The 288,358-nt window shown below is 35.2% G+C and overlaps 1 protein-coding gene and 1 non-coding gene across 2 annotated transcripts; both read left to right on the top strand.

Annotated features, from left to right (window-relative positions):
- The first annotated feature begins 49,266 nt into the window (after positions 1-49,266).
- On the top strand, positions 49,267-214,935 carry HTR2C (5-hydroxytryptamine receptor 2C). Its single transcript, XM_046674110.1, has 4 exons — positions 49,267-49,301; positions 54,418-54,731; positions 145,994-146,194; positions 214,109-214,935. Exons 1-4 carry the CDS (start codon positions 49,267-49,269, stop codon positions 214,933-214,935), a joined length of 1,377 nt encoding a protein of 458 aa, XP_046530066.1.
- On the top strand, positions 172,394-172,500 carry LOC124246209 (U6 spliceosomal RNA). Its single transcript, XR_006890418.1, has one exon. It is a non-coding gene; the product is annotated as a U6 spliceosomal RNA (small nuclear RNA).
- Positions 214,936-288,358: the final 73,423 nt, after the last annotated feature.

Genomic DNA, 288,358 nt, shown 5'->3' with positions numbered 1-288,358 from the left:
ACTTATCTTTATACTATAGTTCATCTGTGTTAGTATATCATTTAGTCATACAAAGCAAATACTTTCATACACAAAATGTCCCTGAATGTTGTATTTGCACTTCTAAATCTTTTATTCCTAGTAAATGTAAGCTGAAGTTTCACTACAGTATTGGGTGAGGATGAGTGGGGGAGACTCATCATCCATCAGACTTGTACATTGGCAAAGAAGAATAAGCCTTAAGAACCCCAGACAACGGTGAAGAATCACCTGATATTCAAAATGCTTGACTTCTGAGAATTATGTTTTTTTACACTTAAGAAATTTGTTATGAGAATTATCTTTTGAAAAAACAATATCCTCTTTACAAGTTCATCCAATTGCTAAGGTACATTCTTTTCCCTGAAAATAATGACCCTTGGCAGCAGTGAATATATTTAATTAATGTAAATTATAGTTTTATGACATAAGCAAGCAGCTCTGTATTGAGAACTCTTTGAGATAGTCTATATCAGCAGACTAACCTGTGGTATTAACTACTTACCAATTTAGTATTTTTATATTTTTGCATCAGTTTTATCTTAGAATTTCACTGAAGTATTCTAAGATACTTTGTATTATGACTGCTTCTCACATTTTGTAAAATGGTTTGCCTACCAAGACTGAAGAATGCAATAAGATGACGTTATACACTGATCTTAAGTAAAAATATTGCTTTAAAAACTTTTAGCCTAGTGTTAAATGTAGTTGGACAAGAGTCCAAAGATTATCCTTATTTAAAAAGGGGCATCGAGTTTACTAAAATTCAATATTCTTTACAAAGAAAAATCATGCTTTGGAATGTGCTTTCATTTTCTTCTTCAAAGCCAGATGTGTAATAACAGAAAATACCTCTCATTTCACAGTTTTGAAATTTGTAAAAGTTATTTTCATTTAGTAGTTACCCCGGTTCTCTTGGTTATTTGTTGGAAGGGGGAGATATTTTTCTAAAGAAAAACGGACAGATAATTTTCACTTTCATAAGACTATTTAAAAACACACTAAGAATAAGTGCAAAAGGTTTTTTGGCATATAAATTATTGCAGTTTTTCCACAAAATATCAAATTTATGAAAATGGGAATGGTAGTGGGAGGATTATATTTTTGCTCACTATGGTATTAAAAATATGTCTTTATAGGAAAAAGACTAAAACAAGATACCTTCTTAAAAACCACAATATCAATAAATTTACAATTTAAAAAGTTTAATTTAAAACACCTCTTTTTCTATCAAAAACCTTTAAGTCTAGACAGGTGAGAAGTTTATATAAATACTTGAAGTGATACATTGGTTGAAAGACTAAAATCTTTCAACTAATACTGAGATGAAGTTTGATGCATTGGAAAGAAAACTAGAAGAGCAATGATAGATTTTGTGTACTGTAGTCAAAACATTTCAGTAGCCTGAAATTTGATGAATGTTTTTTCTAAAGGCTACATTCATGTTTTAGAGATTATTGTTTTACTAATTTGTATTACTGGTACTATAAATAGCATTAATTTGTGTCGTTAGTAAACACCATGATAATGTATTACTGAACCAGTTAACAATTGTTGTAAGATTGATTAACATTTAAACTTTTATTAATAGTTTCTAGATGCCCTGGGCTAATTAAATCTTCTCATCCCACAAGAACAGTGTTTAATTATCTTGACTATATAGCTTATAAACAAGATTAATAGAGTATTCTTGTTTCACATCTTCAGCGGTACTTTGGTACTAACTTTCAAAAGCCACGAGATGAATTCAGCCTAGTTCTTTACCTGTTAATTATGAATAACCTGGAGACTCTTTCAGTAAAACTATTCTCTTGACTTGGTGATGCTTCATTGCACTGATCATATGAATTCTGAATTAGTCAATGAAGTATTAACCTACTACTGTAACTGACATAATTTTTATTATTACTATGTGTGCTTACGTCTGCTAATACAGCTTGAGGATTTGAAGTCTTTGCCTAAACCAAATAAAACTGAAATTAGAGGAACCTGTTACCAGAGGGATTGTCAGTCCCTGGATTGCCTGTCAGATGCTTTCCTAGTGCCACGCATTTATCTGAGACAGGTTATGACAGTAGATTGTTATAGATTTTTAGGACTTTAGAAAGAGAAGGAATCTAGTCCAATAGTTTTATTTTACAGTAGCAAAAAAGTGAGGATCCAATTAAGTGTTTCTACCTAGCCCCTACTTTTTCCCCATGAAAAATGTTACTATTCAAGTCAATGAAGTTTAACAGTATCAAACCTTCAACAAAGGGCAGTTGACATACAGCAAATCCTTTTAAAATCAACAATATAAATTAAGGTCATTTTGGTAACTCTCATGACAGCCCTTCTTGTTAGCATTCATCACTTACTTTAAATATTTTATTGTCCTCAGACATGATTAAAATGCATCTTTCATAAAAGTAACTGTTATCTAAAACTCTTGACCAAATTAGGGTCTGAGAATACTCTACCAGAAGGAAGAATATTCAGTGACTCCACTTCACAGCATGTTCCAGAAATAATTCTCCAGGGATTCCACCTCCCCCAGAGCTCTTCCTCCACAGGCAAATAGAAAGAGAAACAAGGAATGTAGGCACTCTCATGCCACTCATGCCACATGTTTGGAACTAGTTTTTCTCCAATCAGAAAGTACTAACTTTTCACTCTTACTTTGAACAAGTATTTCCAGTGGTAACACTCGACGGTTTACTGCTAAGAATATTCATCTTCAGTCGAGGCTGAAGTTTCAGCATGAGAATGCTTTAGAACTTATTTCTGAGCAGGCCATAGGTCTATTGGGGGAGGGGGAAGCTTTTATTTCTAATTGAAGTAACGTTTTGTGAATTATTTAAAAATATAAGTTTTTAAAAGTGTCCACAATTTAAAATATTTCATTTAATTTGGAAAGTAGGCAAAGATAGAAAGGAAGGAAAAATTTATCCATATTACTTCCATCTAGTATTATTAAATCAATTTTCTAAAATATAGTTTAAAAACAGATTATAAAAACAGATTTATGACACATGTCAAGGAACACAACTGTAAAATAAATTGATTGGATAACCATTGTGGAATTATATTATATATACCCTTACCTTAAATAAAAATAACAATACTTTAATAATATAATATGTCAGATAAGAACAAAATAAGTTAAATAATAAAACTTCATAAATTTTATTTTGTTTTCTTTTTGAAAGAAGTGAGAAAAATTTTAAATTACGTTATTTTAATATTTGATGTATCCTATGTAGGTGAAGCTTTTCTTAGTTTAAACATTTGTACGTAAACTTAGTGATACGGAATTCTTGGCATTGACTTTATTAGGCTGAGGTTCAGAAGAGATTTTGTGAATTAAAAGGATTATTCCTGTCATTTACACCAGTTATCTTTTCTTCCAATAAGATTTTAAAATTTTGAAAATATTATGCAGTCCAGTTACTTGGTAAGTATTAGAAGAGATAAAATGGAAAATACAGATGAAAAACAATATTTTGAAAACTTACATTGTTCAGAAAACAACTAGGTCTAATGCTAGTTCATAGACACAATTATATTTGTACTTTCACAATACATTTTGTGCATTCTTCATCATTTAATGATATATCTATGTTTTATACATTTTATGTACTTTTATTGATTTGAGAATTTGAATGTCTTTTGACATCACCTCAAGGTATCCTATACCTTAGCAATTAGTAGTACATTGCTTACAAAATTAAATTAACTTTTTTTAACATTTTATTTTTTTTCCTTTTTCTCCCCAAAACCCCCCAGTACATAGTTGTATATTCTTCGTTGTGGGTCCTTCTAGTTGTGGCATGTGGGACGCCGCCTCAGCATGGTTTGATGAGCAGTGCCATGTTGGCGCCCAGGATTCGAACCAACGAAACACTGGGCCGCCTGCAGCAGAGCACGCGAACTTAGCCACTCGGCCACGGGGCCAGCCCCAAATTAACTTTTGTTGTATCTTTTCTTTAAGAACATTTGTAACTCCTTTAGAAGAGGATAGACAAATGCCTAAAATCTGCTTTTACTTTATTATGAATTTTATATGCTAAATTAAAATTAGGTTTGTCGAACCTCAAGACCAACTTGATATGATCTATAAAGTTTAGCAATATAATTTCAGAGTAATTTGTTTTGAAAAGTATAATTTTTTGTAATCAACTAAATAATAGAATAGACAATTCATATATAAATGTAAAGTGCGTTTGAGATTCTTAGCCTTATGGTCTCTTAATATGAAATTTATTTTATTAGCTTTTATTTATAAATATCAATTCTATTCCTTGTCAAGTTTTACTATATGTGCTGCCAAAGTGAGCAATATTCTTTGTCAAATTTTAATGTCTCAAGCTCTTCCTTTTGTACTATGCTTCTGATTTTCATTAAAATTATCTGTTGGATTGTTATAAATGTTAAACTGGTCATAAATGTTAAACTCTGCTCCAATTGTCTCATAAAGCACAACAGTATTTTTAAAACATGTGGAAATGAGGGGCTGGCCCAGTGGCACAGCAGTTAAGTTTGCATGTTCCGCTTTGTCCCGCTTTGGCAGCCCGGGGTTCGCTCGTTCGGATCCTGGGAGCGGACATGGCACCACTTGTCAAGCCACGTTGTGGCAGGCATCCCACATATAAAGTAGAGGAAGACGGGCACAGATGTTAGCTCAGGGCCAGTCTTCCTCAGCAAAAACAGGAGGATTGTTGGCAGATGTTAGCTCAGGGCTAATCTTCCTCCAAAAAAAAAAAGCTGTGGGAAATGAAATTCACATTAGCATCTGGGGAAGTGCTATATCAATGCTGTAGTAATTGGCCTACAGTGCACATACCTGACCAGAAAATGAATTATGATTACCGATTAATGATAAATATATATGTAAGGTACTGAGACATAATAAAAAAGCCATCTTATAATTTAAAAGTCAGTTTAATAAGTAGTACACTTAATTCAGCTGTTGCCACCTGGGATTAGAAAACTATTTCATCATTCATTCTTTGATGAAAGCTTCACTGAAATAGGAAAATTGAATAATAAAGAGGAGAATTCTAATTTTGGCAGATTTTTATTCCTGGTCATAGAAGTGTGGATGAAAATTTTGTCTTCAGATCTACTTATTATATGGAAAGATACAATACAGAAAGAGTAGAAGAAAAAAAGAGAAGGACCAAATTTGCAGATAACATTCCTCACTCCCATCTCAAGTTCTCTTTTCTATCAAACTCTTCTTTATCTTCCAAAGTTCCCTTACTATAAGGAAGCTTTTTAAAATTCCCATGTCTCAAAGAGATGTGTTTCATATTGGCTCTCGTAACACCTTGTATGTACCTCCATCATAGTATGTGAGTCTCTGGCTTGCAATTGCCCACTTCTTTTCCTGTTTCTCCTACTAGACATTTCTCTAAAACATGATTATTTAATCTTGCATCCCCAGAAGTTACTACACAGTAAACATATATAAAAAATGGTAAACAGTTATTGCTTTCCAAAACCAACCTCCATTGTACAAAGCTATAAAATAGCCATATATAGGGTTTAAATAATAGCCTTTCCTAATGTGCTGTGGAGCATCATACTGTCCTCGCAAACCATGACTGCTGTACTTACCTAGTTTCTGCTAGGTTATGGGATGGTGCTTCTTGGTAAAATAATATAGAGTCTCAGGAAACTGCAACTGAGTTAAAGATGACATCTGTCATTAGATCTTTAATCAGCTCTTCTTCTGAAGCAATGAATTTTTTAATCAAGTAATCGAAAATAGAAAAAATGATACGTCTGTTTTCTGTCATGATAAAAATTCTCAACCAGATAAGTAAGCTAGATACTGAAGAGGGAAAGGATCACAGGCTTGTAGAATCAGAACAAACCTAGTAGCATTTTATTTGAACCAGGTCTAATTCGCATTAGAATAGTTCAGCCTCTCTAGATCAGAGTCAAATGATGTTTCTGACGATTTTTTAATAATGCATTTAGAAGGAAATATCTGCACAAACACTTACTTCCTAAAAAGCTCTGAAAATTCAGACAACTGCATTTTTAAAATCGTCTGCCCGACTGAGAGAGAGAGAGAAAGAGGAAGAGACTTGGTTTTAAAAGAGCAAGATTTTTGGTGGCAAATATTATCCAATGGTACCTCGCCATATAGATTTATCCCCTAGGGTGTGAGTGTGATTCAAGAAGGGTCTTCTGCTTAATCTAAAGAGAAAGTTTACTTTGAGGCTAACACAATGTATTTCTGGTTCTCTTTTAGTTTTGTTACATCAATTTGGCTTCCAGAATGACATGAACTCAGTTTCTTGAAATAAGGAGACATAAGTACATTTTCTCACTTTAAATTAGTAAATAAATAGGCTTTTTGTTTGACACATTAGACTCATTGGAGTTTGTTACCACAATTTGGCTGGCCACGGCCTTATCCATAAAGGGAAAACTGGGAACACATGCATGATTTTGGCATTCCCAACTACCATTTCTGAGACTGCAAAGACAGCATCATTTTCCTAATGGAAGTGAGCATAGGATTTGTAATGCATCCAGTGATTCCTTATAACCAAAACAATGCAAAGGCATTCGACCGTAAACTATTTACTTGTTATAATTTTAATACAGCACTAGTCTTCACATTAGTCAGTAATTTAATAGTTCAAGTGGAGCTCACAAAATGGCAGATCAACTTTGGTTTGTAACTCAGTAATTTTTTTAAGAGGAATTAAGTTTGCAGTTATTGCTGGAAATATTTCTTGTCATTTGTAAAATAACTCCTCTCTCATTTTTTTTTAAAAAAATCAGTATTTATAAAAGGTATCAGTTTGACAGCTCTGGAGACACACTTCATATTTTTTTATTCAAATAATAGAAACAGCAACACTGCAACTTTCTGTATAATTTCCAACTAAAGCATCTGTCGTGTCTAACACTATTTTGAAAAGTCTGTTTCCTGGGTGAGGAATTATTTTGGTCAACACAGCAGCACCCCAGAAAAGCAGCCCTTTTTCCTCAGAGCACTAATGATGATCAAGGCACTTCTTGACTCTTGGGAGATGCGGATGTCTATCTGGTTAAGAATTTTCAATTTGCAACCCAGCCATCTCCTCCTCTACAAATTGAGGGCAAGAATTAAATATCTTAATGTGTGGAAGTTCCTAGCATAGTACCTGGTATTCAATACATAATAGATTTCCTTTCTTTTTTTCTTTGCACTTCCAGAAGATACTGAAAAGAAACTAAAACCAGCACTACATGATTTTGAAAGCCTGTTTTCCGTCTGCTTTGATACCCTTCAAGATGTTTTTCTTTTTTCTGCATCATTTTCTTCTGATCTCACATAAAAAATTTCTATATAAAAAATAGAATACAATGAAACAACTTTAACTAAAAGACTATATTATAGGAAATAACTCACAAACAAAAACAGATGAACCATAAAAAATTCCTTTACTCCATACTGAGTAAATTAGTGTAACTAGTCAATCATTGCTCCTGGGATAATAAAGCAAGTGCTCTTTTATGGTTAGCTTGAGGTGAGCATTATAAAAATAGAACTCAGTTAATACAGATCAAAAACAATAAGCATGCAATGTTTTACTTATTAATTCTGTGTAATAAAAACATTAATACTTAACACAATAATAGAAAAAATGTTGAGAATCGCTCAATAAGGGTATTGTGTGATGAAAAAATGTGGCCTACATCCTAGACTTAGACCCTTTTTGACAATACACTGCATCTTATTTACGGACAGGAGTTGGCTCATTAAATCCCTTCAATGGATATCACTATTTTTATTTTATTATCACAATCATATTCATAACAACAATAATCTTAATTTCTATCATTCTCAATTCTCATAACAATCCTAGGAGATTGACGCTATTATTAACTCTGTCTTATGGAAAAGGAAATTGAGATTAAAAGTGATTAAGTCCCTTTGTACAACAAGTCACACAGAATGAAAGGAATTTTATTTAAAAGAAATATTAGAACACTTCCCTCTTTGGTTCCCTTGGACATTTTTACTCACTAGTGAGATATTAATTATATGGAAATCAACGGCAAACAAGTGCATGTGAACTAGAAATGGGCATATGCTCTTCAGTCTTATATACAAGACTGTTGTAAAATAGAAATCACACTACCAAATGCCTGATGCTAACTGTTAGAAGTGACAAAACAATAGTGGTGAGGTAGCCTACTTAGCATTGAAATTAGGCTTATGGATTTTGCTTTGTCACATGCTAGTGAGAAGTGATATTTAGAAAGGATTTCTGTATAAAACCAAAGCTTACAGTTTATCATATAACCCTTTGCTTTTTTCTTAGCTCTGTATCTTTGACAAGGCAAGATTTATACAATTATTTGAAATTTCTTTCTTTGTTTATTATTTTCTCTGTCTTACGTGCCTCCTTAATTCTGTATAAATTCTTGACAAAAATCTCAACCATTCAACAGTTTCCTCATTGACCAGATATTTACTGAACTCCTACTATATGCCAGGTCCCGTCTTAGAGAATTACTGTCAAATACCTTCAGTGATAGTCAGAGACATGGTTGGGACTCAGTTGATCAATTATATTTGGTATTTTCGCATGTTCAAAGTAAATGACTTTCAAATATATTGGTACAAATAACAGGTTGTTTCATAAAATGTGTTTGTCCCAGATGGCTACTGCTTGTTAGAAAAAAGAATAACATCTATATATCTTGTTGATGTAATCACTGCTACTAGCTTAGAGTTCCTGAAACATTAGGAGAGAAAATGCAACAACAGAGCAATGTTGAGGCTTTCCTGCTAAGGGAAGACTCTGCCTCTTCCATAAATAAGAAATATTACATTTCTCCTATTATCTTTATTTTCACAGAGAAAGAACTGCTTCAGGAGAAGTGACTGTCAATTTTTCAGTATTTGTTCCTCTCATGTGAGAAGAAATGAACCAGAAATTAAGAAATATTTTTAAAAATTTTTTATTGTGGTCTAAATAGCTTATAACATTGTGAAATTTCAGTTGTACCACATAAATGTGCCCCTGCACCCCTTGTGCCTACTCTCTCCCCCTCTCCCCTAATAACCACTAAATTGTTCTCTTTGTCCATAAGTTTGTTTATATTCCACGTATGAGTGAAATCATATGGTGTTTGTCTTTCTCTGTCTGGCTTATTTCACTTAACATGATGCCCTCAAGGACCATCCATGTGGCTGTGAATGGGGCGATTATGTCTTTTTTTTATGGCTGAGCAGTATTCCGTTGTGTATATATATCACATCTTCTTTATCCAATCACCAGTCAATGGGCCGTTGGGTTGCTTCCACGTCTTGGCTATTGTGAATAATGCTGCAACGAACATAGGGGTGCATAAGTTTCTTTGTATTGTTGATTTCAAGTTCTTTAGATACAGACCCAGTAGTGGGATAGCTGGGTCATATATATGGTAATTCTAAGTTTTTTTGAGAAATCTCCACACCATTTTCCAAAGTGGCTGCACCAGTTTGCAGTCCCACCAGCAGTGGATGAGGGTTCGCTTTTCTCCACAACCTCTCCAACATTTGTTATTTTTTGTCTTGGTGATTATAGCCATTCTAACTGGCGTAAGATGATATCTAAGTGTAGTTTTGATTTGCATCTCCCTGATGATTAGTGATGTTGAGCATGTTTTCATGTGCCTATTGGCCATCTGTATATCTTCTTTGGAAAAATGTCTGTTCATGTCTTCTGCCCACTTTTTCATTGGGTTGTTTATTTTTTTGTAGTTCAATTGTGTGAGTTCTTTATATATTATGAAAATTAACCCCTTATCGGATATATAATTTGCAAATATTTTCTCCCAGTTGGTAGGTTATTTTTTCATTTTGATCTTGGTTTCCTTTGCCTTCTGGAAGCTCTTTAATCCAATGACGTCCCACTTGTTTATTTTTTCTTTTGTTTCTCTTGTCTGAGTGGACATCGTATTTGTAAAGATCTTTTTAAGGTTGATGTCAAAGAGTGTACTGCCTATATTTTCTTCCAGAATTTTTATGGTTTCAGGTCTTACCTTCAAATCTTTGATCCATTTTGAGTTTGTTTTTGTGTATAGAGAAAGATAATGGTCTACTTTCATTCTTTTGCATGTGGCTGTCCAGTTTTCCCAGCACTATTTATTGAAAAGGCTTTCCTTTCTCCATTGTATGCTCTTGGCCTCTTTGTCGAAGATTAGCTGTCTGTAGATGTGTAGTTTTATCAGAAATTGAGAAATTTGGGTTCCCATTGCTGGTTTTACAGTCAGTGATATGGTCTAGTTAGACAGGTAGGAAGCTGGAAGAGAAAGAGTTAGACCAAAGTGGCAAACCAGAACTTTGTTTCCCATATAGTACCAGAGGTCAAGAGCTTATTAAGTGTTTGAGAACCAAGAAATCAAAGTTGTGCCTAGGGAGTTAAGGTGTCTGTAGAGCCAGTCAGTATGTCTTCAAACTGAGAAATGCAGGTGGAGTTAAAAAATCTGAGGCATTCATTGTCAGGAGCAAATCAGGTCTTTGGCCATTGGATAATAGAAGTAGAATTGCGTGGGAGCAACCTGACTCCAGTATTCAGCAGAAGCAAAGGTCCAGAATCCCAGGATGTCAGCTTGGAAAAGAAAACAGGACTCTGCTCCTGGTCGTTTGCTTTCTCATCCCTTTTCCCGCAGAGAGTAGGGATCCCTGGTGCTGCAGGTGCATAGACAAAGTAGTTAGGAATGAGCTGGAGAGAAGGAACTGGAGGACTGCAGGTGTGCGCTAACTGCCACCATAGGGGTGGTAGGAGTTTGAGGATTGGGTCCAACAATGATGCTTTAATGTATAAATGATCTTTGTGTTGTCATTTTTTAAATCTCTTCATTGAATTCCCAAACCTGTCTACTATCTCATGGGAATGATTGCAAAAGTGAGTTAAAACTGTTTAGATCTCTTCTGGTGAAAAGGTTGTTCATGAGTTCCAGATGTTTAGGTTAAGCAGAAAGTGTTAAAGACGTGAACAATTCTAATTCTACAATAGAAGAAAGTTAAGGCAACTGGATGGTACTTTTTTTCTTTAACTTATCGTTTGGACGGGTGTTTTGTCTCACTTTAGCATCTCCTTTATTACTGTGAAAAGCAAAAGAAAATCGACATACGTTTCCAGATTGCTATACTGAAACATTTCCTCTTGGAGGAAGAATTGATTGGCAGTAATTGTTCCCAATAATATAGCATTTTGCTTTTAGAGATATGAATGGAATTGAAAGGAGACTTCATTAAGGTTTCTGAAAAGCCATGGGCTGGGTTCTTTATAGGGTTACCATCTGTCCCCATTTGCCCTGGGCTGAGGGGTTTCCCAGGCCATGGGAATTTCAGTGCTCAAACCAGAAACAACTTGGGTGAACTGTGTCAGTTGGTCACTGTGAGTGAAGAATTTGAAATGATCACTTTCATAAAAGTTTTCCATTAACTGAATGTTGATCCACATTTATACTGATACCCCTGCAAGTAAAGGAAGCTCTGTTGAGGTTTTATAAAGGTCTGGGCCTGGATTGTTTCTTTTACAACTACACAATAGCATGTATTGCTCCCTCTGCTGTGAAAGTTTAGAGGCAGAGCATTTGCCTAACTCAGGACATTCAGTCTAGACAGTCAGCAGCCCCCGGTATTAACACACACTCATGAAAGACTTACCAAAATTCAAAGCTGGAGCTGTTATTGATGACTTTATTCAAGCAGAAAAACTGGAGGTGAGTAGTGGCAGGGAATCTAAAAGAATTTTTTCCAGATCAAACTAGAACAAAGGAAAAGTGACAGGAATTTGATCACAAATGTAAAGACCATTGTCGAGGTGGGATGGTATTGAAGATTTTAACTTAACTAGTTATACTTGGAGTTATAGTTTATAACCCCCAGCAGATTCTACAAATTTAATACTTACGAGTGATTTTATAGTGAGATTTTTCTGCTGCAATTTACTATATGTTCATATTGCAATCTTTGACTATTATGCAGCTACCTTCTAGCTGATTTAAATGGATAGCCTTATGGAATTTGGGATAGGTCTGTGTTTTGAATAAATATTCATTAAGGGTGTAGATTGTGATATGCATTATATGTAATTTCCCTCATATGAAAGCCTTCATCTCTTGAGATGGAATAATGTGAAGTCTATTAATGCATAACAGGAGATATGTTTTAAAAAATATCTTAAATGATAATGCTTTTTATACTTCAGAAATATTTACTTTGAATATCAAAAATTAAGTAGCTTCACCTTATCATCTATAGTAAAAGATTTAAGAATTTAGTGCAAGGTCCATTCTACATATGCATTTATTAACTAGAGGTGTGTGGCTTGGGCATCAGGAAATGAGTTAGTATCTCGATACATTCTTTAAACTTCCTGCCTCTACTTTATTCACCAATTACTGTATGAGGTGTTTTGTTTATGCTTTAAACCTTCTGTGAAACTTTTCTTTTAATGTTAAAATAGCTTTCTAAGTGCTAAATAATACAGGTATTATGAGAATAAGTGTTATGACAAAAGAAGATCATCAGCAGAAATGCTGCCTAGAAGATAAATTTGTAAAACTTAATTAGCACACCAAACCTTATTAGGCCTTTCCCATCTCAAAATACGTAACTTGCTTTTTTTTTTGAAAGCCAATGGCTCACAGAAAATGTCGTCAACAAATGTTTCTTGAATGACTGCTATGTACAAAACACTGTGCTGGGACTTTGGAGCAAAACCATAACATAATACAAGGGAGAATATGAAAAGAACCATGTGAATAGAGGCACGTGAAAGGGCTCAAAGAAGTTCAGAGGTAGGAGAGATTATTTCTTGCTGTCAAGGATCACATAAGTAGAAAACAACCTGTTTTTCTGGATAAATATTACAGCAATCCCTCAACTTTTAAATTAAAAGCAAGAATATAAATTTTTCAGTATGTGTGTCAATTAAGGAAAAGAATGTTTCAGTGTTTTATGTTTGTTAGACTGGATCGAAGGACAAAGGGAGGAGTAGAGAAAGGTAAGTGAAAAGGACCGACAGAGGAAAGAGATACGCAAATGGGTTAAAGGAAGTTTACAGAGACAATGAGAACCGGACACACATTGTGACCTAAATTTGATTTCTTGCTCTGTCAATTATTAGCTATGTGGCCTTGGGGAATACTTGTAACCTCTCTGAGCCTCAATTTCTTCATCCATAAAATAAACCAATCTCAAAGAGTTTTTTGTGAGGATAAAATGTAAAGCATATCACACAAAGCAGAAGACAAATAAACAAAAGTTATTATTAATAGGGTAGACTTCTGTGGAGTAATATCATTAACGTGGATCTTTTAAGCTTATTACTACTAAAAATATTTCATACATCTAGGTAAAATGGGGCTATCACTGGTACTAACACCCAAGATAGGGAGGTAGCGTGTCTATCCTGTGCTGCTCCACCCCTCCCAACTACCAGTTTGTCCATTGCTCTGCGATAGCATTTGCTACCCTGTATTGCACTTTATCTAATTATGTACCCCCTGCAACCCACTGTGAGGTCTCCAAGGAATAAGGATGCTGTTTTAATTGTTTTTATATCTCCTAGCACTTGGCATATATAGCAAGCACTTAATAAATGTTTGAGGAATTAATAAAATCCACATTCGTTGAAGAACCTTATACTTATAAGCTAGTTATTACAGCTATATTTGGAATAGACTAACATAAGTTAGTCTACTCTGCACGTTCAGTTGCATACCAAAACACTGTTTTTCTGCTTTGAATTCAGACAACCCTAAGTTAGAATCCTGGTCACTTCCTTAATTCCTCCATGCCCAGTTTCTCTGTCTACAAATTGGTGTAATGGTACTTTTCCTCATAGAATTGTGAGAGAGGCTTTAGTAAGATAATAAATATAAAGCACTTGGCACATAGGATGAACTTGCTAATTTCCTTTCCTTTAATTTTTAATCTCTCTACTACAAAGAACTCTCTTAAATTTCAAAATTCTTGATTTCTGTAATTCTACACAGAATATTGATATTAAAGACTTACAGTGCTAATGGCTGTGAAAAATCTATTCTGATTTAACCCATTTAATGCTTACTTAAGATCCATAAGTTAACCTGACTACAAGAAAAAAAATTACATGAAGAAAATAAAGTCATTTAAAAAATATGGTTGAATATTGAATCCCAGCAATTTCTAAAGATAAACTGGGGTTTAAGATCCCTGGAGACCATTATACTTAAGGGGACTTTGTTCTCTCCACTAAAGGCTACATGGTAAAGACAGTTAGGTTTCCTGAAAGTACTATTGCAACAGCAAGGTATCGACTCCATTCAGTTTTTGTATCTGTAGTAAAGATGGAATTTGTCCTTATAGCGGGTAAGGTACTGCTATCCCAGACAAGATTAACAAGGGGATGATGGGGTTCCACCTCCCTCACATCACTGTCATAATTGAGTGATTTAGCATATTAGAATTCAGATGAAAATATACCCAATGGTGTTTAATTTGGAGAGTGGTACTTAATTGAAACTTTGGTTACTGTCAATTGCAATTTGCCTTCAGATTGTTTAATGCAGTACTGACATTACAATTAGAAAATAACTTTAAAGAAACAAAGTGCTCTAAAGGCTAAAGTTTTGTTCTATGTTCTAAATAAAAGGAGGAATAAAAATTGAATTCAAAATGTGATAATGGATTTTAAAAAATAAACAATTTTGCTTGAATGAGGAAGCTTCAGTATATGAATTCTGCTAGATTGCTCTATGTTGTTGAAGGTAATCAAGAGTTTAGTGCATTGGCCACCATATTTTGAAATAGTAGTAGGCTAACAGAGTGTTTCACTTAATCTCGTGTTAATGAAGAATGTTGGAAATAAAATGGCATCATTTGAAGAATAATTAAAGACATATATAATATGAGTAATGAAAGAGAAGCATATTCATATTGAGAATTATAAAATAGCTTCAGATAACCAATATAAGACCTCTATGTAGAACGTCCCAAGACTTCTTGCCTCATAAAAGATGATAATGGAAAATAGATTACAAAGACCTGATATATATGAAATATATATCATTAAATACAAAAATCTAAAATCTCTCCGTAAAGAATTACTACAAATAAAAAGGGAAGGAGTCCTTGGCAGGGTATAGCTAGACCAGAGTTTCTCAGCCTCAGCACTATTGACATTTTGGGCCAAATAATTCTTTGTTGTCAGGGGCTGTGCTATGCATTGCAGGTTGTTTGTCAGCATTCCTTTATCCACTAGATGCCAGTACCAACACTCTTTCAATTATGACAATCAAAAATTACTCTAGACATTGCCAAATGTCTCTTGAGAGGCAAAATCACCCCCAGTTGAGAACTACCAACCTAGACACTAAATATTTCAGCTGGAGTGAAGGAGAAATTTGGAAGATGAAGGACAATTACTGTACCCAAAAATACCCACAAAATAAATGCTATAGGAAGAGGACGCATTTTTACCTGATCTAAAGCTGTGAAACTCTCCTGTATTCAAGACAACGTGCATGGATTATTCAAAAACAACTCTGTTGGACTGCTTGATCCTCCTTTTTGAAGAAAAGAGCTGCTTTTGATGCCTAAGAATGATAAAGAAAAACAGAAGCCAGCAAGACCAGCAACTTTCCCTTCATTCTAGCCCCAAGTGAAGTCTCTCGTTAGTTCCAGCCTGACTTTAATCAGGGTGGAAGCGCCAGAAGAAACGATAACTTCACAAACTAAAGTATTTTAATGCTTTAGTTACTCACTGTTATCAGTTAGTCACTCATCCCCACCATGCGACACTAAGATGAATGTTTGAGGTTGGCAGTAAGGGTATAAGGTGTTACCATTAAAAATAAAAACAAGGAGAAAAAAGAACCATAATGAAAACACTTTATTTTTTTCACAGTTTGCAGTGCCTCATGTCTGAAGCTTAGTCATTTTTTTCTACCTATGGAAAAATAGGCAAATAACAGTATGACCAAGCAAAATGCTAGAAAAGAAGAAAATGTTATTTTGTGTCAAACATGATTGTAATTAGCAATCAGATTTTATTACATTTTTTTTTCTGAAAGTTTTTAACAAGGCGTATCTTTGGTTCTTCCTGTCGCAGATTTTGGAATTGTTCCACCTACCTTTTCCTTGGCAAGCTCATGTTGCTCATCTTTAAAAAAAGATAATTAATGAAATTGTTTCTTTTGCTTCACTCTTGAAAGCCTGAAGAATTCACTTTATTGTATAATCTTTTTCTTGGCTTCCGTTTATTAGCAATTTCCACATAGTAAAATCCAGGTATTTTACATAAAATTTCTTTATTGTAAATACCCCAAATAAATTTCATCTGCTTGGGCTTTATAAAACTATGAATTATATGTGTTCCAAACCCTGCTCATTCTATTCCACAACTAAATATTCATTGGACAGTTTGAGGGTAGAAATGTCAAAAAAAAAACTATACAGACAGATCAGAGGGATATATTTTTTCCCACTGAACACAATTTTGCATGCTTAACTACCTCATCTACTCTGTTTTATCATAAACCTAGTCTAGTCCAGTCATTTTTAATTTATTTTCATCCCTTTTTCATTCCTTTTAGGCCATCTCTCAAACTAGTCACTTTAGCAATCACAGCCAACTCAAGATGATTTATGAGAAATACACAGATTGCGAATAATGTAGTCAGCAAGCTGGTTAATTTTTAGATGTAATATTTTGCTACTTCCTGAAAGGATTAATTTTCTCAATAAATGTAGTTTTCTTTCTCTGTCACTTTTGATGCAATTCAACGTATCTCTCTTGCTATGTTTACCAATGGTCTACATTTTTCCATTATGAAATAAAATCACAATTATTTGGACTGTACATGTTACTTTGGAGATTTTTATTCTTATTATGAATTATCTTCTGTATAGCTGGAATAGTTATTTGGCACATGATTAAACAAAACTTCTTTCAATTGGCCAAGTATGTCTTTAGATATATGTATATAATGTATATTTTCAGATTTTTGTATATCTCAATATTTATGAAATCTTAAAAAATTTCCAAAACTTTCCCTTGTACAAGTGATAATGTCTTTCCAGTGGACTTCTGATTGATTCTGGAAAGAATGCTATGGAGGTTTTATGATGAAATAAGAAGCATATTTGATAATAATAAAATGTTCAATGTTTCAACTCAGGATCTAGATTAGAGATTTACTTTAGATTTTTCTCCAGGATTTAGTTAAGGAACTCTCCTCCTAATAAAATAGTATTAACCTCTAACATTTTTCCTAAACAAGGATATTAGAATCTCATTTGAGCTAGAAAAATGTATCTGCTTTGCAGAATAATTCAAACACATGTATCATCTTAGCGCCAATGTCAGCATTAACTAATGGGAGATTTTTCTTGTAAGCATACAAATAAATGAACATTACCAGAGCAGAACATTTCTTTTTTCATGTAAAAAATTATTTGTAAAAATTTTTATGTGTTTTATGAGACTAATATTGAGTAATAATCACATTGATTACTTTTTTTCTTTGAGCAGCTTCCTGGGAAGAATGCATTTGCAATAATGGCATCTGTGATTTATGTACATCATTGCATATTTTCTGATAAATTGATATGTTCAGTTGACTAGCATTTTAATTTTAAGCTGTTAAGAGAATTTTCTTTATGAAGAACTAACTTTTTATGGGAACAAATGAAAAGTAATAATAAAATTATAATTTTTAACTGTATAGTTTTTAAGAAATAATTTTATCTCTCTGAATGTTGAGTCCTTAGATTATTTGCAAAGCCTCAATGAATGACAGATTTTGAGTTGAGAAACAATCCTAGGTTGTCCTTGACCTTCTGTTTTGTTTCAACCAACAGAGTAGTCTTCTCAGTTGTCCCTTTACACTGAGTATTTTGAAAACCATATCTGTGGTAGGGACTTTGCCAGGTGCTTTGTTTATTGTTTCATTTATTTACTTTCCCAGCTTCATTCTAATTCACCTAGCCATGATGAATAACATATTTTGAACTGAGTGCATCTTCTAGGCAGCTATTCAGTGACTTCCTCCCCTCAGGTTAGTTGCCCCGAATATAGTTAATATCCACTCTTCTGAGCTCTGTGTTTTCTGAAGACATCCAAAAAGCCCTTAGTTTGTGGAGAAAATAATTCAGGTCAATGAGTGGATAGCGATCTTCATTACACATTTTTCATACAAGATTCTGAACCCTTTCTTGCTAAGGGCTGTGTTTTATTTATATGTTGGTCCCCAGAAGCCTGCCATTATGTGCCTGGCACACAGTGAACAATGAATGAGTGAGTTTGTTGTTATAGACATTTTTATGAATAATTTGTCTCCTCTACAAGATTATATTAATTCTTTTCTGCAGTATTAAGAATTGGTATTTGTAATGTTGGAAATGTGTGCATGAAATTATTTTTCCAGCGTTTTATCTGTGGACAAAACAGGTATTATCCATATTTTACATATTGGGCAAATCAAGGTGCTTGTCAGAGTATATATTGTTTGTAGTACGGTATGATCACTTTTAGTCAGTCAATGCTTATTGCTTTGGATACTAACATGGTATTCTTCTCTACATATCCTTTTAGACTTCCTCTAACAAGATTATGATCTCTGAATACTAGTCTTTGAAAAGTGCTCCTGGCAAACATGAGCAAAAAGTATTAAACATTGTTATCTGTGAACTTTTGAGAGTACTATTTTCGGTATCTAATAATGTCAGAACAAGCTTAGTTTCTTTAGTCTGCCTAAAGTTGGCATTATAGTGCTATGTCAGTATTCTTTACCAAACATATTTCTGTCAAATTATGTATTTGAAGAAGAATTCAGTTAAAATACTTGCATACATGCTTCAGATTTCTTAATATATCACAAGGTAATTTAATCATATCAGAGTGATTTGTATTAATAAGATCATCAGTAATTCCAGATAAGAACAATGCAGCTTCCAAAACTCATTTGCTATTCATATTTGGACTTCACATTCTTAAATCAATATGATAGATTAAAATAAGTAATCAACACAGTATCTTCCTAGAAGATTGCCCATACATTTGGTAAGAACTCACAAGATCAGACAGGTTCTCTCTCCCAGGTCATAATCATGATTCTTAATAAAATATTCATGTTTGATATAGGGGAAAAAGAGATGGGATAGTTATAAATTTGTCTGATAACATATTGTATTCCTAGTATTCAAGAACATTTTAGTAGTGGAAATAGTTGTCATATTATTCTGTATTTACTTCCACAGTGTGTTTAAAACCAATGTCGCCTATCTTCTTGGATTATGCTCTCCCATCTTTGTAATAAAAGTTGGCTGAAATGGAAGATTAAAAACCAAGACAAGACAAACAAAAAACTCATCAAAAATGTAGACAGAATCTCCCAAAGAAATCTAAGGGAGTTACATGAGAGCTGATTTTTGAAATATTGTCCCATGTCATGAGCAAATTTCACGTACCACAACCTTTTTGACTCTCCTTGTGTTTTTCAATCTGATAACCATAAAACTCAACATGGAAAGTGACCTTGCATGTGCAACCGCAAAGATTCAGTGAGAAAAATCATTGTTAAATTGCTCATAGGAATCTCCAAATTCCTGGTACCAACAGTAGACCTCAGTGTCCTCCACTCTGCAATTATGTACAGATAGAGCCAGAGTAAGACTTTAAAGATTCTAAGCGCTGAAAAGATTATGGTGCCTTCCCATATGACACTTAGACCACCAGCAAGCCAAAATAAAAATTTAAAACTAATAAAGTAACATAATTTAAGAGTATTTTCAATGATCTATTAAATGTTGCATAAGCTCAGTGCAGAGACAAATATTCCTATACTTGAGACCTTAGGGCATCTTGTTGAGGGCTTCCTTTTAACTATCCCTAGCACACCAAAACAATGGATACTTATTCTAGCTACAGTTACCAATTAATTTGCTTTTTCTCAAACATATTCTTCAGTATCTGTTATGTTTACGCTTTCTTGGACTACTAAGATTATATTGCATTCACAAAGTTTATACTCTCCTTTGCCTTATACAATCTCTTTCAAACCTCACTAGTAGCGCAATGTACTCTGTATTTCTAACCAATAATCGAGAAATTACTGCTGGATTCTGGGATTGGAGGGTTGCAAAAGGGATAGAAAAACTTTAAGAATTTTTTATTTTAGCATTTCCAGTTAATTTCACAGTTTCCCACTGAGGCTTTAAAGTTAAGGGGTAAAGATTATTGACACCTTGCTTTTCTTTAGGCTTGTTGTCTAGAAGATTATATCTTCTGGTATTTTTAAGATAAGAGTTTGCTGACTGCAATATCATCCCTTAAGGGAAATTTGTCATACAAAGCAATTATTTAATTTATTAAAGCTTATAGAAACTTTGTATGTTTTTAACAGTGAAAAAGATTATTTGATGGGGACGTTTTAAATAGAAGTGATCCTTTAGTTGTATTAGAAACTCCTAAAATGAACTGTGAAAAAGAAAATATACCAATTGTTTGATGTTGAAACATAGACTTAGTTCTGGGTTCTGTTTTCTTTTTGATGTTATGGATTCAGACTCCTTAGGTGAGATTAGAACTGGGAGTTTTAAAATATGTTTGTGCAGGGGAAGAAGACATTTCCTCTACCCACTCTAGGTCCTTCTGGCCGGACAATGAATTAAATTCACATGAGACAGAATAACAGGAGAAAATTAAACTAAGCTTTATAACATGTATACATGGGAGAGACTCAGGCAAACTGAGCAACTCGCCAAAACGGCAGAGGTTCTCATCTTAAATACCATCCTCACCTAAAGGCAAAGGAGGATGTTGGGGGGGGGGGGTTAGTTACGGGAGACTACCAGAAAAACACAGTAAATAAGAGTAAGGTTATTATGCAGATTTAAGTCCTTGCCTTCTACATTGATAAGAGGTTCTAGAGATAAGGTCATCCCCCCTTCTTCCTGGTACAGAGAGGGGGACACCTTTACAGATGCAGATTTCCTTTACAAATGTAAATGTCTCTTACAAAGGGTGATTTCTCCTTTTCAGAGTTTCTCTCGTGTCTGCAGTTTTTAAAAAGTAACCAGGTCAAAACAATCCTAATGCCAAAGAGACAGATCTTGGGGTGACCAATTCCAATCCCCCACATTTGCTTGTATGTGAGTAGGGACAAGAGACAACAAAGAGAAAGAAAGGTCTTTGACTTTCCTAATGGTGAATATCTGCGTTTTCTAAATAATCCCACTGCTCTATCTCGAAACCAGTTATCTTCAACCTCATCATGTTTGTCTCTCTTTACCCTCACAAGTTCATTGTAATAAACACACAGAAGTCATTTAAAAATATTGCATTATATAATTCCTAGCACTATGATCTCTATTCACTAAAATATTTTGAGGAGCTATGAAATTTTTAACAGCAGAATTATAAACATTAATTTAAATCTCTTCCCATTCAGTAGTAAACCTAGCTGGGAACCACCAGTGCTGTAGAAATAGTAGCTACAGTGAATAATTCCCATGAAGTTTTGTAAGCTTTTCACTTGGTTAATTGAACAATAGAGTTATGTGCTCACCCTGACTCCCCAAACTCAGTAGGAGAGTTAATATGAGGTCATTTATCTTGCGCATTGCAAATATGAAGCACCATATAAATGTACCACAATAATAATGACAAGTTGCAGTGAAGCTTAATGTCATACTTCCCATTTAATTATATCTTAAGATTTGATTTAGCAAACTTCCCCCTTTTTATTAACAGCAGGAATCATATATTCACACTAGGAAACAAATGAATGCCACTAATGAAACAGTTTTGTTCAAGTAGCATGCTTTCAATATGAGCCAGTTCTTCAGTCATATAAAGAAGCATGCTTGATAGAGTATTGAACAGGATTATATAGGCATTACTCCTTCTCCCAGAGTTTAAGTAAGACCATGTCCTAAGCACACCAGAAAAAATGAAAATATATATCCATTCTCTAAAGACTGAGGTAAAATTTGATTCACTGGTGCCTCTTATTAACTACAACCGTCAGGTTACCCATCATCCCTTACAGTATAGTGACTTCTAAGCTATACTTGTATCTGCTTTATCCTTCTTCTTTTCACCCCTACTTGGAAATAAAATCTGTATCTAATCAACAGCACCTATTAAGGTGATGCTTGAAATTTACTAAGAAACCAATAAGTATCTGCAGAAGAAAGAAGAGAAGTCTTATATATGCTACTGAAAATCATGAAATTAAGTGTAGCATTTACCCATACCATTTGACAGTGGAAAATAAGGTTAAGAACTCTGGAAACAGTATTTTTCTTCATGAAATTATTTTTCCAGCGTTTTATCTTTGGACAAAATAGGTATTATCCATATTTTACATACTGGGCAAATCAAAGTGCTCCTCAGAATATACATTGTTTATAGTACGGTAAGATCACTTTTAGTCAGTCAATGCTTATTGCTTTGGATACTAACGTGGTATTCTTCTCTACATATCCTCAAAGATGGACTGTAATAGAAGTCCACAACGATGGACCGTGACAGAAGTTACAGGAGCAAAATTGAATAAAAGTACATTTATAAAAGGTTTTTATTTTTTCATTTAAGTTCAAAGTGGTTTATTTCCATTCTTTTGGACTCTGTTAAAGATGTACAAGAGGAAAAAGATTTGATGATTATTGACAAAACTATACAGTGTTGATGATACTTCTTGTTCATCTTTCTTCTATTTCCTTAGAGTATTAATTCTCTGGGGGACTAGCATTTGCTCTCATCTTATATAAACTCTAAAGAGAAGAAAATAATGTCTTGCTCGTAGTAGTTGCTTATTAATCGTTTTCTATGAGGTTTCACTGCAGGGAAAGGATTTAAAAACTTAATAATCCTGCTAGCTCTTTGAGCAGTTTAGAGCACAGGAGATATTTAAAGTTTTATGACATTCTCCTGGGAAGCCATCATATCTTTGCCTTTCCTCACACTTAAGATTTTAATTGCCTCAGTGTTTCAATAACAATTGCAGCCTATTCAGAAATTTTCTTTTCAGGATCTGACAGCTCTGAGTTTTAATTTCTGAGAACTTTTCCTTAAGTAGGTTATATTTGTTATTCAAAGTCTCAGAGGAATTTCAGTCTGTGCAATGTGGAATCAATTTCCCATTTATCAGCTTTGGATTCATCATTGTTTTACCTGGTTCTGTATATTAAACAACCAGAGCTTTCCAATGTTTCCATTTTCTTTTGTGCCACCAATCTAAAAATGTACTGACTCCATCACTTGATTTATTAGTCTGCATCAATCCAAAACAGTGTCTTCCGGTTTTTTGGCATAAATTTAATTCAGTTCCTATTCATGCTTGTTCAAATCCACTAAAGCTTTTCTATTAAGATGGATTGTGCTATGTGCAGCCTGTAATTTTTTCCCAGACTTCTTTGTCCTTCAGAACATATCTTTAGAAAAATTTGAGCCGATTCTCACATTTCTATCTAAGAGAATACTAGAAAAAATAAATCAAATTAATTAAAATGTAAACATTTTAAATGGGAGTGAGCCAATTTTCTTTGATAGGGAAAAAATAGTTTTACCTCATGAAAAGTACAAGCCTTCACCTGCCGAATCTTGCACGTCTTCTGCTCCTTGCCTCTGTCCTCTTCTAGTCATTTTTCTGACTCTACTTTTTGCTCACGCCATCATCTCCACTCCTTTGTTCTATCTCACAATCATTCCTACTCCTCACACTTTGATCCTTATTTGCTCACATCTCTGCCACTATAATAATTCAATATCTTTCCTATACCTTTTATATTAACCATATTGACTAAGTGTATTCGTTTTCTATTACCATGTAACAAATTACCAAACACCTAGTGGTTTAAAACAACACCCATTTATTACTTCACAGTTCTGTAAGTCAAAAGTCCAGGGTCGTCACCTGGGTTCTCTGCTTAAGGTCTCAAAAGGCTGAAGTCAGTTTGTCTTCTGGGCCGAGCTCTTATCTGTGGGCTCTGGAGAAGAGTCTGCTTCCACATTCATTCAGGTTGTTGGTGGAATCCAGCTCCATGGGGCTGTAGGACTGAGGTCTTTATTTTCTTGCTGACTGTCAGCTGGGGGCTGCTCTGTTCCTAGAGGCAGCCCACTTTCCTTTGCACATGGTCCCCTCGATCTTCAGAGCCAGCAACTGCGTATAAAATCCTTTCCGTGCTTCAATTCTCTCTGACGTTCTCTTCACTTACAAACCAGGGAAAATTATCTGCTTTTAAAGCACTAATAGGATGAGATTAGGCCCACCTGGTTAATCTCTTCTGCCACATAAAGCAACAAACTCGTAGGAATGATATCTCCTACTTACATGTTTCAGTCACACTTAAAGGGGAGGGGATTATGCACGGGTGAGGGTCACTGGGGTCATTCTAGAATTTTGCCTACCATGCTAACCCATTATCATGGAAAACCTTCCAGTGCCTTTCAAAATTTTTCGACTGATATGCACAGCATTGAAATACATTGTAGTGTGCAACTCAGAACACACACACAAAATAAATGTTTCATAAAAAAGTATTTAATCTTACTGTGTGCAATAAATATTTTCTATTCTCTTCTACTTCATAAAAAGAAAAGATTACTTTAACCTACTAAATTTAGAGCAAAATATTTTTTTGTTTTACCAGATTGGGAAAGACAGTCACTTTTTTTTCCCTTCTTTGGGAAGCCATTTGTAATTTTGATGATCTGCAAAATTGATCTATCAAAATTGGGATGAGGCAACATTTGAAGTGAGTTATCTGTTATTTTTAGTAGTAACGTATCCTATTCTCCTTTTTACAGTAGTGTCTTTGCCATATGCACATAGAATTACTCTTCATGTAAAGAAAGAAGCTCAGGAATTCAATACGTACTCACATAGACTGTTGCATCTAGGTAGTAGTATTTTATTCTGTGTAAAAACCACCACAGTGCCCACCAACATAAATGACCACTTTTAGTAGTTATTCTGGTAGTCACTAGATGGCAGCTCTAAAATGTGTGCTGCCCTAAATGAAAGTTGCCTACAGAAGAGAGTCTTATTTATTAAATATTAGAATTCTACCTCAGACAGCCTATGGACTCTTGATATTGTTCAACAATAAACCAAGCAGTAATGTGGTATAGTTTAATGTCCCCCAGTTTTCTTTTAGAAACATTTATAATAGATTTTTCTTTTGCCTTAAACTGACTTCCTAATATACTCATATACAACTCCTGCACCATAAGTGGCTTAGAATCTGTTGGACTTGAGACTGAAATGCAATTTTTTTCCAATAACCTTGTAGCCTGATGAAAAAATGGCATATCATGAATCTCCCAGATCCCAGTTAATTATTACTTCTTAAAGAAGCCACATTTGACCAACCAATCGAAATTACACTTTCATAGGACCCTATTCTCTCACTTCTAAGCACCAATCACAACCTCCAAGGATATGGAATTCGTGTGATTATTCATGTAAGGTCTGTTATATGCAGTAGACTTTCTTCTTCGTACAAAAAGGGTCATGTCTATTTAGCCTATCACCATGTCACCAGCACTTCACACAGTGCTTAACACATAAAAGGCCTCAATTAAGACTATTCAATAAATTAATAATGAATATAAGTATGGATTCGTTTCTTTTTTCGTCAAGTGTTTTCTTTTCTAATTTTTTTATTGTGGTGACATTGGTTTATAACATTATATACATTTCAGGTGTACATCGTTATATATTTCGATTACTTGTAGATTACATCATGTTCACCACCCAAAGACTAATTACAATCCATCACCACACACATGTGCCTAATGACCCCTTTTGTCCTCCTCCTACCCTCCTTCCCCTCTGGTAAACACCAATCCAATCTCTGTTTTTGTGTGTTTGTTTTTATCTTCTACTTATGAGTGAGATAATGCAGTATTTGACTTTCTCCCTCTGACTTATTTCACTGAGCATCATACCCTCAAGGTCCACCCATGTTGTCACAAATGGCCAGATTTCATTGTTTCTTATGGCTGAGTAGTATTCCATTGTGTATATATACCACATCTTCTTTATCGATTTGTCCCTTGATTGGCACTTAAGTTGCTTCCAAGTCTTGGCTATTGTGAATAATGCTGCGATGAACATAGGGGTGCATGTATCTTTGTGCATTCATGTTTTCAAGTTCTTTGGATAAATACCCAGCAGTGGGATAGCTGGATCATATGGTAGATCTATTCTTCATTTTTTGAGGAATCTCCATACTGTTTTCCATAGTGGCTGCACCAGTTTGCACTCCCACCAGCAGTGTATGAGGGTTCCCTTCTCTCCACATCCTCTCCAACACTTATTGTTTCCTGTCTTGTTAATTATAGCCATTCTGACCGGAGTGAGCTGATATCTCATTGTAGTTTTGATTTGCATTTCCCTGATAGTCAATGATGTTGAACATCCTTTCATGTGCCTGTTGACCATCTGTATATCTTCTTTGGAGAAATGTCTGTTCAGATCTTTTGCTCATTTTTGAATCCGGTTGTTAGATTTTGTTGTTGTTGTTGAGATGTATGAGCTCTTTGTATATTTTGGATATTAACCCCATCAGATATATGGTTTGCAAATATCTTCTCCCAATTGTTAGGTTGTCTTTTCATCTTTTTGATGGTTTTCTTTGCTGTGCAGAAGCTTTTTAGTTTGATGTAGTTCTATCTGTTTATTTTTTTCTATTGTTTCCCTTACCCGGTCAGACATGGTCCTTGAAAATATGCTGCTAAGACCGATGTCGAAGAGTGTACAGCCTATGTTTTCTTCTAGAAATTTAATGCTTCCAGGTCTTACATTCAAGTCTTTAATCCATTTTGAGTTGATTTTTGTGTATGGTGTAAGATAATGGTCTACTTTCATTCTTTTGCATGTGGCTGTCCAGTTTTCCCAACACCACTTATTGAAGAGACTTTCCTTTCTCCATCGTATGTACTTGGCTCCCTTGTCAAAAATTAGCTGTCCATAGATGTGTGGGTACATCAAGTGATTTTTGTTAGAGACCTTGGTAACACTTAGTTACATGGGAGCTTTTTCTCAGGGACTACCAAGGCTAAAGTGAATCACCTTTATTGTCACTTCAAAAAGAAGGCAACCACTTTAGGTATAGTTTCAAAGTGTGCCTTTACAACTTTTTAATGAAAATGTTGATTTTGAAAAATCTTTCCATACCTATAATTTTCATGGAGAAAGAAAAGAAATATCAGGCTGCTAGCCAATGTGTTCCTTCTTGCAATTGTATTTTCTTGTCCTTCTTGCAACTGTATTTTCCATGATCTATCTGATTTTATATGACTGCCAGTTCCCTCATTAACATCAAAGGTTTCTGCCACAGATACTGGTCTATTGCATTTCTTATGATTCAATTATGATTTTCTTGGCTGGGAAAGCATGAGTCTACAGATTTGAAAGGATATGTAATATAAGTACAATAAATGTATCTCTTCATTTCATTCTAATGGGTTATACTGGCAGGTGAATTTGTACTCATTCACATTCTTTTTCTTTTATAATAACATAACTAATGTAATGAAGCATTGAATTATTCCTGGAGTGGAATCTGAATTATGCCTAAGTGTAAATAAGACTGACATGCTACTCTAAATCATTATGAATATATGTGAAGGTATGTGATTCTACCTGCCTTTGTCAATAAAAAGCATTCTATCACGTTCTAAAGTTTGATGGACATAATACATCTTCCCTAATTCACTGGCTCTTCATTTTATTATTGTCTTATTTTAATAACAAATGCTGTGCTGAAATAGAAGCTTCAAGGATGTTTTGCTGATGGGCTTTGAATCGATATAAAGGCTAAATGAATTAGACATGCTCATTTTCTCCACACCTACTTATTCTGATTGTTCTGAACTTAAAAGTAAAAGTATACCAGGTAATTGGCTCTTTTGGGCTCATTTCAAGATTTAAGAGTAAGAAAATTGTGATCTATAAAATTTGGTTGCATAAATATACTTTCCAGTTGGCTTCATCCCCTTTATAGTAGACTGGGTTATAGTACCATCTTAAGCTGAAATCTATAGATTTTGCCAATCCAGTCAAGAGAAAGGTCAGTCACATATAACTGACATATAATTTTATAAAATAAAAATATTAGATATTAATAAATTGAAATACAATTTACTAATCTTTCAAAAAATTAAGAGTTGTCCATGCTGGTTTTTTCTAGAGTCTATTAAAAACAACCAAACCAAGCAAAAAAGACTTCGGTTACTGTTGTATATAGAGAGTAAATACAAACTGTCAATGACTACCAGCCAGCCACCCTAACTTAACTCATAAAAAAATCTCTCAAAACTCTTTATCCTTAAAACTTCAACTCAAAAAACTCGGGAACTATTTTTGAGTCCCTACTATGCATCTGCTTAAAAAGTAATGAAGTGATAGAATTCTTCTTAAATGAATTCTTACTCAAAATATCATTACACACATTTAGATTAAAAACATATATTTATCAAGATGTATTAATAATGCATTGTTTCAATGGGACTATAACACCTACAGATATAAATATCACTTTGAAAACCTACAGAAAAGGCTCACAGATTTGAAAGCATTTGTTTGTATAGTAAACCATCATGATTGTTCAGTTACCACTTTTCTCTTGACTGGATCACCGAAAGCTGTCCATTTCAGCTCAGGAGGGTACTATAATTCAGCCTTTAGTAAAGAGCCTATTATACTGCTAAAGAGCTTTTTCTTCACTATAAGAAACAATTTCTTCTTTTGACTGGACATTTATTTCCATGCTACCGTTCATGACTTAAGTGAGTGACTTTGTTTCTTTCCCTATGTGTGTAAATTCTCAGTGTTTGGGTAACCTCCTCATTTGAGTGTCATGGAAACCCTACTAAATTCAATTCTAGTCTGGTACAAATATAGACAATTCAGTCTTTGTGATTTCAACTTTGCCTTTTTTTTCAAGTCAGACTGTTTAGATAAATGTACTGTATTACAACCATTTCTAACTGATTTGCTTCCCAATCTTTGAAGACAAACTTAAAGAAAAAAATCTAGAGAAAATAAATTTTTATTGAGTTGTTTCATTAAGAATATATCTTATTAGAGCTGCATATTAGGAAAGTAATCAACATTAACTTAAATAATTTTGTAACTAACCATGTGACTCAACATGATTTAAAAATAATCAGATAATTCTATTCACTACTTTTAGAAAATGCACTTACTCATTAAATCAACATGCCTCTTTATTTTAGTATCTGCCAATCATTTAGCTTTTTACAGAGCAATTTCATGCTTATCAGCTTTTTGGCCACATAGTAGATTAAACAAAGTCACAGAAGGATTAAATGAGTTTCCCAAAGTTATAAAGTTAAGAAGTAAAAGTTGGTCTCAACTTTCCATCTTTAGATCCCAAAATTCTATGCTCATTCAAATACAACATATTTATGTCTCTTCTGAATAACAATTAAAGCTAGCTTATCCCAGTACTGTGTGCATCTTATCCTAAAGGTTTAGAGACATAATGTCCTCAAAAAGTTGGTTAGCTGACTCAAAAATTTTAGCATTATTCAGCTTCATTTGTAATGGCCAAGACTTTCTCTGTGATTTAACTATGTGACCTAGAAGGAGAAGGCATTATTTGGCAACTCTTAGACTATAATTGAATACTTTATTGCTTCAAAGGAATATCTGCTTTCAAAACAACTTGCACAATTGCACAGTTTTAGCAAGATCAAAGGCAATGTCATCTTGTGAATCACTTGAGTAAATCCTAGTGAGCCAAAGCTAAAAGCTATCTTCCATTGCTATTTAAAACCTCCTTAATGGACTGTTTTGCCTACACTTGTGTTAATTATGTCAAATTCACAAACTGTGCTAAAATAATAATTTAGGACTATTGATTGGTGAGATTATCTCTATACTACTTGCTTGAATACGTAAACTAGTGTGTTTTCCAGCAGAACAAAATTGCCTTCTTTACATTTTTGTTCTAGTCATGGAAGTGTTAATTGTATCTAAAAATCACTTTGTTTCCCTGCTGTTGTTGTGAGTAAATTAAATGATCAAAGCAACTGTAAGATTCAACAAAGTTTGCATAAACAACTTATGTTTGAGACTGGTCCTGCCAGCATATTCCTGCCAGTTAGTCCCTGAAACAGTATGTGTAACAAGTGGGGCTTCCAGACATCTAGGAATTAGTACGGATTTGAGAACAACAATTTTCTTTCCCTTTCTTCCTTCTGTTCCCTCTCCTCCTCCCTCCCTCGTTCCCTCCCTCCCTTCCTTCATTTCTTCCTTCTCTTCTTCCTCTCCCTCTTTTGTTCTTTTTTTCTTCCTGCATTTCTGCCTGTCTTCCTTTTTTTGAATATTTGAAGAGCCAAGTGTTCAGGATTGCATTCCAAAGTAGCTTTCTACTGCATTTAATTTTGTAGTCTATGACATTTCCTTCATACCTTTCACTTAAAGGGAGGGTATGAGACATCAGTACTAAAAATTGTGCATAAACTAGTGAGACTTCAATATCTGTGACCGTTAGAGGCCCTTTGCTCTTGGTAAAGCTCAGCATCAAAGGCCTGGAAAGAGAATAGGATATTTGTTTCTAATCTTGGCACTGACAAAAATTACATAAGGGCATTGGACAAGTCATTTATCTCTTCTGGGTCAGTTTCCACAGCTATCAAAACAGGAAGTTGGATGGCCGTTAAGCACTCCCCAGGCAATACCTTCCCTGAAAGTATACTTATTAGACACAGAGATTGACAGATACAATGTTCAATTTGGAGAATTTTATGGTTTCTTACAGGAATCACGAACCACTGTAAGGGTTAGTGGTACAGAGTGAAAGACTATAAACATTGGTGTGAACAATTCTGAAATTGAATCCTACTCTACCACTTACTACCTGTATGTGGTATTTTAACATCTCAATTTAATTTATAATGTGGTATTGCATTGTTGTCATGGTAAAGATTAAATGAGAAAAAGTATATAAAATATTTCTCACAGTGTTTGACATATAGTAATAAATTAGTAGATGAAAACAATGATTATGCATCCCGTTTTCACACTCTGTTCTTGTTGAGAAATTTCTACAGGGATTACTCAGTCAAGAAGGTTTATTCTTCTCTCTATCTTAGGGTGATAGATGGTGAGTTAGTAAGACTTTCCAGGGCATACCACAATGACAGTTTCAATGGCATCAACTTTATAAAGTCTTATACTAACAGTTTCTCTACTGTCAAATGCAAAGCAATCAAGCCAAAAGGTATGTGGGAAGCTGATGAATAAGTTTCCACAAATATTGGCAAGAGCTGGGTACTTGTTTTATGAATGTAACTTTTCGGTTTTTGGCAAGTTAATTGCAATGACCATTTAGAATAATTTCTGGCTTTCTCTGAGTAGCAGGTGTTTTGTGAAATCTGTAGAATTTTTCAAACCTATGTATGTATATATGTGATGCAATACGATCGGCTCTGGAGACACTACATTGCCAACTCTTCTATCTTTGGCTTTCATTTGTTTTAGTTGCTTCTCTTTACAGATGGTTTTAATTTGGACCAAAATATTTTAGGATTTTAAAGTAAGATTTTAAAACTTAAGGAATCTTTCTTACAATAACAAGTAATACAGTAACAACTGATTCTATTTCAGAACTCCAATATGAGCAGATGGTGGGAAAAAATGAAGTTTGAAGAGAGAGAAATAGTGAATATATGTTCACAAATATGTTAGTTAGTAATCTTAAGGATAGAGGTAATTTGCCAAAAGCAGCCTGCATAACTTTTATTCCTTTACCTATAGAAGAGGTGAGTGAAATCTTGAAAACATTTGGAAATTATACCAAATTATTTTACCATACATTCTCAATAAAGAAATAATTGATACAAGAACATAACCTCTTCATCGCAGGGGTCTTTGCTTTATTTACTGGTGTATCCCAAGTGCCTAGAATATTACCGAGCTGTAGAAGGCATTAAATAACTGTGTTGAATAAATGAACAATGCCCTGATGAAATCATAAACTCTTTGCTTATATTGTTTTCCTAAATGTGCTGGTTTTTAAAATTTTGAAAATGTACTTTTAGAATCTTGATCTAGCAATTTACTAGTAAAAACTGCTTGACCTATTTGAACTTAGCAATTTCTTTTTCTGTAAAATGAGTTGTGAAACTTAAATTAGGTGAAACTCATTATAGAGCCTGGCACAGAGTAGGCGGTCATTAAATGTTTGTGGCTTTTGTTTTGTTAGCACTGTATTGGCATTTGGAAAAAATAGGGCCCTATAACTTTAACCTAGACATTGTTATTTATAAAATAAGAAAATAGGACTCCTTATGACAGCTTTTAAAATGTAACAATAAAAATAACAACACCGCCTATGATTTACTACCTAAAGAAGAACAAATGTTCATGTTGATGCATATAATATATTTTTGTTAAACCAATGCACAATTTAGTCAGCATCCTATGCAGTTTAGAAAAGTAAAGCATTATTTAAATGCAATTTTGGTGATATCATGAAATATTGAATCTCTGAAATGAGAGAAAAGAGTAACATACTCTCGTTAATTTATTTCCAAGCATATTTTAGAAGGTCTACAAAATCACATGTGAGACAAAAGTGTCACACCATGCCTTAGTGGTGATTTGTGCCAAACACATTTTCCTTTATAAGTTTATAAGGATGTATTAATACTGCATTGTTTCAATGGGACTATAACACCTACAGATATAAATATCACTTTGAAAACCTACAGAAAAGGCTCATCAATTTGAAAGCACTTGTTTGTATAGTAAACCATCATGATTGTTCAGTTACCACTTTTCTCTTGACTGGATCACCAAAAGCTGTCCATTTCGCCTCAGGAGGGTGCTATAAATCAGCCTATTGTAAAGTGCCTGTTGTACTACTAAAGAGCTTTTTCCTCACTATAAGAAATAATTTCTTCTTTTGACTGGCCATTTATTTCCATGCTACCGTTCATGACTTAAGTGAGTGATTTTGTTTCTTTCCTTACGTGTGGAAATTCTCGGTATTTGGGTATCCTTCTTACCTGATGGAAATAAGTTTGAATTTACAGCTACTAGATAAATTCATAGCAAATTTAAATACTGTAATATGCATATTGCACAGGTAGCTGTCAGCAAACCTTATTTACAGTCACATTCCTCTATATGGTCACGTTGTGGTCCTGCAAAATTTTTAAGACCTTTACCAAATTAGAGCTATGCCCTGTATTTAATGAGTCACCATTACTGCACCTCCCTCAAGAGTTTAGATGAGAGTTCAAGTTTATGTAAGCTGTTGCTAACTGGAGAGGGTGGTACTAATGCAAAGACTTTAACTAATTGGTATTGAAAATGTGGTTTACCCGAGGACTACTTTTCTCAAAATGCATTATCGTAACATCCACTAAGAATAAAGTCATAAAAGAAAGATGCCTATATAATTTTATAGTTTCTAGAAAGATCAGTTTTTTCTAGGGAAAATACATCATGCTCATCATTTTAGATGGTTAATAACAATGTTTTGTGTTTTGTTTGTCTTTGTTTTTAACAACTGGGCTAGTGGCACATTATGGTGCTAAAAATAAAAATTGGATTGTGCATAAAATAATGAAGTCTGCCTTATTTGAGAAAACTAAATATTTTTCATGCTATATTACCTGAGAGCATATCTCATTTGTAGTTATAATTTCTTTTGAGAAACTTTCAAACACACAAAGTAGTAGAGACAATAGTACAATGATCCTCCATATACTTATCGCCCAGATTTAGTAATTATTAAGATTCTGCAATGCTTGATTCATATATCCCTTTGCCTTTGTCTCCCGCTCTCTTTGTTGGATTATTTTAAATCTTTTTGCTTTACTTCAATAAGCATTTCTAAAATTGTGGGTATATTCTTGCATAACCATGATGCAGTTACTACACTTAACAAGATTTTTGTCATAAATTTTTAATTTTTTTTTACTGAAGTAACATAGGTTTATAACATTATATAAGTTCCAGGTGAATAACATTATAATTTGTCATCTCTATGTACTACAGCATGCGACCACCAAAAGTCTAGTTTCCGTCTGTCACCATACAATTGACCCTCTTCAACCATTTTGCCTCCTCTCACTTCCCTTCCCCTCTGGTAACCACCAATCTGTTATGTGCTTATATGAGTTTGTTTTTATTTTGTTTTGTTTGCTCACTTGTTTTGTTTTTTATATTCCACATAAGAGTAAAATCATACAGTATTTGTCTTTCTCCATCTGATTATTTTGCTTAGTATAATACCCACAGTCTCCATCCATGTTGTCACAAATGGCAAGACTTCATCTTTTTGTGGCTGATTAGCATTCCATTGTATATATACGCCACATCTGCTTTATCCATTCATCTGTCAATGGGTACTTAGGTTGTTTCCAAGTCTTGCTATTGTAAGTAATGCTGCAGTAAACATAGAGGTGCAGATAACTTTTCAAATTAGTATTTTCCTATTCTTTGGATAAATATCCAGAAATAGCTGGATAAATAGCTGGAATATCTGGATCGTGTGGAAGTTCTACTTTTAATTTTTTGAGGAATCTCCATTCTGTTTTCCATAGTAGCTGCACCAGTTTGCACTCCCACCAGAAGTTCATGAGGGTTCCCTTTTCTCCACACCCTCTCCAGCACTTGTTTCTTGTCTTGTTAATAATTATAGCTTTCTGATGGGTTTGAGGTGATATCTCATTGTGGTTTTGATTTGCATTTCCCTAATAATTAGTGATGTTGAACATCTTTTCATCTGTCTGTTGGCCATCCATATGTCTTTGTTGGAAAAATATCTATCAGATCTTCTGCCCATTTTTTAGTCTGTTACTTTATGTTTTTGTTGTTGAGTTGTATGAGTTATTTGTATATTTTGGATATTAATCCCCTATCAGATATATGATTTGCAAATATCTTCTCCCACTTGTTAGGTTGTCTTTTCGTTTTGTTCATGGTTTCCTTTGCTGTGCAGAAGCTTTTTAGTTTGATGTAGTCCCATTGTTCACTTTTGCTTTTGTTTCCCTTGCCTGAGGAGACATATTCAAAGGATATTGCTAAGACTGATGCCTGAGTGGATGCTCTTATGTTTTTTCCAAGGAATTTTATGATTTCAGGTCTTACATTTAAGTCTTCAGACCATTTTGAATTAATTTTTGTTTGTGGTGTAAGATAATGGTCTACTTTCACTCTTTTGCATGTGGTTGTCCAGTTTTCTCAAAACTATTTATTGAAGAGACGTTTCTTTCTTCATTGTATGTTCTTGTCTCCTTTGTTGTAAGTTAGTTGTCCATATACGCATGGGTTTATTTCTGGGCCCTCAGTTCTGTTCCCCTGATTTGTGTGTGTGTTTTTCTGCCAGTACCCTGCTGTTGTGGTTAGTGTAGCTTTGTAGTATAGTTTGAAATCAGGGCGTGTGATACCTCCAGCTTTGTTCTTTATTGTAACAATTGCTTTGGCTATTCGGGGTGTTTTTTGGATCCATACAAGTTTTGGGGGTTTTTTGTTCTATTTCTGTGAAAAATGGGATTGCATTGCATCTGTAGTTTGCTTTAGGTAATATGGACATTTTAACAATGTTAATTCTTCCAATTCATGAGCAGGGAATATCTTTCCATTTCTTTGTGTCTTCAGTTTCATTCAGTAATGTCTTACAGTTTTCAATGTACAAGTCTTTCACCTCCTTTGTTAAATTTATGTTTAGACATTTAATTCTTTTTGTTGCTATTGTAAATGGAATTGTTTTCTTAATTTCTTTTTCTGATAGTTCGTTGTTAGTGTGTAGAAATGTAACAGATTTTTGTACATTGATTTCTGTACCCTACTACTTTACTGGATTCATTTATTATTTCTAACAGTTTTTTGATGGATTCTTTAGACCTTTCTATGTATAGACTCAAGTCATCTGCAAATAGTGACAGTTTTACTTCTTCCTTTCCAATTGGGATGAGTTTTTTTTTTTCTTGCCTATTTGCTCTGGCTAGAACTTCCAATAGTATGTTGAAAGAAAGTAGTGAGGGTGGGTATTCTTGTCTTGTTTCTGATCTTAGAGAGACAGCCTCAGCTTTTCACCACTGAATACGATGTTAGCTGTGAGTTTGTCATATATGGCCTTTCTTATGTTGAAGTACATTCTGTTTATATCCATTTTATTGGGAGTTTTTATCACAAGTGGATGTTGAATCTTGTCTAATGCTTTCTCTGCATCTATTGAGATGATAACATAATTTTTATCCTTCATTTTGTTACTCTGGTGTATCATATTGATTGATTTGTGGATGTTGAACCATACTCGCATCCCTGGAATAATTCCCACTTGATCATGGCGTATGATGCTTTTAATATATTGTTGTACTCAGTTTGCTAATATTTTGTTAAGCATTTTCGCATCTATGTTCATCAGAGATTTTGGCCCGTAATTTTCTTTTTTGTGCGTTGTTCTTGTCTTCTTTTGGTACTAGGGTAATGTTGGCCTTGTAAAATGAGTTAATGTTTCCTCCTCTTCAATTTTTTGGAAGAGTTTCAGAAGGATACGTGTTAAATCTGTTTTAAATGTTTGCTGGAATTCACCAGTGAAGCCATTTGGTCCTGAACTTTTGTTTTTTAGGATGCTTTTGATTACTGTTTTGAACTTTTAAACTTGTGACGGGTCTATTCAGATCCTCTATTCTATCATGGTTCAGCCTTGGAAAGTTGTATGATTCTAAGAATTTATCCATTTCTTCTAGATTTTCTAATTTGTTGGCATATAGCTGTTTGTAGTAGTCTCTTATGATCCTTTTTATTTCTATGGCAGCCATTTTAACTTTTCCTCTTTTGTTTCTGATTTTATTTATTTGAGACTTCTCTCTTTTTTCTTAGTGAGTCTAGCTAAAGGTTTATCAGTTTTATTTACCTTTTCCAAAGAACTAGCTCTTAGTTTCATTGATCTTTTCTATTGTCATTTTTTTGTCTCTATTTCACTTATTTCTGCTCTTTTATTTCCTTTCTTCTATTGACTTTGGACTTTATTTCTTCTTTTTCTAGTTACTGTAGGTGTAAGGGTTGATTATCTATTTGAGATTTTGCATCTTTCCTGAGACAGGTCTGTATTGGTATAAATGTTCCTCTTAGTACTGTTTTTGTCACATCCTATGGATTTTAGTATGTCGGATTTTTATTTTCATTGGTCTCCATGTATTTTTTGACATCTCCTTTGATTTCTTCATTGACCCAATAGTTGTTCCATAGCACACTGTTTAGTCTCCACATATTTTTAACTTTTCCAGCTTTCTTCTTGTGGTTGATTTCTAGTTTCATACCATTGTGGTCAGGAAAGATGCTTGATATGACTTCAATCTTCTCAAATTCATTGAGACTTATTTTATGTCCCAACATATGGTCTGTCCTGGAGAATGTTCCATGTGCACTTGAGAAGAAGTGGTATTCTGCCACTTTTAGATGGAATGTTCTGTCCACATCTCTTAAGACTATCTTGTCTAATGTTTCATTTAAGGCTTATGTTTCCTGGTTAACTGTCTGTCTGATGATTTATCCATTGATGTAAGTGGATTATTAAAATCCCCCACTATTGGTGTGTTGCTGTCAGTTACTCCCTTTAGGTCTGTTAATATTTGCTTCATGTATTTTGGTATTCCTATGTTGGGTGCATATATACAATATATGTTATGTCTTCTTAATGGATTGTTCCCTTTATCATTATATAATGTCCATCTCTGTCTCTTATTATGTTTTTTGGCTTGAAGTCTATTTTGTTTGAAATAAGTATGGCTACACCCACTTACTTTTGACTACCATTTGCTTGGAGTATCATCTTCCACCCCTTCATTTTGAGCCTATGTTTTTCTTAAGAGCTGAGTTGAGTCTCCTATAGCCAGCATACACTTGGGTCTTGTTTTTAAAACCATCCAGGCACTCTGTGCCTTTTGATTGGTGAGTTAAATCCATTTACATTTAGAGTGATTATTGATATAGGAGGACTTAATACTGACATATTGTCTTTTGTTTTCTGGTTGTTCTGTATCTTCATTTTTTTTTTTTTTTTTGCTTATGTTTCTATCTGCCATTATAGTTTGGTGGCTTTCTATACTGTTTTTCTCAATTCCCTCTTTTTCTAATGTTTCATCTTTTTGCTCTAGATTTTTGTTTTGTGGTTACCATGATACTTGTATAAAATGTCTCATAGATAAAATACTAGTTTTTCTGCTGATAGTGTCTTATCTTCATTTGCCAATACAACTTCCGTTCTCTTCCTCCTCCCTTTTTATGTTTTTGTTGTCACAAATTGTTTCCTTTTATATTGTGATTTATTATCATATGAAAGTAGCTTTAGTTATTTTTAATGCTTTTTCCCCCTTTAGCCTTTATGATATAATTAAGTGTTTAACACCCTATTCTATAATAGTTTTGCAATTTTCTTGTTCTGTCTGTTTATCACCTATTCAAAGTTTTGTGTACTTTTGCCTTTTGTTTCTGGTAGAAGAGCTCATTTCAACATTTTTTGTAAGACAAGTCTACTGGTAGTTGACTCCTTCAGTTTCTTTTGGTCTGGAAAGCCTTTATTTCTCCTTCATATCTGAAGGATGACCTTTTGGATAGAGTATTCTTGGCTGGGAGTTTTTATCTTTCTGCGTTTTGAATATGTCATTCCACTTTCTCCTGGCCTGTAGAGATTCTGCTGAGAAATCTGCTGATAGCCTAATGTGAGTTCCTTTTTAGGTTTCTTTTTTTTTTCCCCAGGCTTCCTTTAAAATTCTTTCTTTATCATTGACTTTTAACAGTTTTATATAATGTGTATTGGAGAAAGTCTTTTTGTGTTGAGATAATTAGGTATTCTATAAGCTTCGTGGACTTGTATATTCAGTTCCTACTTCAGGTTTGGGAAGTTCTCAACTATTATTTCTTTACATAAGCTCTCTGATCCCTTCTTCCTCTCTTCTCCTTCTGGATAGTCATTATTCTTATGTTGTCTTTTTTAATGGAGTCAGATAATTCTTGTCGAGTTTCTTCGTCTTTTAAAAATCTTAATTCTCTTCCCTCTACTACCTGAATCATTTCTAGGTTTCTAACTTTGAGCTTGCTAATTTTCTCTCCAATAAGGTCTGCTCTATTTCCCATACTTTTTAATACCTTCTTCATCTCCTTTATTGAGTTCCTCAGCTCCAGAATTTCTGTCCAGTTATTTTGTAGAGTTTCAACTTCTTTGATAAAGTACTCCTTGTGTTCATTAATTTTCTTCCTGAGTTAATTGAACTGTCTGTCTGAGTTTTCTTTATAGCTTATTGAGTTTCTTCATAATATCTGTTTTGAATTCTCTATCAGTTTGATTGCAGTCTTCCATGACTACACTTATGGTAGTCAACATCTTTCTTATTTGTGAGGCTTTGTTTATTTTGATTCTGAGCTGCCTCTGGTTATATTTGAGAGCCAGCAATTTCTACCCTCCACGTCCTCTGCCAACAGTGTCATTGATGCTCTCATGCACACCTAACAATTTTAAGAGTAAGTCTTTGATACCATCAAATATTCTAGTCCATATTCAAGTTCTCTCAATTGTCTCAGAAATATCTTTTTGTTCTTTTCTTTTCAAATTTACTTCAACTTTGGAAGAAACTGTAGAATAGCATGTTGATATTTTAGCAAAATTGCTACAGTTTGTTTATATTATAGTATAAATATATGTGATAGAAAACTATGTCTCCACTGCACATGAGTGGGTAAAACAATCATGACTGCCTATATATAGAATAATCTTTCAGTGAGATGTAACAACACGTGTTGCTGTTATTTCAGAAATGGCTTATTTTTTCCAAATTTGCAGTGATCAATATTTCATAGGTTTTTAATATTAGATAAGTTAATTTGCCTGCTTCAAAAATATGAATGAAAATATTCAACCACTCATGAAATTTCACTTATGAAATCATGGTGCCTTAAAGGGTCATAACAATAAAATTTGTATATTCATTGCACTTTTCTTTTCATTAACCACCTCTAACGTAAATACACACACACACACACACACACACTTTGAAATCATGAGCAAAAGGATTTGAGGATTTATATTGGTTTGAATTTCTTGACAGATTTTATTTTGTAAATTGAGTTGTACAATACGTACTCTAGGAGGATAATTAACAGAATTCTTCAGGCATCTAGTTACAAAAAGCCATGAAAACTTTATTACATCATTTGTGGTCTGAATTATAGCTTTAATCTCACTGAGAGGAGTTATAAAATAGGCAGATCTGTTTCTCTAAATATTGACACTATCTGATATAAAGTTCACAGACCTGGTGCAAGAAATGGAGTATTTTCAAAGTTGTCAAACTGAGGTACTGTTTTTTTCCTTAAGGAAATAAAAAGGGAGAAAACTACACAAAGCAATAAACAGGTTTTAGTTGAGCATTAAACTACTAAAACAGAAGTCAGGCTTTAGATAGCAACAAAACTAGCCATTACTTCTTACTTAACTTTTTTGTAAAGTATTTTGGCAGAAAAACTTTTTAAATCAGAAAATCACATTAAATGACTTTGTTTTAAATTTTTTGTGAGTCTGTGTAGTCTCCCAATTCTTTGAGAATGAGATATGTATTTAAGATTCCTTTAAGAAAGTAGAAAGAAGAGATGAGACAGAATACATGCACATTAATTTGTGGGATATGCAGGCTGCATTATGAGGATACTCAAGCTAAAAATCACTTTCACACTCTTTTCAAATCAAGAGGCTTTCTCAGGTGATTGTCATATCTTACACTGACTTGGCAATAAGGAAGTAGAATCTAATTGTAATCAAACTTAGCTATTTAGAAGCCTCTTATTTGTAAAATACCATAGAATAATGTCAAATATTTATGAATAAAACCTTAATCACAGCATTTCAGAGCCAGATGGTATAGAGATCCTCTATCATATTCCCCTCATATAATGGATGAGAAAACCAAGACCGAAATTGGTTCAGTGACTGATCCTAAGTCACACATCAACCACGTGATAGAGTTAAGACTAGAACCCATGTCTCCTACTTCCCTACCTAGTGTCCTTTATGCTATACTACATATATTTAACATATTGGGTACTGAATGATACTAGAACAAATTATATATTATTTAAATTGTTAATTATACAATTAATTTTGATTTTGACTTATTTTTTTTGTTTTTGTGGTATATCTTTTTTTATGCTTTTTTTGGTAAGGAAGATTGGCCCTGAGCTAATATCTGTTGCCAATCTTCCTCTTTTTTTTTCTCCCTAAAGCCCCACTGTATAGCTGTATGTCCTGGTTGTAGGTCAATCTAGTTCTTCTATGTGGGATGCCACCATAGCATGGCCTGATGAGCAGTGCATATGTCTGCACCCAGGATCCAAACCAGTGAACCCTGGGCTGCTGAAGTGGAGTGCGTGAACTTAACCACTCAGCCACAGGGCCAACCCCCTGTGATATATCTTAATTTAACATTGTTAATATGTTATTTATAGGTATTGTTGCATTTTAGTGATTTATATGCATTTTATAGTAATAAGTTATAAAACAACTGGTAAGATTTACTTTTTTGTAGATGGGACAGCAGAACCAGGAAAAAACTTGATCCTTCTACTCCAAAGTAGATATTTGTTTGTTTCTTTCTTTCTTTTCCTTTTATATAGGTGATTGTGAAGCTGTGAAATGAAGAGCTATTGGAAAGATGAGGAGTTAAGAGTTCATTCGGCTGTCCAGATGTATCCAAGTACCCAGTTATTTGGCAATAAATACATCTGGGCAACTGATTGAACTTTTCGCTTTTCATGACTCAACTGGAACCTTCCACAGCCAGAAGGACCTGCTATATAGTCAAAAGTTTGTGATCTCTTAACCTAATGAGATAGGAAGTGGGAGTTGCTTATGGGGGAGGAGGCACCAATGTAAATGTCAGTGGGAACACATTTTACTTTGCAGTTAAATCGAACGTTAAGTATTTTAGCAAAAGATGAACAGATTTTTCCCCCTGGTTTGCAAAATTAAAATCAAACTAACAGAAAATTTTAAAGTGTTCCCATCAATGACACTTGTTATATGCTTAACTCCCCAGTGTAAACAAACTGTATTTTTTATTGTGATTGAGAATAACCAGCAAATGCTGGCTAATAGTATTAGTATATTATAATATTTTTAAAGTATTTAACCTCAAGCTATGGCTACATTCCTAGGTCCATCTAAAGTATGTCCCCCAATCACTCTTTATCCATTATGCCATTTTAGTTTATTTCTAGCAATTCTTACTATCTGAAATTATCCTACTTATTTGTTTAAATGTTTATTGTCTGTATCTCCTGCTAGAATGTGAGCTCCATGAGAGCAGAGGCCTCTTCTATCTTGTTTGCTACTACATGCCCAGCATTTGGCAGAGTGCCCAGCACATAATAGACAAGCAATAAATATTCAAATACATTAAAGTATTGTTATACAGAGTTTTCAGTCCTGTAAATTAGTCACAGTTGGTCTCCAAAACAGAGATTTAGCATATGGTTTGCTCCAGTGAGCTCCGCTGTTTAAAAGCCTTCGGTTTACTCTGCTATGTGGATACTTATGCTGAGATAATTCGGGGATAGTGCTACTACCACCTATGGAGAAAGCAGCTTCAAATTGCCGGGGACTCTGCCCACTGAGCCAGCTTCTCTCAATGTCTGGTACTACTATTGTGGAGTGATTTGGTAGCTATTTTAACTCTATCAATTTGGAAGCGGTGTTGTTTTTGAAGTATTGTTTTAGGTAAATGGAATAAATCTAGCTGTGAAAAACTTAGGATCTTATATACTGTAGATTTTACAAGGTAACTATCTTGTTAACGCTCACTAAATTTAACAATAATCACTCTCATAAAATATGTAAAACACCAGCAGAATCTTTTATTAAATACAAATAAGGAGAAAATATTTCATGTTTCATTTAAATTCCAAGAACAAGAGAAACGTTTAAATTTGTTTAAACATTATCTTGAGGGGCTGGAGGAAAGAAATGACAGTAATGACACTAGACCTGCATTCAAATAAAATAATCACCTTATTACCAGATCTCATGAAATGCCCAGGAGACACCCAGAGTCTCATCCAGTTAATGCCCCCCTGCCCTTCCCTTTCAAAAGTGTCTCAGTTTGGAGAAAAAATTATAAAATCACCCAAGATACATAATTGTACATTCAGATTATATACGTTAGATTTCACTATGACGCACTATGAGGAAGTGTCCAGTTCTGTGTCTGAAGCACTGCACTCTCAGGCAAGCCAAAGAAAGATACAGTAAGCAAGTCGCTAGTATTGCATTATCCTATGGTATAGATACTTGACTATTACAGAGCTAATCATTCCCATTGAAGTCTCTTACCTTGAGGCTTTTTGCCTAATATAAAATAACACTTTCCGGCAGAGCAGATTGCCAAACATTGGAGCTTTATAAAATTGCCTCTCCTAGAGGTTGTTCTAAAGAACATCAATTATCAACTTTCTTCAAGTGGTTTAAATATAGACCTGTCTGAAGGCAAAGGACTAGATTATTTGATCACTCATCATTTTCCAGCCGTAGGAGTTGTGTGAATTCATAATTTTAGAATAAATTAAGACCTTATACTTGAAGATAGACAGTTGGAATTTATTTAACTTCATACAATAAAGTTTGAAATGAGCTTAACATGCTTAAAGATCCTTTGTTGACTGGTAGAAGAACAGGCTCTCGTTGCATTGATTATAACTGGACTACTTAGTAACTTTTTATTAAAATCATAAATAGTTATTATTTGATTATAGTTGGCAAAAGTGAATTTTTACTATGATCGTTGTATGTTTTATTAGAAAATCCCTACAGTACATTTGAAGTTGAAAGGAAAATTCCTACAACATTCATTAGTCCTAAGGATAGTTTTTGAATTAAAAGATTTCCCCCTAAAATGTAAATCTGTGCCACAGTAACATAATTTCCCAGGACTGTTCTGAACATTTATGACTAATTCACTTTTGATCTAGCCATCTGCCGAAAGCTCTGTGGCTAGAGTACCCAGAGGGATGATTTTTGAATTATGAGTCCATAATTTCTGAACCGTGAAAACTGACAAAAATTACACATCTACGTTTGTTATTAATTATTCAATTCTTAAAGGCTGTATTATAAAAACTCAGACAAGAATGATCTCAGTTGACTGTATATTCAATAATTTTTAAAAACATTCAGCGTCAGATTTAGTCTCTTCAGTATGAGAGAAAGTAATCTGCTGCATCACCATGATGAGCTCATGGTATTTCCAGAAATTTAATATAAACTATGTTTTTTTATGGGTTAATCTATACCCCCCAAATTTGTTAAAACACCAAGTAGAAATGCTGGCATTTTCTTTTTAGTCTCATCAATAATATGTTTGATCTGGTATTGGAAAGAAATAATAAAAAACAGAGGACATAAAATGTGATTGAAACATGACCAATCTCTCTTCAGTGTCAAAGAGTGGAAAAGGTAATGGTACAAATGAATTATAAATGGTTAGCTTTAGAAGATCCAAGAAAATGTCCAGGGTTTTCAACGAAGTTGTAGACTTCTATCCACTCCAAACTCAATTTGGACAAAGCCACAGCTCTTCCTTTATTCTTAGGATCTTTTGACTTCACACCTTAAATCTCTGCAAGTCTCTCCCTTTCCCTTCCCTTCAATTAGCCCATTGCTTTGCACCAAGCACTTGGCTAAGGACCATGGGAGTTACATGGGAAGTATATTTACATGATTCCTCCTCTCAAAAGGGTCTTTAGTACACATTTAGTACACATCTGCTTCTGCTGCATCAGACAAAACTTTTTAAACATTTTCCATTTCCTCAACAATCACCTTCTCTCATCTGGCCATTCCTCTTCTCTTCCCCTTCATCCAACTGCATTCTAGATCCTTTCTACACTACTTTATTGCAATGGTGCTAAATTTACTAGCAGTCTTCTTTAAGCAAATCACATAGTATGAACTCTGTTCCTTCTCAAAACACTCTCCCTTGACATTCTCCCTTTTGCCTATTCTCTCCATTTTATTTGCTGCCTTCTCTCCTTGTTTTTCCTTTCTCTAATTTAATGTCTACTCTTTACTGGCTTAACAGTTGATTCTTAAACTTAATCCCCAACTATGACTTTACTGGATTCCAAAATTTTGGGGGTTTTCCTTGTTGTTATTATTCATGTTTTTACTTTTACCTCCCAATAGAGAGCAAAGTAGTTGCTCTTTCATAAGCTAAATTTAGTATGTGTAAAACTGAAATGATATGCAAAACTGATTTTCCCGTCTCACCTTTGTAGTTTTCACAAATGAATTTAATATACAGTATTCCACAAGCAAAAAATAAAGGCCACATATATCCCACCATCTGGATGGCAAATTAGCATGGAAAACTAGATATCCCTTAGAGAGAGCACAACACTGGTCTACCAAGTGAATGAGCCATCACATTCTTTTACAATGAATGCAGGAGGTGTAGCATGACTTAAACTCATACCCATGCAAAACCCTTAAAAAGCTGCTAAGAATAAGTCAAAATAGGAGCTGTGATCTGAAGAAATCTTAGGTCCCATCACAGTCAATCTTAAGTTTAGACCTAAATAGGAATTAGCTATGAAATTGACAAATTCCCAAGTCTAGCCTGAGGTCATGTTGGAAGAGACAAAAGTAGCCTTTGCTCTTTTTAATTTGTGCCAGCCTTTCTTCCCCACAGAGTTTTTACTTTTTGTCATTATTTTCACTTCCATGATGATTATTGATAATGGCTTTTAAGTATTTCTGTGAGTGATACTGATTCTGATATTATGAAATTTATTTCTGAATATACAGTGGAGATCTTATTTTGGTTCAATTGTTCTCAAGTGCTCACACTATGTTTTTGTGATATATGCTATATGACACCTGACATTTGTTGATATATGAGCATAGATTTCATAGGCATCAATTAAACATAATGCTGAGGGTATGGCTTTTGCTTAATTAAAATTCCATATTAATTGAGGTTATTCTGCAGTTTTTGTATAAAATTATACTATAGAGAACTATATGAAAACTAATATTTGTCCCCCTTTTTGCCTTAGCAAATGTAGTTACTGTTATTGATGCCTGAAGATCTTACAGAGCTTTAGAAAGAGCATGAAAAGGTTTGTGATTTATGCTACAGAAAGAAATGAGATTGGTCTGAATGTGTATTTACTCATCTGGAACTTACTTCTGTGATTTAATCTGTGATTTTCTCTTCATGCTTGAGACAGCTAATTGATTTCAAGTTAATCAATCTTTTTCTGTACACACACACACGTATATACACACACATATAAACATGTATATATTTTTATAACATTATTACCTTGTTACATGATCAAACATAGTTTCTATGAGAATTAATAAATTCTTATAAAAAATTAATCATTCTGTCAGCTATCCCACAAGTGACTTTTTTCTTTATTTTATAAAACACAAATCTTCCCAAATTTGAATACTTAAATTTAAAGGTATTCTTTTTGTGTTCACACAAGCATGAGAATTCCATTATGAAAAATTGGTGGAGTTTGAGAAGTATGCAGATCAGAGCATTTAATTAGATTTGTTTTATTTTTTTGTTTCTCTAACTAATTTATCTTATCCAAGGATTTAAGAGGGTTTGCATCCCCTCCTCTTTTTGTAGAATTACTCACAGAACGTTCCTCATTGCGAAATACCATCATAGTGACCTGGCCCTTTGGGGAAATATGTAATGTGGCATTACTTACTTACATAACTTACATAATATATTCTTGTCTATCATATAATATCTCTAAATTTACCACCAATCCAGGGGTATTTTCTGTCAGGTATAGTCAACTTTCAAAGGATGTAAATATTAACAGCACAGAAAGATATTATTTTGCCTTCAAGGTATTTTAGTTAATAAATTGGAGATATATACACATAATATACTTTTGTGATTACTACATGCTCTTCTCAATCAATGAAATTGGAACTTAAAAAAGTAAATATTTGTTATTCAATTTTTCTGTTTATATTTCCCAGGAAAATTACAGGTAAAAAGGATGATGCAGTTGATTAATTTTTAAAGGAATATAATAATATTCTGAGTAACAATAATGAGATTTTACCATGACTCAGAATATGGATAATATAATGTTTAATGAGATGATTATCATATCAAGCTATGGCAAACACAATTTCAATTGATTTGTTATAATCTATAGAAATGAAGAATATTTTACTATGAAACTTTTGAATTATTTTAATCTTTGGATACTTGAAAAATAAAAATTGAAAACAATTTTTATATTTCATTATTGGGAAAAAAGAAGAATTTTGATATTTATTGAGGGCTAAGAAGAAAAATAAAACTTTTTTGTCTCCCTTTACCATTTTTTCTCTCACTTATTTGCAGACCTCCCAGAAAAAGGGACTTATGTGTTGTCTGGCAGTATTTTATGGAATAGAAACGGTCTGGCTAATGTCACTCTCTCTCTCTCACAGACTATTTTGAGTTTCTAGATACTGGAGGCCATATTTTACGTATCACTGTAGTTAAGGGGATGATTTTCAGATAGATTTTTGTGCAGATGGCACTGATAGAAATCACAAGTGAGAGTTGAGGGATAAAAAAAGAGAATAAATTAAATTTGTAGCTTGAGTCTAGAATAATAGTTCTATTAAATGAGATGTGAAACCTGGGAAGGGGCAATTTGTTCTAGTAAAATTTTATTTCCAGATTTCTAAAAGAACCTAGAAAACACTAAAAAGGGTTGTCGACAGATTTTTATTATATTCCTTAAAAATATTTACAAATTGGACAAAATGGATGCTCTTTCAATGTTATTCCTCTCTCACACACACACAAACACACACACTCAACTCAACTAAATTTTTCTCATTGACCACTCATTGCATGCACACTTAACAACGTGACAATCTTGGCCCTTGTAATAGCTTGTGACCCCAGAAAGTAATACAATTAGATGTTAGATGTTTGATGTGGGAAAAGAGTATAATCCAAATCCTAGAATAAAAGATAAAGAAAAGGCAAGATGGAGAACAGAGGTTTACCCATTCTATTACCAGTTAGAACCTCTAGGCAGAAAAACCAGAGGGTCTGTATATTAATCACTAGAATTCACACTGAATATTTCTTCAATGTCAATGTAAAGATTCATAGTGACCTGTTCTGCTCTGTAAAGATGTTTCCACAAGGAGCACAGCAGAGATTCTCAGCAAATTTGCATTCTTTCTACTCTTGGCCAGTATTTTAGCATTCTGAACATAGTGAGTGCTAAGTGATGAATAATCGGCTGTGTAAATATTTGGTGATGTTTTGCAATGCAACAAATAACTCCTTGAAAAATAGCCCACAAAAATTGAAGATATTCATTCTGAAATTCTTTGAAAAGTTTCTTAGAGAGTTTTCATGCTTCCTTCCTAGTACCTCTGAAGATGCATTGTCACCTCTCAATCAATAAAATAAACTAAGGACTTTTGTTTCAATTATCTAGTGCAACTGGCCTTTTGTTTGCAATTTTCAGCATTATTCCACTTGCTGTAACTGTAACATACTATCTATTGGATACTAACTAGTTGGTTCCTAGAGTGGTTGCTATATTTAATATAGTAAACTTGACCAACTCATTTATTTTGGTATAAATCTGTTGCTGCCCTCTGGAGAATATTGTTGGTTAATGCAAAAGTCTATGTAAATGCAAATTGCTTCACTTTGAAGAAAAAAACTGGAAATGTTATACAAAATATGTTCACTTTGTAAAAATGCTGAAAACTTGTTTTAGTTTTCCATATTGCTATAAGATGAAACATTTTTTACTTTACACACGCTACTTAATTATTAGATCACAAACTTTCCCCCAATGGTTAGCAAATTAAGAAATGTATATTCTTACTTGCTTCCTCAAAACACTGAACTGAAGCTACATGTACTCTAATAGAGGGAGATTTAGTAGAAGCCCTATATAAATAAAATGCATACAAGAAATTTTAGCAAAACTATGATGGTTGTATAAATTTCATTTATATGATATAACATGCTTACCTGTTTGCTAAATTTAGTATTGATTCTTATCACTTAATAAGTATATTTGTTTATTTAATTTGTTGTTATGCAAGTTATTTGGACTTTTGACTAATTTTCTTTCTCTTTTTTTTCTTTCCCCAGAAAGGATGGCATTATGAATCCAATCTGTTAGTTTCCTCTTCTCAATTTTAAACTTTGGTTGCTTAAGACTGAAGCAATCATGGTGAACCTGAGGAAAGCGGTGCATTCGTTCCTGTAAGGATCTTATTACTTACTATTTTTGAAAAGATAATTTTTTTATGGTAGCTTGCTCAAAAATGTTAAAAGGCTATTATATGATCATTCAGCTATATTTGCTTCAATCTGTGCAAATGACTTGCATCCCAATAGACTAATATTGTGGGTGTTTCCTAATCAAAAAAAAATAAATGGAAAAAAATCTGAATAATTTGTCAATTAAACACAAAAGTTCATGTATTCAAACAAGTAATATGGTAACAATACCCTCAATTCAAAAATAATTCCATTGCTTGTGGTTGCTTTCTTCACAGTTAAAATGTGAAAATGAGAAAGGTCCTTTCCTTTTCTTTCCTGCATGAACTAAACAGCCAAGGGAATAAAATATCTTTATAAGCCTCTGGTTTTATGAAATTTATTTGATGTTGCAAAAGAATGCGTCAGAAGTCAGGGCCTGGGGGTTAAGGGATGTAGTTGGACAGAGGAAAACTATGTCATGTTCGTGAGTCTTGATACAATGACTCAGTAGTTAAAGTCCACAGAATGTAATATAAAGGGGATAAGTAAAGAACTGGATTCAAGTACTGAGCAACTCTAAATGTGATCTAACCCAGGTACATCTTCTTTTTAACTTAATAAAATTTGGGGTTTGTTTCTTCCAAACCCACTTTTCGAGGAATGGGGGGGCATGGAAACAAAGATCCAGGGCTCTGTAAACTCTGATCAGTACAGTTGAGAAGCCTTGAATTGCCTCACTCCTCTATGATTCCTGTAACAGGACTCACCCAGGAAGAAGTTTACAGAGTAACGTAGATATAAAGTGCATCAACATTGGATCCTCTGCAATAGGCGCCACTGTAGCCCATCTTGGATGTCACTGTACACTGTAGTAATGAAAGTTTCAAAGATGCATTATTCCAAAAGAACTAGAGCAGACAGGAAAAGGAAAGGGTGAAGGACAATGATAAAAAAGGGAAAAAAAGAGTAAGGAACAGGAAAACGAAAGGACAAATGTTCTTACTCCATGCGCCTGTGCCAATTCAGCCTATAGCCATGGGTCTATGTACCAAATTGTAGGGCTACCTTAACAGGCACCAAATTATTCTGCTATGAAACTAAGGAAGTCATACAGAAGTTTTTACACTCTGTTAATAGAAACAAGGGACCATTCATCTTTTCTAATAATGTCCATTGTCATATGCCATGCAAAATCCCAGTAGATTTAAAATGTACTCAGACTTTTAAATGAAATTATCGTTTTTTATCTACCAAGAGTGTAAAATTATATTTTCATTAAAAATTTAGTAACAGTGAATAAATTATTTGCATTGTTCAGAGAGAAATTGTGATTTTGTGTACATATTTTATGAGATTTCTGTGGGCTTAATAACAATTAACAGAAGCTTTAGGAACAAGACCTAAATTGTTTTACTTTTGTAAAAGGACTGTACATAATTCACTGAGCAAACAAATATTAGAAATTAGGTTAAATTATAATATAGCCAATTCTTGATTACAAAACTATAGAAAACAGGATTAAACTGCAATAAAAATCATAATACTTTGCCCATAAGTAGTACTCAATAAGAATTTATTAATTTTAGTTGAATTGAAACCAGGAAACTGAAGTAAATACTCTTTCACGATCTTCCCCAGCATCATTAGTTTATTTATAATTCACAATAGATATATTTAGATTCTACAAACTTCCTCAGTAATTAGGTATTTGTCTCACAGACTCTTTAATAAAAAATAAAAATGTATCTGACCAGTTGAGGTAGGCAAGATGACCACTTGAAGTAGTTTTCTACCTCAAAGTTCTAAGATACTCAAATTATAAAATTTATAATTGGACACAGTTTTTCATCTATTCTTTCCTTATATACAATTTTACCCTGCAGTTCTCTATCATTCTTTGAGAAATATGAAAGGGTTTAGATGTTTTCATAATTTACTTAGAAAATTTGAAGTTGGACTGCATATTTTGCTAGGACTTTATTTTCTAGGCTTAAGGCTAAATATATTTGCGGTTCTCTTACTGACAGTTGAAGATGCAGTATTTTATTGTGAACGTAAAGTCCTGTGAGACTACTTGAGATGATCGTCAGCTAATTTAAACCATAATTTTTTTTTAATGCCAGAAAGACAAGGTGTTCATCAGCTAGATCAGAAAAGACCTCAAATTTAAAATTACTATCGGAGCACAGTTCTGCATAAATAGGTATCTTCCGAAAATAAAATCAGGACTTAAATTCTTGAAAAATTTTGAAATACATGAGTTGAGGGGTAGACATCCTAAAATACTTTTGTTTAACTTTGAAGGCAGAAAGAGGGTAAGCTCCAACATTTATTGAGGGCCTATTATGACAAAGTACTATTCTCAGGATTTTACATATATCATTTAGTTTTCACAACAATCATGTGACAGAGATCATCCTTGTTGAACAGATGAGGAAATTGATGTTTTAAGAGGTTAAGTGACTGGTCAAAAAAAAATCATTAAGATCACGTAGCTAGGACATTGGCCACATGCCAAATGCAACAAATACAGTGACAGAATAACCAAAGCTGAGAGTAAATAACTTGCTTCTATTTATTTGGCTCTTTCTTTCAACAATTTCTTCTCACGTTAATCACAGACTAATTATGATATAGAGTTTTTGAATCATATAGTGTTTTCACTTTTTTTTTTTTAGTGAGGAAGATTGGCCCTGAGCTAACATCAGTGCCCATCTTCGTCTATTTTGTACATGGGATGCCAGCAAAGCATGGCTCAATGAGCAGTGTGCAGGTCCACACCTGGGATCCAAACCCATGAACCCTGGGCCACTGAAGCAGAGCACACAAACTTAATCACTATGCCACCAGGCCAGCCCCTAGCTTATTTATTTATGTTCCAAGAAAATAACACGGCCAGCATTTGAAGGAATTTACCAATTGCTTCTCATTATTTGATAAAAATTACTATGTATGCCTCTCCCCTCCATGTTGCTTAGGACATCAAGTAACTTTGACTAATGAGAAGTAATTTTAAGCTAAATGTCTGAACTATTAGTTTTCTATTCCTTGTAGAATGAGAAAGTCAAAATATTTTTATGATTTCTTCATTATCTTAAAATACATAGAGGGGCCGGCCCAGTGGCGCAGCGGTTAAGTTCGTGTGCTCCACTTCAGCAGTCCAGGATTCGCAAGTTCCAATCCTGGGCATGGACCTATGTACTGCTTATGAAGCCATGCTGTGGCAGGCATCCCACATATAAAATAGAGGAAGATGGACGTGGATGTTAGCTCAGGGCCAGTCTTCCTCAGCAAAAAGAGGAGGACTGGCAGCAGATGTGAGCTCAGGGCTAATCTTCCTAAAAAAAAAAAAATACATAGAAGTATATTAACAAGATATTAAGAGAAATAATTATTAAATATGCTAAAAATTATTACAATATTTTTACTTAAGTTTAAATAATGCCAATAATTTTTCAGGCTGTTTCACTCAGTTCAGAAAGGATGGTGTGTGTGCATGTGTGTGCGTATAAAATATTATAGATATGATATGATTATGATAATCATAATCATCTAGCTTTACTACTGCAAGTTTCTCTGATGATTGATAGTAAGTGATGAGTCAATCCAATCACGCATATATTTTCCCTGTATGGAGATAATATTTTTAGTTCAAAGAACAAGTGAGTGAGATAATGAAACAAAGGCATTTGCATGGAAAACTCATAAACTCTGGTTGTTGTATTGTCATGTGTTCCATCTCCCCAATTCCTGAAAGAATCTGACTTCAACTGGCTAGCATTGAAAATGGTTTAGCACATATTGTACCAGTAGAGGAAATTTTTTCCTCTATAAATAATGTCAGATTTTACAACCACTACATATAGTATAGTTGATGCTTAATACTCGTTAAATATTACTGAACATAGAGTACACATAAGACAGTCTTTTACAGATAATAATTCTTGCTTTTAAGTAGGAAATATTGAATATACTTGTCTGTCTTGTCTATTTTATTAAGGAAAATGTTAGTTTTATTAGACACTTTAGGAGCTTACACTTGGAGAGGACACAATGTACGTAACCTGATTAAATCTCATATCACCATCAGGGGAAATTAATTTGAAACTTGCAAAACATAACCATGTCCAGTTCTCTTGCATTAGCCTGCCACTTGGCCTGAAATTCCTACTAGTAAAATCTACCAAAATACCATCATGAGAAATGTATGCTTTAAATGACTTAGATTTCGTTTCCAGCATACGAAAGCAGCAAACCCATATGAATTAATCAATCACCACAAATCACTTTCTAGCCTAGAACAAGGCCCAGAAAACATAGGACAGAAATGGGGAGAGTGTCAGGTAGAAGGGAAATTTATAGCACAGATAAAAACTATGTACCAGCATAAAGTCATTCTGCAGCTCTGAGAAGGTAAGACGAGTTCTAAAAAGAATGAATATGTACTGTTGCCAAAACCCACTGTGCCTCATCCAAAATCTTGCTTGAAGTTTGTCCGATGGCAATTTATTCCTTCTTAGCTTTGGATTAAAAGAAGGCAACTTCAATTTTCTTGTCAAGGTACTGCACATTTAAAAGAAAATCTCTTCTCATTCTGTTGTAGGTTGTCTCAGAGGATATCTAGAAGAAATTAATGTTTTAAAAATATAAAGAATAGACCATTACAGCAATTCAAACAATACTGTGGTTTCAGATTATTGTATAGAGTAAAAGTTTGAAACACAGGCTTTGAAATCAGTGGCACCTGAGTGTGGACCCTACCCCAGCCACTAACTGTCTGTATTGCCTTGAGAAAGTTACTTAACCTCTCTGAACCTCAGTCTCTTCATTTACGTAATAGATATAAACCAGTACTAACCTCATGAGGTTGTTATATGAGATCAAATGAGATTATACATATATATATTTCAGTAAGCTAAGTGCCTGACTCATCATAAGCACTCAGTCAAAGTTAGTATTCCTCGGATAGAAAGAAGTACAGAGGTTTAATTAAGAGGATAGAAGTGATGGCGATGATGACAATGATTGTTAAGAGAAAAGCAACTGTTTTGTATGAGTAATTTGTTAGGTATAATCAATATGATATGTACCTGATTATTTTTTTCTTAATTTTCAGTGTGCACCTAATTGGCCTATTGGTTTGGCAATGCGATATTTCTGTGAGCCCAGTTGCAGCTATAGTAACTGACATTTTCAATACCTCCGATGGTGGACGCTTCAAATTCCCAGACGGGGTACAAAACTGGCCAGCACTTTCAATCGTCATAATAATCATCCTGACAATAGGTGGCAACATTCTCGTTATCATGGCAGTAAGCTTGGAAAAGAAACTGCACAATGCCACCAATTACTTCTTAATGTCCCTAGCCATTGCTGATATGCTGGTGGGACTACTTGTCATGCCACTGTCTCTGCTTGCAATCCTTTATGGTAAGTACAATTTTATTAATTTTTCAATCTCAGATTATGTCATAAATTTGTGTCAGGTATCAGAGTAAACACTCACAAAGTTAATTATTTTACTTGTATCGTTTTGGAAATGAAAAAAGCAAATTGTGTGACAGAAGAAATTGTATGCATGTATCATATTTACTAAATACATCGGTAGCAGAGGCTTAAAAAGCAAAACAGACACTTTATAATATATTAAGATCTTACATAGATACATTATGGCTCAGTGTCATTTGTAAACAATGACAGTTGTCTTACAATGTACAGAATGGGACAGTGACAGAAATATGCTCCCGCTCCTATATTCTGGGCAGTACACATACCTAGTACCATCTCTTATACAAAGAAGGAAAAAGTGGCTTATCATCTTTAGTAAATATACTTTCAGTTATTTTTTTAAATATTGGCAAACTAAGTGCCTGGTGCATAATAAGCACTCAAGAACAGCTGTTCCTCTTCGTGGAGTCTACAATTCATGGTTCTAGGAGGAGACGGGCGATAACAAATTAATGACTAACTATACAAGTGAAAGGTCACGTTATCACAATAAAAATTCAAGCATTGAAAGTTTTCATATGTTGATTTTCGAGAGGTTTTTTGTTTTTCTTTTTATTTTTCTGCCATGTCTTTGTCCTATTCATTTTAACCTAAGTTTTGTTTCTAGCTAATATTTATAATTAACAATCAAAATCACTTATACAAAGTATCTTTACTAGGGAGTTGGAGAACCCAGTTTGAATTAAATTGCTGATATGCTCATCTCACAAAGGAGTGGAATAGACACTCCATTACCTGGGGTGTAAAATGGAATTAGGCCAGAAGGAATAATACTGAAAATGTATCTAGTTCTCAAATCCTAACAGAAGATCACCGCATCTAGAAAATAATCTCTCATGGAATTTGAAAATCATTTATCTTGGTCTAAACACACAGTGGTAATAGATTATCTTAATAGGCATTTTATAAAATTCAGAAAAATGCTTTTCTTATGTTTACTGAGATTCAATGATGCATTAACCTCAAAGCATAAGTATTTTACCTGCTCAGTGAGCACTTTCCCGCTGTCCAGCTCCATCATTATGCAAGAAAAGCTTACTGGAATGAATGTACTTTAGAAGGTGTACTTTGTCTTCTGGTATGTTTCATTTTGCCAGTTTCTCTCTTAAAAAATATATGGATGGTCAAATAATTGCATCAGCCTAAAACCAAATTTCCTAACACGTCCATCCTCCCTCAACAATACAGAACAACAAGAACAAATAAAACTGCGCTATACCACCACCAAATTTGGAGAATATCTAAACTCCAAATTATCTGTAAATAGAAAAATAAACAGGATATCGGAGTGGGCTACCTATCAGGCCCCCATCACATGCTCTTGTGTAGAAGAAGGACAGTCCAGGAAAAACTGCGTGAACGGGAGAAGAGGAAAGCTGGCAGAAAGCCTAAGATTGATCTAAAATCATCACAGAAAAGAGAGTCTACCCCAAGTCTAAAAATTCTGAAAACTTTCCCTGGAAGCTCAGGCTTTGGGGAAGTGACTTAGAAGGGTGCATAGGACACAAGAAAGCAGTCTTGGAAAAGGAACTCTTTGGAGGTAGAAAAGGGTAGGAAAAGGAAGGTAGAGGTGACTTTTGGAAAAAATGCACAACAAAGGGAAAAAGAAGCAAAAGGGGAAAATTTACCATTTTATAAAAAAAAATGTTAACATGTAAAGACCCATCAACCCTCCCCCCTACTGCCCCTCACCATAGCCCAAAAGCCCTCCAGTAAAGAAACTATATTTTTTTCCATGAAGAGAAGAAGATAGTCTTGAGATTGAAATCTGGGAAACCATCCACAAACTTCCAGCCATGTTCGTATAAATTCAAAAATGCAACCAATCTTATCTATACCAAGTTACTGTAAGAAGAAAGAAGAACATGAGAATCAAAAAAGGCATTTGATGGGGCCGGCCCCATGGCCAAGTGGTCAAAGTTCCACACACTCTGCTTTGGCAGCCCAGGTCCATGGGTTCGGATCCTGGGCATGGACCTACTCCTCTTGTCAGCCATACTGTGGAAGCATCCCATGTACAAAGTAGAGGAAGATTGGCATGAATGTTAGCTCAGTGCTAATCTTCTTCAAGTGAAAAAAAAAAAGAGGAAGACTGGCAACAGATGTTAGTTTGGTGAGGTAAGTCTTCCTCACCAAAAAAAAAAAAAAAAGGCATTTAATGAAAATTCCCACTAATAAAGAATGATCAAGAAAAAGAAAACTATAACACAACACTTCAAACAAAATTAAATTTCCCCAAACAAGTATTTGAAGGTATGAAAAAAATACCATGAAGTAGAAATATAAAAACTAAGAAAAGAAATGGACAAAAAAATTGGTCAAAATAAAGCAAAAGTTGACTGAACCCAGGACAATAAAATAGAAGAAAAAGGCAAAACCATGTCAGAAATGAACATTAAATTAAAAGTGTCTAAAGAACAGATTTAAATGAAAACTTAATGAGGAGCATTGAAGAAAAACAGGGAAACAAAGAGAAAGAAGGCAAGATAAAGAAAGAAGTAAAAGGGGTCAGAAAGAAAATGTTTGAGATGGAACACCAGCAAAAATGATCTAATGTGGGTACAGTCATGCAACGCATAACATTTCGGTCAAGGACAGACTGCACATACAACAGTGGTCTCATAAGATTATAATCAAGGTCAAAAATTTCTGTCACCTGGTGATGTCATAGCCATCATAAAGTTGAAGCACAATGCATTACTTACATGTTTGTGGTGATCCTGGTGTAAACAAACCCATTGTGCTGCCTGTTGTATACAAGTATAGCACATACAATTATGTACAGTACATAATACTTGATAATGGAAATAAATGACTATGTTACTGGTTTATGTATTTACTATGCTACAATTTTTATCATTATTTTAGAGTGTACTCTTCCTACTTATAAAAAAAGTTTACTGTAAAACAATATGCAGCAGCCTCATACGTCTAGTGTCTACTGCATCTCTTGATTACATCATTTTCCCTTGTGCTTGATTCAATCTCGTTGTTTTGTTTATCATGGCCCCTAAGCATACAAAACTGCTAGTAAAAGGCCATGTCGAGTGATTAATCAGGAAATGAAATTAAAAGTGATTAAGGACCATGAAGGTGGAAAATCAATGATAGTTATTGCTCGCCAGTCAGACATGTCTCATTCCACCATAGCTGTGATCTTGAAGAACAGGAACAAAGTAGCAGAAGCCATTAAAGGATCTGCTTCATTGAAGACAATGAGACTAACAAAAATTTGAGAAGGGTCTATATCAGACATGGAGAAACTTTTAATGACCTGGATTGAAGACCAGGCACAGAAGCATGTCCCTCTCAGCAACATGATGATCACAGTTAAAGCAAAATGTTTGTTTATGATGTTGAAAGAAAAGGTTGAAGATGACTACGATGCTGAAATTTACTGCTAGCGCGAGTGGTTTAAATGATTCAGGAATCATTATTCATTACATATTGTGAAAATGAGTGGTGAGTCTGTGAGTGCTGATGTGAAGGCAGCTGAAGAATTTTTGGAAACTCTAGATAAACTGATTGGAGGAAAATTGCGTGCCAGAGCAAAACTTCAATATGAATGAAACTTCTCTATTCTGTAAATGGCTGCCTGAAAGGACTTTCATCCATAAGGAAGCCAAATCAACGCCAAATTTCAAGGTTTTTAAGAACAGGGTAACAGTCTTGCTTGGGGGCAATGTTGCAGGCTACAAATTGAAGCCCTTTGTGATCTGGCACAGCGAGAACCTCAGGACCTTCAAGCGTATCGATAAGCACACACTGTTAGTATACTACAGGAGCAATAAGAAGTCCTGTATGACCCCAATCCTCTTGCCGGATGCCCTCCTGAATTGCTATGCCAGCAAAATGGAGAAGTACTATGTGGAGAGTAACATACCTTTCAAGATTTTGCTTATTGTTGGTAAAGCTCCCAGATATCCTCCTTTTATTGGTGATCTTCAACCCAATATCAAAGTGGTATTACTCCCTCCAAACACCCCCTCTGTGATGCAATGTATCAAGGAGTTATATAATCATTCAAGGCCTACTACCTGAGGAGGACCTTTGCCCAGGCTGTTGCTGCAACTGAGGATGACACTGAGAAGACATCAATGGAATTCTGGACAGATTACATCTATGACAACAACAAAAACCATGCTTGGGCTTGGGGTGATGTCACCAGGGAGCATATGAGAGGCATCTGGAAGAAGACACCCAAGAGGTTTGTCCATGACTTCAGAGGATTTTCCAAGGATGAGAAAGTTGCAAAAATCAACAAGGCTGTGGTTGAGATCGCAGACAACTTTCCCCTGGGTGTGGGTGAGGAAGACATTGAGGAACTCCTAGAGGTGGTTCCTGAGGAAATGACCATTGCGTTGTTGGAACCAGAATAGGAACACATAGCTGAAGAAGAGGCTAGAAAAAGGGAAACCTCAGGAGAAGAAAAAGAATCTGCAGGAAAATTCACAGTGAAGGGTTTAGCAGAAGCTTTTTCAGACCTCAAAAAGCTCCTTAAAAGGCTTGCAAACATGGTCCCCAACACTGAAAGGTTTTCATTAATAGAGAGAAGTGTTCGTTGTGCCTTATCTGCTTACAAGCAAATCTATGATGAGAAAGACAAACAAACCAAGCAAATCACCATAGACTTACTTCTGAAAAGAGTGACACCTCCTCAAGAAGAGCCTCAGGCAGGTCCTTCAGGAGGTATTCCAGAAGAAGGCATTGTTATCACAGGAGATGTCAGCTCCATGCATGTTATTGCCCCCGCAGACCTTCCAGTGGGACAAGATGTGGAGGTGGAAGACAGTGATACTGGTGATGCTGACCCTGTGTAGGCCTAGGCTAATGTGTGTGTTTTTGTCTTCGTTTTTAAAAAAAGTTTAAAAAGTAAAAAAAAATTTAAAATTTGAGAAATAGGAAAGAACTTATAGAATAAGGATATAAAGAGAATATTTTTGTACAGCTGTACAATATGTTTATGTTTTAAGCTAAATGTTATTGCAAAAGAGTCAAAAAGTTAAAAATTTTTCAAAGTAATAAAGTAAAAAAGTTATAGTAAGCGAAAGTTAATTTATTATTGAAGAAATAAAAATATTGTTTAATAAATTATTATTTATTAATTATTAAATAAATTAGCACAGCCTAAGTGGACAGTGTTTATAAAACCTACAGCAGTGTACAGTAATGTCCTGGGCCTTCGCATTCACTCACCACTCACTCAGCCAGAGCAACTTCCAGTCCTGCAAGCTCCATTCACGGTAAATGCCCTATACAGGTGTGCCATTTTTGTCTTTTATACCATATTTTTACTGTACCTTTTCTATGTTTAGATACAGAAATACTTACCATTGTGTTACAGTTGCCTACAGTATTCAGTATAGTAACACGCAGTATAGGCTTGCAGCCTAGGAGCAATAGGCTGTGTCATACAGCTTAGGTGCATAGTAGGCTATACCATCTAGGTTCTGTAAGTCCCATCTGATGTTTATACAATGACAAAATCGCCTAACTATGCATTTCTCAGAACATATCCCCATCGTTAAGCAACACATGACTGTATAATGAGAATCTTTGAAAGGAAAGAAATTATTGAACAGAATTAATATTTAATACTATAATCCAGGAAAATTCTCCAGAAATAAAAGTTTCTGAATCTACATATTGATAGGGCCAACTTAATACCAGAAATTTGACCTGGAACAATTAACTTTAAGATATACCTGAGACATTAGATTTTAAGTATAAAGAAAAAATCCTCAGGGATTCTAGGCAAAAGTAAGAAATAATTTATAAGAGCAAGAGAATTAGACTGGCTTATTTAACAAATTAAAAATTAACAAAATTTAACAGTTAACAAAAATAACAAAGCTAAGCCACTGTGAAGCAATATTTTTTTAAAAGTCAGCCATTTGTAGGGCATTCTTCAAAGGCAAATCTATAAAGACAGAAGACATATTAGTTTCCAAGGGCTGAATGTAGGAGGATGACTTCAAAGAAGCATTTACTTTGGTATTGTGGAACTATTCTATATCTTGATTGTAGTGGTGGTTATATAAAATATATATTTTTCAAAATTTGAAAAGCTATAAATTCTAGTCTGCAGTTTTAGAAGGCTGAATTTTACTATATGTAAATTATACTTTAAATTAAAAACAGAAAAATATACTCAAATAAAATTTGAAACAAGGATTTTACATCCAGACAAGTTGGCCATCAAGGCTATTAAAAGTTTAATTTTTTTTAAACTCAGAGAGTTCTAAACCCACAAGCCATTCTTAAGAAATTGAATAGTGGATGGGATTCATCCAACCAAGGGATGATTAGGAAAATTTCACCAAAAAAACTGATGGTGAGCATTTAATATATTTAATTTTAGAGCTCAGATAAAAATAAAGGTGATATAAGGGCAAAAGAATACTGTTATATCTTATATGATATATATTATTTGTTATATACTTTAACATATTAGAAATAATGCAACTAAAACTGAGAAAAGAAGAGAAAGAGAAAGAAGAAGAAAGTAGAATAATTTCATTGATTTTTACACAAACAAAGGGTGAGAATTAAATGATACCAAAAAATATTCTGGTAAACCAGAAAGTAATAGATTTAATAAGAAAAAAGGGGTCTAAGGCCATTAAACAGACGTAAATAAAAGATGATAGAAATATGATATAAAGTTAACCACTAGGACAAAAACAAGCCTTCCTAAAACCAAAATAAATTTAATTAATAGAAGAGGAAGAGAAGAATCAACTGGAGGAAGAATTACAAAAAAAAAAAACATAATGCTTTCAACAATATACCATGATATGTGACAAAGTTGAAAACAAACATATCAGTAATAGCAATAAACTTGAATGGACCTAATTCACTATTAAAAATAAAATATTTTCAATTTACCAGCTATGTTCTATATATAAGAAGAACACTTCAAACCCAGTGATTCATAATTGCCAAAAATAAAGGGATGGGCAAAGGTGTATCAAGCAAATGGAAACAATAAGAAAACAGAAATAGTAATCTTTATATCTGATGGAGTAAATTTCAAGTGAAAAAAGAAGAGTGAAAAAGAGAGATTTTTTTTTCCCATAACAAGAAAAGGATGCTTATTTATAACAACAGCCACAATTAACAACAAAGGTATAACAGTAAAGAATATTCATGCCCCCAATGCCATAGCAATGCTGTTTACAAAGCAAAAACTAAAGAACATGGAAGGATACATTCATGGATACATTCTACCAATGAGAGATTTTTAACACATCACACTCAGTACAAGAAAGATTAGGCAAAAAACAAAGAAGGATATAGATCTTAATGGATATATGTTGAAATTTATACCCTTATCATAGTGAGTGTACCTTTTTCACAAGTGTACATGGGACACTCACAAAAATTAATCATATATTAGGCGACAAAGAAAATATTAGAAAAGTAGAAATATTACAAAAAGTACTTTCTGGTGAGATGCAATAATACTAGAAATTATTAACAACAAAAGTTCAAAAACCATCTCATCTTGAAGTTATAACAAATTTTAAACAACTCTTGGTTAAAAAGAGAAATGCAAATTGAAATTACAGATTTTTTTAGAACTATAGTAGCATAAACACTGCATATCAAAATCTATAGCATATACTTAAAGCAATGATCAGAGGAAAATTCTTAGCTCTAATCACATTTATCTGTAAAAATAAAAGTATCAAAATTAATTCAATTCCCAGCAAGCAATGTTAGAAAGAACTACAAGGTAAATCAAAAGAAATCACAAAGAAGAAAAAAACTAGGGATAAAAGCAGAAGTTGATTAGATAGAGAATAGAAAAACAATACACGTAATTAATAAATCAAAATCCTGGTTTTTAAAAAAAACAATTTTTTTTGAAGATTGGCACCTGAGCTAACATCCGTTGCCAAGTTTCCCTTTTTTTTTTCCTTCTTCTCCTCAAGGCCCCCCAGTACATAGTTGTATATTCCAGTTGTAGGTCCTTCTGGTTGTGCTATGTGGGATGCCTCCTCAGCATGGCTTGATGAGCGGTGCCATGTCTGCACCCAGGATCCGAACCACTGAAACCCTAGGCTGCCAAAGCGGAGCATGAGAACTTAAGCACTCAGCCATGGGGCTGGCCCCCAAAACCAACTTTTAAACGAAATGAAAAATCACTAGCTAACTTAAGGAAAAAAGAAGAAAGCATAAAAATGCAAAATAGGATGTGACAAGAAAAACAACCGCTGAAGCAAAATAAATGTTTTAAATCATGAGATTACTTTTTGGATTTACATGTAAATCAATTGAGAACATAGAAAATAGGGAATTTTCTAGAGAAAACCAGGTTAACAAAATTGACCCCACAAGATGTAGAGAGAAACATACCAATTTCGGTAGAAGAAATAAAGTTATCAAGGAGCTATTATACAAAAAAACACCAGCTATTGCACACATAAAAAGATCCAGATAGTTTCACTGGGGGAATTCTATAAAATCTTCAAAGACCAGATAGTCATAATGCTCCATAAATAGTTCAGAGCATTGAAAATAAAGGAAAACTTCCTAATTCTTATATGAAGCAAGCATAGCTTTAACACATAAACCAGATAAAGAGAGTACAAAGAAAGAAAATTATAGACGAACATGACTTATGACTATCAATACAACAATACAGTCAAGCATAACATAACGTTTCAGTCAATGATGGACCTCATATATGACGGCGGTCCCATAAGATTCGTACCACATAGCCTCGGTGTGTAGGAAGGTATATCATCTAAGTTTGAGTAAGTACACTCTATGATGTTCACACAATGATGAAATCACCTAATGATGCATTTCTGAGAACGTATCTCCATCATTAAGCGACATGTGACTGTACTATGTGAAATATCAACAAATAGAATCCAATGCCACATTAAAACATATTACACCATGACCAACTGGGATTAATTTCAGTAACACTATATTGGCTCAATATTAAAGAATCTCTTAATAAAATATATTAATATACATGAACATTATTACTAATTAAAGCTAAAAATAGTTAATATCAATTTGATACAATAGTACTATTAACACAGTATTATGTTTATAATATCAACATATTATTTTAAAAGTATGTGATTTATATCTAAAGATATTGAGTGAAAAAGCTTTTGTCAAGCTCACAGCTCTTTCCATAAAAATTGTTCAAGAAAATAGAAATGGATAGTACTTCCTTAATATAAGAAAATATGAATAACATAGTTGTACAACCTGCATTGTACTTAATGGAAAAACACTTAAGGCACTTGTTCTGAGATTAGGAAAAAGATGAGTAAGCCTCGCACTTCCACTTATATTCAACATTTTAATGAAGATGGACAATGCAGTTAGATAGGAGAACTTACAGTTGTAAAGACTGAAAAAGAAAAAGTAAAATTATCTCTTTTTCCAGCATATCTCAAAAACTCTAGACAAATAAGGATAAAACTACTAAAAAAATAAGATATTTAGTAAGATAGCAAAATAAACATTCACATGCAAAAATCAGTAGCATTAATATAAACAAATAACCAATTGCAAAAACCCCCATCTAAAATAGCAAGAAAAAGATAATTTACTGAAGAATAAATGTGCACAGCCCTTACGAGGAAAACTTTAAAACATCCCTAAATGACATCAAAATGGACTGGAACAAATGAAAAGATACCTCATTTTCTTTGATAAGACAGCTCAACAACATGAAGGTATCTGTTCTTCCTAAGCTAATTTATTAATTAACTCAATCTCAATAAAAATGAGAATGAACTCTTTAAAAATTTTTTAAATTTCATTTTTTTGACATAAGGACTAATAACTCGTTTTCTGGTCTTCAGCATTCCACTCTTTGATTCTACGAATTTGGTTATTTTAGATACTTCGTATAAGTGGGATCATGCAGTATTTGTCTTTCTGTGACTGGTCTATTGCACTTAGCGTATATGCCCAAGGTTTATCCATGTTGTCACATATTGCAGAATTTCATTCTTTTCTAAGGCTAAATAGTACTCCATTTTATATACTTATATACGTATATTTTCATATATGTATATTTATATATATCTATATAAATAATGTGACACTTATATGTATATTTATTTATATCCCACCTTTTCTTTTCCCATTCATCTGTCAAATGGACATATAGGTTGTTTCCACATCTTCACTATTGCAAATAGTTCTGCAATAAACACAGGAGTGATAATATCTTTTCAAGATCCTGATTTCAATTTTTTTGTATAAATACCCAGAAGTGAGATTGTGTGATCATATGATAGTTCTATTTTTAATTTTTGAGGAACTTCCATACTATTTTCCATAGCAGCTGCACCATATTGTGTTTGTACCAACAGGGTGCAAAGGTCCTCTTTTCTCCACATCCTCACCAACACTTGTTATTTCTTGCCTTTGTAATAAAAGCCATCCATGACAGGTGTGAGGTGATGCCTCATTGTGGTTTTGATCTGCATTTCTCTGATGATTGGTCATCAGAGATCACTTATGTTGAGCATCTTTTCATATGCTTATTGGCCATTTGTATATCATCTTTGGAGAAATGCCTACTCAAATGCTTTGCCCTCTTTTTTAATGTTTTTCAAATAACAGCTTTATTAAAATATGACTCACATACCATAAAATTTACCAGTTTTATAGTGTACAATTTCATGGTTTTTAGTATATTCACAAGTTTGTGAAACCATCACCACTATCTTATTTCAGAACATTTTTATCACTATGAAAAGAAATCCCGTACCCATTAGCAGTCACTTATTCCCCCTTGCCTAGCCTCTGGCAACCTCTAATCTACTTTCTGTCTCTGTGGATTTGTCTATTCTGGACATTTCTTATAAGTGGAACCATGCAATACATGGCCTTTTGTGTCTGGCTCCGTTCACTTAGCATAATGTTTTCAAGGTTCACCCATGTTGTAGTATATATTATACTTCATTCCTTTTTATTGCTGAATAATATTCCATTGCATGGATCTGCTACATTTTATTTGCCCATTCATCTATAATGGACATTTGGGTTGTTTCCACAGTTTGGCTATTATGAATAATGCTGCTATGAATATTCTTGTACAAGTTTTTGTGTGGACATATGATTTTTATTTCTCTCGAGTATCTATATAAGAGTGGGATTGCCGGATCATAGGATAACTATATGTTCAACATTTTGAGGAATCACCAAACAGTTCTGCAAAGTGGCTGCACCATTTTACAATCCTACTAACAACATAAGAGTTCCAGTTTACCCACATTCTCGCACATACTTGTTATTACCTGTCTTTTTAATTTTAGCCATCCTAGTGGGTGTGAAGCGGTATCTCATGGTGGTTTTGAATTTGCCTAATGACTAATGATGTTGAGCATCTTTTCATATGCTTGTTGGCCATTTGTATATCTTCTTTGGAGAAATGTCTACTCAAATCTTTTGTTCATTTATAAATTGGATTATTTGTCTTTTTATTGATGAGTTGTAAGAGATATTTTACATATTCTGATACAAGTCCCTTATCAGATATGTGATTTGCAAATATTTTCCCAGTGTAGAATGTGACTAATTTCCCACATTGCTCAGAATTAATATATATAGTGTTTAGCATGGTGCCGGGTGCACAGTAGGCACCTAATGAAAGCAAGCCACTTTACCAAGACTTCAAAGTCCTATTGATATCTGTCTCCACAACCCTCCCTAAAGCTCTCCGGGCCATAGGGAGATCTGTCTACCCTTCACCCATTTTTTAATTGAGTTACTGTTTTGTTTCTTTTTTTAACTTGAGTTGTAGGAGAAGTTCCATGTATATTTTGGAGATTAACCCTTATCAGATATATGGTTTGAAAATATCTTCTCCCATTCTGTAGATTGTCTTTTCACTCTGTTGATGGTTTCCTTTGCTGTGTAGAAGCTTTTTAGTTTGATGTAGTCCCACCTGTTTATTTTGGCTTGCCTGTGCTTTTGGTGTCATAGCCATGAACTCATTGCCAAGACCAATATCATGAAAATTTTCCCCTGTGCTTTCTTCTAGGAGTTTTACAGTTTTAGGTGTTATGTTTAACCCTTTCTGGATGTTATCTCACAACAAGCTTTTTTATGGTGATAAATAAGGTAATGTTAAAGTTCTTTTGGAAAATTAAACATGCAAGAATAGCTTGAAAAAAACTGAGAAAGATAAGCTACGAAAGGGAACTAGCCCTATGAGATATTGAAACATACTATAAAGCCTTTATAATTAAAAGAGTGTATCATTGGACCATACGTAGAAAAACAAGCAGAATAGACTAGAAAATAGGAAACAGATTCAAGTACACATGAATATGCAATATATGGTAAAAGTGTCATTCCAAATCACTGGGAAATGGTGTTGTCCAACTGTATAGCCTTTTGGAAAAAGATAAAACTAGATTTTACCACATATCAAAAACAAAAATAAACTCTAAGTGGATCATAAATCTAATTTTTAAAAAATGAAACCATACAAGTACTGGAGGTAAAGAAAGGAGAATTTATCTATAACCTATTTGTATGCAAAGGATTTTTAACTATGACTCAAAATTCAGATGTACTAAAATAAAAGATTGATATCTTTGGCACAATAATAATAATAATCATAATTACAATAATAAACGACAAAAGTACAAATAGCAAAGTTCAAAAACAAATTCATAGAAAATATTTGCAACGTTACGTATATCACTGATAAAGGGCTAATATATAAAGCATTCTTTAAAACTGAGGTAATAAGATCCAACACTCAATAGAAAAAAAGAATGAGCTAAATATGTATGTAGGTAATTTGTGAATTTTTTATATACCATATATATTTCAAAACATTTGTGAATATTTGAATTATATATATACAGTCCTTAAATAGATGGCAATGTTTAATTTCAATCATTATAAAAGAAATATAAAATAAATGACACTGTGATACCATCTTCTACCTATCAGACTGGCAAAATTTTAAAAACTTGACTTGGCATTGTCACAAGGCTTTGGAGACATAGGCATTCTCGTACATTAGTGGTGGGGATGCCAATTGGTACAACCATATAGAGGGGAATTTGGCAATACTAAACAAAACTACATATGCATTTACATTTTAATCCAGCAAACCAGCCTCTAAAAATTTGTCCTGGATAATAAACCTCTGATAATACAAAGATATGTATGTATAAGGTTATTCACATGAGCATTGCTTGTACTTGGAAAATATCTGAAACAACCTAAGTGCCCATACATAAGAGATTAATTGAATGTATTATAGAATATCCACATAATGGGGTACCAAGAAACTATTAAAAAGAATGAGGAAGTTCTGTATTAACTGACATGGAGTAATTTCCAATATATATTATTAAATGAAAAAAGCAAAATGCAACAGATGACATGGAGTATGCTATCATTATGTAAGAAAAAGGAGAAATACAAAAATATACACATATCTATTTTTCTAAAAAAGAAACAGAAAAAAATCAATGAGAACCTAATGAGATCGATTACCTTCAGGGGGAAGATGGGAACTGGAAAGAACGGTGTCGGGCAGGAGAATTACACTTCTCTGGATACACATTTTATTGAATTTCGACTTCAGAAACTGTGTTGTTTTAGAGATATAAAAAAATAGAATAAACAAATATTGGAAGAAAATTCTGAAATGGATTATGGACAGAGTCAAATGAGCTTAACTCTACTTGAAATTAATAACATAACCACACTGAGTAGAGAGTACAAAAAATCCTAACCCATATAACTTTAAAGCACAATCTTTGTACTGTATACATGATCTAAAGATAAATAAAAATGTAAATAAATGAATTTTAGGTATTAGGTTTGATTTTATCATAGATACACAATGATAATTCTGAAACTACTTCCTGTGTGTTCTGGGATGCTATAAGTATATAAGTATACGAAAGATAATAGAAACCAAGTTTCTCACTGTTGCATAAGGGAGATGAAAACTTGGAAAGGGAGAAGCAAATAATGAATCCTGTGATGCTTGATTAATATTCATGATATCAGTATGAATGCATGGAAATGATAATATAGATAATAATAGATCAATATAGAAACCAATATTCATATGTATATGTATATGTATGCATATACTTAGAATTATTTTCTATCTCTGTCTATTATGAGGGCTTAAAATCAGTGTCACATGAGTAGCAGTAAGCACAAATAGCGACAAGGACTCCACAGAGAAATGGTTGACTCTATGCCTGGGACTTGGAACATCTTTTGATCTAGAAAGTAAGAAAGTACTCAAAGAGTGATGGGAATATATAAAAAAGACACAGAAGCTAGCTTAAAGGGGCCCCCTTACCAAAGCTGAAAACATTTGAGCATTAAAATTAGTAACGATAGTTCTTTTTTTTTTAAAGATTGGCACCTGAACTAACAACTGTTGCCAATCTCCTCTCTTTTTTTTTTCTGCTTTTTTTCCCCAAGTGCCCCCAGTACATAGTTGTATATTTTAGTTGTGAGTCCTTCTAGTTGTGGCATGTGGGACGCCGCCTCAACATGGCCTGACAAGTGGTGCCATGTCTGTGCCCAGGATCCGAACCAGCGAAACCCTGGGCTGCTGAAGCGGAGCGCATGAACTTAACCACTCGGTCACAGGGCCGGCCCCAGGGCTGGCCCCAAATGATAGTTCTGATGCCAACAAAAATGGAGTGAGCCCACTAAAGACTCTCTCTTTTACTGTATTCATGTAATAATTCTGGAAAAATTCAAAAGCAACTACCTGAGGACTCAGAAAATTAAACAAAAGTAGGCAGATTGGGAGGTAAATCAAAGCTTAGAAAAGTAACCATTATTTTCTTCCTCTTTTCTCCAGCGGCTTTGCCCCAAGGGCAAGTACCCAGTCACAGAGCTGTATGGTGGTAGTACAGGAGGGGCTAAAACTCTTATAGAAACCCAGTCTTCCCAGCCAGAGTAACTGGCAAAAGGAGTCTCTGTGGTCTACCGAATGTAGTTGAAATATCTTTTTTTCCTACCTTTTTTGTCTTCTGGTTTTGTCCAGAGGGATTGCTCTAGTCAGACAACTGTGCTTTGGTTGACCAATGGACCTGAAAAATGGGCCTCTGTAGACCAGAGAGTACGGAAGGGAATCCCACGGATGAGAAAGCAGGTTAAAGATTTTCCTGATTCTATGTATGAACCTGCACAAGTGCCAGTCTCAACTCTGACCTCTACCTAAACAGGAAAGGCCCCAAGAAGCATAGAAAAGCTTTAGAGATAGAACTGATTTAAACAATCATCCCAGTCTCAGACCATGCCCTGAGGGGCACGTGCGTGGAACAGACCCAAAGCATCATAAACAAAGCTTATGAAAACAAAAAAGATATTAAACCTATGGCCCATAGAGGCAAGACTGAATGTTAAGTCTGAAACTAATCGGATTGATGGCCTACTAAAACAAACAAGTAAAGAAAATCAGCATTCTTGAGAGGATTTTAACAGGACCTAGAATCTACAAAACATAATATTCAAAGTGTCCAGGATACAATCTAAAATTACTTGACGTAAAAAAAAAAATCCAGGAAATATGAAAAATTCTTCAAGGAAATGACCATCAACAGATGCAAACCCCCAAATTACCAAGATGTTGGAACTATCAGACAAAGACTTTGAAGCAGCTGCTGTGACAATACTCCATGTAGTAATGAATGGAAATATGGAAGTTCTCAATGGAGAAAAAGAAACTACAAAAAAGAAGAAAATGTAAAATATTGACTATTTTATGACAGGAAAATACAATATCTGAAATTTTTTTAAATCAAAGGATGGTCTCAATAACAGAATAGGGATGACAGAGGAAAGAGTCAGTGAAGTTGAGGATGGATCAATAGAAATCATCCAAACTAAAGAATAGAAAAATTGAAGAAAAATGAACAAAGCTTCAAAAATTTGTGGGACTGTATTATATTGTAGAATATTTGTGTCACTGGAGTCTCAAAAGGAGAGGCGTAAAAGATGGGTGCAGAAAAAAAAAACAAATTAAAACAAAAAAAATGGCCAATTATTTCCTAAATTTGATGATATAAATTTAGAACTTCAAGAAGTTCATCAAACCTTAAACAGGATAAACTCAAAAAAAACTGAACACATCATAATCAAATTGCTAAACACTGTCAATAAAACGGAATGAACTATTGATAACACACAAATGGTGGACAAACCCTAAAATAATTAAACTAAGTGAAAAGAGCTAGGCGGAATGAGTATGTATTGCATGAGTCCATTTATATGAAATTCCAGAAAGTGGAAACCAATCTACAGTGGCAGAAAGAAGATCAGTTGCTGGAGACCATTGGGAGTGGGGTGGGCAGATGAAAATGGATATTAAATGGCATGAGGAAAATAAGGTGCATAACATGTATCTTCATTATCTTGATAGTAGTTATTATTTCACAAGTGTGTATATGTCAAAACATATCAAATTGTACATTTAAATATATACAGTTTATTATTTGTCAATTATACCTCAACAAAGCTGTTAATAAAGCTATTAAAATTGTAAGACACAACTAAAGTAGTGCTTAGAGGAATATTTGTGGCATTAATTACTTATTTTAGAAAACAAGAATGGTCTCAAACCAATAATCTAAACCTGCAGTTTAAGAAACTAGGAAATGAAGAGCAAATTAAACCTAATGCAAGCAGAAAGAAAGAAGGAAATAATAAAGTTCAGGGTAAAAATCAGTGAGATCAAAAATCGGAAAGTAATAGAGAAAAACCAGTGAAACCCAAAGCTTGTTCTTTTACAAGAATAATGAAAATGATAAATCTCTAGCCAGACTGATCAAGAAAAAAAGAAAACTCAAATTACCACTACAGAATTTACAGACATTAAAACACGGAATATTATGAAAATCTTTATGTTTATGAATTCAACAATTTATATGAAATAGATTAATTCTCTTAGAGACATACACTAGCAAAGTTCACTTATAAAAAAAATGATTAGCCTGAATAGCCCTACTTAAAAAACTGCCAAAAATATCTCCAAACTCAGATGGCTTTACTGGTAAATTCTATCAAACATTTCAGGAAGAAAAAAATAAGAATTCTACACGATCTATCCCAGAGAATAAAAATAAAAAGAATACATCCCATATCATGTTATGAATCCAGGATTACTCTGATAATAAAACTAGTCATTAAAAGAAAAAGAGATTAGTATGCTTCATTAACATGCATGCAAAAATCCTCAAGAAAATATTAAGAAATTGAATCCAGCAATATTTAAAAAGGATAAAACATTCTAACACAGCTGGTCTAACATTCAAAAATAAATTAAAGTGATTCCCCATATCAACAGATTAAAGAGAATAAAAACCATATGATCATCTCAATTATGGATTAGTGGATACAGAAAAGACATTTTGGAAAAATCAGCATCCATTCAAAATAAAACTCTCAAAAAACTAAGAATAGGAGGGAAATTCCTCAACCTGATAAGGGAATTTACAAATGTTCTTAAGCTAACATCCTACTTAATGCTGAAAGACTGAATGATTTCACATAAAGAACAGGAATAAGATCAGGATGTTCACTCTCATCACTCCTCTTTAACATTATTCTACAAGCTCTGACCAGTGCAACAAGGTAAGAAAAATTAGCATATCTCTTACATATGGGAAAGAAAGAAACAAAACTATTTCTATTCAAAGTTGCCATGATTGTCTACATAGAAAATGCTAAGGGATCTATAAAAGAGCTCCTAGAAATAATATGGTGGGCTCCTTCTAAAATGGCGCCCAATGATCCTGCCTCTTGGTGTTTACTCTCTTGTATAATCCTCTTCCCTTTTGTGTGGGCTGGACCTAGTGATTTTCTTCTAAAGAAGAGAGTGCAGAAGAAGTGATTGGATGCAACTTCTGAGATTAGATTATAAACAACTGTAATTTCTGACTTGCTTACACTTTCTCTCTTGCTGACACTCTCTCTTGCCTGTTTGCTGACTTGCTTTGATGAAGCAAGCTGCCACGTTGTAAGTTTTCCTATAGAGAGGCCCACATGGCTAGGAACTGAAGGAAGCCTCCACCAACATCCAATGAGGAACTGTGTCTTTCAATCCAAAACCTATGAATTATATTAAGTGCATGAGTGATCATAGAAGTGTATCTTTCCCCAGGCAAGCCTTGGTTGGCTGCAACCAGGCTGACACCTTGATTGCAGCCTGTGAGACAAGCTAAAGGAAAGGATGTGATGTGACCACATTCCTGATCCACAGAAACTGTGAGATAATATATGGTCTTTTAAGCCACTAATTTTGGGGGTAATTTGTTATGCATCAACAGATAACTAAGACAACTAATGAGTTTAGCAAGCTCTTAGAAAGCAAGGTCCCTGTACACAAATAAATTGTACTTATATATGCTAGTAATGGAAATTGGGAGTCAAATTAAAAAGAGTACCATGCCTAATAGCATCAACAAACATGAAAATCTTAGGTGTAAATCTAACAAAATATATGTAAGAATTGTAGGCTGAAAACTTCAAAACACTGATGAAATAAATTAAAGAATATCCCAATAAATGGAAAGATATACACTGTTTACAGATTAGAAGAATCAGTATTTTTAAGATGTCAATTCTCTCTCAAATAATCTGTAGATTCAACACAGTTCCAAATGAAATCCCAGCAGATTATTTTTTGTAGAAATCAACACACTGATTCTAAAACTTATGTGGAAAGGAAAAGGAGCTAGAATAGCCAAAACAATTTTGAAAAAGAACAAAATTAGAGGACCCAGAGTACTTGATTTTAGGACTTACTGTCAAGTTACAGTAATCAAGACAGAATGGTATTGTTGGGAGGATGAATGCATATATCAATGGATCAAATAGAGGATCCAAAAATAGGCAAATACTATCAATTAATTTTTGACAAAGTTTCGAAAGCATTTCAAAGGAGAAAATAGTCTTTTCAATAAATGTTGTTAGAAATATTGGACACCCGCATGCAAAAAGAGAGCCTCAATCCATGTTTCACACCTTATACAGGAATTAACTCAAAATGGGATATAGAACTAAATGTGAAATGTAAAACTATAAAACTTCTAGAAGAAAACATAGGAGTAAATCTTTATGAGATTAGGTTAGGCCAAGAGTTCTTAGCTATGACAACAAAAGCTGTGACTCATAAAAGAATGGATAAATTAAATTTCATCAAAATTTAAAACTTTTACTCTTTGAACAGCAGTTTAGAGTGAATTAAAAGGGAAGCCACAGGTAGGTAGAGAATATTAAACAATAGCATGTCTTGTAAAGGATTTGTATCCAGAATAAAGAACTCGTAAAACTCAAAAATAAGAAAAATAAACAGCTAATAATAAATTAGCAAGTGATCTGAACAGACACTTCACCAAAGAGGATATGTAGATGTCAAATAAAGATAAAAAATAAGATGTCAAAAAAAGCATCTGTAGTAATTAAACAACACAGTAACAGATCATGTATCTTTTAGGAAAAAAAATTAAAATGATTACCAGCTTTAAATATATTTTCTTAATAAATTGAGTGCAACCTCAAATTCACCATTATTAGTACATGATGTTTCATTTTACATATATGTTTTCACTCATAGAGCTATTGTTTACAGAGTAAAGCTGGATTACAAATTTGGTCCATTCAATCCCAAAATAGCTAACAGACTTTAAGTTTGAAGTTAAGTGAACATGAAGTCTTGAAATTTTAAAAATTCGTATTAGTTTAGGAGGCCAGATCATACCCTCTTTCCTTATGGCACCTTGGCATTTTATTTTTCTGAGTTTATGTAGCTATGTGTAAGTACAACTACTTCAAGAAATGGCAGAATTAAATGGCAACTTCAGAAGCAGTGAAATATGAGTTATCATTGTACGGCATCCCTGCTCTTCAGTCCCCAATGAACTCTCGAACAAAATGAACGAATTTGCCTCTCCTAAATCCCACTTGAAAACAGTGAATCTGTAACATTTACCCTGTCTTATTCAAATAACATCTTTTCTGACGTTCTTTTTTCATCCTGTTATCCTGTCATTGCATGCATATTTAAGATGTCATATTTAATCTGTTCTATTTTGTCTTATTTTAAAGAAATTAGAATATACATCCAAGATCTGTGTAGATAATTTAATTATATAAAGATGTGTTGTTCAGCTTGACAATACTGTCTAGAAGCAAGTCTTTATGAAAGTTGCAGAGCATGTAATTAATTGTATGTAGCTTTGCAGGAAGCTACAATAACCATAGCTAACATGTGTTGAGTATTTTCTATGTGTTAGGCACTGCTTTAAATGCTTTACATGTACTAAATCATTTAATTCTTACAAACCGTACGAGTTAGATTATGTTTTCCCCCCAATTTACATATGATAGAACGGAGGAATGAGGCTATTATGTAACTAAGAGAAGGCACATAGTGAGGATATTGTAGAGTAGGATTTAAACTGAGTCTGTCTTGCTTTAGAGTCTATTCTCAAACACTATGACAGGTAACAGAGAGGATATAGCCCCCTTTGTCAAAGAGGCAAGAGTAAAAGGGACAAATCCAGGTAAATACCTTCATAGGAAAACAGCAGACTCATAATAAAAGCACCAATATGTCCAGTTTCAGTCATACAGCAAGACGTATACATATTGCATTGAGAGGTAAAGAGACTGAAGATGTGTGAAACGATTGGACAATCTAGAGCTGGGTGAAGATAGTTCAGGAAAACTTCACAGAGATGGTGAGACCAGCCAAATTTTGAGGAACAAATAGGGTTTCATTGGAGTTTTAGTATATTCATATGCCAGGGCCTTAACAGTTGTGGTAATTTTAAATTCTCACAAAAATCTAATTTTATAGATGTGGAAACTGAGAATCATTGATTCAACAGACATTTATTGAGAACCTACTGTGTGCCAAGCACTCTTCTCAGTTCTATGGCTAGTGGACAAAACCATAACGAATTTCTCTCTAGGAGAAGGTTCAGGAGCCTGACTACGGTTTGGTCTCACAAAGACTCTCTGTCACTTCATGCAACTTACATATTCCTCACTTAGGCTTTGACTTCCCCGAGGTCACATGACTAGACTAGTAAATAGCAGAGTCAAGATTTGAACCTAGATGTAGTGCTGTAGCTGATTCTAATACCCATTTCATTTTTCACTATGTCACATGGTTGCTCACAGACTACTTTAAAAAGTCAGGACCGTTTTGTTTTGGGGGGTTATGTAAGCTAAATTAGAGGAAAATTAGAAGTCAAATTGTTCCCAAGAATGTCAAGAAGATTGGCCTGCTGGTTTTTAAAAATGCTTCATGGTATTGGCAGGAATTAAGACAGTTCTGTGAATTAGTTCAGTGCCTGAAACGTTCATTTCACATCTGAGGCCTTTGGTTCTCACGGAGGGATTTAGTTCAAACTATGCATCAAAGTGATTATTCTTGCTCCCAAAAATATGTAAAGCTTTTTGCACTTGTGAACTTCTACGATGTCTTCAAGTCTCTAGTTTAAAAACATTGTTATTGCTATAAATGTCTTCCTCCTTTGAAATTCCTGCTCACTCCAAACTTCTGGGAAGATCTGCTATGGTAACAGGTAGGATTTTGTCCTTAAAATGTGGATATAAAAAGATATGTAATTAATAGAGTGTAAATAATTAAAGTGCGTGTACATACTCAGAGGTTCAGCCATCCACATTCCCAACTTTCTATTTCTCTCCAACTATTTTTTTCATCCCATTCTCACTTGGGCTCTACTTTCATTAAAAAACAAAACGACTTGCAGAGAGACTCAGAGCATTAAACTTCAGAGGTGTCAAATGGAGACCTGGGAATGGGTATGTAACAGAATTTTCAAATTTCTATTGCAAGTGAGCATGCACTATTAAATTTGATAAAGTTCAGTCACTTTTTAATATAATGATACAGAAGCTCTCAGACTTTAGATATTTAAGCCAGGAATAATTTAGAATGAAATAAAGCATTTAAATCAGAACTTTTCAGATTTAGTATTTTAAACAGTACGTGGTTATTTTAGTAGAGCTATAAGAAATAATGAGAAAAAATATTCAAATGTATTTGAAAGTTCATTATGTAGCTTGTGAAAGTCGCAATATCTCTTGTGCATTAAGCTGCAGTTTTACTTAGAGGATTATTTTTTTTCTTTCCATTATTAAGCTACATCCAGGTCCCCTCCCAAGCCACCTAGCAATATTCTCTAGGTACCCTTTAACTCTCTCAAAAGAGAATCATGCTCTCTGGTCCACTGCACCAGAATTTTAAGGTTTATGGTACAGAACTGACTGACTAATACAATATGCCTAAGAACAACATAAACATGCAGCAGTAGACAAATATGAGTTAAGCTCTATTTCTCCATACAGATTGGCAAAATGCCTGAGGGGAATTATTTGTGTTTAAATAGATAAGACTCACGTCACAAGCACTCACACCCTATCTCTCACCCAACAGACTACAACCACAGGAGTCCCCATCCTGTTACCTGCCTAGTGCCTCCTCATTTTGACACTGGCAGTTGATTTGCTAGACTTCTTCACCCACAGCCAACTCTAGCATCCCAAGAAATCATTTCAAATAATTCTAAGTTTCATAGTAGCAATAAGATATTCTAGGCTCATCTTTAAAAAAAACAGTTGTATTATTATGTAATATTTAATAGCATAATAATTTGTAAAATACATGGTTCAGGGATAAGATGGAGTAGTTCACTTTTCCCTGCTACTTTCCTCTCAATACAACTAAATACCCTGTAAAGAATTTGACAGACAATCATCAAAGGACTCTGAAAGCACAACGAAGAAGGCGCACTGGCTAGGAAACTCAGTACTTGAAGAATGACACTGCAGTGACTTCTCTAGGGTTTCTTTTTATCTCCCATATGTCCTAGTCTGGATACTGGAGAGGTCTGCAACTCAGGATCTTCAACAGACATGGACAAAAAACCAAACAAACAAACCAAAGAAGGGACTTAGCAAGGAGACCCACACCCAGTGACAGGGCAAGCTCATCTGCCCATGGCAGTGGAAACTGTGTGCGAGGCTGAAGCTTTCCTCCTAAGATTAGGAAGGAGGAAAGAATGTCTGCTCTCAGCACCGTTACACAACGTAGTACTGAAAGGTTTAGCCACTACTATAAGAAAAAGAAAGGCATATAGATTGGAAAGGAAGCAGTAAAACTGTTCCTATTTGCAGATGTCATGACTGTCTATGCAGAAAATCCCAAAGAATTTACAAATAAAACTCCTAGAACTAATAAATGAGTTCAGCAAGGTTGAAGGATACAAGATCAACACACAGAAATCAATCACATTTTTAGACCAGCAACGGTCATGTGGAAACTGAAATTAAAATTCAATATCACTTACAATTGTCCAAAAGAAAATAAAACACTCAGGTCTAAATGTAATAAAATATGTACTGAATTTGTACACCTAACCTTACAAAGTGCTGGTGAAAGAAATCGAAGACCTATATAAAGCAGGAGACATACCCTGTTCATAGATAGGAAGACTCAGCATAGTAAATATGTCAATTGTTCCTGTATTAGTTTGCTAGGGCTGCCATAACGAGGTACCACAGACCAGGGGGCTAAAACAACAGACATTTATTTTCTCATAGTTATGGAGGATAGAAGTCAGAGATCAAGGTGTCAGCAGGGTAGATTTCTTCTGAGGCCTTTGTCCTTGGCTTACAGATGGTCACCTTCTAACTGTGTCCTCACCCAGTCTTTCCTTGTACTGTCTGTGTTGAAATTTCTCTTCTTAAGGACACTAGTCATTGAATTAGGGTCCACTCTAATGACCTCATTGTAACTTAATTACCTTTTTAAAGACCACATCTCCAAATGGTCACATTCTGAGGTACTGGGGACTTCAACATATAAATTTAGGGGCTCACAATTCAGCCTAACACACTTCTCTAATTGATCTACAGATTTAGTGCAATTCCTATCAAAATCTCAGTAAGAAATTTTTTAGATATAGACAAGCTTATTCTAAAATTTATATTAAAAGGCACAGGCAGGTCCTAAAGTAGTTAAAACTATCTTTTAAAAGAGAAATAAAGTGGAAAGAATCACCTTACTTCATATCAAGTTTTGCTACAGAGCAGCAGTAATCAAGACAATATTGTATTGGCAGAGGAATGGATACATAGACCAAGAGAACAGAGTAGGGAACCCAGAAATAGACCACGTAAATATGCCAAATTAATTTTTGACAAAGGTGCAAAAGAAATTTAATGGAAGAACAAATGGTGCCAAATAAATTGGTCATCCATGGGCACAAAAATGAACCTTGATCTAAACTTCACACCTTATTAAAAAATTAACTCAAAATGAATCACATACTTAAATGTAAAACTGTAAAACTTTTAGAAAAAAGATAATCTTCTGGATCTAAAGCTAGGCAGAGCTCTTCAGTCTGACAGCAAAAGCAGAATCCATAAAAGAAAAATGTATAAATTGGATTTGATCAAACTTAAAAACTTTGGTTCTGCAAAAGACCCCTTTAAGAGAATGAAAAGAGAAACTACAGAGTAGGGGAAATATTTGTAAACTATATATCCAACAAAGGAATAATTGTGTGATAGTTTATTATGGCTACTGTAAGAAATTACCACAAACTTGGTGGCTTAAGATAATAGAAATTTATTCTCTCACAGTTCTAGAGACCAGAAGTCAGAAATCTGTATCACTAGGCTGAAATCTAGGTGTCTGCAAGGTCGTAATACCTCCGGACTATAGGGGAATATCCATCCATTCTTTGCCTTTTCCAGCTTCTGGTGGCTGCTGGCATTCCTTGGCTTGTGGCTACATCACTCCAATCTCTGCTCCGTGGTCACATTGCCTTCTACATGAAACATCCCTCTGCTTCCCTTTTATAAGGATACAAGTGATTGCGTTTAGAGCCCACCCAGATAATTCAGAACCATCCCTCCATCTCAAGATCCTCAATTTAATTACATCTGCAATGACCCCTTTTTACTGCCATATAAGATAGCATTCGCAGGCTCCAGGGCTTGGACATGGATATCTTTTGGGAAGTCATTTTTCACACTAGTACAACTAGTATCTAGAATATATAAAGAACTCTCAAATCTCAACAACAACAAAAAATAATAATCCCCTTAAATAATGGGAAAAGACATGAAGAGTCTTTTCACCATAATGACTATACCGATGGCAAATAAGCACATGAAAAGATGTTCGACATCATTAGACATCAGGGAAATGAAAGTTAAAACCACAGTGAGATATTACTACATACCTATAAGAATGACTAAAATTTTAAAAAATGACAAAAGTAAATGCTACTAAGGATTCAGAGAAACTGAATTGCTCATACATTGCTGGTGGGAATATAAAATGGTACAGACACTTTGGAAAACAGTTTGGCGGTTTCTTGAAAATCTAAACAGACAACTACGTATCCTATCCAGCAGTTGCACTCCTGGGCATTTATCTGAGAGAAATGTGTATTTATGTTTACACAAAAACCTGCACACTGATGTTTATGACAACTTTATTCATAATAGCCCCAAGCTGGAAACTATGTTCAGTGAGTGAATGGCCAAAAAACTATGGTACATCCTTACCATGGAATACCACTCAGCAATAAAAACAAATGACTGAATCACACAACAAGCTAGATGCTTCTCTAGAAAATTATTCGGAGTGAAAAAATGCCAATCCCAAAGATCGCATGCTGTATGCTTGCATTTATGTAGTATGCTTTACACGGCAAAATTGTAGAACTAGAGAACAGATTAATGGTTTCCAGGGTTTAATGATGGGGGTGCAGGGGAAGCAAGTAGTTGAGGTTGTAAAAAGGGAAATAGGAGGAGTCATGCAATGATGGAAATGCTCTGTATCAACTATGCCAATGTCAACATCCTGGTTGTGATATTTACTATAGTTTTGCAAAACGTTACCATTGGGGAAAATGGGGTAAAGGGCGCTCGTGATCTCTCTGCATTATTTGTTACCACTAACTGCATGTGAATCTACAATAATCTCAAAATAAAAAGTTTAACTTAAAAATATATATGTAAGTCATATATAAGTTTTAAAGTATTGTAGAATCATTCCACTCTCAGACCTGGAACTCCTCATCTCTCAGGGGAACTTGATCTCTCTAGTGAGGAGTAACATATATAAAAATAAAAGCATATAATAATACATGTATAATATTTAAGATATAAAATACAAATGTAGACAGTAGAAAGTAGATATATATAAAATTGCTACTATTTTAGAAATTACATACTTCAGTGAGGACGGCAACTACTCCTAAGGTCATAAAAACTCAAAAGCAATTGGACTAAGTTATCCTTGGCATCATTCTATTATAGATTAACACAGGTTTCAATTAAGTCATGAATTGAAAACCCTATTTTCTCTAAATAATATTGCACAGGTTGTTAAAGTCCTACAACACCACTAGCCCCAAATCTATATTTTAATCACATCTCAGATATTTTTCAGTACAATTTTGATTTATTCTGGCCACCCTTTTAGCCATAGCTTCATAATCGTCAAAAACATAACAAAACAAAACAAAAACCAGGAGAATCTCAAAATGTATAGGATCAAGTCTTTACCTTTCCTTTATAAATACTCCCATAGCTGCACGAGTACCCAAATTGTTCAGGTGGATAAGACACTGTGTGCCTACAAACTCAACTTGACATTCCATGGTGATGACACTCAAAAAAGCCACCTAATAAAAAGTAAACTCTCTCAATATTCATATTCACCAGCCAAAATTTCTCTTTCTTCACCTACTTAGAATCACCATTATGTTAATATCAAATAGTCAAAATGTGTCTAGTTAGAAATTTGCTAACAGGATTATATTATATTCTACAATTTCAATTTACAAACATAATTTTATTATTTATCAGAAAACAATACCCAGACTAAATATTTCTATCAACATGTAGTAAAAAACAAATTTCCCTTGCTCTCCCTATTTCCTGCCAGCCTGACAAAATTCCTACAAGTGGGTCGATATGTGTTCCTATAGTTGCAATTTTAGGAGGAATAAAACCTAGAAAACACATACGCACACATACAAGAATAATAAACATTTGCCTAACCAGGTATTATATGATGCTATGCCTTTTTCCTGCAAATGGATTTGCTACACAAAGTCTTAATAATGATCAAACTCATATATAGTGAAATTATAACAATTTATTGAAATCAGTATACAAAATTGAATATTATCTAATTTATTCAGTTCAATTGTAAAGATATTAGGATATCTCAGTTTATTTCATTTTTTAAAAATCGCTTTTCAATAACTTCAGAAGGAAACGAAAGGTAACAATGATAATGAATGTCTAACTTAAAGGTGTTTAGTCATCAAATTGCCTTTAAGTCCCTATTAGGTCATTCCAAAATGGATGGTTTTTCTGAGATTTCAAGGTCATAAAGCTTTCTCCATCATATACAGCCACCCTGAAACAAACATAAAAAACACTGAATTACCACGAGAACAAATTAATGCTCAGTCAACAAGTAAAGACACATAGGTAACTATTACATTCAGACACGAATATTTGGACTTATTCACTCATATTAAACATTCCACAAAAGTGTGCGAAATATTTATTGAATCGTCTATTTGAACTATCTATCTCTCCTCTTCTCTTTTGCCTGACATGGACGCTTTGACCTCAGATGTGTAGAACTATAATAAAGAACCAAGAAGAATAATTTTTCCATTCACATAATAGTGACAATTTCCCCCCATGTTCTTACACAACAAAAAGAATTTCTTCTCACATAATTATAGTCTCCATTTTTCAATAGGAGGAATTAAAAATATTCACGCTCAGATTTACAGATATTTACCATTTCCAACTTTGAAGAAATCAGTTCCCAACTTCCTAGTGCCTATAATTCAAGTTAAATTTCCCCTTGTTCTGTACTTCTAGGGCTTAACCAGTTGTATGCCAAGCCTTTCAGATCAGCTGTCTTGATTCCTATCCTTTTCTGCCTTTGAAAAATAATTTTCTATTTCAGCCATCCCTCTTTTCAGCAGCTTCCATCTGATAGGTCTGCTAGGCTACTATTGTGCATATATTTGCATATTGGTGTGCTCAGAGTAGAGGTCAGGCTGCCTGGTTTGCTAGGTCTTCATTTATTCCTTTTAATTTGGTGATCTTCCTGCTCTTAAGACATTTTAATGTTTACACTCAATATACTCCAAATTTATTTTAAATTAAAACATATATATGTATGTGCATATTAAGATTATATGTTTAAAATTTAACTGATTAACATATAAAGTGAAACCTTAAAAATATCAAGTGAAGAAAATTTGGTTTCCAAACTCGATCTAACTATAGATCTTGCATGTTTAAAGTAATTTTTGTTTTGGTTTTCTTTACTAAATTTCCAAATACCTAAGTCATGTTTGACTTTTCACTGGGCTCACCAGACTAATGATCCCTAATTTATCAATCTCAACTCCTTGGGTTGTTGCTGGACTTTTAGTTCTTTATACAAACTCATTGCTATAGTGAAATAGAGCCATGCTGTCTGGCACTTTCTTGCTCTAGGGTCTGATGTCTCTCTCTCACACGTCATGGAGTAACAAGTTCCTAGTACGTTTTACTGAACCTTGGAAATCACCACCTTTTTTCCCACCTATGGCTCTTCTCAACCCATCCCATTACCATTTACTCAGATTCAGTGGGAATCAATTCAACATCATTCATTCATCAGTTTTGACCACTTACTACACATTAGGTGAGATGCTAGACACTGGGACACAGCAGGAAAAGAAAAGAGACATAACTTCATGGAATTTATAATCTAGTTGCTAGATAGAAGCAGAGCAGTGGCAAAGCCCATCTGCATTTCAGAAACGGACATTCATAACGCACAGATACTTTGGAGTAAGGAGGAAGGGGGAATGAATGACTGGGAAAAATACCCTTCCTGGTAATAAGCAAAAGCAGTAGGCAAAAAGAGAAAAAAATAGCTATTTAAACTACATATTTGCCAATTTATGTGGCTTTGCAGGATTAAATGGCAATTCATTATTGTTATCATTATTATCATTATAAATTTTTATATGGTTTTATAATGGACGTCCCCCGAAAGAAAAGTATTCCAGTCAAGTTTTTATAGCTGTTTTCTTTGGTAATTTCCTCCTACCAGTATTTGGGGATACCAGATGAAAGCGATTTCTCCTTCAAAGCCATTGGATTAATTTATGCAAGTATAGGGAGTCCATTCTTGAACTTCTGATGCTCTATCCAGACATATCACATAATATCTGCCATTGAGCACTCATGATGCTTTCACATACATTATTCAGTTTACCACAATGGAATATACCAGCCCAAGCCCTGTTTCTGATAGCTATGATTTCTTTTCAGACAACATTGTATTTATAATTCATTTGCAAGTCCTCAACCAAACTAGGCATCCAGGGGATTTGGGGGAGAGAGATTTCATCACTGGCATGTAGTCCATGCAGTCAAACATCTGTGTACAAAAGTAGATTCTAGATTATTTGTTAAGGAAATGCATTATCTATTTTAATAGCCTTTATTTTTATTTAGAGGAAATACTGTCAGAAATTGAAAATGACACAATTTATATACAACCATTTTAATGGGCTAAAGCGAGTAAATATCTATGTAATTATTTTTAAGATTTTTTAAATTTCTTATAATATTATGCTTATGTTTCTAAAGTAGGACTAGTTGTAATAATTACCTAAATATTCAATTTGGATCCTTTGAGAAGGTAAGTGTATTGGGTTTGGTCCTCCATTCACTTGCGTCAAGAAGTCTGTCCATCAGAAGTAGGTCTGGGAGCTAAAATTCCTGTGGAAGTCATAAAAGGGTTAGTTGTTACAGGCGCTGGACTACAATCACAGCATTTCATCTTCACATTCATAAGAAATGTCATTAGTTGAGAACATACTATTTCCCATGTATTCTGCAAAGAATTTTGCGTATATTAACGCATTTAATCCTCACAAAGTAATCTCTATGATTTTTTTTCATATTTTAAAGACAAAGAAACTAATGTTTAGGGAAATTAAGTAATGTGTCTAAGGCTTCAGGACTTGTCAGTGACATAACTGATCATTACACACAGGCCTAACAAACACCAAAGCCGCCTTTTTTTTTTCCTTCTTCTCCCCAAAGCCACCCAGTACATAGTTGTGTATTCCAGTTGTGGGTCCTTCTAGTTGTGGCATGTGGGACGCCGTTTCAGCATGGCCTGATGAGCGGTGCCATGTCTGCGCCCGGGATCCGAACTGGTGAAACCCCTGGGCCGCCAAAGCAGAGCGCGCAAACTTAACCACTCGGCCACTGGGCCGGCCCCAAAGCCCTCATTCTTAATCATTGTTTCATGTTACATTTCACTTAGAACATTCCTCTCAAGAATAACTATACTAAAAACAGTGAGCTGCTAAATTAGCCACCTATCCTCCTACCAAACAAAAATATATATACACAAAAAGAGAGAGAGAGAGATGATAGTGAATGCTCTTCGGAATTTAGTTATTCCATTAAAATGGAATATACGCTTATAAGCTAAATCTTCCTCCATTTTATAATTTTATCTTCACGTCTTTTGAAGAATTCCTTAAACTCTAACTCCCTTTTGCTAGAGATTTATACCTTTTAGTAAAGGATAGATATTGTCCAACCCAAGCTTCAGAAATGCATCTGGGAAAGAGGGCTTGGGAATATATTTAGAAAATATAAATCCACCCTCATATTTTCCACTGTCATCCCTGGGGATTTTCAGGGATTCCATCAAAAGTCGTTCAATGTAGTCCAAGTTGTCCTAAATATTCTGGAAAAGCTATAGTTTACAGAAATAAAAATGTGACCAATACAATCTCTCTGATTTCTTTTAATTGGTTAACAAATAGCAGAAGACAATCTTCTCATATACATGAAATATCTCCAAAGTTTGTATACCTGGAGTTCATTCTTAAAATGAAACAATTTTCTTATTTGTCTAAAGGTAACACCACATTCTTAGGTAAATGCTATATTAAGCTCTAAGACATTGATACTCAGTGTTCACCTAAACCAAAGGTCACGAACTGACAGCCTTTTATCTGATTTCTGCCTGCAGGTGTGTTTTGTTTTCACCTGGCCAATGGTTTTAAACTTTGTAAACTGAATACCTTTTAAAAGTGTGTAGGTTCCGTCTTTGCTATGTTTTCTACCACTCCCCATTTTCTTACCCTTAGCTGTCTTGCTCACTGATATTACCTACCTTATCCCTAAAAGCATTTAAGTTTGTGACAGGTCTCACAGCTTGTGGGCACAAAAGATACAACCTTGATATTCATACCCTGAAGTCACTGGCTTCTTATTCCCATGTGTTTACAAAGTTACTCCAATCCTAGAAAAATACGCACCTACCCTCCAAGTACTTCTAGAAGTCCTCAGAAGTTGTCTCACATGTGATTGTGAGTAAATCAATTTGCATCATGCACTGCTACCACTATTCTGGGCTTTCATTGAGCATGTATGCATCCACCATTACCTGCCACCTTTCACTCTATCTGCTGGTCATCCATCATCTCCCATTGGGCATCCATCATCTGCCACTGGGCATCCATCATCATTCGCTGGGCATTTGCTGAGTACCGCCATGTCTGTTGGGCATCCACAGTCTCCCACCAGCCATTGTGGTCTCTGCTGATGCTCTGCCATTTCACCACCAGTGCCTTCCATGAGAATGCTGCTTACCTGTCTTGGGTGCTGTCATCTGATGCTGCCAAACCTACAAACCCTCAAGACACCACATGGTGCTGCATTTGCTTTAGCCTTTTTTGTGCTTATGTTCCTTGTAAAAACTGAGAGTATGTCCCTCCATAAGTGTGACACACTTTCTTATCTAAACATTGAAAAGCAATGCTTGGCCCTTCCTCCTTCACAAAATTCCTCTGTAAAACAGCTTTCTATTTCCTTTTTCTTTTTCACTTATTATTGTCTCCCCAGGGCTTACACATTCCATAGGGCTTTGAGAGTCTATTTACTGATGCCTTAATTCCTATTCTCAAGCATCTACACAAAAGCTTCCCTCTGAAAGGCTAAGTAGTGACCTTCTCTACTTAGAAGTCTTACGTAATTGTATATACCTAGCATTTATCCCTGTATCTGACGTTTTTTAATGAATAAATGAAGGCCTCCTTCCCTCTTACAAATCAATTCATGAGGTTAGATACTTGGAATTTCCTGGCCCCACACATCTAAACCTGTGAATTTTTACTTTTTGGTTCAAATGTTTTCTCTTAATATCTCCTATTCCTCTCTCAATACACATAATCATTTCACTGCAGGCTCCTTACCCTAAGGGAAAAATTTTTTTCCAAGTAAGTTTCAATTCTAAATGTAAAAAGGAAGGATGGCACAAAGTATATTTACCGAAAATTACAGTGACATATGTTAAAGAATACAGTCCAGAGGTGCTGGTTCTTGTTCTTATCCTTAGAGTCTGCTATTTCTAGTCATTCTTTGCACTTTGTCTCTGCTTAAAGTGCTTATCTCTGCTTAATTACTGCTTTAATTATCCAGTAAGTTCACAAAATAAATTCATAATGTAATTTTAGTTAACATTCTAGTTCTACTTGCAAAGGTCATTTCACTACAGGCAGATAGGCAGCACTATCTAAGCTAAGTAATAGCAACTAACATCTAACTGAATGCTTGCTGGGTGCCAGGCCCTGATGGTAGGGAAGATGATTACAACAATAATTATAATAGCTAACTTTAATTGAGCCCTGTATGAGAGGGAAAACGTTTTCCTCTGTCCTCTTAGTTTCAGTGCTGAGATGCTGAAAATTAAATTGACAAAAGACAGATTAGCAAGAGAGTTTATTACTTATTCATATGGAGGCCTTGATAGAAAAGAAGCAAAGACCCAAAGAAGTGGTTAGACCCCAGGGCTTTATATACCATTTTAACAGAGAGTAATAAATTGTGGAGAATTGACAAGACAAAGGAAAAGGGATTTTGGTTTCTAGGGGTAGAAAATTGTGGGAAGGTAAATACATGGAAGAAAATAATGGAAGATAAGGGTTACTCATTTTATTTTTTATTGAGGTAACATTGGTTTATAATGTTCTATAAATTTCAGGTGTATACCATTATATTTCAGTTTCTGTGTAGACTATATCATGTTCACCACTCAAAGACTAATTACCATCCATCACCATACACATGTGCTGAGTCAGCCTTTCCCCACCTCTCTACCCCCTTCCCCTCTGGTAACCGCCAATTTGATCTCTATGTCTATGTGTTTGTTGTTGTTGTTATCTTCTATTTATGAGTGAGATCATACAGTATTTGACTTTCTCCATCTGACTTATTTCACTTAGCATAATACCCTCAAAGTCCACCCATGTTGTTGCAAATGGCAAGATTTCATCTTTTTTTATAGCTGAGTTGTATTCCATTGTGTATATATACCACATCTTCTTTATCCATTTGTTGATAAAGGTTATTTTTATAAGATTTGCTATACAGGCTCAGTCTTGTGTAGCCTTGGGGCTGTTAAGTGTGTCACTAATGTTTAAGAATCATTCTCCTCTTCCTGATATGGGGGGAGACACATTCAGAAAGGGAAATTTATACCCTGCCTTTAGGCAGAAAGGGGGAGGGTAGAGAGTTTTTCCTGTATCTGCTGTTTTTCAATTGCCTTCAGCTCAAAATTATCCTTATGCCAAAGTGGCATATTGTGAGGTGGCATATTCTTATCCACTTCAGCACTTACTCTGTGTCTATTACTTCATTTAATCTTCACAACCAACATGTAGATAAAACTTTATATTTTCCCCACTTTAGAGATGAGGAAAACTGAAGCACACAATTTTACCTGATTTAGGGCCATAAAAGGCTAATATCCATTCTCACTTAGATCACTGATATTAAGGGCCCCATTTCCCCAGCTAGCAGACTGGTATTTCTGCCACAGGTTCATAGAAATGTGGAACATGCTGTGTTCTTGAACACTTAAACCGAGCACTGTTTCTTGTTTCCTGTCTTGATATTACTCTAGAGACACAAAGGAGCATAACAACAAAATAATCTCTTGTGTATCCAAGAGTAATTTCCAAGCCCTACAATGACAACAATAGTTAACAGTTATTGTACACTTACTAGTGATACTGTCTCAGCTGATAGACACTCTTTTAGAATCATAGCTTTGCTCAAAGTAATTTCATTTCAGTGCATTTCAGACTATATTCACACCCTGTTAAGACAGAGTTTGTAGACCCAGGTTTCAATGCCTTTGTTGCCATGTGATTAGAGTATGGAATTAAGGAGAAGTGGTGGAGGGGCAGGATGTATCTTCAAATAGTTGAAGGATTTTCATGCTTGTATGGCTCCACAGGTGAAAGTAGGATAAATGCTAAAAAATACAGAAAGAAGCAGATTAGGGTTCCTTAAAATGATCTTTATTGATGAAAAACTCTGTCTTTGATGGAGGGGAACCATCCCATTACTGGAGGTTATACAAGGAATTTCTATTTTGAGTAGAACTTGAGCTAGATGTTTTCTAGGTTTTCTTCTATGTTTTAAGATTCTATAATTAAGTTTTGTACTGATGTCACTTTGAACAAGTTACTTGGAGTCTGAAATTATCATTATGGAGGTAGACGTATAGTGCCTTTGTGAATGACAGGGAGATGAAAAGAAGAATTACTATTTCATACAACAGGGTTACATTTCACATGTGCTTTTATGTGCCTATGATCTTTATAATCAATTTGCTTAGTCCCAGTAAGAGACCCTGGATGAAAAATAGACTCATTAATTGTATATTATTTTAACAACACAGAAGATGTTTCATCTCTTGTTGCCATCTAAGTGAACATAAAAGAAAATTTGCCTAGAACGAATGGATCCTATATCCGCTGCCCTCACTCTTAAACATTATGAGATGAATAAGAATAGCCTACTTAGCCTTTACCTCAAAGGGCAGTAATTCATGCTTGAAAGCTGTCTTTCATATGCTAAATAGAATCTCTTACAACTATGAAACTTAATTGTTCTCATTTATCACTGTATAGCCCAAACATAGTGCTTGAACTGTGCAGTATCTGAGTGCCTGAACTGATTGTTAAAAGTTGATTTCTTCCTTTTCCTCCTTAGTCAAATGTCTATAGTCTGCAAGTGCTGAAATTTGTTTTGTGTTCCAAATGAAAGATATCAAAAATCTAAAATCTTTTCACGCTAATTTTTCTGCATTTAAAATATAGCAAAGACAAGCTGCTCACCAATTGTTCACATAACATTAAGTCCCAAAAATACACTTCATGAATTTTTTTCCGTGACTTAATGCCGTTGTTTCTTTTTAAGTAAGAATATCAACAAGACAATCAGAGTTGAATGAGATTTTTTTCTCAGTGTAGAATTTCTCATTGAGAAATATTTAATAAAATAGGTAGAGGAGACAAAATTTTAATTTCCAGCCTATTTATCTCTACTTTTGTTCTTTAATTACTTTTTAAGAGGTATTTGAGGGTTTTTATGGAGGTGTGTATGACTACAAATTAGCCCAAGCCATTGTAGATTCTTTATTACCATTTTCCATGTAACTGTAGGATCACAGCATCTGTGGATTTTAACCCTATTCGGAACGAAGCAGGAAAGGAAGTATTCTGAATTAGCTCTTAGAGTCTTAGAGTATACATAAGATAACAGGGTCAGGCCAGCTTCTGGAGAGCAAAAGCTTTCCTTAGTCTAGATCAAGATTATTTTCAGAACTCAAAAGAATTTAAAAAACATATTTTCTCCTCAAAATTATGTAGAAAAAACCTTGAAAAAGATCTAAAACAAAAGGCCTTTGATATTTATTAAGCACTGATTCACTTTTCTGTTTTACTGTAACCTCATCTCATAAACTCTCAGCTTAATATGTCCTTCATATTTATAGAGAGAAAGAACTTTCCTGGGTTTCCTGCTTTAGGAATAAGTACAGAGGAAGCTAAATAAGTGCTATAGAACTAGTAGCTGAAGCTAACTTTCATGTACTTAATTTCAAATGGGAACTATATTCAAAAGAGAGCATAGATAAATAATGATAAGTAAATTCCTTATGTGCTTTGAAGTATTTCTTGTGATGGGAGAGAATGAAGTCTCTAATTTTCGATTCCTCAAAAATCTAGAATTACAATCTCTGTACATACATGAATTTCACCAGTGGGTGGCACATATAAACCATTGTAATCAACCCCTGTGTTCTCTAAAAGGGCTATTGGAGTAAAAAAATAAAGATAACAAACTATTTCCACTAAACATTGAATTATACTTTGCTTAGTTACCAATAAAAAGAAATTGTTTAATGGAAAAATTATATAAAAGCTGAACATTAATAAGTTAATCATTTATGTATTTGAATTTTGATAGTTTCATTTCCTTACCTTTAATTTTGGCTAAGATATATTATGTTTTAACTAGATCTTTTTGATCAAATGACTCTTAAATAATGCCACATTAACATTGTGACTTTGGGTAAATCAATGGATATCTCTAAGAATTAGATTCTCCTTTATGAATGATCAGTTTTTATTGTGTACCTATCATCCTGTGTACTTTAATCTACATTATCTCACTTAGCATCAACTTTACAGGTATTTGTGACTAGTAAAGTCTTAAGGTGAAAATATTTGATAAACTGGAAATTTCTATACAATTTTAAGAAATTATTATTTTTAGTATTATAGTCAGGTGCCACATAACGACATTTTGCTCAACAACAGACCACACATATGATGGTGGTCCCAAAGATTAGTACCATATAGCCTAGGTGTGTGGTAGGCTATACTATCTATGTTTGTGTAATGCACTCTATGATGTTCACACAATGACACAATCGCCTAATGATGCATTTCGCAGAACATATCCCTATTGTTAAGCAACTCATGACTATACATTGAACCAAGCTTCTATCTACAATTAAAAATATTATGCAGGGGCCAGCCCGCTGGTGCAGCTGTTAAGTGCACACGTTCCACTTCCGTGGCCCAGGGCTCACCGGTTTGGATCCCAGGTGCGGACATGGCACTGCTTGGCAAGCCATGCTGTGGTAGGCGTCCCACATATAAAGTAGAGGAAGATGGGTACGGATGTTAGCTCAGGGCTAGCCTTCCTCAGCAAAAAGAGGAGGATTGGCAGCAGATGTTAGCTCAGGGCTAATCTTCCTCAAAAAAAAAAATTATGCAGGTGCTGGCCTGGTGGCATGATGGTCAAGTTCATGCATTCAGCTTTGGTCCCCGGGGTTCGCCAGTTCAGATCCCGAGCATGGACCTACATACCACTGGTCAAACCATGCTGTGGCGATGTCCCACATACAAAGTAGAGGAAGATTGGCACAGATGTTAGCTCAGTGACAATCTCCCTCAAACAAAAACAAAAGAGGGTTGGCAACAGATGTTAGCTCAGGGCCTACCTTCCTCACCATATGTTATGCATATGAAAATATAGACTATGTATTTCCACATCTACCAAAACAAATGTTCTGAAAGTATTTTCTTGATTTAAATATATAATATATAAATTTTCTCAGTTTAATTACAATGAAGTAAGGTAAGTTTCTTGTGGTTTAAGTAGAATATGCTTTAAGTAGAAAATTAAGTGACTACTTCCCCAAAACTTATTTCATTTAAAAATATAAGGGTGGGGCTGGCCCAGTGGCATAGTGATTGGGTTCACATGCTCCGCTGCGGTGGCCCAAGATTCTCTGGTTGGGATCCTGTGCACAGACCTACACGGTGCTCATCAGGCCATGCTGGGGCAGTGTCTCACACGGAAGAACTAGAAGGACCTACAAGGAGGATATACACCCATGTACAGGGGCTTTGGGGAGGGAAAAAAAAAAGAGGAAGATTGGCAACAGATGTTAGCTCAGGACCAATCTTCCTCATCAAAAAAGTATATATATAAAGGCAATTTTTGAAGATCAACATTTCACAAATAATTTTTTAGCATGCAATACTATGACAAATTACTCAATTAACTTTTAATGTGGCTTATTCATCTAAAAGTTTCATTCTAGGTTAGTCACAATATTATTTTACACATAATTGGGAAACTTTAATTAACTCAGTTATATAAAGACTGAACAAAAGAGGGGAGATGTGGTAAGGGAATCTAAGGCCCTATTTAATTCTGAAGTAAAATATTGTGACAATGTAATAAAGAATTGTCCAATTTTTACTGTGAAATAAACAAAAAAAAGCTTGAAAGATATTGCATATGCCATTATATGAAACTTGTAGCCCAACCTGATGTTCTCTTATAGTATTTTTTCCAGACATGTTTTAGGATTACTTGAAAAAAGAAGATAATTCAACAGTACACAAAGGTGATAGTTAATAGGAAAAATAAGAGAGTACAGAAAGGAAAAGTAGTAGAACAGCAAAATTAAATCTAGGCTCAAACTTCTTTCTTATTGTTTTTTGTTTATTCATGCCTACTACAACAGAGCTATGGCCTTAGGGAAATTATTGTATGCTGTAAAACCAATAACAATAACAAAAATAAAACTAATAATAGTGATAGCTCTGATATAAATTGGGGCCCAGCTATATGCTAAGAACTTTACTCAAATCTTATAATTTAACGTAATGAGATTACATAAAGTAGATGTCATTATTCACCTTTTACAGATGAGGAAACTTAGGCTCAGGTTGTACAATGGAGGGAGTACAAATTCAACCTCAAAGCATATGCTCTTCCAGTATGCTTTGCTGTTTCACACAAATAAGAGCGGTTTCTTAGATTTGACGTTTTTACTTATATTGTTCATCAAAACCTCAGAGCAATCCTTTATTACAGGTATTATTATCTATACTTAACAAGTCTAGTAGGGAATAATAATGTATTTGTGGTGACTTGAAAATAATATGCTAATAAGTAATAATTATACAGGAAAGCCAGCCTCCTCACATATACCTCATAAAGAATGACACATTTGGAGAAAAATCAAGGTCATTATTTTTCTGCACAATTTCCTACCATCATGACACTATTCTTCTGGATTTTGAAAGACCAACTACTACTACTCATAGAAGATTCTTCATTATTTTTTACCTTTGTCAACAAAATGAAGATGACAGAGATATTTTGTATTGTACCGTCTAAACTTCTTTGGTGAATATTTTTACTATGTCTTTTTGAATTTTCCTAGTGGTGGTTCTAGGGCTTACAACATGCTTCTTTTTATTTTCATTCCTTTATTAAAATTGATATATAATTTATATAATGTAAAGTTCACCTTTTCAAAATATATAATCCAGTGGTTTTTAGTATACTCACAAAGTTGGGCAATTATTGTTATCTAATTCCAGACTGTTTCATCACCTTAAAAAGATACCCCATAAGAATTAGCAGTCACTCCCTACAATAAGCATGTTAACTTAATCTTGTTAATATTGATATTAAATTTCAATAGTATATAGGAACTTTGTTCTAATATACTTCCATTCCTTCCCTCTCCTTTGTGCTTTTATTGTCATGCAAATTACACCTTTATACATTATAGCACATCAAAATACTTTCATAATCATTGTTTATATAGTTGTCTTTTAAACCATTTAGGGGAAAAGTGTTTTAATTCATATGGATTCAAGTTACCATGTAGCTTTTCATCTTAGCTGAAGGATTCCCTTTAGTAGATATTGTAGGTCAAGTTTGTTGGTGAGAAATTCTCTCAGTTTTTTTAATCTGGAAATGTCTTTATTTTTCTTTTGTCTTTGAAGCGTAGTTTTGCTGGATACAGAATTCTTGGTTGACAGTCTTTTCCTGTCAGCCCTTTGACTATGTCATCCCGATGCATTCTGGCCTTCATAGTTTCCAATGAGAGGTCAACTACTAACCTATTTTGGGACTTCTGTCACTTGTTGAGTCATTTATCTCTTGTTGCATTCAGAATTTGCTCCATGTCTTTGTCTTTTGACTACCTATAAAGTGTCTAGGTGTCTTTCTTCAAGTTTAATCTAATTGGTATTTCTTGATAAGTGTAAATTGTTTTCCATCAAACTTGGGAAATTTTCAGCCATTATTTCTTCAAAGGTTTTTCTGTCTCTTTCTCTCTCTCAGCTCCTTCTGGAACTCCCACTATGCATACAATTGATGGTGTCCAACAGGCTCTTTTCATTTTTCTTCATTCTCTTTTCTTTTTGTTCTTCAGACTGGATAATCTCTTTTGACCTATCTTCAAGTTCATTGAGTCTTTCTTCTTCCTGCTGAAATCCACTGTTAAACCCATCTAATGAACTCACCATTTCAGTTATCATACTTTTTGACTCCAGAATTTCTATTCGTTTTTGTTTTTTTAAATATTAGATTAATTTGTATCTCTTAATTGATTTTTCTCTATTTTGTGAGACATTAACAGCATAGTTTCTTTTAATTCTTTATAGTCTCCTTTACTTCTTTAAACATATTTCTATAGATTGTAGAATAAGTCCAACATCTGAGCTCCCTCTAGGACACTAGAAAGTGACCACTTTTATTCCTGCCTATGAGCCATATTTTCCTGTTTCTTTGTTACCTTCTGTTTTCTTGTTGAAAACTGGGCATTTAAAACAATATACTGTAGCAACTTTAGAATCAGATCTTTTGACTCCCAGTGTTTTGTTGTTGTTGCTGGATTTTTTTCTCATTCTGCTTTCTTTATAGACTTTTCTAGATTAATTCTGTATTCCTTGCAACTTGTAGTTGCTATTTTCTCTGGTAGCTTTCTTTTTTAATTCTTGTTTTTATTTTTAAGCCTGGCTTCTTAGGAGTTGCCCCTGAGCTGGCATAGTTTGTTATTGGGTGATGGTTGGTCAGAATGTTTTTCATTAGATGCTTTAAGTCAGTTATTCCTCCTCCCTCTTTCAAGGAAATTTTGTGTGAAGTCATCCCTTCAAATTTCTGGGAGTTTGCAAGTCAGTCTGGGCTTTTACTTTCTACTTGAACAGGGTAGCAAAGACAGCAAGAGATGAATTACTGGGGTCTTCTCTGGGCTTTCTTGGGAAAGTGCATAGCCATGCGTGTGTGCAGCCTTTTAGATCTCCTGGAATATGTTGGAGCTTTTTAAAGTCTCTTATTTTGGTCTGATTCCCATTAGCAAGGTGTTCCATCTAAATTTTTAGCCAGGTTCTTATTTGTTCTGACTGAATTCACAGACTTAGGCAACTGCAGTATTAATCCAACTTATTGCTATTGTTTTCAATATTTCTATTGAAGTTTGAGTAGGAAGAAAGGGTAATAGCTCTATTTTACTAATATAGTCTATATCAGTCTTTTCTGAGAAACTGAACTCAGAATCATATCAAATAGCTACAATGCTTTGAGGACAGGATTTTGCAAGGAATTTACTGTAAATGTTATAAAAATATTTACAGTGCTATGGAGATAGAGCTTTGCATGGAGCTCCAAAACAAGCCAGGCTCTATTCTACTGGCTGCTGGCTTTTCATGTCTACTGTGCTCCATTGCCGGGATGGGAGAGGTATAGGAGTGGCCCCAAGTTAAAACGACACAGACTCCACTGTTCTTATCAAAGCTTAGTAGGTTTTTTTTAAACAATGTCTTTTAAGTTAATTCTGTGCCTTTGGTTAATTTCCAGAATTCTGAAATAGTTGGTTTTCATAGTTTTGCAAGTATTTCTATTGCTTCTGTGAGAGAAAGGATTCACCAAGGTCCTCATTCTGCCATTCTGAAGTCCTTCCTTTGTAGATACTTTAATTATAATGACATTTTAAACATAACACCTTAACATTATCTTAGCTAATAAAATTTAAATGGTTACTTTATATCATCTACTACCTAATCTATATTCACTTTTCCAAACTGACTCAAATTAGGATCTAAACAGTTGTTTTATTTAAATTGGGACCCAAGCAAGGTCCACACATTACATTTGGATTTTATGAAACCATTTTTGGAGAGGCTTGGTTCTGACCCTCAGAAGACAGAGCATTTATTAGAGGGAAACGCAAAACCTAGGAAGTATTTTAACTGCAGATGAGAGACTTGTACATGTTTATAGGCTCAAGGGAAATCACAGTAGTTTCTGGCTTACAAAACAATCCTCCCCATGTTCAAAGGTCTTGTCCACTAACAGCTATTAATTTCAGTTCAGCCTGGGGCCCAAATGAAGAAGCAAAAGCTGAGACCTGAAAAAATGAATTTAGAAAGGTACAAGATCAGAGAGGAAAGCTGGAGGAGGAATGATGTCAAAATTTGGGGACAAACCATCAATAATGCAAGGGTTTACTTTGGGCTGCCAGATTCTTGGTGAATTACTCTTATTTGTGAATTATTTTTCTAATCTGCATTTTTACTTTCTCTTTCTATTCGTTAATACTAAAGGATAGTAGAAAGGTCATTGTAGGCCTAGTTTCTATTTTCAGCTTTGACAGTAGCTGTGTGATCTAGGTTAAGCCATTTGGCTTCTTTGAGCCTTTTCCTGATTTGTAAAATGAGAAGATTGGCTTCGATTCTCTAAAATTGCTTTTATCTCTAAAATGTAATTATTTTAAGGCCTTTCTTAGGTAAATATATGCAATAAGCATAGATTGTCTTCAATGATTGAGCTTACTTACCCTTTTTGCTTTCCTTATCCTCAACATCAGGTACCCAAGAACTTCTTTCTTTCTTCTCATCATAACTTGTTTTATAAAAAGAATTCAAATCAGGGGCTGGCCCCGTGGCGGAGTGGTTAAGTTCGTGCACTCCGCTGCAGGCGGCCCAGTGTTTCGTTGGTTCGAATCCTGGGCGCGGACATGGCACTGCTCATCAGACCACGCTGAGGCAGCGTCCCACATGCCACAACTAGAAGAACCCACAACGAAGAATACACAACTATGTACCGGGGGGCTTTGGGGAGAAAAAGGAAAGAATAAAATATTTAAAAAAAAAAAGAATTCAAATCAGAATTAAAGACTGATATAGACTATATTAGTAAATAGAGATATTACCCTTTCTTCCTACTCAAACTTCAAAATAAAACAATATAATTACGACAGGTTATACTTAGTTTTTGTAATAAAAGTCAGTTTCATAAGTGAAACTACCTCAAAAAATATCTTTGAGGGAGTTGAAGCAAAATAATGTATTGTGATTGAGAATAGCCACATACAATTTTCAAAAGTTAAATCCTTGAGTAATCTTTGTCAAATTGGAGCATAGGCTCTTAAATCACCTCAAAATTGAGACAATTTTGTAGACATCATGGAGTCATACCCTTTCTCAACAATAAAAGTTATATTTGGCAATGTGCTTTTGGGATTCTGATCAGAAATTTCAGAGGTCACCTTTGCTGAACAATATGATAGGTCGATTGCAAAAATTGCAGTTGCATATTCACTTATATTATACTTTCAGTAAGCCAAATCAGATGACTGAAACCACAGAATCCATCCAGGGATTGGAATTAAACATTTTTTTATTAAACTGGTTAAATAATCCAGATAATTGCCAAAAATGCCTTTCACTTTGTGCATCTAATCCTCAAGCTATCAGATTTGATTTCTGTATCACTTCTAAAATATACACCTAAATGAAATTAAAACTTTTATTTTACTCAGAAGCCTCCCCATCCCACCCAACCTGTGCCCAAATTCCACTATCTTTAACACTTTAAGGAGTTCTTATGGGCCCAGAAACAACCAGTAAGCCACCAAGATGGAGAGGATCAAAGACAATGATCAGAGAAAACAAACGTCAAAATTAACCTATTATAGCTCATGGGCCAACCCACAATCAACATAAAAACACTTACTGAATATCTGCTTTTTGTTAGCACTGAACAAAACACAGTGGAATATAGAAATGCGTTAGTCCCAATCCTTGCCTACAAGGGAGTTTATAATGTAATTATGTGAATGTACATATGTATTTGTATATGTTGGTGGAAGGCAGAAATTTATATAAAGAGATAATGAACAATGGAGCGTTATGTGCAAATGATGCAAGATATTGAACATGTAATAGATAGTCTAGAAGTTCAGAGGAGGGGCATGACTGTGTGGTCAACTGGTGAGAATAGGGTTCACAATGGTAGCATTTAAATGACTATAATGAAGTAGATGGCATATTTTCCCAGGTCCCAAATTACCACATAAATGGTCTTTTTCATGCTTACTAAATATATTCATAAAGCCAACCCAACTTGGAGAGGAAATAGAGAAACCCAATTTCATTGTACCTATACTTTTAGGATTAGATCTTTCTACACACAGTTTATTAAAAATGCAAGTGGTTATATTTCTGTAACTTTTAGAGATACATTCTTAACACATTATTATCTAATTCTTGTGAAGGAAAAATAGATGTAGTTTAAAATGTCATGACAAGCATTATGGAACAGAAATGTAATGGCAAAAGTAAGATAAAAACTTACAAATAGAGTGATAAGATAAAAATATAAGATAAACTACTATAAGATAAAAACTTACCTCAATTGCTATCTGCTGCATTAAAAAATGGCATCAAAGCATAACTAAAATTACCACGAATAAAATGACCAGTAAATGTACAACTGTCCTTACAAGGTCTTTCTAGTCCTTTTATTAATTTTATTTTATTAATTATCTATTTATTTATTTATTTATTTTATTAATTATCATTTAAAAGTGTTGAGATCAGGTACTATAAAGTTAACCTGTCTCTATACTTTTTCTGAAAATTTTCTTGGTTGCCCTTCTCTGCGTTCATACTTCTTCATCTACTTCCAGTTCAATTAATTTTATGTTGATGTTTTAAGACATGCCTCATTCTGAACAGTTCATAGGATCTAAGGGAAAATGGCTTTTGAAGACACTTTCTGGGATCATGTGTCAACATTTCAGGTCACCAAATATTAATTGAATGCTCACCCTGTGCTTAGCATTAGGAATACAGAGGTAAATAAACAGGGCTCTAGCACCCAAGGAACTTATTCACATTTAGAAAAATATTCAAATTATTTAAATAAGTTATGTAGTCTGCTATTTTCCATTTTAGTGTCACTAGGTAAACCATCTAATTTTCAACATCGGCCTTGAATAATTTCTGGAGAATTTTCAAAATCAGCAATGACTAAATTCAGTGCTTCTGACTAAGGGCAGCTAATGGAGAGCTGAAATGTCCAATTCCAATTAAAATCCTTGAGGCAAATAGTGTTTTGGTAACATTATGTAGGAGATAAGATGAATTCCTGCAGAAATGTATAATGCCTGTGTCTATGTGACAAGAAATGTTTGGTAGGAAATAAAGTGCTGTACCATTTGTGGGTGGTACTGCCAATGTGGAATTCGTGTCAGTTCTTTTCTGAAGAGATTTTTTTAAAATGCAAGTAGAATGTATTGAAGGTGCCATGTCAGTCCATCTGTCAATGCATCTGTCAATAGCATGAAACACCATTAATTCTCAGGGGTATTTTTTGAGGTGTAGTGCAGTAGAAAGTGGGCTTTGATATCAGGTGGACATGGATATAAATCCTTACATTACCGTCTTCTCACCTTGGGCAAGTCACCTTTTATTTCTGAGTAACATCTCCATCTATATAACAGGGAAATATCTAACTGGCATGGCATTGAGAGTTAGAGGTCAAGTGTATAGAATCTCTGGTACTTAGTATGTGTGCCATATTTTAATTATTATTAACAACATTACTCTTAGGAATTGATTTTAGTAAAATCTTATTTTGGAAACCCTGAATAAAAGTGATAAGGCAAATTATATTTGAGTTCACAAGCCAGAAGCTTCTGAGACTCTGTCCCAGATGAACAATAGGATAGTAGAATGAGATCAAAGAACAGGAAAAAATAATACAACGTCTCATAAGTCAGCTTACAAATAGGAGTGCCCTCCAGCCTTGCGAATAGTATTTGATTAGTGTTTTTGTGTGCAACATATATATCTTGGCGGAGAGGGAAATGATCAGACATATTTCATTTTCCCATTCATGTATCCCTTTGTTGCCATTTCCATGTTAAAAAAAAAAAGTTTGTGTCTGTCGTTATGAAAACAGAGCTACCTAGATGAAGCTCCCTATATAAGAGACAGTGACTGACCTCTGGGACCTAGATGGAGGGTTGTGCTGTATGGTAAGGATTCTTTGCCATCCCAGGTCACAGATGGAAAACTTTAAGCTCCAGGCTAGTAGACCAGTCCCCATCCTGGTTCTCTTTCTTTATATCTTTTTCAGACTCTACATAAATGAAAGAAATTGAGAATAAAACATATGCATGGCAAAATAATGAAAGAGGATATTAAAAGTTTTGTGTATAAATCCTATATCCTTAATCATGGACTGACCAAACTCCCCAGGATTCCATTTCAGAAGACATTTGGCAAAAGATCAAATTGGCTCTTGCAGCATCATTTTCCAGTTGTCTACATAGGCCTTTGAGGGAAGAAGGGGTGCCTAGGCGTGAATCTGGTTTGGTTCAGTGGATAATTTAGGAGGATAGTGGAAGCACAAGCAGCAGAAGTGTGTTATCTTGGGTGGAAGACTGTAGTTGATATCTTAAATATTTAACTCATTCATACACAGTATTTCAATTTATCCTTGAACAACCTTGCAAAGTAGATAAAACAGGTAATTTTCTTGAGCTTTCAGAAGGGAAAACTAAATTCCGAAGTGGATATACACATACAGATGATATGTGGCAGAGCAGGTACTAAAACAAGTCTTCCTTCTTCCCTACGCTCATTAGAACCATAGAATATGCTTTCTCTTGTGCCCTGCAGGTTGGAAGCAGACTTAAGCACCTGTTAACAGTATTGATGCTTTGCACATAAAATCTGTAATACAGCTTCTTATTCTAAGGAAAAATTCTTTAAACTCAAGCAGGACAGTGGGGCCCTGAGCTCATTCAGACTCATATTGTCACTACTCTGGAAGGCCACTGAGGGTATGGTTATAGTCAAAGACTAGTACATATTTCAGATAACAGCTCTACACTTTGATGAAAATCTCTCCAGTTCAGAGCCTGGTTTCCCTTTGTTTGCACGTGAACTGATTTGTAAGGGACTTAAAGGCATTAGGTACAGGATGAGATTTTATATGTTTATTTAGCAATGAGTTCTGTTTTCTAAAATATGGCAGACTAGGTTTTTTAGAACAACACTACCAAACAAGTATATTGAATATGTGTGTGTGTGTGTGTGTGCATATGTGAAAGAGCTGACAAGATAGTAATTGTCAGGGCAAACTTTTAGTCAAGAATGGAACCCAGATGTAGGCTCAGGACTGAAGAACCTTTTGTCCTGCAGAAATTTGCTAAATGAAGGAGTTTGAAAGTATGCAGACAAGAACTCAAACAGAAGATCATCCCCATTTTAGGCTGGCATCTTAACAAACTATACCCTACTATAAGGGTGGACCAGGGGTAAACCTGAACCATACCCTCACCACTAGGGTCTCCAAGGAAAAGTGCCTTAAAGTTGAGGGGCGGAGGAAACCCGTCCCTGAAAATTTGTAACCTCAAGTCAGAAGTTGTAGTGATTTGCAGTGGTCCAAAAAGTTCAAGCTGCAAATTTAGTTGATAATATTCTTGGAATATAGTACTCCTATGCATGAATAAGGAAACAGCAAACAATGCAATTGACAAAAAGACAAAATTGAAGAGGTACTTTACAAAAGCAATCCAATGGCCAATAAACATAGGCAAAAGTGCCCAAACATTAATAATCAGAGAAATTAAAGCCACAATTAAATACCAGTAAGTAGTCACCAGATCAGCAAAAATTAAAGTGTGACTATACTTGTATTGGCAAGCATGTGGAAGGGCAAGCATTCTCACCCAGTTGTGGTGGGAATGTAGATTGCTACAACTCTATTGAAAAACAACACAGCATTATATAGCAATTTTAGAAAAGTGTATACCCTATGACCCAGAAGTTCCATTGCTGAGAATATAATCTAGAGAAAGGCTTACTCCTGAGCACCGAGATACTTGTAAAAGAATTTGTAGTACTATTTCTTGTAATTACCCAAACTGGAAGCAACTAAATTGTACAAGCAACAGTAAACGGGATACTTAAACTGCTGAATTAGTGATACAACCAAATGTTGTACAGATGAGGAAGCTGAGGCACAGAGAGGTGCATTTGCCCCAAATCACACAGATGTTAAATGACAGAGGTGGGGTTTGCCTCCAAGCAACCCAATCCTAAAGTCTTGTTCTGCAGGAAATGAATAATATTAAGTTGAACTATACAAAATTAACATTTTTGTAAGTCAAAAGAGTTGAATATTAGCAAATTCACATGGTTCAATCTAATAGTTCTTTAAGTTCTCAGCCCAGGTGGCCTGAAATCACCTTGCTCAGTGTATCAGCCCCCTTCTCCCTAGCTTTCTCACTCAAAATGACTTTCTATGCTGTCTTTTACTTGTGAAAAAAGTTTCCTTCGCTCATTTCCTCTAAAAGCCATCATTGCCAAAGGGCTTGGCTGCTTCTCTATTCTGGTTTTCATTTTATTAAGTGACTGTGGTACAAAATAAAACAGTCTGACTAACCATGGGGAAGGGAAATGATGAAAGTAATTACAACTGTCGACATCTGCCAAGAAATGTAGTCTTTGTCATGCATTTGTCCTAGTCACTCACTTCTGGGCAATAAAGTCTTCCCAAATGCAAAAACCCATAAGGATCTTTTTCTGGGCCACCCTTCACCATGAATGACAGTGAACTTCTGTCCTTGGGCCTTGTCCTCCAGAGGATTCTGTATAACACAAACTCACCCATTTTGAAAGATCCTGCCAAAATTCCATGGAAGCAAGTAAGTAAATACAATTCATCAGTTTAAACACGCAGAGAAATTTTTCTCAGAATTATAAGCAAGTGATGAAAACTTTGGTTACAAGAAATCTCTATGATTTCACAGGTCAAAATATCTTTCTGTTGGGTATGGTGAAAATGAATTAAAGCTTTACAAATGCTTGAGAGAACTTGTCTTATGTATAAGAGATTTAATTAAACTAAATAATTTGTGAAAAAAGAAAGTTATAAAATGGCCGTGCGATTTTATTCTAAAAGGTGCAACTTTTTCTAATGATTCAAAGCCAGGTTTTCTTTCCATGCAGAAATAAATATACCAAAGCTAAATTTTAAATTCCAAAAATAATCTCTAGAATGATGAAGAAATTTATTTTTCTTCATATTTTGTGTTTAGATAAGAATTTGGAGAATGAGAAAATTCTGTTAAAGTTCAGGGATCGCTCCTCCATTTTTCACCCAATAGTATTAATAAAACTGGGAGAAAACTAAGTAATTCCCTGTGCCTGCCCCTCCATTCCCTTACCCCCCTCCAGAACAGCTGTAAATAAAGATTTATTTTATAAATTTATTTTATAAATTTCAGAATCTAATGACGTTTTATTCTTCATTAATATAACCTTCCCAATTCAGATGAAATGAGATATAGATTTGGATAAAGTCAGGGACATTTTTGGAAATTTGTTATTGTATCTCAAATTCAAGCTTTCATCTTTCTACTTTAACTTACGTCTGGGGAGGAAATGACTTTATTAAAGTCAGTCTTCTCAAAGTACACTTGCCATGGTCTATTCTCAGAAGAAACATTAGAAAAATTACAATTCTCAAGAAAGCTGAGACCTCCCCCTTAGTGACACCTTCTCAAGAAGAAAATCATTTGCTTCAGACTTTTGACCCAGGGAGAGTTTTATAGGAGAGATTTTGAAACAGTTTAATTATCCTTTTGTGATTCTTAAAATAGAGGACTACTTGAGATTCTGTCACAGAATGCCATATATTTTAGTGTAGTTGTTATTTTGTTACTTACAAGAGATTTGTGCTTCATCCTACTTTATACTCACAAGGAACTGAACATCCCAGTGCTTCTCATTAACTGCAAGCATACAGGCTATACAGTGTTAGTCAGATGCTCCTAGTGCTGCAGCTTCTCATTGGAAATTAAAGCCTTTAAAAGTGTCATCAATTCTTTCTCAGTTGATTCCCGAAAGGAGGCTAACCTGTTACAGGCCTTTCTCAGAAAGAAAATAATTACCAGTAATTATAATTACTAATGATCTGAATTATAAGTTATCTTAAAGGATAAGGTAAAAAAAAGTTGCCACGTTCCTCTGAGAACTTGAAAAGTGAGCTTTGAGCTTAGAAATTACAGAGCATGGAGGCCACAAACAGGAAATACTGCAAGCACACCCACAGCCAAGGACAATATTAATAAGAAGGGAGAAAGTAATATCCTCTTCTCTTGTGTTTAGATAAGAGTTTGGAGGATGAGAAAATGGTTCAGATACTCTCCAGATTCCTCATCTGTAAAATGGGGGTGATAGCAGTACATACCTCACATGGTGTGAGGACTAACCAACGTAACAAATAAGCAACATATAAGTATCACCTACTACTGTTGTAAAATAATATGTTTAGTATTCTAAGGATTTTGTTTCTTACCAAGTTTTTATATTTACCTGCAGGCCCTTAAAGTATCTTTTGAACAATGCTGAGTTTTGTTTGTGCAACTAAGTACTTATATTTTGGCTATATTTTTCATAAAATAAATTGCTTTGTTTATTCTTAAAGACAATAAGTGATTGAGTGGACTGTGAGGGACATTACTGCATTTTTTTGTTCTTTAGTCATGTTAGAACATAAAAATATCCCTATGATACGTGTAGTTAGATGTCTGCCTCTTTCTTCAAGATATCTAGGAACAAAGATCCCACTGTTCTTTTTCAAGATAATCGAAGACTTTGTGGTATTCAAAAAATTCCACAGTAGCTCTAAATGTGAATAGTTACTTCTATGTCCTTCCAAAGCCTTATTTCTTCTACTCATTCTGTTGTCTTAATACTGAGCTTGAAATGCAATTGCTTTCTATCTATGACTATGTTTAATGGCATGGCTCTCCATAAGTACTGAATTAAATGTGGGAAGTAAATAAAGTCCAAAAGTACCATTCTGTTGAAATGTTTTACAAAAACAAAAAGAGTTCTGAATGCCAACCAATGAACCACTTAGGTTAGGCAATATTTGAGTCGATCCAATTCATTACAGAAAAAAACTTTCTATTTTATGGGCATTCATTATAATAGGATATATGACAGGTAGGTAGGTAGATAGGTGATAGATATTTCACTCTACTTATAAAATTTCATTTTTGAAGTTAAGTTGAAAAATAAGCACTCAAACCAATATACATGTATATTAGAGATACATACAGAGTAGAAAATGATAACACTTTTTCTTTCTCCCATTTAGAATATAGACTGTTTATCTTCCCACAAACATATTGAATAGACTATGACCCTTGTTTTGTCTGCATTTAAATGAACTACATGAAGCTTTAATCACAAAAAAGGGTATTTTGCACATTTATTCTCAATCACACATTTTATTATGGAAACATAATGCAAATATCCTTGATCAAGATCATTCAATTCATCACTGGAACATTTGGAAATTTTAAAATAAGCAAACTAAATGTTTAATATAATTTTCTAGCAATAGCAGTAAAGGACCATTTTAAATTCTGAACAGATGTGGCTTTTCTGACCATGACAATGAACAGCACCATGAGCACATCAACCAAATCCATAAATGGGATTGCATATTATGTAATAATAATTCAGCCACATTACAGATGTGATCATATGACTGGCAGAAAAATTAAGTGGCCAAACACATTTATCATGTCTTAGTACATTAATCTGAACACGCTTATGAATATTTGTATATGAGTATATGCATCAGTGTGAGAATGCATACTGACACAAAAGATATACACAGGAACATGTCAAGAATTGACATAGTCCACAAAATTTTCTCAGCCCCTCCTTTAATCCAGAGAAAATCAAAGTAGAATTACCTTAAGAAGAGCTAATCCATTGAATTGATATGAGGGAGGGAGAGTGTAGGGTAGAGGAAACAAATTAATTCTTCCTCTCTTCTCAGAAAACATTGGAAAGCTTCCATCCATCCCTAAGTTTATGACAATTTCATGTCCAAATAATAAGTAGGAAAATGGGATAGCTTGAGCAAAATTCTCTCCAGTATTTGCCACTTAGGTAGTGAATTCACTCATTCATTCAAATATTTACTAAGTATCTATATTAGGTGCTGGGTTTACAGTGGTAAAGAAAACCAGCATTGTCCTTACCTTCCAGGAGTTTGTAATCTTGTAGAGGAGCCCAGACAATAGGCACAAAAGCAATAATATGTAGACCTTGGGTTTGAACCCATAATTATGAAGTGGCTAAGGGATTTTGGAGACGAGCTTATCAGTTCATACTTCTGCAAACTAAACTTGGCCTGTCATTTTTAGATGGTCATTCTCATTCATTGTAGCCACAATTCTTGGAATGTGATCTTCTGCTTCAGAAATACCTAGTGTTTTAATCAGCATTTTAACAAGTTCCTCAGGTGATTAGATGTACCCTAAAATTCAAGACTCACATTCTATATCATGTGTCTTTCTTTTAGAAAGACAGTTTCTACTACTAAGCCCAAAGATCCACCCATTATTATCCAGACATAGACAGCAGCAGCACAACAATTTTCTAAAGGTCATTTTGCCTTATTATTTTCTTGAGCAAAGACTCATACATTAGTATATTCATCTAAGCTAGTGCAGAAGGAGAGTGAGAATTTGCATCATCTTTTTTAAAAAAAATACGTTATTTAACAGTGAAGCTCTCAGGAAGATATTGATGTTTAACTGATGTAATCTCTATACTTCAAATTACTGAAGCTATGCATCACTGGCCTCTCACTGTCCCTTGGACTTAGAACAATGAACTTTTGACAGGAAAAGTTACTATATAAATCAATATTTTTCAAATAATCTTCAAAGAATGCTCTTTTCATTACATGTATTACCTGTATTATCCCATTCCCACCTTCCTATAGGGGGAAATTATTATGGATTTTTAAAGTTATCTTTCTCTTCCGTTGATCAGTTACATGCATGGTGTAATAAAGAGAGTACAGGACTGAGAGGCAGGAGCTCTGGGTTCTAGGTCTGGCTGTACTACTGAATGATGCACAAACACAGGCAGATCAGTAAACAGCTCCCTAGACTTTATTTTTTTCATTTATTCATTTATCTATCCAAATTCATTCAAGCAATATATAATAAGCACCTACTTTGTATCAGGCACGCTTCTAGTCACTGTGACTGGAGCAGTGAAAATAACAGGCATAAAGCGTATATTCATGGTAGGAGAGAGACCAAAAGTAAAACCAATGAGAAAATATAGAATGTTGGATGGTAATAGGTGCCATGAAGTGAAATAATTTGGTGTTCTACCTCGTGCCCAGCTGGGTGAGTAGTGCAAGATAGGTTGCCAAGAGACTGAAGAAAAGACCCAGAGACAGTGAATGAGACATGTAGGTTTACTGGGAGTTACTTACAGGTAATGTCCAGTGGTGGCTGGTTGGACAGAAATGTGCATCTACCACCACCCCTTGAGAGAAGCTTGCTTGAGTAGGCAGAGGAGCAAAGGCTGCCTGCATGCCAAGGGGGATTGTCCCTGTATAGCCTGCATTCCAAGGGCCAGAGCTCCCCCGGAGGGCCTCCATGGTCCCTGAGACCAAGACAGTCTTTGTGCTATCTCATGAGAAACAGCTTGTTTGACCAAGCCCAGCACTGTTAGCATCATGAGTGCTGGCACATAGCCCAGACAAGGGGCTTCAAGGATGCATGGCTTAAAAGGCACTATATAGGGGCTAGTGCCCCTACAAATGATGAGAGGGAATAGGGAGTACTAGTGTGTATGTGTACACATGTACAGTGTTTTGTTAATGATGCCTGTACAAAACTACTTGATGGTGATCAATGATTTTAGTATTTGGTTTGTGTTTGTGACAATTTCAATCCATGCTTTACTCCTTCCTCCCTAAATCAGAAAACAATATGAAAATAGTAAAACCTTATGGAAGACTCACTAATGTGTCAAACACCAAAATTACATAAAACCAAAATGCCTGCACCTTATTTCTAAATGTATACTTTGTTGCTTGTGTAAGAGGCAAACGATAATAGAAGCAAACAATAATAAATACCTGTCATGTTTGTTTTTACTAATTTATCTATTAAGCAGCCGAATACAATCAAGTAATATTACAAGGACGTGCCCTTCTTTAATTTACTGTCTAGTTTAGCCACACCTCTTTGAAATGTAGAAGGCTATTCTGGCCTCACATCAAACAGACCAACTCACCAGGAATCAACCATCCAGGCTCCAGACTGGAGGGATCTTTCTCCTGCTTGCTGTGCTTACGGAGAGCTCTCAATTCCTCAGCTAAAAGCACTGGGTGACAGAATTGTAGGATTGCAATGCCTCAGAGATAATGTTGTTGCTTTCCCCTGAGATTTCTTCACAGATGGCAGATACTTTCTAGCTTATAGGGATCAATTTGGATACGTCCATGCCAAGATCTTAAGGTGTTTGTTTACAATGAGAGAACCTTGGTTGATAGTAAGTAGCTGCAAGCACTTGGGAGATACAATAAATGCTAGAGGCCTGATTTGCTAATTCTTGCCACCTTTAAAAATTCTAATTCACGTAAAGCTTAAGTGTTAGATTTAAGAAAACTTCCTGGATTTGTAGAAGAAATATGTCTGTAAAGTTTAATTCAAACAACTTAGAAAAAATAAAACCAAAAATAAATACCTAGAAGCTCAAGACCGAATATGCTATATTTATATCCTCTATACACATATCTGGCAGTACAAATCCATTGTTGTATAGCTAAGACTGTTACATGCAGCAGAGGTAGCAGAAAAAGCTTATATATGACTGACTCTTTGGGAGACAGATATGCCTGGATTCAAATGCTAATTCCTGCTGCTTAATAGTTACATTACTTTCAGCAGGTTTTAAATGATCTAAACCTCACTTTTTAAAAAATCTGTAAACTGCAGAGAAGACGAATTGCTTTTAGTTATTAATATCAAGAACTACATGCTCACACAGTGCCATCTCCCAAACTTCTCAGATACAAATGACATAATTTTCTTTCTTTTGGCTTCTTATCATGCCAAAGGACTCCCATCCAGACAATTAATCTTACATTCTTCTCTTTACCCTCCTAAGACCTGATTTTCTTGATTGTTACCTTCTGTGCCCATCTTTCACCATCCAATGATGATACACAAGGGCAAAAGCTACCGTAATCTGAGAATGGCATGCCCCTGCCCCACTGCCACCTCACTGAAGATAATGTCTTAGTTAGTTGTACCTGGTCACTCAGGTGAGTATTCCAAGAAAACGTTCCTCTCATCTGGTAATAGGACACAATAAATTGTTTAGGAGAATGTCCATTGTAGTTGGAAACACTCCTCAGACAAACGTGAGTTGTCCCTAAAACAATTCATACTAGTAAAGGAACTTTCATTGAATCTGGCTCCAATATCTCTGTTTTTGCAAATCTGCAGCCAGAAAAAGATTGTAATGAAATAGTACATCTTGCAGGAATACTATCTTATTGATGCAAAAGCCAAAGTTAGTTGGCTTCCTTTAGCTTACTTTCAATATTACCTTATTCCTGAGTAGAGCTTGTTGTAATTTATGAGACTCCAGTTAAGGAAGTTATTTTAAAAAACTATCCTGTTTTGGTAAGACCAATATATTATCACTTTAAATCCATATGGTAATATTTTTGTCTACCTTGAATTTTGATGCCTCTAAGGGCTACTTATATAGATTTATCAAAAATAGAATAGTATTGTTTCACCTATGGCCAAGAATTCTGAAGGCCTTCATTGTCTCTCTCTTCCCCAAATCCAAATACACATACTCTTCCCTTACCTCTCTGTGTCTCTTCATTCTTTGTTAAATGTTTCAGAAGAAGGGGCTATGAGTCAAATATCAAAAAAGATAGTAAAAATAGAAAAGTAGAAAAAGCAAGTCTTGGCAATTCTAAAGACAGTAATAATATCATAAATAAGAAATTAGAAATTCTATAATATAACCATACTACTCAACACTCTTACATGTTAAATATCTTTAAATTTTAAAAGTACTTTCACATGTGGCATCTCATTTAATTATTATTATTTGTACTAATTACTGAATGCTGCAACCCTGCAAGTTGGGTGTAATTAGCTCCATTTTTAAAGCAAAGAAATTGAGGGTCAGGGAGATTTAAAAACTATCCTAGCTCAGGAGCATAGAGTTTAGATTAGAGCGCAGCTCTGTCTGACCCCAAAGCTCTTTACACCATTTAATATGCCCAGTGACACAAAAAGGTAGATAGTGGAAGTAGTATCATTATTCTCATGTATCAGGGTCTAGTGGGGTATTAAGTGCAACATCTGCAACCAAGTGTTCCTTTTTTTCCTTCCAGTCCATTGACAACCACAGAGGGTGATATGCTTATAATAATAAAACTAGTCATAGTTAACATTGGAATCAAAACTCATGTGTCACCCTTGACCCTGTTCTCTTTCCACTATACCTTTATTTCTGCCAAGTTGTGGCCCTCAACTCCAACCCATCTGAATTTGGCTTGAGGTAAATTCTGGGGAAGACCATTTAATGTAGGATTTTCTAATTATTAAGAGCTCAGTTTCACTGATTGGACGACACTCTGTCTTAAGTTTCTAACTTAAGCTACAGTGTATATCAATTAAATGTCCAGGGGCACAAAAGTTATTTTACTTCTTATCCTTAAACTAAAGAATAAATTAATTGTTGTGTTATCAGGATTAAATAGAGTTAGTGGCTTTAAAAGAGCACATTGTTCCATAAATGTTCTCTCTTGGGAAGATGACAACAAATAATAATCAAGGCAGACAGTGTGTGACTGAAATACCCCTAGTCAGACTGGAATGATGTCTGTACTTAAAAATAGAGCACTGGACTGTAACAGAACAGTATATATGATAAAGGATCATTCTTAGGAAATGAGGAATGGACCATCATCAGTTAGGGAAAGGGGACAAACACTGTCCCATTGGGACACAATAGAAAAGTTAACTTTGTACTTGTCACCTAGCCTGATGTTATGGTATGCTTGTGCTAAAAAAAAGTGTCTTAGGAAATCGGATATTTGAAATGGTTAGCCAAATTCTGGTAAGGATATTTGCTTCTTTCATGTGATTTCAAACAGTTCTGAGTTATTAATCTTGCTGTAGATTAATAATATTAGTATTAACACAGTCCTGTTAATACAATTTCCATGAACTTGAAAGAATGGTTTGGACAGCTCTATATTCCTCAGATAATTAGAAAGACAACTACTAGTTTTATACTCAGGGTCTGAGAACTAGAAGAGACCCTAAAATTCAAAGAGCTCAGTTCCCTTGTTTCACAAACTTGGGAACTAAGGTTCAATGAGGTTAATTGATTGTGCTAATGACACAAAGGTAAGTAGTATGAGAGCCAGAGTGGAGTCTATATCCATGGTCTGTCCATTGAACCAGACTGCAGTCCTTGAAAACCAAGAGAGCCCCAGGCACTTGAAGTTTCCCAAGCTTCCCCAGCCTTGATTCTGCCAGGAACTGATTAATCTGACCAATTCACAGTGTTTGGAGGTTTAATGTCAGAAAATGACCTAAGTCTTTTCCTGGTATGTGTGTATTTCAACATGGGCTTTCAATGACTAAAGTCTTCAGTCACACGTAATAATTTTTAAATGGGAATGTGCTTCGATGTTGATCAGTGATATCGGCCTGTAATTTTATTTTTCTGTGTTGTCCTTGTCTGGTTTTGGTATCAGGATAATGTTGGCTTCATAGCATGCGTTAGGAAGCCTCCCCTCCTCTTCAGTTTTTTTGGAAGAGTTTGAGAAGGATAGGTATTAAGTCTTCTTTGAATGTTTGGTATAATTCACCAGAGAAGCCATCTGGTCCTGGACTTTTATTTTTTGCGAGGGTTTAGATTGCTGTTTTGATCTCCTTACTGGTGATGGGTCTATTCAAATTTTCTACTTCTTCTTGTTCCAGTTTTGGAAGGTTGTATGTTTCTAAGAATTTATCCATTTCTTCTAGATTATCCAATTTGTTGGCATATAGCTTTTCATAGTATTCTCTTATTATCTTTTGTATTTCTGAGGTGTCTGTTGTAATCTCTCCTCTTTCATTTCTGATTTTATTTATTTGAGCATTCTCTCTTTTTTTCTTGGTGAGTCTAGCTAAGGGTTTGTCAATTTTGTTTATCTTTTCAAAGAACCAGCTCTTGGTTTCATTATTTTTTTTAACTTTTTATTATGATAGTTTACAACCTTGTGAAATTTCAGTTCTACATTATTGTTAGTCATGTTGTAGGTGCACCACTTCACCCTTTGTGTCCTCCCCCCACCCGCCCTTTCCCCAGGTAACCACCAATCAGTTCTCTTTGTCTATATGTTTAACTTCCACCTATGAGTGGAGTCATACAGAGTTCATCTTTCTTTGACTGGCTTATTTCACTTAACATAATATCTTCAAGGTCCATCCATGTTGTTGTGAATGGCACGATTTTGTCTTTTTTTATGGCTGAGTAGTATTCCATTGTATATATATACCATACCTTCTTTATCCAATCATCAGTTGATGGGCATTTAGGTTGCTTCCATGGGCTCCATTAATTTTTTCTATTGTTTTTTTCATCTCTATATCGTTTATTTCTGCACTGATTTTTATTATTTCCTTCCTTCTGCTGATTTTGGGCTTTGTTTGTTGTTATTTTTCCAGTACCTTTAGATGTGCTTTTAGATTATCTATTTGGGATTTTTCTTGTTTGTTAAGGTAGGCCTGAATTGCTATGAACTTCCCTCTTAGAACCACTTTTGCTGTATCCCACAGATTTTGGCATGTCGTATTTTCATTTTCATTTGTCTCCAGGAGTTTTTTGATTTCTTCTTTGATTTCTTCATTGACCCAATCATTGTTCAGTAGCATTTTGTTTAATCTCCACATTTTTGTGGCTTTTCTTGTTTTCTTCCTGTAGTTGATTTCTAGTTTCATTCCTTTGTGGTCAGAAAAGATGCATGGTATTATTTCAATCTTCTTAAATGTATTGAGACTTGTTTTCTGGCCTCATATGTGATCAATCCTGGAGAATGTTCCATGTGCATTTGAAAAGAATGTGTATTCTGTGGTTTTTGGATGGAATGTTCTGTATATATCTACTAAGTCCATCTGGTCTAATGTGTCCTTTAAGGCCAGTGTTTCCTTATCGATCTTCTATTTGGATGATCTATCCGTTGGTGTAAGTGGAGTGTTAAAGTCCCCTACTATTATTGTATTGCTGTCTATTTCTCCTTTTATGTCTGTTAATAACTGCTTTATATATTTAGGTGCTCCTATGTTGGGTGCATACATATTTACAAGTGTTATATTTTCTTGTTGGATTGTTCCCTTTATCATTATGTAGTGCCCATCTTTGTCTCTTGTTACAGTTTTTGTTTTAAAGTCTATTTTATCTGATATAAGTATTGCTACCCCCGCTTTCTTTTCTTTGTCATTTGCATGGAATATCTTTTTCCATCCTTTCACTTTCAGTTTGTGAGTGTCTTTAGGTCTGAAGTGTGTCTCTTGTATGCAGCATATACATGGGTCTTGTCTTTTTATCCAGTTGGCCACCCTATGGCATTTGATTGGAGCATTTAGTCCAGTGACATTTAAAGTTGCTATTGATAAATATGTATTTATTGCCATTTTGTTACTTTTTTTCTGGGTGTTTTAGTAGTTCTTCTCTGTTCCTGTCTTTTTCTCTTGCTCTCTTCCCTTGTGGTTTGATGGCTATCTTTAGTAATATGTTTAATTTCTTTTGTCTTACTTTCTTGCTTGCTTATTATAGGTTTCTGATTTGTGATTACCATGAGGATCCTAGTTAACATTCTATGTATATAACAGTCTATATCAAGTTGATAGACTCTTTAGCTTGACCTCTTTCTAAAAGCTCTACTTTTTCACTTCCCTCCTCCCACATTTTATCTTTTTCAAATCATGTATAGTCTCTTGTTTAGTGTGTGTCTATCCATTACCCTCTTATCATTGAAATAGGTGATTTTAGTACATTTGTCTTTTAACTTTCATATTATCTTCACAGGTAGTTGATCTGCTACGTTTACTATATTTTTACCTTTTTACAAGTGATTTTATTGCCTGGGTTTTTTTGTTGTTGTTTTGCTTTTTTGATAATTTTATTTTTCATCTCTATTTGTGGTCATTGCTTTCCCACTTAAATAATTCCCCTCAGCATTTTTTATAGAACTGGTTTCTTGGTGATAAACTCCTTTGATTTTTGCTTGTCTGGGAAGTTCTTTATCTCTCCTTCCAATCTGAATGACAAACTTCATGGATAGAGTATTCTTGGCTGTAGGTTTTCTCCTTTTAGCACTTTAAATATGTCATGCCATTCTCTTCTCGCCTGTAGGGTCTCAGCTGATAAGTCTGCTAATTACCTGATGGGCTTCTCTTTATATGTCACTTGTGGCCTTTCTCTTGCTGCTTTTGGGATTCTCTCTTTGTCTTTAATTTTGGACATTTTAATTATAATATGTCTTGGCGTGGGCCTCTTTGGGCTTATTTTGTTTGGAGCTCTTTGTGCTTCCTGAACTTGGATGTCTGTTTCCTTCCTCAGGTTAGGAAAATTTTCATCTATTATTTCTTCAAATAAATTTTCTGCCCCTTTGTCTCTTCTCCTTCTGGGACACCTATAATCCAAATGTTAGCACGCTTGATATTGTCCCAGAGTTCCCTTAGACTGTTCGCATTCTAATTCTTTTTTCTTTTTTCTGTTCTGCTTGGGTGATTTCCTCTAGTCTTTCATGTAGCTCGCTGATCTGTTCTTCTGCATCCGCTACTCTGCTTTTGAGTCCCTCTAGTGAATTTCTCATTTCTAGTATCATATTCTTCATTTCTGATTTTTTTTTATATCTTCCAGTTCTTTGCTGATGTGCTGTGTTCATCTAGTCTTCTCCCCATATGTGTGAGCATCCTCATGATATTTTGTTTGAACTCTTTGTTGAGTAGGTCACTTGTTTCTGTTTCATTTAGTCCTTTTTCTGGGATTTTTGTCCGGTTCCCTTACTTAGAAAGTATTCCTTTGTCTCCTCATTATGCCTCTTTCTCTGTCCTTATTTCTCTGTATTAGGTGAGTCAGCTACATCTCCTGATCTTGGAGAAGTGGCCTTATGTATGAGATGCCTTATGAGGCCCAACAGTGTGCTTCCCTCTCGTCACCAGTCCAGAAGATCCAGGAGTGACCACTTTGTGGGCTACTTGTGTCCTTCTGCTGCAGCAGGGTTGCTCCCACTGTGGGAACCCAGGGAGTCTAGTCTTTCCTTCCCTGGCCAGCTGTTTGTAAATCTGGTTTGGGGAGCCTCAGCACCATTGGCTACAAAGTCTATCAGCACACTCCTATTGCAGTTTTCCTCTTAATTGGGTTGGTACCCAGTGTAGCTGATTGCTATGCTCAGGGGCTTACAGTTGTGATAGGCCTCAGGCCTACAAGGCTGTTGTCAGTTATCTTAGGAGTGCAGCTGAGTGGGGCTGGCCCTAAGCATGGGAGCACTCAATTGTTTCAGGCTTTGGAAGGTGGGGCTGATCCTTTTTATGGTTTTTTGTGAAGCACACGTCTTCTGCTGCTGATAAGCCTTACCACCACCCCCCCAGGACCACACATGCAGTCAACACAGTCCTGGTCCGTGCACACTTCTCAACCCCATGGAGCATACCCCGATGCCACACTGCAGAGGCCCCCACCTCTCCACCAATGCCCCCCGCAGTTCACCTGGTCCTCACACAGGCCCTGCCCCACAGAGGCAGACACCCTTGCCTGCCTGTAGAGGACCAAGGCACCCAGTCAATGCAGGCTGAAAAGTAGCCCGAAGGCTTGCTGTTAGGTGGGGCCAGTCCCTAGGGCCGGTTGCCTGCCTTGGGCTGAACTGGATTAAATCAGTTCTCTAGTGGGCATGGCAGACCCCTGGGTTAACAGGCCAAAGGATGAACCTCAGTGGCACCCACCGGGGTCTGTGTCAGCCTGCCTGGACCAGTTCAGAACAATGGCCCCCACCAATGTCTCAGTCTCCAGAGAGATCCCTCCTCTCACCAAGATGCCCCCAGAACCCACCAGGTGAGTCTCGTTTCACCAAAGGACTGTCAGCCTCCTCTCTGCTGATTTTACGTTGCTGCAATGAGTGAGTTTGTGCATGGGCCCTTTAAGACCCAGATCTTTTCGGCTTTCGGCCTATAGCTTTTCTGGGGGTATCCTCGCTGCAGTTAATAGCCAGCAAAGCCAGACAGTAAGACCCCTGTCTCAGTTGGGCTGAGTCTGAAGGATGCTTATAGCAGTATTGGCTCCCACTCTGGTCCTCACTCCTCCAGGGAGGGCTGCGTACCTTAGGGTGTCTCCTGCCTGGCCAGCTGAGAAGCTCCGCTGCTCCCAAAGGTGGCTTTTTTCTTCTCCAGCAGGAATTTCTGTCTTTTCTGCCTTAGTCAGAACTGTGCCTTGTTGTGGGGGTTCTTTTTATCCAGTTTTCAGTTTTCTCTCCAGGGTAATTTTTCCAAAAATAGTTGTAACCTGGTTGTGTTCATGGGAGGAGATGAGTTCAGAGTCTGCTTACACTGCCATCTTGATGAGATCAGCCCATTAAAACTTTTGGAAAGAATGTGAGTTTGATTTTAGAAAAATAAGTTGTGTAGTATTACTGGATTCAAGTAGAGGAAGATCAGAGGCAGCTATCTTTATACATACTCATCCTTTATATATGTTCTCAAGCTTTATCAAGTCACTATCATATCTGGAGGAATTTTTATGCCCTGGAAGTAACTCATGGCATAAGACTGACCCTGGGTATACATTAGATTGATGGAGAATTTAAGCATTAGAATTTACTTCTTTGGCATTTTTTGCTAATCATATGTATTTTCCCTTGGTTGTCCTTATTTTTCTCATATATTATGCCAAAGAGCAAACATGCATCCCAGACATCAGTAGCTAGTAATAAGCTGAAACTGCTACATATGTTTCTGCAAGATTAACATAAAAATAGATGTTACTAGCAGAACTTTAAAGCATAGCCATGGCCTTTGTGATAAAGATAGAGACCAATCTGATTTAGAAATTAATCCAAAGTATTATTAATTATATAATACATACTGGCCCATTCCATAGGAGCAAGTTCTTATGGCAGTTTATTTATCCTTCTTATCACTGAAGCAACTCACACCTCATTGTAAGATGTGACTCAGTAGGCCCGTCTGTATGTATGTCAGCCCATGTTAATCACAAAGGCATTGTAATTTTGGAATCTGCAACAGGGATTTTGCAATATATTTTTGCAATATCATGGGAGCTATCTAGTGAATATTTGGCACTGGCTATGATGTATTCATATGTGATTTTAGCTACACGAAGCTCCAAATACAAGATAATGAGCTTTCTTAACTATCATCTCTTTACTTGAACAAATAGGAATCTGTGATGAGAAATCATAGAGCGAGCTCAGGAGCTTTTGCATGGAGTTTCTGTGCTGTTTCCTGACACTTCCATGAGAAATATGAGCCTAGTAAATCCAAAAAAGAGGGCAGTCATCTTAGAACATGCCATAGAGTTTTACAATTCAAATTTTTTCAGAAACATGCTTCAATATTTTCCTTTTTTAAGATTTTATTTTATTTTTCCTTTTTCTCCCCAAAGCCTGCCAGTACATAGTTGCATATTTTTAGTTGTGGGTCCTTCTAGTTGTGGCATGTGGGATGCTGTCTCAGCGTGGACTGATGAGCGGTGCCATGTCCGCACCCAGGATCTGAACCGTCGCAACCCCGGGTCGCCGAAGTGGAGCACACAAACTTAACCACTCAGCCACGGGCCGGCCCCCTTCAATATTTTCAAAGAGGTCAGCCCTAGTGGTCTAGTGGTTAAGACTTGGTGCTCTCACCACCACGCCCTGGGTTTGTTTCCAAGTTAGGGAACCATACCACCCGTCTGTCTGTCGATTGTCGTACTGTGGCGGCGGCATGTCACTGTGATGCTGAAAGCCATGCCACGGTATTTCAAATACCAGCAAGATCACTCATCGTGGACAGGTTTCAGCAGAGCTTCCAGACTAAGACAGACTAGGAAGTGGGAACTGGCCACTCACTTCCGAAAAAATTGGCCATGAAAACCCTGTGAATAGCGTTGGAACATTGTTTAATGTAGTGCTGGAAGATAAGAGGATGGCACAAAAAGACCAAGCAGGGTTCCTTTGTGCTGTACAGAAGGTCACTAGGCGTCAGAATCAACTCCTCGGCACTAACAACAAAATTTCCAAAGAACCAAGTTAATTGCTAGAAAGTCCTCTGTCTACCTAACCAAACCCAAGCTGTTATATAGTGTGTGATGACAATCAGAACATTTCAGCATGAGGGCCCTACTTGCTTCATCAAGTTTTGCTCAGGATGATGCCTTTAGTTTCACATTCTGTGGTCTTATTTTACTGACACACTATGCTTAGGTTATTTTTATCCACGTATCTGAAAAAAATGTTATCATCTTTCTCTTTTCATTCTTCCTTTTAAAAAAAGATAAATCAAGCCACTTAAATACTGTCTATGCATCTGTCTTTTCTAACATTAAAAGGAGTACCTGAAATGTGCTGGGCTCTGTGTTGAGTAAACTCTCTCCTTTGCCTGTAGCAGTTGTAATGGGGGAAACTGACACAGTGACTGGTAATTTTAGTACAATGTGGCATAATTGCAAAGTCAGATCTGTGTCAGAGTATCTTGTGAACACAAAACGAAAGTAACTAATGAGGGAGGGGGAAGAGTTTTAAGAATGGCTTCATGGAGGTGGTGACACCTAAGTTAATGATACTATATCTGAAACTCGGGTTTGCCTACTTTCAAAGTCCACGTTCATCCCACTGTGGTATAGTTGAGAAGAAGCTGTACAATGCTCAGCTAGCAATTAAATGTTGCTGAACAGTAAAGTTCTCAATTTAAGAATAATATTCTTCTATTTTATATAAGGTTGTTGAGATAATGAAAATCATTAAGAAATAAGTGGTTCCAAAATGATGTAATGTTAAAATTTCATATAATTACTTTCTGTTTTTGCAAAATTTTACAATAGTAGAGACATTAAAGCAATCAAAAGGAATAAAACAAAAATTTAGAACCCTTCAGCTTTAATATGTGGATTCTGGAGTAAACTTCTGTAATTTACTTTTTAGAAGGAGAAAAGCAAAATGTTGTCGACTTTTTACATGATTGCTTACACCAGAAGACTGTAGAAAGCTGATTAATTCTAAGTATCTTTAAATGACAAGTAATCTAGTCTTTTGCTGGTAGCGTCCTGTGCTAGCGGTCCCTTGGAAGCCTTCAGCTGGCATTTCCAGGGACTTGTTGCAGTAACATAAATTTCAGGTGGAAAGTCTGCTTCCCCTATATTCTTTCCCTAGGCAATATGTCCACTCTCATGTTTGCAGCTACCATCTGCTGATGACAGCCAAATCTAAAATCCAGGCCATAAGCTTTTCTTACACTTTAAGCCCTTTATCTTCAGATTTTATGAATATTTTTATGCCAAGAGGAAAGCTTATCTGTCAAAAAGCCAAGCCACAAAAAAGAAAAAAAAGCTGATCAGGATCCAGGGAACAAAACATAAAGCTTGAAAGTTAGGAATGCAGCCAAATAGTTCATTTAATCTACAGGAAACAGACAAGACAGAAACTGGGATTCACCAGAGATATCAATGGGTTAAAGGAGGCTTTTTACTGTTATATTTGTCCTAGCGTGTCCCATGAGGCACCACAGTTGCTCCAATTTACTTTCTAGCCATTTCTGCTTGTCTTTTTTTCTTTTGCTCCCTACCTACCTGATTCTCAAACTTTGGCACATGATTCATCTGTTCCTCAAGCTGTAGACACACAGCTCCATTCCCAAGTTAGCCTTTGTTGTCCCCTTGACCGGGACTCAGGGCCTTCTCTTGTAAGTTCCACTGTCTGTCCATTACTGCAACCCTGTACCTGTCTCAACACCTTTTCTTTTGTCATTTCATGTCTTCAATTTCAATTTTGAAGCAAGACTTTCATCACATAAAAAAAATCTATAAAACTTCCTACACCTCACCACAAAGTGATCATATGATGATAGTCCAGCTAAAATTTATAGTTTTTGATTTTTAAAAACAATTTATATAAACATTTTATAGTACATTATATAGAATATTAATGAATAAAATAGAAAAAGCGTGGCATAGTCTGACTAATGAACTGCTTGTTTCTTAGATAGAATCGCTAAGTATGTTCTAGGAAGCCTGGGAATTCTTAGAAATTCTGAGTAAGCCTCTGATCAGATGTCCTTTGCGGGACACTGCTAAAGTTGCTTTGTCTTTCCACACCAGCCAAAATATTTTCCTATCACCTGTCATTCTCTGCAATTCCGATCATAGAAACTTAATTTTAATTCAAAATGTTTTATTAAATTGTGGATACTATTAATGGGAGAAAGAGGTTTGAAAGTGAAGAAAGTGCCCAAAGACAGATTTTGTCATTTCATAATTTCCCCCAGACCCCACTCTACATGTTTTTTTAAAAGATTGACATGCTAATGTTTATATAATGCTTTAAAGTCTTTGGATAAAAAAATCTAAATAGTATATGACAAAAATCTAAGTATATGACAGTAGTAATATAGTAAAACGTTCAAAGAACATATATATGTCACATATACATAGGAACACTCATATCGGGGGAACCCTTACGTATTTCCTCTTTACTTTTACATGAAATTTCTCCTCCCTTTAATCATGGCAATATCTGCCTTATGGAAAAGACAAGGATCATGGTAATACGTTCCCATTGCAGGCACTCATTGCAAAGATTTAATTCACTGAGAAATATATTAGCATATTAAATCTGCAGTTTTCCCACCAAGGCTAAATGTTTTGTGTCAGTAAATTTCTAAATGCATAGTCTTAATGGAAGATAGAGGAGTTATTGCAGGAGACTCCTTCATGGGAGAGTTTTTGCTATCTGCCAAGCTACTACTTGTTCCCAGCATGTGCTTTCATTAGTCATCCGTAACAATCACCTGTTCATGCTTCAAACATTCAAGTTTCCTCACGGTAAAACAACCATTTCTTCTTAGCGTCAATTTTTCCTACTGCTTTATGCAGCCACAATTTTTGAGATATTTTTAGTCCCATTACTTTCTCTTCTGTCCCTTACTATACTGTGAATGGTTATTTACTCACTTAAATTGATTTTCCATAGAAAGAATTATCTAGAGTGGTAGATACCCCAAAACTCTGCGGCTCCTTCCTCAGTTACCCCAATTTTGTTCCCAATCCCTTCCATGGGTTATAGACTTAACAAACCCACGTTATGAAAACCAGGCCATATTCTATGAAAACATTCTCCAGTAGCTTAGACAGATCCACAATATGTTTAAAGAGAATGATGAAAATGCCATCTTGTTAAGCCTAAATAACCTTAGTGAACTGAAGTAGCTGATACTGATTTCCAATCTTCCTGAGTAATATCAGTTTATAAATTGAATTATTATGATAACTAGTGGATATTTTGTTAAATAAAAGTAAAAACATGGAATAGTTTAGCAAGTATTTGAATATTTTTACCAGACAAAAGGTCCTTTAATATTTGTTTATGATTAGTTAATTTTTAAAAAGTATACTTTAGGCTTATGAAGTCAAAAAAGACTTTATAGTTTCATCTAATTAAATTGTTTACATTCATAAAAACAGTCACGCCACCCTGCAGATGAAAATCTACCCCCAAAAAATCATATACATTCAAAATATATTTCAGTCTCCTTTATTAATGCATGCAAACATTTAAAACTACACTCTTGATGATTAAATAATGTCAGAAACATACTCAAGAAATAACTCTTGATGACAATTTGGTGGAGGAGGCCCATTAATAGCCTTCGTAAATTTCTTCCAGGGTAGGATAAAATAGTTGAGCAGAAAATGCTATCCCCATTTTGGAAACTGGTTCAGCAAATTGAATCCAAATTCATGAGCCTAAGGTACCAAACTACAGTTCAGACATGGAGTATATGGACAGTATAAGGAAGTTGTTTGTGATGTCTCATCAGATGTTTCCAATGGTGTTGATATTCAGTCTTGAGAGAAAGTACAACAGAAGAGAAGATTTTAATGCAGAGGAATCTAGACCTGAAATGAGATGAGATGAGATATGGAAGATCAAAAGTAGATATTCTGCTTTCAGAAAGAATGACAAGTTATGTCTCTAATCAGCCAAAGATCTCTTTCTGTACAAGGATGCTGGAAAATCTAGGTACCAGCTGCTAAGCAGCCTGGCCACAGAGGACAAGAGTTGGTTGTTAGTAGCTCCTAATACACTGCTAGGTCTGTCTCTCATTTGTCCAGAGTCTGGGTGTGGCTGATTATGCCAATAATAATAATATTAATAATAACCTGGGGAATTGTGACACCACAGAACATGTAGAGACTGGCATCCATGTTATTAAAGGAGTTGTGTGAAACATTACACAGTACTCAGACAGGCTATAACCTCAAGAAGTTTAGTGTTCCAGGAGAGATAAGGATACAGATATACTCACAGTACTATGGGAAGATATAGCAAGGAGTAATTAACTCTGGATGTGCAGTTTTAGAAAGGGCTTCCCAGACGAAGTACTGTCTCAGCTGGGTCTTTAATTATGGGTAGGAGTTTGCCTGGTAGACCAGGAAAGGCATCTGAAGAAGGAATATTTTACAGAGGTCATTCTAGGCAAAAAAGTCAAAGCGTGCAAAGGTATGTGGAAATGAAAAGGGAAAAATAGCTAGAGATGAGATTGAAGTAGAAAGCAGATATCAGATCTCAGAGTAACCTAATTCTTCATAACATAGTTATGACCTGTTTACTCAGGCTTTATACTTGATGGAATGAGGAAATATCTGTGCAAGAATACTTGCAAGTCGTCATTAATGTTGTATTTCTCTGAAAGCTAAGCAACATTTGCTACTTAATGAAATCCTATAGGTTTATTTTCATAATGCTTATAATTGTCTTAGGGACTTTCCTGTGAAGTTGTGGAACCTAAAACTATACCTAGTGTGTACCTAGCCAGTGTTAAGAATTTGTAGGACAACAGACCATTTTATATGATTATTTAGTAGGAAGTGACTTGAGTACTAAGAATATAAAGCAATATTAGATAATCAACGCCTATAATGTTATGCAATTATTAATAGAATGACAAAATAATAACAAAACATAAATCCTCCTGATCCAAACTGAAGCCATGCGTTGTTCAAATTATTGGCTGAAAGAAAACCTGTGTTTATCTATCAAGTTCCACAAAGCAAATTATATGATAAATCGTATTCTGTTTTGTAAGCATTTCTTTCCCTTACTAAAATAAAGTTGTATTTATCCTTGGCAAGTTTTCCAGAGAATATTTAACTAGTACAGTGCTTTTTCTCTGACTTTTTCCTCTCTATCTGCTTTTACCTGAGAGCAGTGCCCTATTTCAGTCTATAAATTTTCATTCTATCTCCTTTCAAAATCAATTTGTTATGTTTAAAAGGGCTAAAGAGATATTTAGATGATGACCTGAAAGAGATATTGCTACTTAGGCAAGTAGGCACGCCTTTCTCCTTTATACCTTCCCTCAATCACACGCTAAAATTAAAAGAATAGCTTTCAGTTTATCTTAAAGTAACAGAATGGGTAAAAGTGCTGGAGACTGCTCTTAGCATTTCACACAAGTCCTGTAAAATCAAACAAAAATAAATCGAAACCCTACCAGAAATTAATAAGGAGTATTGAATGCATGGCAGAATTTTTAAATGTTTATAAAAAGCTACAATAATATAACTAGAATTAGAAACAATACAAAAGTTTGGCTTAAGTTCTCTCTCCTCAATTAGGATGCGGAAGTGGTGAAAGGAGATCTTGACTCACTCCCAGCCATGGTTTCTAACTTATTGATAGGACAAGGGAAGCTGGAGGAATGAGAAAATCTGCATTAACCTAAAAAATTAGCAGTAGAGAAAGTATAAGATACTATATAGCAGGAGTATATGCCAAATAATGTATTAATAAACATTTTTTAAAGCACAACCTTCTTGGAAATTCAGAGTCTCATGATTTTTATGGCTACTCTTATAATGGGTCAGAAGTTAAGAACTGCTCCACCTTTATAATCAACTTCCTACTTCTCAATATAAAGCTCTTCCTTCCAGCTCTTTAACTCTCATTCACAGATACTGTGTTCTATGACAGCATTGCTGATCTCCTTGACACTTTCTCCAAATCTCTTGCTTCCGCCAAACTTTACTTTCTTCCCTCTCCGGTCTTCTCTGAGAAGCCTTATCTCATAAACCTTGAGAGAGAGTTAAGTATATCATACTCAGCATTCCCAGAACATCATGTGTACTACCTCCGCATGGCATTGAACTGAAACGTTTGTATATTTGTCTCTCCATTGTACAGTGAATTCCTGGTTACTAATATAGAAAAGTTCTAAATAAAATCCAGGACAACTTGAATAAACAGGGTGGAATCACAGCTTTTGATATATATATATATATATATGTATATATATGTATATATATATATTCAAATCCAAATTAGCAACTGCATCACTTTGAGCATTAACGTCACCAAGCCTCAGGGTCTTTTTGTTTTGTTTTGTTTTCATCTGTAACTACTTATAAGGTTGTTGTGAGAAACAAATGACATAATTGATGTAAAGTTTCCCGCAAAAAAATATACTTAACTAATGCTGGTTTCTTTTCATTTCATGAATTTAAATATTTTTCATTATATTATGAAATATGTAAATATAATATTGCAATAAATTAAACACAATCAGCTATCGTTCATCCTAGTAGAGGTGGAAAATCGTTTAATAAACTTCAATGCACATTCCTAATAAATGCTTTTCAAAGATGGGAAGTGAAAAGCCATTTTTTAATATATTCTAAGCCAACAGCCAGTGTAATAGTAATGTGTGGGTGTAGAATTAAACCAATAAAACCATAAGAGAAAAAAAGTACAGTACAGCAATAGGTCATACTATTTATGATAAATGAGGCAGCAAAATCAAAGATAGAAGAAAATATGTTGGATAAAATTAGGTTCTCACCTCATTTCACACTCAAAACTCTAGGAAGATTCAAAGTTGACTATCTAAAACCTCTCCAAAGAAAAACAAGAAGAAATTCAACAGGAAATTTACCCAACTATTGAATATTTACCCAATATCTAAGATAAAGAAACTATAGATGATTACACAATTGAGAAGACTGACAGATTTGGCTACACATAATTATAAAACTTCTGACTATGACAACATTTTCTTTTAAAATGTGAAGTAGGGATAAAATAACTGCAGCAAAAAATAAACATAAGCAAAATTAAAAGATAAATAACGGGGCCAGCCCGGTGGTGCAGTGGTTAAGTGTGCATGTTCTGCTTTGGCGGCCCAGGGTTCGCCGGTTCGGATCCTGGGTGTGGACATGGCATCACTTGGCACGCCATGCTGTGGTAGGCGTCCCACATGTAAAGTAGAGGAAGATGGGCACGAATGTTAGCTCAGGGCCAGTCTTCTCAGCCAAAAGAGGAGGATTGGCAGGAGTTATCTCAGGGCTAATCTTCCTCAAAAAAAAAAACAGATAAATTACTAGCCTAAAATATTTGAGACAATTATTGATAAGTTAAAATTCTGTATTATAAAATATACTTCTAGGTTTATTTAGAACAGTGTATAATGCACCCCCTAGATACTGGGAAATGAATACAAACATAATATCTCCATATTCTCATTCATACTTCTATTCAAAATCACCATTTCCATTCTTGGTATTAGTAATGTGGTTTCAGTGTGCAAAACTTTCTATAAATGCAATTTCTAAACTCTGTGAGATTACAAAATTTTAAGATGTGTTCATAACACAAAAATTACATTGTGGACATCAGCCAAAAGGGTGGACTAAGGACTTCCAAAATTCTCTCTTTCTTAAAAGCAACAAGAAAATTTATAAAAATTGTCCAAATTAACTAATCCAGGACTCTGGAAATTAACTAAAGGCTTGCAACAATCCGGTGAGTGTGGAGCTCCTTCAGAACCTCATTTTCAGAGAATTGTCATTATTTGGCTTGCCTAGTGGTTCCCCAGAAGAATTAACACCAATCCTTCAAAAACTCTTCCAAAAAATAAAAGAGAGAGTAATTTTTCCCAATTCAGTTTATGAGACTGGTATTATCCTCATACCAAAACCAGACAAAGACATCACAAGAAAAACAAACTACAGACCAATATCCCTTATGAATATAGATGCAAATATCCTCAAGAAAATGTTAGCAAAGGGAATCCAGCAATATATAAAAAAGGATTGAACACCAAGAAAGCAGGTATTATCCCAGAAATGCAAAGTTGGTTCAACATATGAAAATCAGTGAATATAATATACCTTATTAGTAGAATAAAGGGATACAAAAACTACCTGACTAGCTCAATAGACACAAAAAAGCATTTATCAAAATCCAACCCATTTCTATGATAAAAACAACAAACTAGGAATAGAAGAGAACTTCCTCAACCTCATCAAGAGCTATGGGTAAAGGGTACAGGCTTATGAGTTTGTTGTGTTTATTTGAATTCAAGGTCTTTGATTAATAAAAATAGGAGATCTTAGTACCTAATGAAATTGAACTTCACATGTTCAAATTCACCATGAAATTTTCTCACTGACTTGGGTGAAATACTGTTTAACTTCCTTTCTCTTTTGAATAGTAATATCCTTCAAGAAATCTAATGACGATCCTTACTAATATGCTTATCTTATGCAGCTAAAGCAGAAATCTTCTTGTGTGCCTGGATTATTTTTTCAATCCCCAAGTTCATGCTAATATATACAGAGTTACCTCTCTCCATGATAACCCCAAGCAGCAGCATTGAAGATGATACTGAATCGTCTCCATCAATCCTAAACCATATCTCAGTTTCACCCTTCCTAGCCCTCGAGGCCAGGGGTCGACTAACTGTGGTCCACCGGCCAAATCCTGCTGGCTACCTGTTTGGCTAAGTAGTTTTATTGGAATACAGCCACACCCATTCTTTTAAGGATTGTTTTTGCCTTCTTTCACCCTACAACAGTAGAGTTAAGTAGTTGCAAAGACTCAAAAATATATTATTTGGCCCTTGACAGAAAATATTTGCCATTCTCTGGTCTAAGATACAGTTCGAAAATCCCAAGTTTTTACTTGTTTACTCTTTTCAATTTGTTTTGTTTTTCCTTTGGTTTTCTTCTCTCTCTGTTAATTGCTGAATGTGGGGAAAAAATGCCCTTCGACTCCATGTGTGCTTTTCTTTTGACCAGTTCATTTATTTAGTTTTCTTTCATATGATACTCCTCACTATACTATAAAATCAACAGAACAAGTATAATGCTTGCCTTCTGAATCATTATCTTCCTCTGCCTAGTACGTATTAAGAACTGAATATTTATTAAATACGTTAAATCAATGACACATGGGTAAAACACCTTAAACTTATTTTGAAACAAGGAAGAGAATATACCCATAAAGTAATAAAATACACTAGTTATTCTAAAACTTATTTCAATATTTTTCTATTATACCAACAATTTGAGTAATGTATTACTCTGTAAAGAACATTTTTGTTATACAATATAGTAGTTAACTTCAATACTTAGCTCCTGAAACACATTGTCACTGTTTTCTTTTTAAGCAAACTTGTAAAAGTTTTAGGGAAATACTGTTAAATGGCAATAATTTCATTGTAAACTACAACTTTGTAAGTCATATATATATACAAACACATATAAATGATATGTATAATATAATTTATTCTTATCTATGAAACTGTAAGTAAATATTATTTTCTGGTCTCCTTTAGAAGCTTTAGAAGGAGTTTCTGTGCTCTCAGTTAAGTTTCATAGTCCTCAACCATACTTCAATAGAAAGTAAATAAGTCTATCAAATATAACAAAAAAGTAAAATTTCATGGGCACATTTTCTTTGTAAGCATTTTTCCCCCTTCTTCTTCTCCCCAAAGCGCCCCAGTACATAGTCGTGTATTCTAGCTGTGAGTGGCTCTGGTTGGGCCATGGGGGACACCACCTCAGCATGACTTGATGAGCGGTGCCATGTCCATGCTCAGGATCCCAACTGATGAAACCCTGGGCCGCCGAAGTGGAGCACGCGAACTTAACCACTTGGCCACAGGGCCAGCCCCCAGAGTCACTTTTAATCTATTATTATTCTGCAGAGTGAACTGTTTGAATAAAGAATAAATAAAAAGTGTAAAGCATCAGTGACACTTGGGATGTGGGGATGTTTGAAAATTGGGCCTATGAAAGGAGTAAATAAGCACTGGTTTCAATCTAAGATGTAAAAGAAGGGAGATGATGGGGGCATTCAAGGTCAAACACCTGGAGAACACTTAGAGATGTATTTCAAACCTTGGGGGATGATGCCAGTAATCAAGAGGATCACTAACTAAAGAAAGCAGATGTGAGTACATGTTACAAGTTCACAAAAAGTAGTTATCAGGGTGATCTAAGACTGTAGATGGTGTCTCTTTGACCTAGCGGTACTTTGAATGACCTAAAATTATGATTGCTACCGGATGCTTTAAGAAATCTGCCTGGGACCTGACAGCATGTTGTTGACACCAGTATCAGCAGCAATTAATTTAGACTTGAATAGATTGGTAAATATTGATATATAAATACGTTATGTTCTGTATGCTCAGCTTAAAATGTATTGTAGAAAATAAGGTATACAACAAGGTAAGTTCCATGGCAAATTAATCAATAACAACCGAAGAAGTTAGAAACATTGATCTAAAAATTTCTAATGATGAATTACTTGGTCAAGGATGTTATTCATTATTTAGAATACTAATCTTTAACAAAATGTGCATTTTAGTATTTATGGATACATTATTGGGGATTTAAAGGATCGCTGTAAAAAAGCATTATTCAAAAGGACATTTTCCAGTTTACTGTGGTCTTTGTGAACATTAGAATGCCAGAGTTGCCATTCAAGTACCTAGGAGAGTCAGCAAATTTTACTCCTGCTAGTATTGTCAAGACTTGATCAATTATGAATACTAGATACACTTTTTAAAAATTTATTTTGTCCTGTTGACTTAGAAATCACCTTGCATCAATGACATAGTCAAATAGGCTTTTTTTTCTTTTGAAAATAAAGTACCAAATTAAGAGTGTGCTTAATGTAATAAAATGAAGCCAAAATCAAAACCAGAATATCTAGAAGCATAAAGTTAAAGCCACAATTATATCTTATTCCCTTGCCTGCATCATTTCTTTTCCCCCACTACTGACAAGGTAGAGCCACAATAGTACACATAGCAGAAGTCCTCATTAATGTATACTTGGTTAGGCAGAGAGCACCAGGAAGATATTCATAATTTCTTCTTTGTCCTTCTCCTTTTCCCTCTACCCAAGATCCATAAAATTGTTGAGTCTTCCATTTTGTTAAGAAAATATGAACAGAGAAATGGAAATCTTTACCATATACCCATAGGGAAAGACTTGAGGTCAGCTTGAAAGGAACTAGCTCAATCGCAAATCATATGAAAAGCTCCAGGGCAGACAGGTGGTGGGACTATTGCAGGGGAGCACATCCAGGGTGTTTTTCAAAAGATATTGTACATCATATTGAACCTTTCAGCTGTTAGTTCCTGGTGGCACCGCAGGTTCACAAGTTTTACAGGTAAAGTTCTCAGAGCTGAGAGGCTTGAGATGGGCAAGTATGTAATGCAGAATTTGCTCAGCTGAAAGAACAAGGCTGGCAGAATCCGTCCATAGCTAAGTTTCTTTATTCAGTTCAGAATGCGGTGGTCAGATTGCACAGCCACAGACCATCAAGTCTCAGGACAATGCCTCTAGACATGCGTTTTTTGGCAAATAAGTTGTGATACATATGAGATAGGTGATTTCAACTGGGGTAGCTTGGTCAAAAAATTGTATGCAGCCCATTTAGGGTCTTCCAGCAATAGAAGTGCCTCTATTGTAGTTTAAGAAGTCTCTGTCTATATTATTTAGAGAGGCTTACATTATGTAAAGGTTTATATTATTTAATAAGGGTTGACTAAATTGGGAGTGGAACTGGAGATTGGTTGTATCTCGTGATATATCTTGGAACCTGTGTCAGAAGGATTTTCTCTTTTCAAGTTGAGAATTTATATTGTTAGAGATGTGGGGTTTAAGTTTGAGTATGAGGTGGATTATTAGTTACCAGACTTCTAGATTATTTCAGCCATTAGTAATCACAGCAAGTCCATCAGGAACAGAAGACCAGGTTGGAAGAGACCTTCATGAAATCGTTCACACAGAGAAGCATCAATCAACAGCAAGCCCTTCGACAGAAACTGGAACTTCATGGTGCAGCAGTTAACCTTCACATGGGCGGGGAGGTTGAACATCCTGCATAGTGCTGCCAGGAAATCCCCATTTTATACTAAGAGGGGGCTGGCTGGTTGCATATGTAGGATGTCCCATCTCCCCGCCCGCTTCATCAGGACAGATTCCAGAAACACCACTCTGCCTTGCTGAAGAACCATAACGTCTGCATGTCAAGGAAATACGGATGCTGACCTACATCACTAGAAAGGCACTCTGTGTATGTAACAAATGTATTTAGTAGAGGATAGAGCGCTGAGTGCTATGACCTTGGCTCGTAAGAGGAGTGGGTATGCGAGTGCATCTGTAAGCTCATGGCCAGTCAGGATGCATTGAACCGTATTAGCCAGCTGAAGGACCTGCAGAGTTGCCAGCAACTTCACCAGCCATACAGATAATGCCTTGAGAATTGCACCTCCTACTCTCAGCACTACACCACGGTAGGGGAATTTAGTAGCTGGGCATATTTATTTAGGATGCCCAGAGGCATAGTAGCTATGAGAAAGTGTCCAATTTCTACTTGTAGAAAGAAGCAAAGGATACAGCCTGAAAAGCAGCCCAGAATTTCATGTCTGAGGGTCAAGGTAAAACAGTAAATTAAAAAAAAAAATGTCTCAGTGTCAGAAGGAAAAAATTTGGGACCAATAGCCCATAGAAGACCCAATAATTGTAAATCAAGTTCAAGTGGGTAGAAACACAGTCTAATATCAGGGGAAAATCAAGTTACAGGGGAGTGGGTGTGATTCCAAGGGAGAAAGTTAGCGGCATGCCCCCCCAAACATTTAGAATATATAATTGACGTCAGATGCAGTATCCAGTCATACCCGCAAACTTTGTCAAAGGCAAGGTGTTAGGAAATATCAAGAGCAGGGCTGAGCTCTCAAAAACATGGGGGCAGCAACAAAGTAGTAAAGCAAAACTCAGGCAATCCTATGGGCTGGACTCTTCTACTTTTGGATTCTATAGGGAGAACATAATCTCAGGAAAAAAATAAGCCATTTAAATGGAATATAGTTTTATCAAAAAACCAATCTTATACTTAATTTTCCAGTTTTCACCATAGAATGCTGAAAATTTCACTATGGACCTGTATAAGGGAATTACTGATCTATAGGAGATGCTGCTGGCGGACAATCAGTTCTATCAACACCACCAGCTTGACTGATGCTATTGAGTTTTCCACAGACTCTAAGTCACGAGCTGAGTTACCAGGCCATCTCAAAAGACTGTAGTTCTACAAAGGGTTTATTCGATATGCGTTCAATTCTAGGCTAAGTTTCCCCTCAGCTGTCCTGGCTTTGGCTCTCTTTAGTTGGTGGCAAGTGGGCCAATCTTACACTAAGGAAAAGGCTGACTCAGGGTTGGGGATTTAGAGCATTTGTATCCTTTTTCTTGCCTCAGTAACACAGACTCTCCACTGGAATTCAGGACTGAGTGCGTGGTTCAGAAAATTTGTGGTTTCATGTCTAAGGACCTAAAAGTCCTGTGCAAATTATGGGCAAACTGTTGTTTATAGCATTCCCTTATAATTGTCTGTGAAGTCTGAGAGAAATTCCTTCTTTCACCACTGATATTGGTCATTTGTGTCTTCTACTTTTATTTCTTCCTCAGTCTGTCTAGAAGTTTATCAATTTTACTGATCTTTTCAAAAAACCAGCATTTCATTTCATTAAATTTTCTCTATTATTATCTTTCCTCTATTTCATTGATTTCTGCTTTTATATTTATGACTTCCTTTCTTCTGATACTTGGATTTAATTTGCCTTTCTTTGACTAGAACTTTGGACTAGATTATGGATTAGAACTTTTGTCTAGAATATGGAAGCTTAGATCATGGATTTGAGATTTTCTTCTATTCTAAAATAAACCATTAATGTTAGAAATTTCCCTCTTAGTAGTGCTTTAGCACCATCACACAAATTTTGATATGTTTTAATTTTCATTTAGTTCAAATTATTTTCTAATTTGTCTTCCTCTTTGAGACATGGATTATGTAGAACTGTGTTTAATTTCCAAATACTTGGACTTTTTCAACACATCTTTTTGTTACTGGTTTTTAGATTAATTCTGTTATGGTCAGAGAACATGCATTGTATGATATCAATCATTTTAATTTCTTAAGATCTGTTTTATGACCCAGGATATGGTCTCTCCTGGTCAATTTTCCATGAGTTCTTGAAAAAAAGTGTATTCTCCTATTGTTGGGTACAGTGTTTTGTAAATGTCAATTTGGTCAAATTCATTGTTGGTGCTGTTCGAGTCTTTTATATCGTTGGTAATTTTCTGTCTACTTGTTCTGTCAATTACTGGGGAAGGGATGTTGAAATCTCAACATATAATTGTGATTGTATTTTTTACTTCTTTCTTTTCTATCATTTTTTTCCTTCATGAAATTTGAAGTTCTGTTATTAGGTGCATAAATGTTTGGGATTGTTATATTCCCTTGAAGAATTGATACTCTATCATTATGAAATGGTCTCTGATGTCCCTATTAATATTCCTTGATCTGAAATTTACTCTGTCTGGTATTAATGTAGCAAGTCCAGTATTCCTTTGATTAGTGTTTGCATGATATATCTTTTTCCACCCTTTTACTGTGTATCTATTTATATCATTATATTTAAACTTATAAGATCTATTATAGGCAGCATATAATAGGGTCGTTTATTTGTGTTGTTTTTAATCCAACGTGGCTATCTTCTTAAGTTGATGCAATTTATACTTTATATATTTACATTTAATGCAATTATTGCTTTGTTTGGAATTATGTCTATTATTTTGTTTCTATTTATCTCTTCTCTTTTTCATTTATTTTTTCCTATTTCTGAATTATTTTAGGATTTGTACATTGTATTTTAGTATTCCATTTTTTGATCTATTGTGTTTCTGACTATATTTCTTTGTACAGCTTCTTATGAAGATTGCTCTCTAGATTAAAATATATGTACCTAATGCATCACAATTTCCTTGTAGTTAGTATCTTATCACTTCAAGTGAATATAAAAACCTTATAGCAATACGGGTCCCTTTATTCTCCCCCTTTTTGTTTTAGTTATACTATGGAGTACGTCTATGTACATTAAGAACCTTCTCAGACAATGTCATAATTTTTTGACGCTCACATCTATTTTAAAGACTTACAATTTTAAAAAATCTGTTATATTTTCCCAGATTATTTACCATTTCTGTTGCTTTCCATTTATTCCTAAAGTTGATAAGTTTTCTTCTAGTATAATTTCTTTCTTTCTGAAGAACATACTTTAACATTTTTTAGAGAAAGTCACCTGGTAGTCAGTTCCTTAGTTTCCCCTTATATGAAAATCTCTTTATTTCACATTCATTTTTTTGAAGATATTTTCACTGGATATAGAATTCCTGTTGGTGATTAGACTGCCTTCTGGCCTCCATGAATTCTGATGAAAGTTCTGAAGTTGTTCAAATCACTGCTCTCCTATATGTAGAGTCCTTTTTCTCAGCTGCTTCAAGATTTTTTTCTTTATCTTTTGTTTCCACCAGATTATGATGTGGCTAGGCATGATTTTCTTTGAGTTTAATCATTTGGGTTTTGCAGAACTTCTTAAATCTGTAAATTTATTTTTCATCAAATTTGAATGTTTTAGACCATTATTTCTTCAAATATTTTTTTCTGTACCACTCTTTCTCCTCTCCTTTTCAGGTTCCAATGGCATGAATGTTAGATATGTACATATTGTTCCATAGATCCCTGCTATGTTCATTTATTTTCAATTTTTTACTCTCTCTTGTTCAGTTTGGATAATTTCTATTGATTTACATTCAGTTTTAATGACTCTTCTTCTGGCATTGTATTGAGCCCATCCAGTGATTTTTTTCTTTCAGATACCATATTTTTTTCAGCTCTAAACTCTTCATTTGGTTCTTTTTATCAGTTCTAGTTATTTGAGAAGTCCTCTTTCTGTCTATTTCAAGAGCATCCAACCTTCCTTCATTGAGCATGGTGATGGTAGCTGCTTTGAAGTCTTTGTCTATAAATTTCTGTGCTGTCCAATTTTTGAATTTAATGTAATTGAAATGTACTTACCAAATTATTTTTTATAATAGTTGTTGTTGGTTTTTTTCTCAAATTTAAGGAGATTCCTTTTATCCCTATATAATTAAAGTTTTAATTAGGAATGGCTTCTGTATTTTATCAAATTATGCTGCAATATCTATTAAACGATCAGAACATTTTTTTACACATGTAGTGCAAGGGGTTATTTCCACAGATTTTTATGATACTGAAGTACCCTTGCGTTCCTGGAACAATTTTTATGTTCCCATGATGCATTGTTCTTTTGATACTTTGCTGGATTCTGTTGCTTAATATTTTCTTTGTAACTTTGAATCTATAACAATGAATGCTATTTGTCTTTAATCTCATTTTTTCAGTGTTTTGTAGGTTTTGATATTGACATTAGATTGTTTTATGAAATGAATTGGGGGAACTTTTAAATCTTTTTCAGCTTGTTCATCTTTTCATATATATTAACTTAAAGACATCAGTTATAACTTCTGAGTTCCATTCTAGCTTTGAGATTACTTCACAGTTGTCCTTATATCTCTGAATTATATTACCAGAATAATGGACAATTATTCTTTTCTCTGAGGTGGGATTATGATCTGCAGGGTGGGGATATTCTTGTACGCGCTTAACAAATATTTATTGAGTGCCTAATTTGTGCCAGGCAAAGATGTTTATTTCATAAAAATAAAGCCCTTTCATATTTCATTTGCACAAATGAAATTTTGCAATGAATTTTACATTTAAATTTTACAATGTATTTTATTCAATCTTTGTCATTATCTTCAATATTGGGGAGGAATGCCTGTGATTTTTAGTTACTAAGGATCATGCAAACTTTGAACGATTAAATGAATGAATGAATGAATATATGAAAATGTCTTATGAAACACTATACACAATTTTTGCCTCTGAAAATAAGGTTTAATCTCACTCAGCTATGAATTGACTCCCCCACTGAAATTATGCTACATAGCCTCTTTGCTATGCAACTTCCACCAAACTTTTCACATCTTTCTTCTCTGCAATGTACCTGGATCATATAAATTTATCTAAAGCAAACAGACTTTAATTTCATTGAGATAACTTAAAACGTCCATTTGCCTTAAAAAGGCAAATGAGAAAACATTAAATATTCACTGAAATGCTAAACATTTTGAATTAATAGGTCTTCACTGAGGTCCAGGAAAGAATATTTTTATTAAGAATCTTTGTTGATAATCGTGATCAGTCAAGTGTGAGAAAATGTAGCTTACAGAAATGCAGAGAAATTTTTCTGCAATTATTCTTGATTATGAAGTGAATCCAGAAGTTACTGATTCAGTTCCTTCTGATATGGCATCCTTTGGGATAGTCTTTACTTTAGGTGCTTGTTCATTGACTTTGGATTTTGCTGTGTTGTATGTTTGGAAGTAGACGTCTTGGAAAAATCTGTATAAGGAACTTTGTCCTCTATTGGAAAAGCAACTATATTCATTATCTAGTAAGAAATAATGTATGGTGATAGGAGGTAACGTAGTGCTCAGGAAAAAATATCAGGTTTGGACCAAGATCTTTTATTCACACTGTGGACTTAATGAGTCCAAAACTTTATGAGACACATTTTCCTTACACTGTAGGATAAAGGAAACTACATTGTGAAATTGTTTTTTGTGTGTGGAAAAAATAAAATTAAGTCCTTAATGTTGTGTTTGGTACATGACAGATCCTGCAGAATAGCTATTGCCATTTTTGCCATTATTAAACAAGTAACAGCTGAGAACTGACCAGATAGTGTATTGACTTTGCAGAATGGATATGTACCCAAATAAGAATATACATTGTCATATGGTGAGGTTGAGTTTAGAGTGAAGTTACGATCTGTTGGGTAGGGATATTCTTTTATACATTTAACAAATATTTATTGAGTGCCTTTGCCATGCATTGATCTAAGCATTATGGATAAAATAGTGGAAAAATTAAAAAGGCAATAATGACCTACACAATGGATTTTATATTCTAGTAGTTATGGCAACAAAATTCTCCACATAATGGCAGTCAGGTGATACTTGTGCATTGGAAGCACAATTGGGAAAGTAATTTCTGAAAGTGCAACAAGTCAAGAAGAATACCCAAACCCTCAACACAGTCAACTTCCATGGAAGATACAATCTGAGGAGATTACAAGAAAATGTTGGACAGAAATGGACATTCATAACCATTTTTGCTTAGAAGAATTTCTTTGATTTCTTTAGTGCATGGTTTGAATTCTAATGATTGGTAGTTCCACTTCTGGCATGGCCAATAAGCTTCTATTGAACCAAACTTCCAGCAGATAATAACTATCAATACTAAATAAAATATGAAAACAACTACTTGAAGGTACTGGAGAAAAAACAAAACCAGAGAGATTCTGGATGGTCTCAAGACTTGGAAGAAGGGGCCAACACTGGTTGAGTTTCCAACTTTCATGACTTATAGCCTAAGTCTGTGCCATGTGAGGTGGCTAAAACTCAAAAAAAAAAAATCTTCATTTTTATAGGCCAAAGAAAGTGAGGACAGAGTTTGAGGAAATCTCAAACCTGGAAGGTGAGGGAACATCTAGGGAAAGGTAGAGATAGATGGAGGGAACCACAAATTCTGCTCTGGATAACTATAAATTCTTCCTAAACATTTAGCTGACCTCTGAACCATGCATGTCTGGGGCATACTTCAAGCAGTCAAAGAAAGGATAAATGAGACAAACCAACTTTTGAAGTGTAGCCCAAGAGACAGAGATAGCAGTTTGAGTCCAAACAAGCTAGTAACCATGAAAAACAAAAACACTAACACTTTCTAGAGAAATGTAACAGAATCCAACGTTTCAACATTGTAACATTCACAATGTTTAGGTTGTAATCTAAATTTCCTTACTTTAAGAAAAAACAGGAAAATGTAACCCATTCACATACATATATATGCATGTGTGCACACACACACAAACTTTTCAACAGAGACCTATCCTATGAACACCCTGATGTTGAAATTCACACAGATTTTATCGCTATTATATTTATGTTCAATAACATAAAAGAAAATATGCTCATAATGATTGAAAATAGGAAATCTCAGAAGATAAATGAAAACAACAAAAATAATCAGATGGAAATTTGAGAGCTTAATAACAATATGTAAAATTTTTTAAAATTCCATGAATAGGCTAAACAGTGTAATGGAGATAGAGAAAATAGCCAATGTACTTGAAGATAAATCAATAGAAATTATCTGAAATCAATATCAGAGAGAAAGATATATTTAGAAGGAAAAGAATACACTCTCAGGAACCTGTGAAACAATATAAAACATGCTGACATACATCTAATTGGAGACTTAGAGGGGAAAAGAGAAAGAATGGGACCAAAAACTATTTGAGAAGAAAAAAAGGCTGAAAATTCCTCAAATTTGGTGAAAACCATAAATTTATGGATTCATGAAGCTCAATAAATATCAAGCAGTATAAGTATGAATTAATGATTTATCTAAGAAAATTACATCATCCAAATATGCATCAATAACTCATATAGATTGAAACAGCACCAATGACAAAAATGAAAAAAACTAAAATTGACCACCTCTAGGATAGAGACCTAAGGACACATTAAATCCTGGTAAAGGCTGGGGATGCAGCCAACTAAAACAGGGGTATTAAGGGATAGGACCCCAAAACCAAATAATAATCAGTTGTATAGATCTCTTGCTAATTAGAAATAAGGTTAACCTTAAAAGTAAGGTGGTTTGATCAGTGCTGCCTCATTATCGAGAAAGTTTTTTAGATCATGAAGCACCTGTTGATCAGTCTATATCTTGACATCCTTCAGCCCTTTCCTGAAGAAACCAAAAATATCCGAAGAAGGATATTGGTCATCCCAAATATTTCCATAGCCAGATATCTACTTTTTTTCTCTTACTTCTTCTTGAAAATAGCATTCTGCATTGGTTATTTTGTAAAGTAGAAATGCTACCAAGTTTGCACAGGAGCAGAGCCCAGTATCTAAGATAGTTTTCAGTAACAACTCCAACAGACTAGAATACAACATTATAAAACAATTCAACAAAGAGCAGATAAAAAAGAGTTGACTTTTTTTGCCGGATTCAGTTGCTAGATCTTGGCTATCAATGTCATTACAGAAACTTTAAACCTGGAATGATTCTCCAGCGTGCAAACTTTAGCACTATGGAACACCACTTGTTCATTAGAGTTCATCTCAACTCTTTCATTAAGAACACCAATATTATTTGGAGCCAGCCCAGTGGCAGAGTTGTTAATTAAGTTCACGCACTCCCCTTCAGTGGCCTGGGGTTTGCAGGTTCAGATCCTAGGCATTGACCTACACACTGCTCATAAAGCCATGCTGTGGCAGTGTCCCACATATAAAATAGAGGAAGATTGGCACAGATGTTAGCTCAGGGACAATCTTTCTCAAGAAGAAAGAGGAAGATTCACAACAGATATTAGATCAGAGCCAATCTTCTTCACCAAAAAGAAAGAAAAGAACACCAATATTAAAAACAACTTATTTGAAGCATTCTGTCAATCTTGACACCAACATAGTCAGAAGTAATGCCACACCAACAATCATCATCAAAATGGAATCAGGAATTTAACTAGTATCTGGAAAAGTAGAAACAAGAGTTTTTGCCACGTATTAATATTTACTTCTAGTACCCAACAAAATATTTAGCACATAGTAAGCAAATGAATAAGATAAGTTAAATTAAGGAATAAAGAATTTATGTGAAAGAGAACACCAGTGTTCTGTCCTTCCACAAGAGCAACAGATGCCCTGGCAAAAATGGTCACTGTCAACTTTTATAGAACTCTGAAACCTGGGCAAAAATTTAAAACAAACAAGGGAAGGCTTGGTGAAGAAAGAAGCAACTGCTTTGTAGTAAGAGAACACTGTATCATTTTAAATTGCCTGCCTACCATACCCTAATTTCCAGATCAGCAGCTGATTAGGGGATGACAGCTTGCCTGCCTGGTACTGGTTCTTAGTGCTAGAGGGAATAATATAGACCCTATTCTCAAAGAATTATGCTTCTCTTTTTATACTTCTCTGGTGGATCCCTGAAGTATAGGCACAAGGATATGCCTTTGTTTTACTTGACTCAGCATTCCTAGATCTAGACTGATGTTCTGGGTGGGGTTTGCCAGAAACATTTAAAAGTATAAGGATTATCTGCAGCAGACTGATACAAGAAACAACAGACCAGACAAGCAAGAGACAGGCTGAATGACCTGAGAAGGAAGAGGTTGTGCAAGGAGATATAATGGGAAATAATACATTATTTTTAAGGCATCCATATATACCACAGAGTGAAGAAGGGCACACACATGCCCAGGGATGGATGCATGCTTATAAAAAGCCTGAGAAGACACTATTCTTTCACCTATGCTTGAGCTGACCTTCAGCCTCTGAGCCTCTGTGCAAGCCTAAATTGAAAGCTAACACAAAGTTATAAACAGCCTCACTAATTGTTGAAGAGGAGTCCCCAAACAGAGCTGATCTGCAAAGACTAAGAATTTTTTTTCTTTCTTTGTGTATAAATGTCTAAGAAACCTCTACCACAACACTAGATGGCCAGTAAGCTGACATAACACTGATTTCAGTGGCTACACAAGATAGAGAAAACAGACTTTGTAAAAGTAGTTTAGAAAAATCACTAAATAGGCAAAGAAAATTAACTCACAAGTAGGAATAACTAACCACAGGAAGGGGGGAAATCTGATTTCCAGAGATGCCACATTATAAGATTCAAAGTGTTCAAGTGTCACCAAAATTATGAGGAATGCAAAGAAACTGGAAAGTATGGCCTATTCATAGGAAAAAATAAATTAATAGAAAATGATCCTGAGGAAGCCCAGGCATCAAACTTACAAGACAAACACTTTAAATCAACTCTCTCCAATATGCTGAAATAGTCAAAGGAAACCATGAACAAAGAACAAAAGGAAACCAGGAGAACTCTGTCTCAATATAGAGAAAATATCAATAAAGGGATAGAAATTATAAAAATAAATCAAATAGAAATTTGGATACAACAACTGAAATAAAATTTCAGTACAGTAACTAAAATGAAAAATTCACTAGATTGATTCAACAGCGGAATTGAGCAGATGTAAGGAAGAATCGGGGAATTTGAAAATAGGTCAATTGAGATTATCCAGAAAGAGAAAAGAATGAAGAAAAATGAACAGCACCTGAGAGACACATGAGACACAATCAAGTTTACTAATATACACATAATGTGAGTGCCAGAAGGATAGAGGGAATGAAAAGGGCAGAAAGAATAAAGAAATAATGGCCAAAAATTATCAACTTTGGGGAAAGACATGAGTCTACACATCTGATAAGCTCAATGAACTCCAAGCATAAATTACTCCAAGAGAGCCAAATCAAGACAAATTATGGTCAATATTGCTAGGGATCATTAACAAGATTAACAATGAATTTATCTTTAGAAACCATGGAAGCCTGTAGCCAGTAGGATGACATATTTATTTAAAGTTCTTAACCCAAAACAAAAAACCAAAAAATTCTTATCAACCAAGAATTCTATATATTGCAAAACCATCCTGATAAAAATGGAAGAAATTGAGATTTATTGCACAGTATAGTGAATATAGACAACAATATTGTACTATAATTGTCAAACTTGCTAAAGACCAGAACTTAATTATTCCAACTACTAAAAAGAAAGGATAATTATGTAACATGATAGAGGTGCTAATTATTGCTACAGTGGCAATCATATTACAATATATAAATGTATCAAATTAATATGATGTACACCTTAAACTTCCACAATGTTATATATCAAATATATTTCAATTTTTTTTAAATCCCTTGGTTAACAAAAACTGAGGAAATTCATTACTAGTACACTTGCTCTACAAAAAATGTTAAAGGAAGTCCATCAGGATGAAAGGAAAGGTGATTAGACAGTAACTCAAAGGCTTAAGAAGAAATATACAATAAAGGTAGCTACATGGGTAAATATAAAATCCAATATAAGTTTACTATTGATTTGTTATTCCTCTTTTGGTTTACTATCTTACATAAAAGGCAAATACATAAGACAATCCTTATAAATCTATGTTAACGAGCATGCAATGTATAAAGATGTAATTTGTGACAATAATAAATAAAGAGGAAGGAGATATAAATGAGCAAACACTTTGTATACTATTGAAACTAAGTTTGCATTATTTAAAACGTAGTTGTTATAATGTTAGGTGATAATTTTAATTCCCAAGTTAACCTAAGGAAAAAACTAAAATAATATACAGAAAAAGAAACAAGAAATAAATCAAATGGTATCCTATGAAATCAGTTAATCACAAACAAAGGCAATAACAAAGGAATTTATCGGGAAAATGGCATGCATCAGATAGAAAACAAATAGTAAATGGTGTAAATAAGTTCTTTCTTAACTTCAATTACTTTAAAAGTGAATGAATTAAACTCTCCAGTTAAAGGGCAGAGATTGGGAGAATGGTTAAAAATGCATGATGTCAGAATGAATTTAAAAAATAAAAATCATGGGGCCGGCTCCATGGCCGAGTGGTTAAGTTTGTGCACTCTACTGTGGTGGCCCAGGGTTCGGATCCTGGGCATGAACATGGCACCGCTCATCAGGCCACGTTGAGGCGGCGTCCCACATCCCACAACTAGAAGGACCTGCAACTAAGATATACAACTGTGTACAGGGGGGGTTTGGGGAGATAAAGCAAAAAAAAAAAAGAAAGATTGGCAACAGTTGTTAGCCCAGGTGCCAATCTTAAGAAGAAAAAATAAATAAATAAAAATCTTCATATATATGCTGTCAGTAACAGACTTATTTTAGATCCAAAGTCACAAATAGCTTGAAAGGAAAAGAAAAGAAAGGATATTCCATGCAAATAATAACCAAAACGAGGTGAAGTTGCTAAATTAGTATCAGGCAAAACAGAACTTAAGACAAAAATTGTTATGAGAGACAAAAAAGGGCATTATATATTGGGTAAAAGGGTCAAACCATCAAGAAGATATAAAAATTATGAATATATAGGCACCTAACAACAGAGACCAAAAAATATAGGAAGCAAAACTAACAGAAATGAAGGAGGAATAAACCAGATCTATAATACTACTTGGAGACATCAATACCCCATTTTAAATAATGGATAGAACAACTAGACAGAAGATCAAAAAGAAAATAGAGGGCTTGAACAATACCATAAAGCAACTAACTCTAACAGACATATAGAACACCCCATCCAACAACAGCATAAAAAGCACTTTTCTCAAGTGCACATGGAACATTCTCTGGGATGGGCCAAATATTAGGTCTCAAAACAAGCATAAAAAATGTAAAATATTATCATTCAAAGTATATTTTCCACAATGGAATGAAATTAACAGTAGACTGAAAAACTCATAAATATGTGGAAATTAAACACCTCACTCAATATTAAACAACCAATGGATCAAAAAAGAAATTACAGATAAGATTAGAAAATATTTTGAGAAGAGTAAAATGAAAACTTAACAAAACTTATGGGACGGAGCTAAAGCAGTGCTCAGAGGGAAATTTATAGCTGTAAACGCCTACATTTAAAAAGAAAGGTCCAAAATCAATAACCTAACTTTAGATCTTAAGGAACTAGAAAAGAAGAATAAACTTAACCCAAGATGGCAAAAGAAAGGATATGGTATAGATTTAAATGGAGATAAATAAAATAGACAATAGAAAGAAAGAAATACAATTAAGAAGGCCAAAAATTGGTTCTTTGAAAAGCCACCAAAGCTGATAAACCTTTAGCTAGAGTGATTAAGAAAAAAAGAGAGAAGGTACAAATTACTGAAATTTTAAATGAAAGTGGGAGAGGGCATAATTACTGACATTACAGAAGTTAAAAGGATTATAAAATTATACAGTGAGCACTTGTACTCCAACAAATCAGATAATCTAGATGCAATGGACAAATCCTTAAACACACAAACTACCAAAAGTAACTCAAGAAGAAATAGAGAATCTTATGAGACTTATAACAAGTAAAGATATTGAATCAGGAATCAAAAAAATCTTCCAACAAGGAAAGTCCAGGACCAGATGGCTTCACTGGCAAATTTTATGAAACCTTTAAAGAAGAATTAACATCAATTCTTTTCAAACTTCTTCAAAATAGAAGATGAGGGAACACTTTGTAACTCATTTTATGAGACCAGAATTATCCAGATAACAAATCCAGATAATGACATCACAAGAAAAGACATGTGGGCCGGGCTGGTGGTGCAGCGGTTAAGTTCGCACATTCTGCTTCTCGGCGGCCCTGGGTTCGCCGGTTCGGATCCCAGGTGTGGACATGGCACCGCTTGGCATGCCATGCTATGGTAGGCGTCCCACATATAAAGTAGAGGAAGATGGGCACGATGTTAGCTCAGGGCCAGGCTTCCTCAGCAAAAAGAGGAGGACTGGCAATAGTTAGCTCAGGGCTAATCTTCCTTAAAAACAAAACAAAACAAAAGAAGACATGTATAGACCAACATCATTCATGAATATAGATGCAAAAATCCTCAACAAAGTACTAGCCAACTAAATTCAGCATCATATTATACACTGTGACCAAGTGGGATTTATTCCAGGAATGCAAGTGTAGTTCAATATACAAAAATCAATGTAATGCATCACATTAATAAAATAAAGGTAAGAAAACCATGTGACCACTTCAATTGATGCAGAAAAACCATTTGAGAAAATTCATCACTCTTTCATGGCAAAAATACTCAACAAACTAAGAATGGAAGGAAACTTCCTCAACATGATAAAGGGCATTCATGAAAAGCCCACAGCTAACACCCTGCTCAATAGTGAAAGAATGAAAGATTTCATTTTAAGATCAGAAAAAGACAGGATGTCTGCTCATACTACTTCCATTCAACATTGTACTGGGAAGTCTATCTAGAGCAATTAAGTAAGAAAGAAAATAAAAGGCAGAGGAAAATTAGAAAAGAAAAAATAACATTGTTTCTCTTCACAGATGGACATGAACTTATATATAGAAAATCCTAAAGACCCCCCCCCACATACAAAAATAAATCTAATAAATCAATTCAGTGAAATTGCAGGATAGAAGATTAACACATGAAAATGAGTTCTAGTTTTATACACTAGCAGTGAGCAATCCATAAAGGAAATTAAGAAAACAAATCCATTTACAAGAGCATCAAAAATATCTCAAGTGATAAAAGCATCAGGCATAAAAAGGAATGAGGTACTGATAACATGCTACAAAATGGATGAACCTCAAAAACAGTATGCTAAGTGAAAGAAAAAGTGAAAAACGAAAGGTCACATATTGTATGACTTCACTTATATGAAATATACAGATTAGCTAAATCCATAGAGACAAAAAGCTGATTAGAGATTGTGAGGTATTGGGGAAGTGGAGAATGGGTAGTGACTGCTTGCTAATGGGTAGTGGTTTCCTTTGGGATGATGAAATGTTTTAGAACTAGAAAGAGGTGATAGTTGAATAATACTTTGAATGTACTAAGTGCCACTGGATTGTACACTTTAAAGTTATTAATTTTATGCTATGTAAATTTTACCTCAATAAAAAGCAATGTACAGAACACTGAATGCATTATCATCATCATTGTCAGCATCATCATTACTGTGGAAAATAATGTTTCCCAAATTTCAGTCTTTAAAAAGCTTAGATTATGAGAGGAAAAATAAGTAGACTAAAATTGAAAACTATAGTCAGTATAACTTGGATAATATGTTCTTGTTTTCTCTCTGTTCTCTTTTAGATTATGTCTGGCCACTACCTAGATATTTGTGCCCCGTCTGGATTTCTTTGGATGTTTTATTTTCTACAGCGTCCATCATGCACCTCTGCGCTATCTCGCTGGATCGGTATGTAGCAATACGTAATCCTATTGAGCATAGCCGTTTCAATTCGCGGACTAAGGCCATCATGAAGATTGCTATAGTTTGGGCAATTTCTATAGGTAATTAACTTTCTTGGCCATTAGAATTGCAGCGGCTATGCTCAATACTTTCGGATTATGTACTGTGAACAACGTACAGACGTCGACTGGTAACATTTGCGTTTAATCGGGATTCTTCTATTTAATAATTATTCTTAACCTATTTATCTGATATTTAGGTTAACAATAATGAAATAAATGTAATGTGTATGAATACGTAAATGCTAAGTTTCCATTTATGCTGCTAAATTATTTTATGCATTGATATGCCAATGAATTCTGCAACACAGACACAAGATCTTTGAGAAATTTAAGACGATTTGAAGATGACAAAGATATATGGCAAAGTCCAAATTTTGAAAATAAAGCATTTAAATCTTACGGAACATAAATATATTCCAGAATATTAATCTTAACGTTTTTATTCTAATTCCATATATTCTTCAGTTGAAAAAGTAATAGTTCAATACAAATCTTCATGAAGTAAACGTATCTAAATTTATACTTTTAATCAATCTAAAATATACTATCTCTCCTCTGTTTTTAAATATCTTCTTGGATTCTGGTTATATAAAAAGGAGAAAAATCTATTGGTTTCTTTAAAGATTTGGAAGAGGTTGAAGGGAAAGAAATGATCATCTTATTGTATATTTGAGATATTCATAAATGCCATAACAACACTAATATTCAAGTCACAAAACTTAACCCATTAAAATATAAGGGCTTTTACAATTCTTTTTTTCCTTTTTTTTCTCTTCCAGTTGGAACTTGCATTTAGTGTCTCATTAAATTATTTTTCTTCAAAGTTATGTTTCTGTAAAAGATTTTGGTAAAGTTTACAAGATCAAGACCTCTATGCAATCTTCACTGATATCATCTAAAGATTTTGACGCTAGGTTTATTGATAAAATAAGTTTTTAAGATTGTTCTATTATAGGTGAAGATAGATTAGATAGAGAGAGAGAGAGAGACAGAGAGAGAGAGACACATCTTTGGATTAAAAGCAATGAAACTTCTCCCAGAAAAAAGGTGAATTTATATACATAATTCGACATACATATGCAAATGCTCACAGATTTTACCCCTTCCACCTAGAAGAGCTCATCTAAAAAGATACCCGTTCTTATGGTGCTCACAAAGGAAATACACTGCTAAATTAAATTAGACTATTAGAGGCATCAGCTTCTAATAATGACAGTAATTTTCAATGACTCGTGCTTAAGACAACTAAAAATATGGAAACAATTCTATAAGCATTGAGAAGATAATAAGTGAGAGATCCAGAAAAAGACAGGAATTCAGGAAAAATGAGTATGACTTTGAGGTCACTGTTGCCAATGAAGCATGTGCTAACGTGAAGATGTGACTGACAGATTAAGAAGCTCGTTTTACAGTGTCAAGAGCAAAGGAGGATCAAAGCTGGAATACAAAGCCTGGCAAGGGTCAACCAACTGACTTACTTTTGCATCCCAAAGGCCTGTACACTAGAAATAAGGATAGACCAGAATTAAACCACCCTTGACCAGGAATTCAGGCCTGCTTCAAGTCACCTATGTAACCAAGAAAAATCTTGAGCCTAGAAATTAGGTTAAGGAAATTTCAAATTCTTCATGTTTCCAAATTTTTTGGTATAAGAAAAAAAATCATCTTCTTAGGGTCAAATTACTTCTTTCAATAATTTTCAATTCTAGTAACTGGAATGTAATGATAAAAAGACACATGAAGAGACAAGACAACATGAACCAGATCTAACACAATAAAGGATAATACACGTGAACCCACAGACACTCAAGACAGTTGAATTACCAGACACAGACTTTAAATAACTATTTGTAATGTGCACGTGGAAAGTACAAGCTGAACTTAAATATTTCATCGAAAAATTGCAAACTATATAAAGTGACATTTAACACTTGAGAAACAACTAGAAAATCTGGAGCTTATACACAACATGAAAACTTCAGAACTCCAAGACAGGTAAGACATGGCTAAACAGAGCATTACTCGAGGTCAGTTAGAAGAAACTGATGAATGAAGCAAGAAAAATTGGAAGGATGGAAAAGAGAGAAGACAGAATAAGAGGATAATAGACATACAGTATAACATGAGAAGAGTTCCACAGATGAGAAAAGAATGGCAGAAAAGTAGTATTTGAACAGAACGATTGTGTTGCTGTATTAATAATCTGTCAGAATAGACTTTTCAGCAAAAAAATTATTTTAAAGAAAAGATTACTTGATAATAAAGATTTAATTCAACTGGAATATATAGCATAATGAACTTGCTTGTATATAATATTATGGCTTCAACATTACTAAATCAAAAATGGACAGAACTATAAAAATTGATGAAAGACACTGATTCCCACATTTAAAGAACTCACCAGGTCTCAAGCAGAATGAATAAAAGGGAATCAACATTTAGAACCATCATAGTGACATTGCAGAAAAAAATGTATCAGCTTTAAAGAAAAAAAATAAAGAGATCAACTTCAATAGAGAAATGATAAGATGGATGAATGCCTTCTCAACAGCAACAATGAAAACTAGATGTTGAAATGGTAGTGTCAATGTGCTGATAAAAAGTGAATGCTAAATTAGAATCATATACTCAGCAAAATTATACCTCAAGAATCTAAGTGCAATACAGAAATTAGCAGACAAGCAAAAACTAAGAGAACACGACAAAAGCAGACTCCTACTTAAAGAAATACTGAAGAGTGTTCTTAAAACAAATGAAAATGACCACAGATGGAAAGTTGGAGATGCAGGAAGCAATTCAGAGCAATGAAAATGGTAAATGTGTGGTTAAATATAAACAAACATTGAATGTGTAAAACAATAATAATGTCTTCTGGAGCTCAGAATATTTATGGAACTAAAATGTGCAAAACAATAGCATATAGGTAAAGAGGATTGAAAGTAAACTTTCCTCATTGCCCAGGAGAAAGATAAAAATGATATTTAATATTAAGCTTTGATGAATACAGTATAACTTGCTGTACATTCAAGAGTAATCACTAATAGAAAATGAATGTTTAACTTCCAAATTTACAGAGGAATATTATAGAATAATAAGATAAGTCCAAAAGAAGGCAATAAAAGATAGAAAAAGGAACACAGATCAGGTGGGAAATTATAAAACACATACTAAGACGGCATAATTAAAACCAAATACATTGATAATTATATTAATTGAAAATGGGACTGAATATTCTAAGACTGTCAGGATTTGAAAAAGCAATCCAACTATGGGTTTATAAGAGGCATACATAAATCATAAAGGAATCAAGGGATAAAAAAGGTACTTTACACAAACACTAACCAGCAGAAAGATTGTGTAGCTATATTAATAATCTGTCAGAATAGACTTTTCGGTGAAAAATTATTTTAAAGAAAGGTTACTTGATAATGAAGAAAGATTTAATTCATCTGGAAGACATAATGAATTTGCCTGTATATAATAGTATACACTCAACATTACTAAATCAAAAATGGACAGAACTATAGAAACAGATAGACAAATCTACAATCATGCTATATAATTTTAACACACCTTTATCAGTGATTGTATAATGAGAATGAACAAAGCTTAACTCATTGACAAGTGAAAAATACATATTCCCATTATTTGCACAAAAATTATTTACCAAAATTGACCTTATATTTGGCCATAAATTAATTCTCAATAAATTTCAAAGTGCTGAAATCATAAAGTGTATATTCTTTTTCTGAAATTCAAATGAAGTAGAAATATTTACAAAAAAGTAATTAGAAAATTTCTATATATTTTGAAATTAAGAAATTATTTCCCAACAAATTATTACCCAATGGATTTAGAATCCACTAATGATTCTTCCTTGGACCATTTATTAATATGTGATTGTACAATGATAATTTTTCTTACTTTATCATTCTTTCTTCCTTTATTAGTTGACATTATACAGTAAGGAAGGGTTTCACTCCCACTATTTATTTATTCATATTGGTAAAGATTCCTGAATTCTGTTGTAATCAATGCAACAATTAATTACTGCCCTTAATTATTATTATTATTTTTTTTTTTAAAGATTTTATTTTTGCCTTTTTCTCCCCAAAGCCCCCCGGTACATAGTTGTGTATTCTTCGTTGTGGGTTCCTCTAGTTGTGGCATGTGGGACGCTGCCTCAGCGTGGTCTGACGAGCAGTGCCATGTCCGCGCCCAGGATTCGAACCGACGAAACACTGGGCCGCCTGCAGCGGAGCGCGCGAACTTAACCACTCGGCCACGGGGCCAGCCCCTGCCCTTAATTATTTTGATGCTCAAATTGTCCTAGTGTTGTCCAGTGAGAACTCCTTTTGATATGTCCCATGGAGCACTCTCTTACTTTCTGGCAAGAATTAGGCCAGGTTCACCTTCTACTTTCCATACCCCCATTTTGAAATCAGTCATTCATACAAGGAACCCCTCCTGTTCTTTTTAGTGGTCAGTTGTTTTATACACCAAGGTATGGAATCTAGGTATGCTCACTGCTACTAGGATATCATTGCTTCTATATATCTATGCCTTTAATCCCAGTCCGGTAACACAGGGTTCTTCTGCTACTTTCCCAATTCATTATCATTTCTCATTTTTCTCACAGTGTGTAGCCTGGTCCCCAAAAGCAACAATATATTTATTTGGTTATTATTTATGTTTTCTAAATCCTACAATACAACAAATTCATTTCAGAATCGCTATCCTCATACCACTACAATAAATAAAATGCTATGTTTAAAATTTTATTATAATTTTTTTTTGTCCTTAGAATGTTTCCCTTCAAGGGTATATAGTCAAGGCATTGTATTCAAAATGCTAGCATTAGTTTGAAACTTTCTTCTGTGTTATTCTGTTACCAATTTTTGACAGTTAGAAACTTTTATGGTTTCTGTACGTATTCAATATTGATTTACCCAACCTTGTTGACTTTATTTTTTAATATGTAAAATGTTAACATGATGTTCCAAAAGTCAAAACTATGCAAATAGTATACTCAGAGAAATGTCACTTCTTCTTCTATCCCTTGGGTAACCCATTCACTAATTTCTGAAGTATACTTTTGAAGTTTATTTTTGAAAAAAATTATATATTGTTGTTTCTCCTTTCTTAGATAAAAGATGAAATACTACATACATGTTAATGCTTTGCTGTTCTTTACTCAATAATATGTCCTAGGAATCAATCTGTATCACTTCATAGCAAGATGGTAGATGTAAACCCAAATATCATGTAAATGGCCTCAACACTCCATTTAAAGCCAAATTTCTTCTGTATTTTACACACGCTAGTACTGTGTTGTGTAGATATATATATCATAATTTATTTAACCAATCTCCTATGTAGTATGAGCATTTGTTTCTAATATTTGTAATTACCAATAATTCCATCAGAAATAATCATGTGCTTCTCTCTCTCTCTCTGTTTCACTCTGTGTGTGTGTGTTTCATATTTCTGGAAGTTTAATTTCAGCAAAAATTCCTAGATATGGAGTTGATTTATCAAGGGGTAAATATATATATACATTTAGTTAGGGGTTGATCCATTTTTTATTCCCACCAGCAATGCAAGAGAGCTTGTTTCCCCAAAGCCTAGCTAAAAAAGTGTATTTTAAAACTGTTAAAATTTTGCTAATCCAATAGGTGATACATGTTATCTCAGGGTTTTTTTGCTTTTTAATTATTTTATTGACATATTGATTTATAACATTATGTAAATTTCAGGCACAGTATTATATTTCAGCTTCTGTATAGACTACATCATGTTCATCACCAAAAGTCCACTTTCAATCTGCCACCATATGTATATGCCCCTTTACCCCTTTCACCTTCCCCCAACCCACATCCTCTCTGGTAAATACCAATCTGTTCTCCTTATCTATGTGTTCGTTCGTTTGTTTGTTTGTTTATCTTCCACATATGAGTGAAATCACAGGGTATTTGTCTTTCTCTGTCTGACTTATTTCGCCTGGCATAAATGCCCTCAAGGTCCACCCAAGTTATCACAAATGACACAATTCTGTATTTTTATGGCTAAGTAGTATTCCATTGTATATATACACCACATCTTCTTTATCCACTCATCTGATGATGGGCACTTGCATTGCTACCCAGTCTTGGCTAACGTGAATAATGCAGCAATGAACATAGTGGTTCATATAGCTTTTCAAATTAGTGTTTTCATGTTCTTTGGATAAATACCCAGTACTGGGATAGCTGGATCATATGGTATTTCTATTATTTTTTTTGAAAAATCTCCATACTGTTTTCCATAGTGGCTGCATCAGTTTGCATTCCCACCAGCAGTGTATGAGGGTTCCCTTTTCTCCACATCCTCTCCAACACTTTTTATTTCTTGTCTTTTTAATAATAGCCATTCTGATGGATGTGAGGTAATATCTCATTGTAGTTTTGATTTACTTCTCCCTAATAATTAGTGATATTGGACATCTTTTCATGTGCCTGTTGACCTTCTGTATATCTTCTTTGGAAAAATGTTCCTATCTTCTGCCTATGTTTTGATCAGGCTGTTCATTTTTTTGTCATTGAGTTGTGCAAATTCTTTATATATTTTGGAAATTAACCCCTTGATGGATATGTGATTTGCAAATATTTTCTCCCAGTTTGTGGGTTGTCTTTTCTTTTGGTTGATGGTTTCCTTTGCTGTGCAGAAGCTTTTTTGTTTGATGTAGTCTCATTTGTTATTTTTCCCTTTGTTTCCCTTACCTGAGGAGACATGGTATTCAAAAAAATACTGCTAAGACCAATGTCAAGGAACATACTGCCTATGTTTTCTTCTAGGAGTTTTATGGTGTCTGGTCTTACATTCAAGTCTTTAATCCATTTTGTGTTAATTTTTGCATATGATATAGGACAATGCTCTACTCTCATTCTTTTGTATGTGGCTGTCTAGTTTTCCCAACACCATTTATTGAAGAGAATTTCTTTTCTCCATTGTATATTCTTGGCTGATTTTTCAAAGATTGGCTGTCCATAGATGTGTAGTTTTATTTCTGGGCTTTCAATTCTCTTCCATTGATCCACGTGTGGGTTTTTGTACCAGGACCATGCTGTTTTGATTACTATAGCTTTATAGTATATTTAGAAGTCAGGGATTGTGATGCCTCCAGCTTTGTTCTTTTTTCTCAGGATTGCTTTGGCTATTCAGAGTCTTTTGTTGTTTCATATAAATTTTAGGATTCTTTGTTCCATTTCCATGAAGAATGTCATTGGGGTACTGATTGGGATTGCATTGAATCTGTAGATTGGTTTAGGTAATATGGACGTTTTAACTATGTTTATTCTTCCAATCCATGAATGTGGAATATCTTTCCATTTCTTTACATCATCATCAATTTATTTCAATAATGTCTTTTATCTATATATGTTTTCAGTGTATAGGTCTTTCACTTCCTTGGTTAAATTTATTCCTAGATATTTTATTCTTTTTGTTGCAATTATAAATGGGATTGTATTCTTGAATTCTCTTTCTGCCAGTTCAATATTCGTGTGTAGAAATGCAACTGATTTTTGTATGTTTATTTTGTACCCTGAGGCTTAACTGTATTCATTAATTATATCTGATATTTTTTGATGGATTCTTTAGGGTTTTCTATATATAGGATCAGATCATCCACAAATAGTGATGGTTTTACTTCTTCTTTTCTAATTTGAATTCCTTTTATTTGTTTTTCTTCCCTAAGTCCTCTGGCTAAAACTTCCAGTACTATGTTGAATAAGAGTGGCAAGAGTGGGCATCCTTGTCTTGTTCCTGTTCCTAGATGAATACCTTTTAATTTTTCACTGTTGAATATGATGTTGGCTGTGGGTTTGTCATATATGGCCTTTATTATGTTGACGTACTTCACTTTAATACCCATTTTATTGACAGTTTTTATCATAAAGGGATGTTGGATCTTGTCAAAAGCTTTCTCTGCATCTATTGAGATGATCACATGATTTTTATTCTTCATTTTGTTAATGTGGTGTATCACATTGACTGACTTGTGGATGTTGAAACTTCCCTGTATCCCTGGAGTAAATCTTACTTGATCATAATGTGTGATCATTTTAATCTATTATTATATTCAATTTGCTAATATTTTATTGAGGATTTTTGCATCTAAGTTCATCAGCAATATTGGCCTGTAATTTTCCTTCTTTGTGTTGTTCTTTCTGGTTTTGATATCAGGGTAATGCTGGCTTCATAGAATGAATTAGGAAGCATTCCATCTTCTTCAATTTTTCAGAAGTGTTTGAGAAGGATCAATTTTCTTTGAAAGTTCAGTAGAATTCACAAGAGAAGCCATCTGGTCCTGGACTTCTGTCTTTTGATTACTGTTTCAATCTCTTTACTTGTGATTGGTCTACTCAAATTTCTATTTTTTCTTGATTGAGGTTTGGGAGATTGTATAATGCTAAGAATTTATCCATTTCTTCTAGGTTATCCAGTTTGTTGGTGCATACCTTTTCATAGTATTCTCTTATAACCATTTGTATTCCTGTGGTATCCTTTGTAGTTTCTCCTCTTTCATTTCTGATTTTATTTGAGCCTTCTCTCTTTTTTCCTTAGTGAGTCTGGGTAAGGGTTTGTCAATTTTGTTTATCTTTTCAAACAATCAGCTCTTAGTTTCACTGATCTTTTCTATTGGTTTTTTTAGTCTTTGTTTAATTTTTTTCCCTCTGATATTTATTCCCCCCTTCTACTGACTTTGGGCTTGTTTGTTCTTCTTTTTTTTCTGGTGCTTTTGGGTATAGTGCTAGATTGTTTATTTGAGGTTTTTTTTTTTCTTTTTGAGGTACGCATGTATTACTATAAACTTCCCTCTTATTACCACTTTTGCTTCATCCTATATGTTTTGATATGTTGTGTTTTCATTTTCATTTGTCTCCAGGTATATTTTATTTCTCCTTTGATTTATTTACTGATTCCATAGTTGTTCAGTAGCATGTTTTTAAGTCTCCACATATTTTTTACTTTTCCAGCTTTCCTCTTACAGTTGATTTCTAGTTTCACACCAGTGTGGTTGGAAAAGATACTTAATGTGGTCTCAATCTACTCAAATGTATTGAGGCTTGTTAGTTTTCCAAACATATGATCTGTCTTTGAGAATGCTCCATGTGCAATTGAGAAGAATGTGTATTCTGCTGCTTTTGGATGGAATGTTCTATGTATAACCATGGAATGTTCTATATACATCTATTAAGTCCACATGGTCTAGTGTTTCATTCAAGCCCGATGTTTCCTTGTTGACTTTCTGTCTAGACAATCTCTCCATTGATGTAAGTGGGGTTTTAAAGTCCCCTACTATTATTGTGTTGCTGTCAATTTCTCCCTTTAGATCTGTTAATAGTTGCTTTATATACTTTGGTGTTCCAGTTTTAGGTGCATACATATTAACAAATGTTATGTCTTCTTGGTGGAATGTCCCTTTTATCGTTATATAATGACCATCTTTTTTTCTTAACTTTTTTGACTTGAAGTCTGGTTTAGGGGCCAGCCCAGTGGTGAAGCAAAGTTCACACATTCTGCTTTGGCAGCCCAGGGTTCACCAGTTTGGATCCCAGGTGCAGACCCATGCACTGCTTGTCAAGTCATGCTGTGACAGGCGTCCCACATATAAAGTAGGTTAAGAGGGGCACAGATGTTAGCTCAGGGCTAATCTTCCTAAAAAAAAAAAGTCTGGTTTATATGATATAAGTATGGCTACACCCACTTTCTTTTGGTTGCCATTTGCTTGGAGTATCATCTTTCATCCCTTCATTCTCAGCTTATGTTTATCTTTAGAGCTGAGATGTCTTTCCTGCAGGCAGCATGTTGTTGGGTCTTGTTGTTTAACCATTCCAGTCAATCGGTATCTTTTGATTGGTGAATTCAATCCATTTGCATTTAGAGTTATTATTGATATATGAGGGCTTAATATTGCTATTTTACCTTTTGTTTTCCAGTTGTTCTATATTTCCATTGTTTCTTTTTTCTTAGTATTTCTGTCTACCATTTCAGTTTGGTGGTTTTCTGTGATTGTTTTTTTCAGTTTTCTCTTTATTTATAACTTGTGAGTCTGCTCTGATTTTCTATTTTGTAGTTACCATGAGGTTTGTATAAAAGATCTCATAGATGAGATAGTCCTTTTTTGACTGATAGCATCTTATCTCCATAAGCCTACACAAGTTCTGTCCTTTTCCTCTCCCCTTTCTGTATTATTGCTGTCACAAATTATTCTTTTTTGTGTTATGAGTTAGTAACCAAATTGAGGTAGCTATAGTTATTTTTTATGGTTTATTTCCCTTTAGCCTTTATGTTATATTAAGTTTTTACTAACCTATTCTGATATAGAATTACAGTTTTCTGATTATATCTATTTATCACTTTGCTCAAAACTTTGTAAACCTTTGCTTTTTTGTTTCAGGTATGAGGGCTCCTTTCAACATTTCCTGTAAGGCAGGTCTAGTAGCAATGAATTCCCTCAGCTTTTGTTTGTCTGAAGGATAACTTTCCAGGCTAGAATATTCTTGACTAATAGTTTTTGTATTTCAGTATTTTAAATATATCATTCCACTCTCTCCTAGTTTGTAGAGTTTCTGCTGAAAAATCTGCTGAAAGCCTGATGGGGTTTCCTTTGTAAGTTATTTTCTTCTCTCTGGCTGCCCTTAATATTCTTTCTTTGTCATTGACTTTTGACAGTTTTAATATTTATGCCTCAGAGAAGGTCTTTTTGCATTGAGATAATTAGGAGTTATTAGCATCATGCACTTGCATATCCAGTTCCCTCCCCAGGTTTGGGAAGTTCTCAGCTATTGTTTCTTTGTATAAGCTTTCTTCTCCTTTCTCCCTCTCTTCTCCTTCTGGGATACCTATTATCTTTATGTTACTTTTCCTAATGGAATTGGATATTTCTCATAGAATTTCTTCATTTAAAAAAAAAAATCTTAGTTCTCTCTCTTCTTCCACCTCAATCACTTCTCGATTTCTATCTTTGAGCTCCATATGGTCTCTATATTGTCTGCTCTATTTTTAATGCTTTGTACTTTATTTTTCATCTCATTAATTGTGTTCTTCATCCCCAAAAATTCTGTTTGGTTTTTTTCTTTTAGAGTTTCAATCTCTTTGGTGAAGTACTCCTTCTGCTCATTAATTTTATTCCTGAGATCATTGAACTATCTTTCTTAGTTTCCTTGTAACCCATTAAGTTTCTTCACGGCAGCTATTTTGAATTCTCTGTCAGTTAAACTGTAAACTCCTGTGAGACTGTAATCTCCTTTAAGTTTGGTTTCTGGAGAATTGTCATTCTCTTTCTGTTCTGCAGTGTTCCTGTAGTTCTTCATGGTTCTTAATGTGTTGATCCTCTGCCAGCACATTTTTGGTAGTAATGATGTTTCTTTTTTGCATAAGTCTTTGGTTACTTTGGTTTTGAGCTGCTTCTGACTGTATTTGAGAGCCTATACTTTCCACCCTCCACTGCCTCTGCTAGAGGTATCATCAGTGCCCTCCTTGTGCTGCTTGTGCCTTTGAAGTTACTGGTGCCCTGCTGCTTATGATGTCACTGCAGTCTCAGGTGTCACCACTGAGGTCATCAGACTGCAAGCACATATGCTGCTTGTATTACCCCACTGGCTTTCAGTGGGCTCTCCACGGTCTTGAATGCTGCTGCCCCATGCACCAGCTGCACTGCTGCTCCCGGGTTTTCTGGGGGTCCTGTTTGCACCATTGCTGTGGGATCTGGGTTCACGGGTATCATTGTTGCTGCTGGGGTCTTGGGGACCTGGAGACTTGCATGGAGACCCTGCTGCTGATAGAGCTGGTGTTGGGGGTGCAGCCATTGGGGGCTGGGTCACAGGTTCCGCTGTGGTTCCTGAGGATTCTGTTCCCAGGTTCCACCTGCCACTGCTAGGGGAGTAGGAACTAAAGAGGGAGTGACTGTCATTGCTGCTCACTTGTGCAGCTTCTGGTTGCTGGTGTGAGCTGGTGTGTGTGGAAAACTCAGGTCAGGGTGTCCCCTCCAGCCAGGAAAGTCTGATTTTTGTCTATCGTCCCCACTGTTGGAAAGACTGGGGATAGGGAAAAGGGGCCAGGTCACCAGCTCTTCTCTGTGTCTTGAATCCTCGGGATGTGTGCACCACCCGCCACTGCTCGTGATGGGCACTGTGGCTATGCCACAAGTGCCATGTCTACCCCTGCAGCCTCTGTTCACAAGCATGTACACCAGCTCTACATTTTGGATGGCCACTTCTAGGGGAGGGGGAAGGGGCTGGGTCACTGATTCTGCCCTGTGTCCTCAGTTCTCTTGATACTTGTGCTACTCACCACCATTAAGTGTGCAGGGACTAAGCCACACATGCCATGCCTTCCCATGTAGCCTTTGTTTGCCAGCAGGCACCAGTGTAAAGCTTCGTGTTTTGGATCACTGCTGTCAGGGGAGGGGTAGGCTGTTCCCCTAGTTCCACTGCCTCTTGACGGTCCAATCCACCCACTTTCAGATGTATAGATGCATGGATCGCTTAGGCATTCTGTTGTGCTGTGTAGGGAGTCCTTTGTTGGTCAATGGATGTCTGATCAGTTGTAACTTAGAGGGGAGAGACAACGGGAAGAACTCACTCCCTCATGATGCTGATGTCACCCTTTATTGTAGTTTTAATTTGTCTCTGCTTTATCATGACAGAAGTTAAGCTTGTTTTCATATGTTTAAGTGTCATTGATAAATCAGTTTTTTGCAAAGTGATTGTGCCTTTTTCTCACTTTTCTATCTGTTTCTTTACCTTTTTATTTCTTGATTTTAGTAGCTCTTTATACATCACAGATAATAAACATTTTAAATGTTATAAACGAAAATATTTTCTCTGTATTTTCTACTTGCTATGCAAATGTCTATGGTGCTTTTGGTGTGCAAAATTATTATTTTTTTAAAGATCATTTTATCAAATCAGATTTCTTTTCTATGTTGAGCGATAGTTATAAATTCTTTCCCCACACTCAGGCTAGACAATAAATCACCATATATTCCTCATTTTTTACATTTAGACCTCTGATCCAGTGAGTTTATTTTTGTATGTGGTGAGATATACATTCAATTTTATCTTCATCCACCTAATCATTCAGTTATTTCATGCTATTTATTTAAAAAGTTCATCTACCCTGTGATTTGTGATGCCATCTTTATAGTATAAAAAATTATCTTACATTATCTGGGCCTATTTCTGAAGTTTGCATTCTATTCCACTAGTGTGTCTATTTGTGTGCCAATTCCACACTGTTTTAATTATGAAAGTTTTATAACAAATATTGTCATCGGGTATGATTAATCATCACTCATTACTCTAATTTTTCAGAGCTTGCCTAGACATTCTGGATTGTTTAATTTCCATATGAGCTTTAATATTAACTTTCCTAGTTCCATTTTAAAAGTCAGTTTCTATTTTGATGGGATCTCTTTAAATTTATAAATTAATTTAGGAAGAAATTAGCTGAATTTTTAGAAAATACTTTCTCCAATCTATATACTAATTTAGATTATGGCCAGTCTGTCTCCTGGACTTTACAGCCAAACTTATATAATCACTGTCATGTCTTCTTTGTCACAGTTTATTGTTCATCTCATGAGAATCGATTTTGTAGCTCCACCACCTACTGAAACTGTTCTCTGTAAGTTCATTAGTGACTTCTTAATTGTCTAATTCATCAGTTCTCAAAATTTTTGGCCACAGGGTCCCTTTACACACCTAAATATTATTGAAAACCCCAATGAGCTTTCATTTATATGAGTTGTATCTATCAATATTTATCGTCTTGGAAATTAAAATTGAGAAAATTTTTAATTATGTATGGATTTATTAAAAAATAGTAAACTAATTACATGTTAGCATAAGTAACATAACCCTATGAAAAATAGTTACATTTTCTTCCAAAAATGAAGTTAATGGAAAGAGTAACACTGTCATAATGTTTTAAATCTCTTTATCCTCTGGCTTAGTAGAAGACAACCAGATTCTCATCTCTACTTATGCACTTAATCTGTTGCAATGAGTTGCTTTGCTTGAATTACGCAAAGAAAATACATATCCTCATACAGATAGGCAACTTCAATACAGGAAAGTTTTCAAATAGTAGTGAACATTCTTCTTTGATACTATGCTACAACTCAGTAAGTGGTAGTTTCTTAAGTTTCGTTGTAATGTGGAGTCAGAAATGATATCATTGAATGTTTCATATGCTATTACATTAATATCCACTAGTCCTTCTTGCACTTTGAATGAATATTTTATCTATGCTTTATTTTCTAACATCAAGCATAGGTCATTTGAAAAATATCAGTTCCCTGAATTGTGCGGATTTTCCAAATGTTAATACAGTATCAAAAAATCATATTCTTTAATAATCCCTACAAGTCTTAGCAGAAAAGGCTCTAAATATTGAGAAGGTGTTGACTTCCAGGGGTGGATGCATGTTTTCCAAAGTTCCGATATTCACTTGAAAGCTCAAATTTTATCATTAGCAGCAAATACCACCTGTTTTTTCCTTGACATGACAAGTTTGAGAATATCCAAGTGTGAATAATGCTAGTGTGTCTGGCAGTCATTCTTTCAAGTAAAAATGTTATTTCATGAAAAAAGTGTCTAGTTCAGCTTCCAATTCTAGCAATTGCATAAGTGCTTTTCCTCAAAGCAGCTGTCTCCTATCAGTGCGCAGCAGAAGTGCTCTCTGTATACTTCCATTTCATCACATGGATTATTAAAATAGTCAAAATTTAACAATATTAACAATTTCTACTGCTTCATCAAGGACATTCTTAAGTAAAACTAGCCTTTTTTTCCCTAAAAGTATATAATGGTGAACAATACAATGACTACTTGTACTATTTGGTGTCGCTAGCCTGATCGAGCCAGCCCTTTTTGTCTAGAGGTTAAGATTCGGTGCTTTCACCTACACAGCCCGGCTTCATTTTCCAGTCAGGGAACGATAACACCCATCTGTCTGTCAGTTCTCATACTGTGAAGGCTGCAAGTTGCTGTGAGCTGAAAGCTATGCCACTGGTATTTCAAATACCAACAAATTCACCCATGGTGGACAGGTTTCAGTGGAGCTTCCAGACTAAGACAGACTAGGAAGAAGGACCTGACCACCCTCTTGTGAAAAAGCTGGCCATGAAAATCCTATGAATAGCAATGAAGCATTGTCTGATATAGTGCCGGAAGGTGAGAGGATGGCACAAAAAGATGGGGCAGAGTTGAACTCTGCTGTACACAAGGTCACTAGGAGGCAGAATAAACGCCACAGCACTAAAAATAAGCAGCAAAGTTTGATTTATGCTAAGACACCAGCAATTTTACCCACTATTATTTTGCACCATCGGTAAAAATGTAAACACAGTAAAAACAGCAAATGGCACATTAATATTATTGTGGAAGTAGTTTTGGCTTCACAAAACCATTGAAAGAGTCTTATGGACACTGAGATACCCATGGACCACACTTTAAGAACTATGTTTCCAGCCCTAACTCCCTTTGTGGCATTTGAAACAGTTTGAGAATGCTTTTCTCATAATTCTATCTTCCTCTGCACACTATAACATCATTTTGTTTGTTTTCTTTTCTCCTATCTTTCTGTCTGCTCCTATTCATTTTCTTCATTTTCTGCTTTACTCTCACACTTCCCCAGGATTCTGTTCTTTCCAGTTGCTTGTACAGTTTTCCTGGCTTACTTTATCCACAGAAAAAAACAAAATCTATCTACCAACGACACTCAAAAACTATTTCTATCCAGGTTATATCTAGATCTCTAACTCAAGCTATATGGGGGTATAGAAATGAACGTTAGATATATATCTCAAATGCCATCTCGCCAAGATTTCACTCATCACCTTTCTCCCATCTCCATTTTTCCCTCCTCCTACGTTTTCATTTCTCAAGTGATGGCAATGGTGTCTCCCATTTACCCAAACAGAAACCTGAGAATCATTTTAGATTTCCTCTCCCATAGCCAATCAACACAACCTGTCCTTAATATTTCTCACATCCCAGTCTCTCCACTCCCTCACTTGCTTTCTTAGTTTAAGCCTTTATTGCTAATCATTCTTAAGCCCACATCTCCTCTCCTATCTCTGTGGAAGAGATGGGAGAGATATCCAAGACACAGCTTTACTTCCTTAAGTGAGCAGGGTGCACACAAGGCAACAAGAACTAAAGATTCTTCTCCAGATCTCTATGCCCAATTACTCAGAGAATTCCTTCAAACATTGCTTTTCCGTTATCCTCTCTGTGTCTTCTTTATTTTCTGCCTTGTTTGACTTCCTAATCATTTTACTTTTTTTTCTCTTCTCCTTTGGCCTGGGCCATTTTGTGTTGCTACTCAAAATTCTCTACCACATTTGCGATTGAATTATTTGGACAACCAATAAGGTGGTGCCTCAAGGAATTTTGTCCACCTTCATGACTCGTTAGTAGCCATGGCTCACAAATTCAACCCATGCCCTCAGAATATCCCCTCTGTCGCATCTTTCAAAAGCATCTTACATATAATTTTCATCTTAGGTCAGTGGTTGTAACCTTCAATGTCTGTGAATAGAGTTCAGGGTTTCCACAACTTTAAAAGTTTAAAAAAATTTAAGTGTAACATATACAGTAAAGTGTACGAATCTTAAGTGTATAGCTTGATGAATTTTTACAGATGTATACACTGCTGTAATGAACACTCAGAAAAAGACACAGAACACTCCAAATATCCAGAGGGCCATCTATTGCCCCCTTTCTGTCAGTAATCCCCTATGGGTAACCACTGTTCTGACTTCTATAACCACAGATTAGTTTTGCCTGTTTTGGAATATCATATAAATGGAAGCGTATAATATGTACTCTTTTGTGTACTCTTTTGGGTCTGACTTCTTTCAATCAATGCTGCTTCTGTAGGATCCATCCATGTTGTTGCATTTATCAGTAGTTGGTTCTTTCTCATTGTCACAGCGTTCCACTGTATAAATATCAAAAAATAAATTTACCTTCTTAATGTTGATGAACATTTGGTTTGTTTCCAGTGTTTGGCTATTATAAATAAAGTTGCAAAGAACCTGAGTGTCTATGCTTTTTCATGGATATAAACATTCATTTTTGTTGTACTTATACCCAAAAGAAAAATCTGAGAATCTTTTTAGACTTCTTTAGTATATACTGTCAAAGATTTTTTCAAAGAGATTGTATTCATTCACAAAGTCATCCACAATATTAAAAATGAAAGAAATGCAATGTAAGAAATGGAAGAAAAACTAAACTTTCGTCAAAAATTAGTATTAGTGGTCATAGTTGCAGGCCAAGGCACATTTTCTATTAGGGTCAGTTAGTAAATATTTTAGGCTTTGTGGGCCACATATGATCTCTGTTGCATATATTTTTAACAACCTTTTAAAAAATTTAAAATAATTTTTAGTCCACAAAAACCTGGCTGCAGGCCAGATTTGGCCCATGAGCCACAGTTTGCCAAACCCTGGACCTAATAATTAAATGTGTTCCGGTAAGTTTGCAGTGATTATCTCATTTTAGTATTCATTTTTATATCTCTATTGACTCATAGTGTTTAACACTTTTCCTTATGTTTTTTATGCGTTTGGATGTCCTCTTGTATATTTTCTGTGGTGCATCTTTTCTAATCATTTGCCTATTTTCACTTTAATTCTTTTCTTACTTGATTTCTAGAGTTCTTTTTATAGTCTACATATGAGTCCTTTGCCAAATATATATATTTAAAATATTTTCTCCCAATCTGTGTTTAGCTTTTTACTCTCTTAATGAAGTTCACTTTGTCACTGTTTCCTTTAATAGTAAGCAATTTTTGTGTCCAGTTTAAGAAAAAATTTTTTATCTAAAGTTCAAGAGGATAAACCTCTCTGTTTTTTGTTTTGCTTTGTTTTTTCTTAATAGCTTGATGATCTTAGTTTTCACATGTAGGTCTAATAGACATCTCAATTTAATTTTTATGTCTGATATAAGAGGGGTTGGATTTTATTTCTCATACGGATATCTAATTGATTCAGCACCATTTATTGAAAAGATTATCCTTGCCCACTGAATTGGAATGGAATCATTCCCAAAAGTCAGGTGACCTTATGGATGTTGTTGCTACGGGACTATCTGTTCTATTCTAATATTCTGTCTTTGTACCAGTATTACGACATCCTAATTGGTGTAACTTTAAGCTAAGTCTTGATAGCTAGTGGAGTAAGTCCTTTAACTGTGCTCTTCACCAAAATTGTCCAGGCTGTTCTAAGACTTTTTCATTTTCATTTAAAATTGAAATTACCTTGTTAATATTCAAAACAAAATATACTGTTTTTTTAAAATCAGGATTACGTTGAGTTTACAAACCAGTTGAATGAGAATTCAAGTTTTAACAATATTCTGGCTTCTGATCCATGTACCTATGTGTATGTACATGTAAATATTCCTCCATTTACTTAGACCTTCTTTAATTGATTTTGTAGTTTTCAGTTTAGGTGTCTTGTATACATCGTTGTATATCGTTGTATATCGTTGTTAGATTTATCCCTAGGTATTTGATTTCCTAGAATGCTTTTGTAAACAGTATTAGTACTTCATAAATTTATTACCACAAGTTTATTGCTAGTATACAGAAAGACATTTGATTTTTGCATATTTACTCTGTATCAAGATATCTGGCTAAATTCATTTATCATTTCTAAGAGTTTGTTAATAGATTCATTGGAATTTTCTGCATACCCAGTAATGTCATGATAATAAATTTATTTCTTCTGTTCCTATTTTAATACATTCTTTAATTTATTGTTATTTTATTGCACTGAAAGGACTTGCAAAACGATGTTTAACAAAAGTGGAGGTAACGAGCATCTTTTTCTTGAGTGGAATAGTGGAAAAGTGTTCAATATTTATTTCAACACTAAGAATAATGTTTTGTTTTTTGTTTCTTGGGATTTTTTTTAAAGATTGACACCTGGGCTAACAAGTCTTGTCAATCTTTTTTCTTCTTCTTCTTCCCAAAGCCCCCCAGTACATAGTTGTATATCCTAGTTGTGAGTGCCTCTGGTTGTGCTATAGGGCACGCCGCCTCAGCATGGCCTGATGAGCGGTGCCATGTCTGTGCCTGGGAACTGAACTGGTGAAACCCTGGGCCACCGAAGCGGAGCATGCGAACTTAACCACTCAGCCATGAGGCCGACCCCTAAGAATAATGTTTGTTAGTTGTAGGTTTTGTGAAATATCTTTCATCAGATTAAGGAAGTTCTCTTTTATTCTGTATTTGCTTGGATTTTATCATAAACAGTTGTGAATTTTATCAAATCCTTTTTCTACATCTATTGGGATGTTCATAGGATTTCTTTCTTTGTGCTGTTAGCATGGTAAATTAAATTTTTGAATTTGTAATTAATCTTATATTCTTACAATAAATTCCACTTGGTAATGGGCTCTTTTTTCCTATGTCATTGAATTCTTTTTGATAAATAGAATTTTTGCATGTATTCTCATTCCAAGTTTAAAATTGTATACAGTGTGAAGAGATGAGATTCCTTTTTTTGCACATGGCTATCTAATACTTCCAGCACAATTTATTAGAAAGATTATCCTTTCCCCCTTGAATTGTTACATCACCTGTCTCAAAAATCAACTGACCATATGTGTTTTGGTCTATTTATGGACTGTCTGTTCTGCTCAGGAAATCAATATGTCTATCTTTATGCCACTTTCACAATGTCTATAGTAATGTAGCTATAGTAAGTATTGAAATTATATAGTGTGAATTCTCTCTATTTCTTTCTTTCTTCTTCTCTTTTTTTTTTTTTTTTTTGCTGAGGAAGATTGTCCCTGAGCTAACATCTGTGCCAATCCTCCTCTACCTTTTATGTGGGTTGCTGCCACAGCACGGCTGATGAGTTGTGTAGCTCTGTGCCAGCGATCCAAACCTGTGAACTCGGGCCACCAAAGCAGAGTGTGCAGAACTTAACCACTATGCCACGGGGCCGGCCCCTGAATTTTCTCATATTGCTCTTCTTTTCAAAATTATTTTGGTTAGTCTAGGTCCTTTGTATTTCCATATAAATCATAGAATTGCACCATAATATTTGTTAAAAACACCAGGTGGAATTTTGGCTGAGATTGCATTAAATCTGTGAATCAATGTGAGGAGAACTGACATCTTAACAATGAGGAATAAGTTGATCCCTGAACACGGTATATTTAATGTCTCTTAACATTGTTTCATAGTTCATGTTCTTGCACATATTTTAAAAAATTTTTTCCTAATTTTTATCCCTAGTTGTTTTAAATTTAATATTTAATTGTACATTCTTATTTCACAGAAATACAATTGATTTTATGCTGCAAACTTGTTAAACTCATTTAATATTTCTAGCGTTCTGTATATTCCTTTTGATTTTTTATATGGATGATCACGAGATCCATAAATAAAGACAGTTTTGCTTCTTATGTCCAATCTGTACAATTTATATCTATTTGTTGGTTTTTTGCATGAACTGGCACCTCCAGCACAGTGTTAAATAAAATGTATGGTAAAGGCGGAAAAACTTGCTTCATTCTTTAACTGGGGAAAAGACATTCAGTCATTCACAATTAAGTACAATGGTAGCTATAGTATTTTTGTTTGCTTGCTTGTTGTTTGTTTTGGTAGGTGCCGTTTCAGATTGAGGAAGTTCCCATCCATTACTAGTTTGTTGAGAGTTGTTATTACGAACAGATATTGAATTTTTTTTTTTCGGATGTACATCATATTTCAAATTCTGGATACATTACATCATGTTCACCACCCGAACACTAATTATAGTGCATCCCCTCACATGTGACCCTAATCACCTCTTTTGCCCTCCCGCCTCCCCCCTTCTCCAATGGTAACCACCAGTCCAATCTCCAATGCTATGTGTGGTTTTTTGTGTCGTTTTTATCTTCTACTTATGAGTGAGATCATATGGTATTTGACTTTCTCCCTCTGACTTATTTCACTCAGCATAATACCCTCAAGGTCCATCCATATTGTCACAAATGGCCGGATTTCGTCATTTCTTATGGCTGAGTAGTAGTCCATCGTGTATAAATACCACATCTTCCTTATCCATTGGTCCCTTGATGGGCACCTAGGTTGCTTCCAAGTCTTGGCTATCGTGTATAATGCCACAATGAACATAGGGGTGCAAGTATCTTTATGCCTTTGTGTTTTCAAGTTCTTTGGATAAATACCCAGCAGTGGGATAGCTGGATCATATGGTAGATCTATCCTTAATTTTCTGAGGATTCTCCACACTGCTTTCCATAGTGGCTGCACCAGTTTGCACTGCCACCAGCAGTGAACAAGGGTTCCCTTCTCTCCACACCCTCTCCAAAATTTGTTGTTTCCTGTCTTGTTAATTATAGCCATTCTGACTGGAGTGAGGTGATACCTCATTGTAGTTTTGATTTGCATTTCCCTGATAGCTAATGATGTTGAGCATCTTTTCATATGCCTGTTGGCCATCTGTATTTCTTCTTTGGAGAAATCTCTGTTCAGATCTTTTGCCCATTTTCTAATTGGATTGTTGGTTTTTTTGTTGTTGAGCTATATGAGTTCTTTGTATATTTTGGATATTAACCCCTTATCTGATATGTGGTTTGCAAATATCTTCTCCCAATTGTTAGGTTGTCTTTTCATTTTGCTGATGGTTTCCTTTGCTGTGCAGAAACTTTTTAGTTTGATGTAGTCCCATTTGTTTATTTTTTCTTTTGTTTACCTTGCCCAGTCAGACATGGGACTTGAAAATATGCTGCTCAGACCAATGTCATAGAGCGTACTGCCCATGTTTTCTTCTAGAAGTCTCATGGTTTCGGGTCTTACATTCAAGTCTTTAATCCATTTTGAGTTGATTTTTTTGTGCATGGTGTAAGGGAATGGTCTACTTTGATTCTTTTGCATGTGGCTGTCCAGTTTTCCCACCACCATTTATTGAAGAGACTCTCCTTTCTCCATCGTATGCTCTTGGCTCCCTTGTCGAATATTAGCTGTCCATAAACGTGTGGGTTTACTTCTGGGCTCTCAATTTTGTTCCATTGATCTGTGTGTCTGTTTTTGTGCCAGTACCATGCTGTTTTGGTTACTATGGCTTTGTAGTATAATTTGAAATCAGGGAGTGTGATACCTCCAGCTTTGTTCTTTTTTCTCAGGAATCCTTTGGCTATTCGGGGTCTTTTGTTGTTCCATATAAATTTTAGGATTCTTTGTTCTATTTCTGTAAAAAATGTTGTTGGAACTTTGATAGGGATTGCGTTGAATCTATAGATTGCTTTAGGAAGTATGGACATTTTAACAGTGTTAATTCTTCCAATCCAAGAGCAAGGAATATCTTTCCAGTTCTTTGTGTCTTCTTCGATTTCTTTCAACAATGTTTTATAGTTTTCGGTGTACAGATCTTTCACCTCTTTGGTTAAGTTTATTCCTAGGTATTTTATTCTTTTTGTTGCAATTGTAAATGGGATTGTATTCTTAATTTCTCTTTCTGCTACTTCGTTGTTAGTGTATAGAAACACAACGGATTTTTGTACATTGATTTTGTATCCTGCAACTTGATAGTATTCCTTTATTATTTCTAAAAGTTTTTTAGTGGACTCTTCAGGGTTTTCTAGATATAAAATCACGTCATCTGCAAAGTGTGACAGTTTCATTTCTTCTTTTCCAATGTGGATCCCTTTTATTTCTTTTTCTTGCCTGATTGCTCTGGCTAGGACTTCCAATACTATGTTAAATAAGAGTGGTGACAGCAGGCATCCTTGTCTGGTTCCTGTTCTTAGAGGGATAGCTTTCAGTTTTTCTCCATTGAGTCTATGAGATGATCATATGGATTTTCTTTTTTAATCTCTTGATATGGAAAATTATATCAGTTAATTTTTTAATGTCAATGAATCTTCTATTTCTGGAATAAACAGCATTTGATCATGTTGCCTTAATTTTTTGGTTACTGGTGGGTTGAAGCTACTAAAATTCTGTTTAAAATTTATGCATCAATGTTCATGAAGGGCATTTGTCTATAGTTTTCCTATTATGTATTTGTCCAGTTTTGGAATTGAGGTAACACTGGCCTCATGGAATGTGTTGGGAAGCATTACTTCTTTTGTTTTTAGAAAGAATTTAGAATTAGAATAATTTCTTTCTTAAATGTATGGTAGAATTCACCACTGAAGCCATTCAGGCCTGGTGTTTTCACTGTGGGAAGATTTTGAACTGCAACATCAATCTCTTTAATAGATACACAGTTATTTGGGTTTTCTATAACTTCTAATGTGACCTTTGATAAGTCTGTATCTTTTAAGGAATTTATCCGTAACATCTAAGTTGTCAAGTATATTGGCTTAAAGTTTTTCACATATTATTCTCTGTTAATATTTATAGGATCTGTAGTGCATTCTCCTACTTCATTCCTGATGTTGATAATTTGTATCTCGTCTATTTTTCCTGATCGATCTGACTGGATTTTTATCAACTATATCACTTTCTTGATTTCATTGTTTTTTCTTTATTGCTTTCGTATATACTTCAGTGACATATTTTCATCTTTAGTATTTGCATTTTTTTGCTTTACTTTGGGTTAAATTTGATACTTTGTCTAGTTCCTTAGGGTAAAATCATAGGTCATTGCTTTTAAACCTTTCTTCTTTGGTAATATAAGTATTTAATGCAGTGAATTTTTCTGTAGGCATCACTTTAGCTGCGTTCCAAACATTTCGAGATGCTGTTTTTATTTTCATTCATTTAAAAATACTTTATAATTTGCCTTGTGATTTCTCCTTTGAACCAAGAGTTATTCAGAAATGTACTGTTTAGTGTCCAAATATTTGGAGAATTTCCTTATGTATTTCTGTTATTTCAATCAATATTGAAATTAATGACATCATTATAAAATATATTTTATATTATATTTCATAAAAATAATTGATAAATTAATAGTTATTAAGGTAAATAAAATCGTCTACATTGCTAAATGTCCTGCGTGCCCTTGGAAACAATGGTATTCTGCTATTTTTGGACAGATTATTCTCCACATATTAATAGCACGTGTTAGCTGATAATGTTGTTCAAGTCCTCCTTGTTTTTATTGTTTTTTTTCCTCCTAGTTCCATGGATTACTGATGAAGGGTGTTGAATTCTCTGATTATATCTGTGGACTTTTTTATTTCTACTTTCAGTTCTATCAGTTTTAGTCAATGTATTTCTAACCTATATCATTAGGTGCACAATTATGACTCAAATGAACTTTTGATAAATTTAGATATTATGATATTAAAATAGACACATCAGCTTTCTTTGATTTGTGTTAGCATAATATAACTTTTTCCATGTCTTGCTTTCCTGTAATTGAGATATAATTCACATATGTTCACAATTTTAAAGTGTAAAATTCAGAGATTTTAATTTTTCCAGATTTATTGACATATAATTTCATTCTAACATTGTGTAAGTTTAAGGTATACAACATGATTTGAGATATATATATATATGATTACCATAATAAGGTTAGTTAAAAAATCCATCACCTCACATAATTACCTGTGTGCATGTATGAGGTGAGAACATTTAAGATCTACTCTCTTAGTAGCTTTTGAATATGCAAGTATTGTTAACTGTAGTCACCATTCTGTACATTACATCCCCAGAACTTATTCATTTTATAACTTGAAGTTTGTACCCTTTGACCAACATTTCCACATTTCCCCCACATCCTGGCCCCTGGGTAACACCAATTACTCTTTGTTTCTATGAATTTGGCTTTTTTAGATTCTACCTATAAGTGAAATCATACAATACTTGTTTTTCTCTGCCTGACTTAGTTCACTTAGCATAATGCCTTCCAGGTTCATCCATGTTGTTGCAAATGGCAGGACTTCCTTCTTTTTTGTGGTTGAATGCTATTCCATTCTGTGTGTATATATATATACATCTTCTTTATCCGTTCATCCATCAACGGATGTTGATGTTGTTTCCATGTCTTGACTATTGTGAATAATGCTGCCATGAACATAGGGGAGCAGATATTTTTTCAAGATAATGATTTCATTTCCTTTGGATATATACCTTTGGATCATATGGCAGTTCTGTTTTTAGTTTTTTAAAAAATCTCCAAACTGTTTCCCATAGTGGCTATACCAATTTACGTTCCCACCAACAGTGCACCAGTGTTCCCTTTTCTCCACATGTTTGCCAAGATGTATTATCTCTTGTCTTTTTGATAATAGCCATTCTAACAGATGTGAGGTGATATCTCATTGTGGTTTTGATTTGCATTTCCCTGACGATTAGTGATGTTGGCCACCTTTTCACATAACTGTTGGCCATTTGTATGTCTTCTTTAGAAAAGTGTCTATTCAAGTCCTTTTCCCGTTTTTAAAAATTTTTAAATAAGCTTTTCATTTTGAGATAATTGTAGATTCATATGCAATTACAAGAAATAATAGACTCTGTATACTCTTTTCTTAGTTTTCCCCATAGTAACATCTTCCTTTACCCATTTTTTAATTGGGTTATTTGCTTTTTGCTGATGTCATATGAATTTCTTATATATTTTGGATATTAACCCCTTATTAGGTATATGGTGTACAAATATTTTCTCCCACCCCATAGGCTGCCTTTTTACTCTGTTATTGTTTCTTTTACTGTGCAGAAGCTTTTTAGTTGGATGTAGAGCCACTTGTTTATTTTTGCTTTTGTTCTGGGTCCTTTTGGTGTCATATCCAAAAAATCTTCACCAAGACCAATGTTAAGGAGTGTTTTCCCCTAGGAGTCTTATAGTTTTAGGTCTTATATTTAAGTCTTTAATCCATTTCAAGTAAATTTGTGGTAGTGTAAGTGATATAAGGTAAGGGTACAATTTCATTCTGCTGCATGTGAATATCCAGTTTTCACAACACCATTTCTTGAAGAGACTATCTCCTCCCCATCGAGTATTCTTGGCCCCCTTGTCAAATATTAATTGACTGTATACACAAGGGTTTATTTCTAGGCTCTTGATTCTGGTCCATTGGTCTATGTGTTTGTTTTTATGCCTGTACCATACTGTTTTGATTACTATAGGTTTGTAGTATAGTTTGAAATCAGGAAGCATGATGCCTCCAGCTTTGTTCTTCTTTCTCAAGATTGCTTTGGCTATTTGGGGTAATCTTGGTTCTATACAAAATTTAGGATTGTTTTATCTAATTTTGTAAAAAGTGCCATTCACTGCTCGCTTCGGCAGCACAGATACTAAAATTGGAATGACACAGAGAAGATTAGCATGCCCCCTGTGCAAGGATGACACGCAAATTCATGAAGAGTTCCATATTTTTTAACTCCTCAGACAAGGGAAACAATAGAAAGAATAAACAAATGGGACTTCATCAGACTAAAGAGCTTCTTCAAGGCAAGGGAAAACAGGATTGAAACAAAAAAAGAGCCCACTAATTGGGAAAAAATATTTACAAGTTATATATCTGACAATGGGTTCATCTCCATTATATATAAAGAACTCACACAGCTCAACAACAAAAAAATCAAACAACCTGATCAAAAAATGGACAGGGGACATAAATAGACATTTCTCCAAAGAATATATACGGATGGCCAATAGACACATGAAAAGATGCTCATCATCACTAATCATCAGGGAAATGCAAATCAAAATTACACTAAGGCACCACCTTACACCTGTTAGAATGGCAAAAATATCCAAAACAAAAAATGATAAATGTTGGAGAGGTTGTGGAGAAAAAGGAACCCTCATACATTGCTGGTGGGAATGCAAACTGGTGCAGCCACTATGGAAAACAGTAGGGAGATTTCTCAAAAATTAAAAATAGAAATACCTTATGACCCAGCTATCCCACTACTGGGTATCCAAAGAACTTGAAATCAGCAATTCCAAAAATCCCATGCACCCCTATGTTCATTGCAGCATTATTTACAATAGCCAAGATGTGCAAGCAACCTAAGTGCCCATCAACTGATGATTGGATAAAGAAGATATGGTATACATATGCAATGGAATACTACTCAGCCATAAAAAGGATAAAATCGTCCCATTCACAACAACATGGATGGACCTTGACGGTATTATGTTAAGTGAAATAAGCCAGACAGAGAAAGACAACTCCGTATGACTCCACTCATAGGTGGAAGTTAAACATATAGACAAAGAGAACTGATTGGTGGTTACCAGGGGAAAGGAGGGGGTGGGGGGAAGGGCAAAAAGGGTGAAGTGGTGCACCTACAACATGACTAACAATAATGTACAACTGAAATTTCACAAGGTTGTAAACTATCATAGTCTTAATAAAACGATTTTTTTAAAAAGTGCCATTGAAATTTTGGTAGCGATTCCACTGAATCTATAGATGGCTTTGGGTAGTATGGGCATTTTAACAATATTGATTCTTCCAATCCATGAACATGAGATATCTTTTCATTTATTTGTACCTTCTTCAATCTCTTTCACCAAAGTCTTGTAGCCTTCAGTGTACAGATGTTTCACTAACTTAAATTTATTCCTAAGTACTTTGTTGTGTTTGATACTATTGTAAATGGAATTATTTTCTTTATTTCCTTTTCAAATTGTTTGTTGTTAGTGTGTAGAAATGCAACTGATTTCTCTATGTTGATTTTGTATCCTGAAACTTTATTAAATTAGTCTGTTACTTTTAATAGTTTTTTGATGGAGTCTTTAGAAATTTCTGTGTATACAACTATGTCATCTGTAAACAGAGTCAATTTTACTTCTTCCTTTCTGATGTGGATGTCTTTTCTTTCTTTTTCTTGCCTAATTGTTCTGGCTAGGACTTCTAGTACTATGTTGAATAAGAGTAGCAAGAGTGGGCATTTTTGTCTTCTTCCCGATCTTAGAGGACAAGATTTCAACCTTTCACTGCTGAGTATGATATTAGCTGTGGGCTTGTTATATAAAGACTTTATCGTGTTGAGATACATTCCTTCTATACCCAATTTGTTGAGAGCTTTATCATAAAAGAATTTCAAATTTTGCAAAATACTTTTTTTGCTTTTATTGATATGATCATAAGATTTTATCCTTCATTATATTAATGTGTTGTATCACATTTACTAATTTGTGTAGGTCAAATCATCCTTGCATCTCAGGGATAAATCCCACTTGATCATGGTGTATGTTCCTTTTAACATTCTGTTAAATTCAGTTTGCTAGTATTTTGTTGAGGATTTTTTCATCTATATTCATCAGGGCTATTGTCCTGTGGTTTTCTTTTCTTGTAGTGTACTTATATTGTTTTTTCTCAGGGCATGCTGACCTTGTAACATGAGTTTGGGAATGTTCCCTCCTCTTCAATTTTTTGGAAGACTTTGAGAAGGATTGGCCTTCATTCTTTAAATGTTTGGTAGAATTCACTAGTGAAGCCATCTGGTCCTGGGCTGTTCGTTGTTGAGAGGCTTTTTATTATTGCTTCAAACTCCTTACTCATTATTGTTCTGATCAGATTTTCTAATTCTTCATGATTCATCTCGGTAGGTTGTATGTGTCTAAAAAAGTATCCATTTCTTCTAGGTTATCTAATTTATTGGCACATAATTGTTCATAGCAGTCTCTTATGATCCATATATTTCTGTGGTATCAGAATTGTAATGTCTCTTCTTCCATGTATAATTTGGTCAGAGGTTTTTAGTATATTCACAAAGTTGTGCAACCATCACCACTAACCAATTTCAGAATATTTTCATCACCCAAAGAGAAACTACTTACCTATTAGCAATTATTACCCATTCCTCCTCCCCCTAACCCTGGGCAAACAGTAATCTACTTTCTGTCTCTATGAGTTTGCATATTCTGAACACTTTATATACAGAAAGTCATACACTATATGATCTTTTGTGTATGACTTCTTTCAAGTAACATAGTGTTTTCAAAGCTCATCCATGTTTTAGCACATGACCGTGCTTCACTCATTTTTATGGCTGAATAATATTCCATTGTATGACTATACCACAATTTATCTATTCTTCTGTTTATGGGCATTGGAATTATTTCTAGTTTTTAAAATTATGAATAATGCTGCTATGAACATCCATATGTAAGTTTCTGTGTAGACATATGTTTTCAGTTCTTACAGGTATATCCTAGGAGTGGAAATCCTGCATTACATGATAACTCTATGTTTAACTTATTTAGGAATTGCCAACCAGTTTTCCAATGCAGCTGTACTATTTTAAATTCCCATCAACCACGTAGGAGAGTTCTAATTTTTTCATATCCTCACCAACATTTGTTATTGTCTGTATTTATGATTATACTCATCTTAGTATTTGTTAAGTGACATCTCATTGTGGTTTTGATTTGTATTTCCTTAATGGCTAATGATGCTGAGCATACTTTCATATTAATATCAGTCAATTGTATGTCTTCTTTAGAGAAATTTATATACTTTGCTAATTTTTAATTGGATTATCTTTTTGCTATGGAGTTGTAAAAGATCTTTATATAGCCTAGATAAAAGACACTTAGATGATATGCGATTTGCAAATATTTTCTTCCATTCTATTAATTGTCTTTTCACTTTCTTGATCTTGCATTTGCAACACAAAAGTTTTTAATTTTGATGAAGCCCAATTTATCTATCGTTTTTCTTTAATGGTTTATGCTTTTGGTCTCATGTCTAAGAAGGCAGGGTCTTGAAGATTTACTCCTATGTTTTTTTCCTTAGATTTTTATAGTTTTAGCTCTTCCATTTAGCTCTTTCATTCATTTTAAGTTAATTTTTGTAGATGTTGTGAGGTAAGAGTCCAACTTCATTCTTTGTGAGCAGATATGCAATTGTCCCATCATCATTTGTTAAAAAGGCTATTCTTTCCCCATTGAATTGTATAGGCATCCTTCTCAAATAATGAGTGACAATAAAATAAGAGTTTATTTTTGGACTCTCAATTCTATTCTGCTGATCTACAAGGCTCTCCTTATTTCAATACCACACAGTCTTAATTACTGTGGCTTTGTAGTATGTTTTGAAATGCGAAAGTGTGAGTGCTCCAACTTTGTTCTTCTTTTTCAATATTGTTTTGGCTATTCTGAGTCCCTTGCAGCTCCATATAAATTTTATAAGCAGCTTGTCAATTTCTTTTATATATATATATTTTTTGAAAGTCTTGGGGTTTTTGTAAATTTCAGAAAAATAAGTCATTTAAGATTTTGATACATATTACATTGAATCTGTAGAACAATTTGTAAAGCATTAACAAATTAAGTCTTCCAATCCATGAACATGAGATATCTTTCCATGTATTTAGATATTCTTTAATTTCTTTCAATTTTTCTTTTGCAATTTTCAGTGTACAGATCTTGCACTTTTGTTAAATTTATTCCTAAATATTTTATTACTTTTTGATGCTATTGAAATTGGAATTGTTTTATTTCATTTATAGATTTCCCATTGCTATTATATACTACTACAATTGATTCTTTCATATTATCTTTTATCCTAAAGACTTGCTGAATTCATTTCCTAACACAAGATCATGTAATCTTCAAATAAAGATGGTTTTACCTCTTCCTTTAAAATCTGGATGCCTTTAATTCTTTTTCTTACTTAAATGCTCTGCTTAAACTCCAGTATAATGTTGAATAGAAGTGGTGAAAGTAAACTTCTCCCTTTTTGATCTTCGTTTTTCATAATGAAGTATGATATTAGCTGTAGGTGTTTTGTAGATGCCTTCTATAAAGTTGAGGAAGTTCCCTTCTGTTTCTTGTACGTTCACTGTTTCATCACAAAAATGCAATGGATTTTGTCCTTTATTCTATTAGTATGGCCTGTTGTGTTGATTAATTTTTGTATGCTGACACAGCCTTGCGTCCTTTGGATAAATCTCATTTGATATGATGTATACTCGTTTTGTATGTTGCTGGATTTGGTTGGCAAGTATGTTGTTGAGGGTTTTTTTTGCCTATATTAATCAAAAGTATCTGCCTGTGGTTTTCTTTTTGTATGATGTCTTTGTCTGTTTTTGGTATCAGGGTAATACTGGCTTCATAGAATGAGATGGGAAATGTTCTTTCCTTTTCTATTTTTTGGAAAAGTGTTTGATGAAAACGTTTTTATGACCACAAGGAGAAATTCTATAGCTATCACTACCCCTACCTACCCAACAACATATGCCTAGGCAAGAACTAATCAACTGTCTCTTCATGCTTACTCTGGCAATAGTTGGACTCTCATGTAGTTGCAATAATATAATATGTAGTCTTGTGTGATTGGCTTTTTCACTTGGTAATGTTTTTAAGGTACATCCATATGGTGGCATGTATCTATGATTCCTTTTTTAAGCCTGAATAAGATTTCATTATAAGAATATACCACCATTTACTTTTTTTCATTCTTCTACTCATGGGCATTTGAGTTGTTTCCATTCTTTTTCATCGTGAATAATCCTGCTATGAACAGTTTGTGTTTGAACACCTGTTTTCAATTCTCTTGGATACATAACTAAGGAATTCCTGGGTCATACTGTAACTGTCAAATTGTTTTCCAAAGCTAATGTACCATTTTAAATTCCCATCATCCATATAGGAGGGTTCCAATATCTTCATATCATTACTGACATTTTTTGTTGTCAATGTTTACGATTATACCCATCTTAGTGTGTGTAAAGTGTTATCTCATTGTGGTTTTTATTTGCATCTCCCTAATAGCTACTGATCCTTTTCCCAATTTTAATTGGGTTATCTATCTGTTATTATTAAATTGTAAGCATTTTCATGTATTCTGGATGAAAGACATATAGAAGATATATGACTTGTAAGTATTTCCTGCCATTGTGTCAGTTATCCTTTCACTTCCTTGATGGTATCATTTGCAGTGCAAACATTTTCAATTTTGATGAAGTTCAATTCATTTTTATTTTGTCACTTGTCCTTTTATTGTCATATTTAAGAAAACATTACCAAATCTATAATCATAAGGATGTATGCCTATCTTTTCTTCTTAAAATTGTCTAGTTTTTGCCTCTTACATTTTGGTCTTTGATCCATTTTGAGTTTATTTTTGTAGATGGTGTAAGAGTCCAATTTCATTCTTTTGCATGTTGGTATCCACTTATTCCAGCACCATTTGAAAAGACTATTTTTACCACATTGAATCATTGTCTTTGTCCTTCAGACTGCTATGACAAAATCCTATAAACTGGGTGGCTTATAAACAACAAATATTTATTTCTCACAGTTCTGGAGGTTGGGAAGTCCAAGATCAGGGCACTGGCAAATTCAATATCTAGTGAAGTCTCACTTTCTAGATGGCCATCTTTTCACTATAATCTCACATCACAGAAGGGCAAGGGAGCTTTCTCCAGCCCTAATGGAATAAGGGCACTAATCCCATTCACAAGGGCTCATCTCTCATGACCTAATCACTTCCCAAAGGTTCCTCTTAATATCATCACCTTTGGGTTAGGATTTCAACATATGAATTTTGGGAGGGACACAGTCATTCAGACCATAGCAATGGTCCTGGCAGCCTTGTTGAAAATCAGTTGACCATAAACACATAGGTTTACTTGTGGACTCTCAATTCTATTTCATTGATCTATCTATCTATTTTTGTCAGTACCACATGGTCTTGATTATCATTGCTTTGTAGTAAGTTTCAAAATCAGGAAGTATGATTTCTCCTACCTTGTTCTTCTATTTCAAGATTACTTTGGCTATTCTGAGTCTTTTGCAACTCCATATGAGTTTTAGAATTGGCTTGTCAATTTTTACAAAGAAGTCAGCTGGGTTGCTGACAGGAATTGTGTTGAGTCTTTAGTCTACTTTGGGCATCTTTTCCATCTTAACAATTTTAAATCTTCTGATCCATGGACATGAGTTTTTTTCTATTCATTTAAATTCTCTACTTTTTTCAACAATGTTTGGTAGTTTTCAATTTAAAAAGTTTGGATTTCTTTTTTAAAATTTATTCTTAAGTACTTTATTCTTTTCAATGTTATTGTAAATCGAATTGTTTTCTTAATTTCATATATTGGATTGGACATCAATCTTGTATAATGCAATTTTCCTGACTTATTTACTAGTTCTACTAATTTTTTAGTGTATTCTTTAGGATTTTCTGTATACAAGATCATATTATCTGCAAACATAGATAGCTTCAAGTTCTTTTCCAATCTAGATGGCTTTTATTTTGGGTTTTTTTGTGTCATTGTCTTCTCTAGAAATTCTAGTACAGTGATGAGTAAAAGTGGCCAGAGTGCACAGCCTTGCCTTGTTTCTGATCTTAGGGGGATACCAAGAGGTCTTAGGAGGTCTTTCATCGTTAAGTAAGATGTGAGTTGTGAGTTTTTCATAGATGCCCTTTGTCAAACTGAGGAGTTCTCTTCTATTAATAGTTTACCAAGTGTTTTTATCATGAAAGGGCAATGGAGGTTTTTCAAATGTTATTTATGCATTTATTGAGGTGATCATGCATTTTTTAAAATTCTGTTGATGTTAAACCAACCTTACCTATCTGGGATAAATCCCACTTGATCATGGTGTGTAATTTTTTATGTTGCTTGGTTCAGTGTGCTAGTATTTTGGGGAGTATTTTTGTATCCATGTTTCTTTTTTTGCTCAAATATAATTGACATATAACATTGGTTAAGTTTAAAGTGTACAAAATGTTGATTTGATACATTTATATATTGCAATATGATTACCACTATAGCGTTAGTGAATACCTCTATCACATCATATAATAATCACTTCCTTTGAGTGGTGGGAACAATTAGCATCTAGTCTCTTGGCAACTTTGAAGTTTATAATACAGCATTGTTGACTATAATTACTATGCTGTGCATTAGCTCTCCAGTACTTATTTATCTACTTGTTCCAGGTTTGTACCCTTAAACAACATATCCCCAATTTCTCCCACCCCACACCAAGCCTTTGGTAACCACCATTCTAATCTCTGTTTTTACAAGTTTGGCTTTTTTAGATTCCACATATAAGTGAGATCATACAATATTTATCTTTCTCTGTCTGACTAATCTCATTTAGCATAATGCCCTCAAGGTCCATCCATGCTGTTGCAAATGGCAGGATTTTTCTTTTTTCTCATGGCTGAATAATATTTAATATTATATATATACCACAACTTCTTTATCCATCAATCTGTTGACTGACACTCAAGTTGTTTCCGTATCTTGACCACTGTGAATAATGCTGCAATAAACATGGGAGTGCATATATCTCTTCAAAACCCAGTTTTCTTTTCCTTGGAATATATATCCAGAAATGGAATTGCTGGATCATATGGTAGTTCTATTTTGAATTATTTGAGTAATGTCCATACTGTTTTCCATAATAGGTGCACCAATTTATATTCTGGCCAGCAGTGTAAAAGGGTTCCCCTATCTCTACATCCTCACAGACATTTGTTAGCCCTTGTCTTCCTGATGATAGCTATTCTAAAAGGTGTGAGGTGATATCTCATTGTGGTTTCGATTTGCATTTCCCTGATGATTAGTGATTTCGAGCATTTTTTCATGTACCTGTTGCCTATTTACATGTATTTGTAGAAAAATGTCTATTTAGTTTCTCTGCCCATTTTTTAATTGGATTGTTTGTGTTTATGTTATTGAGTTATATGAGTTCTTTATATATTTTGGATTTTAACCCCTTATCTGGTATATGGTTTGCAAATATTTTCTCCCATTCCATAGGTTGCCTTTTTATTTTGTTGATTGTTTCTTTTGCTCTGCAGAAGCTCTTTTTAGTTTGAGGTAGACCCATTTGTTGATTTTTGCTTCTGTTGCTTGTGCTTTTGGTATTGTATCCAAAAAGTGATTGCCCAATCCAATGTTGAAGAATTTCTCCCTATGTTTTCTTCTAGGAGCTTTATGTTATCAGATATTATATTTAAGTCTTTAATCCATTCTGAGTTAATTTTTGTGATTGATGTATAGAGGTGCAATTTCATTTTTCTGCATGTAGTTATGCAGTTTTCTCAACATCGTTTGTTCAAGAGACTGTCCTTTCCCCTTAAGTGTTTTTGGCTCCATGTGAAATATTAGCTGACTGTATATGCTAGGGTTAATTTCTGGGTTCTCTATTCTGTTTCACTGGTCTGTGTGTCTATTTTTATGCCAGTACCATACTGTATTAACTACCATATCTTTGTTACGTAGTTTGAAGTGTGATACTTCTGGCTTTGTTCTTCTTTCTCATAATTTCTTTAGCTATTCGTGGTCTTTTGTGGTTACATACAAATTCTAGGATACTTTTTCTACTTCTGCAAAAAATGCCATTGGATCTGTGCCAATCTTCCTCTGTTTTGTATGTGGGTTGCCAACACAGCATGGCTGACGAATGATGTATGTGTATGCCCAGATGCGAATCCGGAAACCCAGCCAACCAAAGCAGAGTGCACCAAATGTAACAAGTACGCCACAGGGCTGGCCCAAAATCATTTATATTAAGTGATAATATATTAGCATTTGTGTGAAAAATAAGGGGAAGGATGTTTGTACATTGAAAAAAATGCCATTGGAATTTTGATAGGGATTTCGTTAAATCTATAGCTGGCTTTGAGTAGTATGGACATTTTAACAATATTAATTCTTCCAATCCATGAACACAGGATATTTTCCATTTGTTTGTGTTCTCTTCAACTTCTTTCATCCGGGTCTTGTAGGTTACATTGTACAAATCTCACATTTATTTGGTTAAATTTATTCCTAAGTATTTTGTTGTTTTTGAAGCTCTTGTGAATGGGATAGTTCATTTCTTTTTCAGATGTTTTGTTGTAAGTGTATAGAAATGCAACTGATTTCTATATGTTGAATTTATATCCTGCAACTTGATTGAATTCATTGATTAGTTTCAATAGTTTTTTGGTTGAGGCTTTAGGGTTTTCTACATATAAGATCCTAACACATGCAAATAATTACAATTTTACTTCTTCCTTTCCAATTTGGATGTTTTTTTATTTCTTGTCTTGCCTAATTGCTCTGGCTAGAACTTCCAGTACTATGGTTAATAAGAATAGTGAGAGTGAGCACCCTTGTCTTACTCCTGATCTTAGAGGAAACGCTGTCAATTTTTTACCACTGAGTATAATGTTAGCTGTGAGTTTGTCTTATATGGTCTTTATTATGTTGATATATGTTCTTTCCATACTCAATTTATTGAGGGTTTGAATCATGAAAAAAATGTTGAATTTTGAAAGATTCTTTTTCTGCATCCAGTGAGATGATTGTATGATTTTTATCTTTCATTCTATTAATATAGTACATCACATTTATTGATTTGTGTATGTTGAACCATCCTTGCATCCTGCAGATAAATCACATTTAGTTATGGTATATGTAAAGTTAGGTTGTTTATTTGAGATCTTTCTATTTTCTTATATGTGTTTATTCCTATAAACTTCTGATATATTGTTTCCATTTTCATTTGTTTTGGGATATTTTTTATTTCTCTTTTGATTTCTTCTTTGACCCATTGGTTGTTCAAGAGTGTGTTGTTCAATTTCCACATATTTGTAAATTTTCCAACCTTCTTCTTTTTGTTGTTTTCCAGTTTCATAACATTGTGGTCAGAAAAGATACTTGGTATAATTTCAACATTCTTAAAATTTGCTAAGACTTATTTTGTGACCTATCACATGATCTAGCCTAGAGAGTGTTCCATGTGTACTTGAGAAGAATGTATATTCCACTGCTGCTGGATAGAATGTTCTATAAATTTCTGTTAAGTTATTTTGGTCTAATTTATTGTTCAAGTCCATTGTTTCCTTGTTGTTTTTCTGTCTGGATGATCATTGCTGAAAGTGGGATATTGAAGTCCCCTACTGTTATTGTATTGTTGTCTATTTCTCCCTTCAGATCTGTCAGTATTTGCTTAATATATTTAGGTATTCTGATGATGGGTGTATATATATATTTACAATTGTTTAATCTTCTTGATGAATTAACCCTTTTATCATTATATAATGACTTTGTTTGTCTCTTGTTACCATTTTTTGGCTTAAAGTCTATTTTGTCTGATATAAGTGTAGCCATCTCTGCTTTCTTTTGGTTTCACTTGCGTGGAATATTTTTTTCCATCCCTTCACTTTGAGCTTATGAGTGTTCTTAAAGCTTAAGTGAGGCTCTTATAGACAGCACATAATTAAGTTTTGTTCTTTTAATGAAGCCAGTCACTCTGTGCTTTTTGATTGGTGAATTCAATCCATTTATGTTTAGCGTAATTATTGATATGTGAGGACTTACTAATGCCATCTTAATAATTGTTTTCTAGTTGATTTTTTATTTACATTGTTTCTTTTTCCCTATGTCCCTGCCTATCTTTGTAAATTGGTGATTTTCCGTGGTGATATGCTCTGTTTTCCTTTTCTTGATTTTGTCTGTCTCTGTTCTAAGTTTTTGCTTTATGGTTACCATGAGGCTCACATAAAACATCTCATAGGTAAAACAGTCTATTTTAAGCTTAAAGCAACTTAATTTTGATTATCTACAAAAGGTTCACCCTTTTACTCCCCTCCTTTAAGACTTTTGGTTCATTACTTACTTCCTTTTATATTGTGTATTTGTCAGTACATTATAGTAGCTATAATTATTTTTCATACTCTCTTCCTTGACCTTCATACTATAGTTAAGTGATTAATCCACCATCTTATTACAGATTTAGAGTTTTCTAAGTCTGTTTGTATATTTACCTTTACTAGTGTGTTGCCTACTTTTGTATGTTTTCATATTATTGATTAGCGTCTTTTCATTTTTGCATGAAGAACTTTCAGCATTTCTTGTAAGGCAGGTCTAGTGGTGATAAACTCCCTCAGCTTTTGTTTGTCTTACAAAGTCTTTATTGCACCTTCATATCTGAAAGAAAATTTTGCCAGATAGAGTATGCTTGTCTGGCAATTTTTTCCTCAGTACTTTGAATATGTCTTACCACTCTCCCCTGGCTTGTAAGGTTTCTGCTGAAAAATCTGCTGATAGCCTAATGGGGGTTCCTTTGTACGGTACAATCTTTTCTTCCTTGTCTACTTTTAGAATTCTTTTTTTATCTTCTATTTTTGACAGTTTCATTATAATGTCTCTTGGAGAAGGTCTTTCTGTATTGAAATAATACGTGATCAATTAGATTTGTAAACTTGGATGTCCAATTCTCTCTCTAAGATTGGGCATTTCTCAGCTATTATATATTTAAATATATTTTCTGCTGGCTTCTCCCTCTCTTCTTCTTTTAGAATCCCAATTATTCTAATATTTGTGCTTTGCATGGATTCCTGTAGATCACATAGGTTCTCTTCACTCTTTTTACTTTGTTCTCCTCTGAGTTATTTCAAAATTCCTATTCTCTAACTAACTTACTCTGTCTTCCATTTGCTCTACTCCACTGCATATGCTCTGTATCACAGCTTTCATTTCATTCATTGAGAAATTAAACTCCAGAATTTCTGTTTGGTTCCTTATTATGCATTTATCTATTTTGTAAAATATCATTTTGATCATATTTTTTTCAAGATTTTGTCAAATTGTCTGAGTTTTCGTGTAGCTACTTGAATTTCTTCAAAACAGCTGTTTTGAGTTCTTTATTAACTAGATCACAAAATTACATGCCTTCAAACTTAGTTATCAAAGAAGTATTATTTTCTTTTTATGATATCACATTTCCTTCATTTTTTATGTTTCTTGTAGTTTTGCATTGCTGCTTTCATGTTTGAAGTAGCAGACACCTTTGTATTTCTATTTCTGCAGTGTCCATTGTACCTTCTCCTCTTTCATTTCTGATTTTATTTATGTGAGTCTTTTTCTTCTATCTTTCCTTCCCTCTTTTCTCAGTGAGTCTGGCTAAAGGTTTATCAATTTTGTTTATCTTTTCAAAGAACCAGCTCTTAGTTTCATTTATCCTTCCTATTGTTTTCTTTTTTTTTTTGTCTCTGTTTCATTTATTTCTGTTCTGATATTTATTATTTCCTTCTTTCTACTGACTTTGGGCTTTGCTTGTTCTTCTTTTTCTAGTTCTTTTAGGTATGGTATGAGATTGTTTATTTGAGATTATTCTTGTTTCTTGAGCCAGGCCTGTATTGCTATAAATTTCCCTCTTAGTACCATTTTTACTGCATCCCATAAGAGTTGGTATGTTGCGTTTTGATATATTTGTCTCTAGGTATTTTTTGATTTCTCCTTTGATTTTTTTCATTGACCCAATAGTTGTTCAGTAGTATGTTGTTTTGTTGCCACATTTTTGTGACTTTCTCAACTTTTTTCTTGTAGTTATTTCTAGTTTCATACCATTGCAGTTGGAAAAGATGCTTAATATGATTTAAATCTTCTTAAATCTGTTGAGGTCTGCTTTGTTTTCAACATATGGTCTATCTTTGAGAATGTTCCATGTACACTTGAGAAGAATGTGTATTCTGCTGCTTTTGAATGGAATTTTCTATATATACCTATTAAGTCCATCTGGTCTAGTGTTTAATTTAAGGCCATTGTTTTCTTGCTAGCTTTCTGTCTGAATGATCTATTCATTGATGTAAGCATTATCTTAAGGTCCCCTACTACTATTGCGTTGCTGTCAATTTCTCCCTTTAGGTTACTTAACAATTGCTTTATGTACTTTGGTGCTCCTGTGTTAGGTGCATATATATTAATATGTTATGTGCTCTTGACGGAATGTCCCCTTTATCATTATATAATGCCTGTCTTTGTCTCTTATTGTCTTATTTTGAAGTCTGTTTTCTCTGATATAAGTATGGCTACACCCACTTTCTTTTTTTTTCTTTTTTGTAAAGATTGGCACCTGAGCTAACAACTGTTGCCAATCTTCTTTTTCTTTTCCTTTTATTTCTTTCTGCTTTTTCTCCCCAAATCCCCCCAGTTTATAGTTGTATATTTTAGTTGTGGGTCCTTCTAGTTGTAGTCAGTAGACATAGGAGTGGAGTCATACAGAGTTTTTCTGGGATATCTATAATCCTTATGTTATTTTCCTAATTGAGTTGGCTATTCCTCAAAGAATTTCTTCAATTTTTTTTTTACCTTAGCTTTCTCTCCTCCACCTAAATCATTTCTAGGTTTTTATCTTTGGGCTTACTAATTCTCTCCTCCATATGATCTGCTCTATTTTTAATGCTTTATAGTTTATTTTTCATTTCATTAATTGTGTTCTTCATCTCCAGAATTTGTTTGGTTTTTTTTTTAAGCGTTTCAATCTCTTTGGTGAAGTACTTTGTTTGTTCATTTATTTTACTCCTGAGCTCATTGAACTGTCTTTATGAGTTTTCTTGCAACTCATTGAGTTTCTTCATGACAGCTATTTTTAATTCTCTGTCATTTAGATAGTTATCTTCTGTGACTTCAAGTTTGGCTTCTGGAGGGCTGACATTCTCCCTCTGTTCTGCCATGTACTGTAGTTCTTTGTGGCGTTTGATGAATTGATGCTCTGCTGGCATATTTGTTGTAGTAACCACCTTTTTTATTTGGGTATAGTTTGGTTACTTTGGTCCTGAGCTGCTTCTGGTTATACTTGAGAGCCTGCACTTTCCACCCTCCACTGTATCTGCCAGAGGCATTGTCAGTGACTTCCTTGTGCTGCTTGTGCCTCTGGGGTTACTGATGCCTTGTTATTTAGGATGGTGCTTCAGTCTCTGGTGTCACCACCAGGGTCACCATGCTGTGAGCACTTCTACTGCTTCTAGGATCACCTGGTTCTTGTGTTCCTCCACTGGCCCTCCACAGGCTCAGATTCTGCTTTCTCATGCACCACCAGTGCTGCTGTTCCTTGGTTGTCTGGGGGTAGTGGTTACACCTCTTCAAGGCATGCTGGGTTCATGGATGTCGCTGTCACTGTCAGGGCCCCATGGGTGCAGAGAATTGTACACAGCCCCCACTGCTGGTGGAGCTGGTGTTGGGGATGCCACCACTAGGGGCTGGGTCACCTGTTCTGCTGTTTATCCTGAAGCCTCTCACTGCAGATTTCACCTGACACAACTAGAGAGGAGCAGGGGCTAAGCAGGGAGAGGTTTTTGTTGCTGCTTGCTGTGTAGCCTCTGCTCTCTGGTGCTAGCCGGTGTATTTTGAAAACTCAAGTCAGGGCTCCCCATCCCAGTGGGGAAAACCAGAGTTGTGTATACTGCCCACACGGTTGGAAAGACCTGGCCTCTGCTGGGAGAATGGGGGAGGCATGCATACTGGGTCTGCTGGGAGATGGGCAAGGAGCAAGCTGCACCCACCTTCTCTGCTCCCACTGCAAGTGCTCACGGGCTTGCAGCCTGGGTCCACTGGGAGACAGGCAGGGAGAAAGCCATGCCTGTTTTCGCACAGGTGTGCAGGCCAGTGTGAGGATCTGCACCCTGGATCGCTGCTGCCAGGAGAGGGGGAGAGAGCTGCTCCCCTAGTTCCACTGCCTCCCTGGGGTCCAGTCCACCCACCTTCAGATGTATAGGTGCATAGATCTGTTAAGCATCCTATTGTGCTGTGTAGGGAATCCTCTGTTGGTAAACGGATGTCCAATTGGTTGTAACCTAGAGGGGAGAGGCAAAGGGGACAACTCACTCCACCAAGATGATGATGTCACTCCCTTTGAAATTCTTATCTACCTCTTTTCCAACCTCCTCCCTCTCTCCAGTCATGGAGGCCCTGCCTCATTAATCTGGGTGCTGCTGGAAAGAAATAGGTTTCTCCAGCCACATCTGGCACTTCTAGGGTAGCCAGGCACTCACTCACCACTCTTCCTTTCTCCTGCGGGAGAGATCCCAAGCACTGGACAGATCAGCCCCATGCAGTGTTTCCTTTGTGGGATTGGGGCGGGGGGTGCAACACTCAAAAACTTTCTCTTACCACCTCCACTGCAACCAAACTTGTACTTCGTTGTTTTTGTTGTTGTTTGCTCCATTGGTGTTTGGAACCTCCTCTGGGGAAGGCTGGACTTCTGCAAATTCTCTCTTGTGCATGGGTATCTGTCTAGGTCAGCCCTTTCCAGGTTTTTTCCCAACTGCTGTGAGAGGGGTCTGGGAAGGTTTGCTGGCTCTGCTGGTTCTGCAGCTCATACCAAGGTCGTCTCCCTCTTGCTAGATGCACAGTTGGGTGAGACTTTTCCTGCTTCCCTTGGTGTATGGAGCTAGATCCCACAACTCTCACAAAAGCATTTTTGTTCATGGATGAATGGTTAATTTGTTGGTAAAAAGGAGGAACATCTTGTGCTGCCATGATGCAGATGTCCCTCTCATATTTCTAAGAAATATTGGTCTGTAGTTTTCTTTTCTTATAATGTCTTCATCGTCTTTGGGTATCAAGGTGCTACTGACCTCCTAGAATAAGTTTGACAGTGTTACTTCATCTTCCATTTTTTGGAAGAGTTTATGAAGAATTGTTAATTTTTCTTTAATCTTACTTATTTGTCTCATTTATTGGCATACAATTGTTTTTTTAGGGATGCCTAGTTTTCTTTCTTTTTTTTTTAAAGATTGGCACCTGAGCTAACATCTGTTGCCAATCTTCTTTTTTTTCTTCTTCTTCTGCCCAAAGACCTCTCCACCCCGCCCCCTCTCCCCCCCCCCCCCAGTACATAGTTGTATATTCTAGTTGTGAGTGCGTCTGGTTGTGCTATGTGGGATGCCACCTCAGCATGGCCTGATGAGTGGTACCATGTCTGTGCCCAGGATCCAAACCAGCGAAAACCTGAGACACCAAAGCAGAGCACGAAAACTTAACCACTCCGGCCACAAGGCCAGCCCTAGCATACAATTATTAATAGTATTCCTTTATAATACTTTATTTCTGGAAGGTAATTAGTAATGTTCTATTAGTTGATTTTAACAATTTGAGTCCTCTCTATTTCTCTCTCTTCCATCAATCTAGATAAAGGTTTGTTGATTTTGTTGCACTTTTCAAAGAACCAGGTTTATTTTCATTAACTTTCTCTACTGTTCTACTATTTTCTATTTCATTAATTTCTTCCCTAATCTTTATAATTTCCTACTTTCTGCTTACTTTAGGTTTAGTTTGCTCTTTTTATTTTCCAGTGTCTTAGGTGGGTCTTAGGTTATTGATTTGAGATCTTTTTTATTTTTTAATATAGTCATTTAAAGCAATAAATTAACCTCCACATGCTGTTTAACTGCATCTTGTAAGTTTTGGTATGTTGTGTCTTCATTTTTATTCATCTAAAAGTTTCTCTAATTTTCCTTTTGATTTCTTCTTTGTCTCATTTGTTATTTGGGAGTGTTTAATTTCCACATATTTGTGAGTTCCCCAAATTTTGTTCTGTTATCAATTTCTAATTTCATTCCATGTGGCCAGAGAATATACTTTTTTATTTTTCTAGTCTTTATAATTTATTGAAGTTTGTTTTATGGTTTAGAATATAATCTCTCCTGGAGAATGTGCCAGGTGCACTTGAGAAGAATCTATCTAATGTCTACACGTCTTTTAGGTCTAATTGCTTTATAATGTTGTTCAAGTCATCTATTTCTTTGTTGATCTTTGCCTAGTTGTTCTGTTGAATGTTATAAGTGGGGTATTGGAGTCCCCAACTGTTAATGTCAAATTGTTTATTTCTCCCTCCATTTCTTTCAATTTTGCTTCATGCGTTTTGGTGCTCTGTTTTTAGGTGCATATATGTGTAGAATTTTTATATCTTACTGATGGATTGGCCATTTTACCATTATAAAATGTCACTCTCCATATATAGTAAACTTTTTTGTTTTCAAGTCTATTTTATCTGATATTAGTATCAAATCTCAAGTGCTCTTATGGTTGCTCTTTGCATTATGTATCATTTTTCATCTTTTAATTTCAATCTATTTGTATCTTTTAGCTCCTGTGAACAGCATATATTTGAATCATTTTTTTATCTAGTCTATCTCTGCCTTTTGATCGAATTTTTTAATTGATTCACATTTAATACTATATTGATTTAGTTGGGATTCAGATCTGCCATGTTACATTTTGTTTCTATATATTTCATGTCTTTTTTTCCTTCTATTCCTCCTTAACTACTTTCTTTTACATTAAGTGAATATTTTCTAATGTAACACTTTATTTCTTTAAGGATTTTTCACTATATTTTTTTAGTTACTTCAAAATAACTTAAGTAATTATTTTGAGTTATTTTGGTAGCTCTAGGGATTACTATATACATCTTATGTTATCAAAATCAGCTTCAGATATGTACTAATTTAATTCCAATAAGATATAGAAACATTCATTCTCTATAGTTCTATTCCCTTTCATCCTTTTGTAGTATTATTGTTATACACATTATACCAATAAATTTTAGAAACAAAATATATTACTGTAATTATTATGTTATATAACTTTATATCTTTTAAAGAAGATGAGAGAGAATAGAAGAGCAAGTATATATTTATAGCTTTGTTATATTAACCTTCATTTTAGATTCTCTTCCTTTTTTCCAATGGATTTAAGTTACCATCTAGATCATTTCTTTTGCCCTTTACATCTTTGTTTCTACCTATCTCCTTTGTGCTGTTATTGGCAAATATGTTACATTTCTATATGATATGTGGCCAACAAAAGATTATATATATATAATCAGTTAAGAAAGGAGAAACGTTTATACTTATGTAATTAAAAAATTACTTTTGCTGGCATTCTTTTTATTTTGTGCATACTTGCATTACTGTTTCAGGCCACTTGCTGTTAGCCTGAAGAATTTCCATTAATGTTTCTTGTAAGATGGATCTTTTGGCAAAAATTCTCTCAGGAAATGACTTAACAGTCATGTACCACATAAAGACTTTTTGGTCAATGACAGACCACATATGTGATGGAAGTCTCATAAGAAAATAATGGAGCTAAAAAGTTCGTATTGCCTAGTGACATTGTAGTCATTGTAACATCATAGCACAACACATAACTCACATGTTTTTGGTGATGCGGGTGTAAACAAACCTACTGCACTACCAAGCATATAAAAGTAAAGCACAAACAATTATGTACAGTACATAATACTTGATAATGAAAATAAACAACTATGATAGTGATTTATGCCTTTATCTTACTATATTTTTAATTGTTATTTTAGAGTGAGTGTACTATTTCTATTTACAGAAAAATGTACTATAAAACAGTATGCTGTGTTATGCTGGCAGTAGCTTCATACATCTCACGTTTACTGCATCTCTTGATTGCATAACTTTCTCTTGTGTGCTTGATTTAGTCTCATGTTGTTTTGTTCATCATGGCCCGAAAGCATACAAAACCCACTGCTAATGTTGTTAGTAAGAGGCCACATTGAGTAATTGACCTAAAATACAATTAAAAGTGATTAGGGACTACGAAGGTGGAAAATAAGTGATGGTTATTGCTTGCCAGTCAGGCATGTCCCATTCCATCACAGCTATGATCTTGAAGAGGAAGAACAAAGTGACAGAAGCTGTAAAAGGATCTGCTTCATTGAAGGCAACAAGACTAAAAAAGAAACCAAGAAGGGCTTTTATCAGGCATGGAGAAACTTCTAGTGACCCAGATTTAAGACCAGACACAAAAGTTTATATCTCTCAACACCATGATGATCACAGCCAAAGCAAAAAGTTTATGATATTGAAAGAAAAGGCTGGAGATGACTATGATGTTAAATTTACTGCTAGATCTGGGTGGCTTAAACAATTCAAGAATTGTTACTCATTACATAACGTGAAAGTGAGTGATGAATCTGCAAGTGTTAATGTGAAGGCAGTTGAAGAATTTTTGGAATCTCTAGATAAGCTGATTGTGGAGGGAAATTATTGCCAGAGCGAATATTCAATATGGATGAAACCTCCCTATTCTGGAAATGGATGCCTCAAAGGACTTTCATCCATAAGGAGGCCAAGTCAACACCAGGTTTCAAGGTTTTTAAGGAAAGGATAACAGTGTTGCTTGGGTGCAATGTTGCAGGCTACAAATTGAGACTGGCACAGTGAGAACCCAGGGCCTTCAAGTATATCAATAAGTACACACTGCCTGTCTACTACAGGAGCAATAAGAAGTCATGGATGAACCAGTTCCTCTTCCAAGTTGCCCTGCTGAACCACTATGCCAGCAAAATGAAGAAGTACTGTTTGGAGAATAACATATCTTTCAAGATTTTGCTTACTGTTGATAAAGCTCCCAGATATCTTCCTTTTATTGATGATGGTCCTCCCAATATCAAGCAGTGTTTCCCCCTCCAAACACCACCTCTTTGATACAACCAATGGATCAAGGAATTATAGCAGCTTTTAAGGACTACTGCCTGAGGAGAACCTTTGCCCATGTTATCACTGCAACTGAAGAAGACATGAGAAGACACTGATGCAACTCTGGAAGGATTACAACATATATGACTGCATCAAGAACCTTGCTGGCAGTTGGGGTGATGTCACCAAGGAGTGTATCAATGGCATCTGGAAGAAGACACTCAAGAGGTTCATTCATGACTTGAAAGGATTTGCCAAAAATGAGAAGGCTGCAAAAATCAACAAGTCTGTAGTTGAGATGGCAAGCAACTTTAACCTGGGTGTGGATGAGGATGACATTGAGAAGTTCCTAGAGGTGGTTCATGTGGAACTGACTAACGAGGAGTTGTTGGAACTGGAACAGGAATGCATAGCTGAAGAAGAGGCAAGAGAAAAGCAAATTGCAGAAAAAGAAGAAAAACCTCCATGATAATTCACAGTAAAGGGTTTAGCAGAAGCTTTTGCAGACGTCAACAAGCTCCTTTAAAAGTTTGAAAATATGGACCCCTAACACCAAAAAGTTTTCATTAATAGAAAGGAATGTTCATGGTGCATTATCTGCCTACAAGCAAACCTATGATGAAAAAACCAAGCAAACCACCATGGACATATTTCTGAAAAGAGTGACACCTCCTCAAGAAGAGCCTCAGGCAGGTCCTTCAGGAGGTGTTCCAGAAGAAGCACTGTTATCACAGGAGATGGCAGCTCCAGGGGGCTTTCTGGAGAAAAAGGAAAAATTTTTTTAAAAAGTGTACATTCTCTCATTGTATTTTTCAAAATTTAATTAGTAACTCAAAAAAACATTATAGCAATATGTCGTGGGGTTACACCATATTTAGAAATAAACCATATGTAAACAATCACACATATGTCAGGGGGTATAAATGGACATATATAATTATATGATTATTAAATTATACATGAAATAGATAATACGGCTGATCATAAATGATTGTAGTATTTCCTTATTTTTATTTAATGTCTGTAGCATATGTCATGATACCTTCTCTTTTGTTCTTGATATTGGTAATTTGTGTTCTCTCTCTCATTTCTCTCCTTTTTGTTGATGTGTCTTGTTAGAGATTTATCAATTTTATTAACCTTTGCTAAGAATCAACTTTTACTTTGTCAGTTTTCTCTAATATTTGTCTGTTTTCTCATTCATTGATTTTTTGTTATTGTATATATTACTTCCTTCCTTTTACCTAAAATGTAGTTTCCTCTTTTTTTAAGTTTCTTATGATGGAAACCGAGATCACTGACTTTAACCCTTTCTTATTTTCTACTATAGACATTATGACTAAAATTCCCTCTAAACACTGCTTTTGCCAAACTCACAGATTTTATGTGCTGGGTTTTCAATATATTTATCCAAATGTTTTTACCAATTTTCCTTGTGATTTCTTTTTTGGCCCATGAATAATTTATATACTTGTAATTTGATTTCCAATTATCTGGGGAGTTTTCTCATTATCTCATTGTAAATGATTTCTAATTTATATCTGTTGTCAGAGAACATGCTGCAGAAGATTTCAGTCTTTTGCAATAATTAAGATATATTTTATGCTCCAGCATATGATTTATCTTGGTGAGAATTTCATGTAAGCATTCAATACCCGCTGAAAAGAATGTGTATTCAGAAGTATTTGGTGTAACGTTCTGTATATGTCAATTGCATCGTTAGTTGATAGCATTGTTCATATTTTCTATATCTTTACTTTCCTTTTCTAGCAGTTACTGAAAGAAGAATGTTAAAATTGCCAATTATGATTTTGGATTTGTTCATTACTTCCTTTAGTTCTGTTAAATTTTGCTTCATGTATTTTGAAGTTGTGCTATTAGAGAAAAACATATTTAGGATTGTTCTGTCTCACTTTTAAATTTATCTTTTTATTGTTTTGAATGTCCCCCTTCATCTCTTGTAATATTTCTTGTCTTAAAGTATACTTTACCTGATTTTAACATTGCCACGCCAGTTTTCTTATAATTACTGTCTATACAATATATCATTTTCCATAATTTTCCATTTTCAACCTATATGTGTCTTCATATTTAAAGTTCATCGCTTTTAGACAGTGATAGTCTTGCTTTTATATGCTACTCTAAAAAGTGCTGCTGGATACTCTAGCTGGAGTATTTGGTCCAATTACATTTCATGTAATTATTGATATGACTGAGTTTAAGTCTGTCATCTTGCTCTTTGCTTTCTATTTGTTTCATTTGGTTTTTGTTCCTCCATTCTTCTTTTCTTGCCTTATGTTCTCCTTATCAAATATTTCTAGCATTGAATTTCAGTTACTTTATTGAATTTTTTTAATTCTTTTTAATTTAAGTAACATTGGTTCATAACATATAAATTTTGAGTTTACATCATAGTATTTCAATTTCTGTGTAGATTACATCATATTCACTGCCCAAAGTCTCATTACCATCTGTCATCATACGCATGTGCCCTTTTACTCCTTCCTCCCTTCCCCCCTTCCTCTCTAGTAACCATCAATCTAATTTCTATATCAATGTGTTTGTTCATTGTTGCTGTTTTCATCTTCTACATACGAGTGAAATCATATGGTATCTGGCTTTCTCCATGTGACTTATTTATCTTAGCATAATACCCCCAAGATCTATCGATATTATCATAAATGGCAAGGTTTCTTCTTTTTAATGGCTGAATAGTATTCTATTGTATGTATACATCTCACATCTTCTTTATCCATTCATCCATTGATGAACACTTTGGTTGTTTCTAAGTCTTGGCTATTGTAAGTAATGTTGCAATATGGGTGCATACATCTTTTCAAATTCATGTTTTCATGTTCTTCAGATAAATACCCAGAAGTGGAATAGCTAGATCATATGGTACTTCTATGCTTAATTTTTTGAGGAATATCCATACTGTTTTCCATAGTGGCTGCACCTGTTTGCATTCCCACCAGCAGTACATGAGGGTTCCCTTTCCTCCACATCCCCTCCAACATTTGTTATTTTTTGCCTTGGTGATTACAGCCATTCTAACATGTGTAAGGTGGTATTTCATTGTATTTTCGATTTGCATTTCCCTAAAATTAGTGGTGTTGAACATCCTTTCGTGCGACTGTTGGCCATCTGTATGTCTTCTTTGAAAAAGTATCTGTTCAGATCCTTTGCCTGTTTTTTAGTTGTTTTGATTACTATGGCTTTGTAGTATATTTTGAATTCAGGCAGTGTGATATCTCCAGCTTTGCTCTTTTTTCTAACGATTGCTTTGGCTATAGGGTCTTTTGTGGTTCCATATAAATTTTAGAATTTTTTGTTCTATTTCTGTCAAAAATATTGGGATTTTGATTGGTATTGCATTGAATATGTAGATTGCTTTAGGCAATGTGGATATTTTAACAATGTTAATTCTTCCAATCCATGAGCACAAAGTATCTTTCTATTTCTTCGTGTCTTCTTCAATGTCTATCAACAATGTCAGTTTTCAGTGTACAGGTCTTTCACCTCCTTGGTTAAATCATATGGTATCTGGCTTTCTCCATGTGACTTATTTATCTTAGCATAATACCCCCAAGATCTATCGATATTATCATAAATGGCAAGGTTTCTTCTTTTTAATGGTTAAATTTATTGCTAGAAATTTTATTGTTTTTAATTCAATTGTAAATATTATTATTTTCCTAATTTCTCTTTCTGATAGTTCATTGTTAGTGTATAGAAATGCAACTGGTTTTTGTATTTTGATTTTGTACACTGAAATTTTACCTTATTTGTTTATTATTTCTAATAAATTTTGGTGGAGACTTTAGGGTTTTCTATATATAAAATCATGTCATCTGCAAATAGCAAGTTTTACTTCTATTCCAACTTGGATGCCTTTTATTTCTTTTTCTTGCCTAATTGCTCTGGCTAGGGCTTCCAATAACATATTGAATGAGAGTAGTGAGAGTGGGCATCCTTGCCTTGTTCCTGATCTTAGAGGGATAGCTTTCAGTTTTTCACTGCTGAGTATGATGTTAACTGTGGATTTTTCATATATGGTCTTCGTTATGTTGAAGTATTTTCTGTCTATACCCATTTTATTGAGAGGTTTTAGCATAAATGGATGTTCAATCTTGTCAAGTGCTTTTTCTACATCTATTGAGATCATATAATTTTTATGCCTCATTTTGTTAGTGTGATGTATCACATTGATTGATTTGCCAATGTTGAACCATCCTTGCATTCCTGGAATAAATCCCACCTGATTATGGTGTATGATCCTTTTAACATATTGTTGTATTCAGCTTGCTAATATTTTGCTGAGGATATTTGTATCTACGTTCATCAGAGATATTGGCTTGTAATTTTCTTTTTTTGTATTGTCCTTGACTGGTTTTGGTATCAGGGTAATGTGGGCATCATAAAATGAGATAAGAAGCATTCCCTCCTCTTCAATTTCTTGGAAGAGTTTGAGCAGGATAGATATTAAATCTTCTTTGAATGTTTGGTAGAATTCACCAGTGAAGCTGTCTAGTCCTGGACTTTTGTTTTATGGAGGGTTTTTGAATACTATTTCAATCTCCTTACTAGTGATTGGTCTATTCAGATTTTCTATTTATTCATGATTTAGTCTTGGAAGGTTGTATGATTCTAAGAACTTATTCATTTCTTCTAGGTTGCCCAATTTGTTGGTATATAGCTGTTCATACTAGTCTTTTATAATCCTTGGTATTTATGTGGTATCCACTATAGCTTCTCCTCTTTCATTTCTGATTTTATTTATTTGAACCTTCTCTCTTTTTTTTCTTAGTGAATCTAGCTAAGATTTGTCAGTTTTGTTTATCTTTTCAAAAACCAGTTCTTAGTTTCATTGATCTTTTCTATTGTCTTTTTAGTCTCTATTTCATTTATTTCTGCTCTGATTTTTAATATTTCCTTCCTTCTACTGACTTTAGGCTTTGTTTGTTCCTCTTTTTCCAGTTTCTTTAGGTGTGTGGCTAGATTGTTCATTTGAGATTTTTCTCTTCTTCTTTTTCTTTCTTTTTTTTTTTTTTTGCTGAGGAAGATTCACCCTGAGCTAACATCCATGCCAATCTTCCTCTATTTTCTAGTATGTGGGCTGCCAGCACATCATGGTTGCTAACAGAACAGTGTAGGTCCATGCCTGGGAGCCAAACCTGGGCCAGTGAAGCAGAGCTTGCTAAACTTAACCACTAGACCACCAGGGCTGGCCCAATATTTCTCTTGTTTTTTTTTTGTCTTCTACTCCCCAAAGCCCCCCAGTACATAGTTGTATATTCTAGTTGTAGGTCCTTCTAGTTTTGCTATGTGGGATGCTGCCTCAGCATGGCTTGATGAGCACTGCTATGTCTGAGCCCAGAATCTTAACTGGTGAAACCTCAGGCCACAGAAGCAGAGCACACAAATTTGACCACTCAGCTACAGGGCTGGCCCCTATTTTTCTTGTTTTTTGAGGTAAGCCTTTGGTGCTATAAACTTCCTTCTTAGTACTGCTTTTGCTACCTCTTATAGATTTTGGTATGTTGTATTTTCATTTGTCTTCTGGTATTTTTTGATTTCTCCTTTGATTTCTTCATTGAACCAAATAGTTGTTCAGTAGCATGTTGTTTAGTCTCCACATAATTGCGATTTTTTTTTTCAGTTTTTTTCTTGTCATTGACGTCTAATTTCCTACTGTTGTGGTTGAAAACGATGCTTGATATGATTTCAATCTTCTTAAATTTATGGAGACATTTTTTGTCCCAACACATAGTCTATCCTTGAGAATGTTCCATATGTACTTGAGAAGAATGTATATTCTGCTGCTTTTGGATGGAATGTTCTGTATGTATCTATTAAGTCCATGTAGTCTAATTTTCCCTTTAAGGCTGATTTTCCTGGTTGACTTCCTGTCTGGATTATCTATCCATTGGTGTAAGTGGGGTGTTAATGTCAGCTACTATTATTGTGTTGCTATCAATTTCTCCCTTTAAGTCTTTTAATAGTTGCTTTATATATTTTGGTGCTCCTATGTTGAGTGCATATATATATTAATAAATGTTATGTCTTCTTGATCGATTGTCTCCTTTATCTTTATATAATATCCATCTTTTTCTCTTGTTATCTACTTGCCTTGAAGTCTATTTTGTCTGATATGAGTATGGCTACACCTGCTTCCTTTTGCTTGCCATTTGTTTGTAGTATCGTCTTCCATCCCTTCACTTTGAGACTGTGTTGTCTTCAGAGTTGAGATGTGTTTCCTGGAGGCAGCATATTGTTAGGTCTTATTTTTTAATCCATCCAGCCACTCTGTGTCTTTTTATTGAAGAATTCAATCGACTTACATTTAAGGTGATTATTGATATATGAGGACTTACTACTTCCCTTTTATCTTTTGTTTTCTGGTTGCTCTCTATTTCCATTGTTTCTTTTCCCTTGTATTTTTGTCTGATGTAATTTGGTGGTTTTCCATGCTTTTCTCAGTTTCCTCTTTTTTTATGTTTGGTGTCTCTGCTTTAGATTTTTGTTTCGTAGTTACCATGAGGTTTGTATAAAAAATCTCATAGATAAAATAGTCCTTTTTCTGATGATAGTGTCTTATATTTTCATTTGCCTATACATGTTCCACCCTTTTCCTCCTCCCCTTTTATATTTTTGTTGTCACAAATTATTCCTTTTTATGTTGTCAGTTTGTTACTAAATTGAAGGAGATATGGTTATTTTTAATATCTTTTTCCCTTAAACCTTTATGCTATAATTATTTAACAACTTATTCTGATATAAATTTGCAATTTTCTGAATCTGTCTATTTATCACCTTAATCAAAGTTTTGTGTGCTTTTGCCTTTTTATTTCCAGTAGAAGAGCTCCTGTCAACATTTCTTGTCAGTCAGGTCTAGTGGTGATGAGCTCCTTCAGCTTTTGTTTGTCTGGGAAAGCCTTTATTTCTCCTTCATATCTGAAGGATATCCTCACTTTATAGAGTATTCTTGGCTAAAAGTTTTTATCTTTCAATATTTTGAGTATGTCATTCCACTCTCTCCTGGCCAGTAGAGTTTTGGCTGATAGCCTAATGGGGGTTCCTTTGTAGGTTACTGTCCTTTTTTTCCCTGCCTGCCTTTAAAATTCTTTATCATTGACTTTTTTTTTTTTTTGAGGAAGATTAGTCCTGAGCTAACTGCTGCCAATCCTCCTCTTTTTTTGCTGAGGAAGACTGGCCCTGAGCTAACATCCATGCCCATCTTCCTCTACTTTATATGTGGGACGCCTACCACAGTATGGCTTGCCAAGCAGTGCCATGTCTGCACCCGGGATCCAAACCGGTGAACCCCAGGCTGCTGAAGCAGAACGTGTGCATTTAACCGCTGCACCACCGGGCCAGCCCCTATCATTGACTTTTGACAGTTTTAATATACTGTGTCTTAGAGAAGACCTTTTTGCATTGAGATAATTAGGTGTTCAGTTAGTTTTGTGAATTGTATATCCAGTTCCTTCTACAGGTTTTGGAAGTTCTCAGCTATTATTTATTTAAATAAGCTCTCTTCTCCCTTCTCCCTCTCTTTTCCTTCTGGGATATCTACTATCATTATGTTGCCTTTTCTAATGAAGTCGAATAGTTCTCATAGAGTTTCTTTATCTTTTTTTTAAATCTTAGTTCTTTCTCTCCTTTTCTATATGAATCATTTCTAGATTTCTATCTTTGAGCTAAATAATTCTCTCTTCATATATTCTTCTTTATTTCCAGTGCTTTCTAATGCATTCTTCATCTTGTTTATTGAGTTCTTCAGGTCCAGAACTTCTGTGTGGTTCTTTTTTAGTGTTTCAATCTCTCTGATAAAGTATTCCTTCTGTTCATTAATTTTATTCGTGAGCTCATTACATTGCTTTTCTGAATTTTCTCGTAGCTCATTGTGCTCCTTCATGACAGCTATTTTGAATTCTCTATCAGTTAGATCACAATCTTCCATGACTTTAAGTTTGGTATCTGGAGAATTATCATTTTCTTTTTAGGATACCATGTTACCATGGTTTTTCATGGTGTTTGATGAGTTATTCCTCTATCAGCACATTTGAAATAGTGAACACCTTTCTTATTTAGGTATTTGTTCACTTTGATTCTGACAGTTCAAAACATTGGTAATTAGAGGCTTTTCCTTTTTTTCAGTAGGTGGCAGTATAGCACAAGTTTTTGGTTTCTCCTAGCTGAGCTGCCTGGCTATTTTTGAGAATCAGTACTTTCTACCCTCTACCACTTCTGCCAGAGGACATTTTGTCACTCTCTTCATTGCGGCTTGTGCCTCTGGGGTCTCTGGTGCCTTGCTGCTGCTGGTGTTGCTGTAGTCACTGGCATCATCTGGCTGCCTTTTAGATTTATTATTTATATTGTTTATACATAGTTTGATTGTGATATTCTTATGATTTGGATTTGTCTTCGGATTTATTCTACTAAGAGCTTAAGCTTCATAGATCTATAGATTCACACTTTTCACCAAATTTTGGAAGTTTTACTATTATTGCTTCATAGATCTATAGATTCACACTTTTCACCAAATTTTGGAAGTTTTACTATTATTTCTTCAAACATTTGCCTGCCCCATTATTTCTCCTCTTCTGAGATTCTAATTACCCACGTGTTAGAGTGCTTTACATTCTCCCACAGGTCACTGAAACTCTATTAATTGTTTTAATCTTTTTTTCTTTCTGTTCTTCTGATTGATTAATTTGTATAAATGTCTTCAAGTTTGTGGTTCCTTTCTTCTACTATTTCCGATTGTCTATTAAACTTGTCTAGTTTATTATTCATTCAGATATTTTTACCTGTACTTCCAAAGTTTCCATTGCATTCTTTTTTTAAAATTCACATTTCTCTGCTAAGAATCAACATCTCTTCACTCAGTAGAACCACATTTGCATTTAAATCCTTGAATGTTTGTGTAATAATTGGTGCAAATTCCTTACCTGATAATTCCAACATTAAGTGATATAGTCTTTTTTGACTTTTTCTGTGATTAATATAATAATTTCCTATTTTTTAGCATATATTTTAAAATTTTTTTAATTAATTACTTTCTCTGAAGAAGATCAGCCAAGAGCTAACATCTGCCACCAATCTTCTTCCTTTTGCTGAGGAAGATTGGCCCTGTGCTAGCTTCCATGCCAATCTTTCTCTACTTCATATGTGAGATGCCTGCCACAGCATGGCTTGACTAGCAGTGTGTAGATGTATACCCAGGATCCAAACTGGCAAACCCCAGGCCACTGAAGCGGAATGTGTGAACTTAACCACTGTGCCACTGGGCTGGCCCCTTTTTTTAATTTTATACAAGGTATTGTAGATGATACATTGCAACAAAACTGGAATATATTGTTTTCTTTTAGAGTGTTGAATTTCAGGCTGGCATGCTGTTAATTTATTGTTTGTTCTTCTTGAACCTGCTGAGGTTTAGTTTTAGGCTTTATTGTGGTGCATCTTTTAAGGCCATGATCCTTATTGCTAAGCAGAGTCTTTCTTTTGTTTTAACTGAATCCTCAAGATGTTAGTGATGTCCTAATGGAGTCTCTTCATTCTGTCTGGGCCAGACTTCAACTTCTAGGACTATATAACCTCTAGTATCTTTGTGCTGTTCTTGTCCCCATAGCTGCCACTCTCCGCTAGGCCTTATGGAGTTTCATCTGTGTATGTGCAACCTAGCCCTCAGCCAGGTACCTGGAAGGTATGCTCACAAGTACTTCTTGTGTCTCCTTCTGTATAATTTCCTCTTCTCTTATACCTTGCCCAGGAAGATCCAAGTGCTTTGGCAACCCTGAACTCTGATCTCTACCTCCTTAGTTCAGCAGGAAAATCAATCCCTGCTTGGTCTCTACTTCTCTGTGCCACAGTCAAGAAATTGTCTCCAGGGGCTGGCCTGGTGGTGCAGTGGTTAAGTGTGCACGTTCTGCTTCAGCAGCCTGGGAGTTCACCAGTTCAGATACCAGGTGCAGACATGGCACTGCTTGGCATGCCATGCTGTGGTAGGCATCCTACATATAAAGTAGAGGAAGATGGGCATGAATGTTAGCTCAGGGCCGGTCTTCCTCAGCAAAAAGAGGAGGATTGGCAGCAGTTAGCTCAGGGCTAATCTTCCTCAAAAAGAAAAAAAAGAAATTGTTTCCAGATAGAGAGGGGAAGGGTGCATATAGGAGTTATCTTATGTGCTTCTTTTATCTTAAAAAGCACAGTCCTAGACCAATTATTACCAAATGCCTGGAAAGAGTTGTCATATATTCTGTCCAATATTTATAGTTGTTTTTGGCAGGATGGCAAGTCAGGTACCAAGAATTCTGTCATAGCTAGAGACATGAGTTCAATTTTTAAAAATCTTTTATTTATCCTTGTGCTCAAGTTTGAATGTATTGACCTTCTTCTAGTTAATTGTTCACTACTTCTACTATTAATCCCATTCAATTATTTTTCTTAATTTTAAGTAATGAATTTTTTCAGTTACGCTATTTCCTCTTTTCTCTAGTTTCCACATCTCTCCTGAAATTCCCATATCTACAACCATGTATTTATCTTTTCTGGTAGATTATTTAGCATATTTATCATAGGTAAAGCCCTTGTCTGTTAATTTCAATCTCTGGTTCATGTATGGATCTGTTTCTATTGACGTATTTTCCTCTTTATTATGGGTCACATTTTTCTGTTTCTTTGTATATATAGTAATTTTACAAACATACTCTTATGGGGGCTTTGGTATTGCTTTTTTATGGTGGACTCTGGGTTTCCTTTTAGTTCTAGGGCAAATCCTTTAGTCCTAAAAAACTGGCTTTTCTCCTAAGGCATGCTCCTTCTCAGTATAAATAAACAGGCCAAAGTGTTTACTAACCTTTCTGACTTGGTGTGATGCAAACTCCCAACTCTGTTTTCTCTGCAGTAGACAACTGTTGTTCTTGAGTAAATACTTTCTTCTCTATTAAATACGTTGAACCTCTCAAATGTTGCTGGCTTTATGGGTTACTTGGAGTCTCGCACATAAAGGATTCAAGTGTCAAGCAAGAATTTGAGGGAACTTTGTTAAACTTTTTAAGCCCCCTCCTCCCCGTGGCTTGTCCTTTCTCTGATTGCACCCTTCAAATAGCAGCTGTTCTGGCAGCCCTTAACGCTATTTTTTGACTCCTCAGTTCAATTAGATGGCAACTTTCTGTTTTAGATCTAACCTCCATGCTGCAGAATGCCCTCAGGGGAAGAAACATGTAAATTTAGAACTCAAACAGCATGGTTCCCTTGTTTATATGACATGTGATAGATGCTCGTCAACATTTCAAAATTTCACTAGCTATTAGACCCAATACTAGATTTTGTTATTTAATGGGCTAATTAAAAGCACATATTTTGTTTCTAAAATTTACTTTTAATATTTTGATAGCAGAATGCCAAAATAATTTATTTCCTTTGCAATCCCCTCTATGTCATTTTATGCATTTAAAATAGTATTCTGAGAAGAGGTCCTCAGATACATAAAGGTTCAGAACTCTTGCTGTAGATTCTTATATGATCTCTTTTCTCTTTTCACAAAAATTCTCCCTAGAAGGTCATGACCTTAAAATTTTCCCTTATAAGAAAAATACTGTCCCCAACCCACACCTGTCTCATGAGTTCCAAACACCTATAGTCACATGGAATTCCATATTCATACTCCACAAGCACTTCAAATTTAACACAATCCAAACTGAGTCTATTACCTCCCCTGCCACAATCCTGCCCTTTCACCTGTGTTCTTATGCTTAATAGCACCCCCATCTACCTAACGACGTAGACCAAAAACCCGCAATCACTTATTGACTCTTTCCTCTCTCTCACATGCCACATCCAATCACCATATCCTATCAATGGAACTTCTAAATATCTCAAAAATCTGCCCATTCCCCTTAGTCCCCTTTATTCCTCCCTTAAATTAGACACTCTTCTTTCCCTTGCATAATAATCCTTTTTATACCTCTTACAAGAGAATTGAGGCTACCTTTTACTCAAGTCTTGACTTTCTGCCTGGGACCCAGGAGTCCATCTTTTCTCAGGTTCTCAGGGTCCGATTCCATTTCCCATTGTCTTTCTCGCCTGCATCTTCAAACTCGCTGTCTTGAATATTTTTCCAGTAACATATAAGAGTGTTCAACTGTCTTTATTTTTAAGAAAAGCTCACTATCCACACATATCTATCTGCATTCACTCTCCTTATTTCTCATTGCTTCACAGAATCAACAAATATTCATTTGAATCACTCTGTGGATCCAGCTAACAATTCTGCTCTTTTGCCACCTAACACTTACTTCTAATTTTTATTACTCTTTCATCTTCTTATATAGGCTCTGATAATTTCTGCCACTCATTCATACTACCATCTCTTCTAACAGGAAGTAACAGCCATTCTTTAGTCCTAGTGTAATTCTTTCAATTGTTTCTGACTTTGCCTCCTCAGGAACCTTTATCCATCATCTGTAATCTTTCTTTTCTCTATCTTTAAGCTCTTCCACTCGACTGGCTTTCACCTTTAACGTTTAAGCACGTTATTACACCTTAAATGCAGTCTTAGTTTCCTCAAACTTCATTAGCTTGTGAGTAGTGTAGGGGAGGAAAAATAATTTCCCCTCTACCCTTCTGAGTTCGTAACTTAGACATCTTATAACAAAAGAAAGATTAGCAAGAGAGAAGCAAACAGAAATTTATTAACATGTTATCCTTATGTATACATGACAGATACCCAGAAAAATTGAGTAACTCCCCCAGATAGTGCAAGCCACCACCTTAAATATCATCTTCAACTAAAGACAAAAAGATGTTGGGTCGGGGGAGGCCAGTTATGGGAGGTTAGTAGGAAAAGCACAGTAAACAAGAGTAAGGTTTGTTATGCAGATTTAAGTGGGTGCTTTCTCCATTGATAAGATTCTCTTGTGATTTAGAGTCATCCTTCTCTTCCTTGTACAGAGAGGGAGACACTTACAAATGAGAGATTGCCTGTATAAGTGAAAATTTCCCTTACAAAATGGTACCTTCTATTCTGTTTTCTGAGCTTCTCCTGTGTCTGCCATTTCTCAAAATAATCCTTATGCCAAAGAGGCATATTTTGAGGTGGCATATTCTGCTGCCTTTCAGTAGTAATATGGCCATATTTCAATGCTACTTCAAATTTCACTTCCTTATGCCCTCAGCCCTATTGTAGTTAAATACTAGGACCTCCACACCCACCTCTCACAAATTCTTATCCAAGAATATCTTACAAATCATGGGCATTCCTCTTGTCACCTCATGGACTGCCTTTTCATGCTTTCCTGCTTACAATCTTTCTCTTGTAGTTCAACTTTCCTCAGTCATTTGAGGTCTTCTCCTTACTACTACCATTGTAATTGCTTTCTTTTATTCATGCATGCCTATGTTCCTACTCTTCCCAAAGCTAAAAACCCCTTGAAGTTCAAAGTTGACTCTGAACCTAACTCTGAATTCCTTAAAATTCTCACTGAACCAACACCATACTGATTTATTTGCTAAAGCACACAACAAGCTTTTCTCCCCAACTCTCAGTCACATTTTATCCCCTCAGAACTGAGGCAGAGCTGCCTGTGTTTGTTTCTATGATCTTCTCTGAAAATAGTTCCTTTACCTTCTGCTGTCAACTCTCATGTTCAAGAGGCTCACTTATTACTCCATGAGGCAACCACTCGTGTTAGCTTGACATTGTGAGATCTTCCTAGGTCTTCATGAAAAAATTCTTCTCCATGAAAAACAATTCACAAAAATAGATACCTCTGAGACAGCCCTGCACTTTAGAAACATTACAGAGCAAGGGCTCTCTCCACTTGTGTGCACAGAAGCCAATACTATGTACACCAGTCTTTGATGGAAGAAAGCTTATTATGTAATCCATTGGTAAGGAGATAGGAGGCCAGGCTCTCAAAACTGTCTCCCTGAGCCAGTGCATGGGGTAAGGTTTAAGTGATCAGAGAGGGCAGACTGGTATGCAGAAGCCCCGGCAGGATAAGTTTCAATTCGCGGATCAAAATTTTCTCTTCTGTGCATACTGCTGGCTGGCTCATCACCCCTGAAAAGTAACTTTAACATTCTGTTATTGCAAATAGGATGATTTTGTCTTTTTTATGGCTGAGTAGTATTCCATTGTGTATATATATGTATATATATATATATACACAATATATATCACATCTTCTTTATCTATTCATCAGTAGATGGGTACTTGGGTTACTTCTATGTCTTGGCTATTGTGAATAATGCCGCAATGAACATAGGGTTGCATAAATCTCTTTGGATTGTTGATTTCAAGATCTTTGGACAAATATCCAGTAGTGGGATAGCTGGGTCATATGGTATTCCTGTTTTTAATTTTTTGAGAAATCTCCATACTGTTTTCCATAGTGGCTGCACTAGTTTGCATTCCCACCTCAAAGGAATGATTGTTAAGCAAAATAAGCCAGACAGAGAAAGACAAACACTGCATGATTTCACTTGTTTGTGGAAGATAAACAAACACATGGATAAAGAGAACAGATTGGTGGTTACCAGAGGGGAAAGGGGCTGGGTGGTGGGTGAAAGGGGTAAAGGGGCACATATATGTGATGATGGATAAAAATTAGACTATGGTGGTGAGCATGATGCAGTCTATTCAGAAATTAATAAATAATTATGTACACCCAAAATTATACAATGTTATAAACCTTTTTGATTTCAATAAAATAATTGAGGGAAAAAATAACTTTAATGTTCTGTTGTTAGGATGAGGTCAGCACAGTAAACAAGGGTAAATTTGTTATGTAGATTTAAGTCCTTGCCTTCTCTATTGAGAAGAATTTCTAGAGATTTAGTCATCCTCTCCTTCCCGGCATGGAGAGTTCTCTTATAAATGTAAATTTCTGTTATAAATGGGCAACTTTTACTAGGTTTTTCAGAGCTTTTCCCTGTGTCTGCTGTTTCTCAAAAGTAATCAGCCTAAAATAATTTTTATGCCAAAAAGGTATATTTTGGGGTGACAAATTCTGTTCCTGGTCTGTGAATACAGTAATAATTCCCCTAAGTTGTTTTCATTTTGATGTTGGCCAATCTGTTCCAGGAAATTTATCCGATAATCTCTCTCTCCTTTTTTGTATCACTATTTATTATTCATCTCTTGGCAATCTGTTTCCTTTTTTCACTATTCTACTATAACTGTTCTCTCTGTAATCACCGGTGACCTCCTTATTTTCAAAGACAGAGGAAATGTTTTGAACTCTAGGACCCCTCTGTGTCATCTGATGCTGGTGAGGATGACTTCTTCAGAACAATCCCTCCCATAGCCTGTTATGATGTAATTTTTCTTTCACACTGAATTGCTGATACCCATTTTGCAAATTTTCTTGCTGGTAATTTTGGTCATATCAGAACATGTCAAAAGAAGTTTTTCAGGCCAGGTTCACATGTGCACTGACAACGACAACTATGTAATAACTGCTGTCTGGCCAACAGTGACTGCAAGACACTATTGGTTATAAGATGCATCACACTTTCAAAGATGTTAAAATCTGAAAGACATGTGCATTGAAGAATCATTGGCATATGCTGTTACTATCTGATAGTTTGAAGAGAACTGATCTGTGTTGCTTGAATTCAAGGCTTTAAGAAATAATTTGAGCATCTTTATACATTCTCTGAACTCACTTGCCTTATTTGCAGTAAAATAACCTCATCAAGTTATTTTATGGCTTTTGTGAGGCTGGAATGAGATAATGCATATAAAGTATGTAGTGGAGATAAAGTACCAGAGTCAGTAAGCACTCAATGAGTGATAGTAGTAGTCATAGTAGTAGTAGTAGTAACATATTTTCAATAAAAACTTGAGCTATAACTATGTTACTGAATTCAACATTTCTAAAATGCTAAGATCTTATATGCTTATTGAGGGTATTTTTTTGTCTCTGAGTTTAAGTTACCTTAATAAATAATAATCACTTTTCAGGGTTTTTTGAGAACTAAATGTGATAACGCATGCAAAATATTTGACTTTATTGGTTGAAGTAGTACCTGACACTTTCAGCAGAACATAAATTATAACTTATCTTTGCTGTTTCTAAAATTCTAAAGAAGGTGATATAGATATATTGAAGTTAATTTCAGAAAGATTAAGTGATTCTAGCTAATAATTCCTTCTTTCTATGCTCTTTTCTGAATTGAATAAGATAATATATGAAAGTATATACTATAAAGTAATTGACTCAACGTGTGACAAATAGGAAGCATAGGAAGCATTCAGTAAAAGGTAGTTATTATTGCAATTATTGTTATTTGTATCTGGTATTTTCTATGGGAGTTCATTTTTACTTTTTCTTCTTGGCTAAATCAAAGGTTTTTAAAATACCAAAGATTGTTCAATTATACTTGCTAAACTTAACTTTTCTGAAGTTAACTTCACCAAATAACATGTGCCTTTCAGAATTTTTATGAGAATAAATGAGATCAAGCATATAAAATGTTTTGTTGCTATTACTGATGTTGCTTATATTTACCTGACCTTAAAGTATCGCCTAAATTTCTACTGGTTGACAAGTTTAAAATACTGAGAAAGACTTCACAAATTTGCTGAACTTAACTTTCCAGGGCTTAACTTCATCCATTAACATAGAACAGCAGTTCTCAATCTCCTTGATGTCAGGACCCCTTTAAACTCTAAAATAATTGATGACCCTAAAGAGCTTTTGTTTATGTGAGCTATATCTACACTCATGCACTGCATAACAATGTTTCCGTCAACTGTGTATGTGAAAGTGGTCCCATAAGATCAGTACCATATAGCCTAGGTGTGTAGTAAGCTATACCCTCTAGGTTTGTGTAAGTGCACTCTGATGTTCACACAATGACAAAATCACCTAACGACACATTTCTCAGAACATATCCCCATTGCTAAGTGATACATGACTATATTGATATTTACTATATTCGAAATTAAAGCTGAGAAATGTTTAAAATATTTACAAATCACTTCATTTTAAATAGCAATAATGAATCCATTTAATGTTAACATAAATAAATAACATATTTTTATGAAAACTAACTATATTCTTCCAAAAGAAATCAGAGCAAGGACTGGCATTGTTTTACAGTTTTGAAAATCTCTTTAATGTTTAGTTTTATGGAAAGATAGTTGGATTCTTATATATGTACCTGCACTCAATCTGTTGTGATACGTTGTTTTGGTTGAAGTTTGTGAAGAAAATGCAGTTTAAAAGACAAATATTTGGTAAAGGAAGACTAGAAAACTCTTTAAAAGAGCATCAGAGGCCACCAGGGTCCTTGAATCACACTTTGAGAACTGCTGACGCATATCTTTATTTTTTTAAAGCATTGAATAAGATAATCAGTGCAATATATATTATTATTAGTGCTGCTTCACTTCTTGCTATTATTTATCACTTCCTGATATTGTCAAAAGAACTTGAATTTCTTCTTGTTTTGTTGACTGCATTCACTGTTTTAAAAAAAAGCAACTAATGATGGCATAGATTTGGTAAAGTGGTTAAGTCACCTTACCAAATAATATCTCTATTATAGAGATTTTAACCAAATTGGGATAATACATTTTACACCTAACCCCTAACCCTAACCCAAATTGGGATAACACATTTTACATCTGTTTTGTCAGTGATGTATGGCTCAGTGCCTGGCACATAAGATAGACTCAATAGAGGGCAACTTCACTCTTTGCTCAATGTACATAAAATTATACAAATAGATGCCAGGGATAAAATTGACCTCACATATCCAATAACAGCCTCAGCTCATCTGGAATCACTCTGCTACCCTCTTTTGTTGTCCCTTGACAAGGCCTACTTTTAAGCCCAATAGTCTCTTAGGAAAGTGAAGAAATCTTTTAATAGAGGCAAGCTAACACCACTCCAGAGCTGGGCTCTGAATAATACTGACTTCCATTGCTCTTACGGTCACTGTGTGAGGCCTTTCCCAGAGACTTCTGGTGTCTCTAGGAATACCTAGAAGATTGTGATGCATTTTCTATGGGAATTGAATCTCCACTTCACCATTTTTTTCCTGAATGTAGGTATGTCTACCCTTGTCAAGATTCATCCAGAGTGCAAATTCCCCAGACCAAGTCTCTAGGCTCTAGTTCCCACATTGCTGGGGGGTAGAGGACGAGGAGAGGTTGGGAGGGGAGCAGTTCCCCTAGACTTCTCTCATCTTGCTATAGGATCCTGAGAAAGCATAACGGAGTTTTCTACCAATATTTTTGTCAGAAGATAGCCTTCTTCCCTAAAATATATCAAAGTGGCGAGTGTTTCCACCCAGGAGTCTAAGTCTTTTGCTCTAGAATTATCACTTTCAGGGTCAGCAGTGGCCACTAAGTCTTGGAGACTGTTATAATTCCTTCAAGCATTTCATCAAACTTTGTGAAAATTGCCTTCTGATACTTGCCACCCTTCCCATCCAGGGTCCAAAGGTCTCTTCGCCAGGATCCCACACTGTATTACCGGAGGAGACTTTCTGTTTGCAGTGCCTCCTGGTTTTCACAGACTTTCTTAGGTTCTTGCATGGCATCCCTAGGCTCAGTGTTATAGGCATGTACCAATACCCCAAGGAGTCTTGTCACATTTGTTACTGCTTCTCACACCATCAGTCGGTCTTTTTCTCTAGGACTAATAGCAACTTCATTGTCTGTTTCAGACAGGACCTCTACGTCTTCTTTTAGTTTTTCAATTTTTTAAAATATTATTAAATGTTTTTATGGAAACTTTCAAAGATTACAAAAGTAGATAGAATTATGTAATAAAGACCCATGTACTTGTCATCCAGCTCCAAGATTTATCAATGTATAGACTATCTTGCATCATCCATACTTCCATTCATTTACACCTCCCATATTATTTTTAAATAAACTCCAAGCATCATAATACTTTGTCCAAAATATTTCAGTATGTATATCTAAAAATATAAGAACTATTTTTCTACATAACCACAATATCAACATCACTCTTAAAAATTAATGAGCCATAATTATTTAATATCATCAAAAGGTCAGTCATTGTTCAAATCTGTAGCTGTGTCCTCAATATTTTTAAAAGTTTGTTTGTTTGCATCAAGACCTCAAGCAGATCCACATATTATAATTGCTTGCTAGGTCCTATAAATTTCCCTTAATCTGTAGATTCTCCCTCTAATTTTTTCTCCTGTAAATTATTTGTTTTGAAGAAACCTTCCTTCTTTTCTTAATCCCATATTAGCTTCCCTAACTCCAGAAAACTTCCCGTAGCCTGATCCATCACTAAAACACTTCATGAAGGATAAACCAATACTGAATTCTTTCAGGCAAGCTTGATCTATACTCTTTCTAGAGATTCCCCTATATTTTTGACTTTTGGAATGAAGCTTCTAATGATAGAAACTGACAGCTTTCTTACTTGCGTTTTTATAACTGTTAAGAAATGTAACCTGTGTGATTCTATATTCCCAAATGCTTGTTGAAATTCCTTCAAGCATTTCATCAAACTTTGTGAAAATTGCCTTCTGATACTTGCCACCCTTCCCATCCAGGGTCCAAAGGTCTCTTCGCCAGGATCCCACACTGTATTACCGGAGGAGACTTTCTGTTTGCAGTGCCTCCTGGTTTTCACAGACTTTCTTAGGTTCTTGCATGGCATGCCTAGGTTCAGTGTTATAGGCATGTATCAATACCCCAAGGAGTCTTGTCACATTTGTTACTGCTTCTCACACCATCAGTCGGTCTTTTTCTCTAGAAAAAGACCAGTCATTTCAGAAATTCAGTGTCTGAGGAAGAAGGTTTAAAGATCACTTTCCAAACACTCTCCGTTCCTTGTATATTCCCAGAGATTAAATATCAAGCAACATCCTCAGAAAGCTCTTGCAAAGAAACGTTGACCATTTTTTCCTTCTTGATCATCCAGCCAAACACTCTATATCTGATGAAAGGCATTAAAACAGCTTGGAGGGACTTTCCGTTTCAGATTAGTTACTGTTCCCTGTGTGCTCCCTAAGGCCAGCGAAGATCTCTGACAGTGCACTCCTACCTCCTCTTAGAGTTTGTAGCATAGATATCCACCAGCCCAGGATTCCTAATAATAATCTCTCATAGAATCCTGAAAAAGCAATCTGAATTTTCCCAGGCTTCACCTTCCTGTGGCTCCAAAAGAAAATAAATTAACATTAAAATTTGAATTTCGCTTGCAGGTTATCCCTACTTATTGATGCAGGACCTCTCCAAGATCTACCATAGTGATTTCTGACAATTTCCCGTTTCCTTATTTATGCTCAGGCACAAGATCACCCTCTGCTCCTATCTCCTTGTTGATATTTTCTGCCTATGAGCCTATTTATTAATGGAGATGCTTACCTAGAGTACTATCTCTCAGTATTCTGTAAAACAAAAATGTTCAAAATTCCACACAGAAATGGAAAGACTGCATCTCTCCCAACTCTGCATTTCATTCTGTCTCTTGACCTTGAAACAATATTGCTTATACCCAGAGTCTCACAAAAACTCTCTTTTTTTTTTTTGAGCATGATTATCCCTGAGCTAACCACTGCCAGTCCTCCTCTTTTTGCTGAGGAAGCCTGACCCTGAGCTAACATCCGTGCCCGTCTTCCTCCACTTTATATGTGGGACGCCTACCACAGCATGGCACGCCAAGCGCTGCCATGTCCACACCCAGGATCCGAACCAGTGAACCCGGGGCCGCTGAGAAGCGGAATGTGCAACCCTAACTGCTGCGCCACTGGGCTGGCCCCACAAAAACTCTTATTAAAGGCCAGCCTGGTTGCACAGTGGTTAAGGTCACACATTCCACTTCTCGGCAGCCTGGGGTTAGCCGGTTCGGATTCCGGGTGTGGACATGGCAGCGCTTGGCACGCCATGCTGTGGTAGGCGTCCCACATAAAAAGTGGAGGAAGATGGGCACGGATGTTAGCTCAGGGCCAGGCTTCCTCAGCAAAAAGAGGAGGATTGGCGGCAGATGTTAACTTAGGGCTAATCTTTCTCACAAAAAAAAAAAAAGAGAGAGAGAGAGAGAGAGAGTTCTTTCCGTTTCTGCATATAGATTATTTCTGCATAGTGGTCAGATCTAGTCCCTGTAGCGTATTTGGGGACCACACTCTCCTCATCATCTCCAGTAACTCCAGAGCTCCCCGGCCTTGTCTCCAAAGGACTCATACATAAAGTTTCCTCTTCTTGGCCCCTTTCCTTGGGAAAGCGGGGAGAGGAAATAGATGTTGTCAGCTAAAAACTCATCTCAAACCCAGTCTAGCTAAGGCTGATATACTATTATTACTCTTATAGGTGGTATTCACATCATTTTTAATGCATTTGGAAGATGACATGCTAAAAAATGAATGATTGGCTTTACTAATGTCATTGAGTACAGATATAAATTTATTCATTCATTCAACAAATATTTATTGAGTGTCTTCTATGAGCCAGGACAGTTCTAGGAAGTAGAAATAAAACAAAATAGGCATAATCCACTCTTACACACAACCATATCTATAATAGTTTATCCCAATGATAGTAATTTCATGCCTTCTGCAAAGATTTGGGGAGAAGGCATTCCTAACATGAAAAAAGTTGTCATTTTCTGATATCATACTACTACTCTTTCATGTGGCTATCAATTTATGCTGTGAATTGCTTTCAACAAATATCAGCTCTACATTTTGTTCAGTAAAATGCAGTTGAATGTATGCCATTGCACAAACCGATTCAATCCTTCCATATGCTGTACCAATGTTCCACCTCCTTTTTTTGTTCGTTTAGGTGTATCAGTTCCTATCCCAGTGATTGGACTGAGAGATGAAGACAAAGTATTCGTCAACAACACCACCTGCGTGCTGAATGACCCAAATTTCGTTCTTATTGGGTCCTTCGTAGCTTTCTTCATACCACTGACGATCATGGTGATTACATACTGCCTGACGATTCACGTTCTTCGCAGACAAGCTCTGATGTTACTGCGCGGCCACACCGAGGAACCACCTGGAATGAGCCTGGATTTCCTGAAGTGCTGCAAGAGGAATACAACTGCTGAAGAGAACTCTGCAAACCCTAACCAAGATTTGAACCCACGCCGAAGAAAGAAGAAAGAAAGACGTCCCAGGGGCACCATGCAAGCTATCAACAATGAACGGAAAGCCTCGAAAGTCCTTGGCATTGTTTTCTTTGTGTTTCTGATCATGTGGTGCCCATTTTTTATTACCAATATTCTGTCGGTTCTTTGTGGGAAGGCCTGTAATCAAAAGCTCATGGAAAAGCTTCTGAATGTGTTTGTTTGGATTGGGTATGTTTGTTCAGGAATTAATCCTCTGGTGTACACTCTTTTCAACAAAATTTACCGAAGGGCATTCTCCAACTACTTGCGCTGCAATTATAAGGCAGAAAAAAAACCTCCTGTCAGACAAATCCCGAGAGTTGCTGCCACTGCTTTGTCTGGGAGGGAGCTTAATGTTAACGTGTACCGGCATACCAATGAACCGGTGACGAAGAAAGCTAACGACAATGAGCCCGGGATAGAGATGCAAGTTGAGAATTTGGAGCTACCAGTTAATCCCTCCAACGTGGTTAGTGAAAGGATTAGTAGTGTGTAAGAAAGAGCAGCACAGTCATCTCCTACAGTAAAGCTACAAATGCAGGAAAATGTTCTATAATTCTTCTGTCGGTCATAACTAATGTAAATATTGCTATCTGAAAAGAGTGTTTTTATATATAGCTTTGCAACCTTGTACTTTACAATCATGCGTACAATAGTGAGATTTAGAGTTCTATATTTACTGTTTATAACAGGTTGAGAATAACTTATTTTGATTTTTTGATGCATAAAGTGTTGATTCTTTTTCTTTCCCTTCCTTTCTTCCTCCCTCTCTCCTCCTCCTCCTTCTCTCTCTTTCTCTTTCTTTTGTTCATAAGGAAATGTTGATGTTCATCTCAGGTGGCATTTGCAGGAGACCAGAATGATGCACATGACAGTGGTTATATTTCAACCACATTAAAATGAACAAATTTGGAGGAATCTTTTTCCAGGTTAACAGTAAATATACACTTTAAATTCTTGCTCTGCTCATTTACACACATAAACACAGTAAGATAGGTTCTGCCTTCTGGTACTCTATCACACCTATTAGTGAGGCAAGGGCAGAACTTAGACTTGTTATCACACATAGGGACAAAATTTGACCTTGTCAAAATGTTGTGTTGGTATTTCACCACAATGTCTGTCCCTAAATGTAGTGGTATTTTAACATAGCAGCTTGTTAACCAGGACTACAGAAGTGGAAGGATTATTTGAGATATATACACCAATAACTTTTCACTTCTTAAGGATAATGTTCAAATTCTGATTACAATGACAAGCAAACTGGAATTAGTGTTTTCATTCTGGTCCTTCGTAAATACCTAATTTGATGATTAAACTGGGAAATGAGATCCCAAAGTTATTTCCCAGTCCAGGATTCAACATCAATTGGGTTTTGATCTCAGGATCCTGGAAATTCATGTGCTACACCCAAAATAAAGTTAGCATTTGAGCCTTATTAAAATATTTTCTTAATTATGGTACCTCTATCTATAGGACCTAATTTAGCAGTCCATTTTTGAGTAAAACTTGTGTTGGAAACATAGATGATCAAAACCTTGGAAGTTTTACTTGATTAAGGACTACAGAATTAAGCCCTTGGAATGTGAAAAAAGTAATTTAAAAGAATCTTACTGAACTCTGGGAATAACAGAAATAGAGAGTTTCCATTTGAATTTTAAACAAAATTTATCTCATTTTCAGATCCTTCCAAACTCTAGTGCAGGAAAAGGCTGCAGCTAATTTGTGAAAGTGGCAAGCTCTTCATTGTACTGAAATTATGTACCAGAAGTTTAAATCTTTGTTAAAATATAGTGTTGTGTAACAATAAATGTTGGCCATCGTTTCATTCATGGGCCTGCTGCTCTCTAAGAATTCAGTACCATTTTATTAGTTTGTTAACCGTGAAAGGTTTTCAAGCACTGCTAATGTCAGACCATTAAGTCTATGCTGTGTGCAGAGTATACGTTTCCAGTAACTGTATTTCCATGTGTGTCCATTTCACACAACTGTGGATCAATTTCTGAAGAATTCATGATGCTATTTCTTATACCTGACAGTTACTTACACACATTAAAGTGTGTGTCTCTCAATACCTTGAAATTGGTGAAGGCAGAACCTGAATTTCTAAAACCCCCGGTCTGTGTCCTCAACACACAGCATAGATAAATCCAACAGTCTGCCACAGGGGCAGTGAGAGAGCTGCTGTATTTGAAGAAACTCATACAGTCTCTACTTGATTTGCAACACTGCCAAATGTCAGTCAATTGCTTGAGCATGCCCAAATATAACACGAAAGTAAAGTCTACCTGCCTGTTAGCTCTGTCTAACTGCATGTAAAAACAATTATATGAAATTGAATGAGATCATCTAATTCTTACTAAAATGAAAATGTCTGAAGAAACACAGCATGCATTCAGCATGAGTTCTGCACATACAGATGGTGTCCTGCATGTATGCCATGTATGTTGCATGAATCCATCAATTTATAGGGCATCAGGACATCAATTAACGTAGGACAGAGTAGGTGATATAAAAAGAACTGAAGAAAATCCTTCAGCAGTCCTTAAAAAGACCATGTATTCAGATCTGAAGTATTGTGAGTATTAGAGAAAATTGGAAACATCTGATTTCTTAACTATCAGGGCAAGCTCATAGCACATGTTTTACAAAGAAATAAAATATAAACCATGGATTTTCAAAAGCACTAGCAATAAGTTGAATGATAACAGCTTATAGCACATTTGTTAATAATTCTTATGTCATCAAGTAGTAGTACTAAATAGTACCCAACACAGTAATTATCCTCAAATTGTGTGCTATTCGTAAGTTCCGTGCAGTTTGGTATGAAACAAATATGCTCATTTGGATATAAATCTTACAGTTCAATGTTAAATCTACAAACTTTTATAAATGTTTTAAAAAAAAAGTCCATGTGATAAATGTAAACGTGGGAATTTACTGTCAAACAAATCATTTTGATGTACTATTATATACATATGTATGTTTAAGACATGTGCAACAGACTGCCTTATATTATTTCCTGTAAATCTTCTCCTTCATCAAATGGTACTTTTTGTGAGTGGTTGCAAAGTGCTGTCTTATTCCTGGTTCCTGTATGTTATCCACTCCAGGTTTTTGTGATACTTCCTATTAATTTATTAAATTTATTAAATGTTGGCTAATATGTTACATGTCTTTCTTCTCCCTGCATCTTTTGAGGGGAAAATATACCGCTTCACTTCATTTTCTTTGAAAATTAAATTGTACCCTGTAAAATAAGTTCACAAAGATAAACACAACCAGGAACTATCACTCTGCTGAGTAATTCTCCATGTATTCAAAGACTACACCACCAGCAGAAAGACAATTAAGAGGCATAAACAACAAAACCAATATTAACACCAACATCCCTGATTCCTCATGAGAAGAATAACTGTACTCTCAAATTATCCTACCTTTCTTAACCTGAGCAGGGGCCTGGGGTGGCTCACATGTTCTCCTTGCTATGGGTATCATTACTATCTTATTACCACCAGACTCTAAGCTTCCCAAGAACAGAAAGGACCATGTCTATCTTGTTGATGGTTTTATCCCCAATTGTTAGTGGCCACTCTACATTCCACAGATATGTTTTGAGCATCAACATTTGTGGGCATTGTATTATCTGTTCCTGTTGCCAAAGTGGGCCTCACAACTCCCCGCTCTTCAGTCATGCAACATGAAATGATCACCTTAATTGCCCTCTATCCCAAATGGCTTTGGATACCTCTGAAATCATCAGGGTCACCATACTAAGTTGCTCTGTTGCTCCACACCTGGAGACAGGGATGACAAAACACATTAGCCTTTTCTTTCAACATGAATACCTTCCCAATGCTGAGTGAGCCTGGGCAATACTGGTATGACGTCAGTTGCCTGAGAAGAAAGCAAGAATACTTCATTCCCTTGCCACTATGACTGGGTTGATTCCTAGGAGTGGATCAAGAGATAAATGTTGAACTGTCCCTTGAAACAATGGGACCACTGCTCTCCAAAGCCAGAAATATCTGTGCCCCTGAAACTAGGGGCTGCTCTTCCCCAACAACCAGGTGATGGAGAGAGGTTGAAATTTCTGATGGCAGAGATCTGGAGTCTCTACTACCAGTGGAAGGAAAAGTGGGCAGGAGAAGACTGAAGTGGCTCGTTCCACAGCACTGGAAGGTCTTTGTGGTCTGAAGAGAAAACAATGCTTCTTGCTATCAAGTAGCAGTAAGTTTCTGCTTACTGCAGAAACACATGGTTTCCACACAGACTCTCAGCTCCCACTTAGGCCAATGCAGTCTCCACAGTGGAGGCTCATTTCTCTTTGCATACTCTCCCTACACGTATGTTAACGTATTACCTAGAGAGCTGAATATATTAGAAAGAGGTATTTTTAGAGGCAATGCCAGTGGGAGTAGGTGACATCATAGTGGTTCTCAAATATTATGTGGCCTATAGCACACTTATAAACATAAATAGCTCTAAGAGATAGGTTGGGTTCCCTGGGATGTAAATTCTGAGATGGAGATAAAAGTGGGTAGGACGTTTATACATGGGGAAAGGGAAGAAAGCAGGACTGGGCAGAGGGAGAAGTTGGGCTGTGACGTAGTTACAATAAGGACTTATTCCCCCTGCACCTTTGGAAAGGAAAATATACCACTTTACCTCATTTTCTTCGAAAGTTAAATTGAATTCTGTAAAATAAATTCACAAAGACAAGCACAACCAGAAAGCCTTCCTGATTAATTCTGCATGTACTCAAAGACTACAACACCAGGGGAAAGACAATTAAGAGGCGTGAACAACAAAAACAGTATAACACTTAGTTGACTCCCATGGGGAGTTTTGAACCTAGGATATCGCTTAGGAGTTGTTCCAAGTTGAAGCGTGAAGACCAAACCTCTATACTTCCACTGCCCTCAAAAGAGATGCATGACCTTATGCCAGGCCACTCTCTGCAACAAAGGCAAGTACCATAGAGGGCTTATAGCTGAAAGCTGCCAGTCCACAATCATCCCCGTAGCCAAGGAATAAACCCTTCAGCCCTGAAGGTAGGATCTTGGCAGGGTAGCATAGCATCCATAACAAGAGTCTATTTGTTAGTGGAAACCTAGTTCACCACCTATATAAATAACATGAAAGAACCTGGCTGGTTGTCACTTTAGCCAAAATCAAAGCCAATGGAGGTGAAAGGAAATACAAGTTTTTATACGTGGTTTCTCTTCTTATTAAAGGTGTTCTCAAACAGCAGCTTACTAGGATTCTTAGATTTCTGAATCCATCTGGGTAGTCTAGGCTAAGCTACAGTAAAAAGCAATCCCAAACTCTCAGCGACTTAACAAAACAAATGCTCATTTTGTGCTCACACTCCATGTCCAATGTGGGTTACCAGGAAATCTCTTCTCATTATGGTTACTCCAGAAAAAATGGTGATAGAGACTCCATGGGAAGGGAACTTAGTGAACGTATTTCTTCCACTAAAGCTAACCCCACCTTTAATTTTCAATTTAATCTTAACTCTATCCACATCCTCATGCCTTATATATAACCTTATTTCCATCCTTAACTTTATTCTTAAAACTATCTCCACATGTAATCCTACCCTTAACTTTATAATTAATTCTAACCCTAACTCTTGTCTCTAAATTCTAACGTTACCTCTAACTGCGATCCTGCCTTTCTGCAAACTCTAACATTACTCAAACCTCTAACTCAACACTTATCATTAACTCCAATGCTTCCCCTTCTTTTAAGGCTCCCTCAGAGCTAGCTCTAAACTTACTTCTAACCTTACACCTAAGCTTAAGCTTTAGCACTATTTATTTCTATTTTATTCTGAAAAATCTTCTTTTTGTTAAGATCCTGAGAAGCTTAGACAGGAAGACACAGAAGGAAACATTATGACTGATCCTTTTTAACCTCTCTGCCTTAAAACCTCACACCCAAACCAGCTTCACTTGGCCTACTCCTGGAATGCTCTCTTGATATTATTAATTTTAATATAATTATCATTTATTGAGCACTGACAATGTGCCAAACACAACTGTGCTTTGTTTTATGTAGATAAGTTGGTCTATTTAAAATCCCCACTTTGCTATTGTAGAAACTGAGGATCAGAGAAGTAAGGAGTCTTCACCTAAGTCACGCTGCTGGAAAGAGCAGAGGTGGAAGTGTCTGGTTTATAAGCCTGTGCTGTTCCCAATATGGCACATGACTCCTTCTTAGTGTTCCATAAGCAAAATTCACTTTCTCAGAGCAGAAGGCATAGCCCATCTCAAAGTGCATCTTTCCACGTATTACCACTTCAAAATGGGGTAGGGAAGTAGATGGGTGGAAGAGAGGAATAAGCCTTTAAAAATTCCTTCACTCCTGCCAAGAAAGTTAATAAGAATGGCCATGTATAGTCCACTGTGAATCCCTATCATGAGAAAGCCCTTCCCTGAAGAGGTTGGAAAGAGGGACAAGGATTGGACAAGCAACTAACATGAGATTCGTAGCGACAAAGACACCTTTTTCAGAAGGGACTTGTTTATGCTTAAGAGGAAAGGGGTGCTTGAAACACAGTAAAATAATTACGATGATGAAGATCATGTTATCGATGATGCTCTAACATCAAAGAAAATACAGCTATTGTTTCAACAGAGGATTCATCCTAGTGTCTTAGTCCGTTTGGGCTACTATAACAAAATACTTCACACTGGGTGGCTTATGAACAAAGAAATTTGTTTCTTACAGTTCTAGAGTCTGGGAAGTCCAAGATCATGGCATCAGCATGACCCATTCTGGTGAAGGCCCCCTCCTGCATTGCAGACTGCCCCTGTCTTGCCTACATCTTGCCTGTCTTGCTGTGTCCTCATACGGTGGAAGGGGGCGCAAGAGCTCTCTGGAGCCTTTTTAATAAGGGCACTACTCATTCAGCAGGGCTCCACCCTGATGCCTGAGCACCTCCCAAAGGCCCACCTCCTAATACCATCACATCAAGCATTAGAATCTCAACATATGAATTTTCGGGGGACACAAACATTCAGGCCATAACAATAAGTTTAATTTTACTAGGCAAAAGGCTAACACCTTATTTAAATGTTTAATTCATAAATTATTGCTTTTATGCAGAAACAAAGCTTAACTCCTCCTAGCTGGAGTATTCTTTCTGTGTAGGAGAATCTAACAGAGGCAGTCAACACAAAGCCTCAAAAGGAAAAAAGTAGGGAAGACACTCAACTCCAAAATCTACTAGGATATTTGTTTACAGAACTGGCAATAACTTATATGAAAGCTTCTCCTGGATGCTAGTATATTTTGGTGTCTCCACTGTATGGTTTTAAGGAGAACTTTGCAGGCTTTTAAGCATCAAGGGTCTGGGTTCTCAGTATACCGTGGAAGTGTGGAGCTACTCCAGTTTCAAGTGTCTCCAGACCCCACCATCAAGCACTTGCTCTCTAATGCTCACTCCTTTCCTCTTTCTTACTGTACTATTTTTTTTAGTTTTAAAAATATTTTATTTTTGACAATAAATATAATCAATATTGCAGGAAGCAATATATGATAATATTTTATTTGGATTACTTTTTAACAGTTTTGCTGAGGTATAATCTACATGTCTAAGGCTGAAAGTAGGAGTGAAGATACACTGCAAACAGGCACAAGGGAAGTTTGAGGGGTGATGGAAATATCCTAAAACTGGATTGTGGTGACAGTAGAACAACTCTATCAATCTACTAAAAATTATGGAATTATACACTCACAATAAGTGTCTGTACTATTTTGAATAAATGCTCTGTGAACAAGGCATTCAAGCAGGTAATGATACCGCCACAGGGAGTTTGGCAACCTCTGGACAAATCACAGCCCATGTTGCCACTGGAGCTTCATGACAGCCTGGGTCCTTTATGTGGGTGGAGACTAAGGACCATGGTAATTCTATTGGTTTCTCCAGAACACTTTGACTTTTTTACACTATCGTTGCTGTGCTATAGCCTACAGGGGTTTGCAATAAACTAAACCACCCAGATGCCTCCTGGTCCTGATGTCCCAATTCAGAAATAGCACCTCAGGAATATGTCATCTTTAACAATTGGAATGGGAGCCAAGTGCTTTGAAAGTACCTCTGATAAAAGCAGCTTAGAAGTACACAATATGTCTATACACCTTCTCAGCCCCTCCTTCTAGCCTACCAAAATGATATCATAGGCCCAAGACTATCTCGAAAAGATGTTGCCTCAAGGGAAAGACATTGGGTCCTTCATTTTGTTGTAGAAAACACTTTTTAGTTCAATTTTGGAAAATCTTCACTCATTTCTCTGCTAAAATTCAGTAAATAGGTCTTATGCTCTCCAAATGTACACTATTTTCCCTTAAGTGATTAAAAAAGAATAGAAAATAACATTGCATATTACTTAGTAGTTCAAGTCACTGGGTTTACACATGTCTTTCCTTTGTTAGTGGCTGATAGCTCAATGAAACCAGTAGGGACAAAAATGATAGACCAGACAGAAGTTTAACAGAGAGAACCAGAAAAAGAGGCAACCAAAAAGGGCCCTGTTAAGGTTATACTCATTCCTGGAGGTCTGGAAGGCTGTGCACATGTGCTAGGCTGCACCCACTCAGGAGTAACTAGAGTGGGAATTTGAGAGCTACTAGTCCTTGGCTCAACATGGGACAGAACTGAAAGCCTTCCCAAGTCACACACAGATCTACCTGCAGAGAGTGGAAGTTTTACCGCCTCACAGGACCTGAGAACCAGTTATCACAAATCACTGGCAGAATACTAAGCTATGATAACCTTAGGGAAGACTCCTAGGAAGCCAGACTTAAAAATATAGGCCAAGGGAAAAAATAGAGTTCTGTCATCAGAGACTGCACACTGTGTGGGAAATAAATTTTTCAGAATTAGCCTGGATAAGCCATTAAGAAACAAACAAAAACAAAAAACCAAGCCCTTTTGGGTAGTCAAAATCCATAGTTGCTACAATACAAGATCTAAATATTCCATTATCCGTAAAAAAATATAAGACATGCAAAGAGACAAAACAGTGTGATCCGAGTTCAGGAAGAAGAGCAGGCAATAGATTTTTATTCTGACGGGCTCCAGGTGTTAAATTCAGCAGAAAAACACTTCAAAGTTGCTATTATTAAACCATGTCTAAGAATTAAAGAAAGTATGACCACACACCTGACTAAACAGAGAATATCAGTAAAGAGAAGAAATTATCAATAAGAACCAAATAGAAATTCTGTAGTTGTAAAAAGTACAATAATTGAAATGAACCTTTTCTAAGGTAGTCTGGCAGGTTCTCAAAAGAGTAAACATAGAGTTCCCATATGATCCAACAATTCTATCCGTAGGTATATACCCAAGAGAACTGAAGACACATGTCTACACAAAAACTTGTACACAGCAACATTATTCATAACAGCCAAAAAGTAGAAACAACTCAGATGTCCCTCAACCGATGAATGCATAGATAAATTGTGATAGTCTCATAAAATGAAATATTATTTGGTAACAAAAAAATGAACTACTGATAGATATTACAACATGAATGAACTTTGAAAACATTATGCAGAGTGAAAGATAGACATTTTCACTTCACATACTTCATAAATATGATTATGTTTACATGAAATGTCCGGAATTGGCAAATCCATAGACAGAAAGTGTATTAATGGTTGTCTAAGGCTAACATTGGGAACATGGATTAACTGTAAATGAGCACGAGGATCTTACTGGAGCAAATGAAATATTCTAAAATTAAATTGTACACTTAAAACAGATGAGTGGTGAATTTTATGCTATGTAATGAAAATTTAAGAAAGCTGTTAAAATATATATATATTTGTATAACATATATATAGTGTGTGTTGTTGTGGGACTATAAAAATGAGTGATTCAGCCATGTCAGAGAAGTCAGAGACAAAGAAATCATATAATTAGTTTCTGGCATTATTATTATCTCTCTCAACATTGATTCACAGTGTTTCATAAAATGAGTTTGGAAGTCTTCCTGAATCATATCTCTAGACTAGTTTGAATAACAAACTTTGCTCTTTCCTTGAAGTTTAGAAAGACTCCATCCATAAATCCTGGGTCCTGGGGCTATAAAATCCTGCCCTAGGAATTTTCTTTGGAGTTAGAGGGAAACCTCGACAACGTTTTCCATTTCTTCCATAGTAATTTATTTCTTCTTATTTTCTGACTCTTGTCCAAGCAATTTTAAGTTCAAATGACTAGTTTCATCTTATTTCAAACATATTTGCATAAATGTAGCAAAGTATTATCTAATTCTTTTCATTTTTTATCTATCAGTGATTATGTCCCCATTCTTAGTTCTAATTAAGTGTATTTATGCTTTCTAAATAAATTTCTTGATTATTTTAGGCAACTTGCTACTTCCATATTTGACAAATTACGCTTCTTTGATATATTGATTACATTTCACCTGTTCTTTTTCAGTATTTACATGAATTGGTTTAATTTCCTAGAAGTTATTTTAATTTTATAAAAAACATTTTGAATCTATATTTCCCTAACAACATGAATGTAAGAATATTTTTTCCATTCCCACATGTAACATGAGATATGGATTATACTTTTAGGCCCTCGTTTATATTTTCCCTCTAGCTAGTTTTTCAATAATAATCTCAGGGACTTTGATATCCATATTATTGATTTATTTTGTGCATTATTTAGATTCTATATTGAAGGGGTTTTGACGTTTATATTAACTTCACAACCTTATATACATTATCCATTAATTTTGAAGCTTACTGGTTTCAGTGATCAATGCCGTGAATAACTTGTCCTTGCTTCTTAAACTCTTGATTTAGCTCCATTTTCAGTTTTCTAAAATTTTTTAAACAATATTTTTCCAGGAAGAGTAGTTGTCAGTATACTTTCTGAGTTTTTGCAAATATGAGAATATCTCTTTGTTATCCTTGCACATAAATGATAGCTTAGTTAGGCATAGAATTCTTGGGTAAAATATTCTCCCCTCAAATCTATATACCTGTTACCCAAATTTCTTTAGAATTTTTAGTATTGTGATATTATGTTTATATTTTCTTTTATTAGTAATGTTATTTTCTGACATTTTCTTTTTGAGGAAGATTAGCCCTGAGCTAACTGCTGCCAATCCTCCTCTTTTTGCTCAGGAAGATCGGCCCTGAGCCAACATCCATGCCCATCCTTCTCTACTCCATGTGCAGGACACCTGCGACAGCATGGCGTGCCAAGCAGTGCCATGTCCGCACCCGGGATCCAAACCCCGGGCCACCAAAGCAGAATGTGTGAACTTAACCGCTGCACGACCAGGCCGGCCCCTGACATGTTATTTTCTTGATGCTTGTAGAATTTTGCTTCACTCTTAAAATTCAATACTGTATGCATGTAGATTTCTTTTCACTAATTTTGTCCAGGGCTTAGTAGGCTTGACAGTCTGAAACCCCTTTCTATAGCTAAGGGAAATTTTTCCATTATTTTTTATTGTTCCTTCTGAGCCATGTACTCTGTTTTGTGCTTCTTGGATCCCACGATATACATGTTAGATGTTCTGTATCATTTTTCCATGTCTTATCCTTTTATTCATGATATTCATTTATACACCTTTTTTTCTAAGTACTAGCATAATTTCTTTTTTTAACTTCTTTTTTAAAGATTTTATTTTTTCCTTTTTCTCCCCACAGCCTCCCGGTACATAGTTGTGTGTCCTTCTAGCTGTGCCATATAGGACTCTGCCTCGGCATGGCCTGACAAGCAGTGCCATGTCCGTGCCCAGGATCTGAACCTGCAAAACCCTGGGCCACAGAAGTGGAGCACGCAAACTTAGCATAATTTGTTAAACTGAACTTTGACTTACTGATATCCTGTTCTGAAATCCTCAATATGTTATTAACTGAGTATGTTTTTAAATTTGTATTTTTTATCTGAAAATCATTATTTCTGATCTCAAATTGTTTCCTTTTTATGGATGCAATGTCCTCTTGTCCACTTGAACTGTGCTACTCTTTTGGTTAGAATTATTATTGTTTTGTTAGTGCACTAGTTACATATATTTTGCATCATCTTTTGCAAAGTTGCATACATTTTGAATCATCTGCTTCTACCTTATTTTCCAATAAACCTTGTTACTTTTAGTGAAAGATTATGTGCTATATGAGATTTATTTTTCTAGAATGTATATAACACATTATAATAAAATGTGATATTCTGTAATTTAATTTGACTGGATTAGAGAGGAACCACTTAGTCTAAAGATTCTCACAATAGGGATAGTCACCAGTGTGCTCAAAGGTTTCTTTCTACTACATTTTCTGAGGAAACTCTATTTTAGCTGGCACATCACCCAGGGCCACTGAGTTGCATGACTCCGGCAGTGTAAGTGTATAGCACCTTGCAAAATCCACCCAGCCATAAATGATAGCCATGGCACTGCACTTCCTATTTAGTTGTCATGCTTGTTCTCATTAGGAATCTGTAATTAAGGTTCCCACTTTAGTTATTACGCACTTCCATAGTTAAGTATCTCGTCAAAATCTGAAGTGTCTCCCTTCCCTACATCCCCCTCCATCTAATTCACTGACTATTTATAAAAGGAAGGAGAGAAGATTTCAAAAGACCAAGAAAGAGAGATTAAAGTGTATTTATACACCTCCCTTTCTCTTCTTTTCCTTAAACAACAGACAATTATTTCTCACAGTGCTGGAGGCTGGAAGTGCAGATCAAGGTGTCCACAGATTCGGTTCCTGGTGAGAGCCACTTCCTGGCTAACAGCCAGCCACCTTCTGGCTGTGCGTTCACGTGGCGGAGAGACCGAGTTCTGGTCTCTTCTTTTTTTTTTTCCCCCACTTTAAATGGTTAATTTCATGTTAGGTGACCTTTACTTCCAAAAAATGAGCACACACAGAAGATAAAGGACAGAAAGGTGGGGGTAAGAGTGCTGTGGTGTTCTAGCCCCAGTGAGAATACAGAACTGCCAGACGTCTAACCTGGCACTAGGCTTCCTAGAGCTTCACCTATGTCTTACGATGCTAAATTAACTTCTCTCCTCCTTGGCCTTGAGTTAGTTTCCTTTTAGGGGGGCAGGGAGGTATCTATTTTTTCTTTTTTAATTTATTTTTTTATTTTATTGAGGTCATATTGGTTTATAATTTCTGGTATATAATAAATATATGTGCCATTTTAGTTTTTTCTAGTTCTCTTAGGTGTCATTTAAAATTACTTATTTGAGATTTTTCTTTGTTGAGTGATGCCTGTATTGCTGTAAATTTCCCTCATAGTCCTGCTTTTGCTGCATCCTATTAGAGTTGGTATGTTGTGTTTTCATTTTCATTTGTTTCCAGGTATTTCTTGATTTCTATTTTGATTTCTTCATTGATGCAATGGTTGTTCAGTAGCATGTTGTTTAGTCTCCACATATTTGTGACTTTCCCAGCTTTTTTCTTACAGTTGATTTCTAGTTTCATAGCATTGTGATTAGAAAAGATGTTTAATATGATTTCAATCTTTTTACATTTATTGAGGCTTGCCTTGTTTCCCAACATATGGTCTATCTGAGAATGTTCCATGTGCACTTGAGAAAAATACTTATTCTGCTGGTTTTGGATGCAATGTTCTATATATATATTAACACTATCTGGTCTAGTATTTCATTTAAGGCCATCATTTCCTTGTTGGCTTTCTGTTTCGATGATGTATCCATTGATGTAAGTGGGATATTGAGATCCCCTACTATTATTGTGTTGCTGTTCATTTGTCTTTTTAGGTCTGTTAATAGCTGAATTATATACTTTGGTGCTCCTGTATCAGGTGCATATATATTCATAAGTGTTATGCCCTCTTGATGGAGTATACCTTTTATCAGTATATACTACCCCTCTTTGTCTCTCATTGTCTTTTTTATCTTGAAGGTTGCTTTGTCTGATATAAATATGGCAACACCTACTTTCTTTTGCTTGTCATTTTCTTGGAATATTCCCTTCCATCCCTTCATTCTGAGCTTATCTTTGTCTTTAGAGCTGAGATGTGTTCCTGGAGGCAGCATATTTTGGGGTCTTGTTTTTTAATTCATCCAGCCTATCTGTGTCTTTTGATTGGAGAATTCAATCCATTTATATTTAGAGTGATTATTGATATATGAGGGTTTAATACTGCCTTTTTATCTCTTGTTTTCTGGTTGTTCTGTATTTCCATTGTTTCTTTTCCTTTGTATTTCTGATTGCCATTTCAGTTTTGTGGTCTTCTGTGATGATTTTCTCAGTTTTCTATTTATTATGATTTGTGGCACTGCTCTGGTTTTTTGTTTAGTGGTTACCATGAAGTTTGTTTAGAAGATCTCATAGATGAGATAGTCCATTTTCTGATAGCATCTTATCTGCATTATCCTAAGTATGTTCCACTCCTGTCTTCTTCCCCTTCTAAGCTATTGTTGTCACAAATTGTTCTTTTCCGTGTTGTGAGTTTGTGACTAAATTGAAGTGCTTAAAGGTATTTTTGATGCTTTCCTTCCTTTGTCTTTTATAATTGTGTTCTAACCTATTCTGATATAGAGCTACAATTTTCTATTTCTATCTATCTGCCCATCTCCTTACTCAAGGTTTTGTAAGCCATTCCTTTTGAGTTTCACGTGGGACAGTTCCTTTCAACCTTTCTTGTAAGGTGGGCCTAGTGGTGATGAACTCCCTCAGCTTTTGTTTATCTGGGAAAGCTTTTATTTCTCCATCATATCTGAAGGATAGTTTCACTGGAGAGAGTGAAAAGTTTTGTCTTTTGATTCTTAGCTGAAAGTTTTTGTCTTTCAGTATTTTGAATATATCATTCCACTCTCTCCTAGCCTGTAAGGTTGCTGCTGAGAAATCTACAGAAAGCCTCATAGGAATTCCTTTGCAGATTATCTTGTGCCTTGCTGACCTTAATATTTTTTCCTTATCATTGACTTTTGCTGGTTTCAATATTATATGCCTTATAGAAGCTCCTTTTGCATTGATGTAATTAGTAGTTCTACTGGCTTCATGTACTTGTAACTCCAGTTTCTTCCACAGGTTTGGGAAGTTCTCAGCTATTATTTCTTTGAACAAGCTCTCTGCTCCTTTGTCCCTCTTGAATACCGATAGTCCCGATGTTGCTTTTCCTAATTGATTCGGATAGTTCTCAAAGAATTTCTTCATTTTTTAAAATCTTAGCTTTCTCTCCTCCACCTGAAGCATTTCTCTATTTCTATCCTCTAAATAACTAATTTTGTCCTTCATAATATCAGCTCTATTTTTTCTGGATTCTAGATTATTTTTCATCTCATTGTGTTCTTCATATCCAGAATTTCTGGGCTTTTTTTTTATTTTAAAGTTTCAATCTCTTTGGTGAAGTATTCATTCTGCTCATTAATTTTATTACCAAGCTCATTGAATTGTCTTTCTGAGTTTTCTTTTAACTTGTTTAGTTTCTTTATGATATCTATTTTGAATTCTCTGTCATTTAAATTGCCAATTTCTGTGAGTTCAGGATTGGTTTCTGGAGACTTGTTATTTTCCTTCTGCTCTGAAGTGTTAATGTAGTTCTTCATGGTGTTTGATGAAGTCGTCTTTTGCTGGTGCATTTGTGGTAGTAATAGGCCGCAGATTCCACCTGCCACCACTGGGGGATCAGGACTTGTGTTTTCTGTTCTCCCTGTCTGCTGGAGTTTGTACCAGTAGGGTTTCTCTGCATTTGTGCACTGGCTGCAGCCATTCTGCAGGTCACACACATATGCACAGGTGTGGCCTCTGTGCTCCACCATTGGGTCATTCTGGTATGGAATCACTGTGCTTGGCAGGGGACCAGCCAAGCTGATGCATTAGGTGGGATGGGAAGGGCACTTTCTTTTGCATGAGGGCCAGCTCTGAGTTTTCAGGAAGCTAGGCTGAACTGCTGTGTTGGTAGGGGCTCCTTCACAAGGGCTGAGCCTCTCCACTTGGTGAGGAGTGTTTCCACAGGCAGAGTGCTGCAGCACAGTGGGTGTTCCCATGACCTGGGCTACAACTCCAAAAGTGTTCATGCAGGCTGGGCTGCCCCTACCTCCTTTCACTGTCACACCAGCCACTGGGTGAGGACCCATGAACTAGATTGCTGCTGCCTAGGAGGGAGAGGTGTGCACTCACCTAGTTCTACTGCCTCCCAGGGATCTAGTCCATCCAACTTCAGATGCATGGACGTGTGGATCTCTCAGATATCCTGCTATGCTGTGCAGGGAGCCGTCTGCTGGTTATTGAATGTCCATTTGGTCATAACTTAGAAGGGAGAGACAAAGGGAACAACTCACTCCACCATGATGTTGACGTTACTCTCTCACCTCCCTTTTTTTTTTACTTAATCTAATATTAATGGTCAGATATTACTTTCAAGGCTTTTCAGATCTCTGTTAGTGAGATTTCTTTCTCTTTTTTTCAGAAGTTGTAATGGTTTTATATCTCTTCCAAACGAAGGAATAAAAAGTGAAAGCCAAGCCCAAAGTCAAGCTTCATGGACATATTCTAGTAACTGCTTAGAAAGAGAAAAGTGTCTTGATCTTGACTTTTATAACCTTTACTGAGGCAGCATTAATTGACAGTAAATAAATTCAATTTTTGCATTTTACATTTCATCTCCATTCAAAGCACTGAAAGATAGACTTCTTTTTCCTATCTTACAACAGAAACATTAAAATGTTGTACACTTACGTGGTTTATGGACAATGAGATATATAAAGATTTTGGAGATTAATATCTGTGTTTATTTCCTGCCCTTGTTTACAGACTGTATAAATCATCTTGGAATTGAATAGACAGAGACTTCTAGTATTATGCTCTAGGAACACTAGTGACAGTTCATCAGTCCTACAGCAATAGGAAATCAACCATAGAATGAATGTGTTTATTTTTTATAAGTCTTAGGAATAAGATTTATAAAATAAGAATAGGAAAATATGAAACGAAAATAGTCAGACATGTAGAAGAACCCAGTAGAGTCTTAGGAATAAAACAAAATAGTGACTGAAAAAAAGAGATCAAGTAAACAATAGGCTAGACAGAGATGAAAATGCTATTAGTGAATTGACTAATAGATAAATTCCCCTAAACATAGTGGTAAGGGATAAACAAATGGGAAATACATAAGAAATGTCAACAAATATGAAGTATAGATTGAGCAGCTCCAGGATAGGGCTAAAATTTTCAGAAGAAACAGAGTGAGGTATAAGCAATTTCTGAATGTACGATGGATTATTCAGCCTTTAAAAGGAAGGAAATTCTCACTTATTCTACTACATGGATTAACCTTGAGGACATTATGCTAAATTAAATGAGCAAGTCACAAAAAGACAAATACTGTATGGTTCTACTTGCATGAAGTACTTAGAGTAGTAAAAATTATAAAGGCACAAAATAAAAACATGGTTGCCAGGAGGTAAGGGAAAAGGAAAAGTGGGAATTATTGTTTAAAGGATATAGGGTTTTAGTTTTACAAGATAAAAAGAGTTCTGGAGATGGATGGTGGTGATAGGAGCACAACATTATGAAATGTATTTAATACCACTGAAATGTACACTTAAAAATGGTTAAAATGGTAAATTTTATGTTATGTTTATTTTACCACAATAAGGAACTGGGTAAAAAAAGGATCATAGATGTAAATGTAAAACATAAGACTATAAAAGCTACATGATATTAACAATAATGAGTTGTGAGGCTGAAAGAATTTTTTCTAAATTTTGAATAATAAAGCTATTTTTATCAATCATAGTAGAAAACAGACTGAATTATCATTCAATAAGATCTATAGCAAAATATGCCACAAAATTTTTGACATATGAAGGGGTTATCAAACATATACAGCCAAAAAATGCACAGTAAAAAATCTGATGGAGTTTAGGATATGCTGACTAAAATATGTCACCTTGGCATATTACACTTGTGGTAAAGAAATACTTCTCTGGAAAGCTGCCTGCTGCTCCATAAAACTACTCTCCAGTTATGATTTCTAAGAATTTGAAGCATGCATAAGTGAACTATTTAAAGTTGCTTCCTCAAAGGAGATAAGTTTTTCATAATTTTGAGAATTCATTAGGAAAAGTCACTTTTGGGGAAAAAAACACTTATGTGTCCTAAAATTGCCCCCACGGTTTTTCTGAATTCTCTATCATTCTTTGACTTTGGAAAAAGGATTGAGCTCTGATTAATTTCCTTAAAGAATCTGTACAATAATTCCTTTGAATTATTAAGGACCATGGATAACAAAAATATATTTTTTAGCAAGCACGCATTTTTGTTACTGCCTATCTGATAAAATGAGCTAAGAAAATTGTTTGCCTCTGTTAAAAAAGAAACAGCAGGCCCCAAATGGAGTCACATGTGCTAAGCCCACATCACCAAACTAAAACTTAATACCTAACCTAATTGCGGCTTCAACCTTCCTCAGGAGTGTAATCTTAACCAGTCAATCTGGAATTTTCTGGTCACCAGCAGTGAAATAATTTGCCTAATAGACCCCTCCATCCGCCAAAGAAGGATGGCGTAAGCCATTCTTCCTTTGTCTTGGCCCAACTTCTGCCTACAAAAGCACAGCTCTTCAGAGCTCGCTTATTTGCTAGATGGGAGGCCCAATTCATGAATCATTAAATAAAGCCAATTAGATCTTTACATTTGCTCAGTGGAATTTTGCTTTTTTAACAACGGATATTTTTTACATTGCAACCTGCACCTCACCTCTCCCCTAAACCTGAGCCCTACATTTTCTATCTTCCTCCCCTGCTTCCTTTTCTCCACAGCACTTATCATCCTGTAATAAAAATCTTTTTTTTTTTACCAATTTTTAAAAAGTATTTAATTCTTCCTACTACAATGTAGGCCTAAAGTAGTGACTGGCACAAAGTAAATGCTTAAATAAGTATTTGGTGAATAAATGAATTATGCTGATCACATTATATTCTTGACCACATATCTCAAATGGATAATCAATAATGCCTAACAATCCACGTATATTTCCCTAGCATGTTTTCGCCTCCACTCTCAAAAATCACTGTCAAACCTTTTTCTCATTTCTTAAATACTCAAATTTCCCCCACCCTCACCTGATGACTTTGCCTCATATTTATTGAAGAATATAAATGCAACCAAGCTGGTTCATGTCTGTCCCTCCACCACGAGAATGCAAGCTACCTGAGGGCAAGAAGTATTTTCTCTGTTTTACTGCTATATCCACGGTGCTTAGGAGAGTGCTTGGCATATGGAAGAAGCTTAATAAATATTTATAAAATAAACAGATGAGTTAATCATCACAAAGATGGATTTTAATCCTGTTTCCTTGAATTTATGACATCTAGTATCTTATAAGAATCCAGATATCTATCATTGGTTGACAAAATGGACTTCTAGATTTTATCCATGGGTTTACAGCTTTCTGGAATTTGGCCTCATATGTTATTTAATTCTTTAATAACAGCTCTGAATCCAAATCCAGTAATACGTTTTGCTCACTTTGCCAGTATGCTCATAAAAAGAAGCAAATAATGGTGTTTTAATCCTTATGTATTGCTATAATCAACATTCACTTACATGTGTGCAAGTTGTTCTCTACAAAAATAAATGATGTATTAACACTTGCTTTTGACTTACTCAGAAAAGTATTTTTAGCAGATTCTTATGTGTGCAAATTACAAAAAAACTCACTAACATTGTTATGTTAAGGCTAAATCAGCCAATAAAGACTTGACTTAAATTTAGGACATAATAAAAACTCATAAGATGTTGTGCAACTAAAGTGAGTTTCATCTGCTTCCACTTTTTTGCTGGTTTGTTTTTTACCTAATAATAAGTGGTTGTAGCGGAGGAAAAATTACTTTCCCTCTACCCTTCCAAGTTCTTGGCTGAGATATCCCTGTAATGAAAGACAGATTAATGGGAGAAAAACAAACAGAAGTTTAATAACATGTATACCTCCTATCTACATGGGTAAGACCCAGGAAAACTGAGTAACTCCCCAAAATGACCCAAGCCACCACCTTAAACACCATCTCCAGCTAAAGACAAAAGAAGATGTGGGGGGAGGGAGGCCAGTTATGGGAGGTTTCTAGTCACAGTAAACCAGGGTAAGGTTGTTATGTAGATTTAAATCACTGCCTTCCCCCCTGATTAGAGTTTCTAGAGATTTAGAGCCATCCTTCTCTTCCTAGTACAGAGAGGGAGACACCCTTACAAATGGAGATTTCCCTTATAGGTGTAAATGTCTCTTACAAAAGGGTAACTTCCACTCAGTTTTTAGAGCTTCTCTTGTATCTGCTGTTTCTTAAAAATAACCAGCTCAAGATAATCCTATGCCAAAGAGGCACATTTTGAGATGGTATATTCTGCTCCCCTTTGTGGTAAATAAGAACATAGTTCTAGATTCAAACTATATGTTCAAACAAAATAGTACATGATATTCTGGGTACTCTAGACCTTAGATTTACCTATATGAAGTACAGTTAAGATTAAGACAGTATTAAGAAGCAGGCAATATTTGCATTAGACATCCAGAGAAAGGAGATAGAGGGTAGGCTTTGTAGAAAATATGGGAATAGAAATACGGGAAAGGAGGATATTCAGAAGAGGAAGAAGAGTGTACTTGGTACAATTGAATGCAATCACAGTACCTGGATTTTGCTTGATGTTGGGGAGAAGGAGAAGGAGTATAAACTAAGCTTATGGTATTTAAAAATTATTGAACACTGGTGTTTATTCTATCTTCAGATAAAATGTTTTGATGGTAAGAAATTATTTTAATTTCATTGAGATGACTTTTTCAAGTACAGGAAGATAATCATGTTAAGAGAGGAGAAAGAAGTATAAACAATTAACAGTGTTCTTTGTACTATATTAAGATTTTTCTTCTGATAGTAGTGAACTCATATTTTGCTTTGAAGACTCAGAGTAGAAATATTTAGAAATGTCTCAAAATGCTTTGCTGTGACAAATAGAAATGGCAAGCAATAGGATATATAGGGGTATACAACGAACCCATTTTCTGTAAACCTAATTTGGCCCGATTTTGTTTTTCCAAAGAGGCCTGACATGGCTGTTGAGCATGTATTGTACATCTGCTTTAAGCATTTGCTATGGGAAGAACAAATGCCCTTAAGATAAAGGTGCAACTTCCTTCATGTTGGCATTTCCTTAAGGATAAGCATCTTTCCTTAGGCTGGGAACTGATTGCTGTGCTCAGCTGTGACCACCCAGCTTGAGACACCAGACCTGCCACCCTGCTGTGTCCATCAATCGCTTGCCAACAGAGCAGTCTCATGACTATTGTAAAAGGGACATCTCGATAATGTGTGAAACATCCTCTTTGAGGGTATAGAACCACTCTGTACACCTCACTTATTCAGAGCCCTTCCTTCCTTGGGGAATCAAGGCCCTGGGCTATGGTCCTCAAATTTCGTCTCAGAATAAACTCACCCCAATTTTCATTTATAGATTGGTTATGGATTATTTGCATCGACACCTGTAATATTTAGTTAAATATGAACTTTTTTTTCAAAGTAAATGCATGTACTTTTCATTCTTTTAGCACAATTTATTGATACTTTCTAATATAACAGTAATATATATTTATTATAAAATGTTCAAAACATAGTAATATGTAATGAAAAAACTAAAATTTCCCCATAATCCCAGTGCTGAGAAAAAAACCTCTATGCAATGTTAAAAGATAAACTGAGGCACATTAAAAAATTTTAAGAGTTTATCTGAGCAAAAATCAATTTGCATCCAGCAGCGTCCAATCTAGCACATAGAAAGGAGCTCTGAGGAGCCGTACAAAAATGAAAGACTTATAGGCATATTAACCCACAAAAACATATACTAGTTTAAGAGGCAAAGCATTTATTCGGGATCAAAGAATTGCAATTTGGGGAGCACAGATTCAGGTAGAAATCCAAATAGCATCCCACTAGGGAGTAAAAGCCAGGGACTTTTAAAGGCAAAGAGAAGAGATATGCATTACAAAGAATGTTAATTGCGGTTGTCGGCAGAAAGCTAACCTTGGGGAAGTGTAATTGATTGCTAAGCCTATCACTAGAGGGAGGCAAAAGTCTGTCATTGTGACAAGTTGCAGGTTTTCTTTCAGCATTCTCAGAATATTTGTCTCAGTTCAAACATTCATGTTCTGCCCAACGAGGAGGTGCATAAGACCCACTTCCTTAGTGCCCTCCCACTTCCATTTTAGAGCCCTTAGACATAAGTGACCCTATTTTGTTTCACATTTCACGGGGAGAACGAAGCGGAACAAGGAAGTTATACTAGGCAAAAAAGCAGGTTGGTTATTGCAAGATTACCTTCCTTTAGGGGATCGCAGGGGTCTATCAGGCAGATCACCTAACTAGTGCTGATCAGGAGATTCCTGAATTACTAGTTTAAGATTCCACTTCCGGGAGAGCCAAAACTAATTAAGTCATGGTTTGGTGATGTGGAGCTTAGCATAAGCAACTCCATTTTGGATATGGGGTGGGGGTGAAATGATCGTGACAATCTAATTAGGAATTGAGCTGACTTTTGCTCAATTTAACTTTTCGTAGTGCTGTTTACCTATACATTACCAGTAATGCTACAGCATGTCCTCCATTGGTTTTAACTGAAAACTTGGTAGAGCTTTGTCTCCTCAGCCTGAAAACTTGTTAGAGATTCAGTTCCACTCTTTAGAAATTTTCAGCTTCAAAATTGGGTAAATGTCTTGAGTAGGAAATAGCTATCTTTTTGAAGCCCTTCAAATTTTCCAGTTTTGTCATTCCAGCCTCACACAAGTGCTGAAATCTCTGCTGATCCCTTTGCCCCTCAACAGTGGCCTTCTAAAAGAAACCAGGTGAGTCCAGGATTAATAATGCCCCCGGATAAAAAGGGACCATACAGCCTGAGTATTAATTCACCACCTCTTCTAAGGCTTTCATTTCTTTTCTGTTTTGGCTTTGCAGGCCCTTCCTGTTGGCTAGTCTCTCTTTCCTCAATACCCTGAGACTATAGGATATTTTGCTCAGCTCTTCAGATGCTTTGAGCTTAGCTATTTAACTTCCCACACAGAATCATAATAAAGCACTATCTGTGTATTTGAGGCCTCTCTAATTTCTAATTTTGTCACCCCAGCCTCATGTAACCAATAAAAGCTTCGCTGGTTTCTCTTTCCCCAGATGTGGCACTTTGTTCATACCCAGAATCACAATATGGCTCCAGTGGGGAAAAGGTGCCCAATAATCTACTCACTTGTGTAGAGTTTTCCAGAGTCTGAATTTCAATTAATTTTGTGATTGTTGCTTCCATAGTTTTGTGATGTTTTTAAAATACAATTTTGTAAAATACCCAGATTTTTTTCGTTATAGCCAGTGGAAGCATTAACGTTCCATACTTATTATGGGATACCTAGAAGTAAAACCCCTTTTGTTGCTTTTCAAAAAATGATTATGAAAATAAAACTTGCTTTGGATGAAAATTTTTATTGTACATATGTGCAGTCAAGGAAAAAGCTCCCTCTAACTCACTCCATACTGCATAATCACATATCTTAGAGATAATCATCATCACAGTTGTTTTGTTTGTCCTTTCAAAAATCTTCCAGATATATACATACATACACCTATCAGTACTGTGGGTATCTCTTATTTATAAAGGGCATTACTCTGCATTTGAGTTTCTCAGTCAACTTCATATTCCAAAAGATTCTAACTCAACTGTGAAACTTTTTGCATTCAAAATCAGAAAATGAAAAGCTACTTCATTCAGTTGCAGAAAATTCTTAATAGCTTTTGAGATTTCAGTGCTTTGACAAAAGTTGTCTACATTCTAAAATTACTTGAATGTATACATTGCCCAGAATTCCTGCTCAGACTTTAAGGTTACAGTTTTAATAAGTGGAAGTTAAATTTAACTAGTATTTCTGGCAAAAACAACGCAGTATCTTTTTTAAAAAACACCAAAATGCAACACATACATATCTTAAATTAAAGATAATAAGTATCTTTTAAATGTGCAGTTCTCAAACCTAGCTGCCATTATAAACAGTTGTGGAACTTTAAAAAATACTAATGCCAGGATCTCAGTCTCAGAGATTTGTATTTAATTATTTTAAGTTGGAGGCCATTCACCAGTGTCAGGGAGTAAAACTTTTCCCTTCTTCCTTTCTAGGTTCTTTGGTTGGCCTAATAATTAAATTCACAGAAGGTATGTAAATAGGAGAAAAAAATTAAATTTTGTGTGTACAGGAGGCCCAGAAAGAAATGAGAGACTCTGACAGTCAGGCAATTGAGGCTTATATGCCATCTTCAGCTAAGGAGAAGGGAGTAGGTATCTGGGACTTCAAAAGGGAGGCATAAGATTCACAGAAAGGTGGGTAAAGCAAATGTTTGGTAAACAAATGTTTGCCATGCTAGGCAGATAAGTCTTTCTGCTATAAAAAGTTATCTCTGGTAATAACTCTCGTCCCAGTACAGTCCCCCTATCTAAATTCTTTTAGACAGTTAAGGGAGAGGTAAAAAGCTCTTCCTCAATCTGTTGGGCCTTGATTGTCTTCAGTTCAAAATAATCCACATGTCAAAATGGCACATTCTGAGACAGCCTGCCCTGAACCCCATCATCAGTATTTCAGTATTATTAAAAGTTCACTCCATGACACAAAACATGCTATCTGGGTTGAGAACAGCTGTTTCCAATTCATAATAGCACTCAAAACAAAAGACGGTACATCTCCAAGGATCAAAAATAAAGAAACTGGAAACCAGGGTGTTAAGTTACACTGGAACCTATGGCTGCCCTGGGAGCGTTTTCTCATTACTGTAATGATGAGACCTGCATGTTAAATGGCCAACTGCCTAAGGAATAGGAGATGATGTCTTTGTCCAACACAGGTTAGGGAGACAAGAAAAGATTGAAAGTAAAAATAAAAAAAGATTCACCAAGTATTTACTAACCAAAACACACAGACAGACACACACACTGTTAAAGAAAAAATTATTCGGCAACATTTGTTAAAGATGATAAAGAAGATTTTATTCAAGGAGGGACTATCGTGGTACATATAGGACCACTGCAATGGGGTCTTGCAGTGGAGGAAAGAGATTGAGCTCAACTCTGAATACAGCATGGATAAAAGGGAACTGATAGCCAAGGAGCAGGGTGGGGCTCAGTGGACGGATGATTACTAAGAGGAAGCATCAGAAGTACGGGAGGATTCTCACTAAACCAATCTAACAGAATTCTTGCTGAAGGCAGGCCAGGGTGCTCAGACATCACCTGGAGGATGATGGAGGATGAGGAACTCCATTAGATATCGAGGATCAGAGATGGAGGATAGGGGATTCTAGCTAAATATATTTAGCAGGATTCTTGCTAAGATGGGAGAATGCAGAGAGGAACACAAAAATCCCAAAGTCAAGGCCTAGTTGAAAAAAGTTCAGCGGAGCCTGAGTAGAGTTTGGTCAAGGAGAGGATTTTTGTCAACACATATGCATACACACATACACACAGTCACATCCATTTTGGGTAGTTATACTAGTATCTAGCATGATATACTTTAAGACATGAGGCATTGTTAGAGGGTTACTACATAATGATAAAATGTTCAGTTGACTTAGAAAATATAATGATCCTAAGTACTATAAACCAAGTAAAGACTCAAAATGTAAGCAAAATTGACACAACTATGGAGAAAAATTAATAAATTTACATTCATGGTGGGAGATTTCAAAATGATTTTCTAAACTGCTGATTAGTCAAGGAGAAAAATACTTAGAGAAGATCTGAACAACACAATTAACAATCTTCATTCAGTGGTCACATATAAAACTGGTAGGAGATCAAAATATGCTATCCTAAAATGTGCCTCTCTTAAATAAGGGTTTTTTTGAGCTGAAGACATTTCAGAATCAACAAATGCAAGAAGAGACTTTCTCTGAATTCCCTTCTCTTCTTAAAAACAGATGCTCAAAAAAAAAAAGAACTCAATTGTCATAAATCCCCTCCCTGAGAACTTAATCCACCAGGGAAGACTGACTCTAATTAGAGGAGAGGAGAGGAGAAATCAGTATCATACTTGAACAGACTGTCACACATTATCATATCTCCCATCTATTCTTCTAAGGGTCCATTTATCTTTCCTAAAAATCATTTGCTCTGCCATAAGTGACCTTTCCTCCCTTCTCTTTCCCCTATTAAGATGGCATATAAATTCTCAAATCTCACTGCTCCTTTGGGTATTCACTTCCTTCTGTGATGCTCCCATGCATATAAAATTAAGAAGTAATAAATTTGTATGCCTTCTCTTCTGTTAATCTGTCTGTTATCAGTTTATTTTGCAAATGCTGCCAGAGAACCTAAGAGGGTAGAAGGAAAAGTTTTTCTTCCCCTACAAACTCAGCACTCAACAATTAGGGACTATAACTTCTTCTCAAGCACACAAAGGATATTTATAAAATTGGTCATGTACTAAGCAATAAAGTAGAAAGAAAATTTTAAAGAATTAGTATTATACAAACTATGTTTTCTGACCACAGGCAATTAAAAAATAAGTAAATAAAAGATACATTTAAAACTTAATATATTTAGAAATAAAAAATACTTCTAAATGGGTCAAAGAAAAACTATTCTGGTGATTTAAATCTTTGAAGCAAATACTGCATATTAATCATTGCAGCAAATGATATACTAAAAGTGGTACTTGCAGGAAATATAACCATAAATGCTCGTGACAAAAGAGAAAACAGAGAGAAAATTAATGAGTTAAGCTTGTAACTTAAAAGGCAATAAAAGGAAAATTAATAAAGCTAAATAAACTAGACGGAAGATGATTATAAAGTCAAGAGCGGAACTCTATGAAACAAAGAAACAAAGATATAATAAAGAGGATTATCAAAGCCAAAAATCAGATCCTTGAACAGATAAATAAAGTTGAACGTATTTTGGAGGGTGGTACCAAGATGGTGGAGTGAGTAGTCTTCTTTGTCTCTCCCCTTTCGAATCTACAACTAATTGGACATTCACCATTAGTGGAGAGGCCCCGCCCAACATTCAGAACACTGGGAGGCTCTGGGAGAGGAGGATCCCAGGGAGGGCAGCAGCCTGCCAACTGCCTCTGACTCACGGACTCTGGCTGTGTCCCAGAGGGGGCAAGGGACATGCAGAGATCCCATGGGAGTGGCCAGGGGTTGGGTGGAGCTTCAGTGGCCCAGCTCTGCAGCCCAGGGGGAAACTCTATGGTCCCACAGCAGCCTCAGTGAAAGCCTCTGCACAGCACTAGTGGAGAGGCCCTGACCGGCAATCAAAGGGCTGGAAGGCCCTGGGGCAAAAGTAGCACAGCTAGGTAAGCTAACCACAGACTGCAGAAGATACCCATAGCTCTGCTGTGACCTATAGTGAACAAGTGAGATCTTGTGGGCTCTGACAGTGACAGAGCGGCAAATATAGGTGATCCTGCTTCCAGCCACTGGGAAAGCCCATAACACTGCTGCAGACCCCAAGGAGGGAGCGCCTCTAGGTGGTCTGCAACAGTAGACACCAGCGGCCTGAGGCCCCCTTGCAATTGCCCCCACAGCTGACGAGGGACCCCACAGGACCACTGTGACTAGGAGGAGGGGCCCAGGTCCAGTCAGCAACAGCTGACAGGGCTCCCGGTCAGTGAAGTCTAAACAGCTGCTCCACCCCCCACACCAGTAGAAACAAGTGGAAGCAGTAACTAAACTCTATCTCTATGTGGAGGCACAAATCCACACCATAAAGCAGTATGAAAAAATATATTAAATCTCCAGAACAGAAGGAAAATGAGAAGTACCCAGAAAACAATTCAAAAGACCATGAAATCTATAACCTAAATGAAGATGAATTCAAAACAGCTATTATTAAAAAAAAACTCAATGAATTAAAAGAGAATTCACATAGACAACTCAACGAGTTCAGGAGCTATGTCACAAAAGAGCTTGATACTGTAAAGAAGAACCAATTAGAAATACTGGAGATGAAGAACACAATGGAGGAGTTTAAGAAAAATCTGGACTCTCTGAACAGTAGGGTCGATAATATGGAGGACCAAATTAGCAATTTGGAGGATAGGAATATAGAAATGCTGCAGACAGAGGAGGAGAGAGAACTAAGACTAAAAAGAGATGAAGAAACTCTCCGAGAATTATTCGACTCAATTAGGAGATGCAACATAAGGATTATAGGTATACCAGAGGGAGAAGAGAAGGAGAAGGGGGCAGAAGGCCTGTTCAAAGAAATAATGGCTGAGAACTTTCCAAACTTGGGGAGAAAGATGGAACTTCATGTGACAGAAGCCAATAGATCTCCAAACTTTATCAATGTAAGAAGACCAACCCCAAGGCATATAGTAGTGAAGCTAGCAAAAGTCAGCAACAAAGAGAAAAATACTAAGGGCAGCCAGGCAGAAGAAAATAACCTACAAAGGAACCCCCATAAGGCTATCAGCAGATTTCTCAGGAGATACCTTACAGGCTAGAAGAGATTGGAATGAAATATTCAAAACTCTGAAGGACAGAAACCTGCAGCCAAGAATACTCTAACAGCGAAAATATCCTTCAAATATGATGGAGAAATAAAAAGTTTCCCAGATAAACAAAAGTTAAGGGAGTTCATTGCCACAAGACCTCCTCTTCAAAAAATGCTCAGAAGAACCTCATACATGAAAAATCAAAAAAAGGAAAGGGGTTACAAAATCCAGAACAAAGGAGATAAGCAGAAGGACAATAACAGAAAGTAGCAGCTCTTCATCAGAACAGGTTAGCAAAAGTTAAATAAAACATTAAAGATAAACAGAACGGAAACAACAAGAATAAATATAACCTTGTCATTTTAACCACAAACTCACAACACAAAAAGGAAGAGAAAAAAAAATCTGACAATAACAACCTAGAAGGGGAAGAGAAAAGGGATGGAATGTTTTAATTTAAGGAAATAAGAGGCTATCAGAAAAAGGACTATCTCATCTACGAGATGTGTAATACAAACCACCTAGTAAGCACTAAACAAATAACAAGAATAAAGACACAAATTACAAACAAGAAGAAAGCCAATACAGAAATTTACATACCTGAATTAGGAATCCAAAAATCATGGGACGAGAAACAAAGGAAATGCAAAAGAACCGGAAAACAAGTGATAAAATGGCAGCAGTAGGCCCTCACATTTCAATAATCACTCTAAATGTAAATGGATTTAATTCTCCAATCAAAAGACACAGAGTGGCAGGATGGATCAATGAACAAGATCCATCAATATGCTGCCTCCAGGAAACACACCTCAGCCCCAAAGACAAACACAGACTCAGAGTGAAGGGATGGAAGGCAATACTCCAAGCTAATAATGAACAAAAGAAAGCAGGTGTTGCCATACTTAGATCAGACAAAGTAGACTTCAAAGCAAAACAGATAAAGAAAGACAAAGAGGGGCAGTATATAATGATAAAAGGGACACTCCACCAAGATGACATAACACATAAATATATACGCACTCAATACAGGAGCACCAAAATTTGTAAAGAAACTATTAACAAAACTAAAAGGAGACATCAACAACAATACATAATAGTAGGGGACCTCAACACCCCATTAACACCAATGGATAGATCATCCAGACAGAAAATCAACAAGGAAATTATAGAATTAAATGAAAAATTAGACCAGATGGACTTAATAGATATATATAGAACACTTTATCCAAAAACAGCAGGTTACACATTCTTCTCAAGCGCACATGGAACATTCTCAAGAATAGACCATATCTTGGGAAACAAAGCAAGCATCATTAAATTCAAGAGGGTTGAAATAATATCGAGCATCTTTTCAGATCATAATGCTATGAAACTAGAAATCAACTACAAGAATAAAGCTGGGAAAGGGGCAAAAATGTGGAGACTAAACAACATGGTACTGAACAAACAATGGATTATTGAAGAAATTAAAGAAGAAATCAAATATTATCTGGAGACAAATGAAAATGAAAACACGCCATACCAACTTATTTGGGACGCAGCAAAGGCAGCCCTAAGAGGGAAATTCATTGCAATACAGGCACACTTCAATAAGCAAGAAAAATCTTACATAAACAACCTCAAACAACACCTAACAGAATTAGAAAAAGAAGAACAAACAAAGCCCAAAGTCAGTAGAAGGAGGGAAAAAATAAAAATTAGAGCAGAAATAAACGATATTGAAACAAAAAGGACAGTAGAAAGGATCAATGAAACAAAGACTTGGTTGTTCGAAAAAATTAACAAAATCAATAAAACCTTAGCCAGACTCACTAAGAAAAAAAAAAGAGAAGTCTCAAATAAATAAAATTAGAAATGAGAGAGGAGAAATCACAACAGATACTGAAGAAATACAAGGATCATAAGAGAATACTATGAAAAACTATATGCCAACAAATTGAACAACCTAGAAGAAATGGATAAATTCCTAGACTCTTACAACCTCCCCAAACTGAATCAGGAAGAAATAGAGAATCTGAATAGACCAATCACAAGTAAAGAAATAGAAACAGTAATCAAAAACCTCCCCAAAAATAAGAGTCCAGGACCAGACGGCTTCTCTGGAGAATTCTACCAAATATTCAAAGAAGATTTAATACCTATCCTTCTCAAACTATTCCAGAAAATTGAGGAAGATGGAGCACTCCCTAACACCATCTATGAAGCCAACATCACTCTGATCCCCAAACCTGACAAGGACATCACAAAGAAGGAAAACTACAGGCCAATATCACTGATGAACATAGATGCAAAAATCCTCAACAAAATTTTGGCAAACAGAATACAGCAATACATCAAAAAGATTACACACCATGATCAAGTGGGATTTTTACCAGGGACACAGGGATGGTTCAACATCCGCAAGTCAATCAACGTGATTCACTACATTCACAAAATGAGAAACAAAAACCACATGATCATCTCAATAGATGCAGAGAAAGCATTCGACAAGATCCAACATCCATTTATGATAAAAACGCTTAATAAAATAGGTATAGAAGGAAAGTACCTCAACATAATAAAGGCCATATATGACAAACCCATAGCCAACATCATACTCAACGGACAAAAACTGAAACCCATCCCTCTGAGAACAGGAACAAGACAAGGGTGCCCACTTTCACCACTCCTATTCAACATAGTACTGGAGGTGTTGACCAGAGCAATTAGGCAGGAAAAAGAAATAAAAGGAATCCAAATAGGCAATGAAGAAGTAAACCTCTCACTGTTTGCAGACGACATGATCTTATATATAGAAAACCCCAAAGAATCCATAGGAAAACTATTAGAAACAATCAACAGCTACAGCAAAGTTTCAGGGTGTAAAATCAACATACATAAATCAGTAGCATTTCTATATGCTAACAATGAACTAACAGAAAAAGATCTCAAGAATGCAATCCCATTCACGATCGCAACAAAAAGAATAAAATACCTTGGGATAAATTTAACCAAGGAAGTGAAAGATCTATACATTGAAAACTACAAGACTTTCTTGAAAGAAATCGATGATGACATAAAGAGATGGAAAGACATTCCATGCACATGGACTGGAAGAATAAACATAGTTAAAATGTCCATACTACCTAAAGCAATCTACAGATTCAACGCTATCCCAATCAGAATCTCAATGACATTCTTTACAGAAATTGAACAAAGAATCCTAAAATTCATATGGGGCAAGAATGGACCCCAAATTGCTAAAGCAATCCTGAGAAAGAAGAACAAAGCTGGAGGCATCACAATCCCTGACTTCAAAGCATACTACAAAGCTACAGTAATCAAAACAGCATGGTACTGGTACAAAAACAGGTGCACAGATCAACGGAACAGAATTGAAAGCCCAGAAATAAAACCACACATCTATGGACAGCTAATCTTCAACAAAGGAGTTGAGGGTCTACAATGGAGCAAAGAAAGTCTCTTCAACAAATGGTGCTGGGAAAACTGGACAGCCACATGTAAAAGAATGAAAATTGACCATTCTTTTCCACAATTCACAAAAATAAACTCAAAATGGATCAAAGACCTAAAGATTAGGACTGAAACAATAAGTCTTCTAGAAGAGAATATAGGCAGTACACTGACGTCAGTTTCAAAAGGATCTTTTCGGACACCATAACCCCTCAGACAAGGGAAACAATAGAAAGAATAAACAAATGGGACTTCATCAGACTAAAGAGCTTCTTCAAGGCAAGGGAAAATAGGATTGAAACAAAAAAGGAGCCCACTAATTGGGAAAAAATATTTACAAGTTATTTATCTGACAAAGGGTTAATCTCTATAACATATAAAGAACTCACACAGCTCAACAACAAAAAAATCAAACAAACCAATCAAAAAATGGGCAGGGGACATGAACAGACATTTCTCCAAAGAAGATATACGGATGGCCAATAGACACATGAAAAGATGCTCATCATCACTAATCATCAGGGAAATGCAAATCAAAATTACACTAAGGCACCACCTTACACCTGTTAGAATGGCAAAAATATCCAAAACAAAAAGTGATAAATGTTGGAGAGGTTGTGGAGAAAAAGGAACCCTCATACATTGCTGGTGGGAATGCAAACTGGTGCAGCCACTATGGAAAACAGTATGGAGATTTCTCAAAAAGTTAAAAATAGAAATACCTTATGACCCAGCCATCCCATTACTGGGTATCTATCCTCAGAACCTGAAATCAGCAATTCCAAAAGTCCCATGCACCCCTATGTTCATTGCAGCATTATTCACAATAGCCAAGACATGGAACCAACCTAAGTGCCCAGAAACTGATGATTGGATAAAGAAGATATGGTATATATATACAATGGAATACTACTCAGGCATAAAAAAGGACATAGTCATCCCATTCACAACAACATGGATAGACCTTGAGGGTATTATGTTGAGTGAAATAAGCCAGACAGAGAAAGACGAACACTGTATGACTCCACTCATAGGTGATAGTTAACATATAGACAAAGAGAACTGATCGGTGGTTACTAGGGGAAAGGTGGAGTGGGGGGAGCGGGCACAAAGGGTGAAGTGGTGCACCTACAACATGACTAATAATAATGTACAACTGTAATTTCACAAGGTTGTTAAATATCATAATCTTAATAAAAAAAAGTTGAACGTATTTTGGTCAGACTAATAAAAAGTGAGAGAAGACACAAATAAACAATGCTGGAAGGTAAAAGAGTAACACTACTATATATACAGAAGTGAATTAAAAAATACGTATTATAAATAACTTAATGCCAATACATTGAATAACGTGCAAAGAAAAGTTATTATAAAAATATGGGTTATACAAATTGAGAGGAATGAACAAGCCTGAATATTCCTAAAACTGTCAGAGAAATTGAGTAAGTAGTTAAATATTTTTACACAAAGGAAGCACCAAAAAGTTTTCAGGTGAATTCTAGCAAACACTCAAGGAATAACTCATGCAATCATATATAAAATCTTCCAGCAAATAATCAGAGAATACTCTCCCACTTATTTGATGTGGTCAGTATGAATCTGACACCCAAGTCAGACAAAGAAAGAATAAGAAAACTGCAAACCTTTCACTCATGAATACATATGCAAACATCCCGAAACAAATATCAATGAAAGTAATCTAGTAGTGTAAGACCGACACATTTCGTAACAAAGTTGTTTTATCGCAGAAAAGTAAGGGTGGTTTAACACTATTTAGCCAGTAAATATAATATGCTCCTTTAAGAGATCAAAGAAGAAAAACAACGTGACCACCTCAACAGGCAAAGAAAAAAAGCATTTGGTAAAATACAACTTGCAGCAAATTATGAATAGAAGGAAATTTCCTTAACTTGACAAAGCATTACCTACCAAAAATATACAGGAAACATCATTCTCCTATGAGAATATACCATAAGAACTAATCTCTTTAAAATCATTAAAATGGTAATAATGCCTATTATTACTGTTTCTATTTAATGTAAATCAGGAGGTCCTACGAGCACAGTATGACAAAAATAACAATCACAATAAAATTTGAAATAAATAAATAAAATTATTATTTGAAATAATATAATTTCTACACTGAAAACTCAGAACAAGTTACAGGTAACTATTTTTGGAAATAAGAGGGTTTAGCAAGGTGGTTTGGTGAATAAACCAAAAGCAATTTCATTTCTTTCCACCAACAATAAATATTTAGTAAATGTAATTATTTTAAAAGATGCCATTAACAATCATATTATATAAAATATTTGAAGTACCTCTAAATAAATCTAACAAAAGATGTACAAATCTGGTGTGAAGAAAATTATAAAATTTCATTGAAAAATATACAAGACACAAGTAAATGGAGAGATAAGAAGCCTAGAGGTCAGTCAGTTCTGCCCAAATTGATCCACAGAGTCATGCAGTGCTAATTGAAATTCTAACTCCCTCCCCTCTCTTTATTAGGATGGTATTTAAGCCTGAATTCGAACCCACCTTGGGGAGTTATTCTCTTTTCCTGGGTCTCTCCCAGGTCTGTTTGGTTTTCTCTTGTTAATCTGTCTTTTATTACAGAGGTCTCAGCCAAGAACTCAGAAGGGTAGAGGGGAAATTATATTTTCTCCCCTACAAAATTAAGTCCTATCATAAACCTATAGTAACTAAGATAGATTCTGGTATTTCAGACCTGATGCTGATACAATTTGTGTGTGGGCTGGGGGACTATAGAATAAAAATACATTATTAAAAACTCAAAAGTGGGGATGAAAGCAGATATTATGTAAAATGATTGAAACCACAAGAAATTACAAAACTTAAAAAGTTGACACATAGGGCCTGCCCGGTGGCACAGTAGTTAAGTGCGCACATTCTGCTTTGTTGGCCTGGGGCTCGCGGGTTCGGATCCCGGGTGCAGACATGGCACCACTTGGCAAAAGCCATGCTGTGGTAGGCATCCCACATATAAAGTAGAGGAAGATGGGCATGGATGTTAGCTCAGGGCCAGTCTTCCTCAGAAAAAAAGAGGAGGTTTGGCAGCAGTTAGCTCAGGGCTAATCTTCCTCAAAAAAAAAAAAGCTGACATATAACACAAACATTACAAAACCCATGACGATAATATAATATTTTAATAGTAATAATAACTGCCTGACACAACTCTATAATACTTTTTTCCTACCTTTTTGTGGCTGTATACTCTTTCATCAATCCTTTTTATAACAATAATTTTGTAATATTATTTTCTATAGAGAGAACAGAAAGATACCTCGGTCTCCCTTTAGTGTGGTTGATGAAAATTTTTTGTATCACTGACAGCTTAGAAAAGTTTCTTTTGTTTCATAACTCGTATTTAGTAAAGCCATGTAAGTTTTACCATTGTTAAAATTTGGAAAACCTTTATAAAGTCTCTTTCATATATGAACAGTAATAGTCCACGGCATTTAAAGTTATCTTATACAGTCACCAATCTTAATATTATTTGAATCCATAACACTAATTACCCAGAACAATTCAAAAGCACTTCAAAGTTGTTGCTCCGTTGTATTGATCTTCGTAATTGTGTAATCAAATTACTTTTATACTACATACATTGATAAGTGATGAAAGGGAGCAGGATTTGTCAATGGAGCATTTTATCCTTTAGACCGTTTTGCTGGGTTACTGGCAATTTGTGTGCTATTTTCATCTGTAACTGACAGCCTTCATCAGGACAAGATACATCAGATATAAGATATGATCCAGTATGTTAGGATGAATAAAATATGCAACTTCACACAGATTTTTAAATTACTGTTACATGTTTGTGTACTACAAGTACAGGAATTCCGGTAAGTATATTTTGTTGATTCCAATAAAGAAAGATAAAATATACAGTGCATTTCTAATTTTATATACTGGATTATCCAGTAAGATCCTCACAGGAGAAAACGTTGAATTAACTAGGTATTGATGACAACTGAATTCCCTGCTTACAATTTCGTACATCTGAAAGTGGAACCTTATTCCATAGACAAGATTCTGGTATGTACTATACATTTCAAATGTGGTTTCTCTACACCACCCAAATAGCTCCATTGTCAGATGTCATAGAGCACGTTCATACTGCAACACAGCCGCTGGCCCTATGCTTTCCTTTTATGATGCCAGGTGAGTCAATACTGCAGGCAATAGAAATGTTTTCATAGACAATAGGAGTATTCTTGGAATGTTATGCAACATAATGCAATTCATGCATAAAAAACATTTGGCAAAAATTTAACACCCATTCATGATTTTATTAATTATGTCAAGTTAATAAACTTAATAAAGAGCATATACATTAAAAACTAATAAAAATAAAGAGCATATGCAAAAAAAACCTCTAACTAATACACTACTAAGATTGGGAACAAGCAAGGATGTCCATTTTCATTACTCTTATTCAACATTGTAGTTCAAGTTCTAGCGACTATATTAAGGCAATAAAAAGAAATAAAGGGCATATACATTGGAAAGAAAGAAATAAAACTGTCTCTATTTGCAGATTACACGACATACAAAGTTTCAAGAAATTTACCAAAAAAAAATTCCTGGAATGAATAAGATGAATAAGTGCATTCAGCAAGGTCATAGGATACAAGATCAACACAAAAATATCAATCTATATACCAGCAATAAACATATGAAAACCAAAATTAAATACACAATAATATATAAAATCACTACAAAGAAAATGAAATACTTAAGTATAAACTTAACAAAATATGGACAGGATCTGTATGCCGAAATTACAAAATGGTCATGAAAGAAATTAAAAACATAAAATAAATACAAAGAGACATACAATCTTCGTGGATTGAAAGATTCAACACAATAAAGATGTGAATTCACCCCAAATTGATATACAGGTTTAACACAATTTCTATCAAAATCCCAGCAAGGATTTTTGTAGATGTAGACCAGCTTATTCTCAAATTTCTATGGAAGGCACAAGCGGACCATAGAATAGTTAAAACCATGTTGACAAAGAAGAATTAAGTGGGAGGAATCACTCAACCCAATATTAAGGCCTACAGTATAGCTACAGTCATCAAAACAGTATGATATTCTTTAACCATATATATTTTTATTTGTGAATTATACTTCAACAAAGCTGGGAGCGAGAAGAGAAGGTGTGGTATTTGTGGAGGGATAAACATGGATCAGTGGAACAGAAGAGAGAAACTAGAAATAGACCCACATGGATGTGTCCAAATGATTTTTGACAAAAAGCAAAAACACTTCCATGAAGGAAGGATAATTTTTCAACACATGATGCTGGCACAATCAGACACCAACAGACAAGAAAAAAAATGAGCATTAACCATATGACTCAGCAATTGCTCTTGTTCATACAAGAATCTGTATATGATTGTTCATAGCAACTTTATTCGTAATAGCCCAAAACAGGAAACAACCCCATTGTCCTTTAATGGGCTGTGACGGATTACTTTATGTGTCAACTTAATTAGGCTACAGTGCTCAGTTGTTTGGTCAAACAATGGTCTAGATGACGTTTTAAAGGTATTTTGTAGATGTGATTAACATTTACAATCAGTTGACTAAGTAAGATTACCCTTCATAATGTGGTATAGACCTCATTCAATCAGTTGAATATCGTAAGAGCAGGAAGTCAGGTTTCCTGAAGAAGGAATGCTGCTTCAAGACTGTAATGTAGAAATCTTGCCTGAGTCTCCAGTCTGCTGGCCTGCCCCATAAATTTCAGACTTAAGACTGTAACTTCAACCCTTGCCCATCAAATTCTAACCAAAAGAAAGCTGGTGTCACTATATTAATAACAAACAAAATAGATTCGAAGTTCAAAAAGGAAATATAGTGCAATAATAGCTTATAAAATTGAAGTACAGAAATCAAAAGGCTTAAGCAATATACAAATATTGACCAGTTAAAAGATATAATGGAAGAGAATGCTCTACTTACAATAGTCAAAAGAAATACTTGCTCATAGAATTAACAAGAAATTCCCAAAATCTATATAAAAAAATTATAAAACATTTGTGAAGGTTATAAAAGTAAAACTCAACAGGTGAAATCACATAGCTTTTCCTGCATAAGCATACTCAACATCAGAAAATATCAAGTTTTCCTAATTTAATCTGTAAATTTAATGTAATCCCAACAAATTGCAATCAATTTTTTGAGGCAGGTAAGTTGATTATAAATTATATTTGGAAGAATATATGTGGAAAATTATTCAGGAGCACCCTGGAAAAAAAAAGCAATATGAGGGAGTAGTCTTTCCAAACAGTAAAACTTGTTATACTCTCTAGATTGACAAGAGTGCCAAATTGGCCTAGGAAAAAAAAGTGGAACTTAACAAGAAATCCAGAAACAGACTCAACTGCACATGGAAATTCAGTATATGATAAAGGCGGCATTCAAATTAGAGGGGAAAGATGGATATTTTTTGGCATTTTTTTACTTTATTTTTTTATTTTTGAAAACTCTTTTATTGAGGCCATATTGGTTTATAAGACTGTGTAATTTCAGGTGTACATTATTACATATCAGTTTCTGTATAGACTGCATTGTGTTCACCACCAACAGTCTCATTTTTATCCGTCACCGTACATATGTGCCCCTTTGCCCCTTTCACCCGCCCTGCCAGGCCCCTTTTCCCTCTGGTGACCCTAATCTGTTCGGAATGATAGATTTCTTAATAAGTGGTATTATAATAACTCAATTTCCATAAATAAAACAAAATTGTTTCCATTCCTCACAACATACATGGAAGTATTGAAAGAAAATATGGCAGTATTTTACTATCACCTGGAATTAGAGAAAATGTTCCAAATTCGGACTCATAATCCGAAAGCAATAAGGTAAACAATGAACCATTTTGATAAAAAAACTTAAAAATTTTACAAGAAAAGAAGCACCATAAGCAAAATAAAAAGACTAATGTAAAACTGAAAATATTTTAAATGTATATCACCAAAAAAGATTAACATCTCAGATACAAAAATGTTTCTAAAACTTGAGGAGAAAACTAAAATTCTATTAGAAAAATGGGCAAAATATATATGAAGAGAAAGTTCACAGAAAAAGAAATACGAATGGCACTTAATCACATGAAAAGAGTCTCAAACTTGTTCATATAGAAATTCAAATTACACTTTAACCTTTTATTAGGTAAAATTTCAAACCTACTAAAATAGAATTATATAGTGAACCCCTATGAGCCTATCACTCAGCTTCATAAATGATCAAGAGAAACAGTGTATTGTATTCTGTAGTAAGCCATTCATATCAAACCACATTCCCACCTCCAGGACTGAAACAACCATTTCTCCAGCTGTTGGGAATGTTGATGGCTGAAAACTGTGAGCTGAGTTCAGGAATTGCCCTCAGCTTCAGAAAGCTGCCTTGTCTGATATGATGCCCCATTTCTGAGGGCAGCCTGCACCCAATAGCTGTCAATGAAGGGATATAAAGGCCTGACTCCTTGCCTCAATCAGGATATCACTTATAGTTAATCCCAGCTCTAGAGTTCCCTCTGGGATCTGCTGAGGCCTTTGTTCTATGCATCGTAGTTTAACTTCTCCCTCTGCCCAACTCCACTTCCATCAAATCAGTCTGTTTCCTAGGGAACCAACTTGCAACAAATATGAATCAAAATACATTGAGAAGCCATTTCTTACCTATCAGATTAGCAAAAATCCAAAAATTTGGCACCATATTCTGTCGGCAATGTTGTAGGGGAGAGGCATTCTCATATGTTGAGAAAATGAAATGATAAAATTCATCTGGAGAAGAATTGGCAATACTTAGGAAAATTCCACACACATTGACCATTTGACACAGGAACTACTAGTTCTAGCAAACTATCCTAAAGATGAACCGGCAAAAATATGGCATGACATATGCACAAGGACATTTTTTGTAGCATTATTCTTAATAGCAAAAGTCTGTAAAGAAGCCACGTATCCATCAATAAAGGACTTTTTGAATAACATATGGTACATTCTCATAATAAAGTAGTCAGCAGCTAAACAAAGGCCTAGAGGAAAGTTCTATATATTTCAACAGAGTAATCTCAAGGACGCATCGTTAAGTCAAAAAACCAAAGTGCCAAACAGTGTGTATAATATGTCACCTTTTATCTAAGAAAGGAGAAATAAAAATGTATATATGTTTTTGCTTATATTTAAACATTGCTGAGAGAAATTAAAGAAGGCCTAAATAGATGGAGAGATATACTGTTTTATGGTTCAGGAAGACCCAATATTGTAAAGATGTTAATTCTTTCCAAATTGATCTATAAATTCAATACCATGCAAAATGAAATCCCAAAACACTTTTCTGTGGAATGTCACAAGCTGATTTTAAAATTTATATGAAAATGAAAAGGACCTAGAATTGCCAAAACAACTTTGAAAATTAACAAATTTAGAGAACTAACGCCACCTATTTTCAAGTCTTTATTATAAAGCTACAGTAATCAAGACAGTGGTCTTGGCAACAAGATAGACAAATAGATCAATGAACAAAATAAGAAGTCCAGAAGTGCACACACACACACATATGGACAACTGATTTTTGGCACAGACTCAAACACAATTCAGTGGAGAAATAACAATTGCTGGACAATTGTATATTCACATGGACAAAATTAACCTCAATTCATAATTCACACCACATACAAGCATTAAATCATTGACCAAAACTAAACCTATAAGTTTCTAGAAGAAAACATCAGAGAAACTTTTGCAACCTTAGCTTAGGAAAAGATTTCTTAGGTAGAACATCAAAAACATGACCCAGAAGAAACAAATTAATAGATTGGACTTCATCAAAATTAAAACTTATCACTGTGAAATACCCTCTTAAGAGAAGGAAAAAACAAGCTACAGATTGCGAAAATATATTTGTAAATCACCTATCTAATAAAGGACATATTTCCAGAATATATAAAGAATTTTCAAACCTCAATAATATAAAACAACCTAAATTTTAAAAAGACAAAATATTTGAACAGACCCTTAACCAAAGAAGATATACATTGTTCACAGATGATGTGATTGTTCATGTAGAAAATGCGAAAAGAATCAACAAAAAACTCCTGGAACTAATAAGTGATTATAACAAACTTGCAGGATTCTAGGTTAATATACAGAAGTCAACCATTTTCCTATACACCAGCAATGAACAAGTGGAATTTAAAATTAAAAACACAAAATCATTTGAATTACCACCCTACAAAATGAACTATTAGGTATAAATCTAAGAAAATATGTCCAAGATCTATGTGAGGACCAGTATAAAACTCTGATGAATGAATTCAAAGAAGAATGGAGAGATAGTCCATGTTCATTAGTAGGAAGACTCAATATTGTCAAGATGTCAGTTCTTCCCAACTTGATCTATTGATTAATGCAATCCCAATCAAAATCTCAGCAAGTTATTTTGTGGGTATTGACAAACTAATTCTAAAGCTTATATGGAAAGGCAAAAGACCCAGAATAGCCAACACAATATTTAAGGAGAAGAACAAAGTTGGAGGACTGATGCTACCTGACTTTCAGACTCACTATGAAGCTACAGTCAAGACAATGTAGTACTGGCAAAAGAGTAGACAAATAGATCAATGGAACAGAGTAGAGAGCCAGGAAATCGACCCACATAAATATAGTCAACTCATCTTTGACAAAGAAACAAAGGCAATACAATGGAGCAAAGATAGATAGCCTTTTCAATAAATGGTGCTGGAACAACCGGACATCCACATGCAAAGAAATGAATCTAGACACAGACCTTACACCCTTCTCAAAAATTAACTCAAAATGGATCACAGACCTAAAAGTAAAGTACAAAACTAAAAATTTGTAGAAGATAATCTAAGAGAAAACCTAGATGACCTTGGGTATGGCAATGACTTTTTCGATATACCACCAAAGGCACAGTCCATGAAAGAAATAATTGGTAAGCTAGACTTCATTAAAATGAAAAACTTCTGCTCTGTGAAAGACAATGTCAAGAGAATGAGAAGACAAGCCACACACTGGGGGAAAATATTTGCAAAAGACACATCTGATAAAGAACTGTTATCTAAAATATACAAAGAACTCTTAAAACTCAACAATAAGAAAAGAAACATTGATTAAAAATGGGCTAAAGACCTTAACAGATACCTCATCAAAGAAGATATACAGATGGTAAATAAGCATATGAATATGCCTCAAAGATTATGTCATCAGGGAAAAGCAAATTAAAACCTCGAGATGTCACTACACACCTAGTAGAATGGCCAAAATCTGAAAAACTGACAACACAGAATGCTAGAGAGGATGTGAAGCAACAGGAACTCTTATTCATTGCTGGTAGGAATGCAAAACGGTAGAGCCATTTTGGGAGGCAGATTGGTGGTTTCTTACAACACTAAATATACTCTTGCTAAATGATCCAGCAATCACATCCTTGGTATTTACCCAAAGGAGATGACAACTTACGTCCACACAAAAACTTGCACATGGATGTTTATAGCAGCTTTATTCATCATTGCCAAAACTTAGAAACTACTAAGTAGGTGATTGGATAAATAAACCGTGGTACATCCAGGCAATGAAATATTATTCAGGGCAAAAAAGAAATGAGCTATCAAGCCATGAAAAACCATGGAGGAGTCTTAAATGCATATTACTAAGTGAAAGAAGCCAATCTGAAAGGGCTACATATTGAATGATTTCCAACGAATGACATTCTAGAAAAAGGAAAACTGTGGAGACTGTAAAAAGGTCAGTGGTTGTCAGGGGTTGGGGTGAGGGGAGGGATGAATAGGGGAAGCATAGAGGATTTTTAGGGTGGTGAAAATACTATGATGATACCATAATGAGATATACATGTCATTATACATTGGCCCAAACCCACAGAATGCACAATACCAAGAGTGAGCCCTAATGTAAACTATAGACTTTGAGTGATAAAGATGTGCTAACACAAATTCATCAGTTGTAACAAAGGCATCACTCTGGCAGAGGATGTTGATAGTGGGGGAGGTTGTGCATGTGTGGAAGGCAGAGGGTATATAGGAAATCTCTGTAGCTCCCCCTCAATTTTGCTATGAATCTAAAACTGCTCTAAAAAAATAAAGTTTTAATGGTAAAATGCAAATAAATAAATAAATAAATAATTTTATAAAGAATATATACAGATGAGTCATAGGCACTAGTGTAATGCAAGTTAAAATCACAATGGGATATACTCCCAGATACCTATTAAGATATTTAAAACTTAAAAGACTAATAATATCAAGTTTGGACAAAGTTGTGGAACTCTCACACACTCATGGTGGGAATGTAAAATGATAGAACCACTGTGGAAGACAATTTGGCAGTTTCTCAAAAAGGTAAATGTATGCCTACCATATGATCGAGTGATTCCACTCCAAGAGAAATGAAAGTGTATGTTCATACAAAGACTTGTACACAGATTTTTTTCTAGCAGCTTTATTTGTCACAGTCAAAACCTAAAAACAATACAAAAGTGCATGAACAGTCAGATGGATAAACCAGCTGTGGTATACCCATACAGTGGAATGAAAGTTGGCAAGAAAAATAATGAACTACTTATACACACTATGACATGAATAAGATTCAAAATAATTATGCTGCATGAAAGAAATTGGACAAAAAAGAATACATACTGTATGATTCCACTTATATAAAATTCCAGAAAACGAAAACTAAGATAAAATGGCAGCAAACGGATCAGTGATTGCTTGGCATATGGAGGAGGGTGGTAGCGGAGGAAACAAAGAAATTTTGGGGGTGATAGATATGTTGGTCATCTTCATTGGGGTGATGGTTTCACTAGTGTATGTATAAGTATGTCAAAATATTATCAAATTGTACACTTTAAATATGCATTGTTTACCATATGTCAATTATACTTAAGAAAGGTATTTACAAAATAAAGACAGAAGTAAATAGCATATCATATATTCATTATGGAAACATAACTCTGATATACACATCTTTAGGCACAATAAGAGTAATACTATTAATGGGAGTTAGCCAACTTACTATTTCATTTAAAAATACCCCATGTATCATAGCTAGAAATGGAATTTAATTATTCTACTACTCTATTAAGGAAAAATGGCAAAAGGTACTAGGAAATACAGAAAGGATGATGAATTGCCTCCTGATTGAAGCAGTCTGGTCCCAGAGCCCTCACTTTTAATCACTGCATTATAAAAATTATCCTTCTCAAGCCATCCCTTCCCCCCACTTTCTGGGGATAATCTTTTAACACTATGCCATATTTCCTTTCAGGACATTACCCACGTGAATACAAAATCCATCTATCTACCTATTCATATGGATCTATGAATATATTAGATATATAAGGGAACAAAATAAAGCCCCTGCCTTCATAGATCTTTCGTTCTAGTGGAGAAGACAGAGGAACAAAAAAAATGACTGGCCTGTTATGTATTTTAGATTTTAGTCAGGAAAGGTCTCTTTGGCAAAGTAATATTTCAGCAGAGACCTAAACAAAGTGTGGGGATGAGTCACTGCATATTTGGGAACCGTATATTCCAGCCAGAGGGGACAACAAGTACAAAAGCCCTGAGAGAGGAGCATGTTTGTTTTATTTGGATAACTGCAAAGAGGTGAGTGTGCTTAGATCAGAGTGAACAGATAAGAACAAAAAGTTGCAGAAGTAGCCATTGGCAAGATCACGTAGGGACTTGAATTTGTAGGTTTTGAATATGGGAATAACAAGAAGTGTTTGTTTTAAAAGATGATTCTGGTTTCTGTGTTGAATAGAATATAAGGCAGCAAAGGTGCAAGCAAGGACAGCAGTTAGGGATTGTAATAGTCCAGTAGTGGTGACAAGTGGTTGGATTCAGAATATGTTCTAAAAGGCAAATCTGACAGGATTTGTTGACAGATTAAACATTGGGGGTGAAAGAGAGAAAAGTTGAGGATATCTTCAAATTTGATTAACTGAGTGAATAACGGTGATTTTACTAAGACGAAGAACACGAAGGAAAGCAGGTTGAAGGTGAGGGAATCAAGCACTTGATTTGAACATTTCTTATATATGTATGCTTACAACTATATACACACATACTCGGATATGCTAATATATATTTATACACACACTTATATAGATTTTTTTTAAAATAGCTAGATTTCTGCTCTTCCTTTTTGTTCTTCACAAAAGTTAGAAAGCTTTTCATGTCCTTACATATAAATAAATCCCATTCTTTTTAATGTTCTCGTGGTATGCCACAGGATAAATAAGCCATAATTTACTTAAGCATTTCCCAACTGATAAATATTTAGACCATTTACTAATTTTTTCTAATATTATTCATCAATGTACATGCTTCTACATTTATCCTCATAACTTTTGTGGGTATTTACGCATTTCTACAACCACTGAGTTAGGATTTTTATTATTATTAACAATTATCTTGAGAGATTTTTGAGATAAAACAGTTAGTTATCCTGAGATAATTTTTCATTATTTCTCTAGCCTCATCCAAGAGACAGGATATCTGAGTATATCACTTACAGTCCAACCAGGAAAAAGGAACCACTCTGGATCTTTCAAACAGAGGAAATTTAATACTGGCATTTGTTAGTTAGAACATGGACACGCTTAGAAGCCAAATAGGAGGAGGCAAGGCAACTCATATTACAAATGACAAGAAGCCATGCTTATCCCTACGAAGGAGTGACAAGGATAAAGAGCTATTACCAGAGCCCAGAGGCTGGGACCATACTGTAGGACCTAGAACCAAGGCTGGAACTGGACCATAGAGGAAAATACAATGCAGCGGAAGGTGAAGAGCCAGGACGGAGAATCAGCCATTGTTAGAGATGCTAGAGAAAGCAGAGAGAGGGAGATAAATATCTTGTCTTCTTGCCTTCCCACATCTTCCAATATTCCAGTGCCTCACATCTGCCCAATCTGCTCACCGAGGAAAGGGCAAAGATACCTAGAAAAGACAGTTTGTTTTGATACAGAACACGGCAAGGATTCTAGAGCGAATAGATAATTTACCAGCACACAGCCCAAGGCAAATACTCTAACGGATAGTCGTACCCAAACATAGGGAGTAGAAAAGTCATCACACTTTCCAATAACTCGATTAGTTCTCAGTTTATGTTTACAGATTAGTATTCTACTTATTGATTTGATTTGCGAGATCTTTGATACCAGAAACATAGTGTCCTAGGAAGCAATCATAGATATTCCAGTATTGGCAAGCTCTCCTAACAATTGCGTATTAATAAATTTCCATTAGAATGTTTAATACAAAAACAGAAACTGAGAAATGAAGAAAGAGAAAGAAAACGAAAGAAGAGAAATGATTATAGCATAGTGTCATAGAAGAATTTATTTTCTTGGCTAGATACTTTGGAGAATGACTCTGGTGCTCAAATTATTATATTCCAAAATATAAATTCATATTGCCTCCCAAAAAGGAATGATTGTGACTGACTTGAGGATGAAGCTCCCTGAGACCTTTGGTTTAGATAGGCTTGTCTTATGTGTCTGTACTTGCCAAAGCTGCTTGACACACATCTTATTTTGTCTGAAGACTAGTTTGGATAGACAGTGCATCAGTGTTTATTGTCTGGCATTAAGTTGGATAGGAACTTGTCTGAACAGTCTTTTATTTTCTTGGCTCTATGCAGCAACATCCTGCTCACCACAATAGACAATTTTTTTCCATAGCCTTACCTACCACTTCATACTATTGTTGAAGGACAGAAAACACTTTTCTGTCTAACACTTATCACAATTCATGATTTGAATTCCACGTGTCTTTCTGATGTCAGTTGGAAGACTGAGTTATTTCTTCATCATGTAACAGATACCCGATTATGAAGGCACTGACGGAGGTCCAGTTCATAGGCATTGAAGGAATTACCTAGTTTTACCTTTATCCAGCAAGAATCTTCTACCAACATAAGCAAAGTGCATGCTTCAGCAGATCTCTCCTGGCCATTTAGAGATCAAAAATGCGAGAAACAATTGAAATGCACCAGAGCAGTGAATCTCCAATGCTCATCTACAAACATGTGCTGGATGAGTAGTCTCACAACCACCAGGGGAATTTGTTTTTAAAAATAAATAAATAAATAGAATAGAATTCCTGGGCCCCACTCAGCCCAGGAGATAATCATTTACTAGGGCTGTGTGGGGACCAGGGATTTGTGTTTCAAAAACCTCTCCTCATGTTTCAGCCAAACTTGGGAAATAATATCCCATAGTATCTCATATGGTCTATAAATGTACTCAGAATGTGCTGGTTTAGTTCTAAGACACTACGAGTGTCAAAAGAAAGGTAAATTTGCACATATGCAGAAAATCTCTTAGAACCGCGTCTAAATTGTCACAATCAAGAGGAGCTTAAGGGGGCCGGCCCGGTGGCCGAGTGGTTGAGTTCGCGCTCTCCGCTTCGGTGGCAGGGGTTTTCGCTGGTTCGGATCCTGGTCGCAGACATGGCACCGCTCATCAGGCCATGCTGAGGCGGCATCCCACATGCCACAACTAGAAGGACCCACAACTAAAATATATAACTATGTACTGGGTGGATTTGGGGAGAAAAAAGCAGAAAAAAAAAAAGCTTGGCAACAGTTGTAGCTCAGGTGCCAATCTTTAAAAAAAATAAAAACAGGAGCTTAAGGAAACATGATATCTAAATGCAATGTAGCAATCTAGATGAGATCCTGGAAAAGAAAAAGGACATTAGGTAAAAACTAAGGAAATGTGAATAAATAACAATATATCAATATCGGTTCATTAATTATAACAAATGTACCATACTGATGTGAGATAATAATAGGAGAAATTGGGCATTAATATATTAAAAAATTGTACTGTACAGTTTTTCTGTAAATCTAAAACAGTTGTAAAATAAAAAGTTTATTTTAAAAATGCATCTATATTTATCAGAATGTACAGATTACAAAGTGTCTAAACCTACATTATTCATTTTAAATTCTAAAAATCTTATAAGATATATAGGACTCTTAGTATTTCCATTTTCAAATGATAAAACTAAAGATTAGAGAAATTAAAGGACTTGTCTGATAACATAGCTAGTAAATACCAGAGGAGAGACTCTTGTCTACCAGGATTTCTCAAACTCCCAACTAGTTTTCCCTGTTACTAACATCTTAGGTCAGTATAGTACATTTGTTACAATTAATGAAACAACACTGACACATCATTATTAACTAAAGTTCATATTTTATTCAGATTTTTTTACATTTTTACCCAATGTCTTTTTTCTTTTCCAGGATCCCATCTAGAATACTACATTACATTTAGTTGGCATGTCTATTATGGGCTGAATTGTGTCCCCCTCCAAAATCCATATGTGGAAGCTGCACCCCTCAGTTCTTCTGAACATGAGTGTATTTGGAAATAGGGCCTTTAAAGAGGTGATTAAGCTAAAATGAGGCCATAAGGGTGGCCCCAATCCAATCTGACTTGTATCCTTATAAGAAGAGGAAATTTGGACACACAGAGAGACATCAGGCACGAGCACACACAGAGAAAAGACCACGTGAGGACACAGCTCGAAGGTTGCCATCCGCAAGCCAAGAAGAAAGGCCTGAGAAGATCCAAACCTGCCTACACCTTGACCTTGGACTTCTAGCCTCCAGAACTGTGAGAAAATAAATTTCTGTTGTTTAAGCCACTTAGTCTGTGATATTTTGTTATGGCAGCCCTAGCAAATGTGTACAATGTCTTACTAAAAAAAAATACCTGTGGACACTTTTTAATACAGTTGTGCGTAGCTTAACATCAGGGGTATGTTCTGAGAAATGCATCATTAGCCGAATTCGTCATTGTGTGAACATGATAGCATGTACTTACACAGAACTAGATGGTATAGCCTACCACACACCTAGGCTCTATGGTACTAATCTTATGGGACCACCATTGTATATGCGGTCCATCATTGACTGAACCATCCTTATGCTGCACATGACTGTTATTAAGATTTCAATGTCCTTACCCATATTTTAGATTCAGTATGTGTTGTGGGGGCAAATAAGAATCTGTATTTCAAGCACACTAATTCTTGCTATTATCAACCAATTTTGAGAAACACTGCTCTAAGTCAATGGTTTTAAATCTTCAGTGCTCCTAAAAATCTCCTGGGCCTGTGGATCTAGTTAAAATGAAGATCTTAGGATACTACCCTTAAAGTTTCTGATTAAGTAGGCAAGTGAAGGGCACAAAACTATTTTCAAAGGTATCTCAGGTGATTCTGACACGAGTGGTCTTTAGATCACAGATTGAGAAACATTTTGCTTTCTAGTCCAATGTACACCAATGAGGTACACATTCCCCGAGAGGGAGGGGGACTCATCCCCAAGATGATCTATTGAGGTTTGGAAAAATAATTTAGAATGTCTATGTATATTTTTAACCCATCCTCTAAAAATCTCAATGTCTTGTTCATGTTTTACTATAAATATATTTTACTCATACAGTAATATACATATGCTGGAATTCATGGGATTTCATGATCCAAATTATTTTACTGAAAATGGTGTACCATCAAAATTTTGGTGACTATTGACCAAGAACATAGAGATGGAGAGCAAATTAATTTCCTGGATGCTTTCTGCCTGAGGGAAACAATCTGTCTGAGAAACTATTTCTTCATACGCAATAATAAGGCTGACACAATAGGAGTCTTAGCAGATCGGCCCCAGTGCAAGACAAGAGCCACATCTCCCAGCCAGTCTTCACTTATCTTTAAAGCTAAATAATGTCAATAATTTGGATTTTGTGACCTCATATGTAAAGTGCTATGTGAAGCACCTCAGGTTCTATGTGGGGCCTAAGACAGGAAGAGAAAAACAAATATTGCTGCTCCTGGCTTTCAGGTAAAACCTAGGGATGACCATCACCTGTAGGCACATCAACTAATGCTTGTACATGCATGAAGTTCTGGCTGAGTATAAAATACAATTTAATAAGTGACTAAAATGTTATCAGTCAATTTACTTCAATAAATACTTAAGGAGCACTTACAATGTGCCAGGCACTCTACCACTAACACCCACAGAAGATTCCCCAAAAGTTTCAAATCGGTGACACCAGATTATTCTGGAAGTTAGGGTGAAAGGGAAGAGATAAATAAGTAGAATTAATTGGAAATCTGTTTAGACACACTAAGATTCTGCAAATCTCTTCTCGCACTTAATGTAGACGGTCAGCAGCTACTCTCACCATATGGGAAAAGGTTAAAAAAAAAGAGAGGGTTTCTGGATTAGGGAACATGTGCAGAATTGAAGACAGGAAAGGAATATTGTACTTAATATCATACTGAAAATAGAAGGCTGAGAACTCTAACTCATTTCCTCCAGTGGGCAACCAGAATGCTGGAAATCTTCCTGTTGGGAGATGAGAGGGTTTTCTCTGGGAATCTGAGGAACACAGGATGAAAAATCCAATAATACTGACATTGTTGGCTCCCAAATGAAATGACCTGGTGGGATCATCCTACAATAAAGTCCAAAGCCAGGAAACCCAACATCTATGAACAGAGATTTGAAACTGCTTCCTTCCCAAAATTTCATTTTAAAAATGTTCAAATACATGGCAAGGTTGAAAGAAGGCACAGTGAAAATTTGTATACTAGCCAAAAAGATTCTGTCATTGATATATATTTTTTTGCTCTTTAAAATTGAACTAGGTACAAATTTCCAGTTATAAGATAAATGAGTTCTTGAGATAAAACATACAGCATGGTGATTATAGCTAACGATACTGTATTGTATATTTGAAAATTGCTGAAAGAGTAGTTCTTAAAAGTTCTCATCATAAGGAAAAAAATTGTAACTATATGAGGTGATGGATGTTAACTAAGTTTATTATGGTAATCATTTCATCATACATGCATATATCAAATCATTTTGATCTACACCTTAAACGTTACAATGTTATATGCCAATTATATCTTAATAAAACTGGAAAAATAATAAAATAGAACTATAATTCACACACCATAGGATTCACCCTTTGTCTCTTATAACTTCCTAACCTTTCTTGTAAGCATGTTCTCTTCTTTATTGAGATCATATTGGCTTGTAACAGTGTGTAAATTTCAGGTGCACATTATTATATTTCAGTTTCTGTATAGACTGCATTGTGTTCAGAACCAGTAGTCTAGTTTTATCCACCACCATACATATGTGCCCCTTTACTCCTTTCACCCTTCCCCCACCTCCTCCTCCTCTGGTAACCACTAGTCTTTTCTCCTTATCTATGTGCTTATCTTCCACAAATGAGTGAAATCATATGGTATTTGTCTTTCTCTGACCAACTTATTTTGCTTAGCATAATACCCTCAAGGTCCACCCATGTTGTCACAAATGGCACAATTTTCTCTTTTTTAATGGCTGTGTAGTATTCCATTGTATATATACCCCACATCTTATTTATCCATTCATCCATTTTTGGGCACTTGTGTTGCTTCCACATCTTGACTGTTGTGAATAATGCTGTGATGAACATAGGGGTGCATAAATCTCTTTGAACTGTTGATTTCATGTTCTTTGGATAAATATGCAGCAGTGGGAGAGCTGGACTACATGGTATTTCTATTTTAAATTTTTTGGGAAATCTCCATACTGTTTTCCATAGTGGCTGCACCAGTTTGCATTCCTACCAGCAGTGTATGAAGGTTCCTTTTTCTTCTTTTCTTCACATCCTCTCTAACAGTTGTTATTTCTTGTCTTGTTAATTATAGCCATTCTGACCAATGTGAGGTGATACCTCGTTGTAGCTTTGATTTGCATTTCCCTAATAATTAATGATGTTGAACATCTTTTCATGTGCCTGTTGGCTGTTTATCTTCTTTGGAAAAATATTTGTTCACATCCTCTGCCCATTTTTTGATTGGGTTGTTCATTTTTTTGTTGTTGAGTTGGATGAGTTCCTTATATATTATGGAAATTAACCCTTTGTTGGATATGTGATTTGCAAATATTTTCTCCTGCTTTGTGGGTAGTCATTTCGTTTTGTTCATGGTTTCCTTTGCTGTGCAGAAGCTTTTTACTTTGATTTCCCAGTTGTTTATTTTTTCTTTTGTTTCCCTTGCCTGAGTAGACATGGTATTCAAAAAGATACTGCTAAGACCAATGTCAAAGAGTGTATTGCCTATGTTTTCTTCTAAGAGTTTTATGATTTCAGGTCCTACATTCAAGTCTTTAATCCATCTTGAGTTAATTTTTGTGTGGCTGTGCAGTTTTCCGAACACTTCTTATTGAAAGGACTTTCCTTTCTCCATTGTATGTTCTTGGCTCATTTGTCAAAGATCAGCTGTCCATAGATTTGTGGTTTTATTTCTGGGCTCTTGGTGCTGTTCCATTGATCTGTGTGTCTGTTTTTCTGCCAGTACCATGGTGTTTTGACTACTATAGCTTTGTAGTATAATTTAAATTCAGAGAGTGTGATACCTCCAACTTTGTTCTTTTCTCTCAGGATTGTTTTGGCTATTTTCAGTCTTTTGTTGTTCCACATAAATTTTAGGATTTTTTGTTCTATTTCCGTGAAGAATGTCGTAGGGATTGGGGTTGCATTGAATCTGTAGATTGCTTTAAGTAATATGGACATTTTAACTATGTTTATTCTTCCAATCCATGACCATAAAATATCTTTCCATTTCTTTATGTCTTCTTCAATTTCTTTCAATAATGTCTTATTGTGTTCAGTGTATAGGTCTTTCAACTCCTTAAATTTATTCCTAGGTATTTTGTTCTTTTTGTTGAGATTGAAAATGGGATTGTTTTCCTGACTTCACTTTCTGCTAGTTCATTGTTGGTATACAGAAATGTATTTTGATTTTGTATCCTACAACTTTACTGTATTTGTTGATTATTTTGAGTATTTCTTTTGTGGATTATTTAGGGTTTTCTATATATAGAATCATGTCATCTGCAAATAGTGAGAGTTTCACTTCTTCCTTTTCAGTTTGGATCCTTTTTATTTCTTTTCCTTGTCTAATTGCACTGGCTAAAACTTCCAGTACTATGTTGAATAAGAGTGGCAAGAGTGGGCATCTTTCTCTTGTTCCTGTTCTCAGAGGGTGGCTTTCAGTTTTCCTCCATTGAGTATGATGTTGGCCATGGGTTTGTCATAAATGGCCTTTATTATGTTTACATACTTTCCTTATATACCCATTTTATTGAGAGTTTTTATAATAAATGGATGTTGGATCTTGTCAAATGCTTTCTCTGCATGTATTGAGATGATCATGTGATTTTTAGTCTTCATTTTGTTAATGTGATGTATGACATTGATTGATTTGTGGATGTTGAACCATCCCTGCATCCCTGAAATAAATCCCACTTGGTCGTAGAGTATTATCCTTTTAATTTATTGTTGCATTTGATTTGCTAACATTTTCTGGAGGATTTTTGAATCTATGTTCATCAGCGATTGGCCTGTAATGTCCATTTTTGTGTTGTCCCTGTCTGGTTTTGTTATCAGGGTAATATTGGTTTCATAGAATGAGTTAGAAAGCTTCCCCTCCTCCTCAACTTTTTGGAAGATTTTGAGAACGAGAGATGTTAAGTCTTCTTTGAGTGTTTGACAGAATTCACTAGTGAAGCAGTCTGGTCCTGGACTTTTGTTTTTTGAGAGGTTTCTGATTACTGTTTTAATCTCTTTGCTCATAATTGGCCTATTCAGATTCTCTATTTCTTCTTGATCCAGTTTAGGGAGATTATATGAATCAGAGAATTTATCCATTTCTTCTAGGTTATCCAGTTGGTTGGTGTACAGCTTTACATAGTAGTCTCTTATAATCTTTCATATTTCTGTGGTGTCTGTTGTAATTTCTCCTCTTTCATTTCTGATTTTATTTATGTGAGCTCTCTCTCTTTATTTCTTACTGAGTCTGGCTAAGGATTTATCAATTTTGTTTATCTTTTCAAAGAACCAGCTCTTAGTTTCATTGGTCCTTTCTATTGTTTTTTTAAACTCTATCTCATTTATTTCTGCTGTGATATTTATTATTTTCTTCTTTTTATTGACTTTGGGCTTTGCTTTTCCTAGTTCTTTTCATTATTAGAGTAAGATTTTTATTTGAGATTTTTCTTGTTTCTTGAGGTAGGCCTGTACTGCAAGAAATTTCCCTCTTACTACTGCTTCTGCTGCATCCTATAAGAGTTGCTATGTTGTGATTTCATTTTCATTTGTTTACAGGCATTTGTTGATTTCTCCTTTGATTTCTTTGTTGGCCCAATAGTTGTTCAGTAGCATGCTGTTTAGTCTCCACATATTTGTGATGTTTCCAGCTTTTTTCTTGTAGTCGATTTCTAGTTTCCTACCATTGAGGTTGGAAAAGATGCTTAATATGATTTAAATCTTCTTAAATTTGTTGAGGTTTGCTTTGTTTCCAAATATATGGTCTACCTTTTAGAACATTCCATGTGCACTTGAGAAGAATCTGTATCCTGCTGTTTTGGGATGGAATGTTCTATATATATCTATTAAGTCCATCTGGTCTAGTGTTTAATTTAAGGCCACTTTTTTCTTGTTGACTTTCTGTCTGGATGATCTATCCATTGACATAAGCTCTATCTTAAGGTCCCCTACTATTATTGTGTTGTTGTCAATTTCTCCCTTTAGGTCTGTTAATAATCGCTTTATACATTTTGGTGTTCCTGTGTTAGGTGCATATATATTCATAAGTGTTATGTCTTCTTGGCAGAATGTCTCTTTTATCATTATATAATGCCCATATTTTTCTATTATTATCTCTTGTATCTTGAAGTCTGCTTTGTCTGACATAAGTGTGGCTACACCTGCTTTCCTTGCTTGGAGTATCATCTTCCATCCCTTCATTCTGATCCTATGTTTGTCTTTAGAGCTGAGATGTGTTTCCTGGAGGCAGCATATTGTTGGGTCTTGTTTTTTAATCCATCCAGCCACTCTTTGCCTTTTGATTGGAGAACTCAATCCATTTACATTTAGAGAGATCATTGATACATGAGAGCTTAAGACTGCCATTTTATGTTTTGTTTTCTGGTAATTCTATATTTCTGTTGTTTGTTTTCCCTTGTATTTCTGACTGCAATTTCAGTTTGGTGGTTCTCTGTGATGGTTTTTCTCAGTTTTATCTTAATTTATGATTTGTTGCTTTGATCTGATTTTTTCTTTAGTGGTTACCATGAGGTTTGTTTAATAGATCTCATAGATGAGGGGCCGGCCTGGTTGCGTAGTGGTTAAGTTCGCATGCTCCACTTTGGTGGCCCAGAGTTTGTGGGCTCAGATCCCAGGCGTGGACCTAGCACTGCTTGGAAAGCCACACTGTGGTGGCACTCCACATAAAATAGAGGAAGATTGGCACAGATGTTAGCTCAGGGCCAATCTTCCTCACACACACAAAAAGATCTCTTAGCTGAGATAGTCCATTTTCTGACAGTCTCTTATCTCCATTAGCCTAAGCACGTTCCATCCCTTATTTCTTCCCCTTCTATGTTTTTGTTTTCACAAATTATTCTTTTCTGTGTTGTGAGTTTCTGACCAAATTGAAGTGTTTACAGTTATTTTTAATGCTTTCTTTCCCTTTATCTTTTATGTTGTAATTGTTTGCTAACCTATTCTGATTTAAAGGTGAATTTTCTGATTTTTTCTTTCTGTTTTTTTCCTTGCTCAAAGCTTTATAAACCTTTTCCATTTTTTTTCAAGTGGGAGGGCTCCCTTCATCATTTCTTGTAAAGCAGGTCTAGTGGTGATGAACTCCTTCAGAGTTTGTTTGTCTGAGAAAGCTTTTATTTCTCCATCATATCTGAAGGATAATTTCACAGAATTGACTATTCTTGGGTGATAGGTTTTGTCTTTCAATATTTCGAGTATGTCATTCCACTCTCTTCTAGCCTGTAAAGTTTCTGCTAAGAAATCTACTGAAAGCCCGATAGCATTTCCTTTGGAAGTTATTTTCTTCTCTCTGGCTGCCCTTAATATTCTTTCTTTGTCATTGACTTTTGACAGTTTTAATATTATATGCCTTGGAGAAGGTCTTTTTGCAGTGAGGTAATTAGGAGTTATTTTAGCTTTATGTACTTGCATGTCCAGTTCCCTCCCTGGGTTTGGGAATTTCTCAGCTATTATTTCTTTGAATAAGCTCTCTGCTCCTTTCTCCCGCTCTTCTCCTTTTGGGATGCCTGTAATCCTTATGTTACTTTTCCTAATTGACTCAAATATTTCTTGAAGAATTTCTTCATTTTTAAAAATCTTAGTTCTCTCTCCTCCTCCACCTGAAGTATTTCTAGGTTTCTATCTTTGAGCTCACTAATTCCATCTTCCATAAGCTCTGCTCTATTTTTGTATGCTTTCTGCATTATTTTTTATCTCACTCATTGTGTTCTTCATATCCAGAATTTCTGGGCTTTTTTTAGAGCTTCAGTCTCTTTGGTGAAGTATTCCTTCAGTTCATTAATGTTATTCCTGAGCTCAGAGAACTGTCTTTATGAGTATTCTTGTAACTCATTGAGTTTAATTAGTTTTTTAAAGATTGGCACCTGAGCTAACAACTGTTGCCAATCTTCTTTTTTTTCCCTGCTTTTTTCTCCCCAAATCCCCCCAGTACATAGTTGTATATTTTAGTTGTAGGCCCTTCTAGTTGTGGCATGTGAGATGCTGCCTCAACATGGCCTGATGAGCAGTGCCATGTCCACGCCCAGGATCTGAACCCTGGGCCGCCGAAGTGGAGCATGCAAACTTAACCACTCAGCCATAGGGCCGGCCCTTCATTGAGTTTCTTTATGACAGCTATTTTGAATTCTCTGTCAGTTAGATTTTAATCTTCTGTAACTTCAGGTTTGGTTTCTTGAGAGTTGTCATTTCCTTCTGTTCTGCAGTGTTACTGTAGCTCTTCGAGGTGTTTGATGAATTGATCCTCTGCTGGTGCATTTGTGGTAGTAATCACCTTTTCTTATTTGGGTACAACTTTGGTTGCTTTGGTTCTGGTCACCTAGGTCTCATGTTCCTCCACTGGCTTTCTGTATGCTTGGTTACTGTTGTCTCATGCACCACCTGTGCTGCTGTTCCTGGGTTGCTTGCAGTGCTCATTGTACCACAGCCAGGGGTGCTGCATTCACAGGTGTTGCCACTGGTTGTCACTGGTGGGGGTCTGGGGTCCCAGGGACTTGTATACGCCCTCTACTGCTGGTGGAGCTGGTGTCAGGGTTGCCACCACTGGGGGCTGGGTTGCCAGTTCTGCTGTAGTTCCTGATGCTTCTGGTCAGATTCCACCTGCCACTGCTGGGCAGTGGGCATCATCTCATAGTTGTGCTGGTCAGGCCACTCTGAGTTCACACAGGCAGTCCTGCCACCACTCGGCTGGACACACTTCCATGGGCAGGTCTGCCACCACTCAGCAGGCTTTCACACGTGGGCCTGGCTACCCTCACCTCCACTCACAGTTGCACTGGCCACTGCATGAGGATCCACATCCTGGATCGCTGTTGCTGGTGAGGGGGCCACTCCCCTAGTTCCACTGCTTCACAGGGGTCAGTCTACCCACCTTCAGATGTATAGCTGCATGGATTTCTCAGGCATCCTGTTATGCTGTGTAGGAAACCCTCTGTTAGTCAATGGATGTCCGTTTGGTTGTAACTTAGAGGGGAGAGACAAACATAATGACTCACTCTGCCATGTTGCTGAACTCACTCCAGAATTCACTCTTTTAAAGTATATTGTTCAGTGATTTTAGTATATTCACAAAATTGTGCAATGATCATCCCTACCTAATTTCAGAACGTTTTCAACACTCCTAAAACATATCCCATATACATTAGCAGTCACTCTGTACTCCAATATCCCCCCAGCCCCTGGACATCAATAATCTACTTTCTCTCTCTATGGGTTTAGTCATTTTGGTCATATAAATAGAAGCATATAATATGTGCCCTTTTTTATCTGGCTTCCTTCACTTGGTATTATGTTTCCAAGGTTCATCCATGTTGTAGCATAAATCAGTACTTAATTCCTTTTTATGGAAGAATAGTATTTCATTGTATGGAAATATCATATTTTGTTTATCTATTCATTAGTTGATGGACATTTCAGTTGTTTCCACTTCATGGCTATTATGGAAAATGCTACTATAATCATTCATGTATAACATTTTTTGTCGATATATGTTTTCTATTTTCTTGGGTACATACCTAGCCATGGAACTCCTAACTCATATGGCAACTCTATGTTTAACTTTTTGAGGAACTATCAAACTGTTTTCTAAAGTGGCTGCAACATTTTACATTCCCATCAAGAATGTATGAGGGTTCCGATTTCTCCACATCCTTGACAACATTTCTTATTATCTGTCTTCTTGATTCTAGCCATCCTAGTGAGTGTGAAGTGGTATCTCACTGTGATTTTGATTTATATCTTTTTAATGTCTAATAATGTTGAGCACCTTTTCATGTGCCTATTGGTCATTTGTATATCTTCTTTGGAGAACTATATATTCAGGGCTTTTGCCCATTTTTAATTGGGTTGTTTGTGTTTTTGCTGTCACATTTTAAACGTTCTTGATATATTCTGGATACTAGACCTCTATCAGATATATGATTTGCAGATATTTTCTCTCATTCTGTGGGTTTTCTCTTCACTTACTTAATAGTGTCTGTTGAAGCACAAAACTTGTTCATTTTGATGAAGTCCAATTTGTCTATTTTTTTCTTATGCTGCTTATACTTTTGGAGTCATATCTAAGAATCCATTATCAAATCCAAACTCATGAAGATTTATCTCTATGTTTTCACTTAAGGGTTTTATAGTTTTAACCCTTATATTTACATCTTGGATTCATTTTTGAGTTAATTTTTGTATATAGTGTGAGGAAGCGTTCCAACTTCTTTCTTTTGCATATGGATATACAGCTGTATCAGCATCCTTTGTTCAATAATGTATTCTTTCCCCATTGAATAGTCTTAGCAATCTTATGGAAAATTTATTGACCTTAGAAATATACATTTATTTATGGAATTTCAATTCTATTCCTTTGTTCTATGTGTTTATCCTAATGCCAGTATCACATAGTTTTGATTACTGTAGTTCTGTAGTAAGTTTGGGGTTTTTTTGTTTGCTGAGGAAGATTTACCCTGAGCTAACATCTGTTGCCAATCGTCCTCTTTATGTATGTGAGCTGCCACCACAGCATGGCCACTGACGAGTGGTTTAGGTCCATGCCTGGGAACCAAACCTGAGCTGCCAAAGCAGAGCATGCTGAACTTAACCACTAGGCCACCAGGGCTGGTCTTGTAGTAAGTTTGGAAGTAAGAAAATGTGAGTTCTCCAACTTTGCTCTTTTTCAAGATTATTTTGGCTGTTCTGGGTTGGTTGAATTTTCATATTAAATTTTTTAGGACCTGCTTGTTGATTTTTGCAAAAATGTCAACTAGTATTTGGGCAGGATTGTGTTTAACCTACAGATCAATTTGGGGAACATTACCATCTTAACAACACTGAAACTTCCAATTCATGAACACAAGATGTCTCCATTTATTTAGATCTTTCATTTCTTCCAATGATGTTTTGTAGATTTCAGTATACAAGTCTTCTACTGCTTTTCTTAAATTTATGCTCAAGAATTTGATTCTTTTGGATGCTAATGTAAACAAATTTGATTTCTTAAGTTTATATTCAGATTGTTCATTGACAGCGTATAGAAATATAATTGAATTTTGTATATTGATCTCATAGTCTGCAATCTTGCTCAACTTATTTATTGCGTCAATAATTTTTTTGTAGTGGATTTCTTAGGATTTTGCAAGTACAAGATCATGTCACCTGCAAATACGGATAATTTTACTTCTTCCTTTTCTATATTAATGCCTTTTATTTCTTTGTCTTTACTAATTGTCCTGGTTAAAACCTCCAGTACAATGTTGAATAGAACTGGTGGAAGCAGACATCCCTGTCTTCTTTCTGATCTTGGGGGAAAATATTCATTTTTTCACCATTAAGTCTGAAGTTAGCTGTGAGTTTTTCATAAATGCCCTTTACCATGTTGAGGAACTTCCTTTGTATTCCCAGTTTGTTGAGCATTTTATCACGGGTGGGTGTTGAATTGTGAGTACTTTTTTGTACCTATGGAGATGATCATGTGTGTTTTGTTTTATACTACATTAATATGATGTATTACATTAATTGAGAAGAACAGATATTCTTCTCTCATTGGGTGGAGTGTTCTATATATGTCTGTTGGGTCTAGTTCATTTAGAATGTTGTTCACGTCTTCTATTTCCTTTTTTGATCATATGTCTAGTTGTTCTATCTATTATTGAAAGTGGGTTATTGAAATCCAACTACTATTATTGAGTTGTCTATTTCTCCCTTCAGTTCTTCAGTTCAGTTCATCCAGTTTAGATGCATATATGTTTATAATTGTTATAATTTTGGATGGATTGATCCTTTTAATATTATAAAATATTCTTCTGTCTCTAGTAATAATTTTTGTCTTAAAGTCTATATTAGCTTCCTAAGGCTGCCATAATAAATTGCTACAAATTATGTGGCTTAAAATAGTACAAATTTATTCTTTCATAGTTCTGGAGGTTAGAAGTTTAAAATCAAAGTGTCAGCAAGGCCATTTGCCTATTCCTAGCTTCTGGCGGTTCCTGCCAATTCTTTACTTACCCTGGCTTGTATGTGCATCACTCCAATTTTTGTCTTTGTCATCACATGACTTTTTTTCTGCCTTACTGTCTCTGTCCAACTTTCCTTCTTCTTAAAATGATACCAGTCATTGAATTAGGGCCCACTCTAATCTGGTATAGTCTCATCATAACTTGATTATGTCTGCAAAGACACTATTTCCAAATAAGGTCACATTCACAAATTTCAATTGGACATGAATTTCAGGGGGACACTATTCAATCCAGTACACTCTATTTTGTTTGATATTAATATAGTGACTCTAGCTCTCTCCTAATTACCATTTACATAGTTTATCTTTTGATATTCTGTTACTTCTGACCTATTTGTGCCTTTGAAACGTGTGTCTCTTGTAGACAACATATACTTGGATCATCTTTTTAAATCTATTCTATCAATCTCAGCCATTTAATTGGAGCATTTAATACATTTACATTTAATGTAATTATTAATCAGGTAGGATATAAATGCATCATTTTCCCATTTGTTTTCTTTTGTCTTTTTTTCTCTCTATTGCTCCCTTACTGCCTCTTTGTGTGTTAAACAGATATTTTCTAGCATGTGATTTTAATTGCCTCATCACTTCTTTTACTATAACTTATTTTATTAATTTTCTTAGTGGTGACCCTGGGGATGACATTTAACATCTTAATTTATAATAATCTAATTCAGCTTAATATTACCTTAGTTTCAATAGTGTACAAAATGTTGCTTCTTTATGATTCCATTTTCTCCTTCCTCCTTTGTGTTGTTATTGTCATACAAACTACACGTATGTAAATGCTATGCTCTAAAACACAGTTTTATAATTATTATTTTATGTAGTTGGCTTTTAAATATAATTAAGATAGGAGAAAAAAGAGTTACAAACAAAACACACATTATACTGTCTTATATTAACCTGTGTGGTTACCTTCAATTGGTCTATCTATTCCTTCATGTAGATTTGAGTTATTGTTTAGTGTTCTCATTTCAACCTGAAAGACTCCATTTATTATTTCCTGTAGGAAATATTAGAGAACACATACTAAATGACACTTTCTTGTAATTTGATAACTTTAGAAATTGAAGACCTTAAGAAATTTTTAGTGGATTGCTGTGCACCCTCTTCAAATTTCCACAAAAATAAAGACAACCTATGTGAATCATGATATGCATAGTACACTTGAACTTGTGAAAATCAGAGCTGGTACTGAGCTACACATCCTATTAGATATATTGCTGAAACAGTATTAGCAAGGGACTAACTCTCTCGGTTTTTGTTCATGTGGGAATGTCTTAATTTCTCCTTAATTTTTCAAGGACAGTTTTCAAATGTTCTTTCTTACCCTTTTTCTTTCTCCTTGTCTTCTGTGACTCCCCTTATGCATATGTTGATATGCTTGATTATGTTGCACAAGTCTCTAAGGCTGTGTTTTTTTTCTCATTCTTTTTTTTTCAGTTCTTCAGACTCACTAGTTTCAATTGACCTATCTCAAGTTCACTAATACTTTGTTTTATCTCCTCAAATCTGATGTTGGTTCCTGCTAGCAAATTTTTCATTTCACTTATTGTACTTTTCAACTGCAGAATTTTTATTTAGGTTTTTGTTGGTAGGGGGGATATAGTTTGTCTTTATTGATATTCTCTATTTGGTGAGACATGCTTCTCATACTTTTGTGTAGTTTTCTAGACATGGTTTCTTTAGTTCTTTGATCATATTTTAAAAACTGATTTAAAGTCTTTGTCTAGTAAATTCAATGTCTGGGTTTCCTCTGGGACGATTTCTATTGAATGTTTCTTATATCCTGTGTATGAGCCATACTGTCTTGTTTCTGTGCGTGTCTTATTTTTTTGTTGTTGAAAACTTGACACTTTTAATAATATAAGGTATTAAATCTGGAAATAAGATTCTCTCCCCTCCCCAGTGTTTGTTGTTGAGTTGTTGTTGTTGTTCTTATTGTTGTTTTGTTTAGTTACTTTCCTGAACCAGTTTTATAAATTCTGTATTCTTTGTCATTTGTGGTCACTATAGTCTCTGTTTAGCTAGCTTAGTGGTCAGCTAATGATTTCTCAGAGGTTTCCTTAATTCCTGAAACAAATAAAAAATATAAAAAATCATTATAAAAACTATTAATACAAAAGAAATTGAAAAGAGGGATGGGCAAATTGAAAGCAAATAACAAGATAATTGATTTAAACCAACATAACAACAATTCTATTAAGTTTAGGTCAACTTGATAAAAAAGACCCAATTATATGCTTTCCTCAAAAAATTCACTTTAAATGTAAAGACACAGATAGCTTATGAAATAGAAAAAACAAGTAATGAAAGGAATAATCATAATACAGCTAGACAGACTATATTAATATCAGACAAAGGAAACATCAAAACAAGGAATATTACCAGTAATAAAGAAGAACATTTCAAGGGGTCAATTCATCAAGAAGTCACAACAATACTAAATGTGTGTGAAACTAACAGTAGAGCTTCAAAATACAAGAGGCAAAAATGAACAGAATTGAAAAGAAAAACAGACTAATACAGAATTATACTTGAAGACTGCAATAGTTATCTCTGTGTGATTGATGGAATAAAGTAGACCAAAAATCAATAGATATAGAAAAGATTCAAAGAACACTGACAGCCAAATTGACCTAAATGGCATTTATAGACCACAGTAGAATACATTATTTTCAAGTGCACATGGAACTTTCAATAAGATAGACCACATGCTCAGCTATCAAATGAGTCTAATACATTTTTAAAAGATTGAAATCTACAGAGTATATTCTCTGACCATCAAGGAACTAAATTTGAAATCAACAACAAAAGAATATCTGGAAAAAAAAATCCCCCAAATATTTGGAATTTAAGCAATACTTTGATTCAAAAATTTCCAAACTCATTTTTAAACAAATATATTTAATATCATAGAATCATTTAAATAATAATATAGTGAAGGTACAACATTTTATTCATTTAACATGTAATATCAAAATTCACCATTAGGAAGAAATATATTGAAAAGCTGTTGAGAGTGAATCCCCAAAAAGGTTACTGAAGTACAAAATTTGGTTCCTTAAAAGAATTTCTAAGGTAAGTGGGTCCAGATAAATGTGAGACACTTTTTATTTGAGCACGTGGACACACTCCTATAAAGATGTATAATCAAAGGATAAAGTATTTGAAGGTGATATGGGTATACTTAATCCAAGAAAGACAGGAGACAGAAGCTTCCCAATATGTAAGGAATTAAAAAGTACAGAATCACATAGGCAGCTTTGCCAAGAAGGGCTTTTGAAAAAATGAAATGTCTAATATGAATTTTTAGTGGATTGCTGTGTGCCCTCCTCAAACTCCCACAAAAACAAAGACTACCTATGTAAATCATGATATGCCTAGCATGTTGAACTTGTGAAAACCAGAGCTGGTGCAGAGCTGTCCATCCTGTTAGATATATTGCTAAAACAATATTAGCACACCTGGACTGCAAGACAGTTGAATACCGGGGTACAATACTTATATTTGCTAAACGATTAAGTAATATTCCACTTCACATACCATCTTGATATCTTGGCCAACTTTCCGGGCTCCCTGACAGAACTTGTGAAGCCTGGACTACACAAGGTGAAGTCTATATTTGTCCAGATATGGCAGAGATCAAAATTTTAAGTTATTCATAGTCCATTGATCAAAGAGAAAGGAGTAAAACATTTCTTTCTCGGTAAAGGGAATCTTCTCAAGTCTCTGTCACTCTTTTATACCCGGCCTCCAATGCATCGAGTTTCACCATGTTTTTATGAAAACATCAACCAGGACAGAAAGTTTTACCACGTCTCATGAAAACAGCACTTTCAACTTCAGTCTCAACATTTCCTACACTAAGAGTTCAATCTTCAGTTATCATGACAGCTTCTTCTGTCATTATTCTCTTCAATTCCCCCTCAAATCCCTATTCCAATCCAAAAGTCTTCTGCTCTACTCTATTTAAAAACAAAATCTCCCATATAAATAAGCAGAGCAAAGAGATGAGAGGATAGAAAATCTTCCCTCTCAACAGAGCCTGGCTTTTAAGAGGAAAATTGCTCCTTCAATTTAGTCCTAAAATTTCACACATTAGGGGCTCAATCTAATCTATCGTGAATATTAGAAACATATTAACTAGTTATGTCTTTGGATTTCCGCTGTAATTATCCTAAACCTCACCAGACACGTGTGCCTCTTTTAGAATAAGAGGGAGATCAGTACAAGGAAAAGCAAAAAAATCATATTAATATATATCAAAAAATGCGCTTCTTGCTATAGCAGTGTAAGATTTCTTAAGGTGATAACTTTGAAGCAAATAGTACAATTATTGTTTACATTTTGCATGATTATTTACAAAATTATCCTCATTACTCTATTTTTTCGTGTTATAATGCATTATTCAGAGAAATCATGTTAGTATGCTTTTTAAGTAAAAATCTCATATTCCTAATGACTTCTATTTCTTTCTGCCATCAGTCTCAGAGAAGCATCCCCATCACTCATCCTAAACGTACCCTCGTCTCTGTTATAAGAGTGATATATTTATAACACTAATCACATAATTCCAGAGCTGAAACTCCTTGAATGGCTTCCTTATCCATCATCGACACCCATGACTTCAACTATCAATTATATGCTGATGACCCCCAAATCTTTCCACTGTACTTCAGACCCATATCTTACTATCTACTGAATATACTCAGTGGGAAGTCAACCAAGATCCTGATATACATGTCCACTGTTTTTGCAAGGTCATTAACTTCTATGGCTGTATACCCACCATACTAAACAATTTTAAGTTCTCAAAATGTATGCATACTTTTGCAAATGCTGTCAACTTTGGAAGGAAGTTCCAATCCTATAACTACCCACTTTCAGCCTAAGTGCTTTGCATCCAGTGCTTTAAATTGATTATTCCACTTAATTTTCAAAACAATCCTATGAGAGGGCTATTATTATTATCATCGTTGTACATGTGAGAAAACTAAGGCTGAGACACATTAAATATTTTTGGTCAGGTCATATAGCTGGTAAAACCAGGGATGTCCAGCAAGACAGCCAGACTCCAGAGCCAGAACACTTAACTCCAATTCTATACCGTCTCCTCTTTACGTAATACATATCACGTATCACATTCCCTATAATTGTGATTTTACTTATTTGCTTTCCCAACTAAACTATGAACAACTTGAGAGAAGGAATGATGTTTCTCTTGTTCACCCCTTTATCTCCTGTACCATGAACAATTTCTAACACACAGTAAGCATTCAGTAAATATGTGTTGAGTGTATGACTGTTGGGTTGAATCAATGAATGGCTTCCTTAATGTGTTTTCTGGGCAATTCCGCTCTATCTAGTACTTAAATGGTTTGAATCTACAAAACACACACACACACAAGCACAAACATAAAACTGTAACCTAACAGCTTGGTTACATTTTGTTTACCTTCTTGAGGTCTTCGATTTCTTTTTTTTTAATTCTTTTTTTATTGCAGTAACAGAGGCTTATATATTTTTTTTCAATTTCTTAAGTTACCAAATTACAAGTGTCATTTATCATGTGTTCTACAATATTGTAGTGATTATGAAGCATTATCAGCCAGGAAATAAAATTATTACTAATATATAGTTAAAGATTAGTTCAATAATAAAAATCTCAAGTGAAAACAAATATTACCTCAAATACTAACACAATAAACTTTAGAATTATCATACAACTTTATTTAGAGATTGCCAGTTGAAAGTCATACATTGCTGACACCCAGTGGCAGTCAGATATAAAGCAAGCTTGACTTCTATAATGATTTTCATTTCCAATTACATTGAATGGTTTTACCATTTTTATTTTATATTTATGTTTAATTTTATTTTTTATATACATAATGCTTATTTAAAAAATTTTTTTGGAAAGCACAGAAATTTCAAAAAATATTATATATTAGCATATCATCAAGAAACAACAATTCTAATTCTTTTCATGCAATTTTAAACATAACTGAGGTCACGACAATAGTGCTTTAGAAAGAGTATCCAAACACAGAGTCGAGGACTTTTCTCTAGCACAAGAAAAGTCACATCCATGTAATATTAAAACTAAAAGGAAAGAAGAAAAAAAGTGGAGAAATAGTTTTTAAGTGGGTACCATCTAATAATATTTTGCATTTCTCTAGTACTTTAATCTTTGCAAAGCATTTTAAATGCCTTATATGATACCTCAGTGCAACACAAGAAGTTATCTCCTTTTTTGATAGAATTAACGAGAGAGCATTAAATAGAATCAATAGTCCCATCTAATATTCTCATGTCTTAATTGTTTAATAAAAGACTAGTAAGTGATTTTGGTCAGTGTGAAGTCCATAAATAATCCTAAAATGACAACTAGAGACCACTGACACCATCGTCATGAATCATGCCTCTTGTCCAAGATTCGAGCAAAGTCTATTGCTGTGTTTAGTGTCAAGGTGGCAACTGCTCTGCGATATTGTCAACTGAAAACCAAAACCACATTCAAAGACAGGTAGAAGAAATGGGTATTTGCCCTACTAGATAGTCAAAGGAAGTGAGAACTTATGTTTTGATGATTTAGCTTTAAATGTATTTCTTGGTGATCATAGACCTTAGTATAGTGGTACTTAAACTATTGTATTTCACAAACCAGTAAAATTTCAAACAAATGTGAAGATCTGATGTAGGTTTGTTATTCTGAAAAAGTTTATTCAAGCATGAGAATTTTTAAAAACATACCACAAGCCATTATGTCAGTCCCTTAAAGAGGGTATTTTAATCCTCCCAAAATGTAGGAATGAAATAAATCTGTGTCTAAAGAACAATCCTTCTTAACCAATGACACTTGGCAATTATACCATTTTATTTTTTCCCACTTTTCACAAACTGGTGAAAACATGATCAAGTACTAGTAAGTGGAAACCCCATTTCTAGAACACATTGTTAAATCTTGCCTTCCGTCACTATTTGGAAAATGCAGCTTACATGTGAGAGGTTGTTCAATTCACAAAAAATGTTTATTTTAGGGAAGGGAATTAGAATTCTATGGAAATTCTGATACATATATGTAGAAAATTTATTAGTTACAAGGAGATATACAAATAAATAAATATTTAGCCCATCTTATGTGTCAACAGCTGTTTAAGTTATATTCATTATTTCATTTAATTCTCATAACAATCATATGAAGTGGTGCTAATCCTCATATTATGGTTGAGAAAACTGAGGCACAGAAAGTTTAAGTCACTTTCCTAAGATTATACAACTGGAAAAGGGTGAAGAAAATATTCGAACACGAGAAGTCTGAATCCAGAGCCTGCACTGTTAACAAAAATACTGTAACTGAATTTGAATAGTTCATTTGCCTTGCTTTCATAGATGAGAGACAACAAACAGAAAAAGTTAAATAGGTTTTAATTGGATACTGCTAGTCCAAGCTGGCTACATTTGGATCTTCCATCAAAGAGCATAAACATCTACAGTTCTATTGGCCTTAAAAGTGGTTTCAAGGGAGTCAGGAATAGAATAGTCGATGGTGTTGTTTCTCCTTTACTCCAAAGGAGGATACGTCTGATACAAATTAAGTCATTATGGTGGCAGAGCAAAAAGTTCTCTCTCGTTCTTAACCAACCAGTCCTCCTCCCTGACTTGGATCAATAAATGAGCATCTACTTTGTGTGAACGTTGGACTATTGATTTTGGACAATAAAAAAATGTGATGGGCCGGCCTGGTGGCACAGCGTTTAAGTTCGCACATTCCGCTTCTCGGCGGCCCGGGGTTCGCCGGTTCGGATCCCGGATGCGGACATGGCACCGCTTGACAAAAGCTATGCTGTGGTAGGCGTCCCATACATAAAAGCAGAGGAAGATGGGCATGGACGTAGCTCAGGGCCAGTCTTCCTCAGCAGAAAGAGGAGGACTGGCAGTAGTTAGCTCTGGGCTAATCTTCTTCTTCAAAAAAAAAGTGAAAAATATGTGGTCTCTGCTCTCAACAAATACAGACCTAGAAAAGAATATGCTGTGGTTTCCAAGCCTGGCGCCTCATTGGAATCACCTGGAGAGCTTGTCAAAAAATGTATATTCCCAAGCTCCATCCCAGATTTGCTCCATCAGAAAGTCTAGGAGTACAATCACGTGCCATGTAACAACATTTCAGTCAACGATGGACTGCATATATGATGGTTGTCCCATAAAATTATAATGGAGCTGAAAAATTTCTATTGTCTAGTGACGTCATAGCCATCATAAAGTTGAAACACAATGCATTACTTATGTGTTTGCAGTGATGCTGGTGTAAACAAACTTACTGTGTAGCCCGTTGTATAAAAGTATGGCACATAGAATTATGTATAGTACACATTTGATAATGATAATAAACAATTGTGTTATGGGTTTACGTATTTGCTATACTACACTTTTTATCATTATGTTAGAGTGTACTTCCTATTTATAAAAAATAGTTTACTATAAAACAGTATGCCATGTTACACTGGAAGCAGTCTCATACATCTCATGTTTACTATGTCTCTTGATTACATCATTTTCTCTTGTGCTTGATTTAATTTCATGTTGTTTTGTTTATCATGACCCCTAAGTATACAAAATACACTGCTAATGTTGCCAGTAAGAGACCACACTGAGTGACTGACCTGAAAATGAAATTAAAAGTGATTAAGGACTACAAAGATGGAAAATCAGGGATGGTTATTACTCGCTAGTCAGACATGTCCCAATCCACCATAGCTATGATCTTGAAGAACAAGATCAATGCGATGGAAGCTGTTATAGGATCTGCTTCAGTAAAGCTAACAAGACTAACAGTAATTCAAGAAAGGCCTATATCAGACATGGAGAAACTTGTAATAACACGGATTGAAGACCAACACAGAAGCGTATCCCTCTCAGCACCATGACAACCACAGCGAAACCAAAAAGTTTGCTTGCAATGTTGAAAGAAAAGGCTGGACCCGACTATGATTTCAATTTACTGCTAGCTCTGGTTCAAATGAAATATGAATCATTATTCATTACATAATGTGAAAGTGAGTGGTTGGTCTGCGAGTGCTGATGTGAAGGCAGCTGAAGAAGTTTTGGAAACTCTAAATGAGCTGATTATGGGAAAAAATTACTTTCCAGAACAAATACTCAACATGGATGAAACTTCCCTGTTCTGGAAACGGATACTTGAAAAGGCTTTCACCCATAAGCAGACCAAGTCAATGCCAGGTTTCAAGGCTTTTAAGGACAGAATAACCGTCTTGCTTGGGAGTAATGTTTTAGGCTACAAATTGAAACCCTTTGTGATCTGGCACAGTGAGAACCCCAGGGCCTTCAAGCATATGAGTAAGCACACACTGTCACTGTACTACAGAAGCAATTAGAAGTCACAGATGACCCAGCTCCTCTTCCATGATGCCCTCCTGAATTGCTATGCCAGCAAAAAGGAGAGGTACTGTTTGGAGAATAGCATACCTTTCATCTTCTTGCTTATTGTTGATAATGCTCCCAGTTATCCTCCTTTTATTGGTGACCTTCATTCTGATATCAAAGTGGTGTTTCTCTCTTCCGATATCACCTTTTTGATCCAACCAATGGATCAAGGAGTTATAGCAGCTTTTTGAGGCCTACTACCTGAAGAAGATCTTTGCCCAGGCTATCACTACAACTGAGGAAGACACTGAGAAGGCACCAATGCAATCTGGAAGGATTACAACATCTATGACTGAGTCAAGAACCTTGCTTGAGCTTGGGGTGATGTCACCAAGAAGGGTATAAGTGGCATCTGGAAGACACTTCAAAGGTTTGTCCATGACTTTAAAGGATTTTCCAAGGATGAGGAGGTTGCAAACATCAACAAGGGTGTGGTTGAGACGGCAAACAACTTTACCCTGGGTGTGGATGAGGATGACATTGAGGAGCTCCTAGAGGTGGTTCCTCAAGAATTGGCTAATGAGGAGTTGCTGGAACTGGAATAGGAATGCATAGCTGAAGCAGAGGCAAGAGAAAAGGAAACTGCAGAAGAAGAAGAACCACCAAGAAAATTCACAGTGAAGGGTTTCTCAGAAGCTTTTTCAGACCTCAAGAAGCTCCTTAAAAAGTTTGAAAACATGGACCCCAACACTGAAAGGTTTGCATTAATAGAGAAGAGTGTTCATGGTGCATTATCTGCTTACAAGCAAATCTATGATGAGAAAAACAAACAAACCAAGCAAACCACCATGGACATATTTCTGAAAAGAGTGACACCTCCTCAAGAAGAGCCTCAGGCAGGTCCTTCAGGAGATATTTGAGAAGAAGGCATTGTAATCACAGGAGATGACAGCTCCATGCGTTATTGCCCCTGAAAACCTTCCGGGGGGACAAGATGTGGAGGTGGAAGATAGTGATATTGATGATCCTGGCCCTGTGTAGGCCTAGGCTAACGTGTGTGTTTGTATCTTAGTTTTTAACAAAAAAAGTAAAAAGAAAATGTTAAAATAAAACTTTAAATAGAAAAAAGCTTATAGAATAAGGAAATAAAGAAAATATTTTTGTACAGCTGTACAATGTGTTTGTGTTTTAAGCTAAGTGTTATTGCAAAAGAATCAAAAAGTTTTTAAAAAATTTTGAAGTTTAGGGACTGGCCTGGTGGCACAGCAGTTAAGTTCACATGTTCCACTTTGGCAGCCCGGGGTCCACTGGTTCAGATCCCAGGTGCGGACATATGCACCACTTGTCAAGCCATGCTGTGGTAGGTGTCCCACATATAAAGTAGAGGAAGATGGGCATAACGTTAGCTCAGGGCCAGTCTTCCTCATCCAAAAAGAAAAAAAAAAGAGGAGGATTGGTGGTAGATGTTAGCTCGGGGCTAATCTTCCTCCAAAAAAAAAATTTCAAAGTTTACAAAGTAAAAAAGTTACAGTGAGCTAATATTAACATTACTGAAGAAAGAAAAATATTTTTTATAAATTTAGTGTAGCCTAAGTAGACAACGTTTATAAAATGTACAGCAGTGTACAGTAATGTCCTGGGCCTTCACATTCACTCACCACTCACTCACTGACTCAGCCAGAGCAATTTCCAGTCCTGCAAGCTTGATTCATTATAAGTGCCCTATACAGGCATACCACTTATATTTATACCGTATTTTTACTGTACCTTTTCTATGTTCAGAGATGTTTACATATACAAATACTTACCATTGTGTTACAGTTGCCTCAGTATTCAGTACAGTAACATGCTGTACAGGTTTGTAGCCCAGGAGCAATAGTTACACCATACAGCCTATGTGCGTAGTAGGCTACACCATCTAGGTTTACGTGAGTACACACTATGATGTTAGCAGAATAAAGAAATCGCCTAACGCTGCCTTTCTCAGAATGTCTCCCCATCATTAAGTGACGTGTGACTGTATAATCCAGGGATATGTATATTTAATAGGTGCCCCCAAGTGATTTTTTTGTGTATCCTGGTTTGAATCCTCTCTGCAGATTACTGGGAATCCTTGTAGTGACTGGAGGATTTTTGTCTGTCAGTTATAGCTCTTCTTTTCCAGATACCACATGGGGTCCCAAAACTTCTATTTCATGAGTATCCCCTACCACTACAGCAGAAAGCTGAGAACGTAAAGACAGGCTAGCTAGGTCATGTAAAGCCTTGAATGCCATGCTAGGGAATATGAATATTATTTTCTATATTAGTGGTTCCCAAACCTTACTGAAAATTGGTTTTATAAAAAATAGAGTTTTATCAAAATAATCTATAAAATGTACTAAATCATTATTTCTAAGAATAGAGCCTGGACCTCTGTATTTTTAAAAAAATATCTGCAGAGATTCTGAAGCAGCCATTCTGAAGAGCAAACTTGGGGATCCACTGCATGGAAGACCTGGGCTGCATGCTCTACCAGGAGATTGCAGACTTGGTTACAATTCAACCTTAGTAGCTCTGCCCTGGCGTAAAATAGTAATGATCATAATTTAATAATAGCAGCTGTTATCTATTGAATACAAATTATGGGTAAGGCACAGTGCAAAGTGATTTACATGTATTACATCATATAGTATTTACAACAAATCAGTGAAGCAGATAATATATTTAGCTTCATTGCATTGAAGAGGAAAAATGAGAGACAGATAGATTAAGTCATTTTATGTTTTTATTTTTTATTATATATTGTTATTTTATTATTAATATTATATTATTAACATTTTATACTTAATAAAATCATTAAGAGGCAGATTCGGGATTTCAATCCAATATTTCCCAACCTTACTTTTCCATAAAACCTTTTTATTTCATGTAATATCTATTAACTGTCATAACACCTATTAACTAAGTTTCTATGAGGAAAAATTGAGAAATACTGAGGTTTTGCTTTTCTAAGCAGAGGATAACGCAACCAAAATGGAGGAGAAATATATGCTGAGGGTGAAGGAAAGTATAAAACTAGAAGCCCAGTCTCCTCAGAAGTTAGTAACAGAAGTTCTCTATCTATAAGGTTGCAGAGATTAGAGAGAATAGACGCAGCGATGATGTGGTCAAGATGAATATTGGTCATCAGCTTGGCGGGTGACGGTTACTATTGAGAGCTTAAGGAGGGAGAAGGCTTGAAATAGCTGCTGTAGGTCCCGAAGGGCGAATAGAATAACCCATAGTAGACAGATTCAGTTGGATTTGAATATCTATTAAATCCTTAGAAAAGAACTTACCTTCCTTCCCATAGAATGTTACTCTCTCCGTAGATTGAATAGATTGGAAAAATAAAGTTTACATAGTATGGTATAGTAGACAAGAGCATGAGTTCTGCAACCAGACTGTTGGGTTCACATTTACATAATAGTTATGTGACTCTGAGCAAATTAAAATTCTCTGTATGCCTCAGGTTTCTCATTTGTAAAATGGAAATAATACTAATTACCTACCTCTTGGGGTAGTTATGAGAGTTAAATGAGGTAATACAAGTAATTCTGTTAGAATAGTCCCTGGCAAACAGTAAGCCCTATATGTGAAAGTTATTAGTACCAATTCATTTTATGTTCTTAACATCTATGCCCTTATCATTTCTATGTGGGAAGAAATCCTACAGACTTACAATAAGAGCTAAGAAGTTAGTAACTAGTACCATGAAGCTACCATATAAAAATGAACAAATTAAGTCTATTAGTGAAAGAATTCTAACATTCTCCTTAGTGAAGGCTTCACAAATTTGTACACTATAATATTAGATTAACTTCAAGTCTTTTCATTCTATTACCATCCATCCAA

Source organism: Equus quagga, chromosome 10, assembly GCF_021613505.1.
Source record: "Equus quagga isolate Etosha38 chromosome 10, UCLA_HA_Equagga_1.0, whole genome shotgun sequence".
Taxonomy (NCBI): Eukaryota; Metazoa; Chordata; class Mammalia; order Perissodactyla; family Equidae; genus Equus; species Equus quagga.
Note: the sequence above shows the minus strand (reverse complement) of the source record. Positions and strands in the feature narration are given on the sequence as shown.

Coding starts and splice junctions, on each gene's coding strand:
- HTR2C (XM_046674110.1), top strand. CDS start 49,267: ATGGTGAACCTGAGGAAAGCGGTGCATTCGTTCCT. Junction 49,302..54,417: donor AAAGCGGTGCATTCGTTCCT/GTAAGGATCTTA, acceptor CTTAATTTTCAG/TGTGCACCTAATTGGCCTAT. Junction 54,732..145,993: donor TCTGCTTGCAATCCTTTATG/GTAAGTACAATT, acceptor GTTCTCTTTTAG/ATTATGTCTGGCCACTACCT.